The 286022-nt window shown below is 45.4% G+C and overlaps 1 protein-coding gene across 1 annotated transcript; it reads right to left on the reverse strand.

Annotated features, from left to right (window-relative positions):
- Positions 1–8766: 8766 nt before the first annotated feature.
- On the reverse strand, positions 8767–186336 carry EHD4 (EH domain containing 4). Its single transcript, XM_069208775.1, has 6 exons — positions 185953–186336; positions 129815–129991; positions 101696–101793; positions 82734–83146; positions 69663–69827; positions 8767–13451 (listed from the first exon to the last, which is right to left on the reverse strand). Exons 1-6 carry the CDS (start codon positions 186171–186173, stop codon positions 12915–12917), a joined length of 1611 nt encoding a protein of 536 aa, XP_069064876.1. The 5' UTR covers positions 186174–186336; the 3' UTR covers positions 8767–12914.
- Positions 186337–286022: the final 99686 nt, after the last annotated feature.

Here is a 286022-nt window from a genome sequence, read left to right on the forward strand (position 1 = left end):
CATGTATTTCTTTGCACAGGCTTGTTTTCTTCACGTTTGGAGCATTTCTCTAAGGAAACCCCAGTTTATTTTGTACGAGGAGATGGCTGTAAGTCCAGCTAAGTAAAACACACACAGTTCTTTTTTTTGCCCCATTTTTGTGGAAGTGCTTGAAGAATAATTTTTCACACAATCATCCACATAGACGGCCAGTCTCCTCTCTCTGTCCTTTAGGATCTTTGGTGGGAAAATACTACAAATGTCACAGTGCAAAAGCTTTTTACGTGGGGTAAAAGCAATAAATACCCTGGTCATGTGGGTCACCAGTCTATACTTTCTTCTGACCACAATTAGCGCAGGCCTTGAAAAAGAGATTTCTTTTCTCTGTCGACCATGCTGACAGTTTGAAGTTGAAAAAGGTCTCCCTACCTCAATAAAATGAGGAACGTCCCTATAACTTACAGTAATCTCAAAGGTGAAAGTAGGACTGGTTCACCAGAAAAGTGTAGAAAATGTGATAGGTTGAAATCACTGACTGCTTAAAGCAGAGCTCGGACATGGGACTACTTCACAAACAGTCGGTCGAAATCTGACCTATGGTGGCCTTTAGGGGAAGTAAGAGAGTTGGAACTTTCACCTCATTGACTGAAGTTTGGATTGCTTCAAATCAGGTGGATTTCCTACTAAATAACACTGTTGTGGAGGCCTGTGCACATTTTAACACATTTTCCTGCACACATATATGCCTTCTTGATTATCTTTATACAAAAATAAAGCCAGCTGGGGTGCGTTTTCATCTGAGGGGGTTGCAAAAAGCTGCTCATAATGAGCAAGAGACTAAAGGTTTTATAAGCAAAGGAGTTCTAGTCAACTGCTACATCCTGGCTCTTTCCCATTCTCAATGTAAAGATTGAGTGACGTGGAGGAGAATGTCGTGTCTGGCAGTTTACACTCACCAAAACCAGTACAAATACTTTTCTGGGCAAATTGGCATTCCTATAGGAACGGGCGTCAGGCAGAATGTATGTTGGGTACCCCACACAGCTGCCTCAACATAGACTTGACTCCTCTGAAACAAAAGGTCAAAATGCAACTGATGTCCAAGTAGCATAGTACTCGTTCAGAGGGGCAGAAATTCAGATCTGCAGTTTCATCATTCACATGCAACTCTATACCACCTTAAGGGTTAAAAATGGGGTAGGCGAGGCGTGGCTTCGGGCGTCAAGATGGCTGTCACACTCAGAGTGCTCTGGACCCCTCCGTCATCCGCCCCATGAAGCTGCCGTTGTCCAGACATTTGGCGCTGCCCTGGGGGCGCCTGTGGGCTCCTGGACCCCGGGGATCCCCTTGAAAATCGAGCATCGGGAATATCCGAGTCGTAGACGCTGGCCGCAAGCGGATCCGAAAACTAAGATGGCGGCCGGGGCTGCAGCGCCCCGCCGGACCCGAAGTGAGGGGCTGGTCCGCTGATGCAGCTGCTCTGAATGCTGTGAGCAGAGCCGGGGGCACAGGTGCTGCACCCCGAGACCTGGACGCTTGCAGGACTGTGGTGCGGACGGCGAAAGGAAGTCTGTGCAGGCGCGCGGAGGTCCGGGAAGAAGAGGAGACAGATTGGGACAGGAGGAGGACTCCCCCGCCGGGCTTGGCCGATCGGAGAAGATCAGGATGGTGGCCGTGGCTGCGGCGCCTCGCCAGGCCCAGAGTGAGGGGCTCGCTCGCTGACGTGGCCGCTCTGGGCGCTGCACCTTGGGACCCGGACCCCTGAGGGCCGAGACGAGGCTGTGGAGCGGACGGCGAAGGAGAGGCTCCCGAAGACCCGGACCCCGCTGTGCAGGTACGCGGAGGTCCGGAGAAGGAGAGACGGACTGGGGTGGGGAGAGGACCCCTCCGCCTGAGGTGAGCCGTTGTCTCCGTGTGCTTGGGGCGAGGCGGGGGGCCCCTGGCGGTCCACTGGTCCCCGGGGATTGGTCCTGGGAGGCGAAGCAGCACCGGGATCGAGGGGTTGGGGCCTCCCTTCCCCCCTCGGAAGAAAGACAGAGCTCCAACCTAACTTTAAGAGGAGATAAGACTCAAGCAAAATAACAGGCCGGGCAGCTGGACAGCCCAAGCTTCCCCCGTTGAATATCAATGCAGCTGATCACATAGAACAATCGATCCACAATACTGACTGGTGCGGGGGGACCTCTCCGTACCCCCGGCCGCACTTCAGGGACGCAGCTCCTGGAGGTGAGCTGGGACACCGGGGAAACAAAAGCCCTGAGATCTCCTGGTGACCTAGGAGAGCAGGGCGAGGACTGAAACGGGACCAAGCGGTCATCCGACGGCGTGATCTGATGGAGTGAATTGAACCGGTGACTACCGGACCCTAGGGAAGGGACTGGAGTGGTGCTCGCCGACGTGTGCTGTTGAGACCCTGCTGGTGGACCTCCTCCGAGGCGGCCCCCTGTTGGGGCGGTTCGGGTGCTGGAAACTACGCGAGGCGGCTCTGAGAGTCAACATAAGCCACCCCCAACTTCCTGAGACAAAATGGGGAAGGACAGGGCGAACAAGCATCCCCCGGCCTCCCAATAAAAGATCGACCAGTTCACGATGCCGGCGGGCCCCAGGAGAGAAGGGGAAACCGCTAGCGGAGGCCCAGCGCTAGACGGAGTGAGTGGCATCCTCCAAGCAATCCAGTCATCGCAATCAGCCGTGGAGACCAGAATCGGGGATCTTAAGACAAAAGTTGCCCAGTTACAGACTCGAACAAGCGAACTGCACCGTCGTGCAGAAGATGCAGAAAATCGGTCGAGACGCAACAACCTACGCTTTGTCTACACCCTGGTTTGCAGTTGAACTCGCCCACAGAGCCCTTGCACCGCACCCCCCCCCCCCCCCCGGGTGGAACGAAGCGCCCGATGATCGCACGCTTCTTCAACTTCAAAGATCGGGACAATATCCTTAAAGAGGCGAGACGCTCTGAAGATCTTCAATGGGAAAACCACAAGATCTTAATATTCCCAGATTACACCCGAGAGGTCCAGGCCCGCCGCCGGTCGTACGAGCAAGTCAAACAGAAACTTAGAGCAATGCAACTCTCGTACATGCTCCTCTTCCCTGCACGGCTTAGTCATCATGGCTGGTAGGGCGCATTTCTTTGAATCTCCGGAGGAGGCGTGGGACTGGCTGACGGAGGAGGGCATCGGAGCCCGAAGGGGGCCCCTGAAACAGGGGGTGGGGGGGGAGCACCCCCAGGACGGACCCCCCCCGGTGGAGGGACCACGGAGGAGCCAGAGACGCACCAGATCTCGGAAAGGGAGGCGGGGGGACCTAGCCGTTCCCATGGGCAGGGAGGCGGCTGGAGACCCTAGCTCCCAGATGGAGGGGGCTGCCGTTGAGTCCCTGGAGGTGCAGGACCAGGTGCAGACCGAGGATGGCGGCCGCCTGAGGCAGTCCCCGGTGCTTGGCTGAAATGTTACATGGAGCTCACGGCATGACGCATTAGGAGACCGATGTGACCCTGAGGGGCCTTCCGGGGTGCTTCTTTTGGAGGCCCGTCGACTCCCTCGGGTTCGCCAGGTATGACTTGATGATGACTTCTTATTGACGATTGCGAATGATCCTACTGAATGGAGGGGTCCACCACTCCACTCCTATGGCAGTCTCACTGGCTGCTACGTTTTGGTTGGGTACTTGGGCGACAGATGCTTCCGGGGTGGGAGTATGGGGAGGGGGGGTGGTTGGGGGGTGAGCAGTTCGAGTTGGGGTTAGATAGCAACATTTTGACAGTCATTTTCTACGGTTTTAATATTTCACTGTTATGTTTTAAACGGTCATCCCTGTGTCCACTGAAACACCCGACAAGATACAGCACCCACGCAGCCCACGTCTGGTCCTCACTGACAAAAATCATCTCCTGGAATGTGAACGGGCTGTTAGATAAGATCAAGAGATCCGCAGTATTCAATACCCTCCGTAGATACTCCCCCTCGGTGGTCTTACTGCAGGAAACCCACCTCCTGGGAACTAGGTGCCCTATGCTCACACGAGGAGGATTCAATAGGGTTTACCACGCGGGCTTCTCCAGGGCCTCCAGAGGAGTGACCATCCTACTCAATCGCTCACTACCTATGGTGATTACATCTACGCTGTCTGACCCACAAGGCAGGTTCGTGGTTGCCTCGGGGGTGCTTCACTTATCACTGCTGAACCTTGTATGTGCATATGCCCCCCCCCAGCGGGATTTGATGCCTTCCTACTCTCACTCCGCCAGGTGGTAGCGGGAATCCCCCAGGGAACCACATTGTTAGGGGGGACTTCAATGCTGTTCTGGACCCTAGACTGGATGTATCCGGTGACACTACTACTGGCAGGTCCTCTCGGGCCACGAGTCTTAACGGATGGGCCGAGAGTCTCGGTCTATGTGAGGTATGGAGAACATGGCACCCCAATGAACGTCAGTACACACATACATCAGCCGCCCACTGGACACATTCCAGAATTGACTTAGTCTTTATGCCCGCTCTAGACATCACCGGTGTCACAGGGGCGGGGGGACACTGCCTCGGGGGGTCTCAGATCACGCACCTGTGCGAGTCCGGCTGGGTGGGACAGACCCCACCAGACGCCCGATGTGGCATCTGAATGCATGGTTCTAACAAGATAATGAATATACCATTGAAATTAGAGACCACCTTGCTCAATATTTTGAGCTGAACTTGGGAACGGTTCGATTCCCAGGTATAATATGGGCCGCTTGCAAAGCCACACTAAGAGGACATGCCAGGTATCTCCTTCGTTCACGCGAACGTGCTTGAGACTCACGAGTATCTGAGCTGGAAGCTGAAGCACTAAACCTGGAGCGCCAACAAACGAATTTAGCCTCGGCCTCTACTTTGAGGCAAATCACTAGGGTCCGAGAGGAAATTAGGCACTTAGTGCTAGAATCAGCAAAACACCTATGGAGAGCATCAGCCGCCCGTATATATGGCTGGGGAGACAAGAATGGGAAACTCTTGCATTGATTGGCCACTCGCCCCTTGGCCAATAGAATTATACCTGAGATTAGGGATGACTCGGACGCTCTTGCTACAACACCTGTTGAGATTGCACAGAGCTTCGCCTCTTATTATACACGCTTGTACGCAGAACACCCTCGGCCCAGTGTTGAAAGGGAATCCCCCCCCCCCCCCCCCCCCCCCTCCTGAACGACTTAACTCTTTCTAGAATATCCCAGACAGCCAGGAGTAGGATGGATGAGGCAATTAGCCTCACAGAAATAACCAGCGTGATCGCTAGCCTGGCATCAGGCAAGACCCCAGGGCCTGATGGTTTCCCGGCAGAGGTATACAGGAAGTGCAGTGATATTTTGGCTCCACACCTGCTCAATATGTATGAAGAAGCTGAACGGAAGGGCCACTTCCCTCCTGAGATCAATCTAGCTACAATAGTAGTGATCCCCAAGACCCAACCTCCGTCACAATACTGCTCGGCATACCGACCCATTTCACTCCTGAACACCGAAGTCAAGGTGCTAGCCTCAATCCTTGCCTCAAGGATAAGAGACGTAATGCCCACATTGGTACACCCTGACCAATGTGGCTTCATGCCTGCCGGTAGCACTAGGCGGTTACACCTAGCCTTGGAGCACCACAGGACCCTGTCCCACACCCCCCTGGCTTTGATTTTACTCGATTTCGAGAAAGCTTTTGACAAAGTAGACTGGTCCTACCTCGAACACGTCCTACAAAGAAACGGACTCGGACCCAGATTCCGGGGCCTGGTGAGGCTACTTTACTCTAACCCGAAAGCCTGTGTCCAAGTGAACGGGGTAGTCTCTGACCCATTCCCCATTGGCCGTGGCACCCGACAGGGCTGCCCATTATCCCCCTTGCTTTTTGCACTAATAATAGAGCCTCTGGCAAAGTTGCTTCGGGAAGACCCGCTGATAGAGGGTTGGCCCTGGCCTGTTTGTCCAGAGGACCGGGTAGATTATATACTCGGACGACGTCCTGCTGTACATCTCTAATCCAGCTAAAAGTGTCCCCCGCATTTTAAAAATCCTAGGTCTCTTCTCAGAAGCCTCAGGACTGATCCTAAATCCTAGTAAATCCTTACTGGTTCCCCTCCACCAGTCTCGAGACTGTGTGGACTGGCAGCAAAACATTCCAGTACGGAGAAATAGCTTTAAATACTTGGGTGTGCATGTCTCCATGCTCCCTGAGCTAACATGGGAACTTAACATCACACCAATAACCAAGAAAATTAAAAATGACCTCCAGCGATGGAGGGACCTCCCCCTTAATCTACTTGGGAGAATCGCACTTTATAAGATGATGGTTCTCCTCAGACTCCTCTATCTCCTCCAGAATTTCCCTCACCCTATTCCCATGAGATGGTTCAGAGAGATGGACTCACAGGCACGCCAATTTTTATGGAATGGCACCCGTCCCCGGTTGGCGCTTAAAACCTGCCAGAGAGACGTTTATGAAGGGGGGCTAGGAATGTCCAACATCCATTATTATCATCTAGCAATGCAACTACTCGTGATTAATGATTGGATGGGGGGTGGATGGACAGACCCGGCGTACCGGCTAGAACTCCAGACAATGAGTTATTCAAAGATCTTTAATGCCCTATATGGTGGTCCGATCTCGCGCGGGACCCCGGAAGTGACCGGGGTGGTATTGCAGGGTTGGCGGACGGCCCAAAAGGTGACGGGGTGGTGGGGGCGCCTCACCCAGCAGACCCCCACTATGGCAGGGGACGCACTTAAGGGAAGTGGCGGGGCTGGAGGGATTCCAGAAATGGGACAGCATAGGTATCTCTACACTAGGTGACGTATGGGAGGGCTCACACATGCGTTCCTTTGAAGACCTCCAGAAAAGCTTTTCATTAAACAAAACGCAATTCCATAAATACCTCCAGATCCGTCACGCCCTACTGACAGAAGTCCAAACAGGGGACAGCATACCTGAATATAGCCCTATGGAGGTGAGAGCACTGATGGGGAACCTGGGTAGGGGAGGCGTCTCGCAGATATATCGTACATTAATTACTATCACTGCCTGTTCCCTGGGGGGGCTGCGTCAGAAATGGGAGGGATGGGTGGGTCCTATGGAAGAGGTGGACTGGAACGAAGCATTGGCAGCTCCACACACAATAACGATGATGACTCGTCTCCGACTAATACAAACCTACTATCTCCATGCAGCCTACCTTACACCCGCCAAACTGCATAGGGCAGGTCTCCGACCCGCAGCTGACTGCCCCCGCTGTATGGGCCCAGATGCAGATTTTTTCCACATGGTATGGACCTGCCCAATTATTAAAGCCTACTGGGGGGCGGTTATAAGGGAGATCTCAATGGCCTTACAGATAGACGTGGGGTTGACACCACTGCCACACCTGCTGGGGATCATGGGCAATACTGGACTGAGGAGAGCGGAACGAACCTTTCTAGGGGTGGCGTGCCTGATGGCCAAAAGAGACATAAAAGCGCACCGGCTTTGACTAAGTGGAGATGAGGAGTGGATTGGTGTGCACAGCGTGAAAAACTCATATACGAGGCTAGAGGATGCCCGCATAAATATAATAAGGTGTGGGGGAAGTGGGAGGCCTCAACAATTAACCTTTCTGCATGACTGACTGGCTGAACACTGGAGAGAGCCGGAACGAACCCCTCTCCTCCACCCTCCTGATGGGTTAAATCATTCATGAAACGCTTCAACAGGGAGGTACACAATCTACTCATTCAATGTGTTGTCTAGGACTTGGGATTGACCAATGTTCGGTGCCCGTTGGCGCCTAGTTACATGTATGTATCACTGTTTATTTTTTTGCAAAACCAATAAAAATTTCTTTAAAAAAAAAAAATAATAATGGGGTAGGCACTCAGGACCACTTAATTCAGTGAGAACACAGTGTAAGTTTCCAAAGCACATAGCACGTACACCCCCCTGTGCACCTGGCTGAGTTCATAGACACCATTAAGTAGTCTTTCAGAGAGAAACTTCATTTCACCCGAGTCTATAGATCCAAAAGGCTTATGCAAAAATCTGGCTCGAACAGGGTTGAGGGCCCAGTAGGATGTGTTGCAGGACTAAAAAAGATACAGTACACTAGGAATGTCATTTGATGAACTCAATGGCAATGGAGAAGAATGAACCAGGCCTGTTTGAGTGGGACCACATAGCAGTTAAGCAGGTTCTGTAAATGCCCTATAGAATGCCTTATTCAATCAGATGTCAAGAAAGCGTGATCTCTTTATAAGCCCCAATTACACAAACATAGCCATTTGTTTTTGTCCTGAGCTCAGATGGAGTCCTTCCAGATGGACATAAGACATCTCCAAGTCCTCCAAGAAGTGAGGTGTTTCCTTTATTTCCCCTAAAAGAAAACTTTAAAGTAACAAAAGAAAGGGAAAGTGGTATTCCATATCCTCAGACATAATGAAAACACAACTGCTGAATTGTTCTCATCTATTAGATAGGGGGACTTGTGTGCAAAAACAGACATGGGGTAGTGCCCAGTTCCTACTTTTGAAACTAGTGTATAGTTTTAAAACGAAGTTCCACATCTAAGCTAGCCTAGTACTGCAGTGGAGTGCCTAATGATTAGAGGAGGAACAACAATCTTCTGAACTATTTTCACAAGATTTTCTAAGCAATAACATTCTATTTCAAATGACTTACACTTAAAGCACTGAATAAATTTGAAATGCATTGACTGAGAATTTGCATATGCAATGCAAATTTGCACATATGAAGAGTAACAGACAAATATGGAAAATATGTTGCTCAATTAAAACTGTTTTCAAAAGGCACACTGCTAGTTTATTAATATTTCAGTGACATACCAGAGCGCGATCTGAATTATGATTGCTCTATTTTGTCAATTAATTTTCTTTACAATAAATATATGTATTAAAAGAAAAGCAATAAAACATTTTAGTTAAAAATGTGATTGGTACAACAAGTTTTCAAATCAAATTCCAGGAAAAACATCAATCCTCCATGTCACTAAAAAGTAAACATTATTTACATTTATAGAAACTTTTTTTTTTAACTTCTCTGAACACAGTTTCTCTAAGCCTTCAGATGTTTTAAGCCTTCAACACTTCCACAGAAGTTTAACTAAATAAAGGCAATACTATATTTGAGGGATGCAACATGTGATACACTGTGGGGGTTAAAGCACGCCTTCAATCACATGGTTATCAATTTCTAAAACTGGAGAGGTGTAAACTGTTTGCAATTTTCTGTATTCCGTTTTAAAGAAAACGTATAACGTAATTGTAAAAGTGAATGAAGCCAATTGTTTCAAATGGTGCTGTAATATGGTACATCCTTCTCAACATCATTGAGTAATCCTGCCTTCCAAAATTCATGCAATCATCCACCGTTCATTCATACTTTATTTTTCTCTTAATTTTTAAATTAGCAATGCAGTCATTCTCACCTCTAAAGTGAAATAGCACATTTACTAGAAAAATAGAGTGCTCATATTGTAGTCCAGGTCAACAAGTGTAACCATCCTCTGAAATTGGTCTCCGAGCAGAACTCACTAAAGGAACTTAGAATGAGCACTGAGCTCTGCATTCAATGCTACAATACCACAGGACAATTTAACAATGTGACATGAATTAAAAGCCCAATAAAACATTAAAAAGTGTACTATCAGGCAATCAGGAAACGGCTTGAACATTATTGATCTGGCAGAGGTATATACATAAAGGTGCCCTTGCCTCCACCACCCAAAAAAAAAAAAAAAAGCTACAGCAGATTAGCAACGTTTTGGAACTACACCCACTCGCCTAGACCCTTCGGGCCTCTGTTACACTTAACATAAGTTGTGGCTGAAAGACAGCTGAAATACCCACGTATCACAGTCTGAAGGTGACAAAATTCTATACAATCAGCTGGAAAATCCAGAATGTGCACCATATATTTAAGGAGGTTGTTTAATCTGATCATTAGGTAACCTACATCCAAAGGTCCACCATGAGCTATGATTTCGAGGCACCATGCCACTATGAAGGATGATTCTATGGTAAATAAATATTTCCCTGCGATCAACAAAACATTATGAGTAAATGTAGATTCTAAATAATATTAGTTGAACTTTGCAGAAATTATAGCGAAAGGAAAGCCCCATGGGTTCCATTATGTTCAAGAATACTACAGTGGAGGGACAGGTGTGTGTATCTGCTATAGCTTGTTTTGGGCTACTTTGAAAATGGGCGCCAGAGGAGAAAGATGATTCGAAGTTCAAGAATACTCGATTTGGGAATGTTATTTCAGAATTCAGATATCACAAATCAGGAGGTGAGTGGCATATTCCAGAGATTTGTTGGAAATCCGTTGTGAAGTCTTACGTAGCTCTTGAACTGGTATACAGAGAGAGTTGCGCAATATTAGTTCCTCCAAGGGTAGTTGATGTTTTTGTATAGGGAATCTACAGGAATCTGTATTCCCTGGATGTGTGAATGTTTGTGCGTCTGTCAGCTGAACTCTCAAGTGCCCTCTATGTTGCTCCTGTCATAACTGAATTCAACTCAGAGCCAGGAAATGGATATTTTCTTCTTTGGCAAAATATGAAAGTCCTACCACTCTGCTGAAATGTTTGCAGTTTAAGCTAATGAAATACCACAAAAGAAAACAGAAAGTTTGCGTACTAGCACTTATCAAAGCATTACAAATGTAATAAAAGTAGCAGTCTGCGAGAATTAAAGCTCTACTGGGTCACATGAGTTCAGAAGGCTATCTTACCGATTATGTGAATAGAAAAATGTGTCAGAAGTCAAGACATGCTAACACTATCAAGGAAATATATGAAATGTAAGTAAACCAGGACAACACTTTGAAAAAGACGGGTACAACAGAACATTTCTTCTAAATACAATAGGAAAGCGTGCTGCATGAATGGTTGGTGAGTTGAAGGGAATAAACCTGATGTGGTACAGGCACAATCAATAACAGCTCTATGAAGAAAAAGAAGGAGCTAGTGCTGAAAAAGAAAAATAGTGAGGAGTTAAATGTACACATTGGTTTAAAACGTGTTTATGAGAATATCATACTATTGTATATCTACCTGTACATTGTAGGTGTATTTCAAAATACTGTAGGTACAGATGCCAAAGCCAATGGATGCCAAAGAACGCAGGGCTAAAGAACACCTTGGTGACTTTCATTTAGTTTTTCATGTAAAAATAATCAACGTTTTCTACTCACATTTTTCTTAATAGCTATGGCTCCACTACTCTCAAATGCACTTCTGTCAATTGAATACTAATTGTTGTTATAGGTGGGTCAACATAGGTAACATTCAGCCTCTACAACGCTATACTTACAGGCAGAATGTTTAATATGCGTACAGTCGGTCAAGTAAGTGTTTTGATATCTGAAAACAGAAAAAGGCCGTCTGCGTGTGAGATATTAACATCAGCAAGGACTTGAAGTGGTGCATTTTTCAGTACACTGAGATATTATACAAACTACTCCATAAAATATAATTATCTTTAGGTAAAAGGTAATGTAAGGAAAACAGAACTGCAGCAACACATGCAGGCATAGACTTCGGGTCTAAAGCTAACCTAACCAATGTACGAGGTGATAGCAAGTGAGCATTTATTACCATTCTGCACAAAGCGACATTGCTAGTAGAATAAAGGTGAAGTCACCACTAACTTAAAGTGAAAAAATAACCGTTTAAATCATATTAGACTAACGTGTACATAAAGTAATAAAAGGCTACTTAAAATGAAATAAGTGTAATTAGGATATCCTACATTCCTTATGTTGTGTGATAGTGTAGGTAAAAATGGACATGATCTAGTTTAAGATCTTAAACTTTCTAATGTCCATTAGCATAACCGTTCCCATGCATCATAATCTGAGAAGCTCATCTGTCTTTTTTGAGATCTCCTTATTCAAGTGGGTCATACCCATTCATATTCTCCTCCCTTGGAAACACTTGTACTCTAAATGGGTATGCACACAGAAATACTTCTTATGCAATAAGTCGCCTCCCCTGCCATTAGGAATTTGTAAATGTGATCTGCTACTATACATATATATATATACACACAACTTTGCAGCTCCCTAATAAATATCGTATGTGTAAAAACAATACAAACGTCTTCTTGCAACTTTATAAATATTTCAAAATCATCAATTTTCAAAATGACAATGATTTATAAAAATAATGAAAATAGGAAACCAAAGCTTGAAATGCCAACTGGTAGTGGCAGGTTTCAACCCGGACCGCTTACACTTCCTACCTTAGCATTGGGTACCTTCATTCTTCTAACCCTCAACATCCCCATTATGTAACAAACGTTTTGTGAAACTTGAACTGCCTACATATCATTCAAGACCCATAAAGGCAAGCATATAGTAACCTAAACACAGTTGGAAACTGAAAGAACCATTCCTCTTCCTTTCAACCATTTAATTAGCTCGGAAGAGAAGAAAAGTATTGAGCAGGGTGCTTATTCAGCATCATTTATATGTTTCTTTTTGAGCCTCGGAAAGTATGGGTGGGATATTTAGTCCTGTGTCGGTGAAATGTTGATGCAGCTAAGGCACACGTGAGAAAGCTTTAACAACTCAGGGCATACAGAGCTATAGGAATACTGAGGTGAATTTAGAATAATGTGGAAATGCTAATATTGTTTTTAAAACTACATATAGGATGATAAGTCAACATATATAGTGGGATGCTGGTGGTTTCAATAATGGAATGGTTGCTGAAGTTGGTGTAAACATCATATTGTCAATGTTTCACATTCTGTGATTGAAAGCATATTATGACTTTTGGAAATGCTGCCCGGATTTCTGAGCAAGCAGAGGCCTGATTTCAAGGTTTGGCCATGTTCAAACACCTAAAACAGCATCGGAATTTATTTTACCCTTAAAATGTCCCAACAACGACAATGTCTCTAAAGTCCGAACTCATCACTCTCCATTATAGACTGGTTTTCTGTGAGATGGTGGCAGAAGATGGGCGGGCAGCTCATTTGGTAGTTCGTACCCTTCTAGTTTAATCTTTATTAAGTGCTTTGCCAAGGCAAATTCCTCATCATCCAACATTCCATCTTTATCGCAGTCAGCCAACTTCCAGATCTTCCCCAGGACACTGTTCGGTAGCTTGGAATTTACCATTTCTTTCTTGGCACTCACTCCAGAGATCTTGCCATTTATTGGTGACAACATGTAGAAAAGTTCATCATAGCTAGGTTTGTCCTTGGCAACCACCCATTCTTCTTCCCCCAAACCTTCTCCAGCACCTTCACCATAGCCTTGACCAAATGGTCCTTCCATTGTTCCTTCAAAGGCACCACCATGTACCATCTGAGTTGGCATGCTGCTCTCTTCCTGGCGAATCATGCTCATCAAGGAAGCAATTTTATGTGCTAACATGTTGTCTACTGCCTCGATCAACTTTGGCTTTAGTGTGTGGAACTTAGAGAAGTCGTACGTCTCCAGCTGTGCCTGTAGAACACAAAGGCCAAAACATTCTTTACAAAGAATTAAAATTCCAGTGTTAAAATTCAGAATACCACCCTACATAATCTTTCAACAGAAGAAATTACAACTGAAATGGAGGCTTTTTAAACCCTTCACATTGTAAGACACAGCATAATCCCAGTTGTAAGCTAAATGAAGTGGACACATCTACTTGGGGATCTAAATCAATAAAGCTTTAAACACAGTGTGTTGTAACCTGATGTGAGAGTTTAAACTGCCCTTTTTAATGAGAATGCCAACAGATGAATTATGCAAGTTCTGGTACAGCAATAGATGGATTAGAATGGATTTACCTGTTGTGTTGTCTCTTTAAGAGATTTAACTTCACACTTACAAAGCAAAAGAATTCATACTTTCCTTGAAACACTACACTAATTAAAACGAACAAGGAAAATAAGGGCCAGATGCACGATCTTTTGTTTTGTGACTCGCAATTTGCGATCCGTTTGGGAATCGTAAATTGCGAGTCGCAAAACAAAATGTACAACAGTGTTAAGTCCACCGCTTGCGATTCCCAATGGGGTTGCAAAGGACCTTCAACATCAATATTCATGAGATAGGTTACAATTTGCGACCCCATTGGGAATGACCGCACTCACAGGAATGGCAGCCTGCTGTGCTCGGCAGACCACCATATCTGTGACTCCTTTTCAATAAAGCAGTTTTTTTAATTTATTTATTTATTTTTAAATGCAGCCTGTTTTCCTTAAAGGAAAACAGGCTGCATTTCCAAAAGAAAAATGAAAAGTTTTCGTTTCATTTTTTTCAGAGGGCAGTGGTCCGTGGGACCACTGCGTGTTCTGAAAGGTATAGTTTCTTACCTGTAACTCCAGTTCTTTCGTAGGGGTATTTCCATGATAGTCATAAGCGTTGAATATTCCCCGCCCGCCTGCGGGGACCCCGGAGCACTTTTTCCAATATAACTTCTTAAGTGTCCACGTTTGCCTTACTTCAGAAAGGCCTGCCAAATCACTTAAGAATGTTCCTATGCAGCCTATAGGAAAGGCTAGTGTTTAAACTTCTTCATCCAGTTTGTCCTTGAGGTAAATGCATTTAAATGCCTGAACAATTGAATATATTTTTCAGAAAAATTCCTTCACAAACCTTTTTTTATATCAGAAAACCCCTATGAAGGAGTGCAGAGCAGTGTAGCCCATAGGCTGCCATTAGTAATGAAGAAAAGGAGAATGCCTTTAAGAACAGCCAGTCCTCCAGTATCCCATCATGCCTAGAGAGAGGCAGTTACCTCAGTTCTTTTTGCAGGCAGTTCTTAGCTGATAATAATGATTACCCTAATTAAGCAATCTGTCTGCTCCCCCGGGAGGTGGGAAGGTTGCTTGTGACTATAATGGAAATACCCCTACGAGAGAACTGGAGTTACAGGTAAGAAACTATACCTTCTCTCGTAGGGGATTTCCATGTATAGTTATAAGCGTTGACTAGAATAGCAAGCCCATCCCATAACATGCGGAGGAGCAGACAGAATACTCAGAAAACACTCTCTCAAGCAAAGAGGTTCCTAAGAGAAGCCTGTCCTACTTGAGCATCTGCCCTAGCATCGGAGTCAAGGCAATAATGTTTGGTAAAGTTGTGAACAGATCTCCAAGTGGCAGCTCTACAAATGTCTGCTAATGGAACATTCCTCAATAAAGCAGTCGTTGCAGACTTGCCTCTGGTGGAATGCGCTTTTGGTTTACCCTGTAGTTTTTTCTTAGCTAGTTGATAGCAAAATAAAACACAGGAGACTATCCATCTCGATACTGACTGTTAGGAGGTGGCTAAACTGGTACAGACCGTACCATAATTAACAAACAGTTGTGAAGTTCTCCGAAGGGAATTAGTCTTATCTAGATACAATTTTAACACCCTTTTAACATCTAGAGAATGGAGAGCTCTCTCTGCTGGGGTAGAAGGGTTTGGAAAAAAAAGTAGGTAAGGAAATCGACTGGTTGATGTGAAAGTCGGCTATAACCTTGGGCAGAAATTTAGGATGTGTTCGCAGTACTACTTTGGAGAAGTGAAATACTGTGTAAGGCTCGTGGGTACAGAGGGGCTGGATCTCGCTAACCCTTTGTGTTGAAGTGATTGCCACTAGAAAGGCCGTCTTCCAAGTTAGGTGTTGGAGAGATGCCTTGTGTATGGGTTCGAATGGATGTTGCATTAGACGTGAAAGGACCACATTAAGTTCCCATGGTGGAGAAGGGCGCCTAACTGGAGGAAAGACCTCCTTTAACCCCTCTAGGAAATCTTTAATGCCTGGAATCCTAAAGAAAGAGGTTTGCGAAGGAGTTTTCCTATAAGCAGTCAAAGCTGCAAAATGAACTTTTATTGCAGGCCAGATCGTGCCAAATGTAACAAGTATGGGAGAATGACATCTTCTTTGCAAGATGTAGGGTCTATCCCCTTAGAAGAACACCAGATGCAGAATCTTTCTCCTCCTTTAGGATTTCCATACAATCCTGTGGAAGGTTTAGATGTCCATACTGGACTAACTCTGGAGCCATGCTGCCAAATTCAAGGAGGAGAGATTGGGATGTCTCATTTGTCCTCTGAACTTCGTCAGGAGGTCCGGTCTGCAGGTTAGCCTGAGATGTGGATGGAGTGATCAGTGAAGGAGATCCGGGAACCACCACTGTCTCGGCCACTCTGCTGCAATGAGGATCATTGTGGCTGACATCATCGAGAGTTTGAGGAGGACTGCTGGGATCAGCGGAATTGGTGGAAAGGCGTACAGAAATTTGTTGGACCAGTCTATCCACAGAGCATTCCCCAGCGATTCTAGGTGGTAAAATCTGGCGGCGAAGGCGCAGCATTTCCTGTTTTCTTCTGTGGCGAAGAGGCCGATAGAAGGTGTGCCCCACAAACTGAAAATGTCTTGAGTAACGTCTTTGTTGAGCACCCACTCGTGGTTCCCCTTCTAGAACTCTGCTGAGTGCATCCGCTTGCACATTCTGAACCCCTGGAAGGTAGGTTGCCACTATGCTCAATTTCCTGGCTAGGAGCCAGTGCCATATTGTCTGGGACTCTTGAGACATGACTCTGGATCTGGTGCCCCCTTGCTTGTTCAGATAGTACATAGTGGTGGTATTGTCTGTCTGTACCAGCAAGTTGTCGGTGGTGATTGAGGGGAGAAAGGCGTTGAGAGCTAGGTGTACCGCCCATAGCTCTAGGAGATTGATGTGGTATAATGATTCCTTGGGGGACCATCGACCTTTTATTTCCAGATGATCGATATGAGTTCCCTATTCGAGGAGAGAGGAATCTGTCACAATAGTCTGTGCTGGAGCCTGTGTACGGAACGGCATCCCCTTTAGGAGATTGGCTGGAGAACACCACCAAGTTAGAGATCTGATTGCATGGGTGGACAGACGAATTTGGTCTTCCCAGTTCCCCGACAGTTGATTCCATTGGTCCTCCAGGCATTCCTGAAGCAGTCGCATGTGGAGGCGAGCGTTGAGTGTCAGAAAGATGCAGGAGGCCATGGAGCCGAGAAGTGAGGAGACAGTTCGCACTGCTGGGTGACGCATTGATCAGAGAGCCCGACCCTTCCGGAGAATGGATAAACGTAGTTCCTCTGATGGACACACTTTTGCCTGCAGTGTGTCTATGGTAGCTCCTAAGTAGTTTAACTTCTGTACAGGAACTGGCGTTGACTTGTGAAAGTTGACATGAAGGCCTAACCGATACAGGAGATAGCAGGTCATCTGGAAATGCAGTTTGGCTTCTGCATAGTTGGATGCTTTGATTAGCCAGTCGTCCAGATATGGGTATATGAAAATCCAATTTTTTCTGAGATGTGCTGCCACCACCGCCATGCACTTGGAAAAGGTTCTGGGTGCTGACCTGAGACCGAATGGTAGGACAGTGTATTGGAAGTGATCTTGACCCACAACAAACCTCAGGAATTTCCGATGCTTCTTCGCAATGGGGATGTGAAAATACGCATCGTGTAGATCCACTGAGCAAAGCCAGTCCCCTTGCTGAATCAGAGGATATATCTGGTGTAAGGATAGCATCCTGAACTTTTCCTTTCGGACCCATTTGATGGCAATTTTGAGGTCTAGAGTGGGTCTGAATTCCCTCTTGTCCTTCTTTGAGATGAGAAAGTATTTGGAGTAAATGCCCTTCCCTCGTTGGTTGAGGGGAACCGATTCCTCTGCTCTCTTTTCGAGGAGGATGGAAACATCTGCCTTTAAGAGGTCGAGGTGCGCAGTTGAGGGTTTTGGCGGAATGGTTGGAGGTGGTGTGGAAAACCTGAGACAATATCCATTATGTACAACGTTGAAGACCCAAGAGTTTGTTGTAATTCTTTTCCACTCTACCAGGCAATTAGTGACGCTCCACCCCCACTAGAGTGGTTAACGAAGTTGGGGGGAGGAAATTCTCAGGGTTTCGAAGTTGTCGGGAACCCTGAATGGGCTGATGGGTCGATTGTCCTCTCTGTGCTTTACGCTGAGGCTGATAAGATCGTTGGTACTGCTGGTGAGATCTTGTAGGGGCCCATTGAGGGGTTTGAACCCTCTGCGTGGTGTAGCGGCATTGGAAAGGTCGGAAGGACCTTCGTTATTCCTTAGGCTTGTCAAGACCCACTGCTTTTTACTGTGTCCACCTCAGCCTTCATCCTTGCCATTTCGTCATCTGCATGGGATCCGAATAGAGTAGAGCCCGAAAATGGCAGATTTATAATGCGTTGCTAAGCATCCGACTTCAATGAAGTAAGCGCCAGCCATGAATGTCTCCTCAGTGCCACCCCATGACAATATGAATGTGCTGAGAGTAAAGACACGTCCGCTGCTGCAGTGATGATCTGATTGGAGACCATAGCGCCCTCCTTGGCTATTTCTAAGAAATCCTCTCTGTGATCTCTCGGGAGATGCTCTGCAAACTGTAATATGGAATCCCACAAGGACCTATTGTTTGTGCCCAAAAGGGCTGTGGAGCTTTCAGTTTTCATGGATGATGCAGCCGAACTGCAGACTTTACGGCCTGTTGAATCTAGTCTTTTACTCTCTTTATCCGGGGGAGAGGTGGAAGACGGAGAGGTAGCGTGAGCTTTGCAAGCTGCCAATATAACCACTGAATCCGGTGGAGGGTCAGAACGCAAAAACACAGAATCTTGTTCAGGAGGACAATACTTTTTCTGCAGTCTAGATGGTGCAGACTTCCATAGCAGGCTCGAAGAGGCCAGGTACTAGAGGTAGCAAAGGTCTGGCGGCTGTATGCTGTTGGAGAGTCTCAAATATGACCGACGTAGATGGTGTAGGGGCAACCATCAAATGTTAAGTTTTGACGCACCTCGGACCTGAACTTCATGAAAGGTGTTAATATCATCAACTGCCGAGGACCGAGGTGGGGTAAATCCGATAAGGCTGGGGAGTAGTCTCTGGTAGAAGACCAAGAATCTCTATCACAACCCCTTGAACCTGATCTACGTCTAGATCTGCGGTGAGATTTTGAGCAGGCTGAATCATGGCCATGACGTGAACGGTGGCGCAATGTAGAGCAGTCTTGCTGGGACACTGATCGGCACTTGAGGGAATGGAAGTGGTGCAACTGGAAGTGGTGCAGGTGCCAGTAAATCCTGATCCGTAGGCCGCGGCGTCTGTGACTGAGGTGAAGTTGGTGGCAAATCTGGTGGAGGAGATGCATGAGGAGATGTGCGAGTAGAAGGCGGCGAGGGAAGCAGCACTACCGAAGTAGAGCGCTCTGAGGAAGAATAAATTCTTCTTCACTTGTGTCTCCTAGACGTCGATGCTCTCCTTGATGGACGTCGACGCTGTGCAGGACCTCTGGACACCTGATTTCTACGTTTCCTTCTCGACGTCGATTCCAATGACGTCAATCTGCTCCTCGGCGTCGTGGATTCTTAGACGTCGTGAGGTGCCTTGATGTCGAACGGAGTTACTGCCTCTCTCTAGGCATGATGGGATACTGGAGGACTGGCTGTTCTTAAAGGCATAGTCTCCTTTTTCTTCATTACTAATGGCAGCCTATGGGCTACACTGCTCTGCACTCCTTCATAGAAAAAAAGTTTGTGAAGGAATTTTTCTGAAAAATATATTCAATTGTTCAGGCATTTAAATGCATTTACCTAAAGGACAAACTGGATGAAGAAGTTTGAACACTGTAGCCTTTCCTATAGGCTGCACAGGAACATGCTTAAGTGATTTGACAGGCTTTTCTAAAGTAAGGCGAACATGGACACTTAAGAAGTCATATTGGAAAAAGTGCTCTGGAGTCCCCGCAGGCGGGCGGGGAATATTCAATGCTTATGACTATCATGGAAATACCCCTACGAGAGAAATATTTTTTCGCTACCGTTCACAAAGGGGAAGGGGCTCCATGGGAACCCCTTCCTATTTGCGAATGGGTTAACACCAATTTGAAATTGGCGTTAACTGTGATTGTTTTGTGGCTGCATTAACGGTCACAAAACAATCATACATCCCCCTGCGAGTCACAATTAGGAAGGGACGCCCCCGGAACGCCACTGTAAGGAAATGCCTCCTTTGTATGGTTACCCCCTGACTTTTTGCCTTTGCTGATGCTAAGTTATGACTTGAAAATGTGCTGAGGACTGCTAACCAGGCCCCAGCACCAGTGTTCTTTCCCTAAAACTGTACCTTTGTCTCCACAATTGGCACAACCCTGGCACCCAGGTAAGTCCCTTGTTACTGGTACCAAGGGCCCTGATGCCAGTGTGCACTTTATTGTAAAAATACACCCAGAGGGGCATCTTAGAGATGCCCCCTGAAAACATACCGACTTCCAGTGAGGGCTGACTAGTTTTTGCCAGCCTGTCACACACCAGACATGTTGCTGGCCACATCGGGAAAGTGCCTTTGTCACTCTGTGGCCAGGAACAAAGCCTGTCCTGAGTTGAGGTGAGACTGACTTCTAGAAATCCTCCATCTTGCAGATGGAGGATTCCCTCAATAGGATTAGGGATGTGCCCCCCTCCCCACAGGGAGGAGGCACAAAGAGGGTGTAGCCACCCTCAGGGCTAGTAGCCATTGGCTACTATCCTCCCAGACCTAAACACACCCCTGAATTGAGTATTTAGGGGCCCCCAGAACCGAGGAAGATAGATTCCTGCAAACTAAGAAGAAGAAGGACTGGTGTCCTGAAGCCCTGCAGAGAAGACAGACAACTGCTCCCCACTTCAAGAAAAACTGCAACAGCGACGCATCCCTCAGGGTCCAGCGACCTCTGTAGAATCAGAGGACTACCCTGCATCTAAAAGGACCAAGAAGCCCCGAAGGACAGCGGCCCTGTTCAACAAACCTGCAACTTTGCAACAAAGAAGCAACTTTTAAAGACCACATGTTTCCCGTCGGAAGCGTGAGACTTTCCACTCTGCACTCGACGCCCCCGGCTCGACCTGCGGAAAACCAACACTACAGGAAGGACTCCCCGGCGACTGTGAGACCGTGAATAGCCAGAGTTGACCCCCCCCCCCCCCCCCCAGCCCCCGCAGCGATGCCTGCAGAGGAAATCCAGAGGCTCCCCCTGACTGCGACTGCCTGCTTCAAGGAACCAGACGCCTGGAAACCACTCTGCACCCGCAGCCCCCAGGACCTGAAGGAACCGAACTCCAGTGCAGGAGCGACCCCCAGGCGACCTTCTGCCTAGCCCAGGTGGTGGCTACCCCGAGGAGCTCCCCCTGTGCCTGCCTGCATTGTTGAAGAGAACCCCGGGTCTCCCCACTGCTTCCTATTGAAAACCCGACGCCTGTTTGCACTCTGCACCCGGCAGCCCCTGTGCCACTGAGGGTGTACTTTCTGTGCCTGCTTGTGTCCCCCCCAGTGCCCTACAAACCCCCCTGTTCTGTCCTCCGAAGTCACGGGTACTTACCTGCTGGCAGACTGGAACCGGGGCACCCCTATTTCCATTGAAGCCTATGTGTTTTGGGCACCACTTTGACATCTGCACCTGACCGGCCCTGGGCTGCTGGTGTGGTAACTTTGGGGTTGCCTTGAACCCCCAACGGTGGGCTACCTTGGACCCAACGTTGAACCCTGTAAGTGTTTTACTTACCTGTGAACTTAACATTTACTTACCTCCCCCAGGAACTGTTGATTTTTGCACAGTGTCCACTTTTAAAATAGCTTATTGCCAAAACTGTACATGCTATTGTGATAATTCAAAGTTCATAAGATACCCGAGTGAAAAACCTGTCATTTAAAGTAGTGTTTGTAAATCTTGAACTTATGGTTCTTAAAATAAACTAAGAAAATATATTTTTCTATATAAAACCTATTGGCCTGGAATTGTCTGAGTGTGTGTTCCTAATTTATTACCTGTGTGTGTACAACAAATGCTTAACACTACCCTCTGATAAGCCTACTGCTCGACCACACTACCACAAAATAGAGCATTAGAATGATCTCTTTTTGCCACTATCTTACCTCTAAGGGGAACCCTTGGACTCTGTGCATGCTATTTCTTACTTTGAAATAGTACATACAGAGCCAACTTCCTACAGCCCCCCTTTCTAATAGCAAGTTGCAAATCCTGTTCTGCAAGTCTGTAACAGCATACCAACTCGCAAAATAGGGATTTGTACATAGGGAAATGCTTTTTGTGGGTCGCAAACGAGCAGATTCTGCGAATCAGCCAGTTTGCGACCAACAAAAAGCTACGTAAATCTGGCCCTTACTTACTTGCACTCATAGTTCTTCAAAGGCATTTTCTTTGAATTCGCAAAAATTTGCAAGAGTACTGGCTACCTTTATATTGGCGAGTACTAATGCACTCACCCAAATGCCCCACTTGTGGCATTTTCTACCTGAAAGTGCTGTGCAATAAGATGACAGACTCCTTCAACCACGCTATGCTGTGGCTGACATGTCTGAAGCCATCTTAGTTTGATTCAATAAATGGCTAAGCGCAGCGTCATACGCTCAAAATTTTTCTCAAGTCTTGCTACATTAATAGATGAAGTTAACAGATTCCTCCAAAACTGAACCGACCTGAATAGACTTACTTGAAGAAAGCAAGATTTTTTTAAATATGGAGGAAGGGAAGTTTGAGTGAAATCTTCTTGAATGGGTTCTGGACTGTCGGTCTTGGTGCTGCGAGTGAGTTACCATGTGGGAAGTTTGGACAAATCTGGACAATCCTGGAGATCATTATTGTGATTAACATCATCATAATCAGCACTATTGTTTTCATCCTCAGTATTCTTGACAAAACCATCATAATCAACACCAGTTTGTAGGTCACTTTCACTAGAAAATAAGGTTTCAGATGTAGTATTAATACTACAGCAAGTGGCACCTGTCGTTCTGGAAGATTAATTATAGGATCCCATTGGAGGTGCTGTGACTGCTGAGAGAATGTTGGCTGCAAAGGGTGTTGTAAAGGTTGAAGCATTACTGATGCAGCAACTGGTTAGGGCACAACAAATGGAATCTCAAAATGGTAATGGTGGTAAGGATTGTCTAAGGAAGTCAGGAGACAAAGCAGGACATAAATCATAGGAGGCTGTGGACTGAAGTGATGACCCCTATTGTGATCCTTTTGCAAAAATGAGGAATTAAAGTATTGGAATGTCACTAGTGTGCATGAAGGTAGTTACAAGAAATCATCAACAGTACCTGGATCCCATGCATTTTATGTAATTGTCATTATATGGGGTAAAGAAGAACAAGTTACTTACCTTTAGTAACGCTTTTTCTGGTGGATACACACTAGCTACCTGTGGATTCCCCACCTAATGAATGTTCCCCAGTGCGCAGCATTCAACAGAAATTTTCTTTCCAGCTCTGCACGTCGGCGAGGATGTCACAATTGCCCGACTCCACACGACTCCATCTGACCTCATCGTGGCAATAAGAGGTCCTTGCCGGCGTGCTGGTGTCAGTTTACACCATTTTTTACATGCCTTTGAGGCTAATAGGTCATAACCGACATCACTTATTCACTACAATTGCATCAATGAAAGCCTTTATACAAATTTTATTCAAATATAATTAACAAATAATATCAATATAAATACTTATAAGAATACACATTTAAAAATGCACACTATATATATATATATATAAAAACACTCCCTTATGCATAAATAAGGCAACCGGCACTCCGTGAAAGTATAAATGGGATTTAATTCAATCCACACAGGAACGCGTTTCGGCGTCTCAGCCTTTCTCAACCTGTGGGGCCGCCATTTTGGCCCCCTTTATATATCATGTTTGACATGTGACACGTACTTCATTTAAAGCAACACAGTAGATTGAATATAATACATATAATTGTGCAAAATATATAAAACCCCAAGCTAATAAATCATGAATCACAAGTCTACTAACGTTTTGGTCGTCTGTTGCAAAAACCCACTTTCAGAATGCGAAAAACTAACAATAACAAATGACTGTGAAAAATAATTATGATAAATATCAACAATGAAATAATGGATAAAATAACTAAATAATAAATAATAAGGCCAAAAAATCATTGAGCTACAAGAAACAAAGGAACTAATCTTGAATTTCAAGGTATAAATTTAAACATGTTAATGATTCCAAATAAGAGCACCATATCATGGAGTATATCCACATCCCCCCACTCATTAGCCAAATATAATGTTTTTAGACAGTTATATCTACAACATCTCATGGGTGAAAAAACTCATTAATGCATTATAGTGTTATGTATAGATTTTTTTTTTGGGGGGGGGGGGGGTGCGAGATAGCTCAATTGGGAGAAAAGATAATATTAGCTGCATATATTAACTCAGATGGATATATAATTCCTCACTGGAGTTCAATCCCGCTTGTTCTCTTGAATCTAGTGTAAGGATATATCTGGACTCTAACTTTCTCAAGTTTTTCTCCCTATCCCCTCCACAGACATCTTTTCTTATCCCATCAATTACGCTGTATTTGACATCTTCAATTCTGCCACTATGGACCTCATGTACATGTCTGGCGACTGGGTAAGAATTGTCTTTATTGGCTATTGCTCTGAAATGTTGGAGAATTCTTTTATGTACCTGTAGTTTAGTGCTCCCTACGTATATCTTAGGACAGCTACATTTTAAAATTTAGATGACATTCACTTTTGCAGTCATATCTGCCTTTTATTGTGTGTATCGTTCTGTCCCCTTGTCTGATGGTTTTAATATTCTTCCCATTTTTGCAAGCTTTGCATTTGGCACATTTGAAAAATCCATTTAAAGATGTAAGCCAACTGCTTTGGGAAATTTTTTGGGAGATTTTATCTTGCCGTACGTCACTTTTCACCAGGACACTTCTCATGGATATCCCTTTTCTATACGTTATCATGGGTCTTTTTTTCAGATTCATGCCAATCACAGGATCACTTTTTAACATGTGCCAATGTTTCTGTAACATCTTTCTGATGGATTCATGTGCCGTGTTAAAAGTAGTTATATATCTCACATTGGCTGTATCCTTATGGGTATCACTATTCTTATTCAAGTCATTACCCCTTTGTCCTGAAGTGAAAAGCAACTGGTCCCTAGAGCGGGATTTAGCTCTCACAGCACTTGTAATGTGTCGCTGGTATATCCTCTCTGTTTTAATCTCTCAATCATGTCTGCTTGGACATTTAGATAATCATCCTCTTTACTGCAAATCCTTTTTGCTCTCAAGAACTCTCCAAAGAGAATGTTATTTATCAAAGGTTGGGGGTGATAACTTTTGGCATGAAGAATGCTATTCCAAGCTGTGACTTTTCTAAACAATGTAGTCTCTATTTTATTATTTTCAATACGTACTTTAATGTCAAGAAGAACGAGTTACTTACCTTCGGTAACGACTTTTCTGGTGGATACATTAGCTACCTGTGGATTCCTCACCTAATGAATACTCCCATGGGGCCAGCATTCGACGGAAATCTTCTTACTAGTCTCTGCACGTCGACGAGGACGTCACTCTTGCCCACGCGATGCCGTCTGACGTCATACAGGCAATAAGAGGTCCTCGCCGACGTGCCGATGACAGTACCAACATTTTTTACGTGCATGAGAATAATAATAACCCAATGTAATGAAAGAGCAAAGCAACATCTCTTAATATTGTAAATCACACAACATTGCAATAAAATAGCTGTAGATTTAATATAACTTTTTTTTTTTTTTTTTTTTAACAAATAAATATATTTATACATACGAATCATGTATATACACAATATATATAGATTTATATATAAATATACACATATATACAAATATCATATATGCAAAATGTATTGCAACTTTGAAGACCAAAAGGAGCACACTCAAGGATTGCTTGGAGAGACCAAAAAGGCAACGGGGAGGCGGGTGGGACCGTGAGGAATCCACAGGTAGCTAATGTATCCACCAGAAAAGTCGTTACCGAAGGTAAGTAACTCGTTCTTCTGATGGATACAACTACCTGTGGATTCCTCACCTAATGAATAGAGTCCCAAAGCAGTACCACGCCCGGCGGTGGGTGCCTAAATGGTCAAACCAAGAAATCCTGCAGCACTGACCGTGCAAAATGACCGTCCCTTCTGACCTCAGAGTCCAAACAGTAATGTTTCACAAAAGTGTGAAGGGACGACCAAGTTGCGGCCTTGCAGATGTCGACCACAGGAACACCCCTGGCCAAGGCCGAAGAGGCCGACTTAGCTCTGGTGGAATGAGCTCTAATGCCCTCAGGCGGATCCTTCTTTGCCAAAGAGTAACAGATTTTAATGCAAAGAACAACCCACCTGGAGAGTGTTCTCTTGTGGACTGCCTCTCCTCTCCTCTTGCCCACGTATCCGACAAACAGCTGATCCTCCAGCCTGATATCCTTCATTCTGTCGATATAGAAGCTCAACGCCCTTTTTGGGTCCAGGCGATGTAGTCTTTCTTCCTCCTTTGAAGGATGAGGCGGAGGATAAAACGTGGACAAAGTAATTGTCTGAGCCAAATGGAAGGGTGAAACAACCTTCGGAAGGAAAGCAGCCTTGGTCCTCAACACCACCTTATCCCCATAAAACGTTATATAAGGGGGTTTAACCGATAAGGCCTGCAACTCACTCACTCTCCTTGCAGATGTTATAGCTACCAGGAATACTGTTTTAATAACCAAATACCTTAAAGGGCAAGAATGCATAGGCTCAAAAGGGGACCCCATAAGGAAAGTCAGGACCAAGGACAAATCCCATTGAGGCATAACGAATGGTTTTGGAGGATATTGATTCAGAAGACCTTTCAAGAATCTGAGAACAATAGGGGATTTAAATAACGACGGTTGGTCTGGAAGACAAATGAAGGCTGACAAGGCCGACAAATAACCCTTAATGGTAGCCACTGCACAACCTTTCTGCGCTAGAGACAGTGCAAAAGACAAAACATGTGACAGATGAGCATGTAAGGGATCAATCTGTCTCTCTCCACACCACATAACAAATTTAGACCACCTATTAGCATAGATAGATTTAGTGGAGTGTCGCCTGGCCGCTAAGATAACATCCACTACATCAGGCGGGAGAGAGAAGGAACTCAGGTTGCCCCGTTCAATCTCCAAGCATGTAGGTGCAGACTCTGGAGGTTGGGGTGTAAAACCTGCCCCTGCGACTGCGAGAGGAGGTCTGCCCTGAGAGGGAGACGGAGCGGAGGGCACAGTGAGAGTTGGAGAAGGTCGGAGTACCATACCCTCCTTGGCCAATCCGGAGCTATTAAGATGACTTGGGCCCGGTCTTGGCGAATTTTCCTCAACACTCGAGGAATCAAGGGTATGGGGGGAAACGCGTAAAGCAACTGGTCGCACCAGGTTATCTGAAACGCGTCCCCCAACGCTCCCTGCATCGGATACTGGAGGCTGCAGAATAACGGGCAATGCGCGTTCTCCCGAGTGGCAAACAGATCTATCCGAGGAAACCCCCACATCTGGAAGATTAAACAGACTTGATCTGGATGGAGACGCCACTCGTGGTCTGCCGAGAATTGGCGACTGAGACTGTCCGCACGTACATTCAAGACCCAGGCCAGATGATTTGCCACCAAGCAAATCTGATGGTCCTTTGCCCAGGACCATAGCCGAAGAGCTTCTCTGCAGAGAAGGTACGACCCTACTCCTCCCTGTTTGTTTATGTACCACATCGTGGTAGTATTGTCCGTCAGGACCTGTACCGACTGACCACGAAGGGATGGGAGGAAGGCCTTGAGAGCCAGACGTACAGCCCGTAACTCCAACAGATTGATATGAAACACCTGTTCCTCTGGAGACCAAAGCCCTTTGATCTCCAGATCCCCCAGATGAGCTCCCCATCCTAGGGTGGAAGCATCCGTTATTACCGTGGCCACTGGTGGCGACTGCGCGAACGGCTTTCCCAGTGAAAGATTGTTGCCCGCAATCCACCACTTCAATTCCACAGCAGCATCTCTGGAGATCTTGACAGTACCTTCTAAATCTCCCTTGTGTTTAGACCACTGCCTTCGGAGGCACCACTGAAGAGCCCTCATGTGCCAGCGAGCATGCGTGACCAACAGAATGCAGGAGGCGAACAGACCGAGCAGACGAAGGACCTTGAGGACTGGAACTACCGCTCCATTTCGAAACATTGGAACCAATTCCTGAATATCTTGAATCCGCTGAGGCGGAGGAAAGGCTCGACTCAATGTTGTATCCAGTACTGCCCCTATGAACAGGAGGCGCTGAGAGGGCTCCAGGTGAGATTTGGGCACGTTCACCGAAAAGCCCAGGTCGAACAACAACTGGGTTGTTGACTGCAGATGATGCAACACAAGCTCCGGGGACTTGGCTTTGATCAACCAGTCGTCCAAGTAAGGGAATACTGCTATCCCCTTCCTTCTGAGCTCCGCCGCAACCACTGACATCACCTTTGTGAAGACTCGAGGTGCTGAAGTAAGACCAAACGGGAGGACCGCAAACTGATAGTGCTGCGACCCTACCACAAACCGGAGATACTTCCTGTGCGACTTGAGTATCGGGATATGAAAGTAAGCATCCTGCAAGTCGACAGACACCATCCAATCTTCCTTGTTCAACGCCAAAAGCACCTGTGCTAGGGTCAGCATCTTGAACTTTTCCTGTTTGAGGAACCAATTCAAGATCCTCAGATCCAGGATTGGTCTCAACTGACCATCCTTTTTGGGAATCAGGAAGTATCTTGAGTAACAACCTCGACTCTTTTCCTGCTCTGGGACCAACTCTACCGCACCCTTTGAAAGGAGGACTTGAACCTCCTGTTCTAGCAACAGGAGGTGTTCTTCTGAACAATAAGATGGGCGGGGCGGGATGAGGGGCGGGAACTCCCGAAAGGGAAGGGCGAAGCCTTTCCCAAAATGCCGAGAACCCAAGTGTCCGTTGTGATAGACTTCCACTTGTGGAGAAAATGCTGTAATCTTCCCCCTACAGGAGAGGAGTGAGTGGGAAACGGTGGAAGCCTAAGGCTGCTTCCCCTGCTGCACCCCTCCAGAGGACGAGGAAGAGGCAGAGTGCTGTTGAGAGGCTCCTCTGGTACAGACCCCACCCCTCCCCCTCCCTCTAAATGACCTATAGGGGAGGGAAGAGGCGGGTTGCTGGAACCTCCCCCGAAAGGAAGAGGAATAAGAGCCACGCCCAAATCCCCGAAACCTCCTGAAAATTCTAGAAGAGGCAGAGGAAGAAGGAGCTTGCAGTCCTAACGATTTGGCTGTGGCTCTGCTCTCCTTAAATCGTTCCAAGGCCGAATCTGCCTTGGCTCCAAACAGTCTGTCCCCATCAAACGGGAGGTCCAGCAGGGTCGACTGCACATCCGCAGAGAACCCTGAGTTTCGGAGCCAGGCCTGTCTTCTTGCCACCACAGCCGTGCCCATCGCCCTGGCCACCGAGTCGGTCGTGTCCAGCCCAGACTGGATAATCTGGGTCGCGGCAGCCTGGGCGTCCGAGACCACATCCAAGAGACCCTGGGGAAGCTCCGTAAATGAAGACGAAATATCATCCATCAGAGCATGGATGTACCTCCCCAGAATGCACGTTGCGTTGGTGGCCTTCAACGCCAAACTGCATGACGAAAATATTTTCTTGGACTGCGCATCCAGTTTCTTGGAGTCTCTGTCTCCAGGCACCGTCGGGAAGGAACCAGGCGCTGACTTTGAGGAACAGGAGGCTTGCACCACCAAGCTCTCCGGCGTAGGGTGTCTAGAGAGAAAGCCAGGGTCAGATGGTGCAGCTCGATACCTCCTGGCCACAGCCCTATGAACGGCCGAGGAAGACACCGGCTTCTTCCACACCAACACCGGATCCAGCAAAGCCTCATTAAATGGCAAGAGAGGCTCAGCTGCAGCAGAGGCCGGATGCAATACCTCTGTCAGCAAATTCTGCTTCGCCTCTGCCACCGGCAAAGGCAGGTCCAAAAAGCTCGCTGCCTTCCTCACCATAGCATGAAAGGAAGCAGCCTCCTCCGTATATTCCCCTGGAGATGAAAGGTCCCACTCAGGGGAAGTGTCCAGCCCACTGGCTGTATCCAGACCATGCAGTCCGTCTCCAGAGTCCTCAATCTCTCCCTCCTCCAGGACTCGCTGGTACTCTTGCTCTTCTAAAAGACGGAGAGCACGCCTCCTCGAATGAAGTCTCTCCTCGATACGCGGAGTCGACATGGCCTCCGCCGACGTCGAAGAACGGCGCCGATCTCCAGAAGCATCTGACGCCGCGTCCGGCGCCACAGGCAGCTTCGGCGCCGAGGCAGGAGCCGGAGGACGATGTCTTGGAGCCGATGGACCAACCGGAGTCACAGGGCAAAATCCTGACTTCGACGGAGGGGCAACCTCCGGGGCCGAAACATCCGAAGCCACCGGAGCGGCCACCGACGCCGGCACCGGTGCCGAGCCCACATTCCCAAAAGGGAGAAAGGGCATAAAGGGTGCCGGCCGAAGAGGCGCAGGATCACCCAACGAAAAGGCCAAGGGCCCCGAAGGACCAGCCGGAGCAGCTCCTGGAGCCATCTGCTGAAAGATGGTATACATCGCATTAAGAAACGCGGTACTATCGGCTCCAGGAGTGGGAAAAGCCGGATACTGGGGTGCCTGGATCGAGGGCGACCCCGACGCCGGCCTCGACGTCTGCGACGCCGGAGAAAACACAAGAGGCTGCACCACCTCAATCACCGACGCCTGACCAGGCGAAGTCGGTGACGCCGGAGAGGGCAACGGCGTCGAAGGATGCGGCGTGACCGTGGGGCTGACCTCCCAAGTCTTCCGACGCCGAGCCAAAGGTGACCTCGAACGAGACTCCTTGCTGGAATGACGTCGTGAGTCTCTACGGCGCCGGGAGTCTCGATGACGCCGGTGAGACCTTGGCGAAGAAGACTTCTTATGATGTTTCTCCTTCTTCTTTGACTTTGCCATGAATAACTTGGCCTCACGCTCTTTGAGGGCCTTCGGATTCATGTGTTGACATGAATCGCAAGTCGAGACGTCATGGTCGGAGCTCAAACACCATAGACAGTCGGAGTGAGGATCTGTAACTGACATCTTGCCCCCATACTCTCGACAGGGCTTGAAACCAGACTTCCTCTGAGACATTATTACCGCAGAGAAGACTACGCAGCAGACAATACACTGTAACCACGAAGGTAACAGTAGCTCCCTCGAAGATAACCGTTTCGAATGCACGGAAAAAAGGGAACTGTCATCGGCACGTCGGCGAGGACCTCTTATTGCCTGTATGACGTCAGACGGCGTCGCGTGGGCAAGAGTGACGTCCTCGTCGACGTGCAGAGACTAGTAAGAAGATTTCCGTCGAATGCTGGCGCCATGCGAGTATTCATTAGGTGAGGAATCCACAGGTAGTTGTATCCATCAGAAATTCAAATTCTGACTTATCGATTTTAACAGTGAACCTCAGGTTGCATTCATTCATGTTTATCTCTTTGATGAAATTACTGGCAGAACTATAATCACCTTTCCATATTACAAAAATATCATCAATGTATCTGAGCCACAGGATGATGTTATTGCTCCATTTTTCTAAGGGGACGTTACTTAATATCTGTTCTTCCCACCAACCCATAAATAGGTTCGCATAGCTTGGAGCAAAGCAGGTTCCCATTGCTGTACCACATACCTGCTCGAATATCTCGTTATTGAAAAAGAACATGTTATGTTGTAAACACCATCGTATCATCTGGCTCAGCATTTTACTATGTTGGATCTCATTTTTAGAAAATACTCTACCGCCTGAATCCCCAAATCATGTGGTATACTTGTGTACAATGCTGTTACATCCAGCGTCATTAAGAGAAAATCACTTTCCCAGCCTACATCGAAGATCCTTCTTAAGAAATCACCACTGTCTTGCAAATAAGAAGATAAATTCCTGACTAACAGCTGTAACAACTTGTCTTTGTAAAACTTGTCTATGTCTATGTATTGTGATACAAATTCAAACAAACTGCCTTGAATAGACACTATAGGTCTCCCGGGAGGTTTGTGTACATCCTTATGAATCTTTGGTATCAAGTAAAACACAGGTAATTTGGGAAAATCTACTTTCAGAAAACTGTACTCTTGACTAATAAGGCCTCGTTCACTCCATTGTATCAAATTTAAATCAAATTGTTTTTTGATATTCTCAACATACTCTAAATCAATTCTTTGGTAACATTTTGTGTCATTCAACTGTTTGTACGCCTCTTCCATGTACTGCTTAGTTGGCCAAATTACAATATTGCCTCCTTTGTCAGAGCCTCTCACTACAATTTCTGGATTCTTAGAAAGTTTGTCCAATGTTTTGTAATATCCACTGTTCTTATTCTTGAGTTTTTTTTAACGAGTGGGCTCTCAGGATTTTTAATTCTTTAATCAAGGTTTCTGAGAATTGATCGATCATGTCTCCACTAGGTGAAGGGACAATTCTGGATTTAGGTTTAAGGCCAGATGCCCCTTCCTTGTCTACACACACACACCTTCTGACTCTAGTCTTCCAATAAGTTGTTCTTCATTGATTTCCTCCATTGAACTATCTTCAAGTTCCCATAGGTCTCTCATCAACGCGACATCTTCAACTAATAAATTATGACATGTAGCTCTCTCTATATTGGTACAAGTTCCTTCTGCTGGTTCCCCTATTTTTGCTGTCATTTTACTTTTGGCTGTATGTATTTTTAACAGTTTTAATTTGCGTACAAATAGAAATAAATCTATGCGACTTTGCAAATAATCAAAATCACTGGGTTGACAATACGAGAGGCCTAGCGATAAGTTGGCTTTGTCCTCCTCATCTAGTGAAATATCTGACAAGTTAACCACCGTTTTTTCATCAATTAGTACCGTTTGTTGCTTTGAGTCATCTTGTTTCCTTCGTCGGTGTGGGTTGTTTTTACCTCCTCTTCTTTTCTGCCTCTGCCTCTTCCTCTTATTCGGGTTCCTCCCCTCCAAGGTCTGTGATTTGTTCTCGGATCCTTCCCTAAAAAATCAAACTCTTCTTGTAGTGTAGTGTGGGACCTTATTCTTGATTTCTCAAAATCAGTATCAGAGCTCTCACTCATCCCTACGTTGGATGTCCTTCTCACAATAGTTGGAATTTGACTCGCTGATTCCTTCACTTTTAATTGCCTCCAATAATCAAATTTCCTAGCAAATGTATATATTTGGCCCGTCTCGTAATCAAATGTATCTCTGTTAAATTTCCGTGACTTCTTTGAAATGATTTCTTCCTCAACTTTGGTCAATCGTTCTTCCTTAGTATTGCTCAATGACTCAACTAACTTTCTATCAGAGACCGCTTCTATTTGTTTGGTGACTTCATCAATTTTTTCTAAGACTTTCTCTCTCTCAATTTTGGGCGTACTTGATCAATATTCTCATCATTCCTGCGGAACTAGCTGCATTACGTGCTGCCCATTCTTTTAAAAGTTCAGGATTGGGGTCGTCGTAAGTAGGCATAATAAAAATCCTTAAACCCCTAGGTACTCTGTCTACTTCCAAATATTTGTTGAGTGATTCACACTCCCACCATTTATTAAGTTCTTCCTTTTTTAATCTTTCTAATTCTCTAAATAAGCCATAAATGTTGGTTACTTCCTACTGGGGATTCCCCCCTGGTTGTTTGATCTTTTTCATTCATAGTACATTTGGCAAAAGCTAATTCTGCTCTTAGTTTTCTGTTTTCATAGACGAACGAGTTACTTACCTTCGGTAACGACTTTTCTGGTGGATACATTAGCTACCTGTGGATTCCTCACCTAATGAATACTCCCATGGCGCCAGCATTCGACGGAAATCTTCTTACTAGTCTCTGCACGTCGACGAGGACGTCACTCTAGCCCACGCGACGCCGTCTGACGTCATACAGGCAATAAGAGGTCCTCGACGACGTGCGGACGTCAGTACCAATAATTTTTTACGTGCATGAGAACAACCAGGCAATGCAATGAAAGAGCAAGGCAACATCCGATTATATTGTAAAATTACACAACATTGCGTGAATAACTGTAAATCTTTTATATATATATATATATATATAACTCTCTCTTTTTTTTTTTTTTTTAATATATACACACACATCAAGTATATACACAAAGATATATACATATATATAAATATATTATATACAACATCTATTGCACCCTCAAAGACTAAGAGGAGCGCACTCAAGGATTACTTGGAAAGACCAGAAAGGCAACGGGGAGGCGGGTGGGACCGTGAGGAATCCACAGGTAGCTAATGTATCCACCAGAAAAGTCGTTACTGAAGGTAAGTAACTCGTTCTTCTGATGGATACAACTACCTGTGGATTCCTCAGAGTCCCAAAGCAGTACCATGCCCGGCGGTGGGTGCCTAAATGGTCAAACCAAGAAATCCTGCAGCACTGACCGTGCAAAATGGCCGTCCCTTCTAACCTCAGAATCCAAACAGTAATGTTTTGCAAAAGTGTGAAGGGACGACCAAGTTGCGGCCTTGCAGATGTCAACCACAGGAACACCCCTGGCCAAGGCCGAAGTGGCCGACTTAGCTCTGGTGGAATGAGCTCTAATGCCCTCAGGAGGATCCTTCTTTGCCAAAGAGTAACAGATTTTAATGCAAAGAACAACCCACCTGGATAGTGTTCTCTTGTGGACTGCCTTTCCTCTCCTCTTGCCCACGTATCCAATAAACAGCTGATCCTCCAGCCTGAAATCCTTTGTTCTATCAATAAAGAAGCTCAACGCTCTCTTTGGGTCCAGACGGTGCAGTCTTTCTTCCTCTTTGGAAGGATGAGGCGGAGGATAAAACGTGGACAAAGTAATTGCCTGAGCCAAATGGAAGGGTGAAACAACCTTCGGGAGGAAAGCAGCCTTGGTCCTCAACACCACCTTATCCCCATAAAAAGTTGTATAAGGGGGCTTTACTGATAAGGCCTGCAACTCACTCACTCTCCTTGCTGATGTTATAGCTACCAGGAAGACTGTTTTTAAAACCAAATACCTTAAGGGGCAAGAATGCATAGGTTCAAAAGGGGACCCCATAAGGAAAGTCAGGACCAAGGACAAATCCCATTGCGGCATAACGAATGGTTTTGGAGGATATTTATTTAGAAGACCTTTCAGGAATCTGATAACAATAGGGGATTTAAATAAAGATGGTTGGTCTGGAAGACATATGAAGGCTGACAAGGCCGATAAATAACCCTTAATGGTAGTCACTGCACAACCTTTCTGCGCTAGAGACAGAGCAAAAGACAAAATGTCCGATAAATGAGCATGCAAAGGATCAATCTGCCTCTCTCCACACCACGCAACAAATTTAGACCATCTATTAGCGTAGATAGATTTAGTGGAGTGTCGCCTGGCCGCTAATATAACATCCACTACCTCAGGCGGGAGAGAGAAGGAACTCAGGTTGCCCCGTTCAATCTCCAGGCATGTAGGTGCAGACTCTGGAGGTTGGGGTGTAGAACCTGCCCCTGCGACTGCGAGAGGAGGTCTGCCCTTAAAGGGAGACGGAGCGGAGGGCACATTGAGAGTTGGAGAAGGTCGGAGTACCATACCCTCCTTGGCCAATCTGGAGCTATTAGGATGACTAGAGCCCGGTCCTGGCGAATCTTCCTCAATACTCGAGGAATCAAGGGTATGGGAGGAAACGCGTAAAGCAACTGGCCGCACCAGGTTATTTGAAACGCGTCCCCCAACGCTCCCTGCATCGGATACTGGAGGCTGCAGAATAACGGACAATGCGCGTTCTCTCGAGTGGCAAACAGATCTACCCGAGGAAACCCCCACCTCTGGAAGATTAAACGGACTTGATCTGGATGGAGACGCCACTCGTGGTCTGCCGAGAATTGGCGACTGAGACTGTCCGCACGCACGTTCAAGACTCCGGCCAGATGGTTTGCTATCAAGCAAATCCGATGGTCCTTTGCCCAGGACCATAGTCGAAGAGCTTCTCTGCAAAGAAGGTACGACCCCACTCCTCCCTGCTTGTTTATGTACCACATCGTGGTAGTATTGTCCGTTAGGACCTGTACCGACTGACCACGAAGGGAAGGGAGGAAGGCCTTGAGAGCCAGACGTACAGCCCGTAACTCTAACAGATTGATGTGAAACATCTGTTCCTCTGGAGACCAAAGACCTTTGATCTCCAGATCCCCCAGATGAGCTCCCCACCCTAGAGTGGAAGCATCCGTTATGACTGTGGCCACTGGTGGCGACTGCTGGAACGGCTTTCCTTGTGAAAGATTGTTGCTTGCAATCCACCACTTCAAATCCACAGCAGCATCTCTGGAGATCTTGACAGTACTCTCTAGATCCCCTTTGTGTTGAGACCACTGCCTTCGGAGGCACCACTGAAGAGCCCTCATGTGCCAGCGAGCATGCGTGACCAACAGAATGCAGGAGGCAAACAGACCGAGCAGACGAAGGACCTTGAGGACTGGAACTACCGCTCCATTTCGAAACATTGGAACCAAATCCTGAATATCTTGAATCCGCTGAGGCGGAGGAAAGGCCCGACCCAATGTTGTATCCAGTACTGCCCCTATGAACAGGAGGCGCTGAGAGGGCTCTAGGTGAGATTTGGGCTCGTTCACCGAAAAACCCAGGTCGAACAACAACTGGGTTGTTGACTGCAGATGATGCAACACAAGCTCCGGGGACTTGGCTTTGATCAACCAGTCGTCCAAGTAAGGGAATACTGCTATCCCCTTCCTTCTGAGTTCTGCCGCAACCACCGACATCACCTTCGTGAAGACTCGAGGTGCTGAAGTAAGACCAAACAGAAGGACCGCAAACTGATAGTGTTGCGATCCCACCACAAACCGGAGATACTTCCTGTGTGACTTGAGTATCGGGATATGAAAGTAAGCATCCTGCAAGTCGACAGACACCATCCAGTCTTCCTTGTTCAACGCCAAAAGCACCTGTGCTAGGGTCAGCATCTTGAATTTTTCCTGCTTGAGGAACCAATTCAAGATCCTCAGGTCCAGAATTGGTCTCAAACGACCATCCTTCTTGGGAATCAGGAAATACCTTGAGTAACATCCTCGACCCCTTTCCTGCTCTGGGACCAACTCCACTGCGCCCTTGGAAAGGAGGGCTTGTACCTCCTGTTCTAGCAACAGGAGGTGTTCTTCTGAACAATAAGAAGGGCGGGGCGGGAACTCCCGAAAGGGAAGGGTGTAGCCTTTTCCCACAATACTGAGAACCCAAGTGTCCGTTGTAACAGTCTTCCATTTGGTGAGAAAATGCTGTAATCTTCCCCCTACAGGAGAGGAGTGAGTGGGAAATGGTGGAAGCCTAAGGCTGCTTCCCCTGCTGCACCCCGCCAGAGGATGAGGAAGAGGCAGAGTGCTGCTGAGAGGCTCCTCTGGTGCGGACCCTACCTCTCCCCCTGAAAGATCTATAGGGATGGGAAGAGGCAGGTTGCTGATATCTTCCCCGAAAGGAAGAGGAGGAAGAGCCACGCCCAAATCCACGAAACCTCCTGAAAAATCTGGAAGAGGCCGTGGAAGAAGGAGCTTGGAGCCCTAACGACTTAGCCGTGGCCCTGCTTTCCTTAAAACGTTCCAAGGCCGAATCAGCCTTGGCTCCAAACAGTTTGTCCCCATCAAACGGGAGATCCAACAATGTGGACTGTACATCTGCAGAAAAGCCCGAGTTACGGAGCCAGGCCTGTCTCCTTGCCACCACAGTTGTGCCCATTGCTCTGGCTACCGAGTCGGTGGTATCCAGTCCCGTCTGGATAATCTGGGTCGCAGCAGCCTGGGCATTTGAGACAAGATCCAAAAGACCCTGGGGAAGCTCTGTAAACGATGAGGAAATGTCATCCATCAGAGCATGAATATACCTCCCCAGGATACAGGTTGCATTGGTGGCTTTTAACGCCAGACTGCAGGACGAAAAAAATTTCTTCGACTGCGCCTCTAGCTTCTTTGAATCTCTGTCCCCAGGCACCGTCGGGAAAGAACCAGGCGCTGACTTGGCTGAACAGGAGGCCTGCACCACCAAGCTCTCCGGCGTAGGGTGCCTAGATAGAAACCCAGGGTCAGTCGGAGCCGCCCGATACCTCCTGGCCACGGCTCTGTGAACTGCTGGGGAAGATGCCGGCCTCTTCCACACCTCTATCACCGGATCCAGCAGAGCGTCATTAAATGGCAACAGAGGCTCCGCCGCAGCTGAGGCCGGATGTAGCACCTCTGTTAAAAGGTTTTGTTTAGCCTCCACCACCGGCAAAGGCAGGTCCAAAAAACTAGCTGCCTTCCGTACCACTGCATGAAAGGAAGCAGCCTCCTCAGTATACTCCCCCGGGGACGAAAGATCCCACTCAGGGGAAGTGTCCAGCCCACTGGCCGACTCCAGTCCACGCAGCCCATCACCCGAGTCCTCTAGCTCTCCTTCCTCCAGGGCTCGTTGGTACTCCTGCTCTTCTAATACACGGAGAGCACGTCTCCTGGAATGAAGTCGCTGTTCAATACGCGGAGTCGACAATGCCTCCGCCGAAGATCGGCGCCGATCTTCAGAAGCCACCGACGCCGCGTCCGGCGCCACAGGTAACTTCGGCGCCGACAAAAGAGCAGCTGAAGCAGATGGACCCACCGGAGTCACAGGCCGAAATCCCGACTTCGACGTCGACGGGATGGAAATCCCCGGGGCCAATCCTTCTGAAGCCACCGGAGCGGCCACCGGCGCCGACACTGGCGCCGAGCCCACGTTCCCAAAAGGGAGAAAGGGCATAAAGGGTGCCGGCCGAAGAGGCGCAGGATCACCCAAAGAAAAGGCCAAAGGCCCAGCCGGAGCACTCCCTGGAGCCATCTGTTGGAAGATGGCATACATCGCATTCAAGAATGCGGAACTATCGGCTCCAGGGGTGGGAAAAGCCGGATACTGAGGTGCCTGTCTCGGAGGCGACCCCGACGCCGGCCTCGGCGTCTGCACCGGAGAAAACACCTGAGGCTCCAATACCTCAATCACCGACGCCTGTCCAGGTGAAGTCGGAGACGCCGGAGAGGGCAATGGCGTCGAAGGATGCGGCGTAACCGTGGGACTGATCTCCCATGTCCTTCGGCGCCGATCCGAAGACCTGGAACGAGTCTCCTTCGAATGACGCCGAGATTCTCTACGGCGCCGGGAGTCTCGATGACGCCGATGTCTTGGAGAAGACTTCTTGTGATGCTTCTCCTTCGATTTAGCCATAAACAGCTTCGCCTCACGTTCTTTGAGGGCCTTTGGATTCATGTGCTGGCATGAATCACAAGTCGAGACGTCGTGGTCGGAGCTCAAACACCAAAGGCAATCGGAATGAGGATCCGTCACCGACATCTTGCCTCCACACTCACGACAAGGCTTAAATCCAGACTTTCTCTGCGACATTATTACCACAGCGAAAGACTACGCAGCAAAAATACACTGTAACCAAAAAAGTAACAGTTGCTCCCTCGAAGATAACCGTTTCGAATGCACGGAAAAAAGGGAACTGACGTCCGCACGTCGTCGAGGACCTCTTATTGCCTGTATGACGTCAGACGGCGTCGCGTGGGCTAGAGTGACGTCCTCGTCGACGTGCAGAGACTAGTAAGAAGATTTCCGTCGAATGCTGGCGCCATGGGAGTATTCATTAGGTGAGGAATCCACAGGTAGTTGTATCCATCAGAAATTTGTATTTTTATTAGCCATTTTCTATAGAAAACATATACGTGTTAAGTTTGCCCCGTCCTCATATCTGGACAACTTTGCACTTAAGGCTAGTTCTGAATGTTTCGTTTAAATCACTCCATAGTTCATAAATCGACGTCCTCATATATATATATATGGAAAATGTCACTTACCCAGTGTACATCTGTTCGTGGCATTAGTCGCTGCAGATTCACATGCTGTGCACATCCCGCCAACTGGTGTTGGGCTCGGAGTGTTACAAGTTGTTTTTCTTCGAAGAAGTCTTTTCGAGTCACAAGATCGAGGGACTCCTCCCTTTTCGGCTCCATTGCGCATGGGCGTCGACTCCATCTTAGATTGTTTTCCCCGCAGAGGGTGAGGTAGGAGTTGTGTATGCTAGTAATAGTGCCCATGCAATGGAGTGAATACGTATGTACATAATGTAGTTTAAAGTCATATATTTACAAATTTACAAATGTTCAAGATCAACTTCTAAACGGCTACAGGCTCCCGGGGAGGCGGGTGGGCGCATGTGAATCTGCAGCGACTAATGCCACGAACAGATGTACACTGGGTAAGTGACATTTTCCGTTCGATGGCATGTGTAGCTGCAGATACACATGCTGTGCATAGACTAGTAAGCAGTTATCTCCCCAAAAGCGGTGGTTCAGCCTGTAGGAGTTGAAGTTGTTTGAAACAATGTTCGTAGTACTGCTTGACCTACTGTGGCTTGTTGTGCTGTTAACACATCTACACAGTAGTGTTTGGTAAATGTATGAGGCGTAGACCATGTAGCTGCCTTACATATTTCGGTCATTGGAATATTTCCTAGAAAGGCCATGGTAGCACCTTTCTTTCTAGTCGAGTGTGCCTTTGGTGTAATAGGCAGTTCTCTTTTTGCTTTAAGATAACAGGTTTGAATGCATTTAACTATCCATCTAGCAATGCCTTGTTTAGAAAATGGATTTCCTGTATGAGGTTTTTGGAAAGCAATAAATAATTGTTTTGTTTTTCAAATTAGTTTTGTTCTGTCAATGTAGTACATTAACGCTCTTTTGATGTCTAATGTATGTAGTGCTCTTTCAGCTACAGAATCTGGCTGTGGGAAGAACACTGGTAATTCAACTGTTTGATTCAAGTGGAACGGTGATATGACTTTTGGTAAAAATTTAGGATTTGTCCGTAGAACTACTTTATGCTTGTGTATTTGAATAAATGGTTCTTGTATGGTAAATGCTTGAATCTCACTTACTCTTCTTAAAGATGTGATGGCAATTAAAAATGCAACTTTCCATGTTAAGTATTGCATTTCACAAGAGTGCATGGGCTCAAAAGGTGGCCCAATGAGTCGTGTTAAGACAATGTTGAGGTTCCATGAAGGAACTGGTGGTGTTCTTGGTGGTATAATTCTCTTTAGGCCTTCCATAAACGCTTTTATGACTGGTATCCTAAATAGTGAAGTTGAGTGCGTAATTTGCAGGTAAGCAGAAATTGCGGTAAGATGTATCTTAATGGAAGAAAAAGCTAGCTTTGACTTTTGCAAATGTAGTAAGTATTTTACGATATCTTTGGCAGATGCGTGTAAGGGTTGAATTTGATTATTATAGCAGTAATAAATAAATCTTTTCCACTTATTTGCATAGCAATGTCTAGTGGTAGGTTTCCTAGCTTGTTTTATGACCTCCATACATTCTTGTGTAAGGTCTAAGTGTCCGAACTCTAGGACTTCAGGAGCCAAATTGCTAGATTCAGTGATGCTGGATTTGGGTGTCTGATCTGTTGTTTGTGTTGCGTTAACAGATCTGGTCTGTTTGGTAGTTTGACATGAGGCACTACTGAGAGGTCTAGTAGTGTTGTGTACCAAGGTTGTCTTGCCCATGTTGGCGCTATTAGTATGAGTCTGAGTTTGTTTTGACTCAACTTGTTTACCAGATATGGAAGGAGTGGGAGAGGGGGAAAAGCGTAAGCAAATATCCCTGACCAACACATCCATAACGCATTGCCCTGAGACTGATCTTGTGGGTACCTGGATGCGAAGTTTCAGCATTTTGCGTTTTCCTTTGTTGCAACTAGATCTATTTGTGGTGTTCCCCAACTCTGGAAGTAAGTGTTCAGTATTTGGGGGTGAATCTCCCATTCGTGGATCTGTTGGTGATCCCGAGAGAGATTGTCTGCTAACTGATTCTGAATTCCTGGAATAAATTGTGCTATTAGGCGAATGTGGTTGTGAATCGCCCAATGCCATATTCTCTGTGCCAGGAGACACAACTGTGTTGAGTGTGTCCCTCCCTGTTTGTTTAGGTAATACATCGTAGTCATGTTGTCTGTTTTGAAAAGAATGTGTTTGTGTCTTATTATGGGGTGAAATGCTTTCAGCGCTAGAAATACTGCCAATAGTTCTAAGTGATTTATGTGAAACTGTATTTGCTGACTGTCCCATTGTCCTTGGATGCTGTGTTGATTGAGGTGTGCTCCCCACCCTATCATGGAGGCATCTGTTGTTATTACATATTGTGGCACTGGGTCTTGGAAAGGCCGCCCTTGGTTTAAATTTATACTGTTCCGCCACTGAAGCGAGGTGTATGTTTGGCGGTCTACCAACACCAGATCTAGAAGTTGACCCTGTGCCTGTGACCATTGTGATGCTAGGCACTGTTGTAAGGGCCGCATGTGCAACCTTGCGTTTGGGACAATGGCTATGCATGAGGACATCATGCCTAGGAGTTTCATCACCATTTTGACTTGTATTTTTTGTTTTGGATACATGGCCTGTATTACATTGTGAAATGCCTGAACCCTTTGTGGACTTGGAGTGGCAATCCCTTTTGCTGTGTTGATTGTCGCCCCTAAGTATTGCTGTGTTTGACACGGCAGAAGGTGTGACTTTGTGTAGTTGATTGAGAAACCTAGTTTGTGGAGGGTTTCTATGACATACTTTGTCTGTTGTGAACACCGTTCTAGCGTGTTGGTTTTGATTAACCAATTGTCTGGGTACGGGAACACATGTATTTGCTGCCTTCTGATATGTGCAGCTACGACTGCCAGGCATTTTGTAAAAACTCTTGGCGCAGTTGTTATTCCGAATGGCAACACCTTGAATTGGTAATGTACCCCTTGGAATACAAACCTTAAGTACTTTCTGTGTGAAGGATGTATCAGTATATGGAAATACGCATCCTATAGGTCTAGTGTTGTCATGTAGTCTTGCTGTTTGAGCAGTGGGATTACGTCCTGTAATGTCACCATGTGAAAGTGATCTGATTTGATGTAGGTATTTAATGTTCTGAGATCTAATATAGGTCTCAGACTCTTGTCTTTTTTGGGTATGAGAAAGTACAGAGAGTAAACTCCTGTTCCTTTCTGTTGGTTTGGTACCAATTCTATTGCTTCTTTCTGTAGCAAAGCCTGAACTTCTAGTCCTAGAAGATCTATATGTTGTTTTGACATATTGTGTGTTTTCGGTGGGACGTTTGGAGGGAATTTGAGAAAATCTATGCAATAACCATGCTGGATAATTGCCAGTACCCAAGTGTCTGTTGTTATTTCCTCCAAATGTTTGTAAAATTGGCTTAGTCTCCCCCCCCCCACAGGTGTTATGTGTTGGGGATGTGTGACTTGGAAGTCCCTGCTTGTTTTGAGGGGTTTTGGGGCTTTGGAACTGTCCCCCTCTATATAGCCCCCGAAAACGTCCCCGCTGATATTGGCTTTGATAAGTGGGCCTTGCTTGTGAGGTTGTGGCCTCTGTAGGTTGACCTCGAAACCCTCCCCTAAAAGGTGTTTTGCAAAATGTGCCTCTGCTCTGTGGGTAGTAGAGTGCGCTCATGGCTTTAGCTGTATCAGTATCTTTTTTGAGTTTCTCAATAGCAGTGTCGACTTTCGGCCCAAACAACTGCTGTTCATTAAAGGGCATATTCAGCACGGCTTGTTGTATTTCCGGCTTGAATCCTGACGTACGCAACCATGCGTGTCTCCTTATCCTTATTGCAGTATTTACTGTCCTTGCAGCCGTATCTGCTGCATCCATTGCTGACCGTATCTGATTATTGGAGATACTTTGTCCTTCTTCTACCACTTGTTGTGCCCTTTTCTGGAACTCTTTGGGTAAGTGTTCTATGAAATGCTGCATTTCGCCCCAATGAGCTCTATCGTATCTTGCCAAAAGTGCTTGTGAGTTGGCAATACGCCATTGGTTTGCTGCTTGTGCTGCAACCCTTTTACCAGCAGCATCGAAATTGCGACTCTCCTTGTCTGGAGGTGGTGCATCTCCCGAGGTATGAGAGTTTGCTCTCTTGCGAGCTGCCCCGACAACCACAGAGTCTGGTGTTAATTGCTGCGTAATATAAACAGGGTCTGTAGGCGGTGGCTTGTACTTCTTTTCCACCCTTGGAGTTATGGCTCTTCCTTTTACAGGATCCTGAAATATTTGTTTGGAATGTTTTAGCATTCCCGGGAGCATAGGTAAGCTTTGGTATTGGCTATGAGTGGAGGATAGTGTATTAAACAAAAAGTCATCCTCAATTGGTTCTGAATGCAAGGTGACGTTATGAAAAGCAGCCCTTGAGACCACCTGCGTGTAGGATGTACTGTCTTCAGGTGGCGACGGCCTTGCAGGGTAACAGTCTGGGCTGTTATCTGATACAGGAGCATCATAAAGGTCCCATGCGTCGGGATCACCTTGACTCATTGCAGTATGAGTCGGGGATTGCATCAGTGGTGGAGTGGCTACAGGTGATGTGTGCATTGATGGTGGTGGAGTTGTTTGTCTTGCCACCTTTGCCTGTGGCTGCTTGTCCTTTTCTTGAAAGGCAAGTCTTCTTTTCATCCTAATTGGGGGAAGAGTGCTTATCTTCCCTCTGTCTTTTTGAATGTGGAGCCTTCTTTGAGTGTAGTCTGGCTCAACTGATTCAAGTTCCTCTCCGAACTTATGTCCTTGCATTTGGGAGGACAATCCCTGTTCCTCTGTGTAGGAACCTGTTTTCGGTTCTGAGGCTGGATGTTTCGGAATCTAAATCTTTTCGGTCGCTTTTTTGGGCTTCGAGGAAACCTTCTTTATTTTCGGCATCGTGGTGTCTCGGTGCCGAACCATTTCGGTGCCACTGTCTCGGTGCCGAATCTGCTCGGAGCCGCTGTCTCGGGCCCGAGATTGCTGTGTGGCAGTATGTCGACCGGAGTCGGATGACTTTGCCACATGCATGCCCTTTTTCGGTGCCGATGATCGGTCACCTATTTTTCGGGTTAAGCCATGGCCTGTTGGCGGTGGCGTCCCCTGGGCTTTTGTTGTCTTCTCGTGAGTTTTAAGTTTCGACGTCTTACTCACGGTTTTCGGCGTTTCTTCTGGATCGAGCTCGTCCGAGTCCGATTCCTGGATGGAGAAGGTTTCTTCTTCCTCCTCGAAACGCCCTTGTCCTGTTGGCACCGACGCCATCTGCAGTCTTCTCACTCTTCGGTCTCTTAATGTCTTCGTCGACCGAAACGCTCGACAGGCTTCACAGGTATCCTCCTTGTGCTCCGGAGACAGACACAAGTTACAGACCAGATGCTGATCTGTATACGGATACTTGTTATGACATTTTGGGCAGAAGCGGAATGGGGTCCGTTCCATCAGCCTTGAAGAGACACGTGGCCGGGCCGACCAGGCCCCGACAGGGGATCGAAAAAACCCCGAAGGGCCACCGGAGCTCTTCAAAAGTCGGTGTCGATCTGTTGTAACTAACCCGATACCGAACGCAAACAATACCGACGATTTTTCCGAGAATCTAACTAGCTTTCCGACCCGAAACACGGAGCGAAAAGGAACACGTCCGAACCCGATGGCGGAAAAAAAACAATCTAAGATGGAGTCGACGCCCATGCGCAATGGAGCCGAAATGGGAGGAGTCCCTCGATCTTGTGACTCGTAAAGACTTCTTCGAAGAAAAACAACTTGTAACACTCCGAGCCCAACACCAGATGGCCGGATGTGCACAGCATGTGTATCTGCAGCTACACATGCCATCGAACATATTATATATATATATATATATATATATATATATATATATATATATATATATATACCCATATACATACAGAAATGATCAAATATACATATATATATATACACCCAAGGAGATCTTGGTCTGAACAGACCGACAAGGGGGAGGCGGGTGGGACGGTGAGGAATCCACAGGTAGCTAGTGTATCCACCAGAAAAAGCGTTACCAAAGGTAAGTAACTTGTTCTTCTGATGGATACAACTACCTGTGGATTCCTCACCTAATGTCCCAAAGCAGTACCGCCTCGGAGGTGGGTGTCTGACTGATCACACCAAGAAATCCTGCAGCACAGACCGTGCAAAATGGCCATCCCTCCTAACTTCCGAATCCAAGCAATAATGCTTCGTGAAAGTATGGAGGGAAGCCCAAGTTGCAGCCCTACAAATGTCAGCCACCGGAACACCTCTAGCCAAGGCCGAAGTGGTCGACTTAGCCCTGGAGGCATGGGCTCTAATTCCAACAGGAGGAACCTTCTTTGCCAATGAATAGCATATCTTAATGCAAAGAATGACCCACCTGGATAGTGTTCTTTTGTGGATGGCTTTGTCCTTCCTCTTCCCCACGTATCTGACAAAGAGTTAGTCGTCCAAGCAAAACTCTTGTTCTGTCTATGTAAAAACTCAAGGCCCTCCTTGGGTCCAAACGATGTAGTCTCTCCTCCTCTTTAGATGGATGCGGAGGAGGATAAAAGCACCAGAGTGTGATAGATTGCCCCAAATGAAAAGGAGTGACTACTTTCGGGAGGAAAGCCACCCTGGTCCTCAGCACCACCTTGTCCGCATGAAAGGACGTAAAAGGGGGATGAACACAGAGAGCTTGAAGCTCACTTACACACCTAGCAGACGTGATGGCCGTTAAAAAAAACGTCTTCAAGACTAATAGTCTTAATGGACAAGAATGTAAAGGTTCAAAAGGTGAACCCATTAAAAAAGTTAAAACTAAATTTAAATCCAACTGGGGCATAAGAAACGGAGTGGGAGGAAACCTATTAGTAAGCCCCTTCAAAAACCTTAATACTAAAGAGGATTAGAATAAGGATCAGGTAGGCATAAAAAGGATGAAGGAGCCGATAGATAGCCTTTGACAGTAGCGAATGCACAACCCTGCTGTGCCAAAGACAATGCAAACAATATGTCAGACAAATGAGCTTTTAAAGGGCTAATTAGCTTCTCTCCACACAAAGCAACAAATTTTGCCCATCTGCCAGCATAGATAGATTTGGTGGAGTGTTGCCTGACCGATAAAATAACGCTCACCACTTCCGGCGGGAGAGAAAAGGAACTCAGGTTGCCCCGTTCAATCTCCAGGCATGAAGGTGCAGGCTCTGGATGTGATGGTGTAGAACCTTCCCCCTACAACTGCGAAAGGACGTCTTCCCTGTGAGGGAGACGGAGCGGTGGGCACAGTGAAAGTTGGAGAAGGTCTGTGTACCACACCCTTCTCGGCCAATCCGCAGCTATTAAAATGACTTGGGCCCGGTCTTGGCTAATGTTCCTCAGAACCCGAGGAATCAAGGGTATGGGGGGAAACACGTAAAGCAACTGACCGTTCCAGGACATCTGAAACATGTCCCCCAGTGCTCCTTTCACCGGATTCTGGAGGCTGCAGAACGATGAGCAGTGTGCGTTCTCCGGAGTGGCAAACAGACCTACCTGAGAAAACCCCCACATCTGGAAGATGTAAAGGATCAGGTCTGGATGGAGACGCCACTCGTGATCGGCTGAGAAGTGCCGACTGAGACTGTCCGCACGTACGTTTAGAACTGCGGCCAGATGATTTGCTACTACGCAAATCCGATGGTCCTGAGCCCAGGACTAGAGCCGCAGAGCCTCTCTGCAGAGAAGGTACAACCCTACTCCTCCCTGCTTCTTGACATACCACATCGTGGTAGTGTTGTCCGTCAGGACTTGGACCGACTGATCGCGAAGGGAAGGGAGGAAGGCCTTGAGAGCCAAACGTATCGCCCGCAATTCCAGCAGATTGATATGAAACATCTGCTCCACTGGAGAGCAATGACCTTTGATCTCCAGGTCCCCCAAATGAGCTCCCCACCCTAGAGTGGAAGCATCTGTTATAACTGTGGCCACTGGTGGTGGAAGTGAAAACAGCCTTCCTTGGGAAAGATTGCTGTCCACAGCCCACCACTGTAGATCTGCTGCAGTGTCTCTGGAGATCTTTATCGACTCCTCGAGATCCCCTTTGAGCTGAAACCACTGCCTGCGGAGACACCACTGAAGAGCCCTCATGTGCCAGCGTGCATGAGTGACCAACAAAATGCATGAAGCGAACAGACCGAGCAGACGAAGGACCTTGAGGACTGGAACAACCGCTCCACTTTGAAACATTGGAATCAATGCCTGAATGTCCTGAATCCGCTGTGGAGGAGGAAAGGCCCGATCCAATGTTGTGTCCAGTACTGCCCCTATGAACAGGAGGCGCTGAGAGGGCTCTAGGTGAGACTTTGGTACATTTATAGAAAAGCCCAGATCGAACAACAACTGGGTTGTCATCTGCAGGTGATGCAGCACAAGCTCTGGAGACTTGGCTTTGATCTACCAATCGTCCAGGTAAGGGAATACCGCAATTCCCTTCCTCCTGAGACTTACTGCAACCACCGCCATCACCTTCGTGAAGACTCGAGGTGCTGAAGTAAGACCAAAAGGCAGGACAGCAAACTGGTAGTGTTGCGACCCCACCACAAACCAGACCAAACCAGTCCTTTGCGACTTGAGAATGGGAATATGGAAATAAGCATCCTGCAAGGCTACATACACCATCCAATCCTCTTTGTTCAGCGCCAAAAGTACCTGTGCTAGAGTCAGCATTTTGAATTTCTCCTGTTTGAGGAACCAGTTCAAAATCCTCAGGTCCAGGATAGGTCTCAACCGACCATCCTTCTTGGGGATCAGGAAATATCTTGAATAACATCCCTGACCCCTTTCCCGCTCCGGAATCAATTCCACTGCACCTTTTGATAATAGGGATAGAACCTCCTGTTCCAACAACAGAAGATGGTCTTCTGAACAAAAAGAAAGACGGGGAGGGAAGGGAGGAAGAGTCTCCCGAAAGGGAAGGGCATAGCCTTTCCTCACAATACTGATGACCCAAGAGTCTGATGTGATCGACTCCTACATGCGATGAAAAACAGATAATCTTCCCCCTACAGGAGAGACATGGGATGCAATGGTGAGAGGACTAAAGTTGCTTCCCCTGCTGCCCCTCCCCCCTTGAGGAAGAGGCAGGGTGCTGCTGTTGGGTGGCCACTCTAGTGCATACTCTACCCCGCCCTCTAAAAGATCTGTAAGGCAGACTTGAGGGCTGCTGGCCTGCTTGCTGAGATCTTCCACGCAAGGACGCCCCTCGTCCAAATCCTCTAAATTGTCTAAACGACCTAAATAGGGTCGAACCAGTTTGCAAGCCCAAGGACTTCGCCGTTGCCCTACAGTCCTTGAAGTGCTCCAGCGCAGAATCAGCTTTAGTGCCAAAAAGCTTTTCACCATCAAAGGGCAGATCTAACAAAGTAGCTTGAACATCTGTAGAGAACCCAGACGATCGTAACCAAGCATGTCGTCTGGTGGCGATAGAGGTACCCATGGCTCTTGCAACCAAGTCCGTAGTGTCCAGTCCTGATTGTATGACCTGCGTTGCTGCAGCCTGGGCATCCGAGAGAAGTCCCTGCAAGTCCTGGGGTATTTCAGGCAGCACAGCCTTAGCCGCGTGCATAAGAGCATAAGTGTATCTACCCAGGATGCAGGTTGCGATCGTCGACTTGCGAGCCATGCTGCATGATGAAAACATCTTCTTTGACGACTGCTCCATTCTTTTCGACTCCCTGTCAGAAGGCACACCAGGGAAAGAGCCAGGAGCAGACCTCGAAGAACATGACGCCTGCACTACAAGACTCTTCGGAGACGGATGTTTAGCAAGAAACCCTGGGTCCCCTGGAGCCGCTCTATACCTCCGAGCAACAGATCTATTAGCTGCCGGCAAAGAAACAGGCCTTCTCCACATTCAAAATTGGGTCAGTGAGAGCCTCATTAAAAGGCAGCAACGGCTCTGCAACAGCTGAGACTGGATATAACACCTCTGTCAAAATATTGGTCTTGATCTCAGTTGAAGGAAGTGGGAGACCCAAGAAGCCTGCAGCCTTCCTTACAACTGAATGAAATGAGGCTGCCTCCTCGGTAAACTCCTCCGGTGAGGCCAAGTCCCATTCTGGGGAAGGGTCAAGCCCACTGGCAGAGTCTAACCCCTGAAAGTCACCCAGGGGTTCCACAATTTCCCCTTCCTCCAGGAGCTGTTTCCGGTACTCTCTTAGGGGCTTTCTTTGGGAATGCAATCTATCCTCCAGCCTCGGAGTCGAAGAGTTGACTGACGTCGAACATCGGTGTGGAGTTGGAGACATAATCCGATCTCCGGAACCATCCGACACCAGCATTGGATCCAACAGCGCCGTGGATAGCACAGCTTTCCCAACCGATGCCGTCCGACTCCGAGGCGACTCCATCAACACTCCCGCCGCCATCGGGACATACATCGCCGTCGAAGGTCCTTCTACTGACGTCGACGGCACCTGCACAGCCGGCACCAGCGCCAGACTAGTGCCCCCTGCCGGACAGAATGGCATAAATGGTGGTCTGTAAGCAGCCGGAGTGCCCATAGAAAATGCCAAGGGACCAGTGGGGTGAGCCGGCGCACCACCTCCCGGTGCCATATTCTGAAATATGGCAAACATGGCATTAAGGAATGCCGCCGGATCCCATCCCGGAGTAGGGAAGGCAGGATACCCTTGTGGAGCCGGAGGCGGATCTTGGACAACCGACTGCCCCTGAGAGAAGCGTGGACTCCGAGGTTCCCTCACTTCAAATACCGACGGCGTCGGTGAAGTCAGAGGCTGGGGAGACACCGTCGGGCTGACCTCCCACGACTTATGGTATTGAGTAGAAGGAGACCTTGACCTCGAACAGCTTCTTCTGGAACAGTGTCAGGAATCATGATGACGCCGTTTATGACTTCGCCAACTTCCCCGAAAACTAGTCAGCCCACACTGGAAGTCGGGTATGTTTTCAGGGGGCATCTCTAAGATGCCCTCTGGGTGTATTTTACAATAAAGTGCACACTGGCATCAGTGTGCAGTTATTGTGCTGAGACGTTTGATACCAAACTTCCCAGTTTTTAGTGTAGCCATTATGGAACTGTGGAGTTCGTGTTTGACAAACTCCCAGACCATATACTCTTATGGATACCCTGCACTTACAATGTCTAAGGTTTTGCCTAGACACTGTAGGGGCATAGTGCTCATGCACATATGCCCTCACCTGTGGGATAGTGCACCCTGCCTTAGGGCTGTAAGGCCTGCTAGAGGGGTGACTTACCTATGCCACAGGCAGTGTGGGGTTTGCAGGGCATTTTGAGGGGAGTGCCATGTTGACTTAGTCATTTTCTCCCCACCAGCACACACAAGCTGTGAAGCAGTGTGCATGTGCTGAGTGAGGGGTCACCAGGGTGGCATAAGACATGCTGCAGCCCTTAGAGACCTTCCCTGGCATCAGGGCCCTTAGTACCAGGGGTACCAGTTACAAGGGACTTACCCGAGTGCCGGGGTTGTGCCAATTGTGGAGAAAAAGGTACAGTTTAGGGAAAGAACACTGGTGCTGGGGCTGGTTAGCAGGGTCCCAGCACACTTTCAAATCATAACTTAGAATCAGCAAAGGCAAAAGGTTAGTGGGTAACCATGCGAAGGAGGCATTTCCTCACACAACCCCCCTGCTCCGCCCCCCAAACGAAAGAGGATGAGACTAACCTTTCCCAAGAGAGTCTTCATTTTCTAAGTGGAAGAACCTGGAAAGGCCCTATGCATTGGCATGGGCAGTCCCAGGTCTGTGTTCCACTATAAAGTCCATTCCTTGTAGGGATATGGACCACCTCAACTGTTTAGGGTTTTCTCCTTTCATTTGCATGAGCCATTTGAGAGGTCTGTGGTCAATTTGAACTATGGAGTACCAAAAAGGTATGGTCTCAACTTCTTCAGGGACCAGACCACAGCAAAGTCCTCCCTCTCAATGGCACTACAACGCTGCTCCCTGGGGCGTAACCTCCTGCTAATAAAAGCAACAGGCTGGTCAAGGCCATCATCATTTGTTTGGGACAGGACTTCTATCCCATGTTCAGAGGCATCTGTCTACACTATGAACTGCTTAAAGTAATCTGGAGCTTTCAAAACTGGTGCTGTGCACATTGCTTGCTTCGGGGTGTCAAAGGCCTTTTGACAGTCCAAGGTCCAGTTAACTTTCTTGGGCATTTTCTTGGAGGTAAATTCTGTGAGGGGGGTCACTATTAATCCATAATCCTTCACAAACCTCCTATAGTAACCAGTCAAGCCAAGGAATGCCCTGACTTGAGTCTGGGTTTTTGGAGCTACCCAGTTCAGAATAGTCTGGATCTTGGGTTGGAGTGGCTGAACTTGGCCTCCACCTACAAGGTGTCCCAACTAAACCACAGTACCCTACCCTATCTGACATTTTGATGCCTTGATAGAGAGGCCTGCTGCTTGGCAGGGCCTGCAAAACCTTCTTCAGGTGGACCAGGTGATCCTGCCAGTTGGAGCTAAAGACAGCAATATCATCAAGATAAGCTGCACTAAAGGACTCCAAGCCAGCAAGGTCTTGATTCACCAACCTTTGGAAGGTGGCAGGGGCATTCTTTAAGCCAAAGGGCATCACAGTAAACTGGTAGTGCCCATCAGGTGTAAAGAATACTGTTTTCTCTTTTGCTCCTGGTGCCATTCTTATTTGCCAGTACCCGGCTGTCAAGTCAAAGGTACTCAGGTATTTGTCAGCACCCAGTTTATCAATCAGTTCATCTGCCCTTGGAATGGGGTGAGCATCTGTCTTGGTGACAGAATTAAGCCCTCTGTAGTCCACAAAGAACCTCATCTCACTCTTGCCATCTTTTGTGTGAGGTTTGGGGACCAAGACCACTGGGCTAGCCCAGGGTCTGTAGGAGTGCTCAATCACTCCCAACTCCAGCATCTTGTGGACTTCCACTTTAATGCTTTCCTTAACTTGGCCAGACTGTCTGAATATTGTGTTTTTGACAGGCATGCTGTCTCCACATCATGGGTACACAGGTGTGTCTGACCAGGGGTTAGGGAAAAGAGCTCAGCAAGCTGCTAGAGGACTTGCCTGCAGTCAGCTTGCTGCTGGCCAGAGAGGGTGTCTGAGTAGATCACTCCATCTACTGTGCCATCTTTAGGGTCAGTGGAGAGGAGATCAGGGAGAGGTTCACACTCTGCTTCCTGGTCCTCATCTGTAACCATTAACATGTTTACATCTGCCCTGTCATGAAAGAGTTTTAGGCGGTTAACGTGGATCACCCTCTTGGGGATCCTGCTAATGCCTAGGACCACCAGGTAGGTGACCTCACTCTTTCTCTAGCACTGGGTAAGGGCCACAACATGTATCCTGGAGTGCCCTGGGAGCCACAGGCTCCAGAACCCAACCGGTTCTGAAATTCAACCATAGCAGCCTTTTGGTCATACCACATCTTCTGGAGTTGTTGGCTGGCCGCAAGGTTTTCACTTGCCTTTTCCATGTACTCTGCCATCCTGGAACGTAGGCCTAGTACATAGTCCACTATATCTTGCTTAGGCTCATGGAGAGGTCTCTCCCAACCTTCTTTCCCAAGAGCTAGTGGTCCCCTGACAGGATGGCCAAACAGAAGTTCAAAGGGGGAAAACCCTACTCCCTTCTGAGGCACCTCTCCGTAGGCGAAAAGCAGGCATGGCAGGAGGACAACCCATCTCCTTTTGAGGTTTTCAGGGAGCCCCATTACCATGCCCTTCAATGTCATATTAAATCTCTCAACAAGACCATTGGTTTGTGGATGGTACGGTGTGGTGAATTTGTAAGTCACCCCACACTCATTCCACATGTGTTTTCGGTAAGCTGACATGAAGTTGGTACCTCTGTCAGAAACCACCTCTTCAGGAAAGACCCACTTCTGGTAAAGATAACAATGACTGCTTTGGCTACTGCAGGGGCAGTAGTGGATGTAAGGGGAATTGCTTCAGGGTACCTAGTAGCATGATACACTACTACTAGGGCATACTGATTCCCTGATGCTGTGGGAGGTTCAAGTGGACCCACTATATTCACTCCCACTCCTTCAAAGGGGACCCCCACCACTGGAAGTGGAATGAGGAGGGCCTTTGGATGGCCACCAGTCTTACCACTGGCTTGACAGGTGGCACAGGAGGCACAAAACTCCTTTACTTTCTGGGACATATTGGGCCAATAGAAATGGTTGACTATCCTCTCCCATGTCTTGGTTTGTCCTAAATGCCCAGCAAGGGGAATGTTATGGGCTAAGGTCAGAATGAACTCCCTAAACTCCTGAGGTACTACCACTCTCCTAGTGGCACCAGGTTTGGGATCTCTCGCCTCAGTGTAAAGGAGTCCATCTTCCCAATAGAACCTGTGGGTTCCACTGACACTACCTTGTTCTGGTACAGCAGCTTGCTGCCTTAGGCCTTCAAGAGAGGGACAGGTTTCTTGCCCCTTGCACAGCTGTTCCCTTGAGTGTCCCCCCGGGCCCAAGAGCTCACCTGATAAGGATCTAACTCTATAGGCTCAGTTCCCTCATGGGGATAGAACCTCTTCCTGAGAAGAGAGGTTCTGTTTCTTTTTCTGTGCTGAAGTTGGTTCCCCAGTCTTCTTTCCTTTTCTCTTGGAGGGTTGGGCCATTTTTCCCAGACTCCAACACCTCTTTTTCACCCTGAGCTCTGCACTGTGCCCTAGTATTGACACACACCAGTTCAGGGATACCAAGCATGACTGCATGGGTTTTGAGTTCTACCTCAGCCCATGCTGAGGACTCCAGATCATTTCCAAGCAGACATTCAACTGGGATTGCAGAAGAGACTACCACCTGTTTCAGGCCAGTGACCGCTCCCCTTTCTAAAGTTACCATAGCCATGGGATGTACTTTGGTCTGAATGTCAGCATTGGTGACTGGATAGGTTTGTCCAGCCAGGTATTGTCCTTGGAAAACCAGTTTGTCTGTCACCATAGTGACACTGGCACCTGTATCCCTCAAGACCTCTACTCTAGTCCCATTAAAAAAAAGAGCTGCTGCCTGTATTTTTGCATATTATGCGGCCAGGCAGCTATTGTGGCTAAGACCACCCCACCCTGAGAGACTAATGTAGCTTCAGTGTGGACCCTGATTTGCTCTGGGTACACTTGATCCCATCTAGAGACTGGCTAATCCAGTGCTAACTGGAGCAGTAGTTGAAGTGGAACCTTTCTTGGGACAGGCCTTGTCTCCAGTTTGGTGTCCATGCTGACTACAGCTGCGACACCAGGCCTTTTGGGGATCAAAGTTTTTTCCCTTGTACCCAAATGAGGATTGTGAAGAGGCTTTGGACCCACCCTCCTGTGCAGGTTGTTGGGACCCTGTAGAAGACTCTTTACTTTTTCCCTTGGATGTCTCAACACTCTTCCCCTGGGGAGGCTTTGTGACCCCTTTCTTTTGGTCACCCCCCGTGGAAGTCTTGGTCACCCTAGTCTTGACCCAATGGTCTGCCTTCTTTTCCAATTCTTGGGGAGAAATTGGACCTAGGTCTACCAGATGCTGATGCAGTCTATCATTGAAACAATTACTTAAAAGGCGTTCTTTCATAAACAAATTATACAGCCCTTCATAATCATTTATACCACTGCCATTAATCCAACCATCTAGTGTTTTGACTGAGGAGTCAACAAAATCAACCCAGGTCTGGCTCGAGGAGTTTTGAGCCCCCCCTGAACCCAATCCTGTACTCCTCAGTAGAGAATCCAAAGCCCTCAATCAGGGTAGCCTTCATAAGGTCATAGGATTCTGCATCTTTTCCAGAGAGTGTGAGAAGTCTATCCCTACACTTTCCAGTGAACATTTCCCAAAGGAGAGCACCCCAGTGAGATCTGTTTACTTTTCTAGTTGCACAAGCCCTCTCAAAAGCTGTGAACCATTTGGTGATGTCATCACCATCCTCATATTTTGTTACAATCCCTTTGGGGATTTTTAGCATGTCAGTATTGTCTCTGACCCTATTTAAGTTACTGCCACCACTGATGAGAGCTAAACCCATCTCTTGTCTTTCCCTCTCTATGGCTAGGAGCTGTCTCTCCAAAGCCAATCTTTTGGCCATCCTGGCTAATAGGAGGTCATCTTCATTGGGGCTGCCCTCAATTCTTTCAGAGATGCTGGACTCCCCTGTGGGAGAAGCAGCATCTCTGACTATCACTTGTGGAGTCAGGGTTTGAGGGACTCTGGCCTTTCTAACTAGGAAGGGGGGGGAATTCTCCTCCAGGTCACTAGTTTCCCCCTCTGTAAGGATGTCTTCAGAGGGGTGGTCTCTAGCAAACTCTGCCAAAAGCTCCTGGAGCTGTACTTTGGTAGGGTTTGATCCAGTTTTTATATTTTGTATTTTACAGAGAGTCCTTAACTCTCACATCCTTAGATGCAGGTAAGGGGTGAGGTTGAGTTCCACCACCATCTCTTCTGTGCTAGACATTATTTTTCTAAAAGTTGGGATACTTTTTAAGTATCTAAAACTATCTCAAGAACTAAACCAAACATTTTCAAACGTTTAAACTCAAAAAGATATGCTAATAGGGACTTACACAAGGTCCTAGCAGGACTTTTAGAAATTTAGAAAAATAGCTCAAATTGCAAAAATTCGTTTCTAATGACAATTTTTGGAATTTAGTCATGTGATCAAGTATTGGCTGAGTAGTCCAGCAAATGCAAAGTCTTGCACCCCACCGCTGATCCACCAATGTTGGAAGTTGGCTCTGTATATACTATTTCAAAGTAAGAAATAGTGTGCACGGAGTCCAAGGGTTCCCCTCAGAGGTAAGATAGTGAAAAAACAGATAATTCTAATGCTCTATTTTGTGGTAGCGTGGTCGAGCAGTAGGCTTATCAGAGGGTAGTGTTAAGCATTTGTTGTACACACACAGGCAATAAATGAGGAACACACACTCAAAGACTTACTCCAGGCCAATAGGTTTTTATATTGAAAAATATATTTTCTTAGTTTATTTTAAGAACCACAGGTTCAAGATTTACAGTTAATACTTTAAATGTAAGGTACTTCACAAACTTTGAATGAAAACAATATCATGTACAGTCTTTGTGAAAATGGCAATAAGCTATTTTTAAAGTGGACACAGTGCAAAAATCAACAGTTCCTGGGGGAGGTAAGTAAAGGTTAGATTAGGAAGTAAGTAAAACACTTACAAGTCTCAGTCTTGGGCCGTAGGCAGCCCCAACGTTACCACACCAGCAGCTCAGGGCCGGTCAGGTGCAGAGGTCAAAGAGGTGCCCAAAACACATAGGCGCCTATGGAGAACAGGGGTGCTCTGGTTCCAGTCTGCCAGCAGGTAAGTGCGTCGAAGTTCGGCTCCTTCAGGTCCTGGAGGCTGCGGGTGCAGTGTTGGTTCCAGGCGTTGGGTCCCTTGTTATAGGCAGTCGCGGTCAGGGGGGGGCCTCTGGATTCTCTCTGCAGGAGTTGCTGTGGGGGCTCAGGAGGGTCGTCTCTGGTTACTCACGGGCTCGCAGTCGCCGGGGAGTCCTCCCTGAGGTGTTGGTTTTCTGCAGGTCAAGCCGGGAGCGTCGGGTGCAGAGTGTAGAGTCTCATGCTTCCGGGGGGAAACGTGAAGTCCTTGGAAGTTGCTTCTTTGTTGCAAAGAAGTAGCTGGTTTTGAACAGGGCCGCTGTTCACAGGAGTTTCTTGGTCCTGTAGTCCAGGGCAGTCCTCTGAGTCTTCAGAGGTCGCTGGCCCCTGCTGGAGCAGGTTTTCGAAGTTGGAGACAGGCCGTTAGGGCTGGGTCCAAATCAGTTTTCGTCTTCCTCCTTCTCTGCAGGCTTGTAGGTCAGCAGTCCTTCTTCTTTCTTAAGGTTGCAGGAATCTGATTTAGGGGTCTGTTTAGGTCTGGGAGGACAGTAGCCAATGGCTACTGTCCTGGAGGGTAGCTACACCTTCTTTGTGCCTCCCTATTCCTATTGGGGGAATCCTCCAAACTCAAGATGGAGGATTTCCCAAGGCAGGGGTCACCTCAGCTCAGGACACCTTAGGGGCTGTCCTGACTGGTGGGCGACTCCTTGTTTTTCTCATTATCTCCCCCAGCCTTGCCGCCAAAAGTGGGGGCAGTGGCCAGAGGGGCGGGCATCTCCATAGTTGGGATGCCCTGGGACGCTGTAACAAAAGGGGTGAGCCTTTGAGGGTCACCGCCAGGTGTTACAGTTCCTGCAGGGGGAGGTGAGAAGCAACTCCATTCAGTACAGGCTTTGTTCCTGGCCACAGAGTGACAAAGGCACTCTCCCCATGTGGCCAGCAACATGGCTGGTGTGTGTCAGGCTGGCAGGAACTGGTCAGCCTACACTAGAAGTCGGGTAAGTATTCAGGGGGCATCTCGAAGATGCCCTCTGGGTGTATCTTTACAATAAATTGCACACTGGCATCAGTGTGCATTTATTGTGCTGAGAAGTTTGATACCAAAGTTCCCAGTTTTCAGTGTAGCCATTATGGAACTGTGGAGTTCGTTTTTGACAAACTCCCAGACCATATACCCTTATGGCTACCCTGACTTACAATGTTTAAGGTTTTGCTTAGACACTGTAGCGGCATAGTGCTCATGCACATATGCCCTCACCTGTGGTATAGTGCACCCTGCCTTAGGGCTGTAAGGCCTGCTGGAGGGGTGACTTACCTATGCCACAGGCAGTGTGGGGTTTGCAGGGCACTCTGTGGGGACTGCCATGTCGACTTAGTCATTTTCTCCCCACCAGCAAACACAAGCTGTGAAGCAGTGTGCATGTGCTGAGTGAGGGGTCCCTAGGGTGGCATAGGACATGCTGCAGACCTTAGAAACCTTCCCAGGCATCAGGGCCCTTGATACCAGGGGTAACAGTTACAAGGGACTTACCTGAGTTCCGGGTTGTGCCAATTGTGGAGACAAAGGTACAGTTTAGCGAAAGAACACTGGTGCTGGGGCCTGGTTAGCAGGGTCCCAGCACACTTTCAAGTCATAACTTAGCAAAGGCAAAAAGTTAGGGGGTAACCATGCCAAGGAGGCATTTCCTCACAGTCCCTAAGGAAGAACACTGCTGGGCTAGAGACAGAAGAAAAAGAAGAATGTCTTAAAGTAAATCAGAAAGAGGGTCAATGGAATTCTCTGAACAGTATAATAATACAAAGCGTTTCCAACGGCAGGCATATACTGTCTTAGTGAAGGGATGCCTGGCTGCCAGAATAACCTTACAGACTTCGTGAGGAAGGTCAAAACCCATCAACTGCCGCGGCTCAATCTCCATGCAGGAAAGTGCAGAGTTGACAGGTTCGGGTGGAGACCCACCCCCTGCTGCTGCGACAGAAGGTCCTCTCAAAGGGGCAGCCTGATTGGAGGATTGATGCTCATTTTGAGTAGCTCAGGATACCAGACTCTCAGTGCCCAATCCAGAGCCACTAAGATGACTTGGGCCCAGTCGTTCTTGATCTTCTTGAGAACTGTGGGCATAAGTGATATGGGTAGAAATGCTTATAGGAGGCCCGAATTCCACTCGCGACGAAAAGCGTTGCTTAGCGATTGCTGCCTTGGAAACTCCAACACGCAATACAGCTGACATTGACCGTTCTCTGCGGAGGCGAACAGATTTAACCAAGTGTAAGAAAATGGCCCTTGTTGCAGTCACCTCCCCTCCCCCTCCAACTTTTTTGCCTGATGTTGATGATGACTTAACAGAGTGTGCTGGGACCCTGCTAACCAGGCCCTAGCACCAGTGTTCTTTCACTAAAAACTGAATTGGCACACCCCTGGCACACATTTAAGTCCCTTGTAAAAGGTACCAGGGAAGGTCCCTAAGGGCTGCAGCATGTGTTGTGCCACCCTAAGGGATCCCTCACCTAACACACGCACACTGACATTGTAGATTGTGTGTATTGGTGGGGAGAAAAAGGCAAAGTCGACATGGCATCCCCCTCAGGGTGCCATGCACACATAACACTGCCTGTGGCACAGGTAAGTCACCCCTCTAGCAGGCCGTAAAGCCTTAAGGCAGGGTGCACTATACTACAGGTGAGAGCAGAGCTGCATGAGCAATAACCCCTACAGTGTCTAACTCCATTCCTAGACTTTTTAAGTGCAGTGTGGCCATATTAAGTATATGATCTGGGAGTTTGTCAAATATGAATTCCACTGTTCCATAATGGCAACATTGAATACTGGGAGGTTTGGTATCAAACTTCTCAGAATAATAAACCCACACTGATTCAAGTGTTGGATTTATTAAAAAATGCACTCAGAGGGCATCTTAGACATGCCCCCTGTATTTTACCCAATCCTTCAGTGCAGGACTTACTAGTCTGTGCCAGCCTGCCACTGAAAGATGAGTTTCTAACCCCCTGGGGTGAGAGCCTTTGTGCTGTCCGAGGCCAGAAACAAAGCCTGCACTGGATGGAGGTGCTTAACACCTCCCCCCTGCAGGAACTGTAACACCTAGCGGTGAACCTCAAAGGCTCAGGCTTCCTTGTTACAATGCCCCAGGGCACTCCAGCTAGTGGGGATGCCCAGCCCCCCGGACAAAGCCCCCACTTTTGGAGGTAAATCCAGAGGGATAATTCCGAAAAACAAGGAGGAGTCACCACCTCAACCGGGACCACCCCTAAGGTGTCCAGAGCTGAAGTGACAGAATCCTTGAAGAATCCTCCATCTTGGTTTGGAGGATAGGGACCAATAGGGACAGGAATGTGCTCCCCTCCCCAGAGTGAGTGAGCACAAGGAGGGTGTAGCCACCCTCAGGGACAGTAGCCATTAGCTACTGCCCTCTAACCCCTACAAACACCCCTAAATGTTGTATTTAAGGGCTCCCTGAACCAAGCTGGTCAGATTCACGACGACCTTAAGAAAAGAAGAAGGACTGCTAAGCGGACAACCCAGCAGAGAAGGAAAGGAGACAACAACTGACTTGGCCCCAGCTCTACCGGCCTGTCTCCTGCTTCAAAGAACCTGCAGAAGAAAGGCGACATGTCCTGCAGGTCCAGCGACCTCTGAAAAACCTCTGGAGGACTGCCTGCATCACAGAGGATCAAGAACTCCTTTGGACAGCGGCCCTGTCCAAAGAAGAAAAGAAGAAACCTCTTCTAAAGGACTCCCACCTCACTCCAGAAGCGTGAATCCTAACCACTCTGCACCCGACGCCCACAGCCAGAGTGCAGGTGGCCCAAATGACCAGAGATGACTCCCAGGCGACAGTGACCAAGTACATACCCCAGGTTGACCGCTCCACCCTTCCATGACGACACCTGAAGAGGGGACCCCCCGAGGACCCCCCTGACTGCGACTGCCCTGTCTGAAGATAACCAACACCAAAGGACCCACCTGCAACCCCCAGGCTTGGAGGAAATCGACACCCAGCACAGTGACGATCAACAGGCGGCCCTCTTCCCGGTCCAACCGGTGTGTGGCTGAATCAAAAATATTTTTCTATATAAAACCCTATTGGTCAGGAGTTAAGTCATTGAGTGTGTGTACAACAAATGCTTAACACTACCCTCTGATAAGCCTAACTGCTCGTCCACACTACCACAAATAGAGCATTAGTGTGATCTATTATTGACTCTGTCAAACATCTGGGGAACCCCTGGACTCTGTGCACACTATATCTTATTTGATGTAGTATAGACAGAGCCAGCTTCCTACACCAAGGCTCTCCCCCCTTGTGCCACCTCCGGATGAAGATACCATTTGTGATCCGCTAGGCATCGACGACTGAGTTCGACTGCCCTGGCGTTCAGAGAACCTGCCAGGTGTTGAACCTCCAGGGTTATACCCTGCTGTTCCAGCCATGTCCAGAGACGCAGAGCCTCTTGACAAAGGGTCCCTGACCCCACACCACCCTGCTTTGTTGCAGTACCACACTGGGGTAGTGTTGTCCGTGAACACCTGCACTAACTTCCCTTTCACAACAGGAATAAGTGCTTTCAATGCTAGTCGGATCGCCCGGAGCTCCAATAAGTTGACGTGGAGCCCAGACTCAACCGGAGACCAGATTCCCCTGATCTCCGCCTCTCCCAGATGGCCGCCCCATCCCATAAGTGACGCATCTGTCACTACTTTGAGATCTGGCTGGGGAAGGGAGAGGAGTCTGCCTTTGACCCCATCGCAGGTCACTAACCACCACTGCAGATCTTTTGCAGTTCCCTCTGACATCTGAACCGTGTCGGTAAGATTTCCCTGATGCTGTGCCCAGTGGAACTTCAGGTCCCATTGCAGAGTCCTCATATGCCGTCTGGCATGTTTGACTAACAGGATGCAGGAAGCCATGAGTCCCAACAGCCTCAGAGTCTGTCTCACCAAAATCCAGGATAGAGGCCAAAACATCGGTATCATCACCTGAATATTCTGGACTCACTGCTCAGGAGGATGGGCCCGAAACTGTACTGTGTCCAGAACATCTCAGATGAAAGGGAGCTTCTGAGAGGGAGTCAGGTGTGACTTTGGCACATTTATCGTGAACCTCAGAGAATGCAGGAGGTCTGCCGTAGTCTGAAGGTGGGTGAAAGGAGCCTGGGGTGTAGGAGCCTTCAACAGGCAGTCATCAAAGTAGGGGAAGACTGAGATCCCTAACCTGCGCAGATGAGCTGCCACCACCGCCATCACTTTAGTGAACACCTGAGGGGCACTGGTGAGCCCGAAGGGGAGCACGGTAAACCGAAAGTGCTCGTGGCCCCCCCTTGAACCGCAAGTACCGCCTGTGGGCGGGCAGGATGACGATGTGAAAATACACATCCTGCAAGTCCAACACTACCACCCACTCTCCTTGGTCTAGGGCAGACAAAACCTGAGAAAGACTGAGTATCTTGAATTTCTGCCTTTTGAGGAAAAGATTGGTGTCCCTTATATCCAAAATAGGGTGATGACTTTTGTTATTTTTGGGAATAAGAAAGTAGTGGGAATAACAATCACTGCCTACTTCTGATATCTGGACCCTTTCTATGGCTCTCTTAGCCAAGAGAGCTGCAACTTCCTCGTGGAGTAAGATTAAATGATCCCCCATTAGCCGTCCTTTTAACAGAGGGATAGAGGGAGGGAAAGACTGGAAAGGGAGGGAAAGACTGGAAAGGGAGGTAATAGTCCTTCTGTATAATCTGCAAGACCCATTTGTACGATGTTATGGATCGCTAGTGCGGGAGATGAAATTAAATCCTCCCTCCAACTGGACGGGCATGGTCTTACCGAACCATACTGGGAGGGCTGGTGTTGCGGAAGAGTGGGGGCTGGGTGGTGGTCGACCTCTGGCTAGATCCTCTGGGTCTGAAGGTACCATGACCGCATCCTCGCACAGGATGCTGTGATGCCGGAGGACGGTGGCTAAACTGCTGTTGGCGTGGTACCTCGAATGGGATGAAGAGGACTTGGGGGCCCCCTGGAGTGGTTCTGCGACCTCCTCCTTGAGCGTGACCGTGACCTCCGAGGAGTCTTGCCGACTGAAGTCGACTGCCAGGCTGGCATGACGGCCATCCAATAAAACTTTAATCTTGGAACATGGCAGGGTTGAAATAAAAAATACAAGACCCAGAATGGTGTAATTTTATTGACCAGCATCAAATTATTTTGCTCCAGGAAACGTGGGCACTGCAAGAGACGCATAGAATGGGCTACTTGACTTTTCGGAAGCTTGCACTTCGGGTGGGTTGGTAATCTGGCTAAAACAAGATCTATTCCCAAGAGTAAAAGAGATACCCAGCTCGAATACCAATGTTTTGGCTGTGGAGATGAGTATCAGGAAACAAAGGGTGCATACTAGCGAATGTAAATATCTACATCAGACCCGTGTCACAAAGCTCACGGAACTTTAAGTTGAACTATCTCTTGGACTTCCTGATTCAGTTGGGTGGGGGAACGGGCCTAATCATAGCAGGGGATTGCAACATGCAATTAAGTCAACGAAGACTCCTAACAAGTAAGGAATCAGCATATGGACCGTTGGGATAGATCAGGCCCAGTTCAGAAAGTGATAAGGAACACTGTGGGAGTGGCAGCCCCACTAGAGAATTTATTAATCAATGCATGGCTAAGGCAGGTTACTGGGAACACCAAGACAGACACCCCGGCAGCGCCCACGTACAAAAAAAGGAACTTATGTGAGCCTCTTAGATTACATTTTTGTAGACGATGAGCTTTGCCAATCCCAGGGACGACAGTAATCACCAAGCCCTTTGTGCAGTTTTTACAGCCCCTTTATTCAGAAGTAAACATTTGCCTCAAAGGGTGACGGGCAACAATGTAACAACAACTAATAATAACAAGAACGTAAAGTGGGAAGTGGTGGCAAATGACCCAAAGGTCCAGGTTGCAATCTACCATATAGTCCAAGAGAGCGTAGCCCCCTTGAAATCTATTGACTTTTTTTCTGTGGATTTCATCGAGCTACACTGTTGCCTGATAAATCGCCTGAGACTGCTTTTTATGGTAGTAAGGAAAAAAGGGGCAGGCTCGGGCAGACCACTGAGGTGGTTTACTGGTTCCTGCCACCAGGCAAAATCCCAGTTGTTGAGAGTCTTACAAACAGGGGATAACTCTGAGATAAGGGCGGCAAGGAACCTATACAAAAAGACCTTGGAAAAAGCCAAAAGTGAGTGGAAAAACACCGAAGGGGCTACTCTGGTCAATGCCCTTCACGAAGGTGATAGACAATTGTTCTGGAAGAAAGTGGCAGCGAAGAAAGATCCCCAGAAAGATGAGAGCAATCCAACAATTCAGCCTGAAAGTTGGGTGTCACATTTTGAGGTCCTATACAGAACAGTCCCTAGTAGCAGTAGTGATGCTCTTCCGCCAATGCCCACAGAGAATTGCATTCTGTTCAATCCACTTGCTACTAGCATAGGCTCGCCAGGCTTTGATCTGGCCCCTTTCACTCCGAAAGAAACTGCTTCGGCTCTTCAATCACTGCAAAAAGGTAAGACCCCTGGCCCAGACAGTATACCAGACAACTTGCATTTATCACGCCCTGGAACCTGGATGTTGTATTTAAATATCTTAAGCAACACCATCTTGAGGGGAGGTGATTTCCCCCCTACGTAGAAAGGAGCAACAATAGTTCCTATCTATAAAAAGGGGGCAAGAGATCTTGGCTGATCAGCCTGGCTGATGAGGGGTGAAACCCCAAAACAGGTCCCAGGATGCTTGTTTCCGGTCCAGTGAGGACCTGGATTGGCAGTTCGGGCTGGACTGTCCCATGAGGAACAGGATCAAGACTGATTTGCATATGGCTGGGTCCAAACTGGGGTGGCATGGTGAGCAAAAGAACGATGGATTAAACCCAGATCTGTGACTGGGGGTGAGTGTTTGACAATGTTCAGCATTCCGTCCATCACTTGTTGTTTTGGCAAGAGATCTACCCAGCAATTATAGACCTATAAGCCTAATCGACATTAGCCAAAAGGTGTTTTGCAAACAGGTCCTAGATAGGTTGCACTCTTGGATCAATGATCACTCAATCCTCTCCGATCTCCAGGCTGTGTTTAGGAAGGGGGTCAGTATGATAGACTGGATTCTTAGATTTAAACTTCTATGCTGGAAGTACTTAACGTCAAAAAAGGATCACCTGTATGTCACCTTTATTGATCTAAAGGCTGGGCACCAAGAGTTAGGGAGAGCCCACATTTGGTTTGTTTTAATTCTACTAAGACACTGGGTTGGAACTGTGAATTCTAAGATTCTTCAGAACAGTAATGGAATTATCCAAGAGACTGTTAGCACAGCCACACGTGCTAGGTAATAAACTGCATGACATCACGGACCGTTCTTAATTATGTTTTATGTCTCTTATGAATTTTATGTATATATGTATTTATTATCTTGCAACTGCTTTTATGGCTTCCAGCCGAAATAAAGTTTCTTATTGTGACTGCTGGGCTGCCATGAGCTTTAGGGTCCGCTCCCTCAAAGCTTTCGGGGCCATGGTCTGGCAGTTGGAGCACGACTTCGAGCCGTGGTCCCTGTAGAGGCGCCAGAGACATAGCTCATGGGGGTCCATAACCGACATCGCGCAATGACAGGCGCTGCACAGGTTGAACCCTGTCTTCCTAGAGGACATCCTCGCACAGACGACAAAAAATCTTTGATAAAATATTGAGAAAAGGCTTGCCAAAAAAGACAAAGGGTAGCTAGATCCCGGACCTGCGTGGAAGGAAAAGAACTGACGTATGCACGCTGAGGTGGCGTCTATATAGACGACCGTGATGTCACAGACAGCTCCAACAATGCTGACGAAGCCATGCAGAGCCGGATGATGTCACCTGACGGCGCACGCAGGGTATTGCTCAACAAAAAAGATTCCGGATTCGAAGCAGACACCATGGAATTCAAAGGTAAGGAATATGCAGCTAGATATCTCTATCAGATAGCCTGGATCTCACCAACTCTTCCGGTGGACGTAATTGCCAATAAGAAGCCCACCTTTTATGTGAGAAACTTTAGCTCAGTTCTATGAAAGGGTTCAAAGGACAATTTCATTAATTGTGAGAGGTCAATGTGTCCCCCATCATAAGCCATATCAAGTATCTCTGACTGCACTTCAGGTCGAAAGGATGTGGCTTTGAGCCATCCCTGGCTCTCAGGACGGCTGCGCCTGCCAGCTGTCTGAAACCTGTGGCGGCGATAGCCACAGTGGTGTCAATTTCTGAAGAGGCGCATTCACCTTCCTGTAGAATTCTCCTTGCCTCCTGCCTTCGAGCTTCCAGAATATGGTTTAGCACATCCTTGATGTCGGACCACATCTGCCTGTCATGGTGTGCCAGAATAGCTAAATAACTGGCAGTCCTGTCTCTGATGGCTGGCATGAGGGAAAATCTCTTGCCTATTGTGTCAAGATGGCAGCCTTCTCTATCCAGTAGATATGGGGGCAGACAGATTTTTAGATCTTCTCTGTGCCGCTTAGGAGGTAACAGAGTCTGCTCTGGGATGTCCCCCATTAGGCACGCAGGGGAATAATCCAGCGCTCTGTACTTTGTCGATGCGGGCTAAGATCGCTGCTACCATAGCAGAGTTTTTCATTATTTTTATCCCCTCCTGCACATGTGGTCAATGATAAGTACTGAGCTGACCGATTTCCGTGCCTGGTCTTTGAAATCGTATAAGAAACAGTCAGACTGCTTAGCTGCTATGGGAAGGTGAAATCTTTCTACTGCCCTTTCCATAATACTATGGAACCCTCCAATGTCCTCTGAAAGAGAGTCAGCAGGGTGATGTTGTGGTGGAGATGGGGTGCGAACGACGTAGTCGTCCCAATATCCAGTTGCGCTGGAAGGTGATGTCATCTTCCGAAGTCGAATGGTCCTCACTAAGTGGTGAAACTATAATGATGGAGGTGTCACTCTAGGGGTAGTCGTTGGTATGATGGTACGCGGAGGAGAAGGGGCAGGAGGTGTTAATAGTGGTATTGTCATCTTTAGTCCGACAGCATAGCCTGAAGGTACTGAACTAATGAGCAAGGCATAAAACATCCTCTTGTTTGTGCTGAGGTTCCGGATAGTATTGAAAACGATCCATGTCTTTTCGTGTAGAGGGTTAGTGACAGTAGCGCTCAAAGTCCTGGCTATGGTCGCCCTCATAATATTGCTCTTCATATATTTTACACGGAGCTCCGAGGGGCTGTGGGCTGGGCCAAACGGGCCCTCTTCGCCAGAATCCTCCATGTCCAGAATATGACCTGGAATCAGAGGCGATATACTGGTGGAACATGAAAGTTCTGGCTGCACAAATGTTTTAGCAATTTTTATTCTTGTCGAAGATGGTGTCATTGTCGGTGGTGGAGCTGTCGCTGACGGGGCTGTCGTAGACAAAGTCTTTATTAATCACGATACCAATGCAGCCCTAAGTAATGTCATCGACGTAGGAGTCTTTGTTGACAGTTAACATCCGTGGGGGCGTAGATGTGCCCTTCGTCAACAAGATGGGAACATCAATGGCGGTTGTCATCAGCACTGTAAGCCTCTCACTGACAAGATGGTTGTGACGGTCAGGGCCGGCTTTAGCACTGGTGGTGCTGTGTGCAACAGTCTTTTTTGGCACCCTCCCACCCCACGATTACCTCCTCTGATTCCCTCACTATTACCCTGCAAATGTGCCCCTCATCTTTCCATAGCCCATCTCACACACATTTATTTGTTTTAAACTGCTTGTAAAAGTCAGCTTTACTAATCCACTAAGCTATCCACATAAAATATCTTTCTGTTCTTTGCAGCAGGCACTTTAACCCTCTGTGCTTCTTTATGGGGAATCAAAACTGCTACTAGACAAAACTCCGATCTTTCTCCCGATCAGGAACATTAATTACAAGTTATCCTTACATTCTAATTGCTTCCTGAAGGCTGGATGCACATGGAACATTTCAGAAGGTGCTTTTAAATTGCAAGTTTTGTAAGTTATTGCTAAATACAGTGCCCCCCTGAGGTCAGCGCCCTCCAATCCAGACCAGCACCCATTGTGGCCGCACCGCTCGCACAGCCCTAAATTCATCCCTGGTGACTGCAGTCGTCGACGAAGTTGCTGTCGGTGATTTTCTCGCTTACAGGAGGTAATCTGAGGCATGTCTTTTTGTGGCTTTGATGTAGTAGCAAATGAAGCTGCCTCTGAGGAGGGGTGTTTTTGTTTCTCCCATTTCTTGAATTTTCTCACTTGGTGATCAGTTTTGAGGGATTTTCTGTTCTCCTCAGATGTGCCCTCTAAAGATTTGGCCCTTATGTGACTTTGTTGAAGAGTAACTAGATGTTTTTTGGGCTTTAGCTTTTTGTAGCCACAATAAATCTGTTTTCTCTATCCTTTAGATTTCTGGAAGAATAAATGTGACAAATCTTGCACTCTATTGCCTTATGACCAGGGTAAAGGCATTAAATACAACTCCTATGTGGATCAGCCACATGAACTGTCTTTTTCCCACAGGTGATGCAGGGACGAAAGAGGTCTTTCGAATCAGACATTCTAAATATAGATGAAAATCTAATACCTTGCTTGAAGTAGTGGAGAAAAGGACTCCCTTCGCAGTCACCCTGCGGTGAAAATCTGAGAGAAAGAGCCTCTCTTAGGAGTGTTCTAAAGGGTGCTGCCACCTGATAGGTCATCGTTCAACTTTAGTCCTTTTTTTAAAACGGACATAGATAGGCTAATGTAATCAGGGCCTACTACCATTAAAACGTAACTTATTTGTTGCATACTGCTTTTCTAAGGTACAGTGGGACTACCACTTTGACGACAGGGAATTATTCAAGCATATAAAGCTATGAAAGTTCCAATACTGGAGTAATTACAGTTCTGTACAGAAATAGGCTTCTAGAACCTTAGTTGAACCCCTGCACAAGCTTTATTACAATTCTGCAATCATATGGAAGGCCCAGGGTACTGCTTTGGAAGAGACTGTAATGGTTCTTTCCAAGGAAAGTACACTCTCCTACCAAAAGGTTTTAGGCCATTTCGTTTTGTATCAACACTTCTTAGGGCTCCAATGACGTCAAACGGAGTCACGCCCAGAGCTATTTTAATGGGACGTCCTTGTCGGTGTGGAGAGCTAGAAAGAAAACATTTCTGTTGAATACCGGCGCATTGGGAGTATTCAAAAGGTGAGTAGTCCATACGTAGATGTATCCATCAGAACAATACAATTACCTAAGTGTTTAGTAATTTAAAAAAGAAGAAACAACTTGTAAGGCATTGTATCATTAAAATACACTCTCAAGAAGGCTCTGGGTTAGCCTAATGAGCCATGGCTTTCCAACATTTATATAGGTTGTTGAAAGAAGAATATGATATACTGCATAAAGTTTTTGTTATTAAAAACCATTCAATACCACACAGAACTTTGGGTAGATCTGCTGCTTGACTATTATCACTTCACTGGACATTTCTTAATCCTTATATTTGTTCTACAGAAGTTAAACAAACTATTTTCAATAAATTCCCTAGAACAAACCGTGCCCAATGGCTGTTTAATATTTCACTCTTTGCACATAGACCAAACGTTGTATTTACAAGTGTCACAAGCACTTTACCTGCATTCTCTTGACATCAGGAAAATCTCCTGGTGATATATGGTGCTCCCTCTGAAGCTGGCTGTAGATTTCAGGCAATTTGCTGATCAGTTCTTTCTTCTTGCTGTCCTTTCCAAACACAGCAGGCATTTCCTTCTTTAAATAACTGATGATATAGGCATGGACCTGATAAAAATGGAACAAGCTCAAGATAAAATAGTTCAGCATCCAACCTCACTTCTTTTATGAGTGGAGATGACATAGCCAACAGTAAAAGGAATGGTTTCTTACCTACCATCCTAGTTTTTCTTAAGGGGAATTTCCAGTGGAATCATAAGCCCAAAACAGTCCCACCCACATACAGCATCCCAGAGCACTTTTCCCAAGAAAATACATTTCATATTTGCTTTTTGTTAGAAAAGCCATGTCTTTCAAACACAGAAATAATTTAGCCTATCAAAAAGCCCATAATGGCCACATTCATTTATTTACTTAAGATGTAACCCCTGTTACAAAAATAGAAATGTCTCTGGCATGCTTTCTGGGTCTAGGCTGGCCAAGCGCACAGTGACCACCAAATTTATAGACCTTGCACCTTATATTGGCCAAGATACAACTAACTATTAACTGGAAAAGCACCTGGGGCACATGTTTAGCGACCTGGCTTAATGAACTAACACACTGCACTCTGTATAAGGATATGAACCTGATGAGAAATGCCAAACGTGAGAGGGCCCTGATGAAAATGGTCCGTGGCTGGGAGAGTCTGCTGGGCGAACTTCAGCAAGATGAGGCTCTTGACAGCAAGGGTTCAGTCATGCCCTGGTTGGACCTGGTGACTATCTATATGTAGCATACACTTCACTGGACGGATATGACCCCCATCCTGCAGACATTCTCTGTCGCAACTCTAGGCATCTGCTCAAACAAGATCATCCCCCCATTCACCTCTAACAAAGCTACCCACTGTTTCATAATAGACATTGGCAATGCGAGGACCTATCCGGGCTCTTCCTCTTGGGAGACTAATGGACTGAGCAATTGGGTGGGTGGGGGTTTAGAATAGTTGTTCCGATTTTCATGAAATTGTCACTGATGAAGCTGTGGAAGTGTACTACCGTAATACTTAATGTAGCACAGCCACTGAAGTGGGCCTGAGGTCCCTCAAACAAGATTTTTGCTGTGTTGGATTTATGCTATTACTGTTACTGAACGCACTATAAATATCCACCCTCTATGTGATGGTATCTGTCATGTTATCATCCTTGTTTCTCACTGTAAAATGCTTATAAAATGTGGTTTAAAAATAATATAGAAAATTCTCCATGGAACTAGGTGACAAGGCAAGAAACAATTTCACAAACCTTGTTAAAGGAAAAAAGGATGCAAATAGAGCAATGTAGCTATATATGCTGTAGACACATAAGGCTGAAAAATGGACACTGCAACTTCATGGACTCCCAGTCCTCTAGTATCCATAAATGGCAGTTGCTCCAGTTTTTTTTTTTAACAATGTAAACAATGCTCCTACTACAGAAACACATCACCTCCCTCCGTTTCTTCCACCAGGAGGATGGGTTTCTTATGATTAAAGGATGGGTTGCTTATGGTTATAATTGTAATTCTCTTGAAGGAAAACTGTGCTTACAGGTAAGCAACCATTCCTTCTCCAGCAGGGGATCTCCATTGATAATTAAGCACTGAATAGAGTAGCAAGCCATCCCTACTAAAAGCAGTGGGCGAACAAAAGCAAAATATAATGAACTATGCCAAGAGCTTACTCAATAAAGTATGCCCCCAACTTGGGTCTGATTAAAAAACAGGAATATTTAAAAAGCAGTAGCTGCTTTACTTTTAGTATAGTGAGGTCTTGGTTTGTTTACCAAATACTTAGTAGTTTTTCATAGCATAACAATATGCAAAAGACTATCCATCTAGAGAAATTTTATGAAGTGGCCAGCAATTTATCCAAGGGCACATGGATAACAAGTGCTTAGTTTTCATTTGTGTTGCCCAAATAAAATGTAAACACTCTCCTTACATCTAATGTACTGAAAGTTCTTTCAACTGGTCATGAAGGATTCCTGAAGGAAAGTCAACAGAAACAGATCAGTTTACTTAAAAATGCAACACCCTAAGGAGAAAGCGGGGGCAAGTCCAAATTACCACTTCGTTCTTATGGAACAATATGTATGGTTTATTGAAGCACAATGCCTGAAAATTTATAAGCCTGTGTGGTTGTGATATAGCTATGTGGAATGCAGCTTTCACAATATATGCTGAAGGGAATCATTGCTAATTGGCTCAAATAGACAGTCAATGAGCCTTGAGAACAATATTCCGTTCCCACAGATGATCAGTGGGAAGACCTTTCCTAATTCCTTCAATAAATGCCTTAACAACTGGATTTGTTTAAAGAAAGGAGCTAAGTGAACAACATTTCTTATCAGAAGAAACAGCTGCCTCATAGACCTCATAGGAAGAGCATTTTGAGCCTGACTGAGCCCAATGAAGACTTGTCAATAGTGCTTCTTTCTTGACAGAAAGTGATATTGAAATTCTTTTGAAAAACACAAGTTGCAAAATAGCATCCATTTGAAGGCATATGAAGCTCTTGTGGATGGTCTTTTCCTTCTTTTAGAATGACCATGCACTTTTAAGGGAGTTTTAAGTGCCCATTTTTTGTGAGTGCAGGAGCCAGACTGCCAAATTAAAGACAGCAATTTGGAAAAGGAGAACCTGGCCCCTGAACATTTGAAGGAGATCCTCCTTACACAACAAATCTCTTTCGTGGACTCTGATAGGTGAATGAACTGCCGCTGTCGAGTGCACTTTGGTGCTGTTAAATCATCCTGGCCCTTCGGTATGTTAGTTTGGTGATGATCACTGTTATCAGTGGGAATAGGTGGAAAGGCGGAAACAGTTTCCAGCACCAGTCAATTCACAGGACATTCCTATTCCTCTCTTGATGGTAGCCTCTGAAGGTGAAGTTTGGACATTTTTGGGTTTCTGATATTGCGAAGAGATCCGAGGGAAACCCTAGTAACAAAAAAGCATAGCTGTCCTGAAATGTCCTACTTAGGGAAGCTTTTGATAATTTGGTGCCTGGATGATGATCTGTAGTGATCCTCAGATTCCTGGCTATCAACCGCTTCGAGAGGATGGATAGCCCACAATCCAGTTCCTGCTGGTTTGTTCATATAAAGCATGGTTATGGTGGTGTTAGTCTAAACAACCAGAAAGTCCATCTTGAAAGCAGGAAGAAACACTTTCTGGGTTATATGTACAGCTCTCAGTTCCAGAAGATTGATATGATGAGACATGTCCTTAGAAAACCATGTCCCTTAAATCTGCAGTGACTTGTACGAGTACCAAAAACAGTTAGGGAGGCATCAGTCACAGGGAAGTCCAGTCCACAAAGGAAATTTCATTTCATGGCACCACCACAGGAGGTGCTTGAGTTCACAAGACAGTACGAGTGTGTCTTCCCATCTGACTGAGTACTGGCACCATTGTTCTTCCAGACACTATTGTAATGGCCTCAATATGAAGATGGGAGCTAGCTGTGAAACAGAAAAATGCGGGATGCCATTAAGCCCAGACAGAAAGATCGGTCCTGGAGTCGGGCGGTTTGTTGTCAAATGATTTCGACCCTTCAGCAAACAATAGTCTTTCCTCTGGAGGGTACACTTTGGCTCAGAGAGTATTCAATACTGCTCCCAGGAAGTGCAGAAACTGAACTAGGTAGAAGTAACATTGACTGATTAACAGGCAACCACAGCCGATTCAGGGTGGCAACTGCATGCTCGAAATTGCTCATGTGCTTACTGCGATGCTGAGGCTTTCCCCACCCAGACATCTAGATACAGATCGATTGAGATCTCCAGACACCCAAGATTTTTTTATGTCTACAGCCACACACTTCAAAAATGTTTTTAGTGCAGTTTTGGTGCAGATCTGAATCTAAATGGGAGAAATGGTAATGTCCACTCCCAATCAACAAATGTCAGGAATTTCAGTGTTTTTTTCCATCCAACTCGGACATGGAAGTAAGCATCCTGAAGATTTATGGATCAAAGCTAATCTTCCTGATGACATTGGGGGTGTATTTGAGGGAGCGCTCGATTCCTGAACTTTTCTTTGAACTTAATCTGTTTGCTAGTTTGAGGTGTTGAACTGGTCTGACTTCGTTTATGGGGCCTTTCTTCTTCAAGAGAAAGCACTAGCAATGCATTCCCAGTTCTTTTGGGGAAGGTGGGACAGACTCCACAGCCTGCATTTGTGAAGTATAGATCACCTATTCACGAATGCTGGAATGGTGTTGGAATGATTTTTTGAAGGTATTGCCAGTGGAAGAGAAGTGAAACTGACAAAGTAGCCATTTTGTAAAATACTTAGACCCCATCTGTCCTTTGATATATTTCTCTACTCTTCCAGAAAGTTTGAAATGCTTGAGCCTACTGTAGTGGGCAGCAGAAGATGGGGAATTGAGGAGTCACTTGCCTCTTGCAGGAAGCTTGCCCATGACTACTGATGGTTGGTCACTTGCCTTTCCTCTAAAGATACATTTGTTAGCAGTTGGGTGGTCTTTGATGTTTACGTTGCACATGAGGTTGTAAAGTGGGGCTGAAACCTCTGTTGGTTATACCAAAAATTCATAGGGCCAGTAGGAATGCTTTTTCTGTTAATTCAACTTTTGTAGGCTCATGGCTTTAAGGTCACCATTTGAGGATTCTTTGCTGCATTTCTATAAGCCATAGCGGAGAAGGTCACCTTCATTCTAGGCCATGGCAATACCCATGTGCTGCCAGATCTAATGTGTCTACAGCAGGACTGGTACTGAATACAGACCATCTGTGAAGTCTTCATGACATTCTCTTCTTGAAGCAAATTGTTGGCAAACTACCATAAAGAGCCCAAAGGGACCTGGAGATATTTGTCCAAGAGTGCTGTAGCACTGGCTGCTTCCACTGTTATAGCAGAAGTTCCACAAACCTTTCTGCCCATAGAACCCAATTTATTACTCTCCTTGTCTGGATGTGCAGTAGACAAGAAAGAGTTGTCAAGATACTTTGTTGCTGCATTGAAAATAACAGAATTTGAAGGAAGGTCTGCTTTGAGAAACAATGGTTCCAGCAGTAGAGGTCTATTCTTTTTTCTGTCACCTTTATGGTACAGGTCTTACGAAGTAAAGCAAATTAAAAAGTTCTATTGCTGGTTCTAGGCCGCCATCAACCAATAGGAGTGGCAGCCTTGAAGAGGTGTGATACTGAAGAGGGATGTTTAGCTTGTTACCAACTCTGGCCAGGACCTCTTGAAAAGTGGTTATGTCATCAATTAGACAAGCTCTTGTTGGCAATGACGGTTAAGGGCAGGGAATAGCTTCTAGGCCTTGATCTTGAAGAAGACCATGGAGAAGACAAAAATGACCTGGATGTATGTCAGAAGGGATGTCTGGGTGAGCGTCTGGAGAAATGGGGCCTTCTACATAGTGTGATTGCTGTTGTGAACGTGATCTACAGGGAAACAGTGAGTAAGGTACGCTAAGGCTCCTTAGCGGCAACATGTCTGAAGCTCAGTGCAGTCTTGGAGGTTGAGGTCTAGATGGAAAGAACTCCGTAGGAAAAAGTATGTTGGGGTGCAGGAGAAGATGGTGGAGGCAAGGAAGTCGTAGTCGAAAGAGGTACTGGAGTCAGAGAGTCTGGTATTTCAAGAACAGGTGATGCTATTCTACAAGTAGCCTAAGCTCTCGAACATCCAAAGCTGAGGTCAGTCTCTGAGACTTCATTTCCAATTCTGCAGGCCTCTTAAGAGAAGCTGAAGTACTTGTGTATATCGAAATTGAATGGTGCTTTGATATAATAGACTTGCTTGAGGTTAAAAGTCTATGCTTCTTTAACATCCAAAGGCTCTCTGATGCAAACGGGTAGCATAGTAACTTGGGTAAACATTATGGTTCTTGAAGTTGACTGGAAACTGTCAATTTTCAGAATGACGATTGGCTTTTGTATCTCCCTCAAATGGAGTCTTCAGAAATATCAATGGGAGTATTCATAGAGTAGTATTCTTCTTACTCCTCAGATCTTCCAGTTAATACAGAGACGGACTCCTGCTGCCTGCGCTGTTCTTCCCAAAGGCCATGACGGAACATTTTCTACCGGTCCTTCAGGGTGCACCTTGGAAAGATCTTGCAATGCTTGTATTTTTAAAAACAAATGTGTGAATTCCAGAGGCAACATATATACATATCATAAGCAAGTTTCTGCCTTTATCCTGCTAGTTGAGGACACTACATAAAAAACTGCATTCTTATGAAGAAATGAATCTCTTTCTGTTAGAAAATGACAAATGAACCTACGGTCCCAAGATACTTTGAGTAAAACAGTTTTAAAGAAGGTTTGGAAACATATCCAGATGAAAAAAGTGAAAAAAGCCAAGCTTGGTGTGCCAGGACCAACTGTCAATGTGAGAGCATGATGGGATATTGGAGGACTAGGTTCTTTAAAGCTGCAGTCAGTTTTTCAGTTTCACATGGTTGCGGCCCAAATTATTACATTGTCCTATTTTTTAATCTTCATTTTCTTTAACAAAGATTTTTCTTGTCACTTATTTTTTCAGGGCCTACGAAGTACTGCTATTGTGTAGTGTTGTACACTTAACACAAAGCAAAGGTGCTGGCGATTAACTGGGTGGATGGGTATGTGGAAGGTGCTTTGTAGATCGTACGGCATCATATAATTGCCCTGGTAGAGGAGAGGGATGACATCCTGCAGGGTTGTCATGATAAAGTATTTTAGTTTTTGGGGATGAGAAAAGTGGAAACAGTAAAACACCCCTTCCTTGAAGGTAACCTTCTGTAGGAGGGCCTGCACTTCTTCCTAAAAGAGGTAATGGTGTCATTTGCACAAAAGCATATTCACAGGGTGGAATGTTGGGAAGGTTGTGTGTAGATCAAGATGCGAGCCATGCTCAATCACCGCTAGAACCCTCTGGATGGATAGGACCTCCTCTGAAAGAGGGAGAAAATCTTGTGTCCTTCCCCAACCAGTGACATCAGACTGGCAGGTTGTTGGGGTGGTTCAGAAGGCAGGAAAGGCCACTGTCTGGAAGTGGTAGCTCCTTTACTGGTGCCACTCCTGGCTTTACCAAGTTGTTACCCTTGCAAGGTTCTTTGCAGTGTCCCCTCCCAGTTAGGTGTTGGAAGGAATACTGCTGCCTGTGACAGAAGTACAGCTGTTTGGGGGTGGTTGTTTTAGATCTTCCCCGGGGCTGCAGTTTAGACATGGTGTATGTAGTCTGTAGCTCCCCATATATTTCACTGTCTCCGTGTCTTTCTTTATTTTCCCCAGCATCCCATCAACCTGTGGCCCAAAAAGGTGTCCCGGCACAATAGAGAGGTCCTGCTGGACCACGGGAATGATCCAAGATTTACTGAGCCAGGCCTGTCACCGAGGATACTATCCCTCCCCCGCCTCCTTTTTAGGTTGGGCGCGCAAGCGCTTCCGACCTGTTGTCATCTTTCTGATGGGCTTTAACCACTCCCATGTCATGCCCATCCCTTTTATTCGTTTGTGAGCTTGCCTTTAAAAATTCCCTTGATGTCATTTGTCAAAGGCATGCATACCTCATGCCTTTTCCGATATTTAGCTTTCCTCAATAGCACCAGCCAACTACTGTTTAGTTATGCAGTGTGTATGTTTTACGCAAGGTTTCAGGACTACTTAAAAAAAAAAAAAAATGTAGGCCAAGCTTCTCTCGTCTTTTCACTTTGCACTCCATGGCACTTTCAACTATTATACAGCATGAACTTTATAGGCAGTATTGGAGTGCTCTGCATGACTACCAGGTACTTCTCATTGTTTATCCTTCACTCCATGCCGCTTTCAAATCTTGCATGACGCAAACTCGATAGGCAGTATTTGAACAATATTTCTCTTTGTTTCTTTGGAGCGCTTTGCTTGACTACCAGTTACTTTGCATTGTCTGTAGGGGCTCTGAGTACCCTAGATCCTCAGACTTCCACCATATGACCAGTCATACCCTCATTGTAGGCAGATTTATAGCACCATGCTCCACAACTGTTGTGTTTTCCGGCACCTTCACAGGCTTCATAGCTAGCCACAAACTTTCAGTACTGAAGCCCACGTGTCTGCTGAATATCCCACATTCCAAGGGGCTTTCGGAATCTAAACAGTGTACTTTTGTTATGTTGTGAATTATTCTATAGTGATAAATTCAGTCAGGCTGTAAATTTTTGATTGCCGCTAAATCTCAGAAGTCTCCAACATGCTTTTCCCCCCTGCTATTTCTGTCCTGAAGAAACCCAACTCTGCCTGAGGTCTGACTGTACTAGTGCTGCACCATTTATCCCTATTTTAAGACCGCCTTTTCCATATTTTTAATTTTAACGTTGAAACTGTTGAAAGGCAACCCTCCCCTAACATGTTGCTTTCTCATCCCCACTGGAGGGTTTGTGAGGGGAATAAAAGCTATGCACTTTAATCTGAACTCTGAGTTTTGTTTTTCTTAAAATAATGTATGTACGTGTTTTAAGGACGATGTTGTTTAGTAAATCAAATACTCACAGAATTGTTCAGTGTAAACTCTTGGAAACACCGTTCCCACCTGAGAAACTCTAAAGTATGCTTTAGAAGTCGCCATGGTACAAGCAGGTGGAATCGGACCATGTTGTACATCTCTCAAACTATTCAACCATTCAATTTTCCAACTTGCCGACCATTCTTTTCATCTATCTGTCTGTCCATGGATACATGACTACCAGTTACTTCACATTGTTTCTTTAGTTTTTCATTTACGCCCATGGCGCTTTCAAGTTTTACACAGAGCAATCGGCAGTACTGGAGCGCTTTGCATGACACACAGTTACTCAACATTGTTTATTTTGTTTTTCATTTGAGCTCATGGTGGCCACTGCACTTTCAAGTTTTACACACGCAATGGGCAGTATTGGAGCGATATGCATAACTACCAGTTGATTGTCATTGTTTGTTTTGTTTTTCCTTCGTGCTTATGGCAGTTTCAGGTTTTACGCAGCGCAATGTGCAGTATTGGAGCACTGTGCATGACTACCAGTTATTTCACATTGTTTCTTAGTTAACTCATGTCACAGTTATGGAGAGGACAATGCAGCCAGTTCACGCACAGCTTAAAAAATGGCAGCACAAAACGTATTTAACTATAGTTAAGCACTTTAATTTTCTTCATCATTGTATAGAGCTGTGATACACTATTGTTGAAAATTCTTGTTTTACTGTTTCTCATTAAAAAAGTAGCTTTGGTCACGCATGGCCTTGCAGAGCTGCTTTCTCAGTGGAATTATATGGCAGGAAAGGGCCAAATTATGAGGCAGGGGTGACCAATTTATGTGAGGAAAAAGTCCACTTATCCATTTACAAAGCCAATAGTTCCACCTCTTGCAAATGCGAGACCTATTGCATTGTAAATGTTTGCTTATATTCTTCTGAAAGATATTCAACGAGTTCCTGCATCTCCTCTCACAGAGCCCTAGCGTATTGGAAAAGGAGTGCCACGGAACTGGCTAAGCACCAATGCATTGCTGCCTCAACTGCTAACCTCTTGCCCACCACATTTGCATTCCTGCTTGGGAAGTGTGGACCACTAAAGAGTCGGAGGGACCGGGCCCTTAATGTACCCAGTGTAAACTATGAGGTTTGATTTTTATGGGCGAGCACAAAGTGCTCCGTCTATTCTGTAATCTCTCTTTGGGCTTGAAACCACGCCCATGCCACGTCAGTCACTTACATTGGTTTGTGGGCTTGCCTTTTAAAATCCGCTTGCTTTCATTTTTGAAAGGCATGCATACATCATGCCTTCTCCGGTGTTTAGCCCACCTACACAGCACCGGTAAAGTACCAAAAACATACGAGGCTCGATGTTTTCAGCCTGGAGTCCGGACTACTTTATCTGTTTATTTTCCACGCAGCGCGATCGTGCTGCATTGTACATAGCGCAATCGCGCTGTGTTTTTTGTTTTGCTTTACAACGCTAATAGCTCTAACTCGAAAAAATGCGAGACCCTTTGCATTGAAAATGCTTGTTTTTGTTTCCTTTCAACCCTTGCTATCACTACCCTTGCTTTAATAGACTCTTTGAAATTATAAGAAACAGAATGAAGCATGAAAAAACTTTGGGAAAAACTGCATGATGGTTCTCTGATTTTGAAAGTTTCTGCACAAGGAAGTAGTCTTCCTAGTGGGAGGCTGCGGTTTGTATAACCTCATGCTACGATGTGGTGTTGTTAGGGGGTGATGCCTTTATAGGGTAGTTGTCTAAGTCAGGATCATTTAGGGCATCTATGTTATAATCAACACAGGGATAGTAAACATATTATTATTATTATTATTTCATTTACTAAGCACATGTACACAAAGCCCTCTTAGACCTAGAAACACATGAAAGTAGAACCAGCAAACAAAGATGCAGATAGCAATATTAAATGATGCAAGCAGCCGGACATCCAAGAAGAGAAACCAGGTGTCCAGCAGAGACCCACCTATGGACTTAGGATGAGGACTTGGTTAGGGGTGAGCACTGCTGCCTACACCTTTAAAGGCAGCAAAGTTGAATATGGCACAGAGGTCCAGTTTCTAGAGACCTTAGATCCGAAAGGCTGTCCCACCTGCCCTTGTATGTTTAACCACTGGGATCTTCGGCAGCAAAACTGACCAAGGCCACTGTGATCTCTTTAATGAAGCCTCATGCAAAATGCATGGCTCAAATTAGGAAGTTATGTGATCTCTTCAACTAATAAGGGAGACCAACTTGGAGAAGCAGAGCCCAGTCTAATAACCAGATCTGTAAGTGAGATTTCGGTTTTTATTGAAATCTAATTCAAGGAGCGTCTTGCAGGAGAGACACAAGTGTACTTTCTCAGTCCCAACACACAATTCACTCTCGCTTGTGATGCAATACAATCTCGCAATAGTATGCCAAGGTTTAAAAAAAAGCATTACAGTAGTTAAGATGGAATAGAACAAATGCAATAACTACCTGGTTGAACTCTCCAAAGGCAAACAAATTTCTCACTTTCTTAACAGGGACTGTCGTTTTACCAAGTTGACTTAGCAAAGTTCAAATGACAAAGTTCATTATCTTTTCCAATAATCAGTACTTAAAACTACTCAATGTTTAATGTGTGAAAATTGTGGGACATTCAGTGCTGAATGCAGAAGAAAGTTGATCAAATTTAAGAAGCAGCTGGGTGTTGGTCTGCTTCAGAGATGGTGCTGAACCCAAAACACTAGATGAGACCACAGTGGGGATGGACAGACTAGCTGAAAAGAAAGGAGATCGGTCAGAAACTGGGCCACACTGCATGGTAGAGAGGCTTTAAAGGAGCAGAAAGATGGCAGTGATACAGACTGCACTCTGTTGGTCAAGAAGGAGGCAAACCACCCAAGTGCCCATCTACACCAATAGATCTCAAACAGCTCAACAGAACGTTAGAACTGATTGTATCAAACGCCACTGACAGGTCTAAAAGTAAAATCTCCCAACTGAGCCACTCACTTTGTCATGTTCTAAGTTGAATCAATTAATAATTTTAAAAAGCTCCCAGTGTCCATTTTAAGAGTCCGGGGCTGGTACAGGACAACATTGGCTGTGCCTGCAGTGAGGAGTACTTTAATACCAGCGTTTCCCAACCTGTGGTCTGTGGCCTCCAGGGGTCCGTGACACATTCCCAGGGGGTCCGCAGGCGTGGGCCGGCAGGAAGGCACTTCTCAAGCTGAAGGCTCTGACAGAAACATGTTTGTGTTTTTATATTTATTATTTCCTTTGTTCAGCAGTTTTAAAAGCACTGAAAAGTTATTTGTGCATCCAGCAGTTTTTGGGCAAAAATAAAAGCGTCAAGATAACTCTGGTGATTAATGTACCTGCTGGACAGAGATGGGTGTTTTGTCTAGTGGTAGTTTTGACTCGTATAAATAATGCAGATGGTTAATATGCCAGCTGCAAAGAGTCTTTATCATGCAAAGAACAGCATTTTATGTGTATAGCACAGTGGATTACTGCTTTTGTCAGAGATTGTTTTGTTACTCTGCAGTTCATAAATTACAATCTTAATCTAGCACAGTTAGCTGTGAACTGCCATCAAGGAGCTGCATGCAAACTGCATGGCTCAAAATAGAAAGTAATGTTTTCCCCCCAGTCTTTAAATATCCTTATGCTGCTAAAAAGGTTTGCTTGCACAGCAAGACATTCTTCTTATTAAAGTCAACGCTAACATTTGTGGTATGTTCCGAATCCTGAGTTTGTATTTCTCAAGACAAGCACTTTTAGAAAATGCCTACCAGTGTGGATAACATGTGAATCCTACACCTTGTAGTCCCCTGTAAAGCACTCCAACACCCTATAATGGTATGGGACAGAGATGCTATGGAGAAATGAGACCCTTATTTGTTTTACTTCCTTTTCCCACTACATATTTATGTGAAAACTATTTCGCAGATCTTATATACCTTAAAAATAAAAACAGAAATTGCTTGGGAAATGTAAAATCGACCTGAGGATTCAGCTTTACGAAATTAAAAAGTTAGTTACCAAGATGCAGCGTCAACCTTCCAGTTTTTGATTTTTTCATATAAAATAATATTTTATTATATTTTAGTGATTTGAGTATTTGTTTGGTGTGTACTTGTTTGTGTATTTTTTGCGAATAACTGTTTTAATGTTTGAAATTTAAATTGCACACATTGCTTGGGGGTCCACGGCCTCCAGTAATGATACAGTGGGGGTCCTCAGGATTCAAAAGATTGGGAACGACTGCTTAATATTGTTTTAAAGCATTTTGGAATTCTAGCTCTAGGTTAGTATCACAGTCCTTCCCACATTTAAGTTCACATTGTCTGATACTTAGACTCTTCACTCCGAAAATTCTAATGAAAGACAAACATTCCTTGCTTTGGCAGCCCCGTCGCTTTAGATACTATGTTGGTTTTCTTGTCAGCAACTAGGGTGATTTTATGGAAGATTTCATCTTGATTTAAAATTATATTTACACAACTGCACTGGGCAGTTCCCATACATTTTATGTAACAAACAAGCCTTTACCTTTGCAAGCCTTGCTCTCTTTATTAAGTCATTCAGTTTCCGTAAGGCAGCATTTCTTGGCAGTCCCTGTATATCGCGGAAAAGGTCCTGTGCTTCCATTTCAAAAAGCTTCCGATTCTCAGTGATCTGGAGGGGTTTAGACCAGAAGGAACCAATGTAGACCCGCACCACCTCTGGTGTGTTGATCACCTTACCAAGGGACCACATGAGTGCACCATATACTCTCATCAATTGCTGAGTGTCCACCTGGTCAGCCTTATTCAGAACAACTCTGATTTTGTCATCTTGACCACGGAATGCTCTAATGGCTTCCGAAAACTCATCAGAGATATCCAATTTATGTGCATCAAAGAGAAGTATGATCCGATCAACTCTCTCAGCAAACCACTGCAAAACTTGACAGAAGTCATAGCCTAGTAAGAAGAACACAAAGAAATACAATGAACAAACATCTTTGATTCATTTTTTATCATTTTACACCAATTCAAAGCAGCCAATTCTTTGTTTGCAGGTATCATCTCCATTTAGAGCTTCACACTATAACAATTTAATCAGTTTTTGCAGAGCTTTTGCCAGTACACATTTGAAATACAAAATGTTACAACTAAGAGTCACTCGATATTAGAGAGCACAATATTCTTCATGCTGGTTCTAGGTTCGGTGACTACTCCAAGGCCCTCAGACCTTTTCACACTTACCAGGACCACCCTACCTGTTCTATGCCACCCATTCTACCCTTTTGCACCTGTTAAGGTTCCTATACCACATTTCTAATGTCAAGGACAGTCCTCTGCCCTACTTTTGAACTATGTCTCTCCATGCCATCGCAAGTGAGACATCTATGAACAACTTGCAGTATCTTGTGATTTCCCCATCAACCCAAACACACAACACTGTCAACTTTGGCAGCATCACCAGACGATACATGCTGGTTCAGCCTATCACAAAAGTTTTCTCCAAATATCTGTCTCCTGCGTCCCAGCCATAATTTATAATAGAAAGTACCCTCCTGAGCACAGCCCTCTTATGAGGAAATGAGGTGTATTATATGGTGTGGTTGTGCGACTCTCCATGCAATACACTCACCAACCCCTCTAGGACCCTTAGGTTTCTTCTGTCTAACCCTCAATTCAACCCTTGGTAGCTGTGGCTCTGAGCAGAAACCCTTATACAGAGGACCAAGAGTTAACCATTTAAACAGCACCAAAACAACAAGGAAGAAATCAACACAACACTCAAGAAATCCAAGACCAATTTATAAAAAACAGAATTTGTATTGGAATTTAGACACTAGAATCAAAAAAGGTCCACCAGAGGGTTCCAGAGATATAGATTCCAGAAGCAATAATAAATCAAAGCAATTTTACTTAACAGCGAGCAAGCCTTGGCAAAGTCAACAAACTGGACGCTAAGAAACTTTTTCAAGGAAAAAGTAGGTAAGCGTCAAAGCAGTTGGCTAGAATTACCTGCGGCAGCCAGCTCCAGAAGGGAGCTAGTCAGATGGACCAGCAAGGTCCTCAAGAACAGTTACCTTCACAGAAGAAGCAGTCCTCCTGCTGCTCCAGACATCAGTTTTCAAAAGATTCCTATGGAAGGATACTGAAGCAAGGGTTGAAGGGTGCAGAACATCTTCCAAGAATGCTGTGGATGCAACACAGTTGACAGCAGTCTTCCTGCACAGACTGCTCAGTCCACAAAGTTGGTGAGGGGGTCCTGGTTGCAGGGTCGAGGTCCCACAATGTCCTCGCTGGTCTGGCCAAAGTCCATTCGTCACTGGACTTCCAGTCTCCTGTTGTCATGGTCAAAGGCCAATCCCTCCTGGACCGTTAACTCACCTTCTGAGGGTCCTAGCAACTCCCCAACAGCACTCCTGGGCTCAGAGAACTCAGGTGTTGTGCGTCGGGTGTGGTTCTTGGTGCTGCACAGTAGTGTTGATAGCGGATTGAAGACTTTGGGCTACCAACTTGACCCAGCAGCCTTTTCAACTGTTGTGTTTCTGTGCTGCAAACATAAGGCCAGTAAGGCTTGCCCTTTGTGTTCTCTTGTCTTGATTGGGCTCTGGAGACAGCTTCTTCTTGAGCAGGACATGGCAGGCACTGTGCCTCTCTTTGCTAGCCAGCAGGTCCAGTCTTCATCTTTGCTGATTCCTCAGTGCAGCAGGGCAGTCTTCCTTCAAAGTTGGTTGGGATCTGATGTCTGGGTACCAAAGGTACCCTCTTTATGCTTGGAAAGTTCCCTCAGGACAGGATACAGTTGGTAGCTAATGGGCTACCAACATGCCTCCCAACCCTGTGAGCACTTCCTGCAGAATGTGGCATCTGGCTATCACAGAATGCACCCACTCCCAAGATGGTAAGGCCCCTCTCTCTGTGTTCAGACCTCCCTAACCTACCCCTAGGGTGTAGCTACCTCAGGGCTACTTGCCTGTGGGGAAACCGATTTCCCCCTCTCTGATCCTTGTGAAAGCCTTTCTACCAAAACAATGGGGCAGCCCTCTCCCCTGGTGTTACATATCGGTCCTTCAAATGTGGCTTCACCTTTGGAGCCTGGCTTATGGGGCTAACACTCAAGTGACCTGCTGTAGGAAGGAAGTGATAGCCTGCAATCCCTCATTGTTCTCCTTCCTGAGAGTTGTTGGCACATTTCTCCAGGAGGGAGGATTTCTTGTGGAGTAGGCTCCATGTATGCCAGGAAGGCACAGGAGTTTCAGGACAATAAAGTGGAAGTTTTGCTAACTGCAAGAAGTTACATTAACTTATTTTAACTTGAGATACAAGTTGTGCTAAATGTAACATGATATTTGATACCATGGAATGTCCACTTTGGTCGCACCATTCGGGAGTTAGCACAGGTGAGGGGTCAGTGTGTCACCCTGTCACCCAATTTGGTGACCAAGCCTTTCCGCAGTAAAAACGGTCATTCTGTGTGTTTTACTGTCAGGACATGTAAAGTACATGTCCTGCCTGTGTCATGTGCTGCACCCTGCTTTCAGGGCTCAGTAGGCCTGCCAGAGGGGTGACTTACACACATCGAGGGGGAAGTGGTGGATTTGCCTATGCTTTCAATGGCAAAGTCAGGCTAGAAGGGCATGCCTGCTCTACCAGCCTGCAGGGGCAGACTGGGGGACTTATTTTACTTGGGCTAGCTCCCAGGTGGCACAATTAGTGCTGCAAGCAATGGGGTACCTCCTAAATATTTTGCCCTGGGGACCAGCGTACCATTTACTAGGGACTTACGGGTAAGTTAGCCATTTCCAATTGGGTGCAGCGAAGTTGAGATACACTTTAGGGGCAAGGCACTGACACAGATGTCTGGTTACCAGGCCGAAGTGCACTTTCAAAGACGAAAATCTGCAGCATCTGTTGAAAAACTTGGGGGCGATACTACGAAAAGAGCCAGCTTCTTATACCCATGTACAAAGCAGCAAGTCAATACAATGAAAAGGCTCTGAGATGGGTCGCAGTACACCCTATTCAATACAATGAGCTAGACTGAACTCAATTTACTTTCACATATTTATGCAAGCCAGGACAAACGGTTAATCTGAACATTACAGCTTTATTAAGAAAAAATCTTATTGCGGATAGTTGCAATGCTGTAACAATGCATACACTATTTTTTTTGTAATTATGTAAAACAATATTCAATCATATGATATATATATAGTGGAGCCTTAAAATTGCAAGGAATTGTGCATACAAAAGCTACATACGGCCTTGCAGGTACTACTTTGTATTGATAAGCCATTATCAGAGGTATTACAAAACAAGCATTTGTAATGCAACGGGTCTCGCGTTTGCTCATGTTAGAGCTGATAGCGTTGTAAACTCATAACCCGACTTTTCACCTATCGGCAAAAGTGCATTTATGCACGTAACCCGAAAAAGTGCAATTAACTATGTAAAGCGCTCGACTTCTGCCAAGCGAAATCGCGCTAGTAAATTCGAGAAAAAGTAGTGCACGAGCCGGACAGAAAACAGCGAACCTCGCATGTTTTCTGTACTTGGTCGATGCGCTCGAGGAGGGCTAGCCACTGGAAAAGGCATGACGTGTGCATGCCTCAGACTAATGAAAGCAAGCAGATTTTTATAGCCAAGCCCACGAACCAATGAAAAACACAGACGTGAGGTCGACAGGGCTCACACCCCTTTTCTAAACACTAAAGTATCTCACTGCGCATGCAACGCAGGCTCGACCCTAAAAAGAGAAGGGACATACCACATTGCTGTTGCAGTGCTGGTATAAATCTCTTCAATCTTGTGCTGTTTCTTTGTCTAGGAAAATCCCATTTTAATAACTCGGGTAGCTGCACAGCAAACAGCGCAGAATTTAAGTGACATCATATTGCATCTTTAAGATAGGTTTTAACAAAAATGCCTGGGGACTCTACACAATTACATGGTCACATTATTCTTAATCAAGCTGCTGCTTATCTCCTAACCAACCTAGGAATATTTGTAACATATCCAAGTAAGTTTTTTCTTAGCAGCAATGGTTGGATTTCCTTCCCAATTTCAGCCATGATTTTTATCGAAGGGTATGTCCAAGCTAAGTGGAGAAAGCCTAATCACTTGGAGTGAAATTCATGAAATGCGTGAAACAGAGTTGAGCCTCTGCTGTGCAGGAGGGCCGGGGCGTAGGAGAGGAGGTATCCAAGTTTAAAGTGAAACAGCTTGTGTCTATTTCATAAAGATAGCCATTAGGGTACAGCAAAAAAAGAAAAATCTCGCCAATAGCGTTTCCCAATATATTATCCACCTTCAATCTGTGCATACATTTACCATAACATAGGGTTTGGATTCGGGCACCATGGCAGACAGCCAAGAGACTATCCACTATAAGGAACCAATTTTGATAACTATGTCATATTTTGTAATATTTTCCACCGCAATTTGTTTCTGCTGATTTTTGGCACGGTAGGGCTTGGTCAATCATGTGGCTCTCCATGAAATAATCACCAAACCGCTGACCTTCCTATGGCCATCTCATTATGGTAAATCCTATAAAGTTATGATGTCTAGTTAGAATGAACTATTAGGCTTTTGAAAATATAGCCTTCAAATATGCTGTGCTGTGTTTCCGCATTAAAAAAAAAATAAAACATTTTTTTTTTCTAAATTGGTCGAGGATCCTATACATGAGCAAGACTAGTTCGATGTTTTGGACCACCAGGGATAAAGGTTGTTCAGCCACAGAAGACCAGAACAACACAACTAGGAGAGTAACTGATTGACTAGCATGAAAACCTGAAATCTCGTTAGACATAAAAGCACAGGTGTGTGGACAAACCGCTATATTAATAATGTGGTCCAGCACTCTGGAATGATCATTTTTAAAAACAATTTTTATAAAACTCTGCCGCCTTTACAACTACTGAACTGCCCGTGCCTTTAGCCAGTGTTTCCCCTACTATCCAGACCTTCGTTCTCAGCAGCCCCTCTCCATGACGACCACCTACCCAAATTTTGCCCTGCTCTCTGGTTCACTGCTATCATTTTCAGCTTCTTCCACCACTTTACTTTTTGACCCGTGAACTACTCATTCTGTTCTGCCCTCTGCTCCTCACCCCGATTTCACTGTTTGTCACCTGCCATGCTTTCCTCTGCACTTCTTTTAAACAGTTTTTCCTTCGGCCATCACCTTGTTGTCTCAGACTATACCTGTTTTTGCTGAAATACAGAAAGAGGTCTCAATCCCTGTTTTTTTCACAAGGGGTGGCTGAATGTTTTGTCTATTTCCTTTGGTTTTCACTTGGGTAACTTAGTTTGCATTTGTTTCATTAACCTAATTTACTTTTGCTTACTGGTGCATTGTGGACCAAACATTCTTTGTCCCTACTTTTAAAACAATTGTGTGCTTTGTGCAGTCTCTTTGGCACTCTTAAAAATCATGTTTATTTAATTTGTTCCTTTTGATCAATATGAGCCTTCAGATGGTTAAATTGTGATGTAGTGTTTAAAGAGGTGAGTTTTCAACTCTTTCATAAACTGAAGTCACGTTGTGGCAGTCCTGATGGATAAGGGATGATGTCCATGTCCTGGGCGCATGTATGGAAAAGACTTGTTGTCTTGTTTCTTTCTTTCACTTCTTAGTCTGCAATCTGATGGTGCCCTGGATGCGAGTGTGCAGAGATCCACCAAAATTGGTGAGCTTGCCCGCAAGATAAGCGGGGTGCAGGTCTTTACAGCTTTGAAAATGATGCAGCTGAGTTTTGAGGATGGTGCGGGCCGGCAAGGGGGTGCCACTGGAAGTGGACATATTTCTTTACACCCTGAATAATAATGCTGCAGCATGTAGGATGCCCCTAAGAGGTGCCAATGTGGAGTCCGGAAGGTCATGTTTTGTCCATTACCACCATCTCAGTGGGGGAGTAAGAGGGCTTGTAGAGCAGTTCTGAAGTAGTGTTCTGGAAGAGCTACACACCATGCTATTTTATATCTATCTGTATATTGCACTAATACCCCATGACTTTATTTGAGCACTTGAGCCGGTGTGTAGGTGAGTGTCCCCACAGTAATTTGAAGAGACAGGTCTTCAGCTGCTTTCAGAACTCAAGAAGTGAGGAGGTAGCTCTGATATGTTGTGGGAGGCCTTGCATGTCTTTAGTGCGATGTATGAGAACAAACAACCTCCTGTTCTGCTCTTATGAATGCAGAGGATGTGTTTGAATGAGAGTGAGGATGAGCATAGGTGTCTGTTAGACTGGCGAAAATGTATACAGTTATCTAAGTATGCTGGACCAGTGCTGTGTAAGGCTTTGTATTCGAGGAATTTGAATATCTGTGTGCAAGGTGTTTGAAATAGCTGCTTTTGTGACTGGGAAGCCAGTGCGGTGCTCTGAGGTGGGATTCAAATGTAAATTCCATGTGGGAACTGGAGTAGGAGTGGCAGCATTCTGGATTGTCTGGAGTCTGTCTGGTAGCTGCTAGGAGGTTCTGGCATAGAGTGAGATGCAGTAGTCAAGCCTACTAGTGAGGAGTGCTTGTGTGATAATATGTCTGGTGTTCTGTGGCAGACGCTTGAAGATTGTGTAGGAAGTGGAAGCAGGTGGCACCCACTGCGTTGACTTGTGCTGTCATGTTGAGTTTGTTGTCCAGGATGACCCCCCCAGATTCCTGGCGTGGGTGGTCCTGTCTCAAACGCCCACCAGGTAGCGTCCCAGGGAAGGTCTTGCATCCGAAGACCAGTACTTCCGTCTTGTCTGAGATGAACTCCTAGCACTTGGTACTCACTCATCCTGCTACCATGGCCATGCAGTTGGTAAAGTGGTGATGGTTGTCTTGTCCGTCCATTGAGTGCAATCGGCGTAGGAGATGATGTTGATGCCCTGGAATCAGATGATGTTGGCAACCGGTGTCATGTAGACGTTGAAGAGGTTGGGGCAAAGGATGATCACTGGTTGACCTCACAGATCAGGATCTTTGTGTCGATGTGAAGAGTGGCAGTCTGAGTTCCTCCCGTGAGGTAGGAGCACACCCATCTGAGCGCAGGTCCTTAGATGTCGATCTCGTGGAGTCTTCTGACCAGTTTGTTGTAGGTTACTGTGTTGAATGCCACAGACAGGTTGAGTAGGATGAGAGCCACGGTTTCTCCTCAGTCCATGATGATTCGGATTATCATCAGTGGCTGCATCGGTGGTCTCATTTGCTTGTTGATGGCCTTCTATACCCCTTTGGTTGGGTAGAGGAGCAGGGAGATAGGTTGGAAGTTGCTGAGTTGGTTTGGGTCAGCCAAGAATGTTGACTGTTGCTGCATCCAGTCTTCCAGAAATGTGGCGGATGAGATGGAGGTGTTGATGCGAGCGACGGCAGTGCTGATTGGGGATGCACCAAGGTGGCATATGAGGTAGGAGCATGGGTCCAAGTAGGCTCTTGAGTGGATGCTCCTTCTCTGGTGAGAATTGACCATACAGTCAGGTGTCCGCCTAATTAGTGACGAGTAGGATGGTGATCGGGGTCAGGTTGCTATGCAAAGTTGTTGTAGATGTTTGCGATATTTCTGTGGAAGAAGTTTTTCAGGTAGTCACAGAGTCCTTGGCAGGGGGTGATATTGATGGAGGCTGAGAGAGTGGTGAAGTCTTTGCAGATTGAGAAGATCTCCTTTCAGCTGCTGAAGCTCCTTAAGACGCATTCAGCTGGCACTTTTTTTCTTAATGTTTCTCAGTTGCTGGTGGTCGAGCCTGAGTGCAGTCTTGTAGGTGGTTCTATGAGTGGGTTTGTGGCTGGGTCTACATTTTCTCTCTAGCTTTTTGCAGTGTCATTTGGCATCTCAAATGGCCCTCTGGTTAGCAGCTGGCCTGCTTGTTGAACCTTCTTTGCTTGTTGGGTTTGAAGGCTGTGAGGGAGTCTGCACAGTTCTTGACCCCGTTGTTGAAGATGGTGATGTGCTCGTTGAGGATGTCCGTGGGGTTGGGTTGATCAGAGCTGAGGGTGAGTCTGAGATTTTGCCCCAGCTGCAGCTTGGCAGGCTGATGCTGGTGGGTGTGTTGACCTGTGATGTGTTGATTTTGAAGAGGATGATGGTGTGATCTGTCCAACTGCGAAGTTGCACTGTATTTGATGCTACTGCTCCTAAAGATGGATTCCAGTGTGTGCTCTGAGATGTGTTTTGGTGCTGTGAAGAGCTGGGTAAGTCTAATGTTGTCCAGGCTTTTGAGAAGTGCTGTGGAGCAGGGGAGTGGCGTCGGTTTTGTCCTCCAGGTGGAAGTTGAGTTTGTCGAGGAGTATTTATGCTATCAAGCTGATGGTGAGGACGACGATGAAGCGGATGATGAGGCTGGTGAAGGTAGCTCACGGTCGGGGTGGTCGGTAGGCATGAGTTCCATTAAGGGTGAAGTTCTCAGAGATTTGCAGCTTAAAATGCAGATGTTCTATGAATAGGGTGACACTCTCCGTGGATTTTGAGCACTCGACAGAGTCCCTGGAGACAACTGAGAGTCCTCCTCCTGGCTTGTGAGGGCGGTTCTGTTGTGCAATTTTATAGCCCACTGAGATTGCGGTGGCAATGTCTGGTGCTGATGTGGAGTTGAACCAGGTATCTGTGAAGAAGAGGAGGAGGTCTGATGCATCGGTCAGTAGCATGACTGGGCATGCTTTAAGAGCTTAATACTCTTATATACTATTGGAAAGTAATGGCTCCAAAAGGATCATCTATTAAATGTAAGGAATGATTGTACCAAAAAACATTGAATTTGACAGTTCAATGGTAGTTTGCAAACAAAAGAGTCTTGGTGACTGATTATGAATTGATCCTTCATGGTGATGTTTTTTCAACACTTCTGCTGGGTGATGGACTGGTTACTTTTAGTCATTAGTTAAGATCACCAACGAAGAAAGTCATAACCAAGAAGGAAGGGTTACTCATTTGTCATCTTAGTTTCTGATCATGAGACCCTTCAACCCACTGTCACAGGCAAACACAACAAGATATTATTCCAAATAAAGTCTGGATGCTTTATAGTTCCAGCTAAATAAATAAAGAGTTTTGCAAAACACAGCATATTTCTAAACTAAAAGCTGCAAGGTGGTTTAGAATCATATTTGTATTACTGTAGTTTTCTGCAGATAAAATACAGTTAAAGCTGGCCTGTCAAAGGCTTATGCAGGTGTCCCCAGACTGTTTATCACTAGGTAGCTAGCCTCAACGTTTTATACATATATATGTATATACACAAATACACATATACATACACACACACACACATATATTATACACATACACATTATATACATACATATTATATACATAAACCATATATATATTTTTTCATATAACTGGTGACAGGCAGTAGGTAGCTATAGTTAGGACCAACTTTACCCATAGACTAAACGTTTTTTGTTTTGCTAATACTAATAACTCCTGTGCCGTTTGACAAATCTTCCGGAAATCTGCGCCCTCGCCAGGCAGTTTTCTCATAAATAATTTTACAGCAAATGTTACAGTGATATTACGAATTATGTCATGAGGGATGTAATATTTGAGGTAATTTGGAGTGCCTGGCAAGGGCGAGTTATAGTGACCTTAGGGCACTAATTATAGTTACTCAAAATAACTAACAGCTGAATTTCCATGGCTATTTCCTAACTATGTCACTGTAACCTCTGTTTTTTTTTTGTGAATTCGTAAGATTTTATTTCAATTCTATTTCCCAACTATAACGTCCTGTAACCTATTTTTTTTTTGTGAATGTCTAGTTTTTTTTTTTTTTTTTGCTAAGCAAAATGCCCATCACAATGCACAGTGGAAAGGCATTGGGGGGAGAGGGGCAATGATGGGGCCCAGCTCTATGCCCCATCATTGACCTCCTGCTTAGTCTCTGTGCTTAGCTTGTTGCCCCTACATCCTTCCCCCTGCCCTCTGATGTCTGTGTGCTTGCCCTTGCTCCCTCCTTTCTGCTCACCATGTTCCATGGACCTGCCGCTGCCCCTCCCACCTGCCTAGCATGGTCAGATGGCTGCAACCTGTCCCTGCCACCTCCGCCCTGCCCGCCTGAGAGTTCAATGCCCCTACCCCCTTCCTCATGTCCTCCATGGTCCATTCTGGTGCCACTCTCTTCTGCCCTCCATGCTCTGTTGCAACTACGCCTCCTGCCTACCCCACAAGGTCTGTTGTGAAGCCCCTGCCCTCTCGTTTGTTCCAGCCCCTACCATCCCTTCTGTCCTTCAGGGTCCTTTTTGCATGCCCATTCCCTCTTCCCATTGCCAACCATGGCCGTCGTGCTGCCATTAACCCTCCCCCGCTTGCCATGCAGGACATTCAATAATGCCACAGCCCCTCACACCTGCCCTGTGTGGTCAGCTTACAGTCCCTGACTGCCTCCCACCTTCCCTCCGTTGTCTGTGTGCATGCCATTATAGTCACACTGTTGCACTCCATGGTGTGCTGTGCTTCCAGTGCTCCCCATGGTTAGTTTCCTGCTCCAGCCCTGCCCTCTTGCCCCAAGCCCTTGGTTTTCCATGTGCAGGCCCCTCCCTCCTCCCTTGTCTGGTCCGTTGTCGTGCACCTGCCCCTTCCTCCTGCCCTTAATGATCCATTATGCTGCAAATTCCCCTCCTGTCTGTCCGGTATGGTCAGTTTCCTGCCCTTGCCTCTTTCCCCACTGCTCTCTGTTTGTCCATGTGCATGGTCCTGTTCCCGCCCTATTGCTTTCCATGGTCTGTTGTGCTGCACAGCCATCCCAATTGTCCTGTGTGGTATACTGTGCTGCTGCAACCCCCGAATCCTGCCCTGTGATGTCCATTTGGTGCCCCTGCCCATCTCCCTCCTGCCATCTGTTATCCTAGTCCATGTACCTACCCCATTCCTCCTGCCCTCAAGTGATCCAATGTACCACACTTGCCAACATTTGTAACTTGGTAAGAGGGTCATTTTGGAACAAAAACCCTGGGAAACTGATTTTCCCCATTGACTTACATGAAAAAGAGGAGATTTTAGGCAGGAGACCGATTAAATAAAGCCCTTTTGAGCTTAAAAATATTGGATTTCTCCTGCCTGAATCGGGTCTGTTGGCATGCATGGTTGTACTGCCACTGCCTCTTGCTTCTGCCCTCAATCGTCTGGTATATTGCTGCAGCCTCTCTTGCCTGTCCTGCATGTCTGGTTAGTTGCCTCTGCCACCCTTTCCCCCAACCTCCAGTGTCTGTTGTGCTGCCTCTGTCCCTCCAGCCTGCCCAGGGTGGTTAACTTGTTGCCTCTGCACCCTTCGCCCCGCCCCCATTTATCTGAGTCTGTACCCCTGACATCTGCCTCCCCACAGTACTCTAATGAACAGCCAGATTGCTAACATTCTATATTTATTACAAAAGTGTGACATGCTTGACGTCATCTTAATATGATAAAAATTTTAATACCTAAAGCATTTCCTTTAGAAATTATAAAAATCAGGGCCGTATTCCCATAGAAATGAAGTTAAGTGCACTAAAATGAACATATTTTCTGAGATCTCAAATAGCGACAAAGCACTTTGAAGTTATTTGCTATCTTGATGAATTTTTATCCAGTTGATCACTTGATTTTATGTTACACTTAGGGGAGAGAATGTAGCATTACAGCAAGAGCTACAGGCTTTGCAACTGGGGAAAATGGTTCACGTTTCGGCGTCAGCTCAACATCCTGTAATTCTGGGCAAATCCCAATACCTAAAGCTCAAAAGGAATGTGCCCTTGTGTAATGTAACCAATGCTCATGTAAAGCACTCCAGTCCCTTCAGGTCAAGTCTGCGCTGTATAAAATGGAAAAAAGAAAACAAAAAAAAAGTGCTTTGCACACTTCAGTCATTGGGCTATACTTGGGCTACATTTGGGTGATATCTGTGCTACATTTGGGCTCTTTTTTCTCTGGTGGACATTTTGGGAGACTTATTTGTTATGAAGCACCCTAATCTCCTCATTTACAGCAGTCACATCAGTAGAAAATGCTTTCAGTTGTCCACTTCAATTCTATCAAGATGGCGGACGGATGAGCCACTTTTTTGGCATAAATTCAGAATGATAGCACTCTAGTTGCCGTTAGAACACTGTAGTAAACTGCCGATCACCAGGGAGTTAACCGGCAGTCTGCTTCTGGTGTTGAAAGTACATGTTTCATTCTACATGTCAGAATGTTTTAATGAAATAGAAGAGGAAGATATTTGGGAACTCACATAAAACGTCTCCTAATTTTCCTTTCTACAGCACTAACCATACTTTCTATGACAAAACCAAACAACTCTTTTTGTTCCTTTCTAAATTTATTGTTTTATGGTTACCAGTTTGATTCAATCAAGATTGCTTCAGGTGTGCCACGCTTTTGGCTTTCGTAAGACTGTTAGCGCTCTAGTTATGCTTTAAAACACTGGGAGGCTGTGGTAGAACACAAAGGAATCAATTCTATGTCAGGACCGGAGGCTCAGATTATGCTTCTCTTTCTATGCTTTTATTTCAACAGCAGCCAATAGGAGAAGATATTGCCAACGAAATACATATCCCATCATTCATAGTATGCACACAATAACCATAGAGAACAGAGTATAAAACCCGAAGAGGCTATGAAACTTCCTCTTTCTTTGCTGCTTCCGCAGCCAGCTAAGTACATTCCTTTATTCTTTGCTCTGGGTGATTAATTGTGCTGCGAGCGCGCGCCGCTAATTGTTTTTTGTGGAGCGGGAGTGGGTCGGTTCTTCCGACTTGAAGATTTCAGTTTGAGGCGGATCGGCATTATTTTAATTTCGCGCGCACCCCGCGTCGTGGCGCGTCTGTTTCTCACAAGCCCGCGCTTTCTCGTTGCCCTGACAACCGTCTCGCTTAGACGCGCTGTCGGAGAACGGAAAGGCGCGAGCGCCGGATCTCGTCTGGTTTCGCTCCTTCACGTTTTTTGGAGGCAATTTGACAAGATCAAGATCAGTTTCCTCGGTGTGCCGGACCGCCTCATTCATACTCCCTGACGCCCTAGGTTCACGTGGTGACCAGGGTTGTACAATTGGATTAGGCGCTGCCTAGAGTGCTGCAGGCTGGCTCCCTCCACACTCCAATTCATTTCAGCAGTATTGGCGTTTTTTCTACTGCTTTCAGCCTGCCGGGGTGTGCACTCCCCCTGACTGTAGTCTTGTACTACCCAGAACCCACGTTTTATACGTGCCAGAAATTCACAGAATTCACGTTTTTCACGTGATTAAAATAAAATGGCCCACTCCTATTCTTATGAGGATGAAGAATACTTTGGGGATGAGCCCCCCTTTTTTGATGAGACTCTGGCGGGTGCGCTGGACAATACTGTGCAGCTCTCTATAAATAAGGCACTGGAGAAGGCTCTGGGACCCCTCACCCTTCATTTCGAGAGTTTTGCGCGCCAAAAAGGTTGGTTGCCCCCCATTGTGTCTTCAGATGAAGCGTTTTCAGACCAGTCCTCTACCTCCAAGGGTAAGGCTAAGACCAAATATTGGGCCCACTCCGACATTTTCAGAAAATTGGCCTCTTCCATTCAAAAGGAGCACAGTTATAGCTCCTCCCAAGCTCAAGACGCTTATGGTTCGGATTCGGACCACTCATCCTCCAAGTCATCCTCCAAGTCATCCTCCAAGTCATCTTCCAGGTCTGATTCTGAGGAGGATCTCGGTACCAAGCCAGGCACGAGCAAGCGCAAAAAGTCAGAGTCTACCAAAGCCCCTCCTACCAAAGCCCCTAAGGTACTGACGTTCAGCCCGGAGGAGATTGTCCACCCCGCTCTTCTAGCTGGGTTCCTCTACCCGAGGTGGCAGAATACCTCCAAAGTCATATCAGAGCTGGTTTTGATAAGGACGTGAGGGCCCGGCTTCGTGCGGAGTGTCCTCGCCCGTAGTTGGAGGGTAAGGTTACAGATACACCTGATGTGGACCCAACTATGGTTACCTTTTTAAAGAAGTGGGCGAAAGACCCCAAAAAGGGCCTCGACCGAGCTTGGCGCTCTTGCCAAGACAAGCTACTTGACCTCTCTGGTCCTCTAGCCAAGATCTTGGAGATGGCTTACGTGGCCAAAGAGTCTCAGTCCCCTATCGATCCGGACATCTTGGTAGGGTGGGCCCAACGTGCTATTTGCCACTTGGGCAATGCCAATGTGGCTTTATCAACAGAGAGGAGACGCTCCATCCTGATGCGAATCGATCCTCAGCTTACTGAGCTCGCCACCTCAGAAGCAGGCCCGGTGGCCCAGGGACTAAAGTTCGGCGCACAGACATTTCAAGATGGAAGGAATCCATCTTCTCAGGGATGTACTGCAGGAAGCGGATTGGTTGGTGCGTCTAGACTTAGGAATACTTAGATAAGCATCCTTTATTTTTCCACCTCATCGGCGTTTCCTACAGTTTCTTTGGCAAGACCAGTGCTTCGAGTTTCAGGTACTGCCCTTTGGGCTTTCCACCGCTCCTTGGTGCTTCACCAAGGTAATGAGGCCTGTGGTGGAATCCCTTCGGGCAAGAGGTGTGCGTCTGATAGTCTACCTCGACGATCTGATCATTATGGCTCAGGACCCCCTTATCCTGCGGTCCACTTTTCTTGGACGATCCAGCTTCTCCAGGATCTGGGTTTCATAATCAACCAGCCCAAGTCTTGTCTCCATCCGTCCCAACAGATAGAGTTTCTGGGCTTCAGGATAGACTCGGTGACAGCTCAGTTGATCCTCCCTCCTCTGAAGGTGCGCAATATCAAGAAGGAGTTGCGCCTACTTCTATCCAGACAGAAGGTGTCATTGAGGAACTTAGCCAGGATGGTGGGCCTTTTATCCTCCTCGATCCAGGCTATTTTCCCGGGTCCCCTACATTACAGAGCCCGCCAACGGCTCAAGATTTCTCACCTACAGAAGGGCTTGTCTTATACGGACTTAGTTCCTCTGAATCCAGAGGCCCGCTCGGAGATAACCTGGTGGTTAAAGCACATGGAGGCCTGGAATGGGCGAGCGATTTTCAGCACTGCCCCGGACGTCATCCTGGAATCGGATGCCAGCAGATGGGGCTGGGGAGCCCGGTGCGGGGATGTGACCACTGGGGGCTGTTGGTCGGAGGAGGAACTCCACGTCCACATCAACTGCCTGGAGCTTTTAGCCGGATCCTTTGCAATCCGGAGTGTCTCTCCTCTGAAGGCAGATTGTTGCATTCTCTTGAGGATGGACAACATCTCCACGGTCAGATATGTGAACAAGCTGGGAGGCACGAGATCTCCGATCTTAGCTCGCATTGCCAAGGATTTTTGGCAATATTGCCTCCAACATCGCATCTCAGTGATTGCGGAGTACCTCCCGGGGACTTGCAACACAGTGGCCGATTGGAATTCCAGATTCCTCCGGGATTCCAGCGACTGGATGCTACTTCCCAAGGTGTTTGCCTCTCTCAACCACAAATGGGGCCCATTCTCGATAGATCTCTTTGCCTAGAGATTGAATCGACAGCTGCCCCTATTCTTCAGCTGGAGACCAGCCCCGGAGGCGGTAGCCACCAATGCCTTTCTCCAAGACTGGTCTCCCCATCGAGCTTATGCCTTTCCTCCGTTCAGCATGATTCCTCGGGTCATTGCCCAAGTCCGACGTCTGAGGACGGAGATTGTGTTGATAACCCCTCTTTGGAGGGCTCAAGCCTGGTTTTCCTTAGCACTAGACCTTCTGTGCGATTTCCCTCTTCTAATCCCTCCTCTTCACAACCTTCTCCGGGACCCTCTGGGGTCCTCGCACCCCTTGATAGTTCAGTGCAAGCTTCGCCTGGTAGCCTGGAGAATCTCAGGCGTCATTGGTTCCTGCCAGGCATTTCAGAACAAGCTTCTAAATTCATCCTCCAGGCCTGGTCCCCCAATACTCTCAAGCGGTATGCCTCTGCTTGGAAGCGATGGAGTCATTGGTGTAAGGAACGGGGTGCAGATCCCTTTAACGATGATGTCAGTTTAGTGGTCAATTTTCGGGCTTCACTGGATGCTTCAGGTCTGGCTTTCCGATCGTCAATAATTATAGATCTGCCATTTCCGCAGGTCACTCACCAGTTCTAGGCAAACCCATGGGAGAACACAATATTGTCTGCAAATTAATGAGGGGTATTCGTCTGTCGAATCCCCCGCGTCCCAAGTATTCCTCCCTGTGGGACGTCAACGTAGTGCTTACGTTCATTTCGTCCTGGCCAGATAACAGATACCTTTCTCGTAAGCAACTCTCTGCCAAATTGACTTTATTGCTATGTCTCATTTCATGCAAGAGAGTATCGGATGTGCGCTCCCTTGATCTGCAGGGCAGGATTTTTTCCCCTTCGGGAGTCTCTTTCTCGATTTCCAAACGTACTAAAACAGGTACCAACTCAGTGTCGTACCCTGCTATCCCTCATAACCCCAAATTATGCGTGGTTCAATGTTTGAAGGCCTATGAAGCGGCTACAGAAGAATTCCGTACAGACCCTAGAAGTCAATTGTTGATTGCACTACAGAAACCTTTTAAGCCAGTATCGTCAGCTACTCTAGCCAGATGGATCAGGTGGCTTCTTTCTGAAGCAGGGATTAATGTCTCCATGTTTGGAGCTCATTCAGTCCGTGGAGCTATGGCTTCAAAGTCCTTTAGTTTAGGCATGAGGTTGGAGGATATTATGAAGGCGGCAGACTGGTCGTCGGAATCTACTTTTAAGACCTTCTATCATAAGCCCATTGTGGACATTGCATCGATCATGGTGGATCAGCTTTGAACTAGCATAATCTGAGCCTCCGGTCCTTACATAGAATAAAGCATTTTCAAGCTTACGCGTTAAGAATTTTCAATTCTATTAAGGACACGGAGGCGAGGATTATCCCTCCCGAGTGGACAAGAAGACCTCTGCTTACAAGTTAAGTATTCTCTTTTCAGTTGATGTCTCATTGTTTGCCCACCCTGTGATGTTATTAGTGCTTTTAATTTATGGACGATAGTTCTATGGCATATACTATTATTAGTTTTGTTTCTTTTCTTCACAGGTGTGGATCAGAGTTGAAATTATTTGTTCCAGGGATGTATCGATCTGGATGGTTGCATCTGTTCTTATCCGGAGCTCCTGTTTTCTTGGATGTTTGGATCGTGTTTTGTTCGATTCGATGTGGTTACAATTATTGACTCTTACTGACTGAACTCTCGCAAAGAAAGAGGAAGTTTCATAGCCTCTTCGGGTTTTATACTCTGTTCTCTATGGTTATTGTGTGCATACTATGAATTATGGGATATGTATTTCGTTGGCAATATCTTCTCCTATTGGCTGCTGTTGATATAAAAGCATAGAAAGAGAAGCATAATCCTCGCCTCCGTGTCCTTAATAGAATTGAAAATTCTTAACGCGTAAGCTTGAAAAAATTTTATTGACAGGCTACTCCTGTTGGAAGTACATTTTTTACTGAGAATGGCAGACTTCATTCTCATATGGCTGATAAAGATAGTGTGAATTTACAGAAAATATGCTCTCATTTAGCTTCTGGAGCATCTTTCATAATCTGTATGGAAAAATCATGAGAAAACAGTTTTCTTTCAATATGATCATTGAAAACCCAGCAGAAGGATTTTCCACAGGGCAAAAAAAAAAAAAAAAAAAAAAACATCCTAGAACACACCACAATTCCTAAAATCAGTATGGTACCATCAACAAATGATTAATATTGTAAACTAAAATCTGTTAGCACTTTATATATTCTCCTTTTTGTGCCCCTCAAAACCTGGAATTCACTGCAATGGATTTCAATTGGTGCGGTCAGGTACACTGGCCCCAAGATGGCTGGTTTTCTGGTTGAAGTGCTGACAGCCGATCAGATTTCACCATGAGATCTGTGCTTAGGATCCACCCAGATATACAAATTTGGTTTTCTTGAAGTATCTCAAGAACTACTGAACAGCTTTACAACAAATAACAAAAAGGGTGCTTTCTTGACCAAGAACTGCGCTTCTGCCAAATTCAGTGCAATTCAGTCTGCGAGTCGGGCTGCAGTCATGTCTAAAATCACCATGGCAATTAACATGGGAAACTCACTTTTGTGCACCCCTCCTTTTCTCGGCCCCCGCTTGATGAATAACCCCAAAATATACAGCGTGAAACTAACTACTTAACAGACCTACAAGAATGTTAGACCTACAATAGTATGTGTTTGTCCATTGGTATATTAATTCTGTTCTCAAATATGAGCAATCACACCGGAGAAAACATACATAGGGAACCAATATTCAAATACATTTTTGCAATCACAGTAGTCAACCATTACATGCTGCATAAAAGGAGCTGTCACTAATCGCAGAATCCAGAAGTATCAATCACTTCTAAAACTTTAACTGTGGTCCATTACTTTGAAATGTACATTATCCCACAGAACTAATAAACCTATTTTTTTTCTCTTTAGAGGTAACTAAACTGCAATTATCTGAAGACCTCCAGTCATGTTATGGTACACATAAGTAGAGATAAAGAAATCATCAGTCATTTAAATAAAAAAACAAATTAAGGTATTATAACCAAAGCTATATTTCAAACTCACCTCTGCTGATACGTTGTTTTTCCCCAGAGAGAATACCAGGAGAATCGATTATGCTGATACTTTTTAAAACTTGATTTGGTAACTGCGAGCACATGAATCTGCAGGAACAGTGAAATGTCACTTTACTATTTGCTAAGAATTACATTAAAGTTCACAGAAAGTTCAGGTTGCAGAACACATGCTGGTATGAGATCACTGTGAATATTACTGGAAACTAACTAATGAGTATAGCTGCTTTATTTCCCAGACGCACAAAGGACATTCCAGTTAAAAAGGAGGGTGGTTTGCAAGGAAAGCAACAGTTCTTTTGGAACAACTCATTGGGCTAAAACATACCAGGAAGAATTACACTGCTCAAATTATATCATAAATTGTATTATAAATTGGCACTCACTGCTGTAACCCCAATGCAGTTTTAGCCACAAACATAAATCACAAACATAATCCTTACTGGCTTTCACCTATCCAGGCAGAAGTGCAAAGCACTGCATCGTATTTATAACATATTTACTACAACAATCTTCCAGTTTTACAGCTCTGTTACAGTGAGATGTTACTAGTAACCTACGTAAAATGCAATAGTTTAATTGATCTTCATAAAAATTGACTTTCAAAAGATTAAAAGCTGAATTAATTTAGCAGGATTTGAGTCAGCATGGTTGTGCAGAAATCAGCACCCAGGACTCTTACCATCAGTTTTATAGACCGGGTACAAGTCAATGTTAATTGTAATCCTAGTTCTGCATTGTAGGAATCCTCACTGAAGTCAAACGTAGAATATTACTGCCTATGCGAGGGGACTCCGGACTACTTCCTTCGCATATATTAAAGTCAATTTGCAGTTGGAGAGTGACACCTCGTTGAACAGTCTGGTGGGACCGCGTCCAACATGAAGGCTACAGCTTTTCCAGCATTTTTATTGAGAGGGGAATAACTACTTTTGTAAAGGCTTCAAGACCACACTACAAGAGTATCCTAAATAACCTTTTACTTTCCATCTCTGCAAGGGGAAAGGCCAGGTCATGGAGTCAAAGACATCTGACAAGTGCACTGTTCCTTTAAGAATGCAGAATCCTCCCTGCCTCAGCAATACTGTATTGGCAATTTATCTCACAGCCCCAGTTCATTTAGACAGCTAAATGGTGTGCGTTCTTTTATTATGACATTGACAACCGGGGAGATGTGTAGGTTAAGACTTCAGTGAGGATTTATATTACCAAAAACTAGGATTACAAGTATGTAACTTTTGCTTATGCATCATAGGACCTCCACTGATAGCCATAACTGTACAACAGAAGAACAAGCATATCCCTAGTCTGCTGGCGTTAATACATTGAAGAATATCAAAAAGTTACCATTCATTGTAGATAACTAACACTCAACAACAAGTTCCTTAAACCTGCTTGACCCACGACCGTGTCAACTCTTGAGTCAACATCCAAACAGTAATGTATAGTGAAAGTGTGTACTGACCACCAGATAGCTGCTTTACGTAGTTTCGTCAGAAGCACATTTCTTAATCAAGCAACAGATGCCACTATGCTTTGTACGAAGGCAATTTTGTTCATAATTAAACATTTTATATTAATATAAACTAACCTAAAAACTGTTGAAATATTGAGATACTACCAGAAGAACAGGTTACTTACCTTCGGTAGCGCTTTTTCTGGTGGGTGCGACAGCTATCAGCGGATTCCTCACCTTATGAGTTCTCCCAATGCACCAGCTTTCGATGGAAATTTTCTTCTTAGCTCTTCACGTCGACGAGGACGTCACAATTGCACAGCTCCGCACGCGACTCCGTCTGACGTCATCGTGGCAATAAGTCCTCGCCGGTGTGCTGATGTCAGTTTCACCATTTTGTACGTGCCTTCGAGGCGAACAGGTGAATATTTACTCCACAAGAACAATATATATACCAATCCAAATACAAATATTAACCACAATATTTGTTTATATAAAACACCAAAAACATATATACAATTATAATAAAAGAAGTCTTCGTATGACCAGACAGGCAACGGGGAGGTGGGTGGGACATTGAGGAATCCACAGGTAGCTACTGTATCCACCAGAAAAAGTGGTACTGAACACAAGTCACTTGTTCTTCTGATGGATACAACTACCTGCGGATTCCTCACCTTATGAATAGAATCCCAAAGCAGTCCCACATTCGGAGGTAGATGCCTGACCAGTCAAACCAAGAAATCCTGCAAAACAGAACACATAAAATGGCCATCCCTCCTAACTTCTGAGTCTGAGCAATAATAATTCGCGAAAGTGTGGAGGGAAAACCAAGTTGCAGACTTACAAATTTCAGCAACTGGGACGCCTCTAGCCAAGGCCGAAATAGCAGACTTAGCCCTGGTGGAATGGGCCCTAATACCTTCAGGGGAACTTTCTTTGCCAGTGAATAACAAATCTTTATGCAAAGAATGACCAACCTGGAAAGAATTCTCTTGTGGACGGCCTTGCACCTCATCTTGCCCACATATCCAACGAAGAGTTGATCATCAACTCGAAAGTCTCGACCTCTCAATGTGGAAACTCAGAGCCCTTTTTGGATCCAAACAATGAAGTCTTTCCTCCTCCTTTGATGGATGAGGAGGAGGGTAAAAGGATGAGCGTGTTATAGACTGACCCATATGAAAGGAAGTGATCTCTTTAGGAAGTAAAGTTGTCCTGGTTCTCAGCACCACCTTGTCAGCATAAAAGGTTGTAAAAGGAAGTTTCACACTAAGAGCCTGAAGCTCACTCACACGCCTAGCTGACTTGATAGCCGAACGAAGAAAACGGTCTTTAAAACCAAAAGCCTCAACTGGCAAGAATGCACAGGCTCAAACGGTGAACCCATCAAGAAAGTCATAACCAAATTGAAATCCTGCTGAGGCATGATAAACAGAGTGGGAGTAAACTTGTTAATCAAACCTTTCTGGAACCTAATAACAACAGAGGACTTAAATAATGAAGGTGGATCAGGAAGGCACAGAAAAGCCGACATCGCTGATAAATAACCTTTCACAGTCGCAACTGCACATCCCTTCTGTGCCAAGGAAAGGGCAAAAAGCATAATATCAGACAAACGGGCATTTAAGGGATCAATTTGTGTCTCTCCACACCAAGCAACAAAGCTTGCCCATCTGTTATCATAGACCGTCTTGGTGGAGTGTCACCTGGCCGATAAGATAACATCCACCACTTCTGAAGGGAGAGAAAAGGAACTCGGATTGTCCCGTTCAATCTCTAGGCATGTAAGTGCAGGCTCTGAAGGTGGGGGTGTAGAACCTGCCCCTGCGACTGCGACTGGAGGTCTGCCCTGAGAGGAAGAAGAAGCGTAGGGCACAGTGAGAGTTGGAGAAGGTCTGTGTACCACACCCTTCTTGGCCAATCCGGGTCTATTAAAATGACTTGAGCCCGATCTTGGCAAATCTTCCTCAGAACCAGAGGAATCAAGGTTATGGGGGGGAAACGCGTATAGTAACTGGCTGCACCAAGACATCTGAAACACATCCCCCAAAGATCCTTTCACCGGATACTGCAGAACAACAGGCAGTGCGCGTTCTCCCGAATGGCAAACAGGTCTATCTGAGGAAAACCCCACATTCGGAAGATGAAGGACCAGGTCTGGATGGAGATGCCACTCGTGATCTGCCGAGAAAGCCCGACAGACTGTCCGCATGTACGTTGAGAACCCCGGCCAGTTGGTTTGCTACTAAGCAAATCCAATGGTCCTGAGCCAGAGACCAGAGCCGCAGAGCCTCTCTGCCGAGAAGGTACAACCCTACTCCTTGTTGATGTACCACATTGCAGTAGTGTTGTCCGTCGAGACTTGAACTGACGGACTGTGAAGGGACGGAAGGAAGGCCTTGAGAGCCAGCCGTATCACCCGCAGTTCTAACAGATTGATGTGAAACATCTGTTCCATTGGAGACCAAGGACCTTTGATCTCCAGCTCCCGCAGATGAGCAGCCCACCTTAGAGTGGAAGCATCCATAATGACCGTGGCTACTTGTGGTGGTAAAGACAACTGCCTTCCTTGAGAAAGGTTGTCGTCTACAGTCCACCACCAGTGTCTCTGGAGATAGTTATCGACTCCTCGAGGTCTCCTTTGTGTTGAAACCACTGCTTGCGGAGGCTCCACTGAAGAGTCCTCATGTGCCAACGTGCATGAGTGACCAACAGAATGCAAGAAGCGAACAGACCTAGCAGAATCAGGAAATATCTCAAAGAGCAACCCTGACTCCTTTCCTGCTCTGGAACCAACTCCACTGCGCCTTTTGATAAAAGGACTTGAACCTCTTGCTGCAACACCAGGAGATGATCTTCTGAACAAAACGAAGGACGGGGAGGGATGGGAGTGGGGAAACTCCCGGAAAGGAAGGGCATTCCCAAAAAGGAAGGGCATACCTTTTCCCTAAAATATTTAGTACACAGGAGTCCGATGTGATTAACTCCCACTCGTGGAGAAAATGAAATAACCTTCCATCTACGGGAGAAGCATGACTTAAAATAAATGGAAAACTAGGGCTGCTTTCCTTGTTGTGCTCCCCCAGAGGAAGAGGATGAGGCAGGGAGCTGATAGGTGGCTCCTTGTGTCCTAACCCTGCCCCACCTTCTAAAGGACCTATATGGAAGGTTGACAGGCTGTTGAGTTGTGGATTTAGGTATTCCACGAGAAGCGACTCCACGGCCAAACCCCCGAAAGGATCTGAAGAAAGCAGATGTGGAAGCTCTTGCAGTCCCAAAGACTTCGCCGTGGTCCTGCTATCTTTGAAGCGCTCTGAGGCAGAGTCCGCTTTGGCCCCAACCAACTTTTCACCGTCAAAAGGGAGATCCAATAAAGTTGTCTGGACATCTGTTGAGAACCCAGAAGACCTTAGCCACGCATGTCTCCTGGTGGTGACTAAAGTACCCGTTGCTCTGGCCAATGAGTTTATAGTATCCAGACCAGACTGGATGATATGTGTGGCCGCAGCTTAGGTGTCCAACAGAAGCTCGTCAAACTGCCCCTGCATATCGTGCGGCAAGTTAGGCACTACAGCTCTAGTCATGTCCATCAGGGTGTGCAAATATCTACCCAACACACAGGTAGCACTGACCGATTATAGGATCATACTGCAAGATGAAAAAGTCTTCTTAGCCACTTGCTCCATCCTCTTGGACTCCCACACCGATGGAGTAACAGTAAAGGAAACTGGTGCAGAACGAGCCAAACAAGAAGCCTGGACCACCAAGCTCTTAGGAGTTGGATGCTGTGACAAAAGTCCTGGATCCACAGGAGCAACCCTGTACCTCCTTGCTACAGTTCTGGACACAGCTGGCGATGTGACAGGCTTCCTCCACACCTCTAAAATAGGATCCGTAAGAGCATCATTAAAAGGGAGCAAGAGCTCTGCTGAAGTAGAAGGATGTAAAACTTCAGTCAAAATGTTTGTCTTAACTTCAGCAGCTGGCAATGGAAGCTCCAAAAAATCTGCAGCCTTCTTAATAATAGAATGAAAGGAAGCCGCCTCTTCTGTAAATTTTAATGGGGGTGAAAGATCCCACTCAGGGGAGGTGCCCAGCTCACTAGCTGAGTCCAGGCCCGAAAATCTCCCTAGGGCTCTCTCCTTCCTCCAATAGCTGTCTATGTTACTCTTGCTCTTCCAAGAGTCAACCCTCTCCTCCTTGACCTCAACCTGGCCTCCAACCTCGGCGTCTACAGAGTTAGCCAACCTCAACGATGCCGGCTTCAAACCAGACGGGCGCGGTAAGGGAGAAGAAGGAGATGCACTCCATCCTAGACCAGGACCCATCTGGCGCCGGAGTTGACTCCATCGGCATATGAGGCGCTGTCATCGGTGCCGCACCAGCACCCTCAGCCTGATAAAAAGGCACGAATGGGGCCGACTTGTATGGAGCCGGAGAGCCCAAGGAGAATGCCAAAGGACCCGTGGGACCAGCCAGTGCAGCAGGAGGGGCCATAGCCTTATTAAAGATACTGAACATGGCATACAGAAAAGCCGCCGGATCTGCTCTCAGTCGGGAAGGCAGGAAACCTTTGATCTTCAAGCGGCACCTGTGTCTGATCAGGAACCTGTGCCATTGACTCCTGAACCTCAGGCGAAAAGTGAGTAGGAGGACTCGCCGGGCACTCAACCATTTCAATGAGCGATGGCGCCGGAAAAGCCTGAGGAGAGTTACAGGAGGACTAACCCCCCACACCATATGACGCAGTCTAAATGGTGACTAAGGTAAGAGACCGATCTCTAGAAGAACGATGTCGAGAGTCGCGCCGGCACCTTATGGAATGACGAGTCCCTTGTCTTGGACATTCGGTGACTTCTGTGTCCTTTCTTCGTCTTAGCTAAAAAGAGCTTAGCTTCTCTTTCTTTCAGCGCTTTCGGATTCATCCTTTGGCAGGACACGCAATCCAAACGGTCATTGTGAGGGTCCATGACAAACATATGACCCCCCCACTCAAGACAAGGCTTAAACCCTGACTTCTTAGGAGGAGACATTGTAACAGGTACAATAAGACCCCTTTGAAACAGTAGCTTCTCGAGTGCTAGGAGAAAACAGTTAGCGTCTCAGGCATGGAAAAAAGGGAACGGACGTTCTTATTGCCACAATGACGTCAGACGGCGTCGCGTGCAGAGCTGTGCAATTGTGACGTCCTCGTCGACGTGAAGAAAATTTCCGTTGAATGCTTGCGCATTGGGAGAATTAATAAGGTGAGGAATACACAGGTAGTTGTATCCATCAGAAATTACTAAAATGTGTCCCTGTTCATGTCCTGTTCGAGGGAAGACCAAAGATGCTCTATTGATGAAGACTTCAATGCTTGCTGAACCAATGAGGAAAGGTATCAAATGTGCATTTGTTCTTTGCAGGATTTTATGCTTTCTCTCTTTCAGAAATTATGCTGCATTTTTTGCTAGTGCCCTAGCTAGATGTTTTCCATATTAATTTTTGTCATCTTTTTCTTTTTTACATTTATGCCCCAATATGCACTTCTAATTAGTCTGATAGTTAACGATGTCATATTCAAAATTTGGTTCAAGTAAATGAATTGTTGTTGATTTATCCGTGTTGACTATATGTATTTAGTTTTCATCTAGCATATTCTCTTGCTGATATTTAGTATTGTTATTCTTGAATGATTGATTATATAATTATATGAAGTTTTTACATGCTTTGGTCAGCTAGTGTTGATCCTGTACTTGTGTCTTGGCATTTATGATTTATGTGACTTTAGTGTTGTTAATCTAGGGTAATAAATGTATTGAACTTTACAAAATTGGTGTTGTGATTCATGGCCACATTGGCAATGGTGCCCGAATAATTAATGCTTTCTTTTTCAAATGTTATTTACTTAAATTTGGTTTTGGTTATTGTTTAATGACAATTATCACACTCCTATCAGAGTCCAAAAATTCATGTTGACATCTAAGGGGAATTGATGATTGCCCTATACGTGTCACCTTATAAAATAAATATATAAAACAAATAAGGCTGGACACGCCCACAGAAATTGGTAGAAGAGGATGGTTTTGTCTCATTAGAAGGGAAACGTTCTGTTTTTAATAGTTATGTCATTTAGAAAGAATCAGAGAATTTGGTTTTACCAGTGCTTGTTGAAAAATCTAATTTTTGAAATTTGGTTTTGCCAATGCTTGTTGGGATGAAAACTGATTTTGCCAAGGCTTTTTTGGAGAAGTTCCCAGTGTTCTTAGTGTGATTTATGATTGAGTTAGGGTTTGCCTTTGCACGGCTAAAGCAAATTGCAGGTGAATTGTGATGTTTGAGAGAATTAGGGAATTTGCGTACTCCAACGTAGTTTGTTAAGAGTCGTCGAACTCTAAGGGTGTATGTAGGGAAGTCATCATACTTCATTTGGGTGTGTTAATCTGTGCTCAAAAATTGCCAACATGGTTGTTGGTATACAGACCCTGCGTGGTCCAAGACTCTGGAGTATTGTACAAGTGTAGAAGACTCTTAGTTACTGTGGTTGTGTAATTTGTCTGCTTTGTGTGGTTGACAAATGGTATTCTAGAGTGTGTGTGTGTTAAGGGGTGTTAGTTTGACAGTATTAGTGATTCCTAAAGTGCACAAGTAGGATCTGGTATTAGTCAAGGGTAGAAACTGCTGGCCAAATTTTACGAACAAGTTACTTGCCTTCGGTAAAGCATTATCTGGTAAAGACTCAATCTAGCTGCAGATTATTTACCTTTAGAATTTCCTGGTGTCAGCTTGGAATCCAGGATTTTTGCTGTGCAGTCCTGTGAACTCGCCATCTGGTGGCCTGGTTCGGATACGCGTGGCGTCCTCAGCATCAATAGAGCCATCGCATAGGATGTTGATCTGACGGAGGCAGGTCTGTGGATGGAGTGGTACCCCCTCCCCCTCCGAATCCTCGAAAGGGGCAAAAGTCAGACTGCTGGCGAGGGGGCGCTGAGAGGCCCAAGAACCTGGCCACAGCCCGAGAATCCTTGAAGCGCTGTAGAGCCGAATCTGCCTTTTCACTGAATAGGCATGAGCCTCGAAGGGCATGTCCATATGGTTTGCCTGGACATCCCCCGAAAAGCCAGATGTATGAAGCCAGGCGTGGTGACGAAAGGCCACCGTCTATGAAATAGCCCTACCAAGAATGTCGTGTCCAAACCACACCTTATTGTAAAGTTCGCTGCAACTCTCCCACCTTTGACAGATTGTGAGTGTGTGTCCCGCCCGCCCTCCAGGAACTAGGGCTGCACCGGTGCCACTGTATCCCGTTAAGTATACGAAAAACAGCCCAATAGGCATGAGGTGTTTACAGACCTCAGTGCCAGGCTGGAGGAAAACCTCAGCTGCCCTACGCACGATAGCATATGAAGCTCGCTCCGCCTTAGCCATCAGGTGAGAGCATGCCAATAGCTGGAGAGGTGTCCAGTCTGCTGGCTTCTCCCAATTCCTCATACCAGTCCATTTGCTACAAACCATACTTTATAAGATCCTGAGTTGACAGACTGGCTAGAGAAAGTGTGTAGTGGAGTGAGAATAAATACTGGAGACAAATAATTGAACCTGGCAAGACTTAAATTAGAATTAAATGAAAACACTTGAATTAAATAGGATTGACTCATATAATTAAAAAGAAGTCTGCAAATGGAAATATTGATATGCAGCAGACTGATAATCCAGTAAAGATATTACCAAAGAGATAACTTTCCGGAGGGAATTTTGTACATGTCCCTTGGAGAAGGAGTGATATTTTGTCATTTACAAATGATTAACCACTGCTGAGAGAGAAACCAGTAGAATGGTATCAGCAGACAGATTTGTGAAGCTTGCAAAATGCCTGCAGGAGGATTTGAATACCTTGTTGGAAATAGTGGTTCCAGCTGATTAATGGGTTGGGCGCAAAAGAAGTGTTGACTGGCCAACAAGAGAGCCTCCACGAGTTCCAGTTACAGGTGCACCATCTCCTGATGTAATGAAAAATCATACACAGTGACTGAATTTCTCCTAAAAGCATTGATTGGCAGAGAATTGATAGGTCAGCAGAGGAAGCTAAAGAGTCCATATATGCTTACTATGAGAGATTATTGCAAGTGTTTAAGCATTACAAAGGTGCAGAAGCAAATGAACCCACAGATATGATTAATTTCATGTTTAGATTTGTTGAAGGGCTGAGACCTGAAATTAGCCAGATGCCTAAGGGTCATTTGATTTGCTAGCAAGCAAAACTAGTTGATGAAGTACTGCAGTTTGCTAAATATTGTAGTGATGAGATTGAAATGGAACTGAAGAAATTGAAGGAGAAGGCAATGGAGGTGCACATTAAAGCAGCACAGTCAGGAATAGGAATGCAGGGAGTACAGGGAAGTTTTCCACAGCAGGGAAATATGCAGGTGTTTTAAAACCAGGCAAAAGGTAGAGGTTGTGATGGAAATGGAATAGGTGTCACTGGTTTGAGTACTGGTATGAATCCTAGTGATGTTCAGGGGATGAAAAAGATGCTACCTTGTCATGCTTCAGGGGGTCTAGGACACCGGAAACTGAAGTGCCCAACGGTGGGGCAAGAAAGAGTAGGTTTTGTTACACAGATAAATTAAAACAATTTTTTCCCAAATTTGAGAGGTCCAAGAATAAAAGGGCCAAATTTAAACATACAGAATATAAATAATCAGATGTACATTCCTCAAATACATAGTTCTGTGCCATGTTTTCAGGTGCCACAGCAAATGCAACAGCCCCAGTTGCAAATTATTTCACAGCAACAAACGCAGATACCTCAAGGTTCAATGGCACAACAGCAGCATATGATGCTTCCTCAGCCGAACAGAGGTAAAAGATTAAGTCAAAGTCAAAATAATCAAACAGTTCACTTTACACAGTGAGGAAGAATCAACTGATGAGTGTACGTTCGGATGAAGAAGAATGTATATTATCAGCTTCGTTAGAGGTGGATCAAAAGGGTCCTTATGTTTCTGGAAGAGTTATGGATCATCAAGTTTCATTTCTAGTTGATACTGGAGCTACAACTTCCTAATGTGCCACTTTCTGGGAAAACAGTACAGATTGTGGGAGTTGAAAACTAATTCCTGACGAATCCAGTCACTGAACCGATTCTGGTTAAAATTTGAAATTTTGAAGGCTTACATAAACTCGTAGTCTGTGATTCAAGTCCAGTTTCCTTACTCGGAAGAGACCTGCTGTGCAAAACAAAATGTTTGATTACATGTACAAATGATGGGGTTACTACTCAGATGAATAGTGATGATGATGATTCATCTATAACTATATATAGGTACACTGTTCCACAAAGAAAAAGAAGAAGAAAGCAGGGAAAGACCTGTACTCTCAGGAGCGCGAGCCCTCATGCATCACTAAGGATGACTGGCATCATCATCGGGAATCGCTCCTCACTAGGCCGGCACTGCAATGCCTAGTGGGCACCCCGTAATGGGGGCTCTCTGCCGAGTTCTGAGATAGTGACTGAAAAATTCAAAAGTCCACAACAAAGGTGCTAAAAGTCACCATCGAAAAGGAAAAGAGGGATTTAAAATTGGTTAGTCATCCATAAACTTCATCATTTAATCGGTCAAATATAGTAAGGATGAAGACCAAGGTTAAAAACAATTTTGAAAGTAAAGTTGAGGATTATGCTCACACAGCTTTCAAAAAATATATAAACAAAAATTAGAGTGTCCTAAAAATTATAAGGCACTTCTATGATTTGGTCGACATGTTTCACGTCTATTGGTCTATACCGATCCACCGACGCTTCATCAGGACCCATATACCTAAATAACAGACCTCTTTAGAAATATATAGAAACCAGTCACTTACTCAGGTTGACTGGTAAAACAGGTACCCTGCAACACATAGAAAAAAGAAAAAGCCAAAAGGCAATAAAACAAATGTCACTGTTATAATGTAACGCAGAAAATCTGATAGAAAATAACGCAACCACATTTTGGTTAATAGCAGTGAATGGGATATCACAAAGAAAAATGCTTACCACCCCCTACTTGAGAACAGGTTCCAAGGGGAAGGCGTCTCTAGGACTCGTAGTGACACTGATTGTGAATAAAGGTAAAAAAGTAAATGGCAGATGACTGTCCAAAGATAACATAAAGGAATCAAATGTCTGCAATCAAGTGCTGCAGATAACATTGTGGGTGCTCAGAAATAGATGTACAATCAAATATGTAGTCTACACCAAACACAAGCAAATATAATGTTGGAAAGACTCCCAAAGAAACCGTATATTTGTTGTTGTTGTTCAACGTAACCTTGGGGAGGATTGTGACCAAGAAGGTACATAAATAGTTAATAAAAGAAAAAAATGTGGAAAGTCGGATAATTATCACGCATAATCTCTATCTAGTGTTCATATAGAAAAAGGTTAGCACACTAACCGTATCGCCAGAAATAGTGACAGAGTTAAGAAAACAGTATCAAGTGAGAACGACCTGACGTTCTTAGTCGAATGTCAGGCCCTGTACTTACATACTCGGTAACCAGGTCCTACATTCGGACCTATCCTACGGAGACTGCCGCCCGACGAACAACCGGGTCGGGAGCACTCCTGATTCTTAAATGGACGCCGGAGGATTCCGCGCGTCTGTGCACAGCGCGTCTTTTTGCGCGAAACAGAAAAAGGACTACAAACATCCGAAGCGGATCAAAGGTCGAAGAGGGACTACAAGTGTATGAGCACTTGTAGTTCAGGACCTAAAAACGCTGTGGAAGACAGTAGATGAAATCACCACTATATATACTGTTAAATTCGGACACAGAGGAAATAAATGAATAGAAAATAGTGGGAAGGGTGGGAAAAGTACCCACTAATTGCCAATGTTGATTATGAGCCCAGAGCGAAATATTATATAGTCAGTGCTATTAGAGCTCATGTATGTAATGCAAAACCTGGGCGAAGACCCGAAAAGGGGTATATATATTGGAAAATAGAATAAAGCCAGCGGAGACGTAAAACACTGGGCTATATGTCTCAGGATCATCAAAGCCCATATTGGAAAGGGTCTTAGATATAAATTGTAGTGTGAATAATCTCGATAGGGCCCATTATAAACTGGATCTGTCACATCAGAATGAAGTATAGAGAGTAACACCAGTTAGCTACAAAGAACTCTAAGGAGAAAGAGAGGTCCAAGGGATGTCATCGTTAAGACCTCGTATATGGGTCCCCAGTTTAAACACCCACTTTTGTTCAATTCTAAAAAGTGCTCTGGGATCATTAGGGCGGATAAATGGGGCTTCAATTACCACCCACCATAGGTCATCTGGAGAGTGATGTGCCTCCAAAAAATGAACACTTAACTTAGTGGTGAGCTTCTTACACCTAATGTTGCTTCTGTGTTCGTTGATACGAGTCTTGACAGGTCTTGATGTCATGCCAATGTATCGAAGATCACAAGGGCAAGTGATCATGTATATACAATTTTTTGTGTTACAGTTGGTATGTTTTTTGAGATACCATGGGCCAATCGAATCAAAATCAAGTTGTTTCAAATGTTTTGTGAGACCACAGACATTACAGTGGCCACACGGATAATGTCCCACAACAGGTGGGAGGTCCCATAGAGTTGTTTGATTGGACGAATTGTGTGAGATACGTGGACGTGTGTGTACCACTAAGTCTCTAATGTTGGCAGTTCGTCTGAAAGCGAAGAGAGGTTTCGGTAAGTTGTGGCCTCCACTAGTAAGGATGGACCATCGCTTATTAATCAGCTTCTTAATGGAGTTTGACAATGGAGTGTAAGTAGACACACAAGTCAACCTAGCCTGGGGGCACTGTCCTCTGGGCATCAGTAGTGCTTCTCTATTGTTATTCCTGGCTCTTTTACGGGCTTGGTTGACGATCTTGGATGGATAATTCCGTTCGCAAAGTTTTTTTTGAAGAGATTCAGATTGTCGGTCAAATTCAGTGAGTAAACTGCAATTCCGTCTTAATCGTAGAAATTGACCAAAGGGTAAATTATCCCGCAAGGCTTTAGAGTGGTGGCTCTGATAAAGAAGCAACGAGTTACGATCCGTGGGTTTGTGATATACACTAGTCTGAAGTTTCCCATTGTTTATAGAGATCATCAGATCTAAAAATGGTAATTGATGGTCAGAAACTGTGGCTGTGAATTTCAAAAAGGGATCAAGGGTATTAATCCAGGTTACTAGTTCCCTTGCCTTCATAATGGGACCTTGCCAAAGAATTAAAATATCGTCTATATACCGGCGCCAAAGTCTTATAGAGTTGAAAAACGGATTCGTTGGCAACAATGTGTGTTTCTTCTCAAAGTCATACATGTAAAGACATGCTAGACTAGGAGCAAAAGTGCTCCCCATGGAGGTACCTTGAATTTGATGGTAAAATTGGTCCTCAAAAAGAAAGAAATTTTCAGTCAGGGCTAATCTCGCACACTGTAGAATGAAAGCTGCAGGGGAAGACAAAGTTGGTGATATTTCGTATAAGGCAGTCTCTATGACATGCAAAGTAGCTTCTTGAGGAATATTGGTATAGAGAGCCTCTACGTCAAGTGTGATAATCGCTTGTGTATTCTTCCCGTCATTGATGGTTTCGATCAGATTGAGCACCTCTTTGGTGTCCTTCAAATAAGTAGAAGAATTTCTTACTAAAGGTTGTAAAAAATGATCGCAAAAAATGGAAAGTGGTTCTAAAATTGAGCCCAATCCTGATACTATAGGACGTCCAGGTGGAGGGTTCCTTTGTTTGTGAATTTTTGGAAGACAGTAGAAATAAGGTATCTGTGGATGCTGTATATCCAAAAAAGCTGCTTCCCTGGGAGAAATCCACAAATTATTTCTTGCTTCTTCAATCATAGTTCTGATTTGTGTCTGAAGTCTCTCTGTAGGGTCGCGATTGATTTTTGCATAGTACGTAGAATCACTTAGGAGGCGCAAACATTCACTTCTATAATCAGCGGTATTCATAACCACTATAGCTCCTCCCTTATCAGCAGGTTTTATAGTTATCTCAGGGTCGGATGCTAGTGCGGTGAGCGCCCTCCTTTCTTTTGTCGGAATATTGATAAAAGTTGGTTTAGGATGAAGGTTGTTAACATCGGATAGCACTGCTTTCTCAAAAGTTAAGACTTCATTGGGCAATACTGCAGGAGATGGAACAAAGGTCGAAGGTTTTTTAAGACCAGAATCGAGGGCTAAAGGTTCCTCTGTTTTATCTCTAAAGAAAAATTGCAACCGAATCTTCCGAAAAAATTGTGCTAATTCAATTTGTAGGTGAAAAAAATCAACTTGAGGGGTTGGAACAAAGCCTAATCCTTTATTTAGTACAGAAGTTTCATCCTCTGAGAGTTGTTTAGATGAAAGATTAACAACTAAGTCATTGATGGAGGAGTTTTGGACTGGCTCCTGGTGATCATCTGAGGCTCGTCTCTGGACCATTGGACGCGTCTGCCTCTTCCTCTCCTTCTGCCTCTGCCTCTGCCCCGGCCTCGGCCTAAAAAAGGAGGGGCAAAAGGCATCATATTTGACCGATTAAATGATGAAGTTTATGGATGACTAACCAATTTTAAATCCCTCTTTTCCTTTTCGATGGTGACTTTTAGCACCTTTGTTGTGGACTTTTGAATTTTTCAGTCACTATCTCAGAACTCGGCAGAGAGCCCCCATTACGGGGTGCCCACTAGGCATTGCAGTGCCGGCCTAGTGAGGAGCGATTCCCGATGATGATGCCAGTCATCCTTAGTGATGCATGAGGGCTCGCGCTCCTGAGAGTACAGGTCTTTCCCTGCTTTCTTCTTCTTTTTCTTTGTGGAACAGTGTACCTATATATAGTTATTATCACAGGGAGACTGTACACTGGACCAACAACTCTCCCAGTCCCTCTTTTTGTGTTAGATGATTCATCTATGCCAGTACCAGTTGAATGTGATAATTCAATTAATGAAGAGCTTCCTTTGATTCGTTTCTATCTTGCACTTACAGTACATGATTTGCCAGCTAATCTTCAAGATACAGTTATTCTAAAAGTTTGGGATCTTTCAGGGAAAGACATTGGTTTGATAAAAGGAGTTGAGCCAGTTAAATCTGGTGCAGTTTTTCCACAGACACAGCAATACCATTTGACACCTGATATCATTGAAGGAGTTATTCTGGTAAATGCAGACTTTGTGAAACAGGGAGTTTTGAAAGAAGTACTTAGCAGCCCATGTAATTCTCCAATTATGGGTTTGTAGAAACCAAATGGGAAATTCAGAATTGTTCAAGATTTGAGGAAAATCAACAACATAGTAGTCAAATGTTGTCCTTTTGTGCCAAATCCAGCAGTGATTTTGTTTCAGATCCGATGTGATGCAGAATGGTTTACAGTGGTGGACTTGTTACAAGCAATTTTCTCAGTTCCCCTGCATGAAGATAGCCAATATATTGTCTGTTTAACTTCTGTAAGCATGTATATGCTTGGTGTAGAATTCCACAAGACCTTTCATAATATCTTTTGATTTTTAATCAGGTCTGGAAAAATAATTTGGAATCACTGAAAGTGCTGTTTCAATCGAAACTGGTCCAGTGCATTGATGGTCTTTTGATTGCTTCAAAGACAAAGGAGGTGTGCAGGCAAGACCCTGCTGCCTTGTTAAATCAATTGGGAGAAAATGGACATAAAGTGTCTACAGAGAAATTACAGTATTAACAGAAAGAAGTGAAATATTTGGGTCACCAAATTGAGAAAAGTGCAAGAAAGGTTTCCAGAGAGTCAGTGCCATTTTGTAGATGAATTCTCCAGTTAAACAGAAAGATGTTTGAATGTTTTTGGGAATGGTGAGCTACTGTCGCAAGTGGGTTCCAAATTGTTCAGCTATTACAAAGCCATTACAGAGATAGACTCAGATACATAACATTTGATGGAGCTTGTACAAAAGCTTTCCCAGAGTTGAGAAAGTCTGTGTAGAACACCTGCTTTGGGAATGCCTGATTACACAAAACCATTCTTGTTGTTTTGTCATGAGTATGAAGGATATGCCCTTTCAGTTTTGACCCAGGTACATGGATGTGTAAAGTGTCCAGTAGCTTATTTATCTGCTACTTTGGATCCTGTGGATACAGTATTGCCCAGCTGCCTAAAGAATGCGGCTGCAGTTGGTGTCAGCATTACTCAATGTGAGAGCATTGTGATGGGACATCCTTTAACTGTTCTTGTCCCACATTCTGTTGAAGTTTAGCTCACTCGTAAAAAGACCCAATATTTGACAATTGCTCGACTTACACGTTACAAGCTTTTAATTTTAGGCTCTCCTAATGTAACACTGAAGAGATGTACTGTGCTTAACCCTGCAACCTTGTTACCAAATTTAAAATGTTGAACACGAAAAACTAAAAGAAGTTGAACATGACTGCCTAGAAGTTTCTGAATTGTGCACGAAACCCGTTCCTGATACTCAGGATACCATGTTGAAAGAGAATGACCAAATCGTTTTTGTTGTTGATTCCTGTTTGAGAGACTATGCAGGAATACTGAAATCTGAATATGCTATGTACACAATTTCTGGAGTGCTTGAAGCTTCAGGGCTTCAAGGAGTATTCTCGGCTGAATTGGTGGCTCTTACTAGAGCATGCTGTATATCAGCACAATTTAAATTTACAATTTTTACAGATAACCAGCATGGATCTGGAGAAGTGCACACCTTTGGGCAGTTGTGGTCCCGGGCAGGTTCCATGACCTCTTCTGGTTCACCAATTAGAAATAGTGATAGAATCCATGATTGGTTGCAAGTCCTACCTGAGAAAATTGCAGTGGTCAAGTGCAACACACATCAGAGATCAAATGATTTTGTTTCAATGGGAAACACTTATGCAGCTCACGTCACAAGGTTTTGTGCATTAAATAGCATTTCTTTTAATGCGGAATGGAAACATGTGATTGAAGAAACAAATGTTGACAAAGTAAATCAAAATTATTTGTTAACAGTGATTGATGCATGGAAGGAGATCAAAAGTTTGCAAGAAAATGTTCCTGAAGACAAAAGGGGAAAGTAGGATAAAATTGAAATATTTTCAGAAAGAAAAAGATGATATTCGGATTTCAAATGAAGGACAAGTGATTTTGCTAAATTGTCTACTGACGCAAATGACAAGATACTATCATGGTCAGGCACACATTGGCAGGGATTCAATGATTCGAACATTTAACAGCCCTGGTTAAATCCGAAATTTAGACAGGTTGCTGAAGCAATTTGTCACAGAAGTGTTACTTGCCAACAAATGAACATGGGGAAAAGGACTGTTGTGTATTTTTAGCCACTGGATTGAAGCTTATCCCACACGTAGAAATGAGTCTCATAGTAGCGAAACTCTTACTATTCCACATTTTGGTTTCCTGGTCTCTTTAGAATCAGATAGAGAAAGTCACTTTAATAACAAAGTGATTAAATTACTATGTTCAGCCTTAAACGTTGAGCAGAAGTTGCACTGTAGTTATCGTACTGAAGCTTCTGGATTGATAAAGCAAATGAAAGGCACTCTGAAAAGCTCGACTTCCAAAGATGCGTGTGTCCACGAATCTGAAATGGACAGATGCTTTCCCTTTAGTTCTGATGAGCATGAGAAACACACCTGACAGAAAGACTGGGCTTTCGCCCCATGAAATCCTCATGGCTAGAGCAATGAGATTGCCAGCTGTCCCTGCAAGTGCTCTTGTTAATATAACAGATGATATGGTGCTGGATTACTGCAAAAGCATAGGTGATGTGGTTTGCTCTCTCTCTCATCCGGTTGAAGCTACATCCGTGCCGCCATCCCAAGACCAGTGTCAGTCTGCGAGCTGGTGATTGGGTGGTCGCAAAAAAGCATGTGAGAAAGACTTGTCTGGAGCCTGGTTGTAAGGGCCCTTACCAGGTTGTACTGGTTACAACTGCTGTGAAGTGTGCCGGAATCCTGAATTGGGTCCATGCCAGCCATACTCCAAAAGTGCCCAATCCTCTGCTTGATGAAGAAAATGAGATGTTGAGAGCACCAACAACTGCTATACAGTGAGACAGTGGAAACAGCAGAAAGTGCAAACTGGTGAAGATCTAGGTACACCTCTAAGAGTCTAGGTAAACAAGCCTCTGACAGATGAAATAGAGGTTCCTGCGGTTGCCCAAGCATCAGCAGGCATATTCAGACATATCAGAAGAGTCAAGTCAAGTCAAAAGAGGACTGGTCCAGAAGCAGACGATTGGGCAAATCAGTTGAAACATAACGTTTCCTGAGTCAGCTGAGGATGGAGTTGAGTTGAATCAAAGTCATGCATATTTGACTCCTCTTGAATTAGCTAATGTTGCAGGTACATCAAGTCAAAGTCAAAATCCTGCCGAACCAAGAAGAGTTGCAAGTCCAGTTTTGCAACCAACACTGTCAAAGAAAACTGTGAAAGGAGATAAACGGCCCACAGAGCAAACAAGTGAGAAAGTTCCAGATGTATTGTCAACTAAAAATTAAAACAAGAAGCAGTAACAAGAGGAAATGCAGATGAAGATCTGAGTGAAGGTGAAATAAATGTAAGTCGGAGATCAAGACAAAAAGGGTTGCAAGTCGAAGATACTCAGGTCCTGAATGGACGTACTTTACAGTACAGATGAGTGGCAAAGTGAATTTTTGTCCTTTTGTTTTGATTGTGAAATTTTAGATCAATATTTTGTAACTTGAAATTACTTTTGAAGTTACAATGCCAATTGAGCAAGAGAGACATTACATGCTGCAAGTTATAATTAATGATCATCAAACTATGATCTGTTGAAAGACTTTCTTTTGAAACCTGATTTTTGACAAGCTGCTAAACTTGATTTTGACAAGATAAAGCGGATTTTGATAAAAAGTTCTGGTAAAGCCTGAAAGCTGCTGTAAATAACTGCAAAGAAGACTGAAGGTTATTTTTGTTTTTGATTTTTGGCTGCATGCATAGTTAAATAATGTTTCATTTCTTCAACTTTCTGATTCTTTACAGGCTATAAATTCAAATTGCAAATATAAGAAATTGTGTATGTTGTAAATGAATGTGTGTTGGTATGTTTATTATTAATTGTGAGTATGAGCATACACAATAAACCTGAAGATAGTTACATTCCTTCTCCAGAGACAACTACAGTTTTAAAGTTGGAGAAATTTAACAGAGATAAGAAATATTTGCACTTAGTGAAGGGGATCTTTCTTCTAATGTTTTCTAGTACTTATTATATGAATATGTTGAGATCATCGATGTGAGAGAGTGTTATGTGTGCACACAGATTCTTTTATCAGTGCATAAAGGAATTACTTACTATAGCTTGTCACTAACATAAGGAATTAGTTGCAGTCTTTTGCTAACAAGGCGTTATAATCAAGAGTATATTCAATATTTCTTTTCCAACTTTGACTTAGTGGTTTCTTTTGTTCAGATTAATAAGTATCTAAGTAACATAGCTAAGGAATGAAATATTTATAATGCAGGAGGCTTCTTTGAACCCACACTAACATTTGGCATAGCTTATGCGCATCAAAACAATTTAACATGCTTGCTTTCAAAGGTAGAATAATCTTTTCTGTAACAATCTGATGACAGAAGAAAGGCATTAAAGGAGGAGACAGAAAAGTGGCTAGTGAAAAGAACATATAATAATGATCATGCTTATAGTGAGACACATACACAAAGAAAGCTTGCTTTAGATTTCCAGCATGTAGGAAAGATTTACATTTATAGCCCACAACCCAGAACTGATACCAAGTTTGTGAGAGCCAGTGACTGTAGAGATGTACTACTGTTTAAGAATATGTGGGGCTTTATGCTAAATGGCGTGCGATTCCTGGGGTTTATTACATCTGTGGAAAGAATGTTTATTATCGTCTCCCAAGGAGATGGTATGAAGCTTGTTACTTAGGAGTTGTATTCCCAAAGATTTACCAGATTGATAATATAGATGGCACATACAACACAAATGAAATACAAAGATCAAGTTATTCTGAAGTATTTGGGGATATATTTTGAGAAATTATTCCTTCTGTAGGAGTTGTTCTGAATGCTTCGAAAGTTGTCTACTATTGTCGATGACATATGTTGACTGATTTTTCTGGAACGGTTATCCTCATGGATACTGAAATGGTCCGTTCAATGGTTCTACGGAACTGCCTTGCGTTCGATATCCTTTTAGCAAAGGAAGGCGGAGTCTGTAGGATGCTAAAAGTGAAACATTGTTACACGTATATACCTGACAATAGTAAAGGATTTCAGAATTTTATTAAGAACCCCACTGATACAAATTCCGATTCAAAAGACATGAAAAAACTACAAGTTTGGGAAATTGTTTAGAAAAGTTTTACAAAAGTGAAGAATTGGCTGGATAATCGTGGTGAAGGGATTGTGGGAACTGTTTTGAAACCATTATTAATTGTAGTTGAATGTGCCATCTGTATAACAGGATTTTACAAATCATACATACTGATTAAAAGACAAAGGGTGAAAAATGAACAGAGGAGGGAAGAAATTAAAATGGAAAAGATGAGAAGTAAATATTATCATGATTTAAAGATGAATGAAAACTGGAAGAAAACGAGAAATAAAAAATATTTCAGAGAAACTAAATTTAGAATTTTGACCAGATAATAAATTAGTGTTAATGAGTATAATTTTGTGACAACAATATAGTTGTCAGAGGAGGGATTGTGAGAGAGCAAATGAATTAATTAATAAACAAATTGAAGAATTAAAGTACTAATTAAAAGAGTAAAATGTTTATTAAAACTCCGTTTTGAAATAAATGTGTTTAAAATGTGCATCGTGTCAAATGGCAAAGCTTGTGGACACAATAAACAATAAAATGTAATAAATAATGTTAATGTAAAAATGTTTTGTAATTATTAATAAGGATTAATATAAACACTCATGTAATTGGAGTAAATGATTATTAGGTTCAAAATGTGAATTAAATGATTTATTAAATGTGGGCCTACACGAAGGGGCTTAAAGCTAATGCTATGTTTTAAGGGTTTGTGCAATGTTCTCTGTCTCAGTAGTTTCTAAAAGCTTGATGTTCATTGTTCACACTTGCTGACTTCACATAACATTTCAAATGTTTAGTGAAATAGATTTTCAATATCCTGTGTAGCTCTCATATTGTGGAAAAAGTTATGTTCTTCTGTTGTAACATTTGTTTAGTCTTGTCCTTCCTGGGATGAGATTATGTGTAACCTGAACAATGGTTTTCAGTGCTTATGTATAACCTGCAACAATTGTATTCTACTGCAGAAACTGGTGACTGCAGTGAGAAAAGATGGCCCTATGGTGAATGAAGAAGATGAAGGAAAGATACTTCGAGAATGTGGAGTAATTCTAATTGGTTCGGACCTAAACCACCCCATAGACTGACAAATGGCACTTTAGTTAGTTGCTTTCTAGGATTTTAATATAGCAAAGTTTAGGTGAAGTCAGCTCAGATTCTTCCTTTCTAAGCTAGTGAAATAATGTGTTATGGACTTTAGTGTTTGCTTAAGCTATTAATGGTTCAGCTAGAATAAAGCCAAACATTACTGAACAGTGTCCCTGTTTATGTCCTGTCCGAGTAAAGACCAAAGATGCTCTATTGATAAAGACTTCACTGCTTGCTGATCCAATGAGGAGAGATACAAAAATAAGCATTTGTTCTTTGCAGGTTTTTAGGTTTTCTCTCTCTTAGAAATCCATCCGCATTTTTCGCTACTGCCCTAGCTAGATTTTTTCCAAATTAATTTTTGGCAGCTTTTTCTTTTTACAATTATGTCCCAACAAGCACTTCTAATAAGTCTGACAGTTAAGGATATCATATTCAAAATTCAGTTCAATGAAATAAATTGTTATGGATTCATCTGTGTTGACTATAGGTATTTAGTTTTCATCTCTCGTATTCTCTTGCTGATATTTAGTATTGTTATTCTTGAATAACTGATAATATAATTACATTAAGTTTTTACATGCTTTGGTCAGCTAGTGTTCCTGTAATTCTATCTTGGTTCGTCGTATGATTTATAAGACTTTAGTGTTATTAATCTAGGGTAATAAATGGACTGAACTTTCCAAAATTGGTGTGGTGATTCATGGCCACATTGGTAATGGTGCGTGAATAATTAATGTCTCCATATTCAAATGTTATTTACTTACATTTGGTTTTGGTTATTGTTTAATGATGTTTAGGACGTTTTCACATTCCTGAGTCCAAAGATTTGTGTCGACCTTTAAGGGTAATTGATGATTACCCTATACGTGTTATCTTATCAAATAAATATATAAAAAAATATAAGGCTGGACATGCCTACAGGCTGCAGAATAGGAACCGGTCGTACCCATGTGCTTTTCGGCCATTCGGCTTCCAAGAAGCGCGCCGTTGGCTAGCTATCAAAATATTCTTGACATAACATTCTTTGAAGCATCCCAGTCGCTTGTTCTCCTTCTTCGAGGCTTGCTTTCACCCAGTTCTTAAACTCTTCTTGCAGTTTCATCAGGAATGCCACAATTTTAGTTCAGAACTACTAGCTGCATTGTGACAAACTGGTTAGTCACTGGCAATCTTGCCAAATATGGCTGAAATGGCATAGACCTTCTTTCCTATTGTGCCTAATCTGCTTCCTTCCCAAACAGGAGGCATAGTGACTATGTGACTACTGCTTAGCAGTTGAAGATGTGTTATATGTAAGTTTTTATCTGATTAAGTACACAGACAATGGAAGTAGCCTCACCATACTGACTTGCACTGGAGCTGGGTTCCTCATACAAGTCAACACTTTTTCCACAAAGCTGACCAAAGATGGGAATAGATATCACTGCTCTGTGCGACATAACCCTTAAGTCTGTGGTAGTAATAGATAAGTAAAAGTTATTAATTGGCTCTTTTCATCAAACTATGGAATCTCCCTATTTGGTCAGCTGAGGAGTCCCTGCATGATGGAGCTCAAGCAGCATCATTAAGGGCCATATACATATACCATTGGTTGCCTGGATCTTGGTGTGTATAGTCTTCATAGAGAGGAGAGCCTCTGTGCCCAAGATTTAAATGCCCCCTTGCCATGTATGCCCCTCAGAAAGGAAGAGTATATTCAGTATGTGAGGACCTGTGGTTTTGTCGATCGCCACCTCTTTTTCAATTAACTTGTCCTCACTAAAAATAGGTGTGGATTCCTTCTTCATTCCTGTCCTCTTCCTTCTGGCTTATGGATGGGTCTGCAAGAATTTGCACCAATAACAGAAGTGTTGTCCTTCTTAGGAAAACCTAAAAAACCTAAAGAGAATCCAGTAGAATGGTAGCCAACATTTGTATAAGTCACTCAAAGCATAGAACCCAGTTGTCTACTAAAAGCTGCTGAAAAGATCGACTTCAACAAGGATGCTCCGGAAGGGCATAGTATAAATGGCACCTTGGTTGATTATATTGACTTCCCCTTGCTGGTTAAGAGAAACGTAAATCGTCAGAGGTTCTTAAACTTTCAACTTCTGTAGAGCCCCACCAATATTTTAAATCAGTCAACCTCCACCACTGAGTCATATTAAACCAGGGACCCCTAACCTAAGCATTTTCTGATTTGAAAAACAAGTATACAGTAAAATTGTCAAATAGTTTGTGTAACTCACAATCAAAGGAAGACAATTTTTCAAACTGTACTTCTTTATTTGTACATGTTTTTGCTTTTATTGTCATACTTTCAATATTATTTTAATATTTTTTAGTTTTGTGTAACAGTTGCAGACTGCCAGAGTAGGCTTCACAGACCGCAAAGGGTCTTCGGACCACAGGTTAAAAACCATTGTAATAGATGAAGGATGAAGCGTCTTAATGGAAACATTCTTAAGAGGCATCGGAGATGACAATGTTGTCAATGAGGGAGTAGCAATGAAAAAGACTTCTTTTTCTTAAATGATATTAATGACAGTGACTGTTTGCTTTGTAGGCACTCTTTTCTGTTTGCATCTGGCAAACAGTAGGTGCCTATCTTTATCACTCAACGTCTTGGGCAACAAATTTTGGCACATGATGCATTTCTTTAGGGGTGGTTAGGGTGAAGGATGGGATGGAATGCACTGTAATTGGAAATTGCGTGCGAAGATCAACTTCGTTTCACACATAGTACAGGCCCTAAAGAGATACTCTACGTTTTAAAAGGTGTGCCAGTATGACTAATTGTCTGCTTTCCCCTTGGTTTGGGCTGTCCACTGCAGAAAGAACACGAAATGACAAATTACTTTATTCGTCCTGAAAGTTAAAGCAAGGAAAAGAGTTGCTGCAAACAATCATAAGGAAATGAGTAAACATTCAACTTAAAATCTGAGCTGTGGAATTCTCTAGTGGGAACTGTATCTCGGAGTACATCTACCTCACTGGCCAGAGTTTAAGTCATAAAATAAGATGCATAGGCTGCTCAAAATGCAATATTAAACTGTGAATCACAAGCCTGATGACAGGGAATAACTGAAGCATATTATTAAAGATGCAGTACTGAAGATATTTTATTGACAGAACACACTAAATCCAAATCCAAAGCTTGTTCTCTGTCATTTCGGAGAGGTGGGGGGCGGGGGGGGTCAGCTTCTAGTACAATATATGAGGTTCCTCTGCTTAACACAGTGATGTGGATTCAAGATCCTCTTGAGAAGGACTGCACAAACAGCAGAGTCCAACCCAAACCCTACTGCAGAGCTGCAAGCTTTTCTGCTTTGCAATACATACCCTCGCCTACAGACCCCATTGACGATGTCCCAGTTTGTGCAACATCATCGCTGACTTCATCGCCCCCTTCCCGTACACTTGAACAACTACATCTTCCTCAGTGACCTAAACTTCCACCTCAACGACCTCAGCAACCACAACACCTCCACCCTACTCAAAATCAGGAGCATCCGCCTCCCCCAACTAGTCAACGAACCCACTCACACCGCAGGACACACACTGGACCCCATCTTCACCTCCAGCAAACGAGTAAGGTACAGTCACATCACCAAAATTACCTGGACGAACCACCCCATCGTCCACTTTAACATATCCAGGCTGCACACCTCCACCATCATGCCATCCAACATCCCCCACCACAGCTGAAGCAAAGTTACACAGACCCAAAAGACCAATGCCCTCAAACATCCAAACCAGACCCTGACACAAACCTGCACCATAGTTTGAAGAACTTCAACAACTGAATAACCAACAGAGCCAACTACGTCACCCCCATCAAGGCCAACTTGCACTTCATATGGAACAGGCCAGCAAGATGCTACACCAAAGAAATGAGAACAGCAAAACATGACGACAAATGACTGGAGAGAAGATGGCACACAAGCAAGAACACCCTCAACAGGGCTGCCTTAAAATTCTCCCTCAGTCACTACCACAGAAGAGAGAGATGTGTCCTAGCCGAACAGATCAATGCCAGCTCCAACAAAAGCAAAGAACTCTTCAAGATCGTCAGGGAGTTTTCCCATCCCGAAGCAACAGAAAACAGTATAACCCCCTCTCAAGAACTCTGTGACTACCTTGCCACCTTTTCCACAACAAGTTCAGCACCACCTACAAGAACTTCGAACCTCAGCTCATACAATTTGACTCCAGCCCCTCAACACCTCCCGCTCCGACCACCATTTGACCGTTGAAGTCAGCTCACCCCCCTGGACACTGTGTCCACCGTGAGCACAGCCCACACAGGCGCTCCCACAGACCCCTGCCCACACATCTTCAATCTCAGAAACCACAGGATCAGCCATGAACTAACCACTCTCTTCAACACCTCTCTTACCACTGCCACTTTCCCAGAAGACTGGAATCCTGCAGAGATCAAACCTCTACTCAAGAATCCATCAGCTGACTACAGCAAACTCAAAAACTACCGACCCATCTCTCTGCGCCCCTTCAGGGCCAAAGTCTTGGAGAAAGTCATCAACAGGCAGCCCACAAGACACTTGAAACATAACCACCTCCTCGACCCCTGCCAGTCTGAATTCTGCAGCAACGACAGTACAAAGATCACCAGCATAGCTGCAACTGCAACATCTGAACCCTCCTCGACTGAGTAGAGAAGGCTGCACTCATCCTTCTCGACCTTTTGGCGGCCTTCGACACCATTTCTCCCCACATACGTATCACAAGACTACACCACATCAGAATACAAGCAGACACACTCAAACGGCCAGCCTCCTTTCTAACTGGAGGATCTAAAAAGGTCTGTATCCACCTGTTCATCTCCAAATCGAAAGACAATCTGAGGTGACAAGGATTATCCCTCAGGACCACTCACTTCAATATCTACATGACTCCCACTGGCTGACGATGTCAGATCTCATGGACGCAGACGATACCCAACTCATTCTCTCCAAAGATCCCCACCACCACCAGAACTAACTTCCTCAGGTGCATGACTAGTGTTGCAGAGTGGATGATAAACAACAGTCTGAAGCTTAACTCAGATAAAACTGAAATACTCCTCTTTGGCAACAAGACAACGGCCTGGAATGACTCCTGGTGGCCCACAGATCTTGCAACTTCCCCTACACCAACAGAACAAGCCCGAAACCACAGCGTCATCCTAGACAGTGAAATAACCATGAGATCACCGATCAATGGAATCTCCTCTGCTGGCTCCTTTACCCTATGCATGTTACAAATAATCTTCAAGTGGCTCCCTCAGGAGACAAAACGTATCGTCACTCAGGACCTCAGCACCAGCCGACTCGACTGTGGCAACACACTATATGCAGGAGCCTCCACCAACCTCCTACAGAGACTTCAGACCATACAGAACGCTGCTACCAGTCTCATCCTTGATCTACCCTGTCAATCCATGCATACAAGGCAAGACATTACCGGGGACCTGCCTACATCAACCAATACCTCACCTTCCACCGCCCCTCAAGATATACGTCCTGCATCTCTCACTCTTGCCTGCATACGCCACCATCCACCGTAGCAGAATGGAGGACGCTCCTTCTTCTACCTGGCGGCCAAAACCTGGAACAACCTTCCACTGAAACCTTGAACCTCCACTTCTCTACTGGAAATCCGAAGGGCACTGAAGACCTGGATATTCGACTGAGTCCACCAGCCCCAGCGCCTGGATACCCCAATGGATGATCAGCTGTGCTACACAAATCCACTGATTGATTAAATATGAACAGCAACAATTATTTCTTCAATGGCATAGGAAACTAAACTTTGCCAGTCGTGAAGGCTGCCTTCTCTGCACTGCAGAGAAATCCAGAGCCACCACAGAAAGAACTGTGACCAGCATTTTCTTACCACACACCCAAACTTGGCAATGCCTTGCCCTCTATACAACAGACTGCCTCATCCCTCCTTTATTTCAGAATTTTAGCCTCGTCAACCAACTACTATGGATTCTCCCAAGTAGGCGCCTGCTAACACCATGCAATGTAAGACCACACTTGCAATCACAAAAATTGAAGGAGTGAACAATAATTTTTCCAATTACTATGTACAAAAGCATCAAAAGTATTTTGGTAATTTCAAAGTGGGACTGAACCTAAATGATATATATTAAAATAAAGAGACACTGGGTAGAGTAACTGGGTAAACTGCATATTTAATATTTATATGGAGAATGAGAGCGCGCACAAGAAAGAAAATAAAATAAAACATACTTTATAAATTGTTCACATTTCTAAGCCAAGAGTCGTCATACCTGTTAAGGAAAGCATTACCAAAGCTGTTCAGTTTGCGGAAGGGTTTTTTCGGATCCACTACGAGTGCATTTCCAGGAATGGAGCCTTCTTTCTCCCCATACATCACTGCAATAAAGGAATCCGTTGTTGGCTCTGGCCCAATCCTCATACCTGGAAAGTCTTGCTCCAAGAGGTATCTGAAAAAATTCCCATAAAGTAGAATGTGAGGATTCTTCTGAAATTAAACTCCTAAAGACTAGGCAAATTACTTGATGCCATTTCTCTTTCTAGCTAATTTAAAAAAAGAGGTTCCCATAGGACATGAAAACTAAGCAATGCTTAACAACAACAGTATGGGGTCTATCACATGCCATATTTTCATTCTGATATTTCCTACATCGCCTTTGGACCACAGGATGTGATCCCTCTACTTTCTTAAGGCAGACAACTATAATTAAGTGGCACAGAACTGTATTATAACAGTTTTTCTTCACTTGCTAAGACGTTTACCCAGGTATCCTGTAGGGAAAAGAGCACTGTGGGGCACTTTTCTCTCTTCATCGGACAGGCACAAGTACAATTGGGAGGCCTTAAACCTAAAAAGGTTCAGGTGGCTAAAAGCAGAAATCTGGGTTTGGTAAATTTTGCTGGTCATTTGAAAATTATATTTTTTGCATTAGTGTTGCAAGTTTAAAATACCTAAATTTCTCAAGATCTCCTTGAAAAACATTTCTAATGTACTGCAACCATTTCATGTGACATTACCTTAGAACTCGTCATCTTATATGTATAGCAATTGAATAGGACAGACATGTGTATACTTATTACTGGTTCCTAAGTGGTAGCCCAAGGGAAAACCTAAAATTGCATTTTGCTACAAAACAGTCGCAGACTGATGAGAATAAAGGAATCCAAAGATAAGCCCACTTTAGCATTTAGCTGAGGACCTACTAAAATGATTATCATATGAGCAGCAATCCCCATTACTCTTTCAAACTGTTGTGCCAAGGCAAGATTCCAGGGGTTGTTTTATATTAAGGGCACACCAACTGACATGGGGTGTCACGCAGACCAGGACAGTATGCCCTATTGCCATCTATGCGTTGCTGCCAGGGCAGCAGTAAACTGGATCTCGGGGCAGATATTTAGTGAGACAGACGGGCCCTGGCTATTTGATGAGCAGCTCCATCTTTCATTGAGCCCCTGGGGCACTGTATATAAGACAGTCCCAGATGGACCACTTCGTATTAGGAAAAAGCACACATGTGCACACCCTAATCATTTTCAGGGTTTTTCAATCAAACCATACAAAAAGTAGCAAACCCAATAACCTAGAAAGTAGGAGACGTTAAACTGTGGGGAGCTCTCTTGCATTGATACAATTTAATGGTCTGACAACTCACCTGGGTCACTATCCTAGTAGTGAGTCACCTGCTCCTCTGGTGCACATCCGTATTGGAATGTACCGTGCACTGGTCATTAGGTGATAAACATGTACAAGCTTTTATACTCCACTTATGTTGTAACCTGTTACATGCATTGACCTTCTAGCACCAAGACAAATGCAGCGCTCTTCTAATGAACCTCTCTTCTGACCTGTAATATGCATGGCTGACCCACTGCTAAAATACCCAAAGAGCTCTCACAGGGCACCTCTGCCCTGTCCATCATTTACTATTATATCAGCGCTAGGAAATTAGAATAATGTATACTAGTCAGCGAACTACACACATCAATATTGAATCACTGTACTAAGGAAGCCTATCAACCCAAATAAAGCATGGAACTATCAGAGTGCAATATAAACAAAAGCCTTACTGTAAGCTAGTTCGGGGGGGGGGGGGGGGGGGGGAGGTGTCAGAGAGAGTGAGTGAGAGAGTCAGAGAGAGACAGAGAGAGAGAGACAGAGAGAGATAGAGACTATCCTTGTGGGGACTTGACTGCACTGTGGGGACCCACAAGGCAATGTCTTCAAAATGATTTTAAAAAATGGCTTCTGGAACACGTGTGTGAATTTTTACAACTTTACAAAATTGCCTTGTGAGGACCTGTGTTTCATCAAGTGTATTTATATGTTTTCTCAGCTCTGCCCCTGTAGACAGGAGATGGTACTGCAGTCTTAAACACACTTTGCAGTTAAACACACTTGGCTCACCAGAAACCCCCCATAGCAGCTGAAAGGACTGACATTTCAAAGGAAAAGATGCATAATACAGTACTTATCCAAATATTTTTTATGCAAATTCCCTTTCTCTATTTATTAAAATAAAACTTTGTTTTCATTACGTATTTAATTTAGACTTTTTGTGTCTGAATGGTTTTATAGATATTGCTGAAGACAATTTGGGTCAGTTTCGAATCCTATAATATTTCACTAATGCTTTTTGATACTTAACTGCAAGCAAAGAAGGATGGTGCACTGTCCTGCGATACAATTTAAACTAGTTTTATCATTCTTGGCAAATACCTTTGAGGCATCAATGCTTATTGTTCCATTTTAATGCTTGTATCAGGAATTGAGAGTGGTTATGCTGCTTTGCCTTTGTAATTTCACAGTTTGGGTAGTGGTAAAGTGTGCGCAGAGTAATTTTTTATTTTAAGAGTTTAAGGGTAAGTAGTCATAAAGGATATTAGGGTCATTTTGGGATGTAGGGGTGGATAGTGGCAAAGGGTCATTTTAGGGTTTGAGGTGGGTAGTGGTAAAGGATTTTAAAGGTAATTTTAGGGTTTAGGGATGGGTAGTGGTAAAGGACGGTAAGAATAATTTTAGGGTTATCGACTGGGTAGTGGTGGGGTAATTTTGGGTTTTAAGGGTGGAAAGGGTCATTTTAGTTTTTAAGGGGTATAGGAATTTCTATGGTTTTGTACAGTTAAAATGTGAGCCTATCTATAACATCCCTCTAACCATTGTTTTTTTCAGTGAATTTCTATTTTTTTGAAATTTATTTCCAAACTTATAACGTCCCTGTAACCTTTGGTATTTTCAGTGAATTTCTATGTTTTTCTAAATCTATTTCCTAATCCTAACTTCACTGTAACCTTTGTTTTTTCAGTGAATGTCTATGTTTTTTTTTTTTTTTTTTAACATATAGTGGTTTTTATCACTATATGTTAATCCAACCACCATCTGGGCAGTAGTTGGCAAACCTCTAGGCCAACAGTTGAGTCCAACCCCTTGCACCAAAACTTGCACTGTGCATGGCCCTCACTTGTGCGCGGGGCTGTCGCCCGCAAGACCTGGCCTGCAGCCAACTACCCCGAAACACTCAACCCCATGCTGTACACGGGCCTTTGGCCGTGCGTGGTGGGAGTTGGCTGTGGCCTCTCTGGGTGTGAGAATAGATGTGAGAGGGTGTATCTGAGTAGCTGTCAGATTATCTGTCTGGGTGTGAGAGTGCGTACATCAGTGTTTTAGTGGGTGCGTCAGTGTGCGCACGGGTCTGAGAGTGGGTGCATGAGGGTGTGAGTGGGTCTGTGAGTTGGTGCGTGAGTAAGTGGGTGCGCAAGTGTCTGAGTGGGGGAGAAAGAGAAAGAGAGAGGGAAAGAGATAGTTTTTGTAGTCTTTAATATCTCATATAGATAGGAGATTAAAAGAAAAAAAGGAAATGACTCCAAGCTGGACTCGAACCCCGAAAGCAATGGGGATAGGGTTTTTTAAAAACTGTTTTAGCCCTTTATGGACTTTCTGGGACTGAGAGGGAGTCCTCAGGGGCTCCCCCACAGCCCCTACATCGATATATTTGTTTAAAATTATTATAAAATGCCCTGCACTGCATAGTAAGCCTGAAACCCATTGCTTCAGGAAGCACAGAGCTGCTCCGACAGCAGCTTCGCGCTTGCTGAAGCATGTCATCTCTGCCCCCTGCACGCATGCAGGAGACAGATGAAAGCTCGGCTGTTTGACAGCGGGACCTGCTTTAAAGGTCACACTGTCAAATAGAAGAGTGTTTGCTGTGGCTTGGCTGCAGCCAAGCCACAGCAAACAGCTATGTCCTGGGGTTGGGCACCCCCCAGATATAGCAGAAGCCTGCCTGGGGGGGTTGTGTTCCGTGGGGCTTGGGGGTCCGAAAGAGACCCCCCCCTTCCAATTGTTTTCTGTTTGCTTCGGGCGGTGGTGGTCCCTGGGGCTCGGGGGAGGCCAAGGGTCCCCCACATATATCTATATTGAATCCCCGGGAGGTGGTGGTCCCTGGGGCGCAGGAAGGAGCATGGCTCCCTACTCAAAATTCAGTGTAGCTCCAGGGGGTGGTGGTCTCTGGGGCTAATAGGGGTCCCAAAGGGACCCCGCCCCCTTTTTTTAAATAAATATTTGCCCTGTAGGCAGTTAAATGCCCCAAGGAGGTGGTGGTCCCCAGGGCAGCGGAAAGGGGGATGTGCGCCTCCCCTTATATAATAACAGCCCTGGTGGGGTGGCAGTCCCAACAGCAGCAGGAGGGGGCCAAAAGCCACCCCCCACATTTCTAAAGAAATGCCCCTGGGACTTGGCCCACTGGGGGTTTTAGTTTTTTTATTTATTGTTTTATTTTAAGGCGATCTGTGGCTCCACCGCCGATTGGACTGTAAAATAAAATAAAATAAATGCTTTTTAGCCCTGGGGATAGGGTCCCTTTGGGACCCCACCACCAGAGCTAAAGGATCAGGATGATTGTACCCTGGCCCCTTTTGTATTTTTTAATATGTTGTTTTGGTACTCAGTTTCAGCCGAGTCCCAAGATGGCTGACAACACTTCTGTTGTTGAATTAGCATCAGCTAATCCGATATCTGCACGAGATCGGCAGGGGTTACGTCCCTATATGTACAAATTTGGATTTCTCTGAATTTCTCAAACTACTGAACAGATTTACTTCAAATAACAAAAAGGGCTCTTTCTGGACCAAGAGCTACCTTTCTGCCAAATTTGGTGTAATACTGTCCAGTGGGTTTTGTGCTATCGCTGCTCAATTCTTCCTACGGGAATTAACATTGGAAAAGCTATAAATTTCAACCCCCTTTATCTCAGCCCCCGCTTCATGGATCACCCCAAAATTGTCAATTAAAAAAAAAAAAAAAAAATGTCAAGATTCGCCAAGCGGCGCCAAAGATACAGGCAAGCAAAAAACAGATTTATATATATGAGATTTACTTACCTTATCTATACTTACCATTCGAGGTAAAGGTTTCTGAGTGGTTAAGGTACAAAGGCATGCATGAAAAAGGCTGCAAGGTAAAGGCATACGTGGTAATGCCATACTACCTGCTTAGATGCATTTTACACAGCGTGCCCTTGGTAGCTTGACACTGTGCCAAAATGTGTTCTGGAGGGTTTCATTAAATATAAATCTCACACAAGACACCCCTAGCTTGCCTTACCATTGTCGTGCAATGCTTAAAATCACATAGGAACAGTGTATCCAATTAAGTCATTGACATGTGGCTCCTTGAAAATATAGCACATCCTCAAGTTTAGTTTATTCAGGTTACAGAGTTGCAACCACAGCCACATATTTCCAAGCTGTACTATTGTCAACTTATACACCCATTTTTATTTATCAAGTTATTGCATGGGCACATAGACAGCCCAATTTAATTCAGAAGTGGTGCACTGCTCCCTTCAGAATGATAAACCCTCTGTACTCAAAGAGTTTAACTTGATTAACAAGAGTCTTAGCCTGCCCATTGAATTGTGATTATCCATTCTGATAGTACTAGCATAAACATTTTGGCTCAGCAACACTCTTTCTACTATATTGTATTCATATGTATGCTTAGTGCCTTATCTGTACTTGCTCAGTGTATAATTGTAGTTCTAAATTAATTACAGTGAACCGATCAGTCCGTCCTCCGGACTCAGATACTGTATTGTACTTGCATTTACATAGTGTTTATTACCCCTGATGAGCAATAAAAGATCCATACAGTGGATGGTGCACTTATCCAGACAGAAGATAAGTGATTAGTCCACTGATCCATTCTATGCCTTTGATCCAGTTTCTGTGCTGTAGATTAAATTAATAAGAATTAGAAATTACCCTTAGTGGGAAGTATGCGAGCTCATGTTAATGGTTGGGGGAGTAAGTAGATATACGAGATTGAGGGCCTGATTTAGATCTTGGCTGTACTGTCCAGCCGTCGCTTTTCTGTCGGATTTCCTGTCCACCGGCTTGGTGGTCCACTCGCCCTATGCAGATGTTGGCGGGACCATAGACGAAAGACAGCCCGAGTCCCGCCGACTTTGTCAGACTTTTAAACCCCCATCACCAGCACAATAGGAAACAGCGTCTGGCAGCGGGTACCTTAGACAGTGTTACTGGCGAGTAGACTGCGATGTGCCTTTCTGCCAAGCCGACTGTGGCAGGAATACCCCAATGCCTTAGATGGTGGATGGACAGAAAACCTAACCTTTTCCCCTTTTCCTCTTACCTTTTTGACTAGAACCCAACTGGAGAAGTCTTGCCGCAGACTTAGCTGAAGTTCCCAGAATTAATAGAATGAAGCAAGGAGATTGAGCCTTTTTTTTATAGTTCCAAAGAGGTGGAACGCTCTCCTCCTTGAGCTGGGAGCATTTAGATATCGCTCACTTTTCTGTATAATGATAAAAAAACAGGCTCTTTTAACTTTTATCTTAGGGTAAACAACTGGGCAATCTCCAAATACTAGTGCTGTGAAGTAGTGCTAGGAAACCCTTGATTGGGTAGCCATGCGCTTTATAAGTCCTAGCTAATAAATGTTGTTGCTGCTGACACTTGACCACAAAGGACACCATCCTCGTCATCACCGGACTTGAAGGTGAGCATTCCATGGTACAGGTAGGATGGTCACTTCACATTGGCTCGGGACCTGTGCATTAACATACATGTGTTGATACAAGTTGTTTCACACATTGCATGAAACATACTTGTATCAACATATATACTCAATGGGACACCCCGCCCCCAATCAGAAAACCCCCACCATAACACCGCCAGAACAATGGTGACATCTAAATATGGTCCGTGGGAACCCACCAGACTGACAGCGAGTTATATCAGCCAACACAGCAGTCCACTGCCGTGACAGAGAACACTCCATCATGGGGGTCAAAGGCTCAACTGCAATACATCTGAATACGGCATTTTGGAGCCTTTCAACTTGACTGAGTACTTGGTACTGCTGCAATGGTGGTAATCCCGCAAAATATCTAAATCAGGCCCCAAGTTAAACTGCAAAAGTATACTTACAAAGAAGGACAAATTGTGGTCATTGAAATGAGGTGTGAGCAACTTTGCAGTAATACAATAATTGATGACAGGGCAGACAAATATCCAACTTACAGCAAGCTGTACTCGGAGAATGAAGGCAAGCAGAGGAAGAAGGGTAATGAGAGGCTCATTTGATAGAAGGAGAAAGGGTTATAACACTTTATATTTTTAAATTAAGGTTCAGTTTCCATGAAGAGTTTTGGGATCATAGGTCAGGCTTACTAACTTTACTGCAATGCAGCACAGCAGCCAAAGTGGCTATACTGCATTTTGTCAATGAGAAAGACAAATCAGTGCCATTTGCGCTGTTTTTCTCTTCCACTTCTGGCACACTTTTGGCTGCAATGCGCCAATGTACAGAACCTTAGTGCAAGGGTGTGTGCGTTTTTGTCAAAAATAGGTATGCTTTAATACTTTTCCCATTTTGGATGTGTGCTGTATTGCACACACTCAAAGTTTGGACCACTTTTCTAAAAACATCTACACCAGCTTCGAAGCGGCCCAGATTTTTGGTGCAAGTCCTTTATGTTAGTAGACATGAACTTGTCTCCAAACATATGAGTGGTTTCCTGGAAACATCCATGCAAAACCCACGGAATCATCTCTAGTTGCAACACATTTTACGCTAGGTTTGCATCACTTTTATTACGTCTTATCTATGGGGATTCAACTGTTCTTATATCACCTAATATGAGCTCAACATCATAGATGAGGAGACATGAATTAATGCTCATGAGTAAGGAATTTGCCACTTTCGGTCTTGAGGTGGCAATCTAATCTTTCCTTTTAGGCTAGAGAAGTGAGTTGCACTAGATGAGAGAGCTGCTTCAGGTACTAGAGGACTTTTATTTTAGTGGACTTCTTTGTGTGTTATTTCTGATGACACAGTTGAGAGTAGTTTTCGAGATACAGTTAATTACCTTCAGCAAAATGTAAAAGAAAACCAACCAAAATGGAGGAAATAAAAAAAATAACCAATCACACTGTCGGCACCTCTGCCAGTAAATGTGGAGGAATATCCTTCAGAATGGGTCTCAAGTTTGTGCGGGGGAAGGCTGAAACTAGATTAAACTCAGCCATGATAAAATTCATGAGATCTCCCTGAAGGGTATGTGAAAATGCAGTAGTCTCTAGATAAGGATTAACCATATCATCAGCCCGGGAAATGCTCCCTTGTGTACATGGGTGAAGATTAAACTCACCAATTAGAATAAAAAAACTTTTCTCCAGAAATGGATTTGGCAAGGAGTCCAAAAAACATTTAAGATGGGGGATCTACACAAACAAAAGGTCTTATAGTAATTTACTACTAGCAGGTTAAAATAATTAGGAAATGTCCGTTGAGCAGCTGCCAAATTAGGAGAACTAGCATGAATCACTGTGGCTTTACAAACTGGAATTAAATGAACCAGGATAAGGAGGCCACCTCTTGCCCTCCCATGTGTTGAGAGCATAGCTGGAACAAAAATTGGAAGATCTCTATTAAGATAAAAATCTGAGGTGGTTTCCCAGGTCTCTTGCGGACAAACAATATTGAATTTTAATCACAAAAGGCTTAATTTCCCCTTTCATCAGTGAATCCTGTGATATTCCAACTAAGGATTGGAAGAGTGTCATGAGTCACCTGGTACTGGTGAATAGCACTTGAAATGGGAGACAATCTCTTATCAACCACAGTGGACAGACAATAGTTATCACATAAAGGCCCAGATTTATACTTTTACTGCAAAACTGCACATTTGCAGCTTTGCAGCAAAAATTATATCGCCGGCTTATGTGATTCCACAGCACAAGACGGGCGCCAAATTAAAGTAATGGAGCAAGCCGGCACTAAACTTGGGCTAGCATCTTAAAAAAAGATGCTAGCCGGGTGGAGGTGGCAGTAGGGAAGGAGGGTTGTGTGTCAATAAATGAAGCTAGCCTGGTTAGAGGCAAAAAAATGCCTCTAACCAGGCTAGCGCCATTTCCTGGCACACAACCACCAAAAACATGACTCCTGTCTTCAGAAAGACAAAAGCCATGCCCACCACCCCAACGGCCCTGGGCATGGCCACTGCACCCAGTGCCATGTACGGGGCCTCAAGTTAGGGCCACCGATGGCAAAAAAAAAAAAAAAACAAATACTTGCCTGGACTTACCTGGGATGGGGTCCCCCATCCTCTGGTGTCCCTCAGGTGTTCCTGGGGCTTCAGGAGGACACCTGTGATCTCATTCCATGGTGTTCAACCATGGAAATGGGTCCACAAGTTCCCTAAAGCCTGGTCTGACCCAGGCTTCCTTTGCACCATTATTTAATCCCCCCCCCCCCAACCTGGGTGTCATTTTACCATGGGGGGGATAAATCTGGGGCTAAGGGGATAGTACAATTTTTTAGATGGGAACTCCTACCTTGCATCTCATTGATGCACGGTAGGTGCACCTATTAAAAAAATGGTGCAAACTACTATATTTTGATGTTAGACGTGTCTAACGTCACAATATATATATATGGAGTTAGTTTTGCATCAAATGTGCGTAAAGAAAAAAAAAAAAAAAGACGACGCACATTTGGCGTGAACAGAGTATAAATATGACCCAAGGAGCAAATCAATTAAAAGTAGGTATGTAACCATCAAACATAGGCATAGATCTAGTGGTGGAAACAAGAAGGCCAGCACAGGGAACTGGCATAACATATTGCCCACAGAGCAAGGAGAGCGTTTATAAAAAAAATTAAAAAAACAAAAGGAACAGTAGTAATGCCCGCAATAAGGTGAGGAATCCACAGGTAGTTATTGTATCCTCCAAAAAAAGCGTTACAGAAGGGAAGTAACTTGTTCTTCTGATGGATACAACTACCTGTGGATTCCTCACCTTATGAATAGAGTCCCAAAGCAGTACCCTACTCTGAGGTGGGTGCCTGACTGATTACACCAAGAAATCCTGCAATACAGATCGTGCAAAACGGCCGTCCCTCCTAACCTCCGAGTCCAAGCATTAATGCTTTGCAAAGGTGTGGAGGGACACCCAAGCTGCGGCCTTGCAAATATCCACCACCGGAAGCCCCCTTGTTAGGGCCAAAGTAGTGGACTTAGCCGTAGTGGAATGGGCTCCGATACCCTCAGGGGGAACTTCCTTTGCCAATGAATAGCAAATCTTGATACAAAGAATGACTCACCTGGAGATTGTTCTTTTATGGACTGATCTGCCCTTCCTCAGTCCAGTATACCCAACGAGCAGCTAGTCCTCCAGGCAATATAAAAACTAAGAGCCCTTTTAGGGTCCAAACGGTGAAGCCTCTTTTCCTCCTTGGAGGGGTGAGGAGGAGGGTAGAAAGATGGAAGGGTAATGGTCTGCCCTATATGAAAAGGAGTGACAACTTTTGGCAGGAAAGCCGTCCTGGTTTTCAACACCACTTTATCCGGAAAAGCACGGTAGGGGGGTTTAACAGAAAGAGCTTGAAGCTGACCAACCTGCCTAGCCGAGGTTATAGCAAGGAGAAAAACTGTTTTAAGAACCAGAAACCTTAGCTGGCAAGAATGCATGGGTTCGAAAGGTGACCCTATTAAAAAGGTTAAAACAAGATTCAGGTCCCACTGAGGCATATGAAAAGGAGGAGGAGGAAACCTATTAATTAAACCTTTCAAGAACCTAATCACAATAGGCGATTTAAACAAGGAGGGCTGATCCGGGAGGCAAAGAAAGGCTGACAGACCAGCCAAATAACCCTTAACATTAGCCACTGGTGGGCCCTCAAAGGATCAATTTGCTTTTCTCCACACCAAGTCCCGAATTTTGCCCACCTGCCGGCATAAACGGTCTTAGTGGAGTGTTGCCTGGCCGATAAAATAACATCCACTACATCTGGTGGGAGAGAAAAAGAACTCTGGTTGCCCCGTTTAATGTCAAGCCATGAAGGTGCAGGATCTGGAGGTGGGGTGTAGAACCTGCCCCTGCGAGAGGAGGTATGCCCTGAGAGGGAGTCGGAGTGAAGGGCACAGTGAGAGTTGGAGAAGGTCCGTGTACCACACCCTTCTTGGCCAATCCGGGGCTATTAAAATGACCCGAGCCCGATTTTGGCGAATCTTCCTCAGAACCTGAGGAATCAAGGGTATAGGGGGAAATGCGTAAAGCAACTGGTTGCACCAAGAGATCTGAAACAAACAGATCTATCCTTGGAGAACCCCACATCTGGAAGATGTGTAGGACCAGATCCGGATGGAGAAGCCACTCGTGATTGGCCAAAAAATGTCGACAGAGCGTCCGCACGTACGTTGAGCACCCTGGCCAGATGATTCGCTACTAAGCAAATCTGATGGTCCCGAAGCCAGGACCAGAGTCGCAGAGCTTCTCTGCAGAAAAGATACAACCCTACTCCTCCCTGCTTGTTTATATACCACATCGCAGTAGTTTTGTCCGTTAGGACCTGAATTGACTGACCGCAAGGGGACGGGAGGAAGGCCTTGAGAGCCAGACGTATTGCCTGCAATTCTAACAGATTGATATGAAAAGTATGTTCCAGTGGAGACCAACGACCCTTGATCTCCAGGTCCCCCAGATGAGCTCCCCACCCTAGAGTGGAAGCATCCATCATGACCGTGGCCACTGGAATTGGCTGTGAAACAGCCTTCCTTGAGAAAGGTTGCCGTCCACAGCCCACCATCGTAGATCTGCTGGAGGGTTTAAGATTGGTCTCAAACGACCGTCCTTCTTGGGGATCAGGAAGTATCTTGAATAACAAAACGAGGGACGTGGATGGATAGGAGGGGGGGGAACTCCTGAAAAGGGAGAGTATATCCTTTTATCACAATGTTCAGAACCCAGGAGTCTGATGTAATTAACTCCCACATGTGGAGAAAAAGACGTAATCTTCCCCCTACAGAAGAAGTGTGTTCGAAAATGGGGAAAAAACTAGGGCTGCTGCCCTTGCTGTTGCCCTCCAGAGGGAGAGGATGATGCAGGGTGCTGCTGGGTGGCCCCTCTTGTCCGAACCCTCCCTCCCCCTCCCTCTAAAGGATCGATATGGGAGGCTGGCAGGCTGCTGGACCGTGAACTGGGGTCTCCCACGGTAAACGGCTCCATGCCTAAACCCCCTGAACCTCCGAAAGGACCTGAAAGGGGTAGCAGAGGAGGCTTGCAGCAAAGACTTCGCCATGGCCCGACTATCTTTAAAGCGCTCTAGGGCAGAGTCAGCTTTATCACCAAAAAGTTTTTCTCCATCAAAGGGCAAATCCAATAAAGAAGTCTGAGGACCTCAACCATGCATGCCTCCTGGTAGCAATAGAGGTACCCATTGCCCTGGCCACCGAGTCTGTGGAATCCAGGCCAGTGTGGATTATCTGTTTTGCTGCAGCCTGAGCATCCGATAGTTCACCAAATTGGCCCTGCACATCCTGCGGCAAGTCAGGCACCATAGCCCTAGCCGAGTCCATCAAGGTGTGGACGTATCTACCAAGAACACAGGTAGCATTCGCAGCCTTGAGAGCCATACTGCAAGAAGAGAACGTTTTCTTTGCAGGTTGCTCCATCCTTTTGGATTCCATGTCCGATGGAATCACAGGGAAGGAGCCTGGTGCAGACCGTGTGGAACAAGAGGCCTGAACAACCAGACTCTCCGGGGTAGGATGTTTTGATAAGAACCCTGGATCTCCAGGCGCCACTCTGTACCTCCTTGCCACAGACCTATTGTCAGAAGGTGATGACACAGGCTTCCTCCATAGCTCTAAGATGGGCTCCGTAAGAGCATCATTAAACAGAAGCAATGGATCCTCCGAAGTTTATGAAGGGAGTAGGAACTCCGTCAAAATGTTTGTCTTGATCTCTGCAGCAGGCAACAGAAGATCCAAAAAAATTTGCTGCCTTCCTAATCACCGTATGGAAGGAGGCCGCCTCCTCTGTGAACTCCCATGGCAAAGAAAGGTCCCATTCCGGGGAAGTGTCAAGCCCACTGGCCGAATCCAGCCCTTGATATTCTCCCAATGGCTCCACAATCTATCCTTCTTCCAACAACTGCAGTTGGTACTCTTCCTCTTCCAAAAGTCTCAAGGCCTTTCTACGCGACCTCAGTCTGGCCTCCAACCTCGGCGTCGAACAGGAGAGGAAAGTTGGCTTCGATCTAATCCAATATTCGGATCCGGCGCCGGAGTGGATCCTAACGGCGCCGTGGACACTTGAGGCTCCATAATCGGCATCGACTGACGGGGCGATGAGAATGGCGCAATAGGCCTTGAAGGCGATGTCATCAGAACCACAGGGCCTCCAGGCAACATCATCGCGCTGAACTAGCACCCTCAGCCGGATAGAAGGGCATAAACGGTGCCACCTTGTAAGGAGCCGGGGAGCCCAACGAAAAAGCTAATGGACCCGTGGGATCAGCCGGTGCACCAGCAGGGGCCATAGCCTTAAACATCGAGAACATGGCATTTAAAAATGCTGCCAGATCCGCTCCCGGAGCCAGGAAGGAAGGATACCTTTGGTCTCCATGTTGCACCTGTGCTTGCTGAACATCCGAATCATGTGCACCAGGTGAAAATCGAGGACTCTCCGGAGGTGCCACTACCTCGAAGACCGACAGCGCCGGAGAAGCCTGAGGGCTCAGAGGTTGTGGAGTCACAACTGAACTAACCTCCCACGTCGTAGCCGAGATGGAGACCTTGATCTTGAACGGCTCCGAGCCTAACGACACCGAGAGTCATGACAACATTGTTTCTTATGTCTCTTCGACGAAGCATGGGAAGAGGACCTGTGATGACTCTTATGCCCCTTCTTTGCCTTGGCCAAAAAGAGTTCGGCCTCCCTCTCTGTCAGAGCCTTAGGATTCATGCTCTGGCAGGAAACACACTCCTCAACGTCATGCTCAGAGCTCAGACACCAAAGGCAATCGTCATAAGGGTCAGTAACAGACATGCGACCCCCGCACTCTCTACATGGCTTAAATCCCGACTTCCTAGGAGGAGACATTGTAACTGGAAACCAGATTGCAACTAGTAACAAGATGGAACACCTCCACAAGTAGCGAGATAGGAAAAAACCGTTAGCGTTGAAGATGTGGAAAAAAGGGAACTGACGTCACCACGCTGGCGAGGACCTCTTATTGGCACGGTGACGTCAGACGGAGTCGCATGGAGCCGTGCAATTGTGACGTCCTAGTCGATGGGGAGAGCTGGGAAGAAGATTTACCGTCGGATGCTGGCGCATGGGAGAATTCATAAGGTGAGGAATCCACAGGTAGTTGTATCCATCAGAATAATAATGTAAGGTGTAGCTGCAGGAGGAAGACCTAGGCTGAAAGACGCAACATTCCATGACAAAGGATGAAGATTATTAATGCTACCCGGCTCATTTGAACATTGGTGAGAAGGAACTGATGGAACCAGACTGGAACCTTCATGTGGTATCTGCGAACTAGAGTTAACCGATGCCAAAGCTGTCTGTGAGGCTCTGCCAGTAGTAGATCCCTGAATGTCCGGGCCTACAGGCTGAATGCCCACCGACATACACAAATTGTGTCTGCAAGAAATTCCATTTTAGAACAAAGTACCAATCCCTGCAGCCTGGTTAGCAGGGGGCACTTAGTCTGGTACTCTGTGAAGGTTGTGAGACCGATGGGCCCTACCTTTGACAAGGCACCCTTAGCAGGTTGTTTTTATTTTGACTTACAAGGAGGGGCAGGCCCTCAGATAGCAGCACACCTTCAGTAATGCCAGGTGAATTGTGACCACCAACTATGTTGGGATCCTGGGGAAACAAATAAGAAAAAGGACTATGTGGTGTGCGGAGGAACATTCACTGATGTGGCTGGGTCAGTACCGCTATACACTTGAGGGAGGCCTGTGGCCCTAAGCCGATCTCAACTTCCACATCACTTATTATATCATTTATGGCCCCCACTGCTGAGGTGAGAAGCCTTTCATACAAACTGGTAAATACAATTGGCACATAAGGGACGTTCGATCTGCGCATTGTGCAGAGAGGCCAAGGATTAGATGAGCTTTTAGCCTGAACCATTAATGACTCAGTGGCATGCATTGTAAGAAACTCTCACTGTCTTCATCCTCAACTCCAGAGCTCTCAGTCATAAACTGTCATGAACTGCTGCCCTCAACCTGAATTCACTCAGTCACTTAAAGGAAACTCTGTTCCCAGTATGCACTAGGCAAGTGTACTATGTTGCAAGGAAAAAAAATCTACAAAATCACAATATCTAAGAAAAGAAAATACTGTTAGGGAATGCATGATAACGCAAATTGTGAATTGTAAACAGCTACTGCATTGCTGGCGTTGATTATGTTTCCGGGTTTGTAGTCATTGGTGAAAAAACAATTGGTGTTGTTTCTGTAAATTTAAGGACATAAATATAGGGGCTGGCAGGTGTCTATTTCAAAGTCAGTTTTTATTAATTAAGGCTGGATATGAGATTTGATAGAACCTACCTCACTAAAAGCCATCTGTAATGTATTACCAAACCACTGGCACCCTGGTATGGTGAAGTCCTCAACTACAACAATCGCTTCCTTCATCATTAAGGAATACCATGGAAAAAAGCAAATCCAAGCCCAACAAAAGTAGAATGCAATTCAAAAGATTGCACCAAACCCTTACAAGACTGACCACCCCCACACTCAGCATAATCTATTCTTTACTGTAAAATGACAAACGATCTGACAGCAAATAGATGGCACTACATCTCACTGACCTTAGAAAGTCCCCTTCCCGGACATAGGATGTTAACCCTATCTCCCTAAGCAAACTCTGATTACATTTCTTTCTTTGGTCTTGTTCTTCCCTTCCTTGCCAGTGGTAGGTGTGTGCTACAATAATACTCACTAACTCCTGCACTTGTCTCACTCCAGTACTTTATATTACCCCAATATTGCCCCAATATTGCCCCACCAACAGCGTTTGAAACAAACCAGGCACTCTGCAACACTTATCAGTGGATATAGCTTGGTCGCTTTTATTGACACAGACAAATGTGTAATTTCCCATAAGTATTTATATTCAATTGATTCGGCGAGCATTAATTTCACTGCCAATTAAATCACAATTCTGTAAATACAATCATCACACTCAGTTTGATGGTCTCATAAATCAAGAACAATCAATTTAAAATGAATTCAAAATAGAAATGCAGAAATAGCAGTGATTGAATCGGCCTTTGAATCCTGGCCTCTGTTTGTCATGTCTCTTTGACCCATTATGTCTGTAGGCAATCCCACATTTCGTTTTGGAGGGGGCTCAATCCTTAGTGTTGGTTTCGCCGAGGGGGTAGCCTCTAATTTATTGGATTAGGCCCCACTCGCTACCTGGAGTGTACCTGTGCCCTGCCATCCGACCTGGCGGGTCTGGGCTGCGAGTGCCGTGTTCCGCTTACTCCCCTTAGCTGGCCTCCTTTCACCCTGCCATAAGGCAACCCCAGGTGTGTGGCCTTCCATTTGCACCCCACCTTACGAAGTGTGCTTACCGTCCATTTTGGTAAAACCTACTTTAATTTCTGCTTGCCCCTTCTGTCTGTCCAGCATCGCGACTGGATGCTTTGACGGGGTGGGAGGGTGGCTTTTCTTTGCTCCTGTTTGCGGCCCGTCCTGAGTCATCTGTCTTTCCCTCCAGAGGACAGCGTGCTCCTTAAATGCCTCCCCCCACCTTAGCCCATTACTGGTATCCTGTGAGGGGTCTGAATGATTCAATCAACCCCCCACCCACCCAAATTAGGCTTTCGGCGCCTTCTCCCCCAACTTGTTGCTTGGGGGGAGGGGGGAGCAGTGGCGCCACAGCTGCCTGGGTGCAACATGCCCGAAAAAACAGTTTGACCGGTCCTTTCTGGTTCCAAGGCGGCCGTTATGGCGCTGGCCTGTTATGTCCCCTTCGGGTGCGGCCTTTGCTCATACATTTACAGTTCTGAGGTTATCAAAAATCATCACTCACAACTGCTTTCTATTTGCATTCCAGTGTTTTTAGTCCTTTATTTGTAACAGGAAAAGCACAACTACAGTTTGCAGAATGCAAAAAATAAAAACATAATTTGACAAATTACTGAGAGGTTTGTGCACTGTTTATGTTGAATAAAGCAAGAAAAGCCTTAGGTGGAGCAGTCAAGCAGCATTTAGTGGGAAATCTCCAGAAACATTGGACTTGTAAAAGTTAAGTTAAGAGAAAAAGCACAAACATATAAAAATTAGTTTACATTGTGCACGTTTCAATTATACCGCCTCTTTAATGCAAATAGCCTTATTTTTAAGTACATGTTCGGGAACTTGAAATTAAACGTTTCCTTTTATTTAGTATGTACATTTTTATGTGGGAATGTGATTTTTTTTTTCTTTCTAAAAGTGTCATGGCTGCAAGTCGATTTTGCCATTTCAAAGACCTCGAAGTGGTGAAATGCCTGTTTTTTTAACCTGCCTGAGAATGAAAATTCAATTTCCACTGATAACAATCGAACTTGCAATGAATGAACTAACTTGTACTAAACGACTGCAGACGAGATGAACACAGCGCTTCTTCTTCGGAGCAGAACACCTTCAGTGTCCCATCCCTTGCTGCAGCCCTCCACCATTCCTCTGTTGGGTGGGTGTCACAGCTTCCTTTGTCAATCTCTGTTGCACAACAGTGGTTGATCAGGTGTCAATGCGCTCTGTCCCAGGCTCAACATAGCAAAGGGCTGAGCTCTTGACCATCCATATGCACTGCATAGGGCCATCCAAGGGCAACACCTGCATCCCAGGCTGTAGCCACTGGGGGAGGGGCGCTAGTGGATCTGAGGTGTTATGCTGATGTCTGTCCCCTCAAATGAAGCATCCTCTATAGACGACGAAAGCAGTTAAAATGCTGCATATACCTAATTACATCCTGCTCTTTGAAACATTTCCGGAACCGCATCACTTTTACCATGCAGCTCTTTAAACTTTTACTCTGATGGTGATGTGTTGGTATGAGGGTGGCCAGGAAACAGTGACCGATTTCCACTCCCTTCTTGCGCTCTGCTTTGGCTCGCAAAGCACACAGGGCTGATCAGCTGCAGGAGCTGGTCCGTGTATCCATGTTACTTGTGGGAGCATATTGATGTGTTCAGGCCAAAAGGGCACATAGGTCTCCTGGCTTATATTTATATTTTCACCCCTAAGTGATAGTTTTTTTTTTAGTGGAGTACAGGATCTACATTTCAGATAGGGGGGCTTTCTATCCCTTGCCTGTGTTCGGTCTGTCACTGAGACTGCCCTGTGCTGCCAGGCACAGATATCAGTCCATTTAACTATAAATGAAATGTGCTTAGACCTGACACATCCTCGGCAAACCTCAAGCTCAAGATTTGCCAGTTCCGTATCCACAACTCAAACTGCACACACACGTTTTCTACTAGACCAATTCAGTTTTGTACATTTGTGCATCCAAAAGATGTGCTTTTTTCCCCTGCATTTTAACAATGCAATGTAGTAAAAATAGACTTTTGAGAATTTCCTCTCAATTGTCCTGTGAAACTTTTAACAGTGCACAGAAAATTGATTCCTGCTAAGAGGTGTTTCATGGGGTTTGTGTTCAAGAACTTGTACATACATGAGTACAAATATTTTTCATTTTCTTTCATTTCCCGAGCAATGTTTTTTACTTCAAACTCTTGATCTGTCTTAGTTTAATTTTATTGTATCTTACTGATACGCCTTTCTTCAACACTCTTCCAGCCACACAACCCACATGGTCTAGAATGCTGCCCATGTAGGCAAGCACTTCAGCGCCCACATAAGGGTAAGTAAGCGCTATATAAATATTGCAATAGAATACAATGCACTACTATGTAAGAAGACTCAAGCCCAGATTTACCAATATGTGATGCAACGCAGAGCTGCCACCAAAGTTGCTGCACTACATTGAGTTGCACCAAAAGGAGAGAGAAAAATGCACCTTATCTTCTAAGATATAGCACTTTTTTTCTTTTCCCAGAGATGGTGCACTTTTGACTTCCATGAGCCAAATCACACAACTTTGAACCATAGTGCAAGGGTATGTGCATTCCCTAAAACATAGGGTTTGTACCGGAAGGAGACACTTTCAGAACATGTCTTTTAAAACTTTTTGCACTTTATATGTGTGCTGTACAATGCGGCATGCATGCAAAGTGGGAAAAATAAGGTGAAATGAAAATATTTTTTCTAGTCCCGCTGCAGGAATCTGACCTCCAGAAAATCATCTGCGTCCAAAAGTAGAAAGCTTCACTGTGCCTCACACTGAGCGGCAGCTGTTCAACATCAACAAGTTCCTTTGTGAATACCTGATGTTTTCTGATTAAAAGATTTTTTCGCCTCCACAGCTTCACTGGAATTTCAACCCCATCTGTGGATCCAACCTACTGCCTTACCCTGCTGAAGACTCTATCTTCTTAGAAAATGTCAAAGTCTAAAGCTAACTCTTTGACTAGTCCCAACCTGGGCCTCATATCCAACCCACGCGCAATCACAGTTGGCCTCAAACATTAGCCTTGTCCCGGTCTATCACACCCAGTTGCCCGCTGTTGATGATTTGTGCTTTTTGGCACTATTTTTATTTTTTTTAAAAAACTTTAAAAAAGCATATCTCCAGCCCCCTTTTTGAAATCGTGTCATTTTGGTGACATTTTCTTCATTAAAATACTCTCTACTTTCATAATTTGGAGTGGGATGGTTATTATGTGGTGTGTTAGACTTTTTTTTTATTTTATTTTTTTACTGTTTTGGTACTTCTAAATGCTTTGCACTTTTCTTAAGTTAAACCTCTCTCCTCTGTACCAGAGCTACCACAGGTTGAGCTCAGGTTTAAAGTACTAAAACCTTTACTAGACCTAACAAGAATAGTGATGTTGTTACTTGTGGTGATGTGTGATCAACCTCAACTAAATATCCACTATCTGAGACCTCTAGGTGCAGATTCCTAACCTTAGAATATTCCCCAGGCGTCAGACTGAATCCAGAATGTTTTTTGTACAGTCATCTTTTGCACCAGTAAATTTTTGTAACTTGATCAGTGTGCCTTTTTTCTCACCTTCTGCAATATGTCTTCAAAGAAAGTGACTGGTTTCAACCCTTGTGAGCCTATCACAGGCAAATGTCTGTGACAGACCAACATTTGGTGTCTCTTTGGTGCCTCAAACAGGCACTATGACTCCACAGCCTGCACGCAAGGCAGGACCAAGATTCCAAAGTCTAGCCAAGAGTGTGCCATGAAGCTTCGGGCCACTCGCCATGTGACTCTATGCCACTCCAGCTCCCATTCATGAGAGGCGCCTTGGGACGACTCCTGCAGGTGCACGTGCTGATCATAGTTGTGACTCTGGAATTCAAGTAAGTCCCATAAGAAGACCTCCAAGAAGTTGAAGCGCACTTCAACTGCTCCATGTGAGCCCCAATCATCATATTAAGCAAGGGAACAGTGCCACAGATCCAGGCCCCACTCCTAGGTTGTTCCTGTGGAGCCACTGTCTGACACTGGGTTAGGTTTGTGCCCCTCCCCCCACCCATCTTCGTGAGTTTTGTGAGGCTTGAGCCTCGTTTTTAGGCAATCAAACCCCTCTGAAGCACCTCTGGGCCCCATGGGTTCAAGGAGGAACTTCGATAGGGGCTCTGACGATGGGTCTCCCTTCTTTGCCAGTCAGGCCCTCAGAATCCGTTGGTGGATTCTGAGCGGCCCTGGCTGCGACTTTACTACTTCCTCCAGACACCATTTCAGTGGCGCTGTTCCCAGCACCATCCACGCCCATCAGTGGCACCAAATCCATCGTGATTCCGGACTCTGATACAGCTCACACAACCTGAATTGGAAACAGAGCCCCTTAAGGGCCCTCTGAGGAACATGAAAGGTGGTGATCTGATGATACCTATTACTATTCAGATCCCCTAGCAGAATCTATGGCCAATGAAGCTTGGTATGAGGTCCTGGCTGATGCAAGTGGTCTGGATACATAGAGGGCGCCAGCATCAGAGGTAGGTCATGGTTGCTATTCCACTACTTTCTGGTGCTGAAAACAAATGGAGGCCTCTATCTTACCATAGACTTACGCCCTCTCAACTATTTCCTGAAAAAGGAAAAATTCAAAATGCTCACTTTGGCTCAGGTTCTGTCTCCTCTCGATCCTGGAGACTGGATGGCTAGCAAAGGCCTTGCAGGATTCCTGCTTCCATATCACCATCCTGCCTGTCTTTGTGTTTGGGTAAAATGGTTGGTGCTGGTTGAGTTCTCCAGAGCACCAAAAGAAGATTAAACACGCTCTGTGACAATGCACAACAAAGTTTATTATAGTGAAAGCACCAAAAACTGAACAAATACATGGGATGTATATTTTCTAAAAATGCTGACAATTGTTAAAAGTAACCTAACTTTTACAAGGAGGGTCACACATTGACATTATAATATTTCTTTAGGAACCAACTACATATACAGTTCTTTTTCTAACCTGAGGCATTATGAGCATCTAAAAATTAAACCTTTAAAAAAAAGTGACAATGATTGAAACCTTCTGCAGATCAAAGACAAAGCAACAGTGTATGAATGAACTAGAAAAATAGAGATCCACGAGGACGGAAGGAACAAAGTAGAACAATTATTACAGCTATAGGTAAGGTACTGCTTCAAATTTAGTGCCTGCTCTCACACCAAAGAATCCTTTAAGTAGTGTGTGGGTAAGGTGGAAGCAAAAGGCAACTTTCAATCTTTACAGAGTTCAACTTGAGGAGTGTGCACATTCTCCATTGAATCTGGGGAGTGAGCCTTCATTCATATTCCAGATACCAATGATTAACATTAATGAACAGTCATTTGCATATTGTCTCCTTTGAAACTGCTTTCCGTGTGGCCATAATCCTAAAAGCTGGGAAAGGTTGATTTGTTTTCCTTAATTAGTGTGCACACCTCTATATGGCTAAAGAACGAGTTACTTACCTTCGGTAACGACTTTTCTGGTGGATACATTAGCTACCTGTGGATTCCTCACCTCATGAATACTCCCATGGCGCCAGCATTCGACGGAAATCTTCTTACTAGTCTCTGCACGTCGACGAGGACGTCACTGTCGCCCACGCAACGCCGTCTGACGTCATACAGGCAATAAGAGGTCCTCGACGACGTGCGGACGTCAGTACCAATCATTTTTTACGTGCATGAGAACAACCAGGCAATGCAATGAAAGAGCAAGGCAACATCCATTATATTGTAAAAATACACCACATTGTATGAATAACTGTAAATCTTTTTATGTACATATATATATATATATATAACTCTCTCTTTTAAAATATATACACACACCAAGTATATACATAAAGATATATACATATATATAAATATATTATATATACATCTATTGCACCCTCAAAGACCAAGAGGAGCGCACTCAAGGATTACTTGGTAAGACCAGAAAGGCAACGGGGAGGCGGGTGGGACCGTGAGGAATCCACAGGTAGCTAATGTATCCACCAGAAAAGTCGTTACCGAAGGTAAGTAACTCGTTCTTCTGATGGATACAACTACCTGTGGATTCCTCACCTCATGAATAGAGTCCCAAAGCAGTACCACGCCCGGCGGTGGGTGCCTAAATGGTCAAACCAAGAAATCCTGCAGCACTGACCGTGCAAAATGGCCGTCCCTTCTAACCTCAGAATCCAAACAGTAATGTTTTGCAAAAGTGTGAAGGGACGACCAAGTTGCGGCCTTGCAGATGTCGACCACAGGAACACCTCTGGCCAAGGCCGAAGTGGCCGACTTAGCTCTGGTGGAATGAGCTCTAATGCCCTCAGGAGGATCCTTCTTTGCCAAAGAGTAACATATTTTAATGCAAAGAACAACCCACCTGGATAGTGTTCTCTTGTGGACTGCCTTTCCTCTCCTCTTGCCCACGTATCCAATAAACAGCTGATCCTCCAGCCTGAAATCCTTTGTTCTATCGATAAAGAAGCTCAACGCTCTCTTTGGGTCCAGACGGTGCAGTCTTTCTTCCTCTTTGGAAGGATGAGGCGGAGGATAGAACGTGGACAAAGTAATTGCCTGAGCCAAATGGAAGGGTGAAACAACCTTCGGGAGGAAAGCAGCCTTGGTCCTCAACACCACCTTATCCCCATAAAAAGTTGTATAAGGGGGTTTTACTGATAAGGCCTGCAACTCACTCACTCTCCTTGCTGATGTTATAGCTATCAGGAAGACTGTTTTTAAAACCAAATACCTCAAGGGGCAAGAATGCATAGGTTCAAAAGGGGCCCCATAAGGAAAGTCAAGACTAAGGACAAATCCCATTGCGGCATAACGAATGGCTTTGGAGGATATTGATTTAGAAGACCTTTCAAGAATCTGATAACAATAGGGGATTTAAATAAAGATGGTTGGTCTGGAAGACATAAGAAGGCTGACAAGGCCGATAAATAACCTTTAATGGTAGCCACTGCACAACCTTTCTGCGCCAGAGATAGAGCAAAAGACAAAACGTCCGATAGATGAGCATGCAAAGGATCAATCTGCCTCTCTCCACACCACGCAACAAATTTAGACCACCTATTAGCGTAGATAGATTTAGTGGAGTGTCGCCTGGCCGCTAATATAACATCCACTACCTCAGGCGGGAGAGAGAAGGAACTCAGGTTGCCCCGTTCAATCTCCAGGCATGTAGGTGCAGACTCTGGAGGTTGGGGTGTAGAACCTGCCCCTGCGACTGCGAGAGGAGGTCTGCCCTGAAAGGGAGACGGAGCGGCGGGCACATTGAGAGTTGGAGAAGGTCGGAGTACCACACCCTCCTTGGCCAATCCGGAGCTATTAAGATTACTAGAGCCCGGTCTTGGCGAATCTTCCTCAATACTCGAGGAATCAAGGGTATGGGAGGAAACGCGTAAAGCAACTGGCCGCACCAGGTCATTTGAAACGCGTCCCCCAACGCTTCCTGCATCGGATACTGAAGGCTGCAGAACAACGGACAATGCGCGTTCTCTCGAGTGGCGAACAGATCTACCCGAGGAAACCCCCACCTCTGGAAGATTAAACGGACTTGATCTGGATGGAGACGCCACTCGTGGTCTGCCGAGAAGTGGCGACAGACTGTCCGCACGCACGTTCAAAACTCCGGCCAGATGGTTTGCTATCAAGCAAATCCGATGGTCCTTTGCCCAGGACCATAGTCGAAGAGCTTCTCTGCAGAGAAGGTACGACCCCACTCCTCCCTGCTTGTTTATGTACCACATCGTGGTAGTATTGTCCGTTAGGACCTGTACCGACTGACCACGAAGGGAAGGGAGGAAGGCCTTGAGAGCCAGACGTACAGCCCGTAATTCTAACAGATTGATGTGAAAAATCTGTTCCTCTGGAGACCAAAGACCTTTGATCTCCAGATCCCCCAGATGAGCTCCCCACCCTAGAGTGGAAGCATCCGTTATGACTGTGGCCACTGGTGGCGACTGCTGGAACGGCTTTCCTTGCGAAAGATTGTTGCTTACAATCCACCACTTCAAATCCACAGCAGCATCTCTGGAGATCTTGACAGTACCCTCTAGATCCCCTCTGTGTTGAGACCACTGCCTTCGGAGGCACCACTGAAGAGCCCTCATGTGCCAGCGAGCATGCGTGACCAACAGAATGCAGGAGGCAAAAAGACCGAGCAGACGAAGGACCTTGAGGACTGGAACTACCGCTCCATTTCGAAACATTGGAACCAAATCCTGAATATCTTGAATCCGCTGAGGCGGAGGAAAGGCCCGACCCAATGTTGTATCCAGTACTGCCCCTATGAACAGGAGGCGCTGAGAGGGCTCTAGGTGAGATTTGGGCTCGTTCACCGAAAAACCCAGGTCGAACAACAACTGGGTTGTTGACTGCAGATGACGCAACACAAGCTCCGGGGACTTGGCTTTGATCAACCAGTCGTCCAAGTAAGGGAATACTGCTATCCCCTTCCTTCTGAGCTCTGCCGCAACCACCGACATCACCTTCGTGAAGACTCGAGGTGCTGAAGTAAGACCAAACGGAAGGACCGCAAACTGATAGTGTTGCGATCCCACCACAAACCGGAGATACTTCCTGTGTGACTTGAGTATCGGGATATGAAAGTAAGCATCCTGCAAGTCGACAGACACCATCCAGTCTTCCATGTTCAACGCCAAAAGCACCTGTGCTAGGGTCAGCATCTTGAACTTTTCCTGCTTGAGGAACCAATTCAAGATCCTCAGGTCCAGAATTGGTCTCAAACGACCATCCTTCTTGGGAATCAGGAAATACCTTGAGTAAACTCCTTGACCCCTTTCCTGCTCCGGGACCAACTCCACCGCGCCCTTTAAAAGGAGGACTTCTACCTCCTGTTCTAGCAACAGGAGGTGTTCTTGTGAACAATACGAAGGGCGGGGCGGGATGAGGGGCGGAAACTCCCGAAAAGGAAGGGTGTAGCCTTTTCCCACAACACTGAGAACCCAATTGTCCGACGTAACAGTCTCCCATTTGGTGAGAAAATGCTGTAATCTTCCCCCTACAGGAGAGGCGTGAGTTGGAAATGGTGGAAGCCTAAGGCTGCTTCCCCTGCTGCACCCCGCCAGAGGATGAGGAAGAGGCAGAGTGCTGCTGAGAGGCTCCTCTGGTGCGGACCCTACCTCTCCCCCTAAAAGATCTATAGGGATGGGAAGAGGCAGGTTGCTGATATCTTCCCCGAAAGGAAGAGGAGGAAGAGCCACGCCCAAATCCACGAAACCTCCTGAAAAATCTGGAAGAGGCCGTGGAAGAAGGAGCTTGGAGCCCTAAGGACTTAGCCGTGGCCCTGCTTTCCTTAAAACGTTCCAAGGCCGAATCAGCCTTAGCCCCAAACAGTTTGTCCCCATCAAACGGGAGATCCAACAATGTGGACTGTACATCAGCCGAAAAGCCCGAGTTACGGAGCCAGGCCTGTCTCCTTGCCACCACAGTTGTGCCCATTGCTCTGGCTACCGAGTCGGTGGTATCCAGTCCCGTCTGGATAATTTGGGTCGCAGCAGCCTGGGCATTTGAGACAAGATCCAAAAGACCCTGGGGAAGCTCTGTAAACGAAGAGGAGATGTCATCCATCAGAGCATGAATATACCTCCCCAGGATACAGGTTGCATTGGTGGCTTTTAACGCCAGACTGCAGGACGAAAAAATCTTCTTCGACTGCGCCTCTAGCTTCTTTGAATCTCTGTCCCCAGGCACCGTCGGAAAAGAACCAGGCGCTCACTTGGACGAACAGGAGGCCTGCACCACCAAGCTCTCCGGCGTAGGGTGCCTGGACAGAAAACCAGGGTCAGTTGGAGCCGCCCGATACCTCCTGGCCGCGGCTCTGTGAACTGCTGGGGAAGATGCCGGCCTCTTCCCCACCTCTAAAACCGGATCCAGCAGAGCGTCATTAAAAGGTAACAGAGGCTCCGCCGCGGCTGAGGCCGGATGTAACACCTCTGTCAAAAGGTTTTGTTTCGCCTCCACCACCGGCAAAGGCAGGTCCAAAAAACTAGCTGCCTTCCGTACCACTGCATGAAAGGAAGCAGCCTCCTCAGTATATTCCCCCGGGGACGAAAGGTCCCACTCAGGGGAAGTGTCCAGCCCACTGGCCGACTCCAGTCCACGCAGCCCATCACCCGAGTCCTCTAGCTCTCCTTCCTCTAGGGCTCATTGGTACTCCTGCTCTTCTAGTACCCGGAGAGCACGTCTCCTTGAATGCAGTCGTTGCTCAATCCGCGGAGTCGACAATGCCTCCGCCGAAGTCGGAGATCGGCGCCGATCTTCCGAAGCCACCGACGCCGCATCCGGCGCCACAGGTAACTTCGGCGCCGACTGAAGAGCAGTTGAAACGGATGGACCCACCGGAGTCACAGGCCGAAATCTCGACGTCGACGGGATGGAAATCCCTGGGGCCAATCCTTCCGAAGCCACCGGAGCGGCCACCGGCGCCGACACTGGCGCCGAGCCCACGTTCCCAAACGGGAGAAAGGGCATAAAGGGTGCCGGCCGAAGAGGCGCAGGATCACCCAAAGAAAAGGCCAAAGGCCCAGCCGGAGCACCCCCTGGAGCCATCTGTTGGAAGATGGCATACATCGCATTCAAGAATGCGGAACTATCGGCTCCAGGGGTGGGAAAAGCCGGATACTGGGGTGCCTGTCTCGGAGGCGACCCCGACGCCGGCCTCGGCGTCTGCGCCGGAGAAAACACTTGAGGCTCCAATACCTCAATCACCGACGCCTGTCCAGGTGAAGTTGGAGACGCCGGAGAAGGCAACGGCGTCGAAGGATGCGGCGTAACCGTGGGGCTGACCTCCCATGTTCTTCGGCGCCGATCCGGAGACCTGGAACGAGCCTCCCTTGAATGACGCAGAGATTCTCTACGGCGCCGGGAGTCTCGATGACGCCGATGTCTTGGAGAAGACTTCTTGTGATGCTTCTCCTTTGACTTGGCCATAAACAGCTTCGCCTCACGTTCTTTAAGAGCCTTTGGATTCATGTGCTGACATGAATCACAAGTCGAGACGTCGTGGTCGGAGCTCAAACACCAAAGGCAATCGGAATGAGGATCCGTCACCGACATCTTGCCTCCACACTCACGACAAGGCTTAAATCCAGACTTTCTCTGCGACATTATTTCCACAGCGAAAGACTACGCAGCAAGATATACACTGTAACCGCAAGAGTAACAGTTGCTCCCTCGAAGATAACCGTTTCGAATGCACGGAAAAAAGGGAACTGACGTCCGCACGTCGTCGAGGACCTCTTATTGCCTGTATGACGTCAGACGGCGTCGCGTGGGCGACAGTGACGTCCTCGTCGACGTGCAGAGACTAGTAAGAAGATTTCCGTCGAATGCTGGCGCCATGGGAGTATTCATGAGGTGAGGAATCCACAGGTAGTTGTATCCATCAGAACTTTAAAGCAATGTAAAGCTATTCTCAGAAATAGCTTTTGGATACTGATGTCCATCTTGTAAGTAGGAGGTCTAGTCAGAGAAATGACCAAAGCACTGGAAAGGTAAAGTAATAAAATGGTGTCCCACGACAAATATAATCTAATTTAGCCTTAAACAGTAAGCTGATCTAATGAATGGGAGGTAAAGCAAAATGTGTGAAATGCACAATCTCTCTGCAGGGGTTGCAGAAAACAGAAAGGTCATACTGCAAGGTAAAAACGTTCAAGGACACAAACTTGTCTGACGCAAAATGTGGGTGCATTAAAGCCTCACAGTCTCTAAGCTATTAAGAACAGTCAAGTGATTTAATGCAAACAACAGCACATCTTAAAAAACATCCACAGGAAGTGAACAGGACATTCACCGATTATGTCACTAAACTTAGAAATTACTCACAAAAGTTCTTCAGCAGCCAGTGCAGGCAAACATACAGAAAAAATATTCTCTGACAAAACCAAGGGATTAATATCCTGCTCATCAAAGAATCATGTTCATTTGTAGCAGCAAATATTTTTTGCACAATGTTTCTTTTCCACTCTAGTCAGGCCCTGCACATTGGCAGCAATTAGAACACTACTGCTGATACAAAACAAATACAGGTTAAAAAACTGCCACCGGTCCAAAGAGAACCTGACTTCAGGTAGGCAATGCTCCTACTACAGGCAGAGAACCTGAAAGTTACAACTTAATTGCCTATTTAAAAACATGAGACGCAGTGAAGCACAGTACTGGGGAATAAAAATACACACGCTTAAAACATGAATCAACCAATACCATTTTCATTTTTGAAAATTATCTCAAAGAAAATTACCCACAGCAGAGAACTACTAGTAACCTACCCTTCTCCTCTGTAATGTATGTGATATCGATAATCTTTAAAATACAACAAGCTCATTCTTGTATTCCAGACGTGGGGAAAATCATAATATTTGGGAGCGGGCCAACGTGTCCGTTTTGGAATCCGAGCCAATGCAGCAATGTATTATAAAGGTGTGGCCCAATCTCTAACCAGTTGCTTAACTAGTTGCAGAGATATAAACATTTTTCAGGCAGGCAGAAGAGGCCGATTTAGGTCTTGTGGTTTAAACTTTGTGTTTACCACGAACAGGGTTGGTGTTTTTTTATAAGCAAGCAGTAAAATGGACAACATGTTGTAGGAAATGTAAAAAAATGAGCTGTAGAAAATATGAAACCTGAACCTATCCTGCAACATCAAGCCCAAGCAGAAACCACACAGCTGTTCACAGTTTAAAAAAAAAAAAAAACAGTTTAGGCCCAACTCCCACACTCACACTAGCAAGGTGAAAGGTTCAAGTAAAAATGTAGTGGAATAGTGAAAAGTTAAAGGCCAACTCATGTCTAACAGAATTGCATTTATGACATCAGAACACGAGTCCACCAGCACACACTCCATGCCTTCAAACAGGTTGGAGCCGGATTTGAAAATGGGCTCATAATCGAATTAGGCCAGAGCACGCAGGTGCTAGATTAAACAATCGGTGGAGGGAAGAAACTAAGTTCTGAGCACACAAAGTTCACAGGCACACAATGCTACCAGCACTCACTTCGAGTTAATAGCACCTACCATGAAATACACACACATTCACAGGCCAAAGAATGCTCTGTCATTAAGCATTGTCAGAAGTATAATGAAGATTGTGTAATGGTTTAGTTTAGTTTCTCAGAGTTATGAGGTCACATGGTTTTGAGTGTTTTCCATCTTAAAGCTGTAACTTGCAAGTCAACTATTACTATGCGTAATAAAGTATTGTATTGATTTGTATAAAAAGGCCTGTTTTTTTTTTTTCTTTTCAAATGCCTGTTTAAAGAGTGGTCGTTTCAGCAGGGCTGAGGTGCAGTCCATAGTGTTTTTCTCCTGTTGCAACAGTAAATACTGTCTTTGCATTGCCAATGAGAGTTTGCATGTTTGTTCCAGTATTGGGAGATATTGTTACCAAACAAAAAACACCATGCACCTAGCCATGGACTGTCTCGGGAATACTAAAAACACTCTGGCTGGGTTGTATGTATTATTTTATTATTGCTGATCTTAGTAAAGTAGCAGCTTGGCAGTTTAAATGTGCACTTATAAATGCTTACATCCTAGTAAAAAAACAAAAAACAAATTGCAACCAAAAATAACAAGAAAAAGTGAAAAGTGAAGCGAAGCATAACTTACAATTAGCTAGTTTCAGTAGTGTGCCTCCTCACTCATATTAATAATAATACCCAGTGCTTTTAACATCTGTGTTACCGTGACACTTCTGCTCAAGATGATGAGTGCAAGTCAATATTTTGATTAATGTAAAATGTTTTGCTGCCCCCCAACCCTTTGGAAGAAATCACTTCCGACTCCCTATAGTGGTGGTACCAGAATATTATTGGTAGAATATCATAAATATTGTCAACAATGATAAATATGAATGAATAATATCACATCTACACCCAATTGAACAATCATTTTGTTAATATTTAGGACACAATATTTATCATGCAATATTTCTGTATGCAAGACACCGACATGCAAATGTGGTGGATATTGTGCCCGATTCGGGATCACCTAAGGTTTGATTCATCAAGAACTGTGCTAGCAGATGTTATATCGCTACTACAAGAAGCACATTACAAGACATATTCTACACATCCAACTTGACCATGAACTCGAATTCTTGACGTGTCCTTGGGTCAACGGACTATTACAGACATCGAGTGGAGAATCTTTTTTCCCTTTAAAGGTGTACAATGTAAAGATCTAGGGTTGACAGAAGAAATGGGAGCCGGGGAGGTGTGGACTTTGCAGCTGAAGGGGTCCACAGAGTGGGGAGAATGGGTTGTTTTCTGGGGGGGCCAGGTGGTCTCCTTGGAACTGTAGGACAAAGGAAGATAGTCTACATGGTTCCAAAAAGAGAGTAACCAGCCTTAGTCAATATGGCTCCAAGATACCCTTTACCATGCTCCGAAGGCTGTGCCTGTACCACCCTTCAAAGTGTGACATAATTGTTCGTAGCTCTTGCCCCCTGCTGAATATGACTTTATTGACTTAGCTTCCACCCTGGGCCCCAAGTCATTAATCTGCCCCGACAAGCAACAATACCTGGTGCTGCCTAGTGTTCCAGAAGGAGGACAACACCCAGTGGTCCCCCAAAGGAGCAATAGCCAGTGCTACTCCAAAGAAGTAATGGCCTAGAATGCATCGAACAGTGCTCTGTCAGGGCTCCAAATGTAATCAATTGGTCATGTGTCTTCCTTGTGTGTGTCACTCTTTTCACCCTGTTGTACAGTCAACAATTACTGGTGGTCTGTGTACATGGGAAACTGTATATCTATTGGTCTGTCTGCATGTGGGGCTATAGATCTATTGAGCTCTGTGTCAAATTGTGTGCCAGTGTGTTCATGCACCAGAGAACCAAACATATTTGCTAATCCTTGCTTTTCCATCACTTTAAAAGCATTTAAATTTGGCACTTACATTTTTAATTCCAAGAAGATTCAACATGGTATTTTCGATGGTAGAAGAGGATGAGATGCGCAAACGGTTGTACAATAAACTATATGGGCTTAAGATGCGCCATTGAAAGTTTACCCTCAATGCCTTACAAAGGTACTTTAAGTAGCAAGGAAAGGCAAAATATGCAATATAATGCAGCATATTATGTGAAAGTATCACTTTATAATTTTGTCGTTTTCACCCATGCTAACAATGGTTTCATCTCATTAGTACTAGTTTAAAATCCAAATAGTGCAGGAAGCAACAGAAAGGTGACCAGTCAACCTTTGTGAAGGGTGTTCCACGTTAGGCCAATACATGTAGATGCGTTTTAGAAACTTTTGATCCGTTTCAGCTAGAAACATTTTTGGGGGTTATAATCTACAGATTGTGCAGCAGATGATGGATTGTGTGTCAAATCTGGCAAATTCATAATTAAACTGACAATGCTGCAGCTGCAAAATCACATAATTCTATTGGCCCCGATGATAAGGGCACAGTCGCTTCTTATCATGTGATCGCTGTACACACTGAGAACTGTGTGTTATATAAACACTTATAAACAATAAAATCACTAATCACTGAATAGAAACGGCCGCTACGCCACAGACAGCAATCAATCACTCGGACAAGACACTAACACCAGAGCACATCTTGGATAAACTTGCACCACGGATTCTCACAACTATCACAGAGACCAGACTGTGGGACTGCAGGCGGCTGCTGACATGACTGACACCAGGCACAGGGATCTACACCGACACGCCTTCTCGTGCTGCACATGAGATTCCAGCCTGCCATATGACAAGACCTAGACCACCAAAAGAGTTACGAGGTCACATCAATGCCAGACATCGCTACCATAATACATCTATGAGAATATTCCCCAAAGAAGCGAAATCACTTTTTGTTTTAAAAGAAAACAAATAGATGGTGTTGTGCATGTTACTGCGACTTTTCCCACAGATTCTCAGAAGCGATTCATAAACGTATGTACAGCTCTCGCTTTAAGCTTATATATCGATTTGAATTAAAAAAAATTACAAAAGAATCGAAACTGATTAAACATTTGGACATGAAGTCCTTATAAAAACTATCTGCGGGGAAATTAAGAGACTTGTAAATGTAAACAGATATTAGGTCACGCTGGCATAGTTTAAATCATTTGTTCATAATGTATTGTGTGCATGTGACCCAGCAAGTGCTGAAAGCAATTGTTCGTCGGACATTGTTGCAATGGGAATACAAGCGTTTGTTCTCCAGTTCTACTACTCTTAGATGACATATTTGAAACACGGCTACAGACTCTAAATCAGCAGTGACACTGTAAAAAAATCTATGAGCCATACACTCCGAGCTTTACGATAAGATGCAACTACTAAATGAAAGCAATTTGGCTTCAAACCTTTACCAATCTCAGAAAGAACGAGCTGCAAAACCACTCCCTTCATCTTCCTAATCCTGTCAACTTTTAAACAGTTCACCCTCTTTTCTGATAAGGCTTCTTTTCATCTGCCACTCCTCAAATGCCTAGCATTTTTAGGTCCGGCCTAGGGACAGCTTTATCTGTCTCATGGCCTCATGTTTTCAAAAACAAACCAGCATTGGCAAAACCAAAAGGCCTCACCTTACGTAAGAGATATTGGCTTTGTCAATGTCTTTTACCCATGCTAAATAGCAGCTATGCTGCTAAAAATTGGTGGCATGGCGAAGAGTGGACAGGTGTGACACGCAGTGGCGTAGAGTAGAATGGAGTACAGTGGAGGGGTGTGGAGTAGAATGGGAGTGGCGTGGCATCAGTGACGGCTGGTGAGATGGGACAGTGGGTGGGCGGAAAAGCTGGGGATGACTATTGCGCCACGAATTATTGAGCTGTGTGCTCCTGGGCAGAGACTGCAACTATGTGTAATGGTTCAGCTGCATGAGAGAACAGCTGTTATTGACATCTCATCCGCTTTACTGTGCAGGCTAAGGCCATATACTTCTGTCATCCCAAAATGGTTTATTTGTACACCATACTAAAATGCAAATAAAGACACTCGGAAACAATATCTACTTTCAGACTCGTGATCAGAAGCGCTGTAGTTCTAACCGCGCCCACTACTATAATTTCGGACAGACACGTCAAAGGGGCAAAGTTGTGATAGTGTGGTCTGTCTCGTGGTACTCTGCGAGTTCAGTTAGTACAGGCTCCTCTTACAAGCCTTGTGACGGAGACTCATTTCCCAGGCAGAGCAGTCATCTATGTCTGAGGCCACTGCAAAGGATGAACAGCCAAACATTTCGCCACCCAATCACATGATTAGTTATCCCAACCAATCCAAGCTCACAACACGTTCTCACTGCCTATGGGTTTGCTCTCACCTATTTGAATGTGGGTATGAATGAATGAATGCCATAAATTCTGTCCCCGCTCGCTGGAAATGGCGCTCAGTAAATGAGTTATTTCCAGAGAACTCGTTTTATGAAGGCGCTGCTGCACTACTTATTAGGAGAAGTCTCAATTCCAAGTTACGTACTTAATGAGTTTCGATCTGCGTTCAGGCATATCAGTGCCTCATTTTTGCACCCACAAGTAAAAGAAACATGATGCTCTGTTTGAATGGTGGGGGATATAATGCATCATATATACGAATTCTAGCAGCCTCGGTGCATATCACTTTATCATAAATGCACCACTAGGGCAAAACTTAAAACAGAATAACATTCAAGGTATTGTCTGGCATATTCTGCTGCAAACCTGCCAGATGCTGTTTAATACAGCGGCAACAGGTGCTGTAAACACAGGTGTTTGTCGAGTCCATCTTTTATTTCATTAACCTTAAGTAGGATGAGACTCGGACAACGAGCTGCAAGAAGCTGGCCTCACAAGGTTCTCATTGTACTACTCAAAGCCAATATACTCACAGACTGGAGCTGGTAACTGCTGCATCCTCTCTTTCTTCACTTCTTTAGAAGGAGGGAGTCTACTGTCCCACCAACTCCCAACAGCAGCGCGGGAAGCAGACACCTCGTGTTTGCTAACACAAACTGCGCAGACTCGATTTTTAGCTTGCTGCTTGCAGCCTCTACCCCGCCCACCATTTCCCAACTTGTCACAGGGCTGGACCCACACTCCGTGACGAATTGGGAAAGGGTGGGGTGACCATCCTCCACTATCATGACTGACGTGAAGCCCCCTAGCGCTACAGGGCTTCAGCCTGAAGCGCCCGGGGCTAACTTTATCCACACGTCATTAGGGGGTGGAGACTGGTCCTCAGAGCTATGTCTTTGCCGAGCTGATGACGTCACAGGCCTCGGGCTGTGAGTTTGTCAGCCCGGCAAACATAGACTCAGTCAGGGGAGGGACTGCCTTTCCTGCCAGTCTCATGTCACGTGACAGTAGCCCCAAGCAAGAGGTGTGTGCATTTTTGTTTTAGGGAGTTGGGGGAGTTTTTTTTTCACTTTTTTTTGTTACAAACTTACGAGGGCGGAGCCCCGACGCCCTCATGCAGAAACTGCCAATGCGTGGCATACTTCTTTTTCAAAAACTGGCAATACAAAGTGGTGTAACGTTAAGGGATTTAATTGTGTACCACCAGCATGAACTTTATATTTCTCGGTTTCCTCTCAACATTAGCAAACGAGCATTGACAAAGCAAATAGGTCTGGCTTTAATGCATGCACAAATTGTTTTGCCATTGAAATCCGCCCTGCTGCTTTTCAGCTAAAATGGTAGCAAAAACGACTGCTTTCTGTATAGGATACACAGGAGTTAAAGAGTTGAATGTGATAAACAGTGTGACAATGGATGAAAACTGAGTGTACTTTCAGAGGTATGCCCCTTAGCTATTTAAATAGTAGCACTTTCTGGAAGGTGGAATGATACAAAATGCAGGCAAAAGCATCCAGTGAGAGGGCAATACTCCTCTGTGGGAGCCAAAGAACTCTCTATGTATATTTGAAAGAACTGGCAAAAAATATGTCTTGCAGAGTGTTTGCTGTCAAGCCAGATCAAAAAAGAAGCAAAGTATACCAAAAATAGCTTGTGCTTATCTAGAAACACTTAATTGTTATTCAGTATCCGAATGACTTGGCATATGGCTGCACATAACCGAAGACAGCAATCCCGCTCGATGACTCACTTGCTACAAACCCCCCATTGCTGCACCTACCCTTAACTCCAAAAGAATACAGACTCCTGACTGTGACTTTCCTGAATTAAATCCATAAATCCCCCCTCACCTTTACAACACTTTACAGCCTTCACCAACTTAACGTTACTCTTGAACATGCCTTTGAAACACAAGCCCGTGTAAACATTACTACTTTTCATCCACACTTTCAATTGGCACCGTAACTGACCAAAATAAGAGATATCCTAGCAAATGCCATAAAACAAGTCTGCCAAAAATTTGGATAGATACAAATAAGACCTGGGTTATGAATGAAAAATCTGGATATTTCTAGAGGTTCAGCTACAAACGTCGACCTCACCGGAAACACAAAAGTGTTTGACATGATAGCATCAGTCCACTTTCTACACCACATGGACCAATCAAACATTGCTCTTGGCTAATGACTTTGTATCACTCCTCTCAGCTGAAATCATGATCATTCGTTTCATCCTTGTAAAAGTACTCACTGCTTCCCATCTACTCTCAGATTTACTGTGCATTGTTCTCCTACCTTATCATCACTTACAGTAATCAATCATATGTTAATTCTTCATATGCTCCTTCTAATCCATTTAGTCCATAAATTAATAAATTGTTGACTTTCTCCTCTAAAGATCTCCTTTGCGATGTGTCTGATTTCAGTCAGTTCTTTAGTTCTGTCATATGCCCAGAATGTTTCAAATCTGAATAGACAGCACATTTTTTATGACCACCTCCAGCACACTCATTCTGTCCTAGCCACTGCCTAGTATCTTACCATCACTAAAATATTGGAATGCGTTTTTTAACCTCCTGCATATATTATTCCTCTATATAAAACTTCCCACACTGCACTCTACTGAAATGGCTCTCACATCAGCTCATCAAAATGATCCATAATCAATTCTTGTACTCTGATCTACCCGTATCATGTGGCACGATTTATCGTTGCACTCCTCCATCCTCTTTAAGCTCTCCAAGTATCAGAGAGAGCCTTGAAATTGATCTCTTCCTGTGTCTCCGGTTGCTCGTAGTCACCTTGCATCTGTGATAGGCATCCTGACAACTCAGTACTGGGTATGCATATATCTTCTTTGTACATCACCTCCCATTGGTAATACTGTCTCTTCTTTTCGGTTCTACATCCTCTTAGTAACACTCTTTCTCCTTCCTAGTTAACTACCCCTCCTCCATAAATATCAAGCTGCCTTATGGATATTAGTCACTGGATGGCATTACAATCAGTCATGCTGAACTCAAAGTGAGGGCCAACGATCTCCTTCATTTACTGCTCTCGTTACCCTTCTTTACCCCCATCAAATTTCCTTCTGACACTTTGACTTTCACCCCATCAGCTAGAAACCATGGTGTTCTTTTCAGAACTAAGTGAATAAAATCTTTCATCGCTGCTGTAAGGAAATGCCTCCTTGGCATGGTTACCCCCTGACTTTTTGCCTTTGCTGATGCCAAGTTAGGATTTGAAAGTGTGATGAGGCCTGCTAACCAGGCCCCAGCACCAGGGTTCTTTCCCTAACCTGTACTTTTGTTTCCACAGTTGGCACACCCTGGCATCCAGGTAAGTCCCTTGTAACTGGTACCCCTGGTACCAAGGGCCCTGATGCCAGGGAAGGTCCCTAAGGGCTGCAGAATGTCTTATGCCACCCTAGGAACCCCTCACTCAGCACAGACACACTGCTTGTCAGCTTGTGTGTGCTGGTGGCGAGAAAATGACTAAGTCGACATGACACTCCCCTCAGGGTGCCATGCCAACCTCGCACTGCCCATGGCATAGATAAATCACCCCTCTAGCAGGCCTTACAGCCCTAAGGCAGGGTGCACTATACCATAGGTGAGGGCATAGGTGCATGAGCACTATGCCCCTCCAGTGTCTAAGCAAAACCTTAGACATTGCAAGTGCAGGGTAGCCATAAGAGTATATGGTCTGGGAGTTTGTCATGCACGAACTCCACAGCACCATAATGGCTACACTGAAAACTGTGAAGTTTGGTGTAGGAGGTTGGACTGGCTTGTAGTGAGTACCAAGGGGTACTTGCACCTTGCACCAGGCCCAGTTATCCCTTATTAGTGTATAGGGTGTCTAGCAGCTTAGGCTGATAGATAATGGTAGCTTAGCAGAGCAGCTTAGGCTGAACTAGGAGACGTGTGAAGCTACTACAGTACCACAAGTGTCACTTGCACAATATCATAAGAAAACACAATACACAGTTATACTAAAAATAAAGGTACTTTTTTTATGACAATATGCCAAAGTATCTTAGAGTGTACCCTCAGTGAGAGGATAGGAAATATACACAAGATATATGAACACAATAGCAAAAATATGCAGTATAGTCTTAGAAAACAGTGCAAACAATGTATAGTTACAATAGGATGCAATGGGGACACATAGGGATAGGGGCAACACAAACCATATACTCCAAAAGTGGAATGCGAACCACGAATGGACCCCAAACCTATGTGACCTTGTAGAGGGTCGCTGGGACTATTAGAAAATAGTGAGAGTTAGAAAAATAACCCTCCCCAAGACCCTGAAAAGTGAGTGCAAAGTGCACTAAAGTTCCCCCAAGGACAAAGAAGTCGTGATAGAGGAATGATGCAGGAAGGGCACAAACCAACAATGCAACAACAATGGATTTCCAATCTAGGGTACCTGTGGAACAAGGGGACCAAGTCCAAAAGTCACAAGCAAGTCGGAGATGGGCATATGCCCAGGAAATGCCAGCTGTGGATGCAAAGAAGCTTCTACTGGACAGAAGAAGCTGAGGTTTCTGCAGGAACGAAAAGGGCTAGAGACTTCCCCTTTGGTGGACGGATCCCTCTCGCCGTGGAGAGTCGTGCAGAAGTGTTTTCCCGCCGAAAGAACGCCAACAAGCCTTGCTAGCTGCAAATCGTGCGGTTAGCGTTTTTGGACGCTGCTGTGGTCCAGGAAGGACCAGGATGTCGCAAATTGCGCCAGGAGGTAGAGGGGACGTCGAGCAAGACAAGGAGCCCTCTCAGCAGCAGGTAGCACCCGGAGAAGTGCCAGAAACAGACACTACGAGGATGCGTGAAACGGTGCTCACCCGAAGTTACACAAAGGAGTCCCACGTCGCCGGAGACCAACTTAGAAAGTCGTGCAATGCAGGTTAGAGTGCCGTGGACCCAGGCTTGGCTGTGCACAAAGGATTTCTGCCGGAAGTGCACAGGGGCCGGAGTAGCTGCAAAAGTCGCGGTTCCCAGCAATGCAGTCTAGCGAGGTGAGGCAAGGACTTACCTCCACCAAACTTGGACTGAAGAGTCACTGGACTGTGGGAGTCACTTTGACAGAGTTGCTGGATTCGAGGGACCTCGCTCGTCGTGCTGAGAGGAGACCCAAGGGACCGGTAATGCAGCTTTTTGGTGCCTGCGGTTGCAGGGGGAAGATTCCGTCGACCAACGGGAGATTTCTTCGGAGCTTCTAGTGCAGAGAGGAGGCAGACTACCCCCACAGCATGCACCACCAGGAAAACAGTCGAGAAGGCGGCAGGATCAGCGTTACAGAGTTGCAGTAGTCGTCTTTGCTACTATGTTGCAGTTTTGCAGGCTTCCAGCGCGGTCAGCAGTCGATTCCTTGGCAGAAGGTGAAGAGAGAGATGCAGAGGAACTCGGATGAGCTCTTGCATTCGTTATCTAAAGTTTCCCCAGAGACAGAGACCCTAAATAGCCAGAAAAGAGGGTTTGGCTACCTAGGAGAGAGGATAGGCTAGCAACACCTGAAGGAGCTTATCAGAAGGAGTCTCTGACGTCACCTGGTGCCACTGGCCACTCAGAGCAGTCCAGTGTGCCAGCAGCACCTCTGTTTCCAAGATGGCAGAGGTCTGGAGCACACTGGAGGAGCTCTGGACACCTCCCAGGGGAGGTGCAGGTCAGGGGAGTGGTCACTTCCCTTTCCTTTGTCCAGTTTCGCGCCAGAGCAGGGCTAAGGGGTCCCTGAACCGGTGTAGACTGGCTTATGCAGAATTGGGCACATCTGTGCCCAAGAAAGCATTTCCAGAGGCTGGGGGAGGCTACTCCTCCCCTGCCTTCACACCATTTTCCAATCAAACTTCTCAGCACAATAAATGCACACTGATGCCAGTGTACATTTTATTGTGAAATACACCCCAGAGGGCATCTTAGAGATGCCCCCTGAAACCATACCAGACTTCCAGTGTGGGCTGACTAGTTTTAGCAGCCTGCCACACCCCAGACATGTTGCTGGCCACATGGGGCGAGTCCTTATGTCACTCCGTGGCGAGTAACAAAGCCTGTACTGGGTGGAGGTGCTTCTCACCTCCCCCTGCAGGCATTGTAACACCTGGCGGTGAGCCTCAAAGGCTCACCGCCTTTGTTACAGCACCCCAGGGCACTCCAGCTAGTGGAGTTGCCCACCCCCTCCAGCCACGGCCCCACTTTTGGCGTCAAGGCCGGAGGAAATGATGAGAAAAACAAGGAGGGGTCACTGGCTAGTCAGGACAGCCCCTAAGGTGTCCTGAGTTGAGGTGACTGACTTTTAGAAATCCTCCATCTTGCAGATGGAGGATTCCCCCAATAGGATTAGGGATGTGCCCCCCTCCCCTCAGAGAGGAGGCACAAAGGGTGTAGCCACCCTCAGGGCTAGAAGCCATTGGCTACTAACCCCCCAGACCTAAAAACACCCCTAAATTGAGTATTTAGGGGCCCCCAGAACCTAGGAAAACAGATTCCTGCAACCAGAGACGAAGAAGGACTGCTGAGCTGAAAATCCTGCAGAGAAGACGGAGACACCAACTGCTTTGGCCCCAGCTCTACCGGCCTGTCTCCCCACTTCAAGAAAAACTGCAACAGCGACGCATTCCACAGGGTCCAGCGACCTCTGATGCCTCAGAGGACTACCCTGCATCTAAAAGGACCAAGGACTCCCGAGGACAGCGGCTCTGCTCCAAAGAAGAAACATCTTTGCAACAAAGAAGCAACTGTTAAAGAACACATGTTTCCCGCCGGAAGTGTGAGACTTTGCACTCTGCACCAGACGCCCCCGGCTCGACTTGTGGAGAACCAACACTACAGGGAGGACTCCCCGGCGACTGCGAGCCCGTGAGTAGCCAGAGTTGACCCCCCTGGGCCCCACAGCGATGCCTGCGGAGGGAATCCATAGGCTCCCTCTGACCGCGACTGCTTGCTTCTAAGAACCCGACGCCTGGTAAGGACCCGGCACCCGCAGCCCCCAGGACCTGAAGGATCCGACCTCCAGTGCAGGAGCGACTCCCAGGTGGCCTTCTCCCTTGCCCAGGTGGTGGCTACCCGAAGGAGCCCTCCCCCCCCTTGCCTGCCTGCTTCGCTGAAGAGACCCCTGGGTCTCCTATTGAACTACATTGCAAACCCGACGCCTGTTGGCACTCTGCACCCGGCCGCTGAGGGTGTACTTTTTGTGCTGACTTGTGTCCCCCCCGGTGCCCTACAAAACCCCCCTGGTCTGCCCTCCGAAGAGGCGGGTACTTACCTGCTGGCAGACTGGAACCAGGGCACCCCCTTCTCCATTGAAGCCTGTGTGTTTTGGGCACCACTTTGACCACTGCACCTGACCGGCCCTGAGCTGCTGGTGTGGTAACTTTGGGGTTGCCCTGAACCCCCAACGGTGGGCTACCTTAGACCCAACTTTGAACCCTGTAGGTGGTTTATTTACCTGCAAAACTAACAAACACTTACCTCCCCCAGGAACTGTTGAAAATCGCAGTGTCCAGTTTTAAAATAGCCTATTCCCATTTGTGTGAAAACCGTATATGCTATTTTGCTAATTCAAAGTTCCTAAAGTTCCTAAGTGAAATACCTTTCATTTAAAGTATTGTTTGTAAATTTTGAACCTGTGATTCTTAAAATAAACTAAGAAAATATATTTTTCGATATAAAAACCAATTGGCCTGGAATTGTCTTTGAGGGTGTGTTCCTCATTTATTGCCTGTGTGTGTACAACAAATGTTTAACACTACCCTCTGATAAACCTACTGCTCGACCACACTACCACAAAAATAGAGCATTAGAATTATCTCTTTTTGCCACTATATTACCTCTAAGGGGATCCCTTGGACTCTGTGCATGCTATTTCTTACTTTGAAATAGAACATACAGAGCCAACTTCCTACAGCTGCCAATTCAGCCAAGTAGCAAGTGTTAAATATAAAAAAACATACATCCTTATATCCTTTAAGGGCTCGGCTAGATAGAGCTTGCGCTGTTTCTTCAAGACATATTGCATATACTTTGTGGGCTTCTGGCTGCCCTTACACTTCTCATTTGCTGGCTCCATTGCTGCTCTCATATTCCTTCTCCCCATTTGTCCATGACATGCATTGGTCATGTCTCTTCCTGGGTTTAGCCCTCCCCGAGAGCAGGGTCCCATTGAACTATCCCTCAACTGCTTTCATTTTAGGATCTTTCAGGAACTATTTTCTTTGTTAAAAAAAAAAGCACCAGACACAAACGCACATGCTTGCTGTGCATTCAAGACAGAGGTCAAATAGCTGCTTCACCCATCCCACCCCCCCCCCAATTGCTGCTTGTTAAAACATGCAATTACACTACAAACAGCTTGTATTTAAATTGTTCCCCCCCCCCTCACACACCCGCTCTTGGCTCACGCTCACTGTTTCCCGCTCAAAAAGCCTTTCCGTGGAAAGTATACACAGCCTCGCTGTGTCAGATTCACCAAATACATAGTAATTAGTACAAGTCAGAGAATTCTGCTGATTTCAATTTTCATGCGATATTGACTGATGCCAGGTACATTTCCTTTAAGCAACATTGGGATTCTTTTCAGCCAACCACACATTTTTGACCAAGCGCTTGTTCGACCTCTACTGGGAACGAGCAGCTGTAGCTTGCTACCTATACAAACCATCTGCAGTCTTGGTCCCTAGAACCAAAAAACCGAGGTCACATTCAGACCCACAGCAGGTGATATTCTGTCAGCTATTTGAACAAAATCTACTTGGAAAATATAGTGAGTTAATAACTGTAGATCTAGTCCCATCGATATTCAGAAATTAGGCACCACATACAAAACCCTGACAAACATGTAAACTACAATTTTACTTGATTGGCTATTGTAAAGAGACCAAATCGTCACTCTTTGCAAATCTATTGTTCCTAACGCTGTAAACCATAATTCTAACATGGCAGCTGAGCATCAAAAGATATTGAGTTCTATCTCTAACTTCTCTTGTGTCTTTGATAAGATACTAACTGTGGCTGGTTTGGTGGGTTCACATACAAATATTTTTATTTTTTTAATTGCTTCCTAAAGGCACCGAGTCATGATGACCACAGCGCTCCTTGGTTGGAGGTTCAGGTAGGTTTGCATGCAGATGTATGCCCGCCAGCCCATCTCCTGTCCCCACCATCTTCGTTTGCAGTATACAGTTCCATCTCAGCCTCTGTAGTATGCGGAACTGGTATTGCTAGTCAGTGAGGGCCATCTGCTGCTGTGAATGGCTAACGGGGAGGAACTGTACATAAAGGGGCAAGTTCGATCCACTCAGCCGCACCTCAAAATAAACACCGAACTTTTCTACGTCTGCAGCCTGGAAGAGCCTTTGCTTGAAACTTCCATGTATTGTTCGCTTTTTACTCACAGGAACATCATATTAGGCATTTTAAAATAACACTTTCTATTTAGGTTGCATTATAATTCAGGTACTGTTTCTTGCAGCAGTGTTGCCCCGCTAGGGCTGCCAGTGGACAGAAGGTTGAATCTTCCTTTCTGAGATTCGAACTTGCAACCTTGTCTGTAACTGCGTACTTCAGTGATGGAGTCACTGAGCCATCCTGCTGCATGCAGCGGTTGTTTATTTCAGCTAGCATGTTTTAACAAGGACTATGATGCATTATTCTACTCTTGTGACATTTGAAAAGCAGGAAAAGGCTGTGTTGGATCAGCTTTTATGATATTTGAACACATGATTTACAAGCATTCATCACAGTGAGCCATGCAGCTGCCTGTGTAAAGCAAGGTTTGCTGGATCATCCAATTATTTCTACTCCATACATGAGCAGGGGCATAGCTATAAGTGATTCAAACTCTAATCTTCCTTCCATGTTTCTTCTTTTCTCACCTGCGCATCTGTTTTGCATCTTTGAATCCCAACACCCCCGTCCATGTTGTTTCTTCTCCTCCAATCCCCATCCCTATTTCTTCTCCCTCTTTCCCTGCCCAGTTCCCGTTTCTTCTCCCTCCTCCACCAGCGCCGTCAATGTGCCCCACTCCAATTCAAAACAATCTGCCCCGCTCCAATCCGCACCACACTAAACCACCCAAATCCAAGCCATCCTACCTCAATGCAATCTACCCCAAACCAGTCTAATCCACCCCAAACCAATCCAATCCACCCTAAACCAATCTAATCCACACCAAACCAATCCACCTCACCCCATTTCAATCCATCCCACTACGATCCAATCCACCCCATCCAGTACACCCACTCACCTCAATCTAATTCACAACACACAGGCTTCGAAAAATCTACTCGCTCACTCACTATGGCGAGTCAGATTTTATCAGGTCAAGCTATTTTTAAAACCACTGATCTGTTCTGGGGAGTGAACTTAAACTGGGAAAGAACAGGTGTTCAGTTCATTCAGAAAGTGAATGAGCAATAAAGATGCCTTTAAATCTTGTTTTCATCTTGACACATTTGCTGTCTGTTCATGGATAGAGATCAAATGTCAGTTTGTCTGTTTCGACTTGCTGATTATTTTGTAACTGAAAATGTTTTTTAATTTTCTTTCACTTACTACAGTTAGAAGCTTTTGTCAGGTGAGTTGTCTGAATCATTGTGAAACAACAGCTGTAAGAGGTCAGTTTGTTTTCAAACACACATTTAAATAGCTTGTAAATGAAAATGACAAATATTTAAAAATATATCAGGAATTAGGAAAGACACAAAACCCAAGATTTAAACAGGAGCAAAACAAATTATAACACTTCAATTAGTGATTTCCAAATGATAAATATTTTCAGAAACTTGATTTCCATACATTTTTGTTTGTATACTATATAGTTTTATCAGTAAAACCGCATGTCCGTGGGAACTTTTGTGGCCATTTCAATGAAAAGTCTGCTGAAAATGAAAATAATGAATTTATTAAACGTGATAGTTTTTAAACATGGTTTGAGAACATTCCTGCCCCCGCCCTGAAGACAATGCTGTTAATGAACTAAGAGGCAAGTAAGGGGTCATGTGTATCCTGCATGTGGCTAAATTTGTATTATATCTGGAGTAACATTTTTGTCTATTAAATCAAACAAGAGTTTTTGTACATCAGACATGCTGAACTTGCATATTTAAAGATGCTCTTATATGTGATAGTGAATTAAAAGGTGTCTCAGTGAATTAAACGATTTGTCCAGGTTCTCATAATTTGAAACCAGTTTATGGGTCAAGAGCATTACAATTAGGTTGAGTAGATTACTTAAGTTACTAGACCTGCATGTCTAACAACACTTTTATGATTTTCAAGATCTGCCACTACCTCAGTCCACTTCAACCCACTACACCCCACTCTACGACGCTCTCTACCAATGAACTCTACAACACACTACTCACACTACTCCAACAAATCCACTCTACACTCCCCCACTCCACTGTAGGACACTAAACGCCACTAACTTTTCAATGGTAACGGAATTTACAAGATTTCCGAACAGTACTGTAAAAAACAGAAAAACAAATTTGTGGTGCCATATTCATCTATAACTTGATTTCACAAACACATGATTATCAAAATTGTAAAGAGACATGTGAACTCTATGGTATCGGACAAAAGGTGATTCCAAACCCTACAGCCAAGAAAGGCCTCAACCCTGTTTTCATGATGCATTTACTTCTTTCAACATTGTAAGACATTACTGGTCCCGAGCCACCCCACTGTCTTAAATGGAGCTCTTAACATTTCAAAGTCCTAATAGATGGAGGCAGCCCTCAGCAACCTGGGTAGAATGTTATAAAATATAGAATTATAGATGGGTAACTATGAATTATTTTTAACCAGGGTGTTCAGAGTAATATCAAAGAATGAAGCTTTAGTCTATGATGTCACTCAGAACCCCTGCGTGAAAAACATCCCTGTAATTCACTTTTTACCTATGTTTTATGGTATGGATGACCACCCCCTCCCCAAAACCACCTGGCCCTGTTACACCTGCTATGCAGAGACCAATGAGTCATGTGCCAGCCATGCTTTTAACTCCCTGGCCCAAACTAAAAAAATACATTACCCGCCATACTAAAACAAACCCCCACCAGCTTCCCTGCCTTCTTTCCATCCTCCCCCTGCAACGGTGCTTCCTGATTTTAGTAAAAGCAGACAATCCGCGCTGCGAGGATCGAGACCGCTGTTGCCTGGCCTGGAAGGCCTTTATGGCTTAGTAAAAGTGAGTAACGAGTTTTGTTATAAACTGTTGCTACGTCAGGCTCTCTCTAAGAGGCATAAGCAATAAGTCTCAAATTACAATAGCCAAAAAACTGGGTGTGTGGCCAGTTACTTGTTGTTCCCAAATTTTGGAACACCCACAATTAAGAGCAAACAATACATTCTGGTGAAAAACGGTTTTTATGCACACACCGTAAAACATTCTTTTTACACACATTTGTAAATATAGCGCTGGCACAAACGGTTTTAAAATGTAAATGTTCTCAAGCTACTTAATGTTAAAATAATACAACACAAGTGGGATTGCACCAAACGACTGGAAATCAAAACTAAAGCAAAGACTCGCACTTGGGGAAATCTAGAGAAAACGTATTTCTTTAGTTTTAATGTTCTATATTAAGAGTGAAAAAGACCATGGAAACAATTTTGAGACAAGTATTGCAATTCGAAAAAAATAACTGTGTGGTGTCAGTTAACAAGGGAACGAGATTGCATGTTCAGCGATTTATAGATTCGGCATATTCTGACTATGCTACTAGCTAGCACGCTTGAAGATATGATAAAGTGGTTCACTTATGGTGACATTTAGAGATCCAGGTTTGCAACTGACGTTAGAGGAATAGAAGCCGTGACATGGGAATTCAGAAGGTGCATTTTCAGGGTTCACTTAAATTTGATTTAGTGATTTCAGTCACTAGACCTGCAGGTCTAGTTACATATCTATGATTTTTCGAGGCCCGACCACTACCTCAATTCATATGTGATATGCTAAAATGTACAGGTATTAGAGACCTGGTTGCAGCATGAAGGACAGCCTTTAAAGGAGCCAGGCTTTCCTCGGGTGGCAAGTGAAAAGGGCATTCCCAAAGATGAGACATTAGGGTACAAGAGACAGCACTGCAGTATTAAGACCAGAAGATTTAAAAAAAAGATTAGCAGTTTTAATTTACATTCTGAAAATATCTGGATAATACTCACAGTAGTGAACAGAGATAGCTGCACCATGTTTCACTAATTAATTGTAAGAAAGTTGGATATTAATTGAGGTGGCGCCTGCCCACCACAAGATATAAGTCTGCAAACCTATCAAGTTAAACACACAGCGTTAACAATTTAAACCTGAGCTCAACCCCTTTTTCCTTCTCTGTGGAGTAACTCTCTTTGGTAGCTTCCAAGGCTCCCATGACCACAGGTAAAAGCACTTAGGAGCCAGAAGGACCCAGTTGTAAATGGTCAACCAGACACTACAGGGAAATAACCTCTTGTAGATGTTTTTAAGTCCCTGCACCACACAGAGGTCAGCCAAAAGGCTTATGGACTCCACTTCTTAGTCTGGGGTACAAATGGGAGCTGGTCCAGCTCTTCAGGTCTCCATATAGGCCAGACAGCAAACTTTTCCTCGTCTGTTCACCCACTGGTCCAGATGTGTTCTGAGGAGAAGAGGCGAGGTGCAACTTTGATATAATTCACTGGTCAGTAAGGGGGTGTCTCCTGGACACTCCCTAACCAATGAGCACAAAGTTCCACGGGGTAACTCCTCCCTCATTAGCAACACATCATGTTTGCCTTACCGTAAACCAGTGTTTCCCAACCTGAGTGTCGCAACACACTAATGGTGGGAGAGCCAATTTTTGGTGGGTCGCTAAAGACCAAGTAATAATTAAACATACTTTTAAATTGTATAGTTAGCTTGTCAATTTTCTGTGCTTCAAAGGAAGAGGTCAAATGTCAGGCTGTGTCTTCTGACAAAGTGGTACTTATTTATTTATTTTTTTACTGTGGGGATTGGCGTTTACAAACTCCTCTCACTCTGCAGTCAGAGAAATACAATTAAAAATAATTATGTGACAATTATGCTGGGGCACAGGGAGTGTGAAAGGAAAGGCTGCAGAATGTAATTTTTGTAACACAACAAACAGTAAACTGTAAATGACTGTACACCTTTAGCAATTAGGAAAGAAAAACGTAAGTACTTTTTTGTTATTCTGAAGTGTGAGGGACACAAAGATTTTATTAGGATCAAAACATAGCAAGACATTTTACTTGGTGATGCACAAATGATAAATATTCCCAGAAACCCGATCTCCACACATAATTTGTGTGTAATATAGTTTTAGCAGTAAAACTGTTTGTCAGTGCAAATTTAGGGTTCATTTCAATGGAAATGTGCTGTCTTAAATAACAGGGTGCTACCACACAATGCTTTAGTTACCAAACAAAAACAAACAAAAAAAAAAAGCCTACATCAGGTCTGTTAAATCTAGATGAGTCGCAAAGGTTTGAGGTTCTAAAAATTGGGTTGTGACTCTAAAAAAAAGTTTGGGAAGCACTGCGATAAACTATTCCACGATGCACCATCCTTAGTGAAATCCAGCATGACAGAGCCATTCATCCTCTGTGGAGGCTGGGGGCCAATCCATTGGTGTGTCTAGGGAAATGAGCTGTGCTCTCCTTTTCAACCAGTCCAAACTAGTAATTGGATCATCTCCTCCCACTGGGATGAAGCCAGGATGGCTGCAATGTTCCCTGGGATCAAAAGGCTTTTCTTCACCAGGTCTTACTTTACACGTAACTATGAATAGGCACATTTCACCCTGCTCCCTTACAAGTCAATTAAGTTCCTGAATCCTCTCTAACTTCCTGTCTTGAAAGGAAATGAGTGTGAGGAAGCGCAGACTTATACTCAAAATGAATATGAAATGTTTATGAACTAATGCAGAATAATGCCGCATAGAAAATGTGTTATTGTGTTTTTGCTAAATGTGCCCACGGGGAGTGGCCACCAATGTATACAATAACTAATGGAACTGACTAATAATGAAGAAATAATGTGTTAATGAATGTGTTCTAAACTAGTATTAAAAGTTATATGCTAAGGTTTTGCTAATAAATCATTGGTGTTTAGTTAGCATGAGTCGAGGCCTAGCTGCCCGGTTTTCATATTAAATGTGTTTTTTCTAACGTGCAGTGTGCTGACTTGCTGAAGGACATTTTACTTGTATTTTTCCAAAGCCAGAAAATGAATGTAAACGTAGTAGATCCGTTCCCATGAAATTCGACTTGCCCAGAGAAGACATTTCTTGCAAATGCAACTCAGTAGACTAGCATAGGTACAAGGTCGCCTGAACAGTTATAGACAATGGAACTACTGACTAAAGATGCAAAAGGACCACATGAGTATGAAATCATACCGGACATTCTGCTCAATGAAGACGTCAATCACAGGAACAAAAACTGCGTGAGAACTGTTATGGGGTGACAAAATTTGATAGTATAACTGCTAAATTACTGGACGTAGATAATGGTGCATCAAAACGAACCAATAAGGAATTAGGGGATTGTACCACAGAAAAGGGATAAAAACCTTTGACACAAGGAGAGGACAGGAGATTGCGAACTATTGTGCTATTACCCCGTCTCTACGTCACTTTGCCAAAAGACTCTGCTGACTTATTCTTAAATCAATTTATCCTTACTTTGCCTGTTTCATGCTGCTCCTCCTTAAGAGGGAAGTGTTTTTCCTTCCCTGTCTTACTGAACTTTGCTGATGGCGAACCAACTGAGGTCCTGAGGACGAAGACTGAATCTGTATGCTGACCCTAACGGAGGGTAACTATATGATGATGAATTGTAATTGTCTGTTTGCCTTTCCTTTCTAGGTACCAACTGCTTCTTTTGACAGAGACCATAGTTAAATGTTTTACAAATTGGTGTTACCAAATTATTTAGCATGAAGCCCAACATGCCAATGCTAATTCGAGGTTAGATGTGGGGTTCACTAAACTGACTTAAATAGACAAATGACTGAAACAATGCTTTGTTGAATAATGTGCTAATGATACTCTGCTAAGGTTAACCCATGTTGACGTCGTGCTATGTTCTAATATTTGTGATCTTTGCTTTGATGAAATCCTATTCGAGTTATCATATTACAACAATGGTGATGTGTTTCATGGTTTTGAGACTAATAAATCTGCTAGTAGATTTGTAATCAATAGGGAATAAATATCATAAAATCGTACTAAATTAGTGTGGTTATTCATGACTGAAAAGTCATGGTGGTTCCTGAGTCTTATTGATAATGTTATTGACATGTTGTTTAGCTATCTCGTCTTAAGGTGTCTTCAATCAGGGTCAAAAGGTTCCCCAGCCTAAAACAAGTCCCAGAGTGAACTCATTAGTTAGATTGGGACGCGTTAGCAAGTACATACATCACACAAGGTTTTCCTGCCAAACGGCCAAGGGATTGTCTCTGTTGTGGGAAAAGATTTCACACTTCATCAAGAGGAAAGCACAGAAAGGGGGACAGCTCTAGTAGGATAATGCTAGTAATTCTACTAGAGCTTCAGGCAAGAAAAGTATAGCCATCTAAAAACTAACATTCCAGTAGACGTATCAAAAATTTAATTTCACCACTTAACTGTATTGTTAGTGTTTGAATGGATCTTGTTGCTTATTCTAAACCAAAGTTTACTTTAGTTTTTCCTCGCAGTAACAGCTACATCCCTATATAGTGAAAAAAGCTTTTGGGGACTAATCACTGTAAAAACATGACAACCTTAAATTCAGGCACAACTTTCAAATGTCAGGTCCACATCTTGTGGGCCTGCTAATGGTTGGCTTACTTACTATTTAAAAGTAGGGTTCATTGCTGTGAAAAAGGGTTACTTTGACAGGTATGCTTGTAGGCATAAATGCTGCAGCAGTGAGAATACTCATGTAGGCCTAAAGCCTGGTCACTCTGGTGGATGGCATAATACATGCTACCGTCAACAGGTGACATTTAATTTCCATGCTACTGGTGTAGTGTCTGCACCATATATTAAGATAGTAGTGGTTACACTTGCCAAATTGGAGTTTAGCCCATTTTACCATATTTAGGAGTCGCAGCACTAACACTGGAGACTGGACAGTAGTATACTACTGTGCAAAGTTTAAAAACCAACAGCCTCAGTTATAAAAATAAAGGGGCTAACAATTCACAAATTTGCATTTTTTCACAATAATCAATGTAAGGCCTTGCTCTGATACAGTTTTAACAGAGACATTATAAATGTGCTGAATTTGCTGCAGCTTAATATATATTTATCTTCTTCCCCGTTATGTGTTACTTTTGTTGGTTAAACACGTTCATTTATTGATGGGGAAGGGATTAACACGAAAAGGAACAGTTGTATGTCACCATAGTGAAGAAGGAGCAGTACAGGTTCTACCTAGTTAAACTGTTTATGTACAATGACATATAAACAACATGCTGAACTAACATTTGAGCAATTCTGCAGGGGACGTAGCATCCTGCTGACCAGGAATCAGACCGCTTTTATATACATGACACTCACTATAAAATTTGCCTGACTTCTGGTTGAGCATAGATATATGTAGGCATTCTGAAGCTGTGCTTTGAAAAAACACGATTACAGGATACCACATAGCATGGCAGCTAGCTTTTTTTTTTTACATGTTTATTTATTGGTATTTCGGTTAGCACGTCATCTTAGTCACAGGATCATTTTTACTGTTAAAATCTTACAGGTCACATGTTCATGACAAGCATTACTTAACCATCATACACTGTTGTCCTTCAGTATGCACCCGCTCCGATTAACCCCTGCCTTGCTCTGCATATAGAACAACCAAGCACAGTGTGCAGTGCGAGTTACCAATGCTTCTCCGGTTTGTGCGTTGTGTGCAAGAGGCCGAGTGGCTATACACCACATGCATCAACTCAAGACTCTCAGATACCTAACTACTTCAAGTAGTAAAGTAAACAATCTTAACAAATTTAAACAAGACAACTTGCCCAGACTAAGTGGTCTGCAGGTGTGTCCGCAAGCTCGCGGGACCCGGCATGACAACAGACCGCAGGCTTCCCACACCCTCGTCTGGGGGACCCAGGTGTCCGCCACAATAGCGACCTGCATGGCAGCTAGCTTAATGCCTTTCCTCACTTTGATACACGAAGGTGTGTGGGCCCTACATCCTAAGCTACTGTTATAGTATCCCTTAATGCTGGAAACAAGAACTCTTATCCTAATGTCAGAAACTACCTGAAAGAAATAGAGAAATGTTATAACAATCATACCTTTAATTTGTAAAACATAATACCGTGCTTGTGTGAAGAGACACTGGTGAAGGTGTTGGCAAAGGCCAAATGTGGACTTTTACCTACATAATCAAAATGGGGAAAAAAGCTTTCCTAATAACCTATAGGGTGTGATTTTTGATGACTCATCAAATTCTCTAATTTATAACATCCAGGGAAAGGCAGCGAATTTCATGAAAACACACACTGAGGAGCTATCAAAGTCAGTTACCCAGTTTACGGTCATCATTTTTGGAATTATTGATATTGTTTCCTGCATATATTTCAAATAAAAATGCCTTACATTAATCAAAATGCACAAAATGTACTTTGTTCCTTGTGATTGCCTTATTGACTCCTAATAAACCAATGTATGTTGATACTAACAATATATACATCATTTCCTCTATTTACAGATCATTATAGTAACATTACCCATCATGCCTTTAGAAAAGAACTGATTATTTCAAATAGTCAGTGCTGACAAACGGAATCAGTATCTTGTTTTAACTAAATATCGACAAGAACATGCATGAGTTAGCAAGTGTTCGTTTTCCTGCCATCTAAAAAGTATACATTCTTGCAGAAGAACGCATGTGACAATTTAACATTTTTATATGGTGATCTTGCAATGAAGTGTATTAGGGTGCTTTCCAGGTAGCTCAACCTATCATTTTACATATAAGCAAAGAACATCCTAAATAGAATGTACATCAGTAATCTGAATCTTGAATGTATGAAGAACAGCATGGTGTGTCCACACCAAAAAAAAGAAAAATCAATGCACAGATTATAGCATTTGGCGTGGTCTTGCCTTGCAGATCGAGTTTATATTTATAAAAAACATGCTGTATAATCTTTCCGCTGATGAAGAAGGTTTTGCACTTACTAAATGTACTCAGTGATGGCCATTTGTCAATAGAACCAGACTGATCCCATGAAGGTGATGTAAGCCCATTTACTACTGAAAATTCCAGATGAAGGTGGTCCTGCCAATAAAGTGTATACACTTGGTGCTTTAGCTACCCGAAAAAGATGATCTTGCTTAACCTGTAAATACCTTTAGTACTGTTAAAGTGATTAACTTGTTTTTTTGCTCATACAATATTCACATGACATTAGACATTATTAGACCTCAGGTTCATGGCCTCTCCCAACCGGTATAGCCCTCGACAGAGGGCTATATTAAAACTAATAACCGGTGATGGGTTTGCAACTTATTACATGTAGAGGTGGCATTACATAGCTGATGAAGGTGGTCTTTCCAGGGTTTCACATCCCTCTAGCATTGTAAATTGATCAAGGAGATCTTCCTCTAACTGTACACACTATGCATTCCCACTAAATGAAACATATGAAACTACTGCAGTTTGGAAAATGAATAAATAGGTGCATCCAAGTCTAACTAGGTCTTTTTCTCAAAAGCTACTGGCAACATCTCTGGTGCTCAGCAAGGAAGATTTATTTCCCCTGGTCCTGTCCAAATTTTACACTGCCCTTGTAACTTGCATTTTAGAATGCTATGCTTTTTTATGTGTATCCGTATAGCACACAACGCACCCGGAAGGGCACCCTAGTGCATCAGTCATCACGGCTACATGATAGCCAGATTGACCTCAATACATATCATAAACCACTTAAACTGGCTGTGAGTTAAGTGACTGCCTCAATGGCCAGAGAACAAGTGCTGCCATTTTAGACATTTACCCCTAACCCTTTCCATTAACCTAGTGCATATCCTTAGGGCATCCACAGACAGCATTGAAAGGTGTGAATTTAGCCATAGCCTTGACAGAGAACTCTCCTTTGAAATATTTACCACAAACAATACATTGCTGTGAATCTACCTCAAATGTCATTACAGAACTGTTTGACATACATAATCTCTAGGTTTTACTAATACAACACTGAACAGCATCCCTCAAACTGACATCTCCAACCTCCACTTAATACTCTACTCATCCTTCATTTTAGATGCGGACCATATAGCCCTGCCTCCGAAAAACCCTCTATTAAGAAACAATCACAATTCAACATCTTTTGCATCTCATTATATTATGTCCTACCCACAAAGCTGAAACCAGAAAGAGATTTACTAAAGTTCCTCAGACTCGCCTCTCAGGATCAACTTTCCAACTACACAACTCTGCATCCAGAAGAACGCAGGCAGGTCTGATAAACTGCAGTTAGCTAACTGTCTTTACCAGTCAGAGTATCCTAGCAAACCAACTTAATGTTTCACCGTTACTTCAGAAAGGATTTTTCATCTTGCTGTCTCCGCACAGAAGTCTAGACAGGATACCTTGTGATCCAGCTTGATACTGGAACATGGTATGTCGTATACTTATATATTGTAAGCGTACTTTATTGAGTGTTGGAATGTTCTGTCAAGGGCGTTCTACTTCTGGGGGCATACATGTATTCCGATTCCAGATTGCGACTGGAGGGAAGTTGACAGTTGGAGCTAGACTTAATGGATGTCAGCTTGAGGGCTTGATTTTTTATCTGTGAAACTACAAAATAATTACAGATTCAGAACTTACCTGGTGTCAGAGAACGTTTCATTAACTACAACAGATATCCTTGGTCACTAGGTCATTCCTCAATCACTACTACCAGTGACCAGTCAGGTACTTTTACGCAAGGTCTAATTTGAGTGGGAATCTAACATCTCAGAACATTTCCATTATTAGCTGAAGCAGCAGCTGAATCCTTTTTTCAGTCCTGCCCTCTCTAACAACGCATTCTGAGATAGCTTCTGAGTATTTGTAAGGGTCGACGATTTTGTCACAGTCTATTAAAAAAACTTAAATAAAATAATTGCCTGTCATTAACATTAACAATCCCAATTGTGGTACCGGGTAACTGTATTGCATGATTCAAGCGTAAAAAAGTACTTCCGCCTGATGTCCAAGGAAAGAGAAGAAAAACCCTTAAAAGTAATATAATTTACAGCAATACATTTGTCAATTTGCATGCTTGATGAAGGCTGTCTTGTACGTAGTGTAAAAGTAACCAGCATTATTGTCTGAAGGTCAGATTGCTGCTCTTTGCAATACTCTGAATATGCGTTTACTCGACAAACCTGGGGAAGCTGGTCTCACCCATACATAGATAGTGAAGCCTGTACATGAATATCATTAGTTGTCCACGACAAAAGAACCACTCTGTTCATCGAGCATAATACAAAAACTCTTCCCACACAAGCCATGTTTTAAACTCACACTCATCAGTCAAGGATAACAAACGCCATAGCCTTCACACATCCACCAAAGAGAAGAAATTCGAGCATCGGGAATTTTTGATGATGGTTTGACAAGGTGTACATACAAACTTGGCTTGTCCCCGCTGGCCAGGCACTCAGAGTTTTTCAAAGCCTTAAAGTGTCATGTGTTGTGGTTTAAGTAGCTCAGTCAGTTCAGCTTCTTTTTCATTTTGCATGTTGAGACTAAGAGGAGAATCAAAACTGAAGGTACACGAATGAAAATTTTAGAACCAAGACTGAATCACTTACTGACGCCTGACAGGAAAGCACTGGCGAAGTCTGAGCTACTGAAACCCGATTAAGGTGGAGTTATATTTAGTCAGCTCTGCGCATTACTAGTAACAACTTTTGGCGGTTTCGATTGTTCAGTACATACAGCACAAATGTCACCCGATTCGCGTCTTAAGGTCGCGACACACATTTCGCACTGTGTAAATATCATGAATGTCGCCTTGTCCGTCAAGATAACTGCAAATTATTCAGTGAACTCGTCATGGCTGGCAGTTTCATCCAATGTTAGGTTTTTAGACAGCTGCGCCTACAAAGCGGTGTCAGCCTATGTTCAATCGGAATATTAAAATAGAAACTACGAATGCCAGATTACAGCAGGTCTGCCTTCGGGGACCTCGCGGAGATCGAGCCAGTAATGTCCGGACACTCGCTACTGCACGTACCTGATGAAAGTTGTCTTGCCCGTGCTATACTGTCCCACCAGCAGCACCATGGGCTTGTTCTCGAAGTCGGCCTCCTCCAGCGCCGGTGAGTGGAACTCATGGAAGCGGTAATGCTCCTCCAGCGGCAGCAGCTTTCCGTGGTACAGCGACTTCAGCCCGCCCGTCACCGTCTGAAGCACGTCGGGCTTCTCCGCGCTCTCCTTATTCATCCAGCTGAACATGGTGCCTGCTCGCGTGCCCCTCTGGCCCTTCCAACCGCAGAAACCGTCACTCGGAGTCGGGCCGCACTGAGCGCGCGCCACCTGCCAGGACCAGCGAGAGTCACGAGCACAAGCCCCGCGCTAAGCCCCGCAACCGGCTGTACCAGGAAGCGCTGACGTAAGCGGCTACCACGCCCACCCCCGGCCATACCGTGGTTCCCGTCCGTGCCAGCCCATAGTACGTCACCGCCCGCGAGCCACACACAGCCTCGCACATCCGCCACGTCACTTCTCACACCAGCCTGCATCGTTACCAATCTCAGCTCAAAACCGCAGCACTCTTCCCATTCAATGTGGTCAACACCGCTTCCCACTGCTGCACCCTCCCTGAGGCCACAGCACCCCCCGGTTGTACAGTACAGTAAGCATCTAAGCAGGATATATTCATTAGAGGTATCCCAAAAAGACCGCAGAGCTGTTCAAAGCAGCCAGCACTCTGAAAACCATAACACTGTGCGTCTGTCTCTCCCACCTCATCATCCACAAGACAGCTATGTGCTGAGTTCCGTAACCGCATCTCAGCGGTCCCCACACAATATGGAAACACATCCTACTACAGTGCTTAAGTTGAGCCGGTGGTTTCCGGTGAGGGCACCAACACAATTTTGATGGCTGGCTCTTCTTTTTCTGCCCCAGCATTTACTGTGAGCAAAAGACACATATGAGAAAGACGGAGAAAGAGAAAAACGAAAAAGTGCCACAAAGGGAGAAAGCAGAAAGCTGCAAAAGTGAGCTGAATGGGCAGGGTTTGTCTGTAAATGGATTAAAGAGGCCTGAAATGGCTTTAGGATTAGGCAGCCTCAGCTTTCTGTGCTCGCACAATTAATTATAGGAGCTGCGGGTTTCAAAGGAGAGCTTTGGGCATCAGCACATTTTTATTTACAAATTAAGCACTGCCTATGTAGGATGACAAAAAAAGGCAACACCTTTCCAACCACACACTCTACACAGCGTAGGTTGCTACACATGTAAGTAAGCACTTCAGTGTGTCACACAGATGTAGTAAGTACTATATGAATGCTGCAATACAGTACCATTCAACAATGACCATTGTGAATCCCTTAGTGCTTCAGCGTAAAAAAATTGTCAACATCAGCATTCAGTTACATCCCAGAAAACTCTAACTTGACTAACATTTATGTTGATCAGGTGCGTCAGGAACCTTTCATTGTTATCACTAAAGCCTTTTCAGTAGTTCAATAAGATGGTAGGACTACTGCTAGCACCCTACAATGAGGAGTGGCCCAAGTGATGAAGCATGCCACCCTAGTTTAGTGCAGGGCCCATCATCCTTTAAAAACACATTTTTAAGACACACCTAACACAGGACAGGCCCTTGACACACTCTTGAGTCACATACACTCACCGTTCTCCTGTGTAATGGTTGTTTCTGAGTCAGTTCCATGGGAGGATTTCCTCTTGTTGACTGATTCCTTCTCCCTCCTACTAGGCTAATGAATACATCACACACAGAGCTACGTATTACATGTCTTTATCCGTCTGCGTATAACCGCAAACAACGTTCTAAAGCTGCATTCACTCACCTCATAGCTCTGCGGAGTTCTTCAGGAGCTAAAAGGGTTCCTTCATTTTATCTCACACAACACTACATCTCCCTTCTGTTAAATACTAAAAATACAAATTTTTACAAATTTATACAAAGATAATCCAAATCTTTTGTATGGGTTTCTTATTCAGTTCTCAATCTGGTGTTGGTCCATTGAGGTAACTTGGTCGTCATTGCTCTCCCAAACTTCTGCGTTGCAGGGCTTTCACCTGTGGTCAAGTTAGGAGTTCAACGGTACTCAAAAGATAGAATTCAATCAGTCTTGAGGTTGAGATTTTCTAATGCAGCACCCTGAAAAGTTTGTCTTAATATACTCATGAAACATTCAATAAGGCCATTAACCTGTGGGCAAAAAGGTGTGCTCTGTGCTCTTCTGATGCTTTACATTCAGAAGACTGAGAAAGTCTGAATTCTTTCCCATGAATGCTTTGGCAGCTCTGACATGTTTAAGGGATGTTGAGTGGTTTTCAATGACAGGCAGTTGCATTGTTTACAGGCCTTTAATTCTCTTTTAATTCATTCATCGAGATGAGGAAACCAAACTCGATCTCTGAAAGCTCGTTTTGTGGCAACAATTCCACAATGTTCTTCATGGGCCACTTCGATTATTTTGTTGTCTCAAATTCTCTGTAATGACAATTCTCAAACCTGTCAGGATAATACCTTCTTGTGTCACGGGCAGTTCATCTTTGACATTTTTAAACTTCTGTTATCATTGTCACTGGTAAGAGGTTGAATATGTTGGTTCCATGACTGACGGGTAATATTGGCTTTCAGTTTTACCACGTCACTATCTCAACACATAGCAGTGACAATTTGTTCCAACAAAACATCAAACATCGCTTCTGGAATGTTCGGTCGGCAATTTTGTTAGTTCATCGTGACACACATACTTTTTCTTTTGCCTTGCAAACCGTTACAAAATGGTTCTCCTCTCCACAGCCTTTCCATATCTGTCCAATGCCAGGACATTTACTCTCGTTTGGAAATGACAATCCATACCTGAAACACAACTCTTTTTCTTTGGAGATGTCACATTGTGTCCTTCAGCTTTGTGTTTCTGCTTGCTTTTCATGTTCCTGACCCACTTTGGGCACTTCCGGCCTCCATGTCAGCAGCTTATCGATCGGCACACCCTTCAGCTCTGGCAGCCATGAGAACTTGCTCCAGACTTAGGGCCAGATGTACTAAGATGCAATTTTGTATTTCCTAAATAGTGACTTCATAGAAATCGCTATTTAGGAAATGCAAAATGCTATGAACAAAGATACCGATTTCAAAAACAAAAATCGGCAGCGGGTTCAAAACAAGGAGGAGAAGAAAATGCACCTATTCCTATCACCAGCTTGTATATGATCCTTGTAATCAAAGAATATTGATGATTGGATGTGTGCACTGATCACAGTACCTGCCACCGAGGTACTACCTCAAAGGAGTTTCAATAATAGAATTTTTGAACATGCACCACAAAAGAACAAAGCAATTGAGTCTACTTAGTCCATATTATTAGCTGACTTCCTTATCTCTTTACAATTTTGTTTATCTCTTGCGTAGTGGCTGTTTGTCAACATTTATGTTCGTCAAGAATTACCAATAATGTGGAGAAAATTATTAACACTTATACTTTAAGCCCTGAAGAAGTCCTCTAACAAGGACGAAACACGTTGGCTGTTTTGTTTTTATACTTAAGGACACTTTAATAAAGAGAAGATATTCCTGTAATAATATGGACTAAGTGGACTCAATTGCTTTGTTCTTTTGTGGTGCACGTTCAAAAATTCTATTAGAGATACCGATTTCTTAATAGCGATTCCTACAAAGTGGGTATCGCTTTTAGGAAATCGCAAGTAAGAAATCCCATGTCATTTGAGACAATGGGCCAGTTTTGCATTTTTCAAATAGCAATTTCCTATTAGGAAATCCCTATTTGGAAAATGATAAACCAAGGATGGCTGTGGTCAAAACGTCCCCCTTGGTGCACCCCAAAAATAGCGGTGCACATGTAGAGCACACAAAGGGCATGTGTGTGCTCTATTGCACTTAAAAAAAAGCTTGGTCTAAATGTTTTAAATTACACATGGTTACCATAGACTTGATGTCAATGGTAATTGCATTTCCTAAATGGTCAATCTGCATTTAGGAAATTGTAGGAAGCTGGCTTTGTATATACTATATCAAAATGAGATATAGAGTGCACAGAGTCCAGGGGTTCCCCAGAGGTTTAACAGAGTCTAAAATAGATAATACTAATGCTCTCTTTTGTGGTACTGTGGTCGAGCAGTTAGGCTTATCAGAGGGTAGTGCAAAGCATTTGTTGTACACACACAGACAATAGAAGAAGCACACACTCAATGACTTAACTCCAGACCAATGGTTTATATAGCAAAACACATATTTTCTTAATTTATTTCTAGAACCGCAAGATTCAAGTTCCAGGTAAGTACTTCAATAGATTCGTATTTCGCACATATATTTAAAATCAATAAGTTATACAGTGTTGGAGTATTGGCAATTATCTGTTTTAAAAGTTAACAGTGCAATTTTCAGAAACAGTTCCTGGAGGGAAGAAAAGTTAATACAGTTTACAGGTAAGTACTCGACTTACACTTCCAGTCTCCGGGGGTTAGGAAGTCCACAGGTTGGGGTTCAAGTTAACCCCAAACACCCACCACCAGCAACACAGGGCCAGTCGGGTACAGAGGTCAAAGTTGAGCCAAAGTTAACATGGGCTCCTGTTGAGACTGGGGATACTTGGAAACAGGCCTTCCTGCAGGTTAGGGGGGAAAAATTAGACCTAGTTCTACCAGATGTTGATGCAACTTGTCATTGAAGCAGTCACTTAACAGGTGTTCTTTCATAAAAAAAATTATAAAGCCCATCATAGTCATGCACTCCACTGACAGGTATCAACCAACTAGTGTTTTCACTGAGTAGTCTACAAAATCAACCCAGGACTAGCTCTAGGTTTTGTGAGCTCCCCTTAACCTAATTTTATACTCCTCTGTGGTGAATCCAAAGCCCTCAATCAGGGTAGCCTTCATGTGGTCATAGGATTCAGCACCTATACCAGTGAGTATGAGGAGTCTATCCCTACAGTTCCCAAAGGAGAGCTCCCCAGTGAGATCTGTTTATCTTTCTGGTTGCACAAGCCCTATCAAAAGCTGTGAACCACTTGGTGATATCATCACCTTTTTCATATTTTGAGACAATCCCTTTGGGGATTTTTAGGCTATCACTATTTCTCGGACCCTATTTATATTGCTGCCACCATAAATGGGCGCTAAACCCATTTCTGCTCTCTTTCTATAGCTAGAAGTTGTTGCTCCAAAGCTAATCTTTTGGTCATCGTTGCTAAAAGAAAGTCCTCTTCATTTAGGCCTCCCTCAATGTTCCTAGAGGAGCAGGACTCCCCTGTGGAAGATCCAGATCCTGTGAGCACTATCCTTGGAGATAAGGGCCTTGGGACCCTGGTCTTCCTACTTAGGTGAGGAGGGGGGAGGTCATCCTCCTCATCTCTAACATCTTCCCTGTTTGAGTGGATGTTTTCCTCCTCAACAGGGTGGTCCCTTGTATACTCTGCCAAGAGCTCCTGGAGCTTGACCTTGGTAGGGTTGGAACCTGTTTTAATCTTTTTCAGCTTACAGAGGGACCTTAGGTAAGGGGTGAGGTTGAGTTCCACAACCATTTCCTCTGAGCTGCTCATTATGTTACTAAAGTTGAGATTATTTGTTAGAAACTAAGGCCCTCATTACGACCCTGGTGGTAAGTGATAAAGTGGCCGTAATACCGCCAACAGGCTGTCTGTAAGTACCGCCAAATTATGACCATGGCGGTGATAACTCCCATTGACAGCCAATGTACCACACCAACCGCCAGGGCAGAAACAACACTCACCACAGCGGTAGCCAACAAAAGCCAGGTGGATGACAAAGTACCGCCCACCATATTAGGACACTGCAAACCACCACCTTTTCCGGGGCGGTACCAACGCTAACAAAAGCCTGGCGGAAACAGAGCTGAGAAGTGAAAGGACTCACCATTGGAGACACAGGGAAGAACTACGCTGCCATGGAACCTGAACTGCAAGTCTTCCCGATGATGTTCTACATAATGCTCAACCTGGAACACCAACGCCGACGAAGACAACGGCAGTGAGTACTGCCGCCTAGCACACAAGGGAGGGACGGGGGAAATCAACACTGAGACACACACGCACGACACACACCCGACACACACACACCATACACATAACCAGCTGCACACGTAAACCAATGATATGGGACAAGGTGATGCAAATAGTAGAACATAATAAGCTAAGAAGAAAGCGTTATGGTATAAACCATAGCACTATTCACATTGATTAGTAGCACTGATTGCTCATATTTGAAAAAAAATTGCCTATAGTTCCGAGAAAGCGATTTATGTTTTTCTATTTGCATAAGACAACAACCTTGGTGACTGAGTGGAGGATAATAATTCTGTGCTGCATTCACAATTGATGAGGTGAACTTCTACACAGGTTCCCTACTTAGAAAAGTATATACCTTTCATAATATTCAGCAATACTCAGGAACTTGCAACTAGCCCTGAGAAATAAAGAACACTGCTGGTAACATTTGAACAGGAAGACTTTAGGATGTGCCAAAAGAGGCTCCCTTCAGTCTTCAGACAGAAGAATATTGCTTTAATTCATCAACTCAGTCATTCCCCCAGAAATGTTTGCCCAATTGAAGAGTGAAGAAGTGATTTAAATTTTTGGACAAATTAAGTCAATTGAATTTTCCCTACTGTCTTTTCTCCTGCAAGTGGTGTGGCTCATCCCGCAAGAAAATTCTGTTCTGGGGAACTTCAGCTACATCTCTTGTACAACTCCTTTCACTCATCTGGCTCCTCAAGGAGACTTTAGGATCAACGATTAATAGAGGTTATTAGCAGAGATTTAATGAAAAAGAAAGTGGGTCCTGATGCTGAAGTGCTCACTACAGACCCATCGCCAGTGTGCCTCTTCTATGTAAATGATTAAGACGGTGATGTTTGCCTAGCTAGAGAGGTGATTGGAAAGGCCTGGCCTATTGATTGTGGTGTGGTGAAGGACATATATATAGTCAAAGCCATGGGCTGCATCTCATCTGTTGGGTCTTTGCACTACTTTCGGCACAAGTGGACGGTCGGTGTTAAGGGAACTAATTTGCAACAGATCATCTCATGACTCAGTTGCAGCACCAGTTGTTTTTCCTTAGGATATCATATTTTCCTATGTTGAGGTCCCGCTAGGTTTGTGCTGTCACCACACACTTTAGACAGATGGTCGATATCGTCTTGGTGCATGGTGTACAGTGTCACTAGTAAGCTGACCACATTTAACCTTCTATCTTGTCATAAGATAGCCTTGTGTCACCGACATTTGGCCAAATTTAATTCTGAATAAGCAAGAGCAAAAATTCAAAAGATCCATGAACAATAAGTATTAGGTGAACGGAAGTGTATGCTGTGTTAATTAATGGTGTGCAAGTATTCCATGTCCTAATTATTGTTTACAAAAATATTGCCTCATTGGAGTTAACAACAGAAAATTGACGCATAAAGGAGTGATATTTTTATACATGATTTAGGCCATGATATTTATCTCAGACAATATTTTTGTTAGCAGTATTCTAACATACAACTGGTGTACATCCAGCTTACTCTTGCACCTCAGTCTTTGCATTCATGTTCAAGTGATAATTATGATACTTATTTAAATGAGGGGAGAGTATGGGTTAAGTCCAGCACAGCACATTACCGGCCACTGGTACTGCAAAACCCTCCCCTAGAAAATGGGGGAGACAATTCTTCAAATAAATTTCTGTAGCAAATAATGTTAAATTAAATAAAATTATTTTACAGAATTAAAATATATATTTATTGTAATGATAAGTTATCTAAAAATAAAATATATTTTTGTAGTATTTTAACATATTTAACATACATATATAACTATTTTGTATTTACTGTAACATTAATTTTATTAAAAGATGATTAAATTACGTTTAATTAATTGGATACATCACTTTTAATTATTATTAAAACATAATAAAACATTTTTTACTTAAGATGATTTATTGTGAAAAAATCTTTCAAAATAATGCTAATTTAATTTAAAATATTTCAATTAATTGAATATTTCATTCAAATGTAATTTAGTAATGTGGAGGCATACTTTTTTATTTTGTTCTACATTTAAGCCAGGTATAAAAGAATACGTTCAAATTCACAATAAAATATTTTAATATTTTTTTTCAAGCTAACACACTTTTATTTTTTCCTATATTTTACCATCGTGACTTTTAAAATTTTCCACATATGGTAAAGTGTAGGGAACATTTCAAGAGTTTATCAAATTTGGGGAAAAAATATTAAAAATATATTTATGTTTTACACTTTGGGATGACTTTACACTCGTAAGTGTTAAATAGCCCAAAGTAGCACGGTTACTCAAAAGTGGGAGAGTAAACTTACACATGTAGATCTACTCACACATAATCTTACTTTGGTGAAAAGGACCTCAGAAGTTGAGTCCCATTTTACAGCTTTTTTGTCAGTGTCTGGATCACTTCAGCAGTTCTGTGTTAGCAATATTTGAATCATGCGGAATCGTACATTGGTACCTGCTCCCTGAAGTGGCTTAGCCATGTTTTCTTGCACCAACCAGTTAATTATACTGTGTAGATTTGTAGTATTTCTGTCTCTGCACATTGTTTGAATGTTATCTCATTGGATGTGGGAGTGGATCATCCACAGTTACAATTTTTAAATTCTTATAATTTATTTAGGTGTCTAGGATTGACTCGAGGCTGGTTGCTAACAAGGGAAGCAAGCAGTGGCAATGCCAATGGTTTTATCTATTGTACCGAACAAAAAGGTTTTCTCAGCCTTCAATAGGACATAAATAACTGATACCAAAGGTATCATCAATGCAAACCTCTCTTGTACAATAAGGCAGGTGCCACATGGGCAAGCAGTTCAAACTCCCTTCCCTCACAGAACGGGCACCACATGGGCATCAGCCGGGTAAGCACCCCTCTCTGACAGAATGGGCACGGCATCGATAGAGCATTGCAAGCTACTAGCCGTCACCAAACAGGCACAGCATGGCTATCAGCACTGCCAAATGCACTTGCACACAGAGCAGATGCCTCACAGTGTCATCAGTGCAAACATCCCTTCCTGTAGAACAGGTACAGCATAGCATCAGCAGTTGAAGCATCCTTTCTCACTGACCAGTTAAAGCATTGGCATTAATATAGTTAGCATCCCTCGCACACTGAGCATGCACCATTTGTTATTAAGCATTCAAATCCACAGCATTCATCCCAGACTGGCTATAGCATATTACAAGCAGTGCAAGCTTCCTTGCCTCACAGAACAGTTACAGCATGTTCATCAGCAGTGCCAGAGTCCCTTGTGCACAGAGAAGGTGCAGTATGACATTAAGCATTGGAAGAAACTGCTGTCCTTCTCAGACTGGTTAGAGCATGATACCAGCAGTGCAAGCTTCCTTGCCTCACAAAACAGTCACAGCATGTTCATCAGCAGTGCCAGAGTCCCTTAGTCACAGAGAAGGTGCCGTATGACATTAAGCATTGGAAGAAATAGCTGTCCTTCTCAGACTGGCTAGAGCATGATACCAGCAGTGCAAGCTTCCTTGCCTCACAGAACGGTTACAGCATGTTCATCATCAGTGCCAGAGTCCCTTGTGCACAGAGAAGGTGCCGTATGACATTAAGCATTGGAAGAAACAGCTATCCTGAGACTGGCTAGAGCATGATACCAGCGGTGCAAGCTTCCTTGCCTCACAGAACAGTTACAGCATGTTCATCAGCAGTGCCAGAGTCCCTTGTGCACAGAGAAGGTGCTGTATGACATTAAGCATTGGAAGAAACAGCTGTCCTTCTCAGACTGGCTAGAGCATGATACCAGCAGTGCAAGCTTCCTTGCCTCACAGAACAGTTACAGCATCTTCATCAGCAGTGCCAGAGTCCTTTGTGCACAGAGAAGGTGCCGTATGACATTAAGCATTGGAAGAAACAGCTGCCATGAGACTGGCTAGAGCATGATACCAGCGGTGCAAGCTTCCTTGCCTCACAGAACAGTTACAGCATGTGCATCAGCAGTGCTAGCATCCCTCACTCACAGCAGGCACTGTAAGACATTAAGCATTGGAAGCTATAGCTGTCCACCTTATACTGACTACAGCATGATACCAGTGGTTCAAGCTGCCTTCCCTCACAGAACAGTTACAGCAGAGGCATCAGCTGGGCCTCCTATACACCTACTAGTGTCTTTGAATGGTCTCACAACCTTCAACTACAGAGGCGACTTACTACTATTGAATAACTTCTTCCTTGTAGGACTTGTTAAAGACTGCCTCTCGGTGTCTGTCTCCTTTCTGTGCTATCAACTGGTGGAACTCCACTAAGGACATTCTTCCCAGTTCCCACCAGAGTACGTGAAGATCCCCACAGGCATCTCTCTATATGTAAATCTCTTGAACACCCAGTCAAGATCATAGTGCACCACAACCTATGGAGAGGGCAGTTTTGTTGAGGACACACATCACATACATCTTTGGCATACATGACAGCATGCACACACAAACATGCATGTTACACAGCTCTACTTGTTACCATAATGTATGCCAATGGTGACTTAACCCCAGAGCAGCAGAACAGGAGTCGGCCTCTCTCCAGTGACACAGGTAAAACGGCACGTTCACTCTACTAATCATACCTACTAACAAGCATTTGCAATGCAATGGCTCTCACGTTGGCTCGAGTTAGAACCTTTAACATTGTAAATTCCTAACTGGACTTTTCTTGCCACTTAACTTGAAAATGCAATGTAAAACAGTTGACATAAGCAAGTCAATTCAAAGCGCCATGGCCAACATGAGTGTGAGCGCAAAGGAGAGACATAAAAGGTAATAGAAGGTCACTCTCAGTCAGATGTATCAACAAAAATGCAATTTTCCACGTAACAGGTTCGGTCCCCAAGACGGTAAAAAAACCGCCCGAAGCGTGACAAACGTAAAGCATTTACCAATGTTATCAAAGGATTTTTGAAAGGCGAACACACGAATGAGTGAAAGTGATTGGCATGAGGTGGGCATGGTTAGAAGCCCACATAGATACCAACACTTCGGAAAAGCAGTGCTTGCGCGCTGGTATGTTCATCCTAAAAATACACACTCGATCCGGCCTGGGCATGCATAGCCCTTTCTCACAGCTCCAGCAGCCTCTCTTCCGCTTCAGTGTTCTGCAGTACATGGGTTTGTGGCCTGGATGGCTTTCTACCACTTTCAGATTCCAGCTGTGTATCGTATTCTGACAGTACACACAAATCTTAGCTCTGGTGGTAGTAGGCCACGTACAAACTTTAACCCGGCTAACAGTACCGATGGCGTGTGAAGATTGCAGCTGGTCTCTGAATATTCAGACACTATCAGGTATAATAACTAGCTGAGGAGCGGGATAATATCCCTACTCTGTATGGGAGACACTGCCTAGTTTATAAGTACAGATTTCTCACTTATGGTTAAAATTCTATGAAGTCAGTTGTCAGTTCTAAGCTTTTCAAAATATCAGAACTGCTAATAGTAAAAAGTGGGATGCCCACAGGAAGTGTGCTGCTGTACTCCATGCTTTCGCCAAATTGAGTCAATGACATTTAGGGCCATATGTACCAACCCATTTTCCCATAGACACAGAATGGGTAAAACCCTTTGATACATCTTGCCCTATTTTCCTTCCATGGTGCAGCAATGCAGCTGTCACCCAAACTGCTTTGACAGCCCATGAACCCAGCCCTTTAGAAAAACAGGCCTGTTACATATATCGTGTCTCCCTACAACCTCGTATAATTGGCTCTTTGAACCTACTTTGAAGTATTGGTTATACCTCTTCCCTATATAAGTATTTGTTATTGCCTCTTTTTCTGCTAATGCCCAAGGAATCTGCAGCTCTGTGCTGCAAAATTACACAATATATGCAGGTTGTGCCTTTACAGTTGGAGAAGCTTAGCCCTTTAAACCTGTAATACAGCACATACCAGTCTGACACACAGTTCAAGCTCCATATATCCCCCGGCAGTGTGTTATGGAAGAAAGCAAACGAATATCAGGCAGTGGAATGGGCCTCCGATCCCTGGTGGCAAGAGCATTTTTCTGAGTTATTTTTTAAATCTGCTTTACCAAGGCCGTGGCAGAGTCAACACAGACCCAACCCTTTCCCCTCCTTTCATATAATTCAATCAAGTAGCACTGAGAGAGCGGGCGAAAGATCGCCAGCAATAAACATTTTAATAAAATGCTTTTACCTTGGAGTAATCTGTGAAAGTGTTGGGGGAGCACCTGTCCATCCCCTCTGTTATTGCTTTGGTAAAAGAAATATTTTCATCAGTGTAATTCCTGCAGGTGCATTCTTCCTTAACCAATAAACATACTGGACAACTCCATCCTAACATTTTTAAAGCACAATTGACAGCATCTCGAAGTTAGAGTTGTGAGTGTTCGGGGTGGGGCACTCTTCAAGGCACTGCTTTTACATCGTAGACCCACGTGAACCAAGAGTTGTGGTTCAACTGCTGCACGTCTCATTATTGCATGCGAGTCGAAATTGTGATGTCTTGAGATGGCACACAGTGAGACAAAGTCCCTTTGCCTCATTGCTAATCGCTGCTTCACAGCACACAGCAGCATTTCAAAAACTTCTGTAGTGTGCAGGGAAGGAACAGAGGCTGCCCTACTTGGTAAAGTAATTTACTGTCCCATGCCATCCTGAAAAGACACTTATGTTACTTCGATAATTGTGCTGTTTGGAACTGGGAATATGTTGGTTGTGTCTTCACATCTGATGGCGTGCTTAGGAATGTGTGGCAGTGCCAAAACATCTGAGAATAGCATTTTTTTTTGTGCTTGGGCGAGTGAAACTGAAGCTCAACATTTGAGTGTGTGTGTGCCTGGGTATATCATGGCTGTGTTCCGACAATCAAGACTAGTTGCACTTTTAGTAGGACATGAGCAGTGGTCGCTATAATCACGGTTCCAAGCTACACTCCCTGGATTGTCTCTGGAGTCTTTAGAGCAGTGGTTCCCAACCTGTGGTCTGGGAACCCCTGGAGGTCCGCAAAGCCTTCTCAGGGGGTCCGCAACTGCTTAGAAAATATTATTAACAGATTAGGTCCCCAGCTTTCAGTAATAACTCACTGGGGGGGGTCCCCGGATTCCAATATTAAACAGTGGGGATCCCCGGGTTCCAGTAATGATAAAGTGGGGGGCCACAGAAGTAAAAAGGTTGGGAACCACTGCTTTAGAGATCCAATGTGGGCAGCCCCCTGCAAAGTACCTGTAGATGGGCCCTCTCCACCCTGGACCCAGTCAGGGGCCTGCTGCCCGTTCACAGTGTACTGTGCTGAGCGGGCCCCCTGGAGCTCGCATCCCCTTCCCAGCTGGTGGTGATATGCGATAAAAGGAACATGGTGAACCTTTAAATTAATAATAATAAAAAAATGAGCGCGATCGTGCTATGTAAAACGCAGCACAATCGCCCTCAAATTGACAAACAAAAACCCAGCGCGATCACGCAGCGTGGAAAATAAAATAAAAAAGTAGTCCCGAAACCATGCTGAAAACATGGAGCTTCGTATGTTTTCAGTAGTTGGCCGGTGCACTAGAGGATGGCTAAACACCGGAAAAGGCATGACGTATGCATGCCTTTCACTAATGAGATCAAGCGGATTTTAAAAGGCAAGCCCACGAAGCAATGAAAGTGACAGGCGTGACATGGGAGTGGTTAAAAGCCCAAAGAGAGATTACAACAGGGACGTATTGCTTGTGCGCTCAATCCTAAAAATATGACACCACCACCGCATTTATGCTACGTAACTCTTTGTTAAGGGCTGCAGCTATTTACCTCTTAAAGGCAATGGTGTAACATAAGCCCCTGCAGCCCCCGCAGTGCCGGGGATCTCTGAGATCCATGGGGGCCCTCATCAAAAGTGGAAGGTAGTGGGCTGGGGATAGGGCCCCCCTGCAGAGCACATGGAGTTTTGTTACGCCACTGTTCAAAGGATAGAGCTTTGGGTGACTGTCTGAGTGTAATACAGGGCCAGACTGGTTGTAGCGGTAGTTCCCCAGGTAGACTGGAAGGGTGGGGGCTGGTTTTGCAGAGGTGGGGGCCAGTTTTGTTGATGAGGGCTGCTTTTCCAGCTGTGCTGCAATTTCAGCCCCCAGTAGCAAAAGCAGCAGTGCTTTGCACTTGCACCCCGCCCCCAACCCAGGGGCTGGTCTGACAAAAGTGACAGGGCTGTTTTGGGTTCCCAGTCTGGCCCTGGTCTAATAAGAATATTATCTGTGTCTCCTCCCTCTTCACACGCCTGTACGTTAGGAGAACATCAGTACGAGGAGAAGAGAGGTAGGGACCCGGAAGCCGCGGTCGATAAGAGGTGCCCAGGAGAATCAGAAGCAGCGACAAAGAGCGGGAAGACGGAAGTTGGTGAACACACACTGTAAACAGTGGACGCTCTGAAGAACCAAACAGGAGGCAGGACACTTGAAGAAGCAACGGACCCGGAGAGCTGAGAAGACAAAGACCGGCCGGGTGAGAGAGGAGGAGGAGGGCGAACGAGAAGACCAGCCAAGCTCCCGGAGGAGTGGGCTTTACAGGTACAGGAAGAGTGGGGCAATACACTAGGAATAGTAAAGAGGAGGGTGGGGAAGGAACACAGGAAAAGGGGACAGGGATAGGAATGATAAATAATATGGACAGTGAAAATACAGGAGAATAGAGAACTACAGGCTCCACAGCTTTTGTTTAATTTGTTTTCTTTATTTGCACGTTTTGGTCCACCAAATGGGGATTGTTTGTGTTTGGGGAAAAGAAGCATCCCACTGTTAATCACCTTCCATAATGATAACCATGTCTGTCAGGACAAGACTTTCTGGGAAAGTGTAAAGGAAAGGAATTACCTATTATCAGAAAACACATCTACTACCACCAATCTCAACTAACCCTCCGTACTAGTGCTTTCTGTGCCGTTTTTCTGTGCCTTTTTGGTTTATTGCCTTTTCTCGTTGTTCTGCCCGTTTTACTGTTTACTGTCTTTTTTGTCTGGTCTTGCCTGTTTTGCCTGTTTTGTGCCGCTCCGTTCTCCCCGGTCCCGCCGCTGCGTCCCCTGCGGCCTGCCCCCTTCGCGCCCCCATTCGCCACGCCTCCCACCTCCCAGATGCTTCTCCCTCCCACCCCCCTTCTTAATGTTGGCTGCTTCGTGGGCGCGCCACTGGCGTGCCAGAGACACGCCAGATGCAAGCCTGTCTGCGCCCGTGTGCACCTGGACCACGCCCAGCGCCTGTCCCCCTGCCCCTTGCACCTCCCACGCTGCCAGATGCCACTACAGCACTTCAGAACTCCTCGTGCTCAACCCCAGTCGCCCCACTGCCTGCATCCAGGCCTCTCCTACACATACCCACTGACCTTTTTCCTGCCACTCTTACCACTTCACCTGCGCTCAAGCCTCCAAGCACCACAACAACACCACGCACCTCAACCTCCTCAGCAGCATCCTCCTCAACACCCGCTCCACCCACAAGCACGCCATTGAACTCTGGGACCTGCTCACATCAACCTCCACAGACATTGCCTTTCTCACTGAAACCTGGATGAACCCCTCATTGGAACCAGACATCGCCATAGCCATCCCTGAGGGCTATAAGATCACCTGAAGAGACCGTACCAACAAACCAGGAGGAGGAATCACCATTGTCCACAGAAGCTCCATCAGTATCTGAACCGACACCCTAGATGGTGCAGAACACCTGAACTTCCAGATATACGTCAACGCTAACACCACCCTGAGAGGAACCCTCGTCTACAGACCCCCACTCCCGCCCTCAATTCTGCAACACCATCGCCGACACTATCAGCACCCACGCCCTCGCCTCCACAGACTACATGCTCCTCGGCGACCTGAATTTCCACCTGGAGAACACCAGCGACAGCAACTCCTCAGCCCCACTGGACAACCTTGTCAACCTCGGCCGCAAGCAAATGGTCACCTCGCCCACCCACTCAGCCGGTCACACACTCAACGCCATCTTCTCCTCCAGCAGCCACGTCACCTTCACTCACACCACCGAACTCCATTGGACCGACCACCGTTGTGTTAATTTTTCCTTCCAGAAACCTACCACCCACCACCAACAGCATCGGATCCCTCACCGCAAGTGGAACAAGATTTCCAAGGACCAATTGATCTCCAACCTCGCCCATGCCCTACCACCCAAAACCAACGACCCCAACACCGCCGCCCTCAACCTCATACAATGGCTTGACGACTGTGCCAACACCCTCGCCCCACTCAAGAAAACCACCAACACCCGTGCCAACAAGAAAGCTCCCTGGTTCACAGCAGACCTTCTGGCCTCCAAACGTGAATGCCGGAAAGCTGAGAAGATCTGGCGCCAAGAACAATCAGAAAACAACCACGCCTCCCTCAAATCAGCCATCTGCAAACATCACCAGCTCATCCCAGCTCATCCGGGCCACCAACAGAACTTTCTACAAAGAACTAATTGACAACAACGCACACAAAAGCAAGGAGCTCTTCAGCATCATCAAGGAACTCACCAACCCCAAGACATGCTCCGCCGACCCACCCCACTCGCAAGACCTCTGCGACTCCCTCGCCACCTTCTTTCACAGCAAGATCACCAACATCCATGGAAGCTTTGCACCGCCGTCCTCCACCACCACCACTGCCAAGGTCGAACCCCAGCGCACCCTGCCACACCAACGTCCTGAATGCCTGGACCCCCAACAACAATGAGGAAACCATCAAGACCATGAGCACTATCCTCTCCAGCTCTCCCGCTGACCCCTGCCCTCACCACGTCTTCAATAAAGCCAGCCAAATCATCGCTCCCTAGCTCCGGACCATCATCAACAGCTCCTTCGAGACCTCCGTCTTCCCAGAGTGCTGGAAACACGCCGAAGTCAACGCCCTGCTCAAAAAGCCCAAAGCCGACCCCGAAGACCTCAAAAACTACTGACCCATCTCCCTACTCCCATTCCCTGCGAAGGTCATCGAGAAGATAGCCAACAACCAACTATCCTGCTTCTTGGAGGACAACAGCCTACTCAATGTCTCCCAGTCTGGATTCCGCAAGAACCACAGCACTGAGACCGCCCTTATCGCCTGCACCAACGACATCAGAAGCAGGCTCGACAAAGGGGAAACCGTTGACCTCATCCTCCTTGACCTTTCCGCAGCCTTCGGCACCGTCTGTCACCACACCCTTCGCACACGCCACTCCGACTCCGGAATTCGCCACAGAGCCCTGGACTGGCTCACTTCCTTCCTCTCTGGAAGAACCCAGAGTCCGCCTCCCCCCGTTCCTGTCCAAGGCCACCAAGACCATCTGTGGAGTTCCCCAGGGATCCTCACTAAGCTCCACCCTCTTCAATGTCTACATGGCGTCCTATCCCACGGCCTCAACACCGTCTCCTATACAGACGACACTCAGCTCATCCTCTCTCTCACGATGGACCCCGCAACCGCTAAGTACAACCTCCACACTGGACTTCACGCCATCGCCAACTGGATGAAAGAAAGCCGCCTAAAGCTGAACTCGGAGAAGACTGAGATCATCATCTTTGGCCCCAACAGATCAGCATGGGACGACTCCTGGTGGCCTACTACCCTGGGGTCGGCTCCAAAGCCCACCACCCACGCACGCAACCTCGGCTTCATTCTGGACTCTTCGCTCTCCATGACCCAGCAAGTCAACGCCATCTCATCCTCATGCTACAACACCCTTTGCATGCTCCGCCAGACCTTCAGATGGATCCCCGTGGAAACCAGAAGAACGGTCACCCACGCCCCCATCAGTAGCAGACTGGACTACGGCAACGCCCTCTACGCGGGAACAACGGCCAAGCTCCAGAAGAAACTCCAGCGCATCCAGAACACCTCCGCATGACTCATCCTCAACCTCCCTCGCTACGAACACATCTCAGCCCACCTCAGAGACCTCCACTGGCTCCCCGTCAACAAAAGGATCGTCTTCAAGCTCCTGATCCACGCTCACAAAGCTCTCCACGACGCCGGATCGGCCTACTTCACAGTGCGTCTCAACTTCCACATCCCTACATGCCAGCTCCGCTCCGCCAACCTCGCCCTATCAACCGTCCCCCGCATTCACCGTACCACATCCGGCGGCAGATCCTTCTCCCACCTTGCCACCAAAACCTGGAACTCCCTCCCTGTCATCCTATGTCTGACCCAGGACCTTCTGACATTCAGGAAGCACCTCAAGACCTGGCTCTTCGAGCAGTAGCATCTCCCGCCCTGAGCCTTGAGACCCTTCCGGGTGAGTAGCGCGCTTAACAAATCACTGATTGATTGATTGATTGATTGAACCCTAGTAAGGAGGGACGTGTCCCATAACTAAAACCCCTGGTTCTAATTATACTAACAGCCACTGTACTTCGTCACAAACAAACGGTGAAAACTATGTTCCTCACAAGAAGGTGAAACCCCCCCTCTTTTAATCGTATGAAAGGGTAAGAAAATAAGTAAAGAGAATGTCAGTTCAACCTCATTACGTACCTAATATAGATCTTGTATATTTTGTTTTCTTCCTTCTCTCTCTCACTCGGGCCTGCGGACGAGTCCAATGGGAAGACACAACATCAACATCGTACCTGCAAAGAGGAAAATAACCGAAGAAAAGATAACCAAGGGATAACAGACAAGTAGAAGAGAGAAAGGAGAAGGTATAATCCAGAAGAGGCCATAAACCAGTAGAGACTTACCGAAGAAGGGAAGAAACGGACTATCTAACAATGAGATCTACATTGAGGAGGAAATAAACAGACCAGTGTCTGGTGTTTCACAAACAGTGTTGCACAGTCGTATGTTAGAAAAAGAAAACATTCAGAGTCCAGATAACCCTGACATAGTGCTTACTTGTCACATTGGCCTAAGTCATGGTGCACACAATCATGATCAATGTTTCCCCAGTACCAAAAATCAGCACTAGGGATCCAGAGATCAGTGTATCTAGGCCATTCAAGGGGATGCATGCCCGCCACCATCCCACAGAGACTGACATCATTAGCAGGTCTGAGACACAAAGGCCCTCATTGGGTAACTGGAATATGCGTGGTAACTTCTGCAAACGGACGTTTTGCAATTATGGCTTAAGTGCTAAGCATTGCCACCTCAAACCTGCCAATATTGATCAGGTGGAAAATGCCTGGTATTTCCCGGAATATGTGGATTTTATTGCAGTAAGCACCAAACTCCACGCTAATCCACAAAAAATACGGATTTGGCTAATATTTATCTCATCGAATTCATTGCGACACGCCGGAGTCGGATTCCATGGGTGTGATAAATGTAACATCAACTACCGGCCCCTCGAACTGAGGACCCGAGAAGCATGTGCGGATAGAAATAGGAAGCAGAGATACAGAGAACAATTTATGCAGAGAAAGATATAGAATATATTCAGAGATAGAGAAATAAGGAGAGCCAGAGAGCGTGTGGAGAGAGGAAGGAGGAGAGGAATCCTCGTGTACTAAATGCAGGTTTTTGAGGTTCATGGATGGGTTTAGCCTTAATTCAAAAAGGAAATGCCTGCGGGTGGGATGTATGAGCAGAAGGGCCTCTGGGATCGTCTCACGGATTCATCACACATACATTTCCACATAAGTCATCAGTTTGGTGGTTTCCTTGCCAAAATAAATGTAGTCATGTTACAGGGTGGGCGGGGTGGTGTGCGCAGCGAGGAGGCAGGGACTCTGCATTACAGGGCTGAAGGGCAGAGGCGATGGAACAATTCCACACGTGCACACAGGGAGAAGAGACGAGAAGGTTCTAGGGCGAAAAGGAGAGGGCCCCTGGGGGAAGAGCCGAGGGAGCTCCAAGGAGGGCAGAGGAAAGGGTCCCTCAGGCAGGGCCACTGGAATTATGCAGAAGGTTTGACTAAATTATGCGACATGAAAAGGCAAATTATGCGGCACAATGCGGCACATTTTGTGATAGTATCATTTCATTATTTTTGCCATTCCCAAACCTATTAACAGTCTGGGCATTGGTTGCACCTCATTAGTACTAGCTTAACACCCGAATATTGCAATAAGCTACAGAAAAGCTGCCAGTCAGCCTTTGCAAAGGGGTTTGCACACGTGTTGCTGCGTTTTTAGTAACTTTTTAATTGTTTGTTAGGAACAATTTTTTTGTGTGAAAATCTGTAGATTATTCAGCAGACCATGGATTATATGACAAATGCGGCAAATCTATAATTATGCAAAAATCGCCTCAAACGCACAATCGCAGTGACCCTGCTTAGCAACTGCTCCGAAGGAAGCAGTGCTTTATTTGTGCTTGTTGTTTCCAGTGCTGAGCACCGGCACTTATTTTTGAGGGCCGGCGCTTGTTCTTCTGCCTCAAGCATTTGCTGCGAGCAAAAGACATATGGGAAAGACAGAGGAAGAGAAAAACGAAAAAGCGTCACAAAGGGAGAAAGCAGAAAGCTGCAAGAGTGATCTGAAGGGGCTGGGAGTGGCTTTGAATGGATTGGACAGGCACAAGATGGCTTCAGGATTACGTTGCCTCAGTATTCTGTAGTTGCCGATTTAAATGCAGCAGCTGCATGTTTAGTAGGAGGGCTTTGGGCATTGGCACGTTTTCATTTACAAATTAAGCACTGGAAGGAAGGATATCAACACTCATGTAGCTCTTTTACAGACATAACAAACATGCATATGTGGGTTTATCAGGATCACATAACCAAGCGTCAGTTGTAAATATGTATGTTATTTTAGATAATTTACACTTGTTAGGAAAATGTGCATCCAATGAAGAAACCCAAGGTAGATGGGCTTGGGTTCGAACTGGGGCCAATACCAGAGTCTGTGATTTCCAGTTACATTGTCTGCCCTTGTGTTCATCTGTTTTTTCTCTGCCATTCATGCGCAACCTGATTATAGTGTTTGTCTTTCCACCAGTGCTTAATTTGGGCTGATGTTACAGGTGGGGCCCACTGGCATGTGTTTTTGAGCACTAGGACTTATTTTTCAACATCAGACTTTGACCCAGAACAAAAGAGAGAAAGGCAGAAAAGGGGGGAAAATGGAGGAAGAGAAAGGTAATACATTGGGAAAGCAGGGATGAAAAAGAACCCGCAACAGGGAGTCAAAGAGACAGGCATAATTTGGTGGCAAATGAAAGATGCACAGGGGCGGATCCTCTGCAATGGTGGAGGAGCGTCACCCCCTTGCCAAGGGGGCAACGGTTGTTTTATTTTTCATCTTCTGGCTCAGCCAGCAGTGCAGGGAGGCGCGGGGCTGGTCCATGGGAGGGGGAGGAGGAGAGAGTGCACCTAAGTGCACTTAGGTTTCTCTAGTACCACTGTGTACACAGTTGGGCTGGAGAAACGGCACAGACCCCAAGGTTGTGTTTGAGCGGCAGTCCGAGCCGCTCAGACCAACCGTGGCGCTGCTTTTATGCTAGGTTTAGCATGAAAGCAGCACCAGTATTGCTGGGGAGCCTGTGCTGGTGTCCAAGTGAAAGCTGGGACACCATAAGAAGAGCGCGAAGCAGCAGGAGGAAGTGAGCTGCGGTAATGTGAAAGTTAAGTGTTTTTTCTTCTTTGTTTTAAAGTTGTTTCCCCTGCCGTCCGCCCACCCTCTTGACATTTGTGGTAGCCGCCGCTGAAGAGGCATGAGGTGGAATCAAATTCAGACAGTCCTGGTTCAGAAATCTCAACATTCAGCAGTGGGGGCTGTAGTCATCTGAGAATATCTTTGGGCCCCACTGATTCTGTATTTACAAATTAAGAACTACTTTGCATCCCCCGTCTATTTTTTACTGCCCCGCTGTCTATTTCATTCACTCTCATGGTGTCTGTGTTTTCCTGTTCCCAGTCTGTGCTCCAAGAGTTTGTGCACTGTCAATGTTTGACTATTTGGGCTTCAGTGCTTCCTTTTTCCAGAGCCACTAGTCCTGTGTTCTATGTCTTAATCTCTACTTTCTCTTTTCGAGTGTATGTGTTTCCCAGTCTCAGTGTCATTGTTTCCTTATTGTTTCCTTACCTCATTGTCTGAGTTTCATTATGTCACTGGGTGAGTTTCTCTCCTAAGAGTCTTTGTTTCCCTTCCAGTGTTTCACCTCTCCATCCTCGACGTATTCCGTCTCATAATATCTGTGTTTCCCTGTCCCACAGTTTTTGTTATAAAGTCCCACTGTCTCTGTGTCACAGTCCCATTACCTGTGTTTCCATGACTGTTTTCTCCTGTGTCATTGTTTCCTTGTCCCATCCTCAGTTTTTGGCTGTGCAAGTGGGTGATTTCTCTCCCCAAATCTTTGTTTCCCTACACATCATCCACAAGTTCTCTTTCAAAGTATCTGCATTTTACTATCCCATTGGCTATGTTTCCCAGTTATTGTGTCATTGTTTTTCCTGTGTCCCAGAGTCTGTGCTTTTCGCTCCAGAATTCACATGTTCATATCCCTGTTTCACCTCCATAGCATCCCTACATTCCCTCTCATAACATCTGTTTTTCTCGGTCCCAGTATCTCTGTTTCACAGACCCATTATCTGTGTTTCAAAGGCCAAATATCTGTGTTTCACAATTCCATTGTCCTTGTTTCACAGTCCCAGTATCTGTGTTTCACAGTCCCATTCCCAGTATCTGTGTTTTATTGCCTTATTGTCTGCGTTTCACAGTCCCAGGATCCATTTTTCACAGTCCTAGTCACAATATCTGTGCTTTACAATCCCAGTATCTGTGTTTCACAGCCTCATTGTCTGTGTTTCACAGCCCCAGTATCTGTGTTTCACGGTCCAATTGCCTGTGTTTCACAATCACAGTGTTTGTGTTTCACAGTCCCACTGCCTGTGTTTTGCCATTGCTAGCGCAGGTGTCTTTAATAAAGTTTATTAACAAGTGTTTATGTATTTTGAATAATGAGTTTATGTAAAAAATGAAATAATGTAGAAAAAGACATGCATTTGAAAATGTGACCTCAAAGAATGGCCACCAGTGTTCACCAAATGTACTAATTAATGATGAATACATATGAAATGTTGAAAAGATGTTAGACTAATGCAGTAATATGTCATACTAAGGGTTATGAAGTGTGCTTTAGTTTTATTAATTGTAGGCCTTAACTTAGAGAGTGTCTTAGCCCATTTTGCTATGCCTAATGCAGAAGCTGAATTTCTTAGCGTTTAATAAAAATGCTAACAGAATGAATTAAACTGTGAAATGTCCATTGTTTTGTTAAAAGTGCTTAACAGAAGCTTTTCGTGAGAACCGACTGCTAGGCGTTGATGTTCCTGCTAATGTAACATTTTATATGTGATGTGTGAGACTGACTTTCCCAGGACAAGAACAATGAAGATACTGACTGGAGTGGAAGCTGCAACAATATTGTTACCTGACAAGCCGGATGATGAGAACATCGTAAAGTGGACCAATCAACTGTATGTGAAAGGTGAAATATTAGAATTCATAGATTTGGTATAGAAATATTATTGGACAAAGTATGAACATACGATTAACTGACCAATAGGGAATTAAGGGATAGTTTAGGTGACTATGATATAACAACGCTGCAGAGGGAAGAGACTTTAGATAGACTTATTCAGATTTTGAGAGACTCCAGAGACTCTAAGAGAGATTTCATTCCGACATTGGGCTCATACCTGACTGAGAGCCTGATGCCTTGCTGATCGACTGATGACCTGAGGACAAAGATTGACTCTGCTTTGCTGACCCATACCAAGGATAGGTATACAATTATAAACTGTGACTCTATTGCATATTTTGCTTTTTCTTTCTAGGTACCAACTGCGCTGTTTTGATAGATCCATAGCTAAATGTTTTCCAAATTTGTGTTGCTAAATTGTTTTGCATGAAGCCCAACATGCTGATGCTAATCCAATGTTAGTTGAGGATTCTGATTGATGACGGAAAGGACAGATGTTGATGGATTTCTCTACTTAACTACATGTCTATCATTTCATTAATGCAGCTGACTTTGCTATTGATTTGCAGTGTAACTCTAGAATGTGTTGTGGTTCAAGCTTTGATTAGATTACGTTTCTTCTTCCGCTTTGGACAACCAGTGCCGTTTTTGTACGTGTTCCATTTGATTTTGAGATTCATCTACATGACCTTAGCATTGTTAATATAGGGAAATAAACTTACTAAACTTTTACTAAAGGTGTGGTTATTCATGGCTGAAAGGTCATGGTGCGTGACATTTACTGACTCCATTTACTTTTGATTTTACTGATTACTAATGATTATTGATCTTTGTGTATTGATCATCGATTGTGTACTGGAGCTATGGTAAGAACTTCTTAACTGTGAGTCAAAAGGTTCATCAACCTATTCATGTCCCCTTGTAAGTATACTGTTTCACAGTCCTATTGCCTGTACTTTACAGTCCCATTGCCTATGTTTCCTTTTCTGAATGTATTCTCTCTGCACCAGTGTCATTATGTCCTTAACCAAGTGCATATATTTAACAGTGGAAGAGGCTGTTAAAGTGGCAGAGTTTCTCTCTCTCAGACTATGTTACCCTGCCCTGTGTCCATGTTCCTCCGTTCTAGTGTCTGTGCTTTATTTTTTACAATATTTGTGTTTCCCTCTTTCATTTCATGTGTTTCCTGCCCCAGTTTCAGTGTTTCTTTGTTACACTGTCAGTGTTTGACTATTCAGGCTTCAGTGCTTTCATGTTCCAGAGCCTCTGGGTGTCAGCACAAATGTTAACATATGTGGTAGGTGCTGGTGCCAATGAGTGGGTGCATATACCAATCAACGCAGGTGCAGGCCATGCTCTAGTGGGTGCCAGTTCACAAGTCCTGGGTGTGGATGTGCAGTGGAGATGCAATGAAGGACAGGTGCGACTACAAGGGGTAAAAACAGAAAAGGTTCTCAAGGGTCTGTGTTCAGTGCAGGCGCTAGTGGGTCGCAAAAAGTAGTATTGGGTGTTGGTTCATTATAGGTGTAGTGCATATGTATATGCCAATGAATGTATGAGCAAACTGTTGCACTAAGTGGGAAGGGTATGCCCAGATGTGGGTCCAATGCTCGCCGTGCCACTGGATTCAAAGCAGCCTGGCTGATGAGGGGTGATACCCTGAACCAGTCCCAAGATGCTTGTTTCCAGTCCAGAAAGGACGTCGCCTGGCAGTTTGGGCTGGACTGTTCCCATGGGGAGCTGGGTCAAGACTGATTTTCATACGGCTGAGTCCAAACTGGAAAGGTGTGGTGACAAAAAAGATCAATGGATTTAGGCCCAGATCTGTGACTGGGGAGGGGTGAATGTTTGACATTGTTCAGCATTCCGTCCATTATCTGTCCCTTTTTAATAAATGCATTTGCAGCAGAGTTGCCAATGATTGCCAGTCCAGCAGCGACCAGGTCCTGATGAAGAGAAGATGCCAGTAAGAGTGGGTGTAGCGCACATGCCAGTCGCTGCAGGTGTTGTGTTTGTGTGTCAGCAGGCATTAGTGTGCTACTAGTGTAGGTTTCACTGGGCGAGGATACAGATGCACTATCATGGGGGCCAGTGTCATGCTTGAGATTTGGAGGCAGAGCATCGTTCCGGGTTTATGAGGTGGATGCAGGTCAGAAAGGACTGAGCAGAGAAGACTGGGCTGTGTATAGAGCATGGTAATAAAGATGATATGGTGAAATGGGCAGCAGAGGAAAATTGATGAAGAGAGAGAGAGAGTTGGGATGGAGGGAGAGTGTATTAGAGAGAATGGAATGGTGATGGAGGTATTTAAGGAGGATGAAAAAGGAGAGTTATAAGGCTTATGAGAGGGTGATAATAGGAGAAGGAAGGTGATAGAGGCGAGGAGGCGGAGGACAGTAGTAGAGGGAGGTGGAAGACCAGAAGGTGGGATGAGAGAGCAGTAAGGGAAGGATGGAGAGACTGATGGAACTAACAGGTTGAAGCAGAGGAGGAAAGGATGGCTGTAAGAGGAGAGGTACAGAAGGGAGTGCAGGAGTGGGGAATGGTGAATGGGAAAGAATGGACATAGAAAGGGAAGGAGTGGGTGGGAGGGTTGATAGCAGTGTGGGTGTTTATAGGAGTGATCTTTAATATGGAGAGCTTTCAAATGTAGGAGGGGCTCGAGCCAAGAGATGCAGGCAATGTTCTTGGTGTCATACTGGGGTGAACCTTACACAGCAATTCCAGTGTACTAAGAATCCAGGTGTGTGTGCCCCAAAGACAACTTACATTTGATTCTGGTTGACCTGTAGGCCAATCCAAGCTGCTCCTTTGACATGTCGAAGAAAGCAAGAACCATTCTAGCACCTTTTGTAAGTTTATTGAGCAAAACATGCGAAGTGAAGAAGTGTTTGCAAAGCCACAGCATGGCCCCTCCCCAGCAAAGAGCATCTAATGCTAACCCGCCCCAATTTTATGTCAAGAACGGAGGCTCCTATTATGCTTCTCTAACTTGCTTTATTTTAAATAGCAGCAGTCAAGAAAACTACAACTCCCATGAGGCTTAACAGTCCAAAGCCAATGGGAGAAGAACAGGAATAACAGATGCACCAATCACCATACACGGTGCTACGTAACCACCAAGCTTGACTGCGACCAGCCCTCTTTCTTGCTGCTCGCAGTCAAGATAATTGGTGTTTTTATTCTCTCTTACGTACTTTCAGTGTTTATTGTTGATATATTTTAATTATTTGTTATACACGAGCGCTTACTTAGCTCCGCGCTCATACAGTCTTCACTGCATGCGTTTCCGCTCCTCGCAGCGTTTCTATCAGCCCTGAGGCTTCGCGAGCGGCGCTCGCGCGCGTCTTGAGGCATTTTGCTTCCATTATACGAACGTTCTAAAACGAACGCTCCTTACCGCCGTGTGCCGGTTTTTTCTTCCTACACGCTGTTTGGGGTCCGGGAGCCTCGCCTCCTCTTCCTAGCTGTCGCATTATCCTTTTCTTGACCTGGACACGCCTTAGGGGCATGTATTTACCTTTATCCTCCCATTACTTCCTGGTTGTGTTTTTTAACCCTTTCTGCAAGGGCTCTTTTTCTTTCTCCCTAATACAATTGTATTGGTTTTGCCTGTACCATTCCCTTTATAATGGATCCTCAGGATTCTTCATCAGCCAATATGGAAGATTTTGGAACCCTCATTAATGAGGCTGTGGTAAAAGCTGTTTCAGCTTCTATGTTAAAAATGTCAAAAAGATTTGAGACCACTGTTCAAAACAAGGTCCACAAATCCTTCCTGGCCCATTCTGGGGGGATAGCAGAAAAATAAAATACAAGGATTTGTCTATCCAAAAAACATCCGCTAGCGCTGTTTTGACTGGTGAAGCTTCTTCACCCATGGATGAGGACGAGTTTCCTCCCAGGCCTCCTTCTCAGGAGGGGAATAGTAATGTTTTCATTAAATGCAAATCTAAGGTTAAACATTCTGTTACAGTGCCAAAACAAATTGTTATCTCCCACATTTCAGATACCGATGACGATGTCGGTGATGCGGATGAGGCAGATGACGCCTCTGATATATGGGGTTCACAGTCTCAGGCTTCCCCTGCTAAAAAGCCTAAACTAAATGTTTCGGACCCATTCTTTGCCAAAACCATTTTAGACGCGGATGGTAACCCCATGTTCGACCCATCACTCCTACATCACCCTAACTCCACAGAGTGGTCTCCGTCTTCTCACGTGGGTAAATACATTGCTTCCAGGTTGAGAGTTCCTCTTGATAAGCAGACAAGGTCTAAATTGAGATATGAATGCCCCAGACCATCACTTTTTCCCCAGATTACAGCGACCCCTACAATTGACGATTCTATCCTTACCTTTTTCTCCAAATTCGGAAAGGACCCCCGTAAGGGGGTAGATAAAGCCTGGTCAAGTTGCCAGGACAAACTGCTGGATGTAGTGGGTCCTTTGGCTCGTATTTTAGATCTCGCTGAATCAGCAAGAATGGATGAGGCGGACATTGATCCGGCTGAGCTATCCTTATGGACACAGAGAGCCTTTTGTCTCCTTGGCAACGCTAACGCCTCCATAATTCATGAGAGAAAGAAAGGTTTACTCCTAAAATTGGACCCCAAGTTGTCAAATCTGGCCAACATGGATCCCGGCGTTAAAGCTGATGGTCATCTTTTTGGGGATACCTTTCGTTAAAGACTTGGGAAAATTAGTTTCTACTTTTTCCTCAATTGACAAGGCTCAACAAAACATCAAAAAAGTGTTCAATCATCGGGTTTTTGCCAGGGCCGGTACAGGCAGGAGCCGCTCTACCGGCCGTTCCTTCCAGGGAAACAGAGGTTCCTATTACTCCTCTCAGTCCACCTATCCATCTCAAGCCTACAAGCCCCAGTTCTACCCTCAACGTGGCAGAGGCTACAGAGGTCGTGGGCAGCGTGGATTCCCTGTTTCTGGCCTTACTCCAATAGGGGGACGACTTCGTCATTTCACCCAAAAATGGCGCACGCTGACTTCAGATCCTTGGGTTCTCAATACCATTATGGGTTACCAAATAGAGTTCTATGCCACTCCCTTCCAAAGGTACTTTCCCCCTCCCCCTCGTTTTTCCACAGAGATGTCTTCCCTGATTTCAGAAGAAATAGCTTCGTTGCTTTCAAAGCGAGCCATCCAAAAAGCCTCTCTAGATTCCTCTGGTTTCCTCAGCTCTCTCTTTGTGGTGCAAAAGAAAAACAAAAAGTTCAGGCCCGTGATAAATCTCAGGGATTTCAATCAGTTTGTCGTTTATCGACACTTCAAGATGGAGACCATTATCCATCTCAGGGACATTCTCCTTCCCTGCGATTTCATGGTACGTCTAGACCTTCAGGACGCATACCTTTCAGTTCCCATTCATCCAAATCACAGGAAATACCTTCAGTTTCAATGGCTAGGCCAGACGTATCAATTTTCCTCCCTTCCATTCGGCCTTTCTTCCGCACCGTGGTGCTTCACCAAGTTAATGAAGCCGGTCACGGCTCACCTCAGGTCATTAGGCTTCAGACTTCTAATTTATCTGGACGATATCCTCATACTACATCAGAATCGTGCTACTCTCTTATCTCAGTTACAAATAACTTGTTCCCTTCTCTCCCAACTCGGTTTTCTTCTCAACAAAGCAAAGTCCAATGTTCTCCCTTCTCAAAGAATAGACTTCTTAGGGTTCGAGACAGACTCTTCGTCCGCTACTCTCCATCTCCCATCACAAAAAGTACATACCATAAAATCGGAAATTCGGAAAACACTCAGCAGATCACTGATCTCCCTCAGAACTCTGGCCAGGATTGTGGGCCTTCTGTCGGCTTCCATTCAGGCCATTTTTCCAGGCCCTCTCCACTACCGTGCTCTCCAGAGACTAAAAATCAGTCATCTCAGAAGAGGTCTTGCTTATTCAGAGATGATAACTCTCGATCACGAGTCTCGTTTAGAACTCCAATGGTGGATAGACCATTTAGATGCCTGGAACGGCAGGGCTATTTTTCCATCAGCCCCCGATCTTGTGTTAGAATCCGATGCAAGCCTGACGGGTTGGGGCGCCCGTTGTGGCTCAATCTCGACTGGGGGTACATGGTCACTCGAGGAGTCCAGGTTGCACATCAATTATTTAGAGATGCTTGCGGGCTCCTTTGCAATCAAAAGCCTAGCAAAGGACAGGGTGCAGTGTACCATCCTCCTCCGCATGGACAATGTTTCGGCTGTCCGTTACATAAACCATCTCGGAGGGACCTGATCGAAACCCCTAGCAGACCTCGCAAAAAGTCTTTGGGAGTATTGCCTCCTCAACGAGATTTCCCTCTCAGCAGAATATCTCCCAGGTTCCCTCAACCAGACGGCGGACTGGCACTCTCGCTTCCTCAGGGACTACAGCGATTGGAAACTTCATCCCTCAATTTTTCGTTCTATATGTCGCAAATGGGGCCCTTTTGCCATAGACCTTTTCGCTTCCCGTCTCAACTCCCAGTTACCCCTCTTTTTCAGTTGGCGCCCGGACCCTGTAGCTTTGGCCTCCAACGCTTTTCTACAGGACTGGTCCCAAGCAATCAATTATGCGTTTCCTCCTTTCTTAATGATCACCAGGGTATTGGCCCAGATCAGACGCCAGAAAGCCACATCAGTACTGGTAGTCCCTTTCTGGCAGTCGCAAATGTGGTTCCCACCTCTTTTGGAGTTAGCAATCGATTCCCCTCTTCTTCTCCCGTCATTCCCTTCTCTTCTTCAAGATCCACGCGGGAATCCTCATCCCCTTGTCATCAACAACACGCTTCAGCTCTCGGCATGGAAAGTGTCGGGAATTCCCGACCTTCCGTCCCGATTTCGGATGAAGCTGCGGACCTCATCAGCAAAGCCTGGGCCCCAGGCACCAGAAAGGCATATAGCTCTGCCTGGTCGCTTTGGTCTAGCTGGTTTGTGGGAAGGGACCTCGATCCAGTTTCAGCAGATATAAATTATGTCATTAATTTCTTAGCGGCGCAAGCTGGTTTAGGTAAGTCATACAGGACGATTAATCTATACCGATCAGCAATTTCCATGCACCATGATCAGATCAATGGCAAACCCGTCGGAGAACATCCTCTCCTTTGTCGCCTGTTAAAGGGAGTATAATTTTATTTTCCTCCGTTACCCAAGTACTCAAAGTTGTGGGATGTGAATGTAGTACTGAATCTGTTTTTATCTTGGCAAGATAATTATGAGTTGTCTTTAAAATCACTTTCTGCCAAACTAACCATGTTACTCTGCCTAGTTTCTATCAAACGTTTATCTGATGTTCGAGCGTTGGATGTTTCTTCTCGACAATTTGCCCCTTCAGGTGTATTATTTTCGGTTCATAAACGCACAAAATCTAATCTACATACGGTATTCTACCCATATTTTCCCAATCAACCTAAGTTATGCGTTGGTCAATGTCTTAAATGTTATGAAGAACGCACAGCTGACCTCAGGACGTCTTCCTCTTCCCAGTTGCTCATTTCCTTTCGCAAACCCCACAAACCTGTTGCTTCAGCTACACTTGCCAGATGGGTTCGCTGGGTTATGTCTCTAGCAGGTATAGATACCTCTGTTTTTGGGGCTCATTCCACTAGGGGTGCGATGGCCTCCAAGGCCTTTTGGGTTGGTTCTACCTTGGAGGACATTCTGAGGTCAGCCGATTGGTCTAACGATAATGTTTTCAGAACATTTTATTGTAAACTGGTACATACTGCAACTTCTGTAGTGATTAATATGCTTTAAAAAAGCATAATAGGAGCCTCCGTTCTTGACATAAAATGTAGATTTTCCTAGTAATTTATGACAGAAAGTCTTAATTTTATTAAAGACACGGAGGCGAGTATTATCCCGCCTCGAGTGGGACAAACTTTCCTAATTTTTGTCCTTTCCCTCCCTTACAGCAACATCTACAACAGCGCAACCAGCTACCTGATCGGGCCCTGGTTATGCCGAACTCGACTGTTCCTTTTGATCTCCAGGCTTAATTTCAGCGGAATTCACCGAACATCTCCCGACTTTCTCCTCGTCTCTTCTTTTGCCTGCACTTACTTCAGGAACTTTGTTCTTTGGTTCTGGCAGTTGCAATCATTTTGACTATTTTTCCGTTGTTTTCACGCATAGACTAAACCCTCGCATCAAGAAAGAGGGCTGGTCGCAGTCAAGCTTGGTGGTTACGTAGCACCGTGTATGGTGATTGGTGCATCTGTTATTCCTGTTCTTCTCCCATTGGCTTTGGACTGTTAAGCCTCATGGGAGTTGTAGTTTTCTTGACTGCTGCTATTTAAAATAAAGGAAGTTAGAGAAGCATAATACTCGCCTCCGTGTCTTTAATAAAATTAAGACTTTCCGTCATAAATTACTAGGGAAATCTACATTTGCATGAGTTTTATAGATTTCTTAATGAGAATACACGTGACAGAAATCGAAAGTCATATTAACAGGTGCACTGTTTCTCATAAGAAGAGAGTGAAAGGACATTGCAAAGAGATACAAGAAGTGGAAACTATTCAGACACCGAGCTAGTCATTTTGAAATCCCCGCTTAGCAGTGAAAGCATGAAAGTGAGGCTGTATAACTTAGAAGCTAGAACAGGTTATGTATAACATGGGCACAATGGGGAAAGGAAGATGGCGGTCAAAAAATCAAAATGGCTTCTGTTATTATGATAATTTCAAAGCGTTTTACATGCGATTCCACTGTCTGTTTGGCTTGGGTACCTAAGAGAAGACAAAAATACACCTGACTCAGAGACCTCCCCACGAAAGAGAAAATAATAGGAAATAAATGTAAGCAATCCATTTGAAAAAATTATAAAAAGCAGTAAATTATAACCATACTCTTTGAGGGAACATAGAATGAAGGCTAGTTAAATGTACAATATCAGAGCAGTCGTCACCAATTTCCTTTCAGGTATCCTTAGCTCCACAGCTGCTTTCCCAATGGGTGGTGGTGTCAGTGCTCATCGCCAGAAGCTAACGCGTAGTAAAGGGATAAGATGACAAGTTGTCAATACTCACCATCAGCCACATTATCCATAAGGATTAGAAGGAGCTATGTGCTAATGAAGAATATAAAAATGAAGAAATATATTCATGATGAGATGATAAGGAATTATCTATTATGAAGAAAATGCTTTTAGATAATAACAACAAACCATTATGAAGAATGGCAGAACAAAAATAATCCCCAGTACTTCACACTTAAATCTAACCGTAACCCATACCCAAATCATAACCCTAAACACAGCCCTGACCATGGACATCTACAAGAGTCCTAGGTCTAACTCTAGCCTTCAAGATAAGCCACAACACAACCATAACTTGAACCGTATTGTTAAACTTTAAATATAATCTTAATCATTACCCATAGCCAATGCAAACCCTTAATTTAACCCAAATCCTAACCACAACCGAATCTTAGCCCTAATCCTAACCCTGCTCTTTTCCGTGATGCAACCCACAGACATATTCTGAAAGTCAACCACAACACAACCCTACAACAAATCTAGCCCTGTCCCCGACCATGCCCAAACAACATTCAAACCATTAACCATGAAAAATACCTTTCTAAAGTTAAATAGGTTTTCTTCATTATTACTCAAAATAATGTTTTCTTCATTTTATTATCTTCAAACCATTGTTCCTGCTGCTCATTTCCTAATTCCCACATATGATGATGTGGCGGGGGGGTTTGGACTTCTTCATCTCCATCTATATTATCTGGTTGCACAGTGTCAATATGCCAGATACTGGTACCATCCTGATACTCGCATACCGTACTCCAATCCTGAAGCTGATCTTGCAGCCCGCGTCACTGAAAGTGCTCTCACCGGCGGGTATTCCCCTAGATCTGGATGACATACAGACACTGTCCATGACATGCTGGGCCTGGCGGCAACTGCTATGATGCGGGGTGGTCGGATGCTCTATTCCACCTCAATGCCTCTGGAAGGCAACCTGTGGCTCCCCATAACTCAGGACGGTTGATACAGTGTACCTTGACGACACATGCTTTACGTACTTTTGGAGGTATATTCCCGGATGGACATGTCTTTTCACGCACGACCAATCCACGCTTTGTGGACACTCCCCTCATTGACCACTTTGTGCTTTGACGACTTCAGAGTGCATTGAGGGCCCAGATTCCATCTTACCCACTAGCCCCCCACTAAATTTACTTCACTGTGATTAGTAATCACTGCCTTGGAAGGGGAGCAGCTTTTTTCAAAACTGTATAATGCTTGCATGCAACTCCTATCGGCACGTGACACTAGGCTTAGGGGATCGGTCTTGGGGCACCTCATGCTGGACCAGATGCAGGATGCTTGTTGTGTGCAGACACGCATCGTCTCATGTAACCATTGTTACAAACTGCTGCACTATGCCACACCTGCAGCACTGTCCCGCTTTGACCCCACCCGCTCATCAGATTGGCCAAGGGGCCGCGCATAGGGGACAGACTTCGCTCACATGACATTGACGTATCCCAAGGTGGAGACATACTGGAGGAAGGTATTCACTTGGATGACTTTGATGACTCAGATGACACTTGTCCCTTCCCCACTGCTCACCTTGCTGGGTTATATCCAAGACGTCACTAAATCTGTGCGCAGATACACTGCCATTGCTTTGCTTCTCGCCAAGCGTGAGATTGCTATACGTTGGGGAGGCAAGAACCACCTACGCAGCCTCATTTAATGCGACATGAAGTGTTAACTATATGAAACCATGCAACCTCCCACCTCCTGTTCAAAAGATGTATGGCAGCCTCTGAGAGATTACCTACAAACCCTATCTACCCCTGACTCCACCCAATAAGCGATGGGGTTTCTGACTCAAAGCGCAGACTTGCACACCTGTTCTATCTTATTGTGCTATGTCATCTGAGCAGACTCTGGGATGTTTATAGGTCTCTTTTGTTTCACGTGCGGACATGGGTATGTATTGTGCTTATGTAATGGTCTTCATAGACTTGCCTCGTTTTGTGTTATTGTATATATCAAGCTCTGATAACTGGTCCATTCACCTTTTGCACTATTGATTAGACATCACTGTATGTTTATGTCATGTTTCAAAATTTTAAAAATAAAGCATTAAAAATGCCTTTTTGCATTCGCAAACAGCCCGAGTCTGTGATTTTCTCAGAGGCTTGTCCTGGACTCCAAAAATGTCTTTGCTGCTCTCTGTTCACGGCCTGTGCAGCTACACCTTGGAGCAGACACGATTGTAGTATCTTCTCAATGAATGTTTGACCAGCGTGGTTAAGGCAGATGGCACTGTGCTGAGGAAAATGTTTTGATGACTGATTGCGGCCTATGCTCTAGAACCTTTTGAGCCTTATAGGGCTCAAGTGATGCAGTGTTCATTAGCCATGATAGGTTAAGTCCAGCCATTCTCTCAAGATTCTTCTTGGGATCACTGACTACAAATGAGAGTAGGACAAAAAGCTCTATGCATGCTGTCTTTCACTGAGTTACTAACTGATCCACCTTGTTGATTCAGAGATAGTGCAGCAGCTTATTGATTTAGCAGTCCCTTCTTTATAAACCAGAACCGTTTTGTTTATTTTCACTTACTGCTGAACCCCCCACCCAAAGCAAGCCGGTGTAGCTGGAAAGTATGCACATTCTGAGCCTTGTTGTTCTCACTCCATACCACTGCGAATGATGTTGGCTTGAACTGTGCTTCTTTCCAGGCCTTGAGCCAGCACCAGACATCCAATGGGCTCACCCTTCTTAGTCACGTGCTTCCAACAATCTTCCTATTGTGACTATCTCTAGCTTTTTTCCATCCCTCCTTCAGACTGCGTAGATTTCTTTTGCGCTAAAAAACAAAAACAATAAAATGTTTAGAGCAGGACCTCACAAATACTTAGCTGCTGATTTAGAGTTTGGTGGATGGCAATGGTGACGGAGTACTCTCTCCGCCAAACTAAAAGTCTGTCCACCTGATTTACTGATGGGTGGGCCTTAAGTATGTCTGCAATAGTAACTACTCTGTCCCTGTTGCTCACAAGCTCCAGCACAAGCCCTACACAGGAAAGGCTATCGGATGTTTGGCCATTCAATCACCCGTCTGGTTTACAGTGGGCGGTCAAATGGCCAGTTTTCACGGTCCATCGCCCGCTGGGAATAACCTAGCCGTAAGGGGAGGATAAACTGCTAAATAGCTGCTACGCTATGGGACATAACTCCTATGGTATGAGGTTATTAGTTTTTGTATTACCATAAATAAAATCAAGCTTCGGGATTTTGTTTTTGAAAATATTAAAACATGTTAAAATTTTGACAGACTGTACTGTAGTATAAAACTTTATTTCGGCATCCAGTGCCATAAAAGTCACATAGCACCACAATTAATAGTAATTAAGAATCATAGAATAGAAATTTGCTTAAAATAAATTAAAACAATACACAGAGAGCAATACAATAAAAAAAATACTGTCCCACAATACAGTGTGGGGCTGGAAAGTGCAAATAGGACTACAGGGACATAGGAACTAGGCAATATTGACCAGTTTCCTTCTGATGAGCCACATTCCTCCAAGAAATTTGGCAACTACAATGACAATGGGCTGGCTAGAGTCTGATTTTAAGATCCTCATGGCTGCAGCATGGTCTCGGGTCCCCAGCCGTTTGCAGGTTAGCGTCAGACATTTCCTACATATAGGAGTGTAAGACTGGCATACAAAGAAGACGTGGGCGGTTGACTCATGAGACAGATTGCAACTGGGACATGACTTATTGGTAGGGTCCCTGTTCTGCCATCTCTTGGTAAACGTTTTGAGGGGGGGGGTGCAAATCTAAATTGCATATAGAGCTTCCTGTCAGTCGGGTCTAGAATGCTATCCAGGTAAGGTTCTAACAACCAGGTAGACTTAAAGTCCAGAAACTTGCTAGTTAGTCGCCCTGAGAGCAAGCGAGATATAGACTGAGTTAACCACACCGAATAACAAGACTTCACTCTTTCTTTAGGTGGTGGTGACCCTGTGTATAAGGAATTCCATGAGTCTCCCATCTCAATGGCGATCAATGATGACTTGACTGAGTTGATCCACAAGATCTTATTGGAGGAATCCAGAGAACAAACTTCCCTGAACGCGAAGGCATAGGAGGAGAGTTCGGGGGTTGCATTGATTTTCCTCCAAAACAGCAAAGGTCTAAAACCAACTATGGCAGCTAATGGTTTGTGAGCCAGATCCAAATGCAGAGGAAGAAGAGGGGTACTCGGGGGCAAGGAGGTGAGCTTTCTTATGAACGTGTTTTCTATACGGGTAAGCTCCTTTACATCCTCAAAGACCCAGAGTTCAACCCCATAGAGTGCTGCACTGACAGACTTCATGTTATAGATCTGGAGAGCGGTAGCTATTGGTCGTGTAGTGGATGGACGCCCACCAGCTGCCTAAATTTTAATAATGTAGAATTATTGTGGGTTTTCCAAGACATTGAGTCTGATGGTTTGTTCCCCAAATATTCAAAGATGTTAAGTTGGTCTAATTTGGACCCACCTACGGAAAGGGTTCCCCTGTGTGGTCTGTGTAGGTTGATAACCATGAACTTCGTTTTGGAGGTGTTAATTTCTAAGCCTCTCTTGGAGCAGAAATCGTCAAATCGATTCAGCAAGGACTGAAAGCCCATCAGGGTTTCGGATACTATCAGGGTATCATCCGTGAAAAGAAGTGTCATGATCTTTTCGTTGCCTAGGGCTGATGCATCAGAGGGCTGCAATATAAGATGTTGGACAACCTGGTTCAAATATAGGGAGAAGAGAGTTGGAGCTAGTACACAACCCTGCCGAACACCCCTGAGTACCTTGATCGGATCGGTGAGGTCACCCTGGTTCCCCCAACGTACTTTTGCAAAATTAGCTTCATATAATCGAATAATTGTGGTCAGGAGCTCTGGAGGCATTCCCATCTCATTGAGGACCCCCCAGAGTTTACCTCTGGGGACCATGTCAAAGGCAGATTTCAGGTCTATAAAGGCTACATAGAGACTCCCCTTCCCTATCACTACAACGTTACAATACAAGAGCAAAAACTGAAACACCTGATCTATGGTGCTTGTTTTGGACCTAAAGCCAGCCTGCAATGGTGAAAGGATGTAATTCTCGGAGATCCAGTCATGGTTTTTTGGTAGTAGGGCGCGACAGAACACCTTTTGCGCTGTATCGATAAGGCTTATGGGCCTATAGTTGGTGGGTAGGGACCTATCGCCTTTCTTATAGATGGGTATTACCTCGGCAACCCTCCATGACTCGGAAATGGGGGCTCCCCTAATGATTACATTGGATAAGAGGAGGATGTACTCAGCCCATTTGTCGACGTTATGGAGAAAAAGGTCACCAAGAATGCCGTCGGACCAGCAGCTTTCAAGCGTAGTATGTTATTTATTGCATCTCGGATGTCTCCCAGGTTAAACAAACTGTACCAATAGAAGATGTTCGGCTAGAGTCGGAGTAGAGGGGCAGAGGTGGTTGTGAATTGGCTTTCGACATTATAGAGGGAATTTAAGTGTTGGAACCAATCTGAAGGCTGAATGTTATTGTCAATTACGGGAGCTCCCCTTAGTTTTCTTTTGCTTACCATAAGCCAAAAGGATTTAGAATCCCTGCGTTCACAAGAGACCTTTATAAGTCTCCATCTTTCCTCCTCCCAGTCCTTCCTAGCCTTCGCCTGCGTCTGCTTATACAGATTCTGCAGAGTTCTGACTCAGACAACATCTTTTTGCTCGATTGCCCTAATTAAATTTGTTCGAGCAAGCCGACAGTCTTGATTAAACCAGTTATCTCCCTTGCGGGGTAGAGCGCTACAGGTATTGTGGGCAGCTGGCATGGTTATTAGCTGTCCCAGTCTTTTAAAGAACCTGGTGTGTACATATAATAGAGAGGAACAGTTTCCCTCTTCCTCTTCCATCGTGGATATCAATGCTATGCAGTGTGTCAGTTCTTGGTTGATGGTAGAGAGAATGTCGTCTCGCAGGACGACCTTGCTCCATCTTATGCGTCGTCTACTATTCTCGGCCTGAACCACCTTAGTTGCTTTGGCGGTAGTTGTTGCAATAGGTGCCCTTCCCCAAGGGGGCTCTAGACTAAGACAGAATGGACTGTGGTCACTGTCCATTGGGTCTGGACTACCATGTCATCTACCAAATGCCAGTATCTAAGGTCCATCAAAATATAGTCAATACAGCTCTTCCCCTGTGTGCCAGTGAACATGTGGGCAACATGCCTGTTGGATTTGGTTGTTCCATTGACTGCCCTCAGGCCTTGGCTGAGGGTCAGGGCATTTAATTTCAAGGCAGCCTGGTACCACTTCTTTATGGGGGGCAGCTCAAGCCTAGGTATATGCCATAGGTTATCTTCTTCCAGGAAGTCACCCATATTATCCAGACCAAGGGGTTCGAAAGTGAAATTAAAGTCCCCTGCTACTACAAGGGCATTGTTGGAGGGTCTCTCCCCCAATTGGGTCTCAAGAGACTGCAGAGTAGCAGAGTAGTTGGGCCTCCTTGTCACCCTAGCATAGATGTTAAATATGTCAGTAACAATGGTCCCAGCTTCCTTGAGTCTGATACCAAGAATATGAGAGCTGCCGGTAGGTAGCAATTTCACTCAGCACTGCAGTACGATTTTCACCCATGTTAGGAGGCCCCTTGATGGACGGCCCGCCTTACTAGGAATAGCGGGTATGTGGTAGGTGCATAGCCAGGTTTGTAGGCAGGTTTGATTAGCCAGATTTCCTGGAAGATACATATGTCATATTGATCAATAAAGGTATTCAAATGAGGCAATGGAAGTTTAGATTCAATACCTGCCACATTCCAGGAAACAATGTGTGCTTTCCGGCAGGTAGTCATGGAATTAAGCGATGGGGGAAGATTTGCCCGGAAATCTAGGGAACCTATTGAAAGTCGACAGGCTTCCTTGGTGGCTGGTACAACAACATTAGATGGTGCGGTAGGGACCTTCCTGTCTCTTGAGTCAGGCATGTTAGTTAAGTAACTAGTAGTACAGCTTGCACAGCTATTGGATCTATCGTAAGAGGCCTGTGCCTCGGGCTCTAAGGGTCATTCTATCTTAGAGCAAACAGTGCCATCATCTAGAACAGCGTGGGGAGGTGGCATACAAAAAGGAATAGGTAGATCAAGTTTGGACTGTATAGTAAACCCATCCGGAGGATGGGTTCTTTGGTCTAGGGCCACTAGGTCATAGGTTAATTGCCCATTTTCTAAAAGAAGCTCAATACAGTCGGACACAGAACTCAGAGACTTATGCCGTCTGGCCCTAAGGATATCTTTTCTGATTATTGAAAGACATTCTCTGTATATCGAATCCCACGGGTGACTTTGTTAATCAACGGGTCTTCCTCTTCCCTCCCCCCCCCGGAGTTAAGTTTAGTTACATTAGTCATGAAATTTTCTCGAAGAGGGAGGTTGGAGGTCTTGGCAACATGTGTTCTACTAAGATGACGACCCTCCCCTGGTGTAGGGAGTATAGGGTAGGGACTTTTGGTCTGGAGGTGGATGGAAGGAGATTTGTTTGGCACGCCTACAGGTACTTGGGAACCCGTAATGCGGGCTCCAGCCAATATCCTACAGATAGTATCCACATGGGGTAAACCTAGTTAACTTCCAAGATGTTTTACATGTGGGGGCACAGTAGGGGTGTCAATGTGGGGGTGTTAGTCGAAACTAGGATGGCGGCTCCTTCCCTAGGTGTTCTCCCCCTCTCTTCCATAAGATGCTCTACTGTTGCCACAAGATTCCTATCACACACTTTAGGGCTGCTATTTCTGACCTAAGTGTATGTATACAACCTACCAAGTCGTCACTTAGAGGAGGAGAACATGGCTGGTTGTTTGAAAGGCTGCCTGCCGCAACTTGAACGGGATGAGTTGCAGGATCCTGGGTAATGGGTGGATCTGGGTGGCAAGTTAGCGGTAGAAAACGATTGGTACAAAAGATGGGAGAGGGAGGGGGCACTATTACTGTATCGTGAGAGGAGCCAGAACTGGAAAGTAGATCTGCAGGTTTTTGGAGTGCTGTACTGGTCTTATTCCTCATCCGTACCCTAGCTTTATTAAACATATTGGATATACTTTCCTGCTTATTGTTCAGTGGTTGGATTGCTAAACACAATTTGGGACTTATTGGTTGGTCTACACCAGCTGGTGGGGCTAGTATTTCCCCACAGTCTGCCAGGAGGTTGTCAATACAATCAAGTAACTCATTACAGCCCAACTTTTTCGAGTTTTTCTTGTGCTTTTTCCCTCCTACCCCCACGCCACCTTCGGTCGCTTTTCTGTTACCCATCTCTGTGAGGATATGATTAAGGCGGGGCAAGGGGCCTGAGATGGTACGTTATGGAGTAGCTAGGAGGAGACAAAGCTATTCAGAAGTGGCAAAAAAAAAAAAAACAGACTAAGTGGGGGATGGCCCAGCCCAGCCTCAGTCGGCCACAGATGGGCCTGCCCTTGGCCCAGGCACATCCTGCACTGCGGTATGCCCCCTCGCGCTTTGTAGCGCTCGTTGGAAATGGCAAGTGGGAGCAGGTGATGCAGAAAATGGCCGCCTCCTGGGGCCACAAAGCAGTCTGGGATATGTAGTCCCTCTGGTCTCAGTTAGTGCAACGGTACTGTCATGTTGACAGAGCCGACCGACAAACTTTTAATACATTGACAGAAATTGCCATCATGGAGTTTTCTGCCAATGTTAAGGGATGTACAATGTGGCAGTAGACAGCTCTATATTTGGTAGGCATGGGACCCTTGATATGGCTGGAGTAAAGAACTTTGCCATACTTACTATTTATCCTTCATCCGCCAAGTTCTAAACTAGGTCCTTAATCAAAATGTGCAGGCAATCCAGTTATACAACAATAACCAGAAACATTGTCTAACTAGGCCTCATCACTCAGGTTCCCCTTCACTCTGCAGTACCAACACATCCGCACTTGAAATACTTGATGGCACTTGCGATTCTTGATAGGAAAGGAGTATTACTCAATGGATTATTAGATCTCGCAGGGGCCCTTGATACACTCAGCACTTCTCATTGAGTGCCGTGAGGATTTTTAGAGTCCCATGGAAAATAAATCGTTGTGGATTGTGCATCACACTTGAAAAGGACATATTTGTAGCCCTTAAGCTGCAATCTTGTGCCCCTGGTGGGGATCCTGTAAGCCCTTAACCCACCTTATGGTGCACTGGCGCAGCTTCTTTCCACTTTGTCCTCACAGATGGGATTAAGGTCTTGCAGTGTATCCATCCATTCTTTACCACTAAAATGGACTTTCTCAAACTTGATTGATCTCCTTTCACCAGTGTACAACTGATTCTGAGCTGTGTCTCAAACTGTTATGCCAGTGTTTGAGTGATTGTGTTGGCTACATTGAGAGTTAAAAGGCTTCTTTCTATTTCACACTACTGGAATTACATTTCTTATGTTTCCTTCTTAATCCCATACAAATGACGATTAATCCGGGTTTTCTATGTGATTGCTTTACATCTGATACAGAAAGCAAAGTTGTCATATTTTTTTTTCTGGATTACTTTCTTATTTTGCAACCACACAGTCTAAATGCATTTAGATTGCCACCATCAAACGTAAGTTCTTAAAGTAAAGCACATTATTCCTCTTGGAAGGTATCAATGTTCAGACATTTGTGCTTCCTCATATTAATGTTGGAAGGGTTTTATACTTGGGTCACCCTACTTTTTCCTGTAGCCTTTAGAATTGTTTTTTATCTGACTGCTCATTTTATGAAAGTCACTAAAAAAATCAGATGTGCCTAGAAAGTCAGCCCCAGTACTTTAAATCGGTTTTCTTCCTTGCACTGATATGCACCCAAGGCAGAGTGAGGGATGGGTAATCCCAGAGATTTCATTTAGTGGTGAAGACCCATGACACCATTGCAATTCTTAGAACTAATTTCCCTCAATGAGATGCTAACAAAAGAGGAATCCTAGACATTCCTTTCCTATCAGGAGGTGCCCGCACACTCAAGGGAAGGTAATCCTAAGAATATCAAGGTATTTTGGAATGCAGACAGATGGAAACCGTCTTCCTTTCCCCAAGGCTTAGGAACCACCCAGTTGTTTGCCACAACCTGGCCATTATGCCCGAAAGTCCAAGTTGAAACTCCGTGCTATTGTTGTGCCCGGAGAGGGGTATGAGTGAGAAGCAATGGGCCCATGGCCACCCCACAACCAACCAACCTCCCTTCCTGCCAGGACCTTTGATAATCAGGCCAGTAGCACTGCTATTTGATTATTTCATGGCGGGTGTTTGCTATGTCGCTGATGATGGTGGAGGCAGAGGTACTCACCTCTGCCCCCGTCTTTGTAACTGATGCCTTGGGAGTCAGCATCTTGGTGGAGGGATGATACTGCCTCTCTTTACAAGGTAATAGGGTCCCAAATTTGATTATTTACATCCAACGACTATTGATCTGGGATTCCGAGAGGAACAAATATATTAAAGAGTAACATTTAGCACAGGCTTCTCCAAAGAGTAGCTCATGAGCTACTAGTAGCTCTCCAGCTACCCATATGTAACTCTCCTTTGTGCAGCCCAGTGAACGTAATTAGAAGCATTTGCTTGGTTGAATATATGTACATCAAAATTGAAAAGAATGTTTTTGAAATGAAAATGTGTATACTTTCAAAATTCAGATGCTGATATTTGGAGAAAAACTGTTATATTTCCAAACTATGTTTAAAGCTGATGTTTGAGTGATAAAAATGAAATAGTGTTGCAGAGACTATTATTAACTTGGTGCCAGGGACATTGAAGCTATAGCTGCTACGTATTACCCACTTAGAGGCATTCCACATTGACAAAGCATTTTTTACAAGACTGCTGTCAACCCTGCCTGATGCACAGAGGTGGCTCTTCTGGTAATCTTGCAAATAGCGGATACTTATGCAATCTTGTCTAATAACAGTAGCTTGGGAGGATTTTCATTTAAATTAAGTAGCTTTTGTTAGAGAAAAGGTTGGAGATTCCTGCTTTAGAGAACCATCTATATATTTTAAAACTCAATTTTTAAATAACTTATATAAGGGAACCTGTAGGCAAACTATTGGCAAGATGGATTAAACATCAAAGAAATAGTCCATGCTTTCTAGAACTAAAACTCGACAAGAAATGAAACAAAAGCAGAAAATAGCACATTCTTGGAAGATTCACCAAATTAACCAAGGAAAACAAAGGATGAGAAGCAAATCTTTATGTAATGTTTTGCTTCTAATCATTGGTGAAGGAGATGGGTATACTAAATTCAATTATTGCCAATGTTGGCATTTCGGGGATCATTCAATCATTTATAAACAGAGGAACAGATTTATTTGCAATCTAGTTGAATGTAATACTTCTTGATGAACTGCAGAAAGGCAGCATTTAATTTTTGAGAACAGTACCAACTGCCACCATTTTATTTCTGGTACGCAGCCATCTTGACTGCTTTATAACACCTGTGGTTTAATCAGTCTGACCCCTGACCTCTAAAACGTAATGCATTTATCTTTGGCTATTTTTGCGTACCTGTTATCAGTCACAGAGTACTTTAGTGAAGCAGCCTTCAGATTTAAAAAAAAGGTGTTAAGTGAAAGAATATATCATGAGAGTCAACGTTACTCTAGGAAAGTTTTTAAGTATTTATGAGTTAGAAACTATGCCATAAAATAGGTTAATTAACAAAATGTTTATTTTAAATAGGCAGGGTTTCTTGAAAGACCTCTATGTGCCCTATTTAGGTTCTGGGAGACGGCCCTCCTGTCCTCTAGGATTGTAGGAATCATCTCTTCCACCACCCTGGTGTAGGACCATCAGTCATATTTGCAGTGGAGGCCGGCAGTTTTAGGAGGAAGGGGCTGGCGGGAAGCACATTCACACTCATTTGTTCACACACACAAGCACACAAGCACGCACGCACATCCATTAACAACACTCATCAACATTCAAACATTCATGCACGGACCAAACATTCATTTTAAAAAGATACACACACACACAGACACTTACCTTCAGCCTCGGAGATCCCAGAAGGGGTGGGACTGCCGCCTTCCCTCACTGGCTGACCATAGGTCAGCCAGTGAGGGAAGGCGGCAGTCCCAACTTCGTCACAGAGTGGGATGGGGTCATTGAGACTGCTGACCCTACCAAACTCTGTGACAAGGTGTCACTGATTGACACTCGCCCTGGGAACTTCAGGGCTTAAACCTGAAACGCCCAGTTCGAAGTCAATGGGTGACGCTTCCCTCGTCACCCAGGGGAGGGCCTCAAGGCACCTTTGCTGAGCCAAGGAGGTTACGCCCACAGGAGCTGTGACCTCTTCAGCCCAGCAAAGTTGAGCTCAGGCAGCCAGGAGTCTGTGCAAATTGCGCATGTCTTGCTCCAGGTTGCCTGACCTGAACATGAAGAGTGCCTGTCAGGCTGACCTTTGTTCAGCCTGACCGGCACTCTTCATGAGGGGCAAAAGGTGGGGGGGCGAGGCCCCTCTGCCCTAAAGGATGGGCCGTGCCTGCATATTTTAAGATTTCTGCGCAGTTCCCTGTGCCTCGAGGCGCGCGCCCATCACAGCAGCTCCCTTCCATGTGTGTGGGCCATTTAACATGTTCCCTGTCCATTTCCACCATGTCTTGGTAGGGTGGATGACAGTCACTGTGACCCATCACTCCTATAGTGAACAGACTGCTGGGTTGATTAAAAGCGGGGCAACCCCAGGTTTGGTGGGCGGGAGGACAACCAGTTTACAGTGTCCCTCCCACTCCACAAAACCCTCAATAAAGTTATTTGTTTTTTACATATTGATTAGAAAAACATTGCCAGGGCTCTTGCTGGTACGACATTCACTATATTGTGTGGATAAACAAAAAAAGATTGATAAAGAATAAACTGACATGAGAGGAAGTCAATCCCAGACAAGACATTTTTATTGACATTTTATTGGCATCTGGAGTAGTGGTCGCCAATGCAGAAACAGCAGGGTTGGTGCAGGATGTCTTGCCACTCTAGGAGAATTGCCAGTTCTTTTTGCCCCACTCCTCTTGAATGAGGTCAAATGTACCGCCTGCAGTGGTTTGGACCCTTCATCCCTCCCGTTGAATCTGCCAGTGGCAACTGGTCAGTATTGCCTTGCCAAAGGGGCCTGATTTGCTATGAGAGGGTCTCCTAGGTGAGGAGGCGGGTAAGCATATTGTAGTGTATTCTACTCTAACCTGTAAGCCATGACTCCATTTGAGATTGAGCGTGGAGTTTAAAGTGGTTCATTGGCCTTCCATTTTGATTAGGTGCCACTGTTTGTGCTGGGGCCAATACAGCTTGTGACAGGATCCGAAAGTTTATGCAAGAATCTTGGCAGATGCTCTGTGCCGAGATAAAGTCAATATCATTGTGAGTGTTGTGTTTTTGGCAACGTATCAAAAAAGACAATGTAATGCTATTAGTGAAGATAACTGTAATCTAAATTCAGACATTTTTAGGATTTCTCTCCCATTACACAATTTTTTTGTTGCTTTTAGTAATCCAAATTTGACAGAGTTGTGACTGAGCTTTCCCAAATGTCAGTATATAGCAAAATGTAGATGGTATATAGAACAGTGAATTGTGGGGATATTTTTCACCAAAGGTATCAGAGTAACATCAACTAGGCAATGAGAGCGAAGCTCGAATTGTCCATGGTGTCTCAGAACACTGAGGTGAAAAGCATTCCCGTAAATCATTTTTTACCTATCTCTACATGTATGATTTGTATGGCCCCCAAAATCATCTGCTACTACTTTCAACTACTATGCAGGGGCAGAAAAACTATGGGAGAGGCATACACAACATGGATAGTTTCCCTTGTCCAAAATCTAAAAAAGAAAAATACCTGGCCTCCTTCCACCCACCCCCATCACTCTCTGTGCCTACTCCTCCAGAATCAGTGCTCCCTGGTTTCCAGCGCTGCTCTAATATTCTATTAGAACATTGGAAGCTGGCAGCTCCATTGAAAACAATGGAGTGCTGCGGGCTTTTACTGGCCGGTAAAAGCCCGCAGCGCCAACATTCCAATGGGCTTTGTTCACAGCAGCAGCTGTGAACAAAGCCTCACGGAGCCCGAGGGGATTCTAATCCCCTCGGGCTCCGTGAGCAATTTGTTTTTTTTAAGAGAACATTCTGCCCTGAGTGGCAGAATGTTCTAATAGCCTTAGAACCCGCCATAGCGGGCTCTACTGGCTATTAAAGGCCCTTTCCCTTGTTAAATGCCCTCGCCTTCGGCTCGGGCATTTAACTCGGGAGCGGGCCTTTAATAGCCGGTAGAGCCCGCTACTGCGGGTTCTATGGCTATATTAGAGACCCCAGCCATTTCCGCCTGGAATTTCTTTAAAATGAACCAACAGCGGGTAACAGCTTTTGTTAACAACAGTTGCTACATTATAGCAGTGAGCTACTGGATAGTCATCCAGTTATTTACAGTAGTCGCTGGCTACCAGAGCCATACATAATTGTGATGACGCAAGCACAGCCGTCGACACTCTTGATGTCCCTATGGGAAGTTTCGCACATTATGAACAATGGCCAATTCACTTGTTGTTCCACTTTGAGCACTCTTTCACATCACCTGCACCTTTTTATTTGTGATGCTTGTTATAAAAAGTTTTGTTGGAGGGTCTGTTTCAGTAAAAATGTTGCTTCTTTGTGATTGAAAAAAGTGAAAATAGAAAAAACTTATATCTAAAATGTGTTTTGTTAAAGGGACACCACTTGTCAGCCTGTGGATGTGCCCTAATCACTAAAGCCTAACCAAAAAGTCAGAAATCTACTCAACAATGGCCTTCTGGATTTGGAGTAGGTGTCCATCTTTTCTGGGAATCACAAAAATATCGTACAATACTCTTGGAAGGGACTGCAGTCGTAGGTCTACAGATCGACCTTCAACCTCACCCAGTCATATGGATTGTCCCATACTATAGGCTGACCAACTGCTTGACTATTTATGATGGCAATGTACTTTTTAAGATATAGGTTTTTTACTTTTTTTGTTGACTATAAAAATATTTTCCAGGATGAAGTAGCTTTTTTCCATGATGATAAAACACTTAGGGCCTCATTACGACTTTGGCGGTCCTTTTCCAGGACCGCCAAAGCTGCTGCAGGCAAAAAACCACCAGTGCTGGCGGTCTTTTGCCTGCCATATTAGGAGTCCTTGGAGGACTTCTGCCCATTTTTGGGCAGAAGTCCGACTCCGAAGTGGCGGGTGCAGTGCCAGCACCGCCACAGCAGCAGGCCTCCTCCTGCCGTATTACAATCCGTAATATGGCTTGGTGGAGTCCAGCTGGCGTGGTGGTGCTTGCGATGCAAGACCGCCAGGACCCATCCCCTCCTGGATGTCCTCCTCAACGGAGAAGGTAAGTGGGAGTCTGAAAGGGGGCGGGTGTCTGTGTGTTTGGGTGCGTGTGTGCATGTCTGCGGAGGGGGAAGGTGGTGGTGAATGTGTGCACATATGCAAGTGAATGTGAATGTGAATGTGTGTGTGCGAGTATGTGCGCGTATATGGGAGTGTCTGGGTGGATGAAAGTGAGTGAGTGGGGGTGTCTGAGTGCATTTTTGCGAGTGAGTGGGGGTGTCTGTGTGGATGTATGCGTATGCTGAATGGGTGTGTATGTGAATGCATGCGTGCACGAAGGGGTGGGGTGTGTTTGTGAGTGTGTGGACGGGTGGGGTGATGTGTGCATGTGTGAGGACATGAATGCATGTGAGTGTCTGCGACAGGAATGGAGATTCCTATTGCCTGGTGCGTGATCACCAGGGTTTTCGTGGCAGGGTGACTGCCACGGTAAGCCTGGCGGTTTGCAGCCTTGTAATCCGGCCAGCAGGCTGAGGCCTGCTGCCAGGTTGGAGGTGCTCACCGCTGGCCGCGTCTGCCAAGCCCCACAACTCGTAATGTAGTGGTCCTTACCGCTGGCTCGGCGGCAGAAGGAACGCCACGGCAAGGCTGGCGGTCACATGAGCGCCAGTTTCGTAATGAGGGCCTTAGTCCCACACCCTCTTGATATTGGTGGGTATTCTATTTTCACAAGGGGAACCCAGTGGGCTTTTAGGTAAGCAGGAGACTTTCCTGAATATTCCAGCAAGCTGTGTCAGTCACAGGTTTCCAGGCACATTTCAGGAAGACATTTGTGAAATCATGTCCTGACGTATTTTGTTTGCGCAAATATATTCACTCTATAACTGTCATGCTGTTTTTTCTCCTGGTGAAAATATTTTTCCATGTCGATAAGCCTCAGCCCTGACACTACTACTAATTGTAGCGTGGTATTTTTCCCTTCTCATTCCAGAATGGATTCCAATGTTGGATCCCGAAAAGCTATACATTTCTGAAAAGTAGACAACTTTCTGAATTCAGCAAGGGGTAATTTCTGTAGATCCTTCAAGGTTTTCATGTAGAAAGTAACAGTTGAAATGAAAAATATTAAAATTGAGTTGATAAAAACTGCCATTTGTGTCCACATTTTCCTCTGTGACTTCTATTTATTGCAGATAACCAAACTAGTATGTAAATTAGAGGGCATTTCTCAAAATGAATTCTTTTTTACAGACTGTCTTATATTTGGAAGATGCAAATACAGAGAAAGACAATTGGCAATAACACTTGTTCTACTATTCGGTGTTCCTCTAAGTCTCCAGATAAAAATGGTACCTCACTTGTGTGGGAAGGCCTAATGCCCACGATAGGAACAGGGCCAAAATGCAACATGGGCACATGACATTTTTGTACTGAAAACTGACCCTTTATTTACATTGTGCCTTGCTGTGGATTTTGGGACCTAGCTCAGCCGACACACAAGGAAACCTAGCAAACCTGTACATATTTAAAAACTAGACACCCAGGGTAGTCCAGGATGGGCGTCCCCCAAGTCTTCTGATAAAAATGGTACCTCACTTGTGTGGGTAGGCCTAGTGACCGCGACAGGAAACAGCCCAAAACACAACGTGGGCACATCACATTTTTCTACTGAAAACCAACTCTTTTTTTTGCAATGTGCCTGTGGATTTGGGGCCCTAGTTCAGACGGCACCTAGGTAAACCTAGCAAATCTGTACATTTTTGGAAACTTAACACCCTGGGGAATCCAGGATAGGATGACATGTGTGGCTCTCACCAGGTTCTATTACGCAGAATACCTTGCAAACTTCAAAATTTGTCTAAAAAACACGTTTTCCTCACATTTTTGTGATGGAAAGTTCTGGAATCTGAGGAAAGCCACAAACTTCCATTCACCCAGCACTCCCCCAAGTCTCCCAATAAAAATGGTACTTCACTTGTATAGGCAGACCTAGTGCCCACAACAGGAAACAGCCCAAAACGCTACATGGGCACATCATATTTTTCCTCTGAAAACTGACCCTTTTTTGCAGTGTGCCTAGCTGTGGATTTTGGGCCCTAGTCAGCCAGCAGCTAGTGAAACCTAGCCAACATGTACATTTATGAAAACTAGACAACCAGGGAAATCCAACATAGGGTGACTTGTGTGGCACTCACCAGGTTCTGTTATCCAGAATGCCTTGCAAACCTCAAAATGTGTTAAAAAAAAATACAAACACATTTTCCTCACATTTTTTTGATGTTTAGTTCTGGAATCTGAGGGGAGCCACAAACTTCCTTCCACCCACCATCCCCCACGTCTCCCAATAAAAATGGTACCTTACTTATGTGGGCAGGCCTAGTGGCCACAACATAAAAAAGGGCCAAAATGCAACGTAGGCACATCACATTTTTCCACTGAAAACTGATCCTTTTTTTGCAATGCGCCCGACTGTGGCTTTTGGGTCCTAGCTCAGCTGTCACCTTGAGAAACCTAGCCTGTATGTACATTTTTTTTAACTAGGCACTTAGGGGTATCCAGGGTGGGCTGACTTGCATGGCTCACACCACATCTTTTTACCCAGAATTCCTTGTAAACCTCAATCATTCACTAAAAAAACACATTCCCCCACATTTTTGTGAAAGTTCTGCAATCTGCAGGGAGCCAAAAATTCCTTCCACCAGGCATTCCCCCAGATCGCCTGATAAAAATGATACCTCACATTTGTGGCTAGGCCATGTGCCTGTGACAGGAAAGGGCCCACAAAGTATTGTGGAGTCATCAAAATGATCTATCACAAAACAACCTGGTTTTTACAAGGGGGCAAACTGCGTTTTTGGTCCCCGGCTTGGCGGCCATCTAGGGAAGCCTACCAAACCAAGACATTTCTGAAATCTAGACACCCAGGGAGTCAAGGGAGGTGTGGCTTGCATAGATCCTCCAATGTTTTCTTACCCAGAATCCTGTGCAAACATTAAATGTAGCTAAAAAATCTTATTTTCTCACATTTCTGTGTGGGATCACAGCACTGGCCCAAATTTCCTACCACCCATTGTTTCCCTTGGTCTACTGATAAAAATGCCTGTGGGGCCACTCCCTGACATGCCCATAAACATATCACTGGTGCCTAGTAGGCTTTCCTCTCCCCACCTTGGGGGGCAGATAGGGTGTAATAACCACCATCTGCCTCACAGTGACGGATGCCAATATCTATCCCCCAAGGGGGCAGAAAGACTGTGCCTATTTTTTGGGGGGAGGTGGGGGCATTAGCATGCCCATTCTGAGCAGGCCCCACCTCTACTCTGGATAAATAAAATGCTCCCTGGTGTCTAGTGTGCTTTCTGACCCCCCGGGTAGCAGATTGGGGGTAATAATCCCATTTGCCCCTTGGGGGGGCAGAAAGACTGCGCCTATTTCTTTGGGTTGGGGGGCATTGATGCCCACCCTTTCCTTACCAAAACAAAAGAATCCCTGGTTCCTAGTGGGCTATTGCCCCTATCTGCCCCCCCCCCCGGGAGGGGGGGTCAGAAAGACTGATTATAGCCATTAAATTAAGGGGAGAGCAAAAGCCCTTGTCCAAGTGGTCCCCCCCGCTGTCTAGTGGGTGGATATCTGCTTGGGGATCGCACTCCTGCGGCTACCTCCAAGCAGGTATCTTCTAAAGAAGAGTACCATTGGAAAGGGGAGAGCTTCCCCTTCCTAATAATACCTCTCTCCTCTCCCTTGGTGCTTAGGGGGCTGAGATAGCACCCTGAACACCGAGGCAGCGACAGTCAAATGAGCCTATCAGCTCATTTCACTTTCATTTTCACTGAAATGATATCAGCGTGCCTTGCGAGAACTAAAAATAGCCTTGGGAGCTGGGAAATTTCTCTCCCAGCTCCCGAGGCTGTTTTTGGAAAAATCAAATCCCTCTGATGTAGCAGCAGAGAGATTTGATGGTTGTGTGCATAGGACAGAACTGTTCTGACCTCCGCACACGACCACTTTGCGCATGATGGAACTGTTCCGTCATGCGCACTGAAGTCCAGCTCTACACTATTTACTCATAAGGACTGTCAACCAATGGATGGCTTCCGTCTTTCTCGTACCACAACGACAAGCATATACAGCATAGGACATTTTCACTAAGTAAGTGGCTCCTCTCCCCCGGATACTCATCATCCATCCCTGTGACAGTATGATTTTCCACCCCTTTGCTCAAAGTTGGGGACATTTGGGCAACATCACTTATGTGTTTCTTACCCTCAGCACAGTTTCTTTCTACTGATATATTGCCACCCTCTAACTGTAGGGACACTCCCTCTCTAGCTCTGTAAAACCAGTAAATGAGAGTCAATGAGTTGCTGGGTTAGGTTTCAAAACATTTATTTGAAATCGTGACACTCTTGTCCCTTACAATGCAATATAGTGCCTTGAAGTAGGCATCATCAACAGCTGCCATAGCAAATACATCAATGACCACCAACTCCTCAACACTACTCAGTCTGGTTTCAGACCTCACCACAGCACAGAAACTGCCCTCATCGCCACCACTGATAACATCTGCATGACTCTGGACAAAGGAGACACAGCGGCCCTCATCATCCTGGATCTCTCCGTAGCATTTGACACATTATCCTGTCCCATCCTCATTCTATGCCTATTTGACATCATAATCTGAGGTCCTGCACTGTGATAGATCTGTTCCTTCGTGACTGGAAGGGCCCAGCCAGTTAGCCTTACACTGTACACCTCAGACAACCACAACATCATCTGCAAAGTTCCACCTTGATCCTGACCATCTTCATTACATACAGGATCCCTTTAACTAGCACAATCCACTCTCATGAAATAATTGTCTACTTGTACGCCCACAACATGCAACTCATTCTCTCTGTCACGGACAAGGTGGCCAGTACCAGGATCAAGTTCAATGCCTGTGTGAGTGAATTTGGCCACTGGATGAAGACTGACTGTCTAAAGCCGAACACTGACAAGACTAAAATGGTGTTCTTTGCGAAGAGCACTTCACTCTGGGACTCCACTTGGTGGCCAACAGAGCCAGGACTGACACCCTCCACCAACGACAAGAACCTCTGGAACATCATCAACAGCAAGCTCGACATGACTGTTCAAGTCATCGCCATCATCGCCTCATGTTTCCATGCCCTCAAGATGCTGAGGAAGATTTTTAAAAGGTTCCCAATTGGCACCGGGAAAAGCATCATGCGCATCCTGGTCACAAGCAAGCTGGACTATGGGAACACATTGTATGCCGAGACCACCAAAAAACTCCCTAGAAGTTTGCAGGCCGTTCAGAACTCAGCAGTCAGACTCCCTCTCAACCTCACAAGCCTTTCTCACGTCTCACAATCCCTGAAAGAGCACCACTGGCTCCCCATACACAAGTATAATTCAAACTCCTCACCCACACTTCCAAGGCACTACATAACACTGGCCCAGCATGCTTCAACAATCGAATCTGCTTTCACTAACCTTCCATGCAACTGTGCTTGTCCTGACTCCTACTTGCACACATCCCACGCATACGGAAATCCAGAGCTGGCTGTCGAGCCTTCTCCTACATCGCTGCTAAGGCCTTAAACGATCTGCCGCTACACATAAGAGCCTCCTCCTCATTTCTTTAATTCAGCAAGAAGCCGAAGACCTGGCTTTTCGAGTAGTCCCACTAGATCCTAGGGTTGGCTTATCTCACCCCGCCTCAGCGCCAGAATACCATCCCACGTAATAGTGCGCTCTGCCAGTCTGCATAACATAACATAACATCCACAAAACTATCCCAGTATGGGTGAGAATCTTTTGTGCTGTCCCTGAACTTTCCAGGGTATTTCTCAAAGGTCAAACCAGACCTCCTTAACCTTAATAAAACGTCCTTATTTTGTTTTCATTGAGTGTGCTGTGTAGTGTCAAGTATGAAAATGTTATGTTCTATTGTTACAACCGAAACATTACAGACCCACAATGTTCCTCTTTTGCCTGTTGCATTACTCCTAACAAGTGAAAAGCTAGTAACTATGGGCCAGATGTAGCATTATTCCAAATTGCGACTTGGAATTTGCGAGTCCCAGCGACTCGCAAATTGCAACTCGCAATTTGGAATGCAGAAAGGTGTCTGAGACACCTTCTGCGAGTCGCTATGGGGTCGCAAAGACCCACCTCATTAATATTAATGAGGTGGGTCGCAATTTGCGACCCCATAGCGATTCAGGGCACTCACGGGGATGGTGGCCTGCTGGGAACAGCAGACCACCATGTCCGTGACTGCTTTTAAATAAAGCAGTTTTTTTTTTTTCAAAGTGCAACCCGTTTTCCTTAAAGGAAAACGAGCTGCACTTTGAAAAATAAACCGAAACCTTTTGTTTTGGTATTTTTCACGGCAGGTAGTGGTCCATTGGACCACTGCCTGCTCTGAAAAATTATTTTTAGTGCCAGACACAAAGGGGAAGGGGTCCCATGGGGACCCCTTCCCGTTTGCGCCTGGGTTACCATCCATTTCAAGTGGATGGTAACTGCGCTTGGTCGCAAATGAAAATGCATACCATAGCAACTCGCAAATAGGAAGGGAACACCCCTTCCTATTTGCGACTCGGAAATGCATTTTGCGAGTCGGTTCCGACTCGCAAAATGCATTTCTACATGGCAAAGGGCCTTTAGTGACTCGCAAACGGCGATTTTCGCCGTTTGCGACTCGCTAAAGCTTTGCTACATCTGGCCCCTTGTTTCTACATCATTACCAGTCGAGTATATGCAGACAGCCTCTTTTGGTAATTGAGGTTGTAACTTCTCCACTGCTCTTGTTTCACTCAGCGTACTGTTGGTGCCTTCCATGGACTATGGGTTGTGGGACCATGCCGGCAGTCAATCTCTGTCACTGAGGCAGTAACAGTGCATAAATCGTGAAAGATTAAGGGGCATATTTACAAGAAAGTGGCGCAACGGTTCTGATGCGCCACTTTTCTTGCATAGCCCCTGCCCGAGCTAACGGCACCATGGTTGCATCGTATTTACAATATGGCGCACCATAGCGGTCATTAGAACAACAGCCCTCAAACCTTTTTACGCTATTGTGGTGCTTTGCTACACTAGCGTAAAAAATGTTGACACTAGTCCAGCAAAGCACAGGGAGGCCCATGGATTAAAATGGGTGCATTATTTTAACGCTTGCTCTGAGCAGGCGTCAAAAGTGATGGAAAAAATGGTGCAGTGAAATGTAAATTTCACTACGCCATTTTTTCGGGCCTCCCTGTGTCGTAACGCCTCCCTTGCATACATTATGCCTGGCACAGGCATAATGTGGCGCAAGGGTTTACAAAGTGGCGCAATGCAAGCATTGCACCACTTTGTTAATATGACTCAGGAGAAAGGCCTCCTTAACTTCGCTGTAGCATTAAAAAAAAGACACTAGGGGGGTTCTAGGTGGTGCTGGGGGCTTGTAAATATGCCTCTAATTGCTGGTGTCCAAAGCTCTGCTCAGAAGTCTGCAGCCGGCGCTGTTACATATCATTGCGCCGAATACCATGGCTGCATAGTCTTGGATCCACCCCAGGCCTCTTTTTTCCACTACCAGACACTCACTGCCCTTTTATCTCACTCCTGCTGGGCTCTGCTTTCTCCCTTTGTAACGGCTTTTCAGTGTTTCTCTTTCTGCTTTTTTTCCGTATGGGTGTTTTTCACTCTCTTGTCCTCGGTAAATGTCTGTGGATGAAAAATAAGTGCGGGTCCCTTAAAAGTGAGAGCCGATAGCAAGCACCGGTTCAAATTAAGCACTAGACACCGAAGCCCTCCATTCCTCAAATACTAGGGATGACTTTTTCTCCTCTAAAGCAAGAGCAGCTGTTTTAGTTTCCGTTTCTTTGGTGATTTTCTCCTTCCCATATGCTGTTTCTTGAGCTGCCAGCTCTCAGGAACATTCTACGGCCAAAACTGCTGCTTCCTGCGGTATATGGAGCGGGCCTCATAGAGTGATCTGCTGCTGCCTTGCTGTCTCCCAGGCTCCGGGGGCTCATCTAGCTCGGGGTTCCTTGGTTTTCTGCTCCACCGGTCCTGCGTCCCACTAAACCGTAGGCAGGACCACAACACCACAGTAGTAATATACATCGTTCCCACCGAGCACTGCCCTGCTGGTCACGTGACCCGGCAGTGCGGCTATTTTAAGCCCTCCAAGGCAGTCGCATCAATGTGGTGAGACTTATCCAACAGGTTCCTTTGAAATGCCGCACTTCAGCATTCCACCTCAGCTCGCTGTATCTTGGTACACTTAGCTGAACTATCACAAGCACTAAACACTATTCAGGTTCTCGCTTTCCAATCAGGCTTAAAATATCTGGCATTCTTGCAATGGCATAACGATACTTGAGCCCCCCCTCCCCTGCAAAGTACATGGAGGGTGACCCCTCCCCCCCCCGCCGGTCAGGAGCTCTCACTCCAGGAGCTCGCGGCCCCTGCATTGTGTACCAGGGTTGGATTGGGGCCACAATTAGGCCCGGGCAGTAAAAAAAAAGTGGCCCACGTTCGCAGATTGCAACCTTTTGCAAACCACTGTTTAGTTAGGAGCATGGACCTAATGTTGGTAAACATTTGCGGTACTAAAAGTATTTTAAACCTTATAGGGTCAGTAACTTTTGTCAAGACTGGAAACAAAATTATTCCACAATATTCTCTTGGGTGCTCTTGGAATATTTCTCACCCTAAGATCCACTGAGAGCCCTCTTCATGCTTAGGCCTTTTACACTCACCCATGGCTTTTTAGATATGCACAGTACTTTTCCACTACTTAAGAGAGGTCATGTAGTGTAGTGTTCAGAGACTGCCGAAAGGCGCATCATTATTTTTTTTTACTTGCAGGAAGCATCATGTGTAAGTTTCAACAAATGGAATAATGCTAGTGTGTAAATGCAAAAACAAGTATACATAGTGTCACTTTTCTCACAGTTTTATATATGGGAGTTTTGGAGAGCTTTACAACAGCACCAGATAAAATTACAGAAGATCTGATTAATTTCTTTGGAGGCTCAGGTGAATTATGTGATTTGCCCAGGATCACAGGATGCTGGGACTTAAACCTGGTTCCCAGTTTCAAAGTCCGCTAAGGCCCCAACCTCTCCCTGTTGACTGCAGGAACAGATATGGGTCAGGGAAAGAAGAACAGCAGAGACTAATTTATCCCACCCTGTCCCATGGAGGGTAGGGGACAAATATCAACAGCTGAGTTCCCTCTCTGCCTCTGACCATCCCCCACCACCCAACTCTCAGGTCCTCTCCCCTGCCCCAGTCCTCTGAAGCAAGTGGTAACTACTTCCCATCTGGAGCTGTGTCTCACCTGAAGAGAGTTGGAGGGGGCATGCTGTGACTACTGGAGCAGCCCCACTGTCATTCTGCCTCTGACAATTAGCCGGCTGCCCTGACTTCATATGCATGGAGACAGGCTCAGTATGTGTATATACAAGTTATTATAGCAGCCTTTCACGTTGTGCACTTAGTGGCGCCCGAGAGGGCCAAAGCAGGTTGCACTGTTTAATAGACCGAAAAAACAACCCATTAGCTGGCCTCAGGCACAGACCCATCGGCCGATGCCCGAGGCCGATGTGTACAGTGTTGAGGGGGCCCCCTGAAGATCAGGAGACCCCAATACCACGTGGGCTGCGAGGCTAATGTTAATCAATCAATCAATCAATCAATCACAAACATTTATAGAGCGCGCTACTTACCCGTTAGGGTTCCAAGGCGCTGAGGGGGGCAGGAGACTGCTACTGCTCGAAGAGCCAGGTCTTGAGGAGTCTTCTGAAGGCGAGTAGGTCTTGAGTCCGTCGGAGGTAGGTAGGGAGTGCGTTCCAGATCTTGGCGGCGAGGTAGGAGAAGGATCTGCCGCCGGAGGTGGTTCGTTGGAAGCGGGGGACGGTGGCGAGGGCGAGGCTCGCGGATCCCAGTTGGCGGGTCGGTGTGTAGAAATTAAGTCTGTCGTTGAGGTAGGTGGGGCCGGCGTTGTGGAGTGCTTTGTGTGCGTGGGTGAGGAGCTTGAAGGTGACCCTTTTGTCGACGGGAAGCCAGTGGAGCTCTTTGAGGTGAGGGGTGATGTGGCTGTGGCGGGGTGCGTTGGTGATGAGGTGTTTTCGATGCGTTGGAGTCGTTGGAGGTGTTTTGCTGGGATTCCTGCATAGAGTGCGTTGCCGTAGTCCAATCTGCTGCTGACGAGGGCGTAGGTCACTGTCTTCCTGGTGTCGGTCGGGATCCACTTGTAGATCCTGCGGAGGGTGTTGTAGCAGGATGAGGTGACGGCGCTGACTTGTCTGTCCATTGAGAGTGCGGAGTCGAGGATGAATCCCAAGTTGCGGGCGTGGTCGGTGGGCGTCGGAGCCGTTCCAAGGGTGGTGGGCCACCACGAGTCGTCCCAGGCGGAGGGGGATGTCCCTAGGATGAGGATTTCTGTCTTGTCGGTGTTGAGTTTCAGGCGGCTATTTCTCATCTAGTCGGCGACTGCTTTCATTCCTTCGTGGAGGTTGGCTTTGGCGGTGGCGGGGTCGTTGGTGAGGGAGAGGATGAGCTGGGTGTCATCGGCGTAGGTGATGATGTTGAGGTCGTGACGGCGGGCCACTTGTGCGAGGGGGGCCATGTAAATGTTGAACAGCGTTGGGCTTAGGGAGGAGCCCTGGGGGACGCCGCAGATGATGTTGTTGGCTTCTGAGCGGAAGGGTGGGTGGTGGACGGTCTGTGTTCTGCCGGAGAGGAAGGATGAGGTCCAGGCTAGGGCTTTTTCCTGGATGCCGGCTTCTTGGAGGCGTGATAGTAGGGTGCGGTGGCAGACCGTGTCGAAGGCCGCTGAGAGGTCTAGGAGGATGAGGGCGGAGGTCTCGCCGTGGTTGAGTTGGCGTCTGATGTCATCTGTGGCGGCGATGAGGGCGGTCTCGGTGCTGTGGTTGCGTCTAAATCCGGTTTGTGAGGGGTCGAGGACGTTGTTGTCTTCAATGTGGTGTGTCAGTTGAAGGTTGACGATCTTTTCTGCGACTTTTGCTGGGTAGGGGAGGAGGGAGATGGGGCGGAAGTTCTTGAGGTCCTTGGGATCGGCTTTGGATTTTTTGAGGAGGGCGTTGATGTCTGCGTGCTTCCAGCTTTCCGGGAAGGTGCCTGTTTCGAAGGAGACGTTGATGATCTTGCGGAGTTGGGGCACGATGATAGAGTCGGCTTTGTTGAAGATGTGGTGGGGGCAGGGCTCATTCGGTGATCCGGAGTGGATGGTGTTCATGATTTTGCGTGTTGCGTTGTCGTCGATGTTGGACCAGGCGGTGATGGGGTTGGCGATGCTTGGGTTCGAGGTGGTGACGGTGGTGGGCGTGGTGGGGGTGTTGAAACTGCTGAGGATGTCAGCGATCTTGCTGTGGAAAAAAGCAGCGAGGGAGTCGCAAAGTTCCTGAGAGGGCAGGATGTCGTTGACGTTGGCGCTGGGGGCGGACAGTTCCTGTATGATGCGGAAGAACTCTTTGTTGTCGTGTGGGTTGTTGTCTAGGCGGTTTTTGAAGGAGGACCTCTTGGTGGTCCTGATGAGGTGGTGCTGTCGGCGGGTGGCGTCTTTGAGGGTTACGTGGTTGTCCGGTGTGCGATCTTGGAGCCATTTCTTTTCCAGTTTCCTGCAGGCGCGTTTGGAGGCCAGGAGTTTGTCAGTGAACCAGGAGGCTTTCTTGCTGGCGAGGTTGCTGGGAGGTTTCTTCAGTGGGGCGAGGATGTTGGCGCAGTCGATGATCCATTGTCTGAAGTTGCAGGCCGCGGTGTCTGGGTCGGTGTGCTCGTTCGGTGGGTTCTGGGAGAGGGTGCTGAGAAGTTGTTCTTCGGTGACTTTGCCCCAGTTGCGGCGGGGGAGTTGGCGGCTGTGGTGGTGTGCGGTGTTTTTGTTGTAGGTGAAGTGGATGCAGTGATGGTCGGTCCAGTAGGGTTCGGTGGTGTCTTTGAAGGTACGCTGGTGGAGAAGATGGCGTCCAGTGTGTGTCCGGCGGTGTGGGTTGGTGACGTGACGAGTTGTCTGAGTCCGAGGTTCGTGAGGTTGCTGATCAGTGTGGTGGAGTTGTGGTCGTTGTTGTTCTCGAGGTGAAAGTTGAGGTCCCCGAGGAGGATGTAGTCCGTGGAGGCGAGTGCATGGGTGCTTGCGAGGTCGGCGATGGCGTCACAGAACTGGGCCCGTGGTCCGGGGGGTCTGTAGACGAGCGTTCCTCTGAGGGTGGTGTTGGGGTCGGTGTGGATCCGGAAGTGTAGAAGCTCTGCGGTGTTGAAGTGGTCGTCGGTGTGGGTGGTGATCTTGAGGGAGGATTTGTGGACGATGGCGAGTCCTCCTCCGTAGCCGTTGATGCGGTCCCTGCGGGAGATCTTGTATCCGTCTGGGATGGCGATGGCGATGTCTGGCGCAGATGCGTCGTTCCACCATGTCTCGGTCAGGAAGGCTACGTCCGGGGCGGTGCTGTCGAGCAGGTCCCAGAGTTCTACGGCGTGTTTGCGTGCAGAGCGGGTGTTGAGGAGTATGCAGCGGAGGAGGTTCGGTCTGGTGTTCGTTGGCTTGGAGGTTCGGTCGCAGGAGAAGTGGCAGTTGCGGCAGGCGAAAGGTCCGTGGGTGTGCTTCGGGGCGGCTTGGTAGCAGTGTTGGTTTTGGTTTCGGCCGTTGTTGAGTGCGTGGAGGGAGGCGGCGTCGTAGCTGAGCCTGGGCGGAGTGCGGAGCGGAGGGCGAGGTCCAGGGGTTCTGGCGCTGGGCGCGGTCCGTGCACGGACGGGCGCAGACGGGCTTGGCTCTGGCGACCTGCATTAAGAGGGGGTGGAGGGAGGGAGGAGGAGCTGGGGGCGGGAGGGGGTGGGGCCGAAGCGGCGGGAAAACGGTCGAGTGGGGAGGGGGGTTGGAAATAACGCTAGGTAGCTAGAGGGGGGGGAGGTGGGAGGGCAGGGGGTGTAGAGTAGGGGAAAAAAGTCAGGGAAGCGGGCGGATGGCGCTGGATTGGGGTTGGGGGGCTCAGAGGAGGAGGGAGACACGCGAGGGGAGAGAGCGAGATCAAGCGCACAGAGAGGACAAAAACAATAAAGTGACTACTAGGCAATACAGATACAGATACAGAATACAGATACTAGTGAATACAGTGGGCACAACAGAGACAACAACACAACAGAGACAAAAACAAAGAGACAAACGAAGTGAATACAAACACAACAGAAGCAAACCTTACTGCCCACCACTGGGCCACCAGGGATGAGGCGCAGGCGGGGGCCTGCGGGTGGAGGAGGGCCTCGAACCACTGTATTCTTGTAAGTGTGACTGTGCCCGGAGAATGTGATTGGTCAAGAGCGTTACCAATACAGTGGTGGGCTGTAGACCAAACAACACCTGTTGTTGAATGAATATGCTCCTTTCATGGCAGACTGCAATAAAACACTCCCGGGCCTTCTTTTTGAATGGCTTAATTCGGCAGAAACACAAATTGCCCCACAAAACAGTCTTATAACTGAAGCAGTAGTACCACCCCCTATTTTCTAAGGACAGATTTTGCAGGAACCTGGTGGGATGCCACCTGGTTCCTGCAAAATCTGTGCCACAGAATGCCACAGCGCCAGGCACAATGCCAGTTTCCCCAGTGTTCCCCTTTTATTTAACTCATACTGATACAGTAATTTCACATCTTGGAACAACAGGTCCCTGACAGATTAGTTTTACAGTAACCAATACCTGATGCCCGATGGAAGGACTAGTTAGTCAATCAACCTCCCATTCCCTATACCATACCTACGTTTTTTTGCCTTTTGGTGGTGCACTACACTTCCCCCATGTCATCTGTCTCAGAGGACAATTTTGGTCCACCAGGAACTCAACTGCTCATTCAATAGCCACTACCCACGTAGGTGCTCCTCTTCCAGAAGGATGCCTCTTCCCAGTGGTTTCCAAGGTAGGTCCAGGAAGATACTGGCAAGAAGACTGGAGGTCTGGGGTGTCTTCTTGGGCTTCCCCCTCTTCTCCAGAGGCTTTATCCCTCACCAATACCATTTTGTAGCTTTTCAGTTGTTCTCTGCTGTTTTCTGCTACGTACACTGAGGTCCTGCAAGGTATTTTTTGGACCTGGCCCTTTTTGCAGGGCTAGCCCCAAACTTTCTGAATTCTTTCTCCTATTTTTCTGACCTGTTTGTGTTGGCTTTAGGACTCCTGGCACTTTACCACTGCTAGCCAGTGCTAAAGTGCATTTGCTCTCTTTCTAAATTGTGTTCATGATTGGTTTCTCCAGGCTTGGCATATATGATATACTTAAGTCTCTAGTATAGTGCACCATGTGTGTCCAGGCCTGTAAATCCAATGCTACTGGTGGGCCTGGAGCACTGAGTGTGCTACCCACATGAGTAGCTTTGTAAACATGTCTCAGACCTACCAGTGCATTGTCTGTGTGTGTAGTTTTGAACTGCCATTTCGACCTAGCAAGGGCACTCACTTGCCAGGCCCAAACTTTCCCTTTTAATAATGTAAGTCACCACTAAGGTAGGCCAAGGCAGCTCCCTGGATGGTTGGAGTGTATATAAAAGGTATGACATGTACTGATGTGTTTTACATGTCCTGATAGTGAAGTACTGCTAAATTTGTTTTTCACTATTGCAAGACCTATTTCTCCTGTAGGTTAACATGGGGATTGGCTTGAAGTATCTTTTAAGTGTAATTTCCCATTAGGAGCAGGTAGAGATTTGGAGTTTGGAATCTTTGAACTCACAATTTAAAAATACATCTTTTGGTCGAAGTTGTTTTTTAGATTGTAACTTTGAAAATGCAACTTTTAGAAAGTGAGCATTTTCTTGCTTAACCATTCTGTGCCTCTGTCTGTCTGCAGATACACGTCTGGGTCAGGAACAGTCGCGGCTTGCGGGTGTTAAAGGGGGCGGGCGGCATGCACAGGGGGCCGGGGGGTAGCAGGAGGGGGAAAAATATTAATACAATTTTAAAAATAAAAAAATGAACTTACCTGAACGCATAGCTCTGTCTGCTGCTGCTCACCGTCTCTTCATTATGGTGCAGGCACAGGCTCCCAGCCTGCCCTGCGGCCAATCCTGTCATTGCTCAGTACAGCGTCAGGATTGGCTGGAAGCGCCCAGCCAGGATGCTCCCAGGCAGATTGTCTGTGCAGCCTCTCTCTAAAAGTGCCCTCTGCGCATGTGTGTTTGGCCGGCCCGAGAAAGCCGGCCAAACACACATGCGCTCTGAGCGGAGTGCTCTGTGCATTCGCCTCAAGTGCTTGTCACCCTCATGGACCTGCCCCTTTTCAAGAAAAAGATAATAAACATAGTTTCTTATCTTATTCTTGAAAAGGTTTTGCAGCTGCCGCTGCTGGCGTGGGTGGGGGGTGACGCTCCTCGGCCCGTATGGAGGAGCCGCCCCGGTCAGGATAACAGTTGGGCTGTTTGTGAATGGACTACAGACAGTCCTGATGGGTCTTCCTGGGCTAGGGTTGTGGGAGTAGGTGACACTTGCACCTGAATAGTGCTGTGTCTGCTCTTACACAAAGCAGTCTCAAACCCCCTGGAGTGTGTCTTGGGCTAGGGCAGGAAAGGCAGGGTCTTTCTTTTGAAGTTTGCCTATTTCAAAGGCAGAAATGAGTAAGTACTGGACCTATCAGACCACAACTTTCAAACACTTCTGGACTGAGGGCATTCTGCCAGGAAGAAGAGCTGGATGCTGACTGTAGGAGGAAATGCCACTCTGCCTGTTGCTTTGTTGTGCTGGCCTGCTGCTTGCTCCTTCTGTCCTGGAAAGGACTTGACTTTGCTTTCTGCATCCCGCTTCCCAAGGTTCTCCAAAGGCTTGAACTGAGCTTGCCTCCTGTTAAGAAGTCTCAGGGACATCAACGATTTTATCTGACAGTTCCTGGACTCATCTGTGAAGAGTCCTGACTTGCCAAGTGATGCCAAGTCCAGTCCTTGGATCCTTGGAAGTGTGAACTGGTATCCTGAGGAAGAAAATCCACTCATCGGCAGGCTGCGGCTGAAAATCAATGCATCGCCTGGCTTGCGGCAGGAGAATCAACACATTCGCTATCTTGTGGTTGAAGAATTGACACACCACCTGCCTTGCATTGTAATACTCAATGCAGGGCCTGTAGGCTTGACGCAGCAACCTATTCAACCGTAGCTATATCATCACCATGGGTCTGGATTTTCCCTCACATCGTCTCTGGGCATCATTTTTGCAGTGACCCTGCACCGCAGTAAGAAACTGAGGCTGCGTGACTGGAAACCGATGCATCATCTCTCCTGCAGGGAGAGAACTGACGCATCATCTCTCTTGCCACAAAGGAACTGACGCATCACCGCCCCTGCCACTACGGAACCGATGCAAGTCCTCTCCTGTGAGGAGAGAATCGATGCATCACCTCCCCTGTCAGTAAGGAACAGACGCATCACCTCCCATGTACAGTAATGAACCGACACATTACTTTGCTTTTCCGATGCATCACTTCCCTTGCCACCCGCATCGTCTTTGTTTTTGACGCATCTCAGGTACTGTGTGTTAAAAGGATACAACCATTGATTCTTATAGATTGAGACTGCTATAAACCTTTAATAAGTGACATGTTTACTTGTGTATGTTGGATTTTTGTAGTTTGGTCTTGCTTTATTCAAATAAATATTGCCTATTTTTCAAAACTGGTGTGGAGTACTTTTGTGGTGTTTTCAATGTGTTACTGTGTGTGTGTGTGTGTGTAGAAATACTTTACATATTGCCTCTAGATAAGCCTGACTGCTTGTGCCAAGCTACCAAGGGGGTGAGCAGGGGTTGTCTTAGCTGTTGGGCTCCCTTACCCTGAGTAGAGTGAGGGTCTCTACTTGGACAAGGTACAAACCACTGCCAACTAGAGACCCCATTTCTAACAGTATCTCTTGAGTAAACACCAGATACACAGCCCCCCTCTCAAACTGTATTGCGCATAATACATGCATGTGGAAGCTACACACGCACCCCAAAGAAGGTGCTTACACATACTGCGCTAGCAGCTTTAGGTGCTGTTTGCCTATCACTGTCACATTCCCACTCACACTTAACACAAGTGGAAGAAACACCTGGCAGCATTCCAATTCGCCCTTGTAAACTGCACATTGAACTGAGGTGCTTATTGACAAATGTACATTTACACCAGTAAATCTACACTTGTATATTTACTCTTACACTTTGTAATATATTCTCTGTTTTTGGCTATTCGCCATTTCTGAGTGTAAATTTACTACGAAGTGTAGACTTACATGTCTCCAACCCATGAAAACAGGGATGGAGCCAAATTTACAAGTGTCCAGTTACTCACACCTTGGTGAAGATCTCCAAATGTAGAGCAAAAGAAAAAAGGATGCTATGGCACAATAAACTTTGTTTGAAAAATTAAATATTTTAATAATTTTGAAAAAACTTAAATTAAAAATATTTATATTTAAGTATTATGCATTAAACAGTACAAACGGTATGTATGGAATTAATGAAAAATGTATTAATATTTAAAATAACAGTTACATTTAGGTTTAAAGAAAAAAATGTTAGTGTAATATTTTGTGATAAATATTTTTTGTTTTACATGTACATAATTTTAACAATAAATCAAATGCATATGTGTTTTTAAAAAGTTGAAATACATTTATTTATTTGTATATTGTTTCACAAGGGGGTGTATTTTAGGTCCCTGGCTCCATTATGTTCTACGGGAGGGTTTGCAGAACCAGTGGTTGCCCCTGTGTGGTGATTGACTGGTCTGAGCTGGGGAGTTTTTGGCTCTAGTAACTTTAGAAGTGTGGTTTGTGAATAGTAATGGGCTTACTCATTCTTGGATTGGTGTCTCACTCCTCCCTACACCCCTCCATAGCCCTCCCTGAGCAAATCCTTACTCCTCCCATTTGGTAGTAGATATTCTGCATTCTCCAAACCACTGTCCTTTGTCCAGCCTACATTTACTACTATGTTGTAAACTTACATGCATGAGGGTCTTCCCATAGAATATGTAGGAGAGATGAAGATTTCCACCTGTAAGTAAGTGAATTGCATTGTGGTAAGTAATTAATACTACTGAAGTATTACTTTACATACTACAAAATGCAGTTTGTGAACCTCAATCTGTGGCTTCCTGCTGTGTGATGGAGGTATTCCAGCCTCCACACTATACATTGGTAGTTTAACCAACTTCTGTATTCAAAACTGCTATTTGTACACACCACACTTTATTTCATAGTACACATTCTCCACTCACTGATGGATTAGAGAGCTGAAAAAACGATGGTTCATGTAATGGGTTCTTTATCCCTGAAGCACATAAAAGAGATATTGGAATAAGATAACAGGCGCAGAAGGTAGGTTTTAGTTATTTTATTCGTGTTTTGGTTTTAAGGATGGCTTTTTATCCCTTGTTTTGTTCACACGGATAACGCACTTGCAATCCAGAAATAATTAACAAAAAAGTTCCCCCTTGTATTTCTCTTTCAGGGTTTTGGTGGTAGTCCGTGAGTAACGCGGTCCAGCCTTGGGAAGGTCTCCGGTCCTCCTCTTCGTCAGGGGCCCGGCTCTCCAAAGAAATAGAAAGGAGGATAACAAAACAGGTAAGTGGGATATATATATAAGGTAAGTATATAGGGTTAGTAGGGCGGTGAGGGGGGGGTAGGTATAAGTGAAGGGAAGTGAGGGTTTAACTGCCCGTTGGTTTGTGGTTCCCCCCCTATGGGTGTTCTCAGACCTTCTCCTCCTTGTAGAAATCCTCTGGTGGTTGGTTTTTGTGAGGTTAGGTTGTATTTTAGGGGTCTTTGTTATATGGCCTCCCCTTCCCGGCAGGACCTCCCTTCCTTTCCCTTGGCTCCCCTTTTCCCTAACAACCACCCTCTAGCAAACCCCCAGCTGCGGTACGAACGTACCTGAGGTGACCACGCCCCTCCTGGGACGTGGCCGGCACTTTGGCAGCCTCCCGGCTTCTCTCCGACAGGGGCGGGAGAGCCCCGGGTTTCTCCTCTCTCTCTCGGGGTCTCGGTTCCTTCGGCGGGTTCCTTCTTCTCTGTCGTCGGCGTCCCGGTCTCCTTCTCCTCCGGCCGCGCACGTCGAGATACCACTTCCGTCTCCTCTCTCTCTTCGTCCTCTTTTGGTCCGTCTTTTCTTTCGGTTGTCGTCCAGACGCCGAAGGCGTCTGACGTCACAGGCTCGCGTCCGTTCCGCACAATGTCCTGGAAACCGGCGTCCGGAGACGTCCGGTTACACATCCCCTCCCTTGAATGGGGCTGTTCGAGCCCCAAAGGTCCCGGGAACCGGGATAAATAGTCAGCCTGTCCCATAAGATCACCAGGGAGATGGCAAACCTGGAAGGAGAAAGGTTGAAGCTCCATAAACCATCTCAATATGCGACTGTTAGTATCTTTATACCTCGATAGCCAGGTGAGGGGAGCGTGGTCCGTATATAATAGAAAGGATCTTCCCAGGAGGTAATATTGGAGGCTCTCAAGTGCCCACTTGATGGCGAGACATTCTCGCTCAATAATGGGATAGTTTCGCTCCCTGGGAAACAGTTTACGGCTAATAAAGACCACGGGGTGACTAATACCTTTCCCATCTTTCTGAAAAAGCACGGCCCCCAGACCCACGTCTGAGGCATCCGTTTGGAGGTGAAAGGGGACAGTGAAGTCAGGACATTTTAAAATCGGTTGGGTAGTGAGGTATCTTTGGAGGGTACGGTAACTATGGGATTGTACGGGGTTTAAATTCGTGATATTTTTTTTTTGTCCTTTCCTCAGGAGATCGGTTAGGGGAGCGGCCACGGTGGAATAATGGGGTATAAATCTTCGGTAGTAGCCTACTAAGCCTAAGAATGAGCGGACCTCCTTTTTCGTTGTGGGTGCCTCTATCCGTAGGATGGCTTCAACTTTACTCATTTGTGGTCTAAGTATACCTTTCCCTATATGATATCCTAGATAAGAGATCTCATTGAACGCCAATCGGCTTTTGGAGGCATTGGCTGTTAACCCAGCCCCTCGTAACGCTGTAAAGATTTTGGTTAAATGTGTCAAGTGGTCCTCCCAAGTCTCGCTGTGGATAACGATATCATCCAGATACGCGGCAGCGTATCTGGTATGAGGTCGTAGAATGGTGTCGATGAGACGTTGGAAGGTGGCGGGTGCCCCATGTAACCCGAAAGGGAGAACCTTAAAATGGTATAACCCAGAGGGGGTAGAGAAGGCCGTTTTCTCTTTATCTTCTGGCGTCAAAGGAATCTGCCAATAGCCTTTGGTCAAGTCGAGTGTAGACATGTACCTAGCTTTTCCCAACTTCTCTAAGAGTTCGTCTACCCTTGGAAGGGGATAGGTATCAAACTGGGATATAGAATTGACTTGTCTAAAGTCAATACAGAAACGTATGGACCCATCTGGCTTTGGCACTAATATCACCGGGGAACACCAGGGACTCTGGGAAGGCTCTATAACGCCTAGGTCTAACATCTTTTCTATTTCGTTTTCTACCAGGATCTTTCTAGCTTCTGGGATACGATATGGCCGTAAGCGTATGACCTTGCCAGGTGGGGTTATGATTTGATGATGCACCAGCTTGGTCTTGCCTGGTATCGAGGAGAACACATGGGCATGAACATGGAGGATCTGATTTAATTGCTCACTCTGTTGGATCGAGATTTCGCTATTTATGGGAGGCACCTCGTTTCCGCTAGGATGCTCAGTGGGACACCACCCTATCTCCAACTCCTTAACGGTGTTAACTAGGCATCCCCTGGTTGGTTCTCCCTGTGGCTCTTCCCACTTTTTCAATAGATTGACATGAAAGATCTGGGACCGGTTGGAACTATCTGTGAGCTGGATCTTATAGGTCACGGGGGTTATTACCCCTATCACTTTATAAGGTCCCTGCCACTTTGCCAGCAACTTGTTGTCTGAGCTAGGGAGAAGCACTAACACCTTATCACCTATGGTAAAGGTCCTTAATTGGGTATTCCTGTCGTAATATCTTTTCTGCTTTTCTTGAGCCTTTTCCATATGCTCCCTTACATTTTCCCACACATTTTGGATGTTGGTTTTTAACTCCTGGGTATATTCTAAGAGGGATTTTTCTCCGTCCTCCTCCTCCCATAACTCGGCAGCCATATCTAACAAGGTCCTGGGCTGTCGTCCGAACAATAATTCAAATGGACTATGGCCCGTGGAAGCTTGTTCATGGGTCCTGATAGCGTATAACACTAAGGGGAGTTTTCTATCCCAGTCCTTACCTGTCTCTGAAATAGATTTCTTTAGTAGAGTTTTCAGAGTGCGGTTATACCTTTCTACCAAACCATCCGTTTGAGGATGATAAACCGCTGTCCGTAACTGTTTGATCCCCAGAAGTTGACATATTTGTGACATCAAGTTGGACATGAACTGGGTACCTTGGTCTGTTAAAATTTCTCGGGGAAAGCCTATTCGGGAGAAGAACCCTATCATTGCATGAGCTACGCTCTTGGAGTTAATACTGCTGAGTGGGATGGCTTCTGGGTATCTGGTGGCATAATCCACTAATACCAGTATATAACGGTATCCTCTAGAAGAAGGTAGGAGAGGACCTACAATGTCCATTCCTATTCTTGAAAAAGGGATGTCTATAATGGGCAACGGTTGTAAGGGGGCTCTTCTTTTGGGACCAGGATCAATCATTTGGCATTTGAGACATTGCTGACAAAACCTCCTAATCTGTGAAAAGACCCCCGGCCAGTAAAACTTCCTCAACAGATATTCTTCCGTTTTTTCCCTGCCATAGTGACCCCCCCCCTGGCTGGCTATGGGCTAGGTGTAGGACTTGTGGTCTATAAGGTTCGGGGACTAATAGCTGCTTCTTTTCTTCTCGGTTATTACCAGTGACACGGTACAACAGGTTTCTGATTATGGTAAAAGAGGGGCTTTTGTCTTGGGGTTCCCGGGGTCGGGCATTTTTCCAGGCATGGATCAAACTCAGATCTTCCCTTTGACAACTACGGAATGGGGGAAGGTCAGTAAGAGTAAGGACCTTTGTAATTACCCTATCTGGACTCATGTTTCCTTGGGCAAAGACTCTTCGGGTTTCTCTCTTTTCTTTTCGGGAGGGTCGGTATTTAAGCACCGGTGGTGTTATTGGTGTACTAGAAAAAGGAGCTCTTTTCCACCATGTGCTCATGTTTTCAGAGTCTTTTGTACTGTCAAGAAGTTCCGAAAAGTCAGGGAAGTCGGTTCCTATGATAGCTTCTTCGACTAATCGTTCCACCACCCCCATCCTTATGGGGACTTCTTTTCCATCCCAGGACAAAGTTGTCCAGATTAGGGGGTATTCTCTTGTATCTCCATGAATACAACATATGGATACTGTAAGCCCTGAAGCAAAAAGGGGTTTTTCCAATAAATCAGCACGAATTACAGATTGGCTGCACCCTGAGTCGATGAGCGCTACTGTGGTTCTTCCATTGATAACAAGTCTCTTCTTGTATCGGGTTTCCTTTCCCCCTGTATAGAAGACTCTCCCCCTGGTGACTCCTATTTCCATCGGCTCTGACTTTTCTGACTTCAGTGGGCAAACCCGGGCGATATGTCCCCACTCTCCACAGCTAAAACACTGTGGTTGTTGCATATAGGGTCTTTCTGGACCTCGTAATTTTCCCGGATCCTCGGTTGGTTTTCGCCCTAGGGATGGGGAGGGTCCGAGGTTCTGTCGGAGGGGGTTAAGTGTTGGCCGTACGGGAGGGATTTTGAACTCGAGGGAGCGGTGAAAGGCACAGGCTAATTCAATAGTGGTGTTAGTATCTGGACTTGGGTGTTGCTTGATCCAATTACGGGTATTGGTAGGTAGAGCATCTAGATATTGTTCTAGGAGAACAACCTCAATGATATCCTCCCTATTGGTCCCAATGGGACCTAGCCATTTGAGTCCTAAGTCCTTAATTCGAAAATATAGGGCCCGGGGATTCTCGGAGGGTCCCCACTTGGCTTTCCTAAACCGGACCCTATAATGTTCTGTATCAAACCCCACCCGCTCCAGGATACTCTTCTTAATATCCTGATAGGGTGTCGTTCCGCCGGGGTTTACCGCTTGATAAGCCGCTTGGAGAGTTCCTGTCCATAACGGGGCGATGTATTGGCCCCACCTATCCGGGGGCCAGGTGGCGGAAGTAGCAACCCGCTCGAAATTCGTGAAAAAGGCATCCGGGTCTTCGCCTTCCTGATATCGCTGCAGGACCGAACTGGGTACGTTCGGATGTACCCGGGTAGCGGCAATAGTGTCCGTGAGGTTTTTGATTGCAGTCTCGTGGACCAACTGATTGTTGGCCATGATAGTGGCCTGACTTTTCAGAGCGCTTTGTAGGGCCTCCCTTTCCACTTTAGCCTCCTTCTGTTGCTCTTCCCATACTACTTGCAGATGCCTCTGCCCTGCGGCTAGCTGCTGCATCATCTCCGATAGGCTGGGTGTGCCCTCCATCGTCTTTGGTTACCTGTAGTTATTCCAATATCCCACTTCTGACACCACTGTAATGGGTTCTTTATCCCTGAAGCACATAAAAGGGATATTGGAATAAGATAACAGGCGCAGAAGGTAGGTTTTAGTTATTTTATTCGTGTTTTGGTTTTAAGGATGGCTTTTTATCCCTTGTTTTGTTCACACGGATAACGCACTTGCAATCCAGAAATAATTAACAAAAAAGTTCCCCCTTGTTTTTCTCTTTCAGGGTTTTGGTGGTAGTCCGTGAGTAACGCGGTCCAGCCTTGGGAAGGTCTCCGGTCCTCCTCTTCGTCAGGGGCCCGGCTCTCCAAAGAAATAGAAAGGAGGATAACAAAACAGGTAAGTGGGATATATATATATAAGGTAAGTATATAGGGTTAGTAGGGCGGTGAGGGGGGGGTAGGTATAAGTGAAGGGAAGTGAGGGTTTAACTGCCCGTTGGTTTGTGGTTCCCCCCCCTATGGGTGTTCTCAGACCTTCTCCTCCTTGTAGAAATCCTCTGGTGGTTGGTTTTTGTGAGGTTAGGTTTTATTTTAGGGGTCTTTGTTATATGGCCTCCCCTTCCCGGCAGGACCTCCCTTCCTTTCCCTTGGCTCCCCTTTTCCCTAACAACCACCCTCTAGCAAACCCCCAGCTGCGGTACGAACGTACCTGAGGTGACCACGCCCCTCCTGGGACGTGGCTGGCACTTTGGCAGCCTCCCGGCTTCTCTCCGACGGGGGCGGGAGAGCCCCGGGTTTCTCCTCTCTCTCTCGGGGTCTCGGTTCCTTCGGCGGGTTCCTTCTTCTCTGTCGTCGGCGTCCCGGTCTCCTTCTCCTCCGGCCGCGCACGTCGAGATACCACTTCCGTCTCCTCTCTCTCTTCGTCCTCTTTTGGTCCGTCTTTTCTTTCGGTTGTCGTCCAGACGCCGAAGGCGTCTGACGTCACAGGCTCGCGTCCGTTCCGCACAATGTCCTGGAAACCGGCGTCCGGAGACGTCCGGTTACAGTTCACCTTTAGAAAAGTGGCATATACAGGGAGGCACAGAATAATTTACTGCATGCTCACCATATAAACATGGCCATTTTTCTCCATATTCCAATCATAGTAATCGCTTAGGAAAAAAAGATGCAGTGGTTAACTCAAAAAGTGGAATACATGCATGGATATGCTGAAGCCAATATTCTTTGTTGTCATAATGAATGGAAATTCAAAGAAGACACATTAGAAAGACATACTTTACACTCATTCTTGTCAGACATATTTTGTAAATGTTTTGAACATTCTTCAGGTTTATTAACCATACTTAGAAGCAGGAGGGCTCCTCAGTAATAGTGGAGGATCGTAGCCCCCCTCTGTCAGGCAGTGACAAGTAAGATGTTATTAAAGTAAGGGCCAGATGTAGGTAGGAAAAAATGAGCGAGTCGGAAATTGCGAGTCGTTGTGACTCACAATTTCCGACTCGCTAAATGGTATCCAAAAAGAAAAAGCAACTTCAATTTGCGACTCGCAAATGAAGTCGCACCGCGGATTGTGAGTCCGCTGTTTGCAAGGTCGCTTTTTGCGACCGCACTAAAAACGAACACGCAAATTGCGAGTGGGTGTCGCAAATTGCGACTGTGCCGCAAATTGAATGCAGGTGCAGCAGAACACTCTGGAAAACACTTCCTGGCTCTTGATGGTGACATCACAGCCAGGAAGTTAACTAATACACCTGGGAGGAGGGAGGACCACACCCATTTTAAACTGCTGAACAGCCAACAGGAGGAACAGCAGCTACAATGGCAGACACTCCTAGAAAGCGAAAATTGAAATTTGCTGAAAAAGAACTGGAGGTGCTGACTGAGGAATGCTGCCAGCACCACGAACAACTTTTTGGGAGGGCAGCCCTCAGTGTGCCAGAGGTGGAAAAAAAAAACGGATTTGGACAGAAATACAGGACAAGGTCAACTCCATGGGTGTGAGCCAGCGGAGTATCGAGGAACTGAAGAAACGGTGGTATGACCTGCGCTCCTGGACCAAGGAGAGGGTGGCAGAGCGGCTCTGGGAGATGAGGGGCACTGGAGGGGGACCATCCACCATACCACCACCCACACCCTTGGAGGAAAGAGTGGAGGAGACCTTGGAGCCAGAGGCTGGGAGAGCTGGACACGTCAGCGCCAGGACCATCAACCGGTGAGTACCATGAGACATGCATGTACACCCATATCTGCCATACCCCCACCCACCTAGTACACAGCAGCATGAACAACCAAAATAGCTCCATTTCAGAGTAGCAACCACCTGCATGATGCATTATGGGCAATGTAGTCAAGTAGGCAGTTGATAGGCAACAGTTTATTAGGAAGCAGATAACAGATGGTAGATACTGACTGTGTGTTCCCTATGTCCCACAGGTCTCCCACATGACACCACCTCCAGCCACAGCGTCCAGGGGCCACAGGTCAGCCACCAGCCAGCACAGGACTCAGGACCAGCCACCACAGGGACCTGCACCACCCAAACACGGTCCCCTCCTGATGCACCAGTGGCCATACTGGAGAGTGAGCCAGCACCCGGTCCCAGCCACAGTGCCGGTGTACAGGACACGGAACCTACACTGCGTCGCAGGCGACGTCTAAATGTCCCTCCAGTGCCACAGGGTGAGGCAGGGGAGACCTCCATGTCCGAGCCGATGCTGCACTCCTACGTGGTCAGCACCTGCAGACACAAGAGATAAGAAACATATCAGGGGCCATGCGGCGCATGGAACGGAACCAGAACACAGGGCTGCAACTGGTACACACGGAGCTGCAACAGCTAAATACCCATGTTGGTGACCTTGCGCTCTCAATGAGACAACTGGTGTCAGATCTTATCACTGAGAGAGAGGGTGCAAGGCGCCGTGACAGGCAGCTCATCCACCGGCTGGACCGCATGTCTGCCTCCATCGTCCGGCTGGCTGTTAACACCACTGGGCTGTCACGGCGCACGGTCAGCCTCCAGGTGGACATGGGCCACTTTGCCAGCGATGTGGCACGTGGGCTGGGACGTATCAGCCACGCAGTAGATCTAATGGAGACACAACAGGTGGCTAGGGGCGCGGCAGACACGCCGCAGGACAGTGAGGAGGGCTCCACCGTTAGCAGTGTCTCAGCCACAGACACCAGGGTGTTGCGCAGTGGTAGCGCAAGGCAGTGCACTGCTGACACACCAGGAACCAGCCATGCTGGGCGAGCATAGTGTAGAGTGTGAGCTACGCACTGTCCTTGACTGGAGGCTAATGAGGTTAATGTGTCCTCATGCCAGGTGGACTTTTACAGCCCCTGAACTGTAGTTTATGTAAATAGTTTTTTGGTGCACATTATTAAATTCCTTGTTTGTTCCACTTCACACCTGGACTCTTTGTGTGTGACATTAGTGAGTGTGGTGACAGTTAGCACGTACCTTCCAAAGTATTGATTTGCAATGTGGTCCTGTCTCTGTCTGCCTTGATTTGCAATGCTTCTATCCCCATGATGGCGATGTGGTAGCTCTTGCTCTTCATCCTCGGAATCTGGGTCTTCTGGGGTGAGAGGTAGCGCACGTCTGGTGGCAAAGTTGTGCAGTATAGCGCATGCGCCAACGATCTTGAAAGCTGTTATTGGGGTATACTGGAGGGCACCTCCACTTCTGTGGAGGCATCTGAATCTTGCCTTTAGCAGTCCAAAGGTCCTCTCTATGATATTTCGGGTCCTCCTATGTGCACTGTTGTATCGCTTCTCTGTCTCATTGCTGGATGTTAAGTACGGGGTAAGCATCCATGGTCGTAGTGCATATGCACTGTCACCTGTTTGGCACAAAATGTACAATGTTAGCTGGGCATAGATGGGTTCCACATTGACCTGTGTGTATGTCTTCAAGGTGTATTCAGCTATACCTAGGAGGTATCCGTCTCCAAACTCCCCACGTTCTAGGCGTTGGTGTATCCCACTGTGCCTGAAAATGTAGGAGTCATGTGTACTCCCTGGAAATTTGGCAACCATGTCAGTGATAACATGATGGGTGTCACATACCACCTGGATGTTCAGTGAGTGGGTACACTTCCGGTTGTGGAACAGATATTCCAGATTTGCAGGAGGGCATATTTGTATATGTGTCCCGTCGACACACCCTATTACATGTGGGAAGTTGGCAATCCTGTAGAATTACAACTTGGTACTGTTGATTTCTGCCTCATTCCTGGGTAGGTATATGTATCTGGACATGTGTGTGAGTATGGCATCTAGGAATGCTCTGAAGAACCATGAGAGTGCACTTTGGGATACCCCACCTGCCACGGCAATGACCCCCTGATAGCTACCCGAGGCCAAGAGGTACAGTGAGCATAGCACTTGCACATGTGTGGGGATGGGGCAGCCGCGCACAGTCTGGCGTTGAAGCTGCGGATTGAGTAGATCTTTTAAATCTAGGATTGCTGCACTGCTAAGTCTGTATTTATCATATATCTCCTCCTCAGTTTGTTGGAAAAGTGTCTGTCTGGTTCTGTATATCTTCTCCTATCTCTGGCTCCTCCTCCTCCTCTGCTGTGTGGCGTGGGCTCTCCTCCTCCTTGCTATCACATATATCTCCACCATCTTGGGTGACCCAGGTGCCTTCTGGGTCTCCTTTTATACTTTGGTTCTGGTTACCACCTGCTCTGAGTTAGTGGTAAATTGGAAGTGCAAAATGGGCTTTTTGCGACTAGTCGCAATTTGCGAGTGGCTATTTCATATGGTTTGCGACTCGCAAATAGCGACTTCCTATTTGCGGGTTGCAAAATGGGGTCGCTATTTTTGCGAGTCGGCAATGGCTCGCGTCACATTTTGCGAGTCGGAAATGGGATTTTTGCATCCCATTTCCGATTTTGCAGGGTCGCAAATTGCGATTCGGGCCATTTGCGACTCGCAAAAGTTTGCTACATCTGGCCCTAATTGTATTATCATTTTATTTGTCACTGTCTGACTGAGCTATGCAAGTCTAGGGCGGAGCTGGGCTGGGCCATAGGGAGGAGGAGTGGTGGGTACTGTAAAGTGTGCATGTCAGTTTGGTTGGTCGTCTTAGGACGGCAAAACCAACATGCACACTTACATTTCTCCAACCCAGCTATGTTAGACAGCCGGGTTGGAGAAATGTAACAGGCTCCCTGTGCTTGAGTGAGCGTCAAACCAGCCAGCTCAGACCAATCCTGGAAGTGCTCTCATGTTTGGTATAGCATGAAAGCAGCATCTGGATTGGGAATCTGTGCCCCAGTGACTGCCAGGAAGAGAGGAGCAACAGAGGTGCTGGGATAGGGGGCAGTAGGTACTTTTTTTAATTTTTAAACACTCCCTCCATCCCCCTGACAGCACCCCAACCACCTCACTACCCTTGATTGGCGGCAGCCGCAACTGCTTAGAAGTGATGCAGTGGAACAACAAATTGGCAGCAGAAGCCAGAGGTATGCATTTACTGTGTCCTAAATGTTAAGCTTTTCCCGCTGCTCATATCTGAAAAAAGCTAATGAATCCACAATGGAGTGTCAGAAGACAACAGATCTTCCTCCAAAGGTTTTAAGACTGTACATGTAATCAAAGCAGACAAAGTTGAGTCCGAGCTGTGGAAGAGTTGTGAGGAACGTTCCCTTGGTGCTGACACACATCTATTTGAGAGGGACAGGAGGCAGACGATATGTTGAAGAACATCTTAGAGAGAGTAAACCATAGGCAATAAAAGAAGAAATAGAGAGTGACCAGGCACAGGGAAGATAAGAATGAAAGATTCTGAGATCTCCCAGGGATAGGGCCATTGCAGAAGGATGCACAGTGGGATTTAAACCCGACATAGAGGTTGTGATGGAGGCCACTGTTGATGGGGATGGATAATAAATACAGTGACACGGATGATCATGTGCCTTAAGAGCTGAGAGGAAAAGCACTCCAACAGCAACGTTTCAACATGTTGGCACTGTTGCCAGGTTACTCTTCTGGGCTACCTGGATAGAAACAAATCACGCCTGAGGGAACCTTCTTGCTCTGGAGAGACTATACCACAATACCACAGATTACGGCTCCTAGAAACGCAGCAAGTAGGTGAAGAAGCTCCATTTACTGAGCAATGTCAGTGAGTGGTGGTGTCTACAATCTGCAATGAATCTATGAGTGATTCATGAAATTCAAAGAGAAGAACCTGTTTTTAAGCTTGAGTAATGTATCGACGTGTGTTTGGCTAAGCCTACCCTTTGCGGGGAATTACTTTGCTTGTCAGGTGGGGGAAGGACCACAGTGCAAAAAGAAAGGAAGTACCCTGAAAAGAGCTAGGTTGATGGTTTAATTCAGGACGGCACCAGTTGGATCGGGATGTATGTTCAAGAGTCAATGTAGTTGGTACAAAAGTACATAGAAGGTCACGCTGAAGTACAGTCCATTCAATAGCTAAGGCCAAGGCAGAAGGGTAAGAAGCTAGGAAGTGAGGAGGTGATGTGGGAAGGGAGAGGACTCCTGTTCCAATATCGTATGAAGAGCTTAAGAAGGTCCTAATGGGTTCTGAGGGCAATGAGAATGTTGGACTATTGTTGTGAGGCTTCAGAGAGACTTTTACAGTCCCTTGCAATGGCTCTTTGGATTTGTAAACACAAACAACCTGATGTTGGGATTATGCATCTTGATACACCACTGGGAAAACGCAAGATGGAAAGGAATTTGCAGAGAAGAGCAGGCTCATTTCTGAGCATGCCATCCCTGCATCTCAGGTATCAGGATGTCCAACTATACCACAGGCCCGATACCCCGGTTTAGGCAGCAAACCTTGTGAAAGAAGGAGAATTATAGTGCCCTCAAGACCAGTTTCACAATGTCAATTACTGTCATTTTGGGCTTTACGCCTCCTAATAATATTTATTTAATAGTAATATGCAGGTTGAACCTGTAATTTAATTGCAGTGATCATGTGATACCTGCAGCAGGTTCTTTCTTGTGCAACTTTTTAGATGAGAATAAAGAAGGAATAGTCCTGGGCGACGTAAACCCAGCTATTATGTTTCACCCGTGTTGTTTGGGGCTGGGGCCAATTATGAAGAAACCTAGTTGCCGGCATGAGTTCCCTTTCTAGCTTCCTTGGCATTTGGCATTAGGAAGCCCCAGAGCCAGATCTCACCAGTTTGGTACCTCCCAGCAAAATCTATTTACAAAATATATCATTCATCGTTCTTATTTACATGTATTTTCTTATTCAACGTTATAATCTGTCAGTAACTGACTTCAAAGTGATGGCAAAAACCACTTCATGTTCTAGATCAATGCTTAAACCATCGGCGAAGTCACCAAAGAAGTTCTTGGTCCTTGAAGGTTAAAGGCTGGAGATTGTGATTCTTTTTTCAGGCACTGGGGGCAGGCATCATCACCCTTACTTCATGGTCCAGACAACATGATGACCGAGCAGTGGATTTCTCCAGCACCCTCTCCGTAGACATGTGTAGTGCAAAGTGATACTGCCCAACATGGACACGTCAGTTTGTGAAACACACCACAAACTGCACTCTCTTTGGAACGCACTGATAATGGGGCCACTGTCACTTTATAGCACAGGGAATCTTGTAGTAATTATATCAAACTGTGGGGCTCATTTACAAAGTTTTGGCGAAGGGCAGTGCTGCGAGGATTCTTGTGGTGATGCCCTGTGTCAAAAGAAGAGGGCAGGAATCTGCAGTATCTATGAGATATGGCACATTCGTGTCCTTTCTAAATGTGCTGGTGCACAATTGAATGCCACGCGCCAATGCAGGCTCCCTTGTACAATGGCGCAAGGGTGTGTGAGTTGTAGGAATGATTGTTTTTGTGTAGGAAGGGGCACCTTCCTGCACAAAAACAATCACTGAAGCCGATTTCCTCTTACTATGATGCCTGCAGGTTGCAGCATACATAGAAAGAGGAAAAAACGGGAAGAAATAAGGAGATTTCTCCTTGTTGAGCCTCCTTTATGCCTTTGACGCATTCCCAGGTTTACAAAATCATGTGTATCTGGGAATGCGTCAAAATCCATGGGTGTTGGTGGGAACACCCACCGCAACACCCATGGAACGCCTCTTTGACGCAAAGTACGGCAACGCAGCGTTACTCCATATCTACATGGCCATGAAAAGTCACGCAAAGTGGCTTTGCGTGGCTTTGTAGGTATGGGCCTGCAGTCTGCACCGCCGGTCCATCACTAAAAGTTACACACCGACGGCCCAAGCCGCTTGTAAATAAGCACATTATTACTTAACTTTAATGCGGAGTGGCAACACTACTGTACTGAAAAACATTATTACAGATGAGTTGCAAAATGAAAGTGTCTGTGGCCAGGGAAAGCAGACACTGAGCAGGCTAGCAGCTGATGTTTAGACAAGGAAAGGATAGTTAGCTTTGGCTCCTTCTTCTGAACTATTTCACCCCAAAGGTTCGTAGTAATTAAATGGTAAGGAGAAAGGTGTATGTGTATACTGTATGTGTTTACCGCACTACTGAAGTTCATTATAGGAAAGCAAGAATCTGTGTGCATGTTACCACACAATCCGAACAACATCCTGTTTCTTGAAAGTGGCATATTAAAATAATATATGTTGTGCAATGAAGCACAAGCTGAATATTGGTGTTTCTTTGCATTGTACAGATTCCACGCTGCTCAGCACATCTACCACTGCAATATCACTTTGAAAAGTAGAAGCCAGAAGCCAGGGATTTTTAAAAAGGGGGCAGGGCAAGAGTGATTTTTTTAAATGTATCTATTTATGGTTTTTCATGCAACAATTACACTGGCACTCATCTGTTACAGGATGCGATACAGCATTCGATAATTACCCTACTGGATCAGTCAATGTACCATTACTATTACAACAAAAAAAAAAAGCAAATCAATCGTACAATAAGGGGTTGCCGCAAGAGTCGTTGTTAGTGGAGGAACAGGAGCATCCTACTTGTGATGGAAGAACAGATTCTCTCAATAAAACAACCCCCTTTAACTTCCTGAACAATTAGCAACCAAAACCTTGAAAGTTCTAATGCGAAGTCATCACAATCACATAGTGTTTGTAAGCACCATGTACTATTTACAACGTTTCTGAAACTGTGCACATAAGAGTCATTATCCCCTGATTATCTGGGACAGGCCCCACGACCTTCTCTCTTTTTATTGATTTGTCACTAGCTTGCTCAAGATAGAGCTGATATGGGGCCATATTATGGGGCCTAATTACTATCGTGATCATGCTCAGGAAGTTGCCTCATAATTGCATGCTGGTTCGAAGACCTTTTGGAAATAGCACTAAGGCGCCTAGAAGCATGCACTTAGATAGTCAAGGGGGTATATCATGCCTGCTAACAAGAGTATCATGTCTTCCCACGTCTGAACTACTTCCCTACTCACATTCCCTTTATTAATTTCTAGGATTAACACCAGACCTTTGAGTTCAACCCACTACACTAGTTCATTCTTCCATGTTTTCACCCAGGGGTGTGGGTAGCTTTCCAGTACGAGCAACGACAGGACCATATGCTATGCAATATCTACTGCCCTGCAAGGACATCAACGTTCAGTAACTTTATAAAGGAACTCAGGGGCTTACTTACGAGAGGATTGTGCCGCGGGAGTGTCACTTTTACAGACGCTCCGGGTGTGCAAACCTCTCAACCATATCTATAAGACCGTGCACAGCCACTTTGCGTGGCTTTCACTTGCCTCATAGATGTGGAATAAGACAAAGCAACGCAAATCACTGTGTTGCCTTTCTCTGCGCCTGGGAGGGCGTTCCATGGGCATTGCAGTGGGTTTTCCCATGCAACACCCATGAGTTTTGATGCTGTCCCAGATTTAGCTAAGCATGTGAACCTGTGGAAGCACTAAAACCTTACGCCTCCGCGGGAAGGTGTAACATGGAGAAATATTTGTATTGCTCCTCATAGTTTTTCCTCTATCCATGAGTGCACCATTATGAAGCACAAATGGAAATAGGAAAACACCTCTCTGGATTGTTTTTCTGCAGGAAGATGCCCCTTCCTGCACAAAAACAATCCTGCATGCAACGCAGACACCCTTGTGCCATGGTGCAAGGGTGACTGTGTTGGTGGTAGGCAGCCAATTGTTCACCAGCATAGGGAGAAAGGAAAGGAATGCACTGTAATGTGTAAATATGGTCCATTCCTACCCTTTCACGTTGGCGTAGGGCAGCTCAGCAAGAAGACTTGCTGTGGTGCCCTATGCCAATCCCTCAAAAATAAGCCCCTTCAGCCTTCAACCTCATTCCTGGAAATAGTCACAAAACACCTGGGTGAATTGCAATATTCTCATAATGTATGGGAGTAGTGCATTCTCCCCAGATATCATATTTGAAGGAATGAAATCAACAGAATTCAAACCTGCCAATGTAGGTTAAATATCTGCAGCAGTGAACTATATTCCCGCATAAGTCAGTGATAGCTGCGCTGTGGTGTACTGGAACTTAACGCAAGCAAGGATAATGTGTTCTTTTCATGCAAATTGGGAAAGAAAAATAAGCCATAGTTGGAGTGAACTGGGGATCTCACGTCTCTAAGCATGGGTGCCAGTGCACCTTCTGCACCAACGATAGCTACGCTCTCGAGTGACAGAATACCTAACATTCGCTGCTTATGAACTGCCATCCAGTAAAAAGCCTTGTCACATTGTATGGCCACACATGCATTTTCTTCACTTTGAGGCATATTTATGAGAGCCTTGCACCACCAGTGGCAGCGCAAACCTCTTAACCATATCTATGAGGCCACGCAAATCCACTTTGCGTGGCTTTGAATGACCTCATAAATACGGAGTAATGCAAGGCAGCACAAATCAATGCTCTGACTTACTCTGTGCCAGGGAGGCATTCCATGGGCGTTGCAATGGATTTTCCCATGCAACACCCATGGATGTTGATGCATTCACAGTTTTACAAGAGCCTATGAACCTCTGGATGCACCAAAATCTTACGCCGCCCCAGGGGGGGCACAACAAGGAGAAATATCTTCATTTCTCCTTGTTTTTTCCTCTTTCTATGTGTGCTGCATTCTGCAGCACACCTAAAAAGCCTCCCATCATTGTTTTTCTGCAGGAAGGTGTACCTTCCTACACAAAAACACTCCTGCCTGTAACGCTGACACCCTTGCACAATGGTGCAAGGGTGCCTGAGTTGGCGCTAGGCAGCCAACAGAGCGCCAGCGCAGCTAGAAGGGACAGGAATTATTGCCTTATTGCATTATTGGCCTTTCCTTTTGACAAAGGGCAATGGAGCAAGATGACTTGCTGTGCTGCCCGGTGCCAAAATCATGTAAATTTGTCCCTTTGTGTCCAGTGCATGCATGCACTACTTCTTCATCTGCAGCACTTCGAAGCAATCATTTACTAACCGAGGGCGAGGCAGAGTTCTGGAAAAGTCAAACACCCACGCTTGGCCCAGTGCAAAGTAAGCAAAGAGTGCCACTCCACCCTTGCTTCCTGTTTTGTCTGCCTCTCGAGGAGCAGGACAAACCGGTTTGTTTTTTGTTTGTTCCCATGCCTATTGTCGTGGTTTCCTGCTTTAAAAGCTGCTAATCTCAGTTTCCTCTCCAGGGTACAACCTCACTCCCATGGCTGTTTTCTGTTATGTGTGTCTGTCAGTCCAGGGGAGTAATTACCATTGGTGCAGCAGGTGCAGTGGCACCGGGTTTCAGAGCCCAGAGGGACCATTGAACCCTGACAGTGCTGTATTTAAAGGGGCCATTTTACTTGCTTGCAGCAGGGACCGGGGCCTCTTTGCTTCAGTACTGTGTCGTCCAGATCTGACCATCGGTACCAGTCAGTCCGTGAATCTGGCTAAGCAGAAGCCTAGGCTTGTTTCACCTGCATGTGACCTGTGGCGCTGCTGTGTGGTTGTTTCTGTCGCGATAGTGCACGAAGCCAGTGATCTGATGCAAACTACAGGTTCAGGGCAGTTTACTGACATCTGACCCCGTCAGGCCCACAGGGATGATCCTAGTAGTGCTTCCGGTTCCACTGTACGGACATTGAGAGAGGTTCCTCAGAGATAATGCAACTAACGCCTTCATAGCGTACGTCACGTTTTGTCAACATCCTTGAGCAACCAACCACAAACATATGCAAATACAAACATGAGTCAACAAGCATCTCGCCTCGTGACATCCTGCATGCGCCACAGTGGGCGCCGCGAGGGCGCTGGTAAATCTTTCTAGCAGTTTCAGGAGCCCTGGTTGTCTGTTTGTGCAGCAGGGTCAATGACTTTGTACCTTTCTTCATTTTTCGATGTTTCATGGAGTGTCTCTTGATCTGAAAGGATCCAGCGGTGGTCACACATGATACTGCAAAACCCCTCACTTCATTGAAGGCACTGTTTTCCTCCAGGGACACCCAGATAAGGACAGTGGCTTGAAAAGTAGCTGACACTTTAGACACAAAGAGAGGAGAACCTCCGTGTTTATAATGCTCCCATTTCACCCATTTGCAGTAGATGTACAATTGGTTTGCATGCCCTTATTTATAAGTAGAGTTCCGACACAATAAAGAAAATCGACGATTGTCTCGTTACTATAACAAGGGAATGCTGGCCGCAAGACTAGCTGCAAACAGTAGCCTAACTTTTAAAGTTCAGCTAAAAGCAGTGGTCGAAGTGGGCGGGATCGGGGTGGGGGAGGAGTCGGGGCGGGGGGGGGGGGGGAGTGCAAGACCTGCCCTTGTAATTTTGATTTATGAGAGAAACATCGTTCCACTACTTTTTTTGCAAAAAGACAACCACCAAGGGCAGGGTTAATTGCTACAGTTTAAATGCCTCAGCTGAAGTGTCATCAGAGAATCTCCTCTGCCGTGAAAACGAAGCAGAGCAGACAGCTAAACTTGCCTTCCTGCCAGGGAGCCTGCTTGCCTGAAAGAAATGCAAATGTGCGCTACAAGTCAGTCTGCAAATGTAAAAGATGCTTTGGGGCCGGTACTGTCAAAGCTATGTGATAAGAAAGATTTATTATTTTTCAGTGCTAGTGCAAAGAGTTAACAACTGGGCTGTGAAGTGCATGCTTTTAATTGTAATTGTATTAATATCAGGCTTACTACACCTGGAGGTGTTGAAGGGACAGTAATGTATAAAAATGCATTATGTACACCCTGGATGTCACTAAAATCTATAGTTTGGAAGTATCATTATATCTTAAACATTTTACACATTTCGTAGCAGTCTATCTTATCCTGTGTGTATTACACGCTGAAAATAACGAATTACATATTCACAGTGCTTTCTGTGACAGTCTGTGACCTCGTAGCATGAAAAATGCACGTCACTTTTCTCCACTGCACCAACAAAGACTTAATTTAGTGGCTTTCTGGTTACACACAGGCCTCTGCAGTGTATTAACTAATAGATGTTTCATAGTAAAATATAGTGCATTTCCAAATGAGTTAAACCTTTTTTTAAATGTATTTTTCATTTAACCTGCATGTTATATGTAGCTTCCTGTAGTTGAAAGACCAACGAAAAAAAGTTCAGATTGTTTTTTTTTTTTATAGCCACATCTTTGACCCCGTCCCAATGCTCTCCTCCCCCTCCCCCACTGCGTACAGCGTCACAGTTCCCATATTTTTTTGAAAGCACTTTGACTGCTGGCTAAACGCATATGTCAAATTAACTTCTGGGAATCCAACCCTTAAGGCCAGTTAAGGTAAAGGATTAAATGTACGAAATGTACTGAAAGTCAGGTCGCAAAGCTGTCAAAGTTTTTGCACATCAACTGCTTTGCAACCTGGCCCTCATTTTGTGCTGCAAAGGGATATGATTCTATCACAGTACAAAAATATCATTTATTAGAAGTTATAGATTTCTGTCTATTATTATTAATGAGGCAGGATTCTGTGTGTGGATCTCATCGAAAGGGCTAGGAATGTAAGGATGGAGGCCTGTGAAGGACATCATACCTGCATCACTGCATTCACAATTGCAAGATGCCTAATCTATTATTCCAGGTCCTGCCCTTGCATACAAAAAGGAAATAGACATTCTGCTAATTTTATTGGCAGGCGCAAGCAGCAGTGCCCAAGCACTTGTCTGCTCCTCTGTGCTGACTGCCCACATAAACAAAGTGACAACTTCCACTTAGTGAATGGATAACATCCCCCTTAAGCATCCACTCAGCATTTTGCAAATATAATTCTAATTAAAAGCCCTTGTAACATGGCTTTGAATGTTTGAAGGGGAGTGCTTCTTTCAGAACAACCTCATCATTCTCAAACACTAGTTGCAAATTACACATTAAAAGTCAGAAAGATTTTTATGACTCACAATGTACCTTTGGTACATTGTGACTTGTGGTTTGGTCATCGCAATGCCTATGATTACAAGTTCTGCAAGTCAAAAAACACTTAGGGGGTTACTACGACCCTGGCGGTCAGCGATATTGTGGTGGTAAGTACTGGCAACAGGCTGGCATTACTAACTGTCACATTATGACATTGACGGGTTGGCTGAAGCCAACCCACCAATGTACCACTCCGACCACCACGGCGGTAACAGCCCCTGGGCTGGAGATATCCATCTCCAGTCCGGCGGCTGCCATTGTGCTGCCTGCGGGATTATGACACCGCCTACTGCCATAGTTTTCGTGGCGTTCGTAACGCCACAAAAACCATGATGGTAGGCGATATCAGTGACAGGGAATTTCTTCCCTGTCACTGAAAGGGGTCTCCCCCCCACCTCTCCACTTACCCCACCCACCCCTCTATCTCTCCAGTTACCCCCTCACCCCACCCCTACATCCACGCCTCCCCAACACACACTCACACACACACATGGAAGTGTGTGCGGATGTGTTTGTGATTGGATGTATGCATACATACACGCATGCATACATCCAATCACAAACGCATCCACACACACTTCCAAACATACACGCAGACACGCATTCACATTTCTCAACATACACTCACTCACATGTCCGTACATGCACACACGCATTCAACATTCAACACACACCCGTATTAACGCACACACATACATTCACACCCCCCCACACGCACACACACACAACCCCCCCAACCCCCTCCCCTGTTGGAACACCGACTTACCTGCATCCATGGGGTCCTCTGGCAGGAGACCGACGGGGCATTGCTGGTGGAAACCCTGCTGCAGTCATATTTATTGTGGCGGACAGCTGGTAGCCGCGGCGACAGTCTTTTGGCGGCTGTAGGTGGTTTTTACCCCCAAAGTTATAATGATGGCCCTAGTACATCAATTCCTAGTTCCTTTCTTTTTCTGGAGTATTATCAGAGAAAGGCCAGGTGTGACTCAACGTTGCCACATTCATAGGGGCAAAACAGAATAATTCATGAAGAACACATGTAATCGCCAAGATCTGGTGAATTAAATTATTACCTACAGTAGCCTAGAGTTATAGTCCATACTCAAGCCAGGATACCAGAATGTCAGACTGGGTTGAAAATACTCAGGGCCCAATTCACAAAGGTAAACATAGAGGTCTAACTATACCTTTGTGAACTGGGCCCTTAGACCTCAGGTCTAAAGTTAAGACTTCAGGTCTAAGTTTACCTTTTTGAACTGAGCCCTTAGGCTTCAGGTCTAAAATAAGGCTTCAGGTCTAAGTTTATCTTTGTGAATTGGGCCCAGTGTGACACTTTTACAGGTTTTCACAGAGGAAGTTGAATATAAAGAGAGATTGTGTGCTGCAAATTCTGTAGCCAGTATAACATTGTTGCCTGGTTTAAGTTTTTATGAAACAAAAATAATGTTTTACACCCAAATAAATGCAGTGGACACTGTATTTCATATGCTCAGTAATAATGTCTTTGCTTATCACATACACAACGAACAAACATTGAAGCATATTAAGTTTTGGGTTTGACAAAACGGATGCACTATATTTGCAAATGTAATGACAGAAGATCATCATCCAGGTACTTTTATGCACTCATTATGCACTATGGAGTTTCCAAAGAGTTTAGGTCAACTGATCCTACTCCTGAGAGAGTAAATCCCCATTTCCTGCAGTGCCATCACAGCACCAATGAGAGAAATTGGGAAGATTTGCAGCTTAATGGTAATTCTATGTGGACAGCTAATATCGCCCCTAAAATGCCTGTAGCTAAGTGGGGCAGAAACAGGACAATCCAGAGTTTAGCATAAATGTAAAAGTAAAAGACTAGCACAGAAAACATGATGAAAATTGGCTCAATGTAGTTTAACTTAGTTCAGTTTAGCATGAGGTGGGTTATTTATTTTATTTTAGGTAATCATAGAGTTCAGAATATACCACACAGGTGACCGTGAGACTGGATAAAACCACTATGTTTAAAAACGAATGCTAGAGTGCAACACTTTACTATACTAATACGATCATACATTCACCTAAATAGAAGCAAATGCCTTACAGTTAAAACAACTAACGAGTAAGTTGGGGGTTCTCTAGGCATTGCCTGGAGATTCAAAGCACTTCTTTTAAATAAAAAAATAGAATTATCATTAGAAGCAGCTCTTTATCGTTAATTGATGTTTGTAAAGTTAAATTGATGTAGCCTGATTCGTAAAACATGTATGGTGCCTTAACTGGCAGCTCTATCTCATGACATGAGAGTACCCTATCTATGATTACCTTAGGCTACAACTTGCTGCCTCTCGCATCACAACAACTTTATTTACCAAGCATGCTTGGATTCTACTGTTTAATACTTGTAAATATACAGCAGGGTCAGTATGAATGACAAGGTTCTGCAAAAGATTGAATTTGACATCGTTATTACTCAGTAAATGAGAGGTATCAAATGCCAAGGTCATGCAAAGCAGCAGAGCGAAAAAGTGAAAGCCAAACCTCAAGACATCTAGCAACATCTAGAACAAGATAAAGAGAGTGAGTTCTCAAGCTCCTATACCAGGGCTTGTTAATACTGAAGTTGTTGAAAGGTTCTAGCAAAGGAGAGCAAAAGCATGAAATCAAAAGGCGAAAACTCAGAAATATTCTATGCAAAAGTGTGAGTAGCACACACGTGAATTGCCCTATTCTTTGTATATTAAAGTTTATAATCACAAATTTTTAATGGTAGTAACGTGACTTATAATAGGGAAAGATTTCTGCATCAATGAGGAGAATATATCACTATTAACTAACATACTGGTGTTTTTTGACCTATATAAGAACACATTATTTCACCCATGTGAAATTTTGAGCTTGCTGTTATGCATATGTTACCTGTAGAGCTATTGCTGCTCAAAAAATATAAAATGTGTACCTTGGTTATTCAGGGAGAAAGATGACAGAAGAAGCTGCAGCATTTTGTTGGTACCTGGTTGTTACATTTCGAATAATCAAATTCCCCTAGGGTATTTCTTATTAAGATTTTATATATTTACAAAACATTTCCAGCCTACACCTAGGAAATAGCAATTTTTTTATATTTAGAGCAATTGGCCAAGACCTAATCAAGGAACTTTATTTTGATTGGGTCAGGCGATAGATATTACACAATATGCATTAGGGAAAGAAAAAGACATAAAGGCTCATTACGAGTTTGGCGGTCCCAATGTAGGACTGCCAAACGTGTGGGGAGGGTGCCACCGCCATGGCAGTGGCATTCCCCCAACTCTCTTACAAGGTTTCCACCAGCCTGAACTGGCTGACTGGTGGAAACCTTGAAATAGAGTGTTCCCGCAAGTCTGACCAGCAGGAACAGTGCTACGAGATAGCACTCGGCTTCCTTAAAGGAGCCGAGTGTGATTTTATAACACAGATGGGCCGTCTAGCACCCTCGGAATGTGCACTGTCTGCAAAGCTTTGCCACGCATGCCTTTACAACTAATTTCATTGTAAAAGCATGCTTAGTAAAGGCATATGTGGAAACAGCATGGGTGTTCTTCAACTCCCCTCATAACTTAAAAAATTACTCCAACCCCCCCCATCCACCCTGAGGCCCCTAACTATCCCCATCCCTAATAAGTAGACTACTCAGACACACCCCACCCACCCTGAGCCCTAAAATCCTCCCCCACCCCTAATAAATAAACTACCTGGATCCCCCCCACCCACCCTAAGCCCTAAAAAAACAACAACCCCAACCCCCCCACCCCTGTTCCTAAAAATGAAACTACCCTGACACCCCTACCCACCCTAAAACCTTCCCCCACCCCTAATAACTAAACTACCCCAAAAACCCTAAAAAGAACACCCCAACTACCTCTTCCCTGCCCCTAAAAACTAAACTACCCTGACAACTCCCACCCGACCTATGCCCTGAAAAAAACTACCCCAACCCCCTCACCATCACACCTAAAAACGAAACTACCCAACCTCCCCACCCACACTAAGCTCTGAAAAATAAACCACTCCAACCCCCTTCACTCCCCCCCTAACAAGTAAACTACCCCGAACTCCCCACCCACCCTAAGCACTAAATCCACCCCACTGCTAAAAACTACACCAAACCCTGCCCCAACCCACTTGCCTCACTGCGTCCTCTCTCAATGCTTCCTCCTCTTCTTTCCTCCCGCCTCCCGCCCTTCCTTAAACCTTCCCACAGTCCTATAAAATAAACTACCACATCTCCTCACCCCTAAAAACTAAACTACCCAGACCCCCACCCAACCTAAGCCGTAAAAAAAACGACCCCACCCCCGCCCCAGCCCTAAAAGTAAACTACCCTGACCCCCATCCACTCTAAGCACTAAATCCAGCCCCACTTACCTCACTGCATCCTCTGCGATCCTTCCTCCTCTCCTCCCGCCTTTCTTAAACCTTATGCCGCCCCTAAAAAATAAACTACCCCACCCCTACCCTAAGCTCTAAAAAAACTACCCCAACCCCCACCCGCTCCTAAACAATAATCTACCCAGACTCCCCCCACCCTAAGTCCTAAAAAAACGAAACTTCCCAACCCTGGACCTAAAATACAACTACCCTGAAACCCCCACCCACCAGTAGCCCTTAATTCACTCCCACCCCTAAAAACTACCACCCAACCCTTCCCCCCCTTATCTCACTGTATCCTCTCCCGATCCACTAGACTGCTTGCTGCCTTTTTCTCTGCCTTAACCACACATATGCGTAGTTCGGCACATGGGTGGTTAAGGCAGAGAAAAAGGCAGTTGTTGTTCCAGCAAGCGTTGTTCCGCTTGCGGGGGAAACGTTCGCGTTTTTTAAGATGCATTGTTATAGGATATTTCCCATCTGAAAAAGTGAAGCTGAAGCAATGAAACTGCCTCCAAAACGTGTTTTAGTTGTAACTTGCATTATGAATTTAAGAAACCTTTTACTCATAACATATTTTACCACCATAAGACATCTTTTCATCTGATAGAATTTTAATTTCAATTTACTGTTTAATATCAACCTTGTCTAAAAGAAATATCAAAACGATGCAATGTAATTATTTTTCATTGGCCAAAGAAAATTTGGGAAAAGGTTTTCAAAACATAAAAAGCAACAGAAAATACAACATCATGGTGCGTTAGTTGATAGGGAGAAAGAATTGTGGAAATGCATAATGATAGTGGATAGAAGATCTAACAACCACATAATGTAATCATTATGTTTTGTTTTGTTTGATTGTTGACATGAACTGAAGCCAGAACAATGCACTGTAGAATGACTAAGAAAGCTAAGCTGAAAATACCTTCAGTTTAATATTTGTCACTTCTGTTACTCCTGTTTCACTTGAACGCATATAGAAAGTGGTGGGTGGAATGCTTGAATTAATCTCAGGTATCTGTCATTACTTGGGGGGGGTCGCATCCCAGTCCAATCCTTGAATATATTTGCAGTTTATATGAGGCAACCAAAACACAATTTACGATCAACCAGGTCATTATCCTGCCTTCAAATACATGCCCAGGATTTAAAAAGTGATTCTAAGCCATAGAAATTGCAATTGTAATCCATGATTTGTAAGAGACAATGCAAAGACCTTCTTCTTTTAAACAGGGACACTGCTCTTTCATGGGACTGTATTTCCTGGGGAAGGGTGCTTATCCTCTAATCAGCATATATTTTTTTAGTTAACGGAAAAATATTTTTTGCAATGAGCATGATGTTTTGTCAACACTTTGGGCCTGATTTCCATTTCAGCGGAAAGGATACTCTGTCACAAAAGTGGTGGATATCCCATCCGGCGTATTACAAGTGCCATAGGATATAATGCATTTGTAATACAGAGACTGGATATTGGTCATGTTTGTGACAGAGTATCTCATCTGCCAAATTCTCAAACAGGCCCTTTATCCCTCAATTTGATGTAGTGTTTGATTTATACATCACAAACCCATGTTGGCACAAAAGAAAGGTAACTGCTTCTATGTATTCAGAGAAGTTAAATCAAATCATTTATTATTTTGATTACCCTGCTTATTATGGTTCCCCAGCTTTTTACATTCATTATTTCGTTTAAAGCAGAATTCTCTTGTTTTTGCTGTCTTGACTCTGAGATGGTACTGATGGTGATTATAGCAACTTTGCCTGAATTGGTACTCAAGTGTGCAGTAAGTCTTTACAATAAAGAATTATGAGACAAATAGACATTACTGTATGTTTCAGCCATCGATTCAAAAGGATAAAAGGGATCCACATCTCTCACCGAGTGAAGTGAAGCACTTACCAGTACAATTCATTAAAGAAAATGATGTGTTAAAGGAGGTGACAACCTGGGAAATTTATTTACTCATTACAAGCACTGAGTGTTACTTTCTGAAGCTTGTCCTTTTCAAGACTAGAGCTCAAGTAGACTTTCCTCTCTAGCAGACCGCATAGAAGCCAGCAGAAGCCACATCAAGGCGCTCTTTACCATAGTGAAGGAGTTCTCCAACCCCACAGCCACCGGGAATTACATCACCCCCTCCCACAAATCGTGTGACACCATGACGAACTTCTTCCATGACAAGATCTCAGACATCTACAAGAACATCAGACCCCAACCACTTGCTGCTGACAGCCACAAACACAAACCCTGAACACCTGCTCTCCTATTAGGGCCATCTCACAACTCAAGTCACAATCTCCACCATGAACCCTGTACACTCGGGAGCACTCATGGACTCATGTCCCGACCACATCTTCAACCTCGGTAGCAAGATGATTGGTGCCAAGCTCAAGAAAGTCATGAATGCCTCCTTCACCATGACCTTTTCCTGAAGAACTTATCTGCTGACTCAGCAGAACTGAAGAACTACCGGCCCATCTCCCTTCTCCAGTTTCCGACGACGGTTCTGAAAAAGGAAATTAACCAGCAAGTCATCAAACAATGGGAAAAACTATAAACCCCTGGACAACTCTCAATCCAGCTTCCAGGCCAACCACAACACCGAGACAGCCCTGATTGGAGCCACCAACATCAGGGTCCTCCTAGACCACAGCGAAGCAGCAGCCCTCATCCTCCTGGACCTGTCACCCCCCCCTTCAACACTGTCTCCCACCACATTTTGACCAACAGACTCCGACAAATCGGACTACAGGAAGACTCCCTATAATGGATCGCCTTATACCTCACTGGAAGAACCCAAAGAAATTGTCTCCCACCATTCACCTCGGAACCCAAGGAGATAACCTCCGGTGTCCCACAAAGATTGTCCCTCAGCCCCACCCTCTTCAACACATACATGACCCCGTGGCCAACACCATAAGTTTAGATGGACTCAACACCATCTCCTCTGCTGACGACACACAGATCATCCTCTCATCCCCTCACTATCAGAAGACCCCATCCACCACCAGAACCAACTTCCACAGATGTAACATAAACATTGCCAAAAGGATGAAAAACAACTGTCTCACGCTCAACACAGACAAGATGGAAGACGTCATCTTTGGGAACAACACCTTGCTGTGGAAAGACGCTTGGTGGCCAACTGAACTCGGCCCTTCCCCTCTCCTGCCAGACCATGCCCACAACCTTAGCATCATCTTGGACAGCAAGTTATCCATGAGAAACAGTTAAATGTAGTCTTGTATGCCTGCTTTCACACTTTATGCATGCTCTGTAAGATCTTCAGGTGGCTCCCAATTGACACCAGAAGGACCTTGACTCAAGCCCTTGTCACCAGCAGGCTGGACTACGGTAACACTCTTTATGTAGGAATCACTCCATGCCTCCTGAAAAGACTACAGACAATACAAAACTAAGCGGCAAGACTCACTCTTGACCTCCTCAGACAAACTCATTTCACCCTGCTTCTCAAGAAGCCTTACTAGCTCTCGATCCAGAAGCCATGCCAGTTCAAGATGCTGACCCAAGCATAGAAAGCCTTGCACAGTGAAGGACCAGCCTACACCAACAAACAAATGACCTTCCACCAACTGACAAGGCACCTTTGATCTGCTTCCATTTTCCTCGCAGACACCTCCTGAACCCACAGCAGATGAACGCTCCATGTCTCACCTGGTGGCCAAAGCCTGGAACACCCTTCCCCCTGCACCTCAGGAATGCCACATCGCTCCGGGAATTTAAAAAAGGACTCAAGACATGGCTGTTTGAATGAACAGATCACCGCAAAGAAGCAAGCAATGTCAGCGCCTTGAGACTCTCACAGGCGCTTTATAAATCCTGATTGATTGTCTCCAACCACCCAGCATGAGGATGACAATTACTGGCAAGAGGTGGTGAAGATTATCCAGAGGATTGAGACAGATTATTAGGAGAGAATGTCAGGACTGGATGTAGCGCTGAGCCAGGGTGCTTTGACTAGACCGTGTTGAATTTGGAATACCAAAAGACCTCTATTAGCTTTTGAACACAATGGACACGCATAGAGCTGGACAGTGCATCAGATTGCAGCAATAATGGGCATGTTTTTGCATGGGAAGTCTGTACAGACTGGAGCATAACTTTCCACTGGGGTATAGGTTTATACTGCTAGATGCCCATGCCAATGCTTTAAGTCTTGGGAGCCACATTGGAATCTGTAGTAAGCCTCTGCCACCTCAGGCCCGGACATCGCCATTCCCCAGGGATACAAGATCACCCATAAGGGCTGCCCCAGCCGCCGGGGGGTATCGCCATCGCCCACAAATCCAACATCCAGCTGAGCACACACTCCGAAGACCCCACTAGCCTGATGGAACACCTCCATTTCAAACTACAGACCAGCCCGACATCAACCATCAGAGGAACCCTCATCTACTGCCCACCGGGACCCACCGGACCCTTCTCCGAATCCCTCACGCACTGCATCACCACACAAGCCATCGCAGCCACCAACTACACCCTGCTAGGAGACCTGAACATCCACCTCGACAACCTACAAGACCCCAACACCATATCCTAGACAATCTCCACAGCCTAGAGCTCTGACAGATAGTGACAGAACCAACGCACTCAGCAGGACACACCCTCGACCCCATTTTCACAACAAGAACATCAATCACCTTCAGCCACACCTCCCAACTTCCATTGACAGACCACCGATAAATCCACTTCACCTTCAACACACCCTCCATCCTCAGACCTCGGCACCAACCATCTCACATAGACTGGGCAAGAGTCACCGACGACCAGCTCACCAACACCCTCGCTAACTCCGCCCAACATAGCCCCCCTGAAGAAAAAACAACTGCACCCACGCCAGGAAAGCGTGCTGGTTCACCGAAGAATCCAGATACACCTGTCGTCGACTCGAGAAAATCTGGAGAAACACCAAATCTACAGAAGCCCAAAACAACTTCAGAACAGCCAACACCACACACCACCAACTCATCAGAAGCATCAAAAGAAAAGCAATACAAGACAGAATCTCCTTACACACACACAACAGCAAGGAACTTTTCAGCATCATCAAGGAGTTCGCCCAACCAAACAGTGAAACAACAGACATCCCACCCTCACAAAACCTCTACGACAAACTCAACACCTACTTCCACCACAAAATCAAGACCATCTATGACAGCTTCAACGAGGACAACTCACACGCAGAAACCCCTCCATCGGAACCCAAAACCAACAAACCAGCAATCACTAGCTGGACCCCCCTAACCACCGAAGCCACTCTGAAGACGATGAAGTCCATACACTCCGGGGCCCCCACAGACCCATGCCCCCACCCCATCTTCGAGAGAGCAGCTGACATCATCGCCCCCAAGCACTGCCTCACCATCAACCACTCCCTAGCTTGACACCTCCTTCCCGACGACTAGAAGCATGCAGAGATCAAACCCCTCCTCAAGAAACCCTCCACAGACCCCACCGATCTCAAAAACTTCAGGCCCATCTCACTGCTCCCATTCCCAGTGAAAGTCATCGAGAAAGCCATCAACAGCAAACTCCCAACTTTCATCGAAGTCCACAACATCCATGACTCCTCCCAATCCGGATTCAGAAAAAACCACAGCACTGAACCAGCCCTCTGGGCTGCAACCAACGACATCCACTCCCTGCTGGACAAGGGAGACACGGTAGCACTCATCCTGCTAGACCTATTGGCGGCCTTCAATACAGTCTCCCACCACACCCTGATATGCAGACTTCACAAAGCCGGCATCAGATACAAGGCCCTTGATTGGATCCACTCCTTCCTCTCCGGCAGAACCCAAAGAGTGAGACACATACCCTCCATCTTGGACCCCACAACCTGTGGAGTCCCCCATGGATTCTCCCTCAGCCCTACTCTGTTCAATATCTACATGACCCCAGTGGCCGCCATCGTCAGGAGCTATGGAATCAACATCATCTCCTAAGCCGATGACACCCAACTCATCCTCTCCCTATCCAACGAACCCAACACAGCCAGACACAACTTCTGCAAAGGCATGGGAGCAGTAGCCAACTGGATGAAAAACAGCTGCTTTCAACTCAGCGCAACCAAGACAGAAGTTCTCATCATGGGCCCACAACCCGACGCATGGAACGACTCATGGTGGCCACCCACCCCTGGAAACCCGCCCACCACGAACCAAGCCCAAAACCTCAGGATCATCATGGACGCCAAACTCAACATGGACCACCAAATCAGCTCAGTCACATCCACCTGCCTCCACACCCTCCACCTCCTACGCAAGACCTTCAAATGAACCCCATGGAACACAGAAAGACTGTCACACACACTCTTATCACCAGCAGACTGGACTACAGCAACGCACCATATGCCGGGATCAACAAGAAGCTCACACGCAGACTACACAACATCCGGAATGCCACCACCAGACTGGTCCTTGACACTGCCACATCTCTCAGCACTTGTGAACACTTCACTGACTTCCAATAGAAAAAAGAATCACCTTCAAGATCCTCATCCACGCCCACAAATCCCTCCATGACACCGGACCAGCCTACCTGAACAGCTGACTAAACTTCCATGTACCACAGAGGACCCTCAGGTCAGCCCAGCTCTCCCTCGCTGAAGTACCCCGCATCAGGAAATCAATAACAGGGGGACACTCTTTCTCCCACATCGCAGCCACGCCAAGAAACACCCTCCTGCTTCAACTCAGACAAACAACCCCCCTCCTCAACTTCACGAAGGATCTGAAGACATGGCTTTTTGGAGAACCACATCACTGATGGTAGCTACGCAACCCACCCCCATCTTCCCCGCAGCGCCTTGATACCCTTATGGGTGAGTAGCTGCGCTATATAAGCAATGCCTGATTGATTGATTGATTGATTTACTGGGTATCGAGATGTGAGGGGCAGCCAAGAATGGTCTGAATCCAGAAAGTGTATAGCAAGAGGCAAGCCTTTGTGAAGACTGGTCTGTGGTACACAACAGGATGTCAGGTAGTCAGCATCTCTGAACACTAACCTACAATCTGAAACTCGTCATTGCCTGACTAATGTCTGTACAGACTGACTGAAGAATCCAACAAGGCTAAGTCACTGTCTCAAAGACCTTTGTTAGTTTTCCTAGAGAAGAAATTCTAGGTAGGTGATGCGAGTTCATGTAACATACATGGATCTTCCACTAGCTACAGATAGAGTAGTTGTGGTGGGCTTGAGTGGGATACACGTTGAGGGGTTCAGATGGGTTGCATGGTACTGAAGAGGTAGTGTCATGTCTAAGTACATATGCTGTGGGGATAAATGTCCACTTGCGCAAGCCTCTGTTTGCATGTGCTACGACATTATGGCCAAGCCTACTGGCCTAGTACATTCCCAGTGATTGAAAAACACAATCTTTCTGTATAAGGAATGTTACCTATAACTTGCTTTTTCAACCTTGCACATGCATTGCGAACAGATTACAAAGACCGGTTGTAAGTGTGTCACTAATGGAAAGAGAGACACAGTTTTATTGATACTGTTTCATTTAAGCCTAGAGGGTGCAGGGCTGGACTTAGCAATGCAAGAGGACATATTTTTGATTGGCCCTGTGTGAACTAGAAGCAGACATAGAAAACGTTGGAATAGTTCGATATTGCCGCAAACAAGCATAGCAAGTGAGTTCTATCTTGCTCGGGAATGTTTTGGGCTTACAAGTGCTCCCATAACTAAATTAGAAAATCATTGTTCCTATCACTGCAGTTTTACATTTTGGGACAGTTGTGCTACTAGGTGAAAACTATTAGAGGGTATCTATGTGTTTTGTAATCTGATTACTTGGGTAGGAAGTAACTGTGAATTCATCACCAATGTTTGCATCCTTGCAATATTCTTACGCTGTTAATGTTCCGTTGCAACGTATGAACCATGAAGTGTCTGTTGCAGTGCACATTAACACTCATTATGCAAATGGCTGCTCCTTCAATCAAGCAGTGGTAGCAAGCCCATTGGGTAATACTGTAGAAGTGGGACTTCCTTTGGTGCGAACTGATGGTGCCCACATCAGTAAAACCACAAACACAGTCACAGACATAGTGCTAATATGGCTGGAGATTGCTGTCACTCTGTTCCTTGGGTCTGCCCCTTTCCCTCTGTCTGCTCTGCCTACCTACCCCACTTCCTTTCTGTGTACTGCCTGTCCCCACCCTTCTAAAAAAACTGCTTGGACCCCCTTCACCCCCTTCACCACCTCACTCTCTGTGTGAACTCTAGTCTCTACCCACAGCAGCTATGAGGCCATAGAAGCTGGCACCTGCAGCCATATGGGAGGTGACTGTACATCAGTGCTAAATTTGTAAAAAAAACAGAAGTGCCAGGGCCATTGTCAGGAGGCCACTGCAGGTTGCACCACCCATTGCCAGTGCCGACAATAAACGTATCAACACAGCTACAAGACATCACACTCCTACAAGTGTGACAATGCAGACTATTCCAGGCCACTCAAACTATAAGAATTCCTTTGGTGGCAGTTTCTAAACATTTTTATTGTATGTAGAATTACTAAACTGTTGTTGTGCTCATTCCAAAAACACACATGCAGCGTCACCATGTGATGGACTGTCAGATGTGTCGGTACCAATCACCGGCTCAAATTAGGCACTGTGTGCATGCATTACATATTCCAGCTTGTTGGGAGTCCCTAGTGTGCTACCTTTGTCGCGACCCATGGGGACTCACTACTTGCCACCCTTCTACCTTGCTGTTGCCTTGGACCGATCATCCTGAGTCCGCTGTCCATTTCAAGGAGGCTCCTGACGGGGGGCAGGGACGGTTACGCCACACCTACCACTGTGCACTGTGTGAGGGCCGAAAGCTGCCCCGCCGCTGCCCGAGCTGCACTCTTTGTGTGAAGGACAGAAGCTTGCACTGCTGCCCCCTGGCTGCAAGTGTGATGTGAGGAAGAGGTTGATGACCTGCTTGTGTGTGATATGCAGACTCCCCGCCAAGGTAGACTTGGAGCCTGAACTCTGTGTTACTTGTCCCAATCCTTCGCCGTCCTGTGGACCCAGCTCTGCTCTCTCCTGACTCAGCGCTTCTCCCCAGTTAGATGCTGGAAGTCTTCACAGGACCCTGCGATGCTCCCCCAGACCCGGCAATGGCCTCCAAAGGCACTACTGACTCCTTAAGTCTTGGCACGGCTCGCCAAGAACTCTTTCCCTTTAATGATGCCCATACCCTGCAATTCTTCCAGTGACCCTTCTCCACTCCCTTCCTAAACCTACGGTCCTCCTTTCTGAACCTGATGCTTGTGCAGTGTGGACCTGTTCTTCCTCATTCTCTGGACCTTGTGCTGCTCTCTGGGCCAGTCCGTGCCCCGTTGACTTGGCAACGTCCTCATCTCCCTTTGCACCGAGTATTTACCCTTTACCACTTTGGGCCCCACTGCTCCCCATCCCCTCACCTGGACCCTTCTCTACCCTTGGACCCTGTTCTCCTCTCACCCCTCACCTCCTTGCCCCCCCTGCTGTTCCCTGCTCCCTAAACTCTGCACCCTTCTGATATCACCACCCCCTTGTTTTACCCTACTCTGATTTCGCCAGGCATGTTGGTGAATGTATAGTGAAGAGGTATTCACCAAGTTTTACCAACATACAACACAGGTGCAGAGTGGACAGTAGCAGTGCAAGGCTCCCTATTTCTTAGAAATAAGAGTTTGTTGCTACCCATGTGCTACCTACATCTCCCGTGTTACCGGGGCTTGCAAAGCATCCTTTGTCTGTATAAACGCAGAAAAGATTGGCATTGCCAGTGCTTGTTACTTCGGGAACTGCCACGGCACCCACGAGCATTAGTCACGCCCAAAGTAAACTTACTAACATTATACAGCTTGCCCCTCCCATCAGAATATCTGCTGCTTTCCCTTTGTCCCAGTCCAGCCCTGATAACTGTGCCTGATATGGTTAGGCAGATAACATGCATACTTCACACCTTTCACTTTCAGTTTAGCTCAACGTTCGTTTATATTTTCCAGGCCATTCTTTATGTTTAAGCACACAAATTAACGACCTTGATTTGCAACGGCCTCGTTAATGGGATAAATAGAAATAAAATGAAGAAGCTATTGCTGCGCTTGTGGCATCGTAAACTTGCAAACTATGTTGATTTTGTCAACCTATTTGGTAGAGAAGAAAATGTTACTATAGAGTAATACAACACTGTTGTCAAGCTAGTAC

This window comes from Pleurodeles waltl, chromosome 9, assembly GCF_031143425.1.
Source record: "Pleurodeles waltl isolate 20211129_DDA chromosome 9, aPleWal1.hap1.20221129, whole genome shotgun sequence".
In the NCBI taxonomy this organism is placed as follows: domain Eukaryota; kingdom Metazoa; phylum Chordata; class Amphibia; order Caudata; family Salamandridae; genus Pleurodeles; species Pleurodeles waltl.

Bases quoted from the DNA above. Each gene is read 5' to 3' on its own strand.
- EHD4 (XM_069208775.1), bottom strand. From the start codon at position 186,173: ATGTTCAGCTGGATGAATAAGGAGAGCGCGGAGAAGCCCGACGTGCTT. The intron at 129,992-185,952 runs GTACGTGCAGTA...GAATTTTTTCAG, and splicing joins GGCAAGACAACTTTCATCAG to ATACCTCTTGGAGCAAGACT. The intron at 101,794-129,814 runs GTATGACGACTC...CTGTTCCTGCAG, and splicing joins GGTAATGCTTTCCTTAACAG to ATTCATGTGCTCGCAGTTAC.